This window comes from Manis pentadactyla, chromosome X, assembly GCF_030020395.1.
Source record: "Manis pentadactyla isolate mManPen7 chromosome X, mManPen7.hap1, whole genome shotgun sequence".
In the NCBI taxonomy this organism is placed as follows: domain Eukaryota; kingdom Metazoa; phylum Chordata; class Mammalia; order Pholidota; family Manidae; genus Manis; species Manis pentadactyla.
In genome coordinates this window covers 56,337,117-56,625,474 of record NC_080038.1, presented here as the reverse complement: position 1 = coordinate 56,625,474, position 288,358 = coordinate 56,337,117, and the positions used below count along the sequence as shown (strand labels likewise).

At 39.4% G+C, this 288,358-nt stretch overlaps 1 protein-coding gene and 1 non-coding gene across 9 annotated transcripts; one reads left to right on the top strand and one right to left on the bottom strand.

The window, feature by feature from the left end:
* Positions 1-104,803: 104,803 nt before the first annotated feature.
* On the top strand, positions 104,804-279,776 carry ASB12 (ankyrin repeat and SOCS box containing 12). Of its 8 annotated transcripts, XM_057495620.1 has the most exons (8): positions 104,818-104,953; positions 123,026-123,154; positions 190,974-191,130; positions 229,732-229,857; positions 244,992-245,062; positions 276,784-276,826; positions 278,238-279,084; positions 279,493-279,776. In XM_057495620.1, the coding sequence occupies exons 7-8, from the start codon at positions 278,259-278,261 to the stop codon at positions 279,624-279,626; spliced, it is 960 nt and encodes a 319-aa protein (XP_057351603.1). In that variant the 5' UTR covers positions 104,818-104,953; positions 123,026-123,154; positions 190,974-191,130; positions 229,732-229,857; positions 244,992-245,062; positions 276,784-276,826; positions 278,238-278,258; the 3' UTR covers positions 279,627-279,776. The 8 variants fall into 8 exon arrangements, with proteins under 8 accessions (XP_057351600.1, XP_057351601.1, XP_057351605.1 ...); XM_057495619.1 differs by lacking the exon at positions 123,026-123,154; XM_057495617.1 differs by lacking the exons at positions 123,026-123,154; positions 190,974-191,130 and having other exon boundaries at positions 104,804-104,953.
* On the bottom strand, positions 124,904-125,010 carry LOC118916150 (U6 spliceosomal RNA). Its single transcript, XR_005026303.2, has one exon. It is a non-coding gene; the product is annotated as a U6 spliceosomal RNA (small nuclear RNA).
* Positions 279,777-288,358: the final 8,582 nt, after the last annotated feature.

Below are 288,358 nucleotides of genomic sequence, written 5' to 3'. Positions count from 1 at the left end.
TATGTGGCCTTGGTGCTTTGTGCTCTAGTTATGACCTCTCTGAATAAAACTTTGGCCTCAATCACAAAACTTTCTAAAATAGCTGGGCCATTCCTGGACCCGTCTTATGAAGGGAATGGTAGACACTTGTTCTTTTCCCCTTCCCTTTCCCTGCCTCCCATCATTGGAAGTCAAGCGTTGCCCCAGCTCAACAGTGTGTAGCTCTGTCTGGAAATGCCTAGTATCTCTCAACCCTTCCCCTCTTTGACTCTCTGTTTGGAAATTAGTGGTAGAAGAATAGAAGCTGGTAGACATCCAGGTTGATTCCAGGTCTTGCCTTGGAGGTATTTTTCCCTTGGACCTAAGCAGGCAACTCTAGAAACTCTCTAAACTCCCTTTTGAATTTCCAACAAGCATTCTGCAGAATAAGTTTTGGTCAACCACAAGCATGGGAGAGGTGATGAGTGGGGTGGAAGGGCTTAAGGTTATGCTGGAATGCTAGCTGAAGGGTGATTACTGAAAGATTAATGAGGTTTCCTGATACATGTATTTAGTCAATCTTCCAAGTGTCATTTTTTCCCTTGAAGTTTAGCTGTTTTTAAAATTGAAGTGTAGTTAATATACAATAATATATTAGTTTCAAGTATATGACATAGTGATTTGACAGTAATTAAATGTCAATTTAGATGCACACATACTTCTCTTGTTGAAGTTCAGGATTGGAGGAGGGAGAGGAAGAGAAAACCCTGTTTTGGTTTTGCCTCAGAGTCATAGAATGTGATAGAATCTTAGGGCTTTTAGCAGCCTCTATTCTGTTATCCAACCAGCACACTCAACTTCGGTATGAATAAACTCAGCAGCTGTTCCCAGCCAACAAGGTAAGCAAACCTCAGAACACCATAAGCTTCAAGAATAAGTTCAATAATTATTATAGCTGAGTAATATTTCATTACATATGTATATACCACAACTTCTTTATCCATTCATCTATTAATAGACACTTCAGTTACTTCCACATCTTGGCTATTGTAAATAATGTTGCAACAAACATAGAGGTGCATATAACTTTTTGAATTAATAATTTCATTTTCTTCAGGTAGATTGCCAGGAGCAGAAATGCTGGGTCTTATGGTATTTCTATTTTTAATTGTTTGAGAAACTTCCATACTGCTTTCCACAGTGGCTGCACCAGTTTACATTCCCACCAGCAGCCCATAAGTGTTCCTTTTTCTCCACATCCTAACCAACACTTGTTATTTCTTGTTGATATTAGCCATTCAGATTAGTATGAGGTGGTATTTCATTGTACTTTTGATATTCATTTCCCTGATGATTAGTGATGTTAAGCATCTTTTCATGTGTTAGTTGGCCATGTGTACGCCTTGTTTGGAAAAAGAAAGAAATCTTGCCATTTGTGACAACATGGATAGACCTAGAGGGTATTATGCTAAGTGAAATAAGTCATTCAGAGAAAGATGAATACCATATGGATTCACTTTCATATGGAATCTGAAAAACAAATGAACAAATTAAACAGAAATAGACTCATAAACACAGAAAATTGTTGATTACCATGGAAAAGGGGACAGGTGGAATAGGTGGCAGAGATAAAGAGGTAAAAACTTCAAATTATAAAATAATATAGTCATGGGGATGGAAGTATAGTGCAAGGCATATAGCTCATAATATTGTAGTATCTTTGGTGACAGATGGTAACTACACTTAACCATGGTGAGCATTTAATGATGTATGCAATTGATGAATTACTAAGTTGTTCATCAGAAATCAATAATAATTTTGTATATAAACTATATTTCAATAAAAATGACAAGAAAAATAAATTCAATAATTCTTGTGTGATCCCATTCAAACTCCTCTAATAACTTGCCGAATATTAGATCCCATTCTTTATATAGCTGATCTCTTGTTAGATTTGAGTCTAGGAATTTAGAGCTAGAAAGGTACTTAGAGTCGTTTATTAGTCCAACTGATCCTCATATTAATTGGATCATGAAACCCAGAGAAGGGAAGGAATTGATACAAGGTCACAAATCAATCCACTACAGAAGCAGAACTAGAACCAAGGATCCTGAGTTCCAGCCTATTCCAGGTTCCTAATGCCACCTTTGTCCTGACTCATCTAAATAGCCAGATATCTTTCTACTGGATCCCTTCTTTTCTGGGGCTTTCCCTAAATGGTCCTGTCTCCAAAGTGACCAAAAGAAGCCTATGGTCATTGTTGCTTCATGCCAGTGAGCTGTGATGAGTGATTTGGCATAAGGGATCTCAGCCCTATGAGACTAGCCAACCATGTTTTGGGGAAAATTTAGCCCTACATATCATCTAGAAAGATTGAGTTTGAACTTCTTCCAGAGACCGGATGGTCTTTACTCCCTGAGGCTCATCTTAGGAGAGACAGCATTAGTTTACTCCAGTTATAGATAAAAGCCTGTTGGATTGTTATATCTACTCCATCTCAACTTCCAATTACCAGGTCTGTCCACATCCAAAAGGACTCCTCTGAAACCTTATGACTCTATGTCCCCTATCTGCCCCTTACATTCCTACCATGTTTCCCAGTCTCCCTCCTATTTTCCTCAGTTTCTCCTGTTCACCTACTCCTGGACCTCAGAGAGGCCTCAGGCCCAGGACACTCTCCTGGCCCATCCACCCCAAAATGCCTTTCTACTCTAGCCTGGACCTTTATCCTACTCCAGCCATTGCTTCAGCACTTCACTTGCCAATGCCTTCAGGTATTGTTGTCCCTATCCTTTCTATCCTGTCTGGAGAACATCAAATCAAGGATCATTTCTGCTGTTGTCCTGGGCAGCCAAGTGCTCCTGGGAATACCTTCCAGCCCTGTGTAGCCATATCCTGCTTAGAATTCATAGTCTCTAACCTCAACTGGACATTTATCACTGTTCAGTTAGCGACTGGTCACCTTTCCTTGTTCCCTCAGTGGGAAGGAGTGAAGGCTGTCATATGGAGGCCACATGGCTGCTCATGCGTGTTTTAAAGCAGCATAGGCAAGGGAGAAGGGCAGTTTATGGTTAGGCTGATCTGCGTTTATATTGCATCTTCCTCCTTATTGATTGTGCAACCTTGGGTAAGTCAATAATCTCCCTTAAACCTAATTTTCCTCTTCTGTAAAGTGTAGAAAATGGTGTTGTGAGGAATCCATCTAAGGATTGTGAAGAATGTTTAGCAGATAGTATGTGATCAATAAATCATGGCAGTTATTCCCTAATGTCTGGGCAGCACTCTGATTGATAATAAATATTAATTCAAAGTCTGATTACATAAACTGCTGACTGAGTTGTTACCCTGATGGAGAATGGCTCAAGATCTGTGAAGGGCTTGAAACTGCAGGTGAATGTATGAGAGGCTTAGGGAAGACATGGAAGGGTAACCCAAGAATGTAAAAAGTCAAGAGTCAGATCTGAAAATTTTCTGATCTGGAGTAAGCCACTTTACTTTTCTGAGCCTGTTGTCTAATGTGTAAAATGTGGATAATAGTTACTGCCCAGCATGTTTTCTAGGTCTTTGGAAAGGATCAAATGGCACAATGGATGATGGAGTGCTGCCCTTTTAAATTGTAATAAAATATTTCAGGATAGTTGTGTGTGTGTGTCTGCATGTGTGTGTGTATCTTCTCAAAAGAATTATCTATGTTCTTAAATCCTTACTCATAAGAAGGCAAGAGGCAGCATTGGGATAACCATCCTAGCATGTCATTCCAACTAGAGCTTCCCCAGGAGAGCAAACCATAAGAATAGACAGAGTCCAGTCAACTGGACTTCTTTTATCTACTCTGGAAGCAGTTTAGAGTGAAAGACTTGAAGCCTTTTTCCAAGATTGAAGCTAACATATAAGCTAATGTTGAATCAGCACAAATGCTGATTATGTGAGCTCCTCCCCAAGGGCTAGGTCACATTAACTTTTGAGAATCTATCTAGTCCCATGATCTGGTGGTATAATGAACTTCAAATCAGGATTAGTCTGATTTCTTCCACTAAATTCCTGTGAGATCTTGTGCGGGCTCCATCTTCTCTCCAGGCTTCAGTATTCCTACCTTTACAATGATAGTAGTCAGGAGCTAAAAAATAACCAGGAAACAATTAATCAAATGGCAATAAGTATCAATAAGTAACTTAAATGTAAATGGACTAAATACACCAATCAAAAGACATGGAGTGGGAGGGGTGGAGCGATGGTGGTGGCGTGAGTAGGACAGTGGGACTCTCCTCGCAAAAACAGATATATTTTTGAAAATACAACAAATACAACTATCCCTAAAAGAGAGACCAGAAGACACAGGACAACAACCAGACTACATCCACACCTACGAGAACCCAGTGTCTTGTGAAAAGGATAAGATACAAGCTGCAGGCCGGCGGGACCAGAGGCCCCTCACCCCAGCACCTGCTGGGAGGAGAGGAGTCAGAACGGGGAGGGAGAGGGAGCCCAGGACTGCTAAACACCCAGCCCTAGCCATCCACACCAGAGAGCAGACACACAGTGCATGCATGGGGTGCTGGAAACTAGGGAAGCAGGACAATAAGAACTGTGAGTGGGTCCCTCAGACGGTGCCACTGAGACAAAGAAAAGCGAGTGCTTTTTGAAAGTCTTAAAGGAACAGGGACCCAACAGCTGGACGGCAGCATCCCAGGTCACAGGCCAGCAGCTGGAAATTCCAGGGAACTCCAGGCACAATAACACCCTGGGCAACAGCTAACGGAGGTAAACAGCCAAACAGTCCCCCGTCCATTGCCCCTCCAGAGCCCTGCCATAGCAGAGCAGCAGCCTGAGGCTAGCCACACCCACAGCAAGGGAACTTCCTCCATAAAGGCCGGGCAAGATACAGACACAATCTACATGCAATTGCCCAACACAAGCCACTAGGGATCGCAGTTGTCACAGTAAAGAAAGGCCAGGAGCATGTGGAAAGAGGCGTGGCTCTCCCAGCTGACAGACAAGTCAATAGCATACCACTGCACCTATCAACATGAAAAAGCAAAAAAAAATAGATCCAGACAAGACTAACCCAGACAGCTTCTATATCTTCTACATTTTCCCCTAGGAAGGAACCTGGGGAGAGAGATTTAACCAATCTTCCTGAAAAAGAATTCAAAACAAAATCCATAACCATGCTGATGGACTTGCAGAGAAATATGCAAGAACTAAGGAGGGAGAATACAGAAATAAAACAATCTCTGGAAGGACTTCAAAGTAGAATGGACAAGATGCAAGAGACCATTAATGGACTAGAAAACAGAGAAGAGGAACGCAGAGAAGCTGATGCAGAGAGAGATAAAAGGATATCCAGGAATGAAAGAATATTAAGAGGACTGTGTGACCAATCGAAACGGAACAATATCTGCATTATAGGGGTACCAGAAGAAGAAGAGAGAGGAAAAGGGATAGAAAGGGTCTTTGAAGAAATAATTGCTGAAAACTTCCCCAGACTAGGGGAGGAAATGGCCTCTCAGACCACAGAGGTACAAAGAACTCCCATGACAAGGGATCCAAGGAGGGCAACACCAAGACACATAATAATTAAAACGGCAAAGATCAAAGACAAGGACAAAGTATTAAAGGCAGAAAGAGAGAGAAAAAAGGTCACCTACAAAGGAAAATCCATTAGGCTATCATCAGACTTCTCAACAGAAACCTTACAGGCCAGAAGAGAATGGCATGATATACTTAATGCAATGAAACAGAGGGGACTTGAACCAAAAATACTATATCAAGCACGACTATCATTTAAATATGAAGAAGGGATTAAACAATTCCCAGACAAGTGAAAGTTGAGGGAATTTGCCTCCCACAAACCACCTCTACAGGGCAACTTATAGGAACTGCTCTAGATGGGAGCACTCCTTAAAAGAGCACAGAACAAAACACCCAACATATGAAGAAGGGAGGAGGAGGAATAAGAAGGGAGGGAAATAAAGAATTGTCAGACCGTGTTTCTAATAGCTAAATAAGCGAGATATGTTAGACAGTAAGATAGTAAAGAAGCTAACGCTGAACCTTTGGTAACCACAAACGTAAAGTCTGCAATGGCAATAAGTACATACCTTCCAATAATCACCCTAAATGTAAATGGACTGAATGCACCAATTAAAAGACACAGAGTAATAGAATGGATAAAAAAGCAAGACCCATCCATATGATGCTTACAAGAGACTCACCTCAAACCCAGAGATATGAACAGACTTAAAGACAAGGGATGGAAAAAGATACTTCATGCAAACAACAGAGAGAAAAAAGCAGGTGTTGCAATACTAGTATCAGACAAAAGAGACTTCAAAATAAAGTAACAAAAGATAAAGGAGGATATTACATAATGATAAAAGGTTCAGTCCAACAAGAGGATATAACCATTATAAATATATATGCACCCAATACAGGAGCACCAGCATATGTGAAACAAATACTGACAGAATTAAAGGAGGAAATAGAATGCAATGCATTCCTTTTGGGAGACTTCAACACACCACTCACTCCAAAGGACAGATCCACCAGACAGAAAATAAGTGAGGACACAGAAGCACTGAACAACACACTAGAACAGATGGACCTAATAGACATCTATAGAACTCTACATCCAAAAGCAACAGGATACACATTCTTCTCAAGTGCACATGGAACATTCTCCAGAATAGACCATATACTAGGCCACAAAGAGAGCCTCAGTAAATTTCAAAAGATTGAAATCCTACCAACCAACTTTTCAGACCACAAAGGCATAAAACTAGAAATAAATTGTACAAAGAAAGCAAAAAGGCTCACAAACACATGGAGGCTTAACAACAAGCTCCTAAATAATCAATGGATGAATGACCAAAATAAATGGAGATCCAGCAACATATGTAAACAAATGACAACAACAACACAAAGCCCCAACTTCTGGGGTCCGCAGCGAAAGCAGTCTTAAGAGGAAAATATATAGCAATCCAGGCATATTTAAAGAAGGAAGAACAATCCCAAATGAATAGTCTAATGTCACAATTAACAAAATTGGAAAAAGAAGAACAAATGAGGCCTAAGGTCAGCAGACGCAGGGACATAATAAATATCAGAGAAGAAATAAATAAAATTGAGAAGAATAAAACAATAGAAAAAAATCAATGAAACCAAGAGCTGGTTCTTTGAGAAAATAAACAAAATACATAATCCTCTAGCCAGACTTATTAAGAGAAAAAAAGAGTCAACACACATCAACAGAATCAGAAAGGAGAAAGGAAAAATCACAACAGACCCCACAGAAAGACAAAGAATTATTAGAGAATACTATGAAAACCTATATGCTAACAAGCTGGGAAACCTAGCAGAAATGTACATCTTCCTAGAAAAATACAACCTTACAAGACTGACCCAGAAAGAAACAGAAAATCTAAACAGACCAATTACCAGAAACGAAATTGAAGTGGTAATCAAAAAACTACCCAAGAAAAAAACACCCGGGCCAGATTGATTTACCTCGGAATTTTATCAGACATACAGAAAAGACATAATATCCATTTTCCTTAAATTTTTCCAAAAAATAGAAGAGGAGGGAATAGTCCCAAACTCATTCTATGAAGCCAACATCACCCTAATACCAAAACCAGGCAAAGGCCCCACCAAAAAGAAAACTACAGACCAATATCCCTGATGAACGTAGATGCAAAAATACTCAACAAAATATTAGCAAACCAAATTCAAAAATACATGAAGAGGATCATACACCATGACCAAGTGGGATTCATCCCAGGGATGCGAGGATGGTACAACATTAGAAAATCCATCAACATCATCCAACACATCAACAAAAAGAAGGACGAAAACCACATGATCATCTCCATAGATGCTGAAAAAGCATTCGACAAAATTCAACATCCATTCATGATAAAAAACTCTCAATAAAATGGGCATAGAGGGCAAGTACCTAAACATAATAAAGGCCATACATGATAAACCCACAGATAATATCATACTGAACAGCGAGAGGCTGAAAGCTTTTCCTCTGAGATCGGGAACAAGACAGGGATGCACACTCTCCCCACTGTTATTCAACGTGGTACTGGAGGTCCAAGTCACGGCAATCAGACAAAACAAAGAAATACAAGGAATCCAGATTGGTAAAGAAGAAGTCAAACTGTCACTATTTGCAGATGACATGATATTGTACATAAAATACCCTAAAGACTCCACTCCAAAACTTCTAGAACTGATATCGGAATTCAGCAAAGTTGAAGGATACAAAATTAACACACCAAAATCTGTAGCTTTCCTATACACTAACAATGAACCAATAGAAAGAGAAATCAGGAAAACAATTCCACTCACAGTTGCATCAAAAAGAATAAAATACCTAGGAATAAACCTAACCAAGGAAGTGAAAGACCTATACCCTGAAAACTATAAGACACTCTTAAGAGAAATTAAAGAGGTCACTAACAAATAGAAACTCATCCCATGTTCCTGGCTACGAAGAATTAACATTGTCAAAATGGCCATCCTGCCCAAAGCAATATACAAATTCGATGCAATCCCTATCAAATTACCAACAGCATTCTTCAATGAACTGGAAAAAATAGTTCAAAAATTCATATGGAACCGTTGAAGACCCCGAATAGCCAAAGCAATCCTGAGAAGGAAGAATAAAGTGGGGGGGATCTCGCTCCCCAACTTTAAGCTCTACTACAAAGCCACAGTAATCAAGACAATTTGTTTGGTACTGATACAAGAACAGAGCCACAGACCAGTGGAACAGAATAGAGACTCCAGACATTAACCCAAACATATATGGCCTATTAATATACGAAAAAGGAGCCATGGACATACAATGGGGAAATGACAGTCTGTTCAACAGATGGTGCTGGGAAAACTGGACAGCTACATGTAAGAGAATGAAACTGGATCACTGTCTAATCCCATAAACAAAAGTAAATTTGAAATAGATCAAAGTCCTGAATGTAAGTCATGAAACCATAAAACTCTTAGAAAAAAACATAGGCAATAATCTCAAGGACATAAACATGAGTGACTTCTTCATGAACATATCTCCCCGGGAAAGGGAAACAAAGGCAAAAATGAACAAGTGGGACTATATCAAGCTAAAAATCTTCTGTACAGGAAAGGACACCATCAATAGAACAAAAAGGTAACCTACAGTTTGGGAGAACATATTCATAAATGGCAGATCCGATAAAGGATTGATATCCAAAATATATAAAGAGCTCACATGCCTCAACAAACAAAAAGCAAATAATCCAATTAAAAAATAGGCAGAGGGGCTGAATAGACAGTTCTCTAAAGAAGAAATTCAGATGGTCAACAGACACATGAAAAGATGCTCCATATCACTTGTCATCAGAGAAATGCAAATAAAAACCACAATGAGATATCATCTCACACAAGTAAGGATGGCTACCATCCAAAAGACAAACAACAACAAATGTTGGTGAGCTTGTGGAGAAAGGGGTACCCTCCTACACTGCTGGTGGGAATGTAAATTAGTTCAACCATTGTGGAAAGCAGTATGGAGGTTCCTCAAAATGCTCAAAATAGAAATACCATTTGACCCAGGAATTCCACTTCTAGGAATTTACCCTAAGAATGCAGCACTCCAGTTTGAAAAAGACAGATGCACCCCTATGTTTATCGCTGTCCTATTTCCAATAGCCAAGATATGGAAGCAACCTAAATGTCCATCAGTAGATGAATGGATAAAAAAGATGTGGTACATATACACAATGGAATATTACTCAGCCATAAGAAAAAAACAGATCCTACCATTCGCAACAACATGGATGGAGCTAGAGGGTATTATCCTCAGTGAAATTAGCCAGGTGGAGAAGGACGAGTACCAAATCACTTCACTCATATGTGGAGTATAAGAACAAAGGAAACTGAAGGATCAAAACAGCAGCAGAAGCACAGAACCCAAGAATGGACTGACAGTTACCAAAGGGAAAGGGATTGGGGAGGACAGGTGGGAAGGGAGGGAAAAGGGCAGGAATAAAGAAAAGGGCATTACGATTAGCATGTATAGTGCATGGGGGGCACGGTGAGGGCTGTGCAACACAGAGAAGTAGTGATTTTATAGCATCTTACTATGTTGATGGACAGTGACTGTGAAGGAGTATGTGGGGGGGGACTTGTTGAAGGGGGGTGCCTAGTAAACATAATGTCCTTCATGTAATTGTAGATTAAGGATACCAAAATAAAAAATAAAAATAAAAATAAAAAAAAGAACTCACATGCGTCAACACCCAAAAAGCAAATAACCTGATTAAAAAATGGACAGGAGATCCGAACACTTTTCCGAAGAAGAAATTCAGATGGCCAACAGGCACATGAAAAGATGCTCCACTTCGCTAATTATCAGGGAAATGCAGGTTAAAACCACAATGAGATATCACCTCACACCAGTTAGGATAACTAACATCCAAAAGATAAGAAACAACCATTGCTAGTGAGGATGTGGAGAAAGCGGTACCTCTTACACTGCTGGCGGGAATGTAAATTAGTCCAACCATTATGGAAAGCAATATGGAGGTTCTTCAAAAAACTAAAAATAGACATACCATTTGACCCAGTATTTCCACTCCTGGGAATTTACCTGACGGGAAACAAGTAATTCCACTCCTAGAAATTTACGTGATGAAAACAAGATCACAGATACAAAAAGACGTATGCACTCCTGTTTATCACAGCACTATTTACAATATCCAAGATATTGTAGCAACTTAAGTGCCCATCAATAGATGAATGAATAAAGAAGATGTGGTTCGTATACACAATGGAATATTATTCAGCCATAAGAAGAAAACAAATCCTACCATTTGCAAGAACATGGATGGAGCTGGAGGGTATTATGCTCAGTGAAATAAGCCAGGCAAAGAAAGACAAGTACCAAATGATTTCACTTATTTGTGGAGTATAACAACAAAGCAAAACTGAAGGAACAAAACAGCAGCAGACTCACCGACTCCATGAAGGGGCTAGCGGTTACCAAAGGGAAGGGGGTGGGAATGATCGGTGGGGAGGAAGGGAGAATGGAATTAAAGGGCTTTATGATTAACACACATAATGTAGGGGGATCACAGGGAAGACAGTATAGCATTGAAAAGACAAGTAGTGACTCTACAGCATCTTACTATGCTGATAGACAGTGACTGCAATGGGGTGTGAGAAGGACTTGATAATATGAGTGAATGTAGCAACCACAATATTCCTCTTGTGAAACCTTCATATGATTGTATATCAATGACACCTTAATAAAAATAATTAATTAATTAATTTTAGAAAGATTGTACAGGAGGCCAGCAAAACCCAAAGGATGAGACATGTTATGTGGGAATAAGAGACTGGAAGTAAGAGGGTGAACCAGACTCATTGGGTCACTAAATCCTGTGTTTCCAGTATAGCCCTGGGCCCACAGCTGGAGTGTGTGTACCTACTCCAAATACTCAGGTCCCACCACCTGACACCTCCATGTCCTCATATGAGCCCCATTGCCCCGGGGTGCCCCCACGTGGGCTGGGATTCCCATCTTTCAGGATGTTCATCAAGCCCCTCCCAATCCACAGTCTAAACTGCATTTCCTGATACAAGCTGCAAGTGATTTTTGACAGCTTAAAATGTGCCTAGTCAGAATTGAGATGTGCTGCAAGTGTAAACTACATACGGATTTTGAATACTTAGCATGATTTATTACATGCTAAATGTTAATAGTACCTTCTTTATATTGGGTTAAAATAAAAAAATTAAAATTCAGAAAAAAAAGAAAAAAAAAGAAATGAGATAATGGTTGACATTTGCTGTAAAATAATCCAGTGAGGAGATGATAGCATGCAGTGTCATATAGTGTCCAGATTTAGACAAATGATAAAACTGGGAGATGGGTACATCAGGATCTCAAAGAGAAATCTTCCATCCACATCTTTGTCTTATTCCTGATATTAAGAGGAAATGATTCAGCTTTTTAGCATTAATGATGATGTGAGATGTGGGTTTATCCTAGATGTCCATTATTGGATTGAGAAAGTCTTCTCTTCCTGCTTTGTTGAGTATTTTTACCATGAAAGAGTATTTGGTTTTGTCACATGTTTTTCTGTGTCTAGTCAATGATCTGTGTGTGTTTCTTGTACTTTATTCTGTTAATACCATGTATTATCTGACTGATTACCATATGTTGAACTGAACTTGTGTTACTGAAACAAATCCCACTTGGTCATAGCGTATGGTCTTTCTTTTCTTAATTAAGGTATCATTGATATACAGTCTTATGAAGGTTTTACATGAACAACACTTTGGTTTCAAAATTCACCCATATTATCAAGTCCCCCAACCCCACCCCATTGCAGTCCCTGTCTATCAGTGTAGTAAGATGTTATAGAGTCACTACTTGTCTTCTCCATGCTGTACTGCTTTCCCCGTGACCTACCTATAATGTGATTTCTAATTATAGTGCCCCTTCCCCCTCTCTCCCTACTCACCCTTCCTAACCCCTACCCTTTGGTAACTGCTAGTCCCTTCATGGAGTCTGTGAGTTTGCTGCTGTTTTCTTCCTGCAGTTTTGCTCTGCTATTTTACTCCACAAATAAGTGAAATCATTTGTTACCTGTCTTTGTATGCCTGGCATATTTCACTAATCAGAATACCCTCTACCTCCAAAAATATTGTTGAAAATGGTAGCATTTGTTTTCTTCTTATGGCAAATAATATTCCATTGGGTATATGTACCACATCTTCTTTATGCATTCATATACTGATGGGCACTTATGTTGTTTCTATATCTTGGTTTTTAAAAAGAGTGCTGCAATAAACAAAGGGGTGCACATGTCTTCTTGAATCAGGGATGTTGTTTTCTGTGGGTAAATTCCTAGGAGTGGAAGTCCTGGGTCAAATAGTATTTATATTTTTATTTTTTTGAGGAACCTCCATATGGCTTTCCACAATGGGTGAACTAATTTACATTCCCACCAACAGTGTAGGAGGGTTCCCCTTAATCTACATCATTCCATTATAATTAGCTATGTGGAGTATCTTTTCATGTACCGGTTGGCCATATGAATTTCTTCTTTGGAGAAGTGTCTGTTCAGAACCTCTGCCCATATTTTAATTGGGTTATTTGTTTTTTGGGTTTTGAGGTGTGTGAGTTCTTTATCTATTTTGGATGCTAACCCCTTATCAGATAAGTCACTATGAATATATTCTGCCATATTGTAGGATGCCCTTTTTATTCCGCTGCTGGTATTCTTTGCTGTACAGAAGCTTTTTAGTTTGATGTAGTCCCATTTGTTCATTTTTGCTTTTGTTTCCCTTCCCTATGGAGATGTGTTCAGGAAAAAGTTTCTCATATTTATATTCAAGAGATTTTTGCCTATGTGAGTTTTATGGTTTCATGACTTACATTCAGGTCTTTGATCCATTTTGAATTTATTTTTCTGTATGGAGTTAGAAAATAATCTAAGTTCATTCCCATACATGTAATTGTCCAGTTTTGCCAACACCATTTGTTGAAGAGGCTGTCATTTTCCCATTGTATATCCATGGAACCTTTATCTTATATTAACTGGCCATATATGTGTGGGTTTATATCTGGGCTCTCTATTCTGTTCGATTGATCTATGGGTATGTTCTTGTGCAAGTACCAAATTGTTTTTGCTACTGTTGCTTTGTAGTAGAGCTTTAAGTTAGGGAGCTTAATCCCACCAGCATTGTTCTTTCTCAGAATTGCTTTGGCTATTCAGGGTCTTTTGTTGTTCCATATGAATTTTAGAACTATTTGTTCTAATTCATTTAAGAATGCTGTTGGTATTTTGCTAGGGATTGTATTGAATCTGTAGATTGCTTTAGACAGGATGGGCATTTTGACAATATTAATTATTCCTACCCAAGATCATGGGATAGATTTCCATTTGTTGGTGTCTTCTTTAATTTCTCTCATGAGTGTCATATAGTTTTCAGTGTACAGGTCTTTAACCTCCTTGGTTAGGTTTATTACTAAGTATTTTATACACTTTGATGCAATTATAAAGAATTGTTTACCTGATTTCTCTTTCTGCTGGTTCGTCATTAGTATATAGGAATGCAACATATTTCTGTGTATTGATTTTGTATCCTGAAACTTTGTTGAATTCTGGTATTAGTTCTAGTAGTTTTGGGGTGGGTTTTTTAGGGGTTTTTTTATGTACAATATCATGTCATCTGCAAACAATGATAGTTACACTTCTTCCTTACCTATGTGGATGCGTTTTATTTCTTTGTGTTGTCTGATTGCCATGGCTAGGACCTCCAGTACTATTTTGAATGAAAGTGGGGAAACTGGGCATCTTTGTCTTGTTCCCGATCTTAGAGGAAATGCTTTCAGCTTTTCACTGTTAAGTATGATGTTGGCTGTGGTTTTGTCATATATGGCCTTTATTATGTTGAGGTACTTGCCCTCTATACTCATTTTGTTGAGAGTTTTTATGATGAATGGATGTTGAATTTTTTCAAATGCCTTTTCAACATCTCTGGAGGTGATCGTGTGATTTTTGTCCTTTTTGTTGATGTGATGTATGACGTTGATGGATTTTCAAGTGTTGTTCCATCCTTGCATCCCTGGAAAAGATCCCACTTGATCATGGTTGATGAACTTTTTGGTGTATTTTTTAATTTGCTTTGATAATATTTTGTTGAGTATTTTTGCATTTATGTTCATCAGGGATGTAGGTCATTAATTTTCTTTTTTTGTGCTGTCTTTGCCTGCTTTAGGTATTAGAGTGATGCTGGCTTCAAAGAATGAGTTTGGAATCCCTCCTCTTCTACTTTTTGGAAATCTTTAAATAGGATGGGAGTTAGGTCTTCTCTAAATGTTTGATAAAATTCAACAGTGAAGCCATCTGGTCCAGGAGTTTTGTTCTTAGGTAGGTTTTTGATTACCAATTTGATTTCATTGCTGGTATTTGGTCTGTTCAGATTTTCTGTACCTTCCTGGGTCAGCCTTGGAAGGTTGTGTTTTTCTAGTAACTTGTCTATTTCTTCTAGATTATCCAATTTTTTAGTATATAACTTTTCATAGTATTCTCTAATAATTCTTTGTATTTCTGTGGCATCTGTAGTGATTATTCCTTTCTCATTTCTGATTCTGTTTATGTGTGTACACTATTTTTTTCTTGATAAGTCTGGCTAGGGGTCTATCTATTTTGTTTATTTTCTCAAAGAACCAGCTCCTGGTTTCAATGATTCTTTCTATTGTTTCATTCTTCTCAATTTTATTTATTTCTGCTCTGATCTTTATTATGTCCCTCTTTGTACTGACTTTGTGCTTCATTTGTTCTTTCTAGTTTCTTTGATTCTGATTTTAGACTGTTTATTTGGGATTTTTCTTCTTTTTTAAGGTAAACCATTATGTATGTACTTTCTTTTTAGTCCTGCCTTCACTGCATGCCACAGGTTTTGGGCTGTTGCATTGTTGTTTTCATTTGTCTCCATTATTGCTTGATATTTGTTTTAATTTGGTCATTGATCCATTGATTATTTAGAAGCATGTTGTTTAGCCTCTCTGCATTTGTAGTCTTTTTTGTTTTCTTTGTGTTATTTCTAGTTTCATACTGCTGTGGTATGAGAAGCTGCTTGATACAATTTCAATCTTTTTAAATTTATTGTCATGCTTTTTGTGGCCTAGTATGTGATCTATTCTGGAAAACATTCCATGTACACTTGAGAAGAAAATATATCCTGCTGCTTTTGGGTGGAATATTCTGTAGATATCTGTTAGGTCCATCTGTTCTAGTGTATTGTTCAGTGCTTGTGTTACCTTACTTATTGTATTCTGTCTGCTTTGTCTGTCTATTGGTGTGAGTAATGTGTTAAATTCTCCTGAAATTTATGTGTTGCCATGTATATGCACCTTTAATTCTCATAGTATTTGTTTTACATATTTAGGTGCTACTATATATTAGGTGAATAGATATTTTAAATAGTTATATCCTTTTGTTGGACTGACCCCTTTTTCATTACGTAATATCCTTCTTTGTCTTTTTTACTTTCTTTGTTTTGAAATCTATTTTGTTGATATAAGTACTGCTAGTCCTGCTTTTCTCTCCCCATTATTTGTGTGAACTTTTTCCATTCCTTCACTTTTAGTCTGTGTATTTTCTTGGGCCTGAAATTAATATCTTATAGGCAGAATATAGATTGGTCTTGCTTTTTTATCCATTCTGCCACTCTATATCTTTTGTTTGGTGCATTCAGTCCATGTACATTTATGGTGATTATTGATAGATATGTGCTTATTGCCATTGTAGACTTTAGATTTGTGGTTACCAAAGGTTTAATGATAGCTTCCTTACTATCTGACAGTCTATCTTGAATCATTGATTACTCTTTTTCAAACACAATCTAAAGGTCCTTTTTTCCCATCCTCCTCCAAACTTGATATATTAGGTGTCATATACTGTACTTTTTGTGTAACCCTTGATTTATTTTGTGAGTAATGGATTTAATTTCATACTTTCTTGGTAATTAATTGGTCTACTACCTTTACTGAGGGTTTCTTTTCTCTTGTGATAACTATTTTACCTTAGGAACATTTCCATCTAGAGCAGTCCCTTTAACAGATCCTGTGGGGCTGTATTAGTGGTGCTGCATTCCTTCAACTTTTGTTTATCTGAAAATTGTTTAATCTCTGCTACAAATTAAAATGATAATCTTACTGGTTAGAGTATTCTTGATTGGAAGCCTTTCTGTTTCATTACATTAAATATATTGTGCCACTTCCTGTGGCCTGTAAAGCTTCTGCTGAGAAATCTGCTGATAGCCTGATGGAGTTTCCTTTGTTTTCTCTCTCTCTGGCTGATTTCAATACTCTCTCCTTGTCCTTGACCTTTTCCATTTAAAATATTACATGTCTTGGTGTTGTCTTCTTAGGGTTCATTTTCTTAGGGGCTCTGCACTTTCATGACCTGAGTGTCTATTTCCTTCCCCAGTTTGGGGTAGTTTTCAACAATTATTCCCTCAAAGAGACTTTCTATCCCTTTGTCTCTCTCTTCTGCTGCTGCTACCCCTATTTTGCAAATATTGTTCTGTTTGGATTGTTCACATAGCACTCTTGTTATTCTTTCATTCCTAGAGATCTTTTGTCTCTCTTTTTTCTTGGTTTCATTGATTTCTTGCCCCTAATTTCCAGATCACATACATCTACAGCTGTATAAGCCTGCTATTAATTTCCTCCATTGTATTTTTCGTTTCAGATACTGTATTCTTCAGCTCTGAGTCACTATTTTGAAGGTTGTCCTTGTTTTAGTTGAGATCCTCCTTGAGATATTGAATATTTTTCTGTAAATCTGTGAGCATGTTTATGACTTTTACTTTGATGTCTTTATCATGAAGATTGGTGATTTCAGTTTCACTCATCCCTCTTTCCAGTGTTTTGTGTTGTAGTTTTGTTTGGACCAATTTCCTCTATGTCTTCATTTATTTCAGTGTTTTCTATGGAATAATAGTTTTATGTAGGAGGTGCCCACTAATGCCCAGTTCAATTTTCTGTGCACGAGCCCCACCTGTTGGTATGCAGTGTGGGGGGCATCTTTATGTCTGGCTTGTAGTGATCTGATTTTAGATGGGCTGTGAGGGCCTTCAGCTGGTCATGCACACATGGAGAATTCTAAGGGCTGTGCCACTGTAGTTGCTGTGGGCTGAGCTGCCCTCCACCAGGCCTGCAGCAATGGCATGGTCTACAGGTGAATGGAACCATTTCTTGTCAGGAGAAAGGAGCTCTCAGGGCTGGCTTCTGCAATACTTCCCCAGTTGTGCCAAAACACGGCCAAGAAAGCTGGGAGGGTCTTCGTCTGCCTACCTGGGAGCAAAGTTTGACTGCACTGTCAGCCAGCAGGCCACATGCTACAGGGAGGAGACTTGAGACAGTGTTACCAGTGAGGGGGATGGAGTTTCTGGGGCTCCTGAGAGTTCCTAACCTGTTGGAATGAGAGTGAGCTGGGAGGTATGGTCCACAGGACTTTCCCCATGAGCAAAGTGCACTGTGTAACCCCTGCCCCTCTGGTGCCCCTCTCACTGATGGGAAGTCTTTCAAACTACCAACTTTGCTTTTGTCTCACGGATGCCTATAGAGCATACCTGTTCTCCACAAGTGGCTGGAATCTCAGCCTCACCAAGTGTTCCACCTGTCTTTGTTGTCCAGCCCCACTAATCACCAGAGCACCAGAAAATGAGAGTTCATGTTCCAGGAACAGATCACAAGGACCACATGTTCAATGGCCCTGGGCTTCTATTCCCTCCCCCAATCCACTTATTTTCTTCCCACTGATGGGCTGGGGTGGGGGAAGGGTTTGGGTTGCACTAGATCCTGGCATTGCCACTTTACCCTTTTCTGTGAGGTCTTCTCTTCTTCCCCAGTTGTAGGTGGTCAGTTCTGCAGTCTTCAGGTCATTTTCAGGTTTAGTTGTATTTGCTGTAATTTTGTGTTCAATGTGACTTTGAGAAGAGGTTTCTGCCTAGCTTTCATACACTACCATTTTTTTCCCAGAATCCATCCCCTGTATTCTTATAAATGGAAGTCAGGTCTAGAGGTTTAGATTAGATTCAGCTAAACATTTTTTTGCAAGAATACTCCATACGTGGTAATATATACTTATATACTATCAGAATGCACAAGGATTAGTGAAGTGAGGCGTGGCCATTTGGTTTGGTAGTGATATCAATATTGTTCCTTTGTCAAGGTACATTCTTTACATTTGCATTTATAAAGTAGTATATGAGTTAAAAATTTAACAATAGGTAAATATCCTAATACTCATCATTTCATTTAGTGATATTTGAATCCTTGCCAAGTCTTGCATGAATCAATTACTTCCTTAAGGCTTACAAAATGGTGAGTTTTGTAATTCTGTCACTGATTTTACATTTATTGGCTGACATATTTTGGTAATAAATAACGTTTCCTTTTAAATTAGAGATGAACCATGGTCCCTTCTAGAAAGGCAAGATAATGCTTTAAATTTTTTTAGAAAACTGATTTTCAGGGTAAGAAGTTGGGGAAATAAGCACCTATAATGAACAAATCTTTTTCTTTAATTTGGTACCATTAATGTACAATTACTTGGACAACATTATGGTTACTCGACTCCCCGTATTATCAAGTCTCCACCACATACCCCATTACAGTCACTGTCCATCAGCGCAGTAAGATGCTATAGAACCATTACTTATCTTCTCTGTATATACTGCCCTTCCTGTGTACCCTTCCTGCTACATTATGTGTGCTAATTAAAATACCCCTTTTCCCCCCTTATCCCTCCCATCCTCCCCAGTCCCTTTCCCTTTGGTAACTGTTAGTCCATTCTTGAGTTCTGTGAGTCTGCTGCTGTTTTGTTCCTTCAGTTTTTTCTTTGTTCTTATACTCCACAGATGAGTGAAATCATTTGACACTTGTCTTCCTTCACTTGGCTTATTTCAATGAGCATAATACCCTCTAGCTCCATCCATGTTGTTGCAAATGGTAGGATTTGTTTTCTTCTTATGGCTGAATAATATTCCTTGTGTATATGTACCACATCTTCTTTACTTATTCATCTACTAATGGACACTTAGGTTGCTTCCCTATCTTGGCTACTGTAAACAGTGCTGAGATAAACATAGGGGTGCATCTGTCTTTTTCAAACTGGGCTCCTGCATTCTTAGGGTAAATTCCCAGGAGTGGAATTCCCGGGACAAATGGTATTTCTATTTTTAGTTTTTTGAGGAACCTCCATACTGCTTTCCACAATGGTTGAACTAGTTTACATTCTCACAAGCAGTGTAGGAGGGTTCCCCTTTCCCTACATCCTCACCAACATTTATTGTTGTTTGTCTTTTGTATGTTGGCCATCATAACTGGTGTGAGGTGATATCTCATTGTGGTTTTAATTTGCATTTCTCTGATGATTAACGATGTGGAGCATCTTTTCATGTGCCTGTTAGCCATCTGAACTTCTTCTTTGGAGAAGTGTCTGTTCAAATCCTCTGCCCATTGATAATTGGCTTATTTGCTTTTTCTTTGTCAATGTGCATGAGCTCTTTATATAATTTGGATGTCAACTCCTTATACGATATGTCATTTATGAATATATTCTCCCATACTGTAGGATGTTTTTTGTTTTATTGATGGTGTCCTTTGCTGTACAGAAGCTTTTTAGATTGATATAGTCCCACTTGTTCATTTTTACTTTTGTTTCCCATGCCTGGGAGATATTTTCATGTAGAAGTTGCTCATGTTTCTGTCCAAGAGATTTTTGCCTATATTTTTTTCTAAGAGTTTTATGGTTTCATGACTTACATTCAGGTCTTTGATCCATTTTGACTTTACTTTTGTGTATGGGATTAAACAATAATCCAGTTTCATTCTCTTACATGTAGCTGTCCAGTTTTGCCAACAACAGTTGTAGAAGAGGCTGTCATTTCCCCATTGTATATCCATGGCACCTTTATCATATATTAATTGACCAAATATGCTTAGATTTATATCTGGGCTCTCTATTCTGTTCCACTGGCCTATGGGTCTGTTCTTGTGCCAGTACCAAATTGTCTGGATTACTGTGGCTTTGTAGTAGAGCTTGAAGTCAAGGAGCATAATTCCTCCTGCTTTATTCTTCCTTCTAAGGATTGCTTTGGCTATTCAGGGTCCTTTGTCATTCCATATGAATTTTATAACTATATTCTCTAGTTCATTGAAGAATGCTGTTGGTATTTTGATAGGGATTGCATTGAATCTGTAGATTGCTTTAGGCAGGATGGCCATTTTGACAATATTAATTCTTCTTGGCCAAGAGAATGGGATGAGTTTCCATTTGTTAGTGTCCTCTTTAATTTCTCCTCAGAGTGTCTTGTAGTTTTCAGGGTATATGTCTTTCACTTTCTTGGTTAGGTTTATTCCTAGGTATTTTATTCCTTTTGATGCAATTGTGAATGGAATTATTTTCCTGATTTCTCTTTCTGCTAGTTCATTGTTAGAGTATAGGAATGCAACATATTTCTGTGTATTAATTTTGTATCCCACAACTTTGCTGAATTTCAATATTAGATCTAGTAGTTTTGGAGTAGATTCTTTAGGGTTTTTATGTACAATATCATGTCATCTGCAAACAGGAACAGCTTGACTTCTTCCTTGCCAATCTAAATGCCTTTTATTTCTTTGTGTTGTCTGAATGCCGTGGCTAGGACCTCCAGAACTATGCTGAATACAAGTGGGGAGAGTGGGTATCATTGTCCTGTTCCTGATCTTAAAGGAAAAGCTTTCACCTTCTCACTCTTAAGTATAATGTTAGCTGTGGGTTTGTCATATATGGCCTTTATAATGTTGAGTTATTTGCCCTCTATACAAATTTTGTTGAGAGTTTTTATCATGAATGGGTGTTGAATTTTGTCAAATGCTTTTTCAGCATCTATGGAGATGATCATGTGGTTTTTGTCCTTTTTGTTGATGTAGTGGATGATGATGGATTTTTGAATGTTGTTCCATCCTTGCATTCCTGGGGTGAATCCCACTTGATTATGATGGATGATCTTTTTGATGTATTTTTGAATTCGGTTTGCTAATATTGTGTTGAGTATTTTTGCATCTATGTTCATCAGGCATACTGCTCTGTAATTTTCTCTTTTTTTGGTGTCTTTGCCTGGTTTTGTTATGAGACTGATGTTGGCCTCATAGAATGAGTTTGGAAGTATTCCCTCCTCTTCTACTTTTTGGAAACTTCAAGGAGAATGGGTACTAGGTCTTCACTAAGGTTTGATAAAATTCAGCAGTGAAACCATCTGGTCCAGGCGTTTTGTTCTTAGGTAATTTTTTGATTACCAATTCAATTTCTTTGCTGGTAATTGGTCTATTCAGATTTTCTGTTTCTTCCTGGGTCAGCCTTGGAACGCTGTATTTTTCTATAAATTTGTTCATTTCTCCTAGGTTATCCAGTTTGTTACCATACAATTTTTCATAGTATTCTCGCATAATTCTTTGTATTTCTGTGGTGTCCCTCGTGATTTTTCCTTTCTCATTTTGGATTCTGTTTATGTGAATAGATAGACTGTCTTTTTTTCTAGATAAGTCTGGCTAGGGTTTAACTATTTTGTTTATTTTCTCAAAGAACCATCTCCTGCTTTCATTGATTCTTTCTATTGTTTTATTCTCCTCAATTTCATTTATTTTTGCTTTAATCTTTATCATGTCCCTCCTTCTACTGACCTTGGGACTCATTTGTTCTTCCTTTTCTAGTTTCATTAATAGTTAATTTAGACTGTTCATTTGGGATTGTTCTTCTTTCCTGAGTTAGGCCTGTATTGCAATATATTTCCTTCCTAGCACGGCCTTTGCTGCATCCCACAGATTTTGTGTTGTTGAATTGTTGTTGGCATTTGGCTCCATATATTCCTTGATCTCTGTTTTTATATGATCTTTGATCCATTGTTTATTTAGGAGCATGTTATTAAGCCTCCATGTGTTTGTGGGCTTTTTCATTTTCTTCATGTATTTTATTTCTAGTTTCATACCTTTGCAGTCTGAGACACTGGTTGGTACAATTTCCATCTTTTTGAATTTACTGAGGCTCTTTTTGTAGTCTAGTATATGATCTATTCTTGAAAATGTTCCATGTGCAGTTGAGAAGAATGTGTATCCTGTTGCTTTTGGATGGAGTGTTCTGTAGATGTCCGTTAGGTCCATGTGTTCTAATATATTGTTCAGTGCCTCTGTCTCTTTACTTATTTCTGTCTGGTTGACCTATACTTTGTAGTGAGTGGTGTGTTGAAGTCTCCTAAAATGAATTCATTGCATTCTATTTCCCCCTTTAATTCTGTTAGCATTTGTTTCCCATATGTATGTGTTCCTGTGTTGGGTGCATAGATATTTATAATAGTTATATCCTCTTGTTGGACTGACCCTTTTATAATTATATAATAACCTTCTTTGTCTCTTGTTACTTTGTGTGTTTTGAAGTCTATTTTGTATGATACAAGAACTGAAGCTCCTGCTTTTTTCTCACTATTAGTTGCATGAAATTTCTTTTTCCTTCCCTTTACTTTCAGTCTGTGTATGTCTTTGGGTTTGAAGTGAGTCTCTTGTAGGGAGCATATAGATGGGCCTTGTTTTTTCATCCATTCAGTGACTCTATGTCTTTTGATTGGTGCATTCAGACCATTTACATTTAGGGTGATTATTGATAGGTATATACTCATTGCCTTTGCAAGCTTTAGATTCATGGTTACCAAAGGTTCAAGGGTAATTACCTTACTATCGAACAGTCTAATTTTACTCACTTCATATGTTTTTACAAACACAACCTAAAGTTTCTTTTTTTTCCTCCTTTTTTATCCTCCTCCATAATTTGTATGTTATGAATCATATACTGTACTCTTTGTCTATCCATTGGGTGACATCTATTTAGCCTTAGGAATACTTACATCTACAGGATTACTTCCAAAATGCACTGTAGAGTTGGTTTGTGGGAGGTAAATTCTCTCAGATTTTGCTTATCTGAAAATTGTTTAATCCCTCCTTCAAATTTAAATGATAACCTAGCTGGTAGAGTATTCTTGGTTCAAGACCCTTCTGCTTCATTACATTAACTATATCATACCACTCCCTTCTGGTCTGTAAAGTTTCTTTTGAAAAGTCTGATGATAGCCTGATGGGTTTTCCTTTGAATGTGATCTTTTTTCTCTCTCTGGCTGCTTCTAATATTCTGTCCTTATCGTTGATCTTTGCCATTTTAATTATTATATGTCTTGGTGTTGTCTTCCTTGGGTCCCTTGTGTTGGGAGATCTGTGCACCTCCATGGCTTGAGAGACTATCTCCATCCTCAGACTGGGGAAGTTTTCAGCAATTACCTCCTCAATGACACTTTCTATCCCTTTTTCTCTCTCTTCTTCTTCTGTTACCTTTATAATGCAAATATTGTTCCGTTTGGATTGGTTACACAGTTTATTCTTTCATTCTTAGAGATTCTTTTTTCTCTCTGTGCCTCAGCTTCTTTGTATTCCTCTTCTCTAAATTCTATTCCATTTACTGTCTATTGTACTACATCTAATCTCCTTTTAAATCCCTCCATTGTATGTTTCATTTCAGATGTGTAATTTCCTAATGATTGAATCTCCAACTTAAATTCATTCCTGAGTTCTTGAATATTTCTCTGTACCTCCATAAGCATGTTTATGATTTTTATTTTGAACTCTCTTTTAGGAAGATTGGTGAGCTCAGTTTCATTTGGCCCTTTTCCTGGTGCTCATGAGATTTTGGTCTGAACCATGTTCTTTTGTCATTTCATATTTATGTGTGATGCCCTCTAGTGCCCAGAAGCTCCAGTCTCTGGAGCTGCTCAGCCCCTATAGTAAGGCAGGGGGTCGTAGGGGAGTGGAGCTGGCACCTGGGGGTAGGAAAGATCTGTTTCCTGATTCCCGTCTGCTCTGCCTCTCTCAAGTATTACATCCAGTGGGCCAAGCACACAGGTGTAAGCCTCTGTGCTTGGCATCTCTAGCTGTTGTAGGCAAAGCCTCCCTCTGGCTGGCCTGATGCCAGCAGAGTGACTGCTGTTTGTGAGCCAGTGCTGTCAGGCCAGGAGGAAGTCTCAGCAAGCTGCATGTCACAATGAGGGGCCTCGGAGCAGAGCAGCCAGCCAGGGGGCTGGAGTGCCTGAAGTTCCTCAAAGTTCCCAATCTGCTGGGCAGAGCATGTCCAGATAACCTTGTCCAGCTCTCCCTTCTCCCGTGCAGCAAACTCCATGCAAACCCCACCCCTTCAGCATCCCTCTTGCTGCTAGGAAGCCTCTCATACCACCTGCCTTTCCTGTGATACAGAGTGGCCAGCTGTGGATCCCATCCTCCACAAACGGCTGGAATCTCAATCACTTCGCCTGTCCAAGCTCCCCAATGTCAAGAGCACCACACAGTATTGGTTTCTGCTTCCAAAGCAGACTTCCAGGGCTAGGTGTTCAGCAGTCCCAGGCTTCCACCCACTCCCTGCTCCATTTCTCTTCCTCACGCCGGTGAGCTGGGTGGGGGAAGGGCTTCGGTCATGCTGGATCAAGGCTTTGGTACATTACTCTGTTTCATGAGGTCTGCTCTGTTCTTGATGCCTGTATGCAGTCTGTTGCAGCCTTCTTTCTTGTTGCTGCTTTAGGGTTAGTTGTATTAATTAACTATATTTTCATACTATTTGTGGTTTTGGGTGGAGTTCTCTGTCTCACCTCTCATGCCACCATCTTCAATGAATAAATCTTTTAAAAAATTTTGTGTGTTCTCTTAAGAATAAAAAAAGATTATTTTTCAGTCTCTTAAAATATTTTACAGGTTTCTTTTTAATGATGAAATTATCCTAAATGTATTTAGGAGAAGGCCCTTGCTGCTCTATCTTATTATCACATTACTATTAGTCTGAGCATTTTATTTCTCTCTGGCACATGATGTCCTAGAATACTTATCATGCACACCTCTTAGATCTGAAATCAGCCATTACATGACAATTCAGTTATAGTGAAGAAGAGCACTTGGTATTTTGTATACCATTGTATCAGCAATATGGCATTCACTGCAACTGGGATATCATTCTTTTAGGTCCTTTTTGGTGGACAAATCTAGGAATGAATATACATACATAAACACATTCATCTTTTAGAAATCATGAATTTGTATTGATATTTCACATACAAATTTAGCATAATAGGTTTATCTCTTGTTTTTTGTATTTATCTCTGTGCTTTTACACTGAAAATCTTAGTTTCTTGGAATATCACTATAACTACTTACTTGCTTTATCCTACATTATATATACAATACATTTATGGTTAAATACCAGTGTAGTTTTTGTTAGGCAAACTACTGAGTGGAGTTTGATTTATTTGTATTTTTTAAATCCTTATAATATATTCTACTAAACAGTGGTCAGAGTACTATATTTAAAAGTCACTTGAAATAATTATTTTTCTTCTGTGGTTATGTTCCTTACCAAGTGGATATGCAGTTACGTACATTTTATTTACCCTTTTTCCACTCTTAGAGTTTGCTTTCTTGTTCTTTTTAATTTTTTTTTTCAGAATACATGATACATAAACATTTATGTGCCTTAAAAGCCAAAACTATATGAAAATTTATTTTAGAGAAGTCTTGCTTCCATCCCTTATCTCCTCATCCTGTTTTCCTCTATGTAGTGTAAATAACTATTTTCATTAGTTTATGACTTATTCTCCCAATGTTTCCTTATGCAATATATATATATTATATATATATATATATATATAATATATATATATGCTTATTTTCCATTCTTCCTTGTAAAAAAGTAGCATGCTATGTATAACTACCTTCATTTTTTTTAAAAAAATATGTCTTAGAAATCATTACCAATACACCGAGATCTTCCTCAGGGAAAGCTCTTTCTTGTCTTCTAATAAAATATAACTAAAAAATTAAATTACAAAGGCAAGATCAATAAAAACCCTTATTCCCCTTCCAAATACTCTTAATATAGAATGCTTCTGTAGGAAATGTATAGGCCAGATGCTTTTGTTTTCAACATGTAAAGTTGATAAGTGAATTTTAGAAAATCAACTAGCTAACAAAAGAGTGGAATTTTTAACTTTTAGAGCCACATCTCATTCCTAATACTTAACACCTGAAATAAAATATAAACCCTATAATAGTCTGTCTTCTATCAATTTCAGTTCAAGTATCTCTAAAATTTAGGCTTAAACAAACAAAAAAACAATCCCACTAGGAGAGTGATATGAAAATATTTTCCTTCACTGAAAAGGAATTTTCCTTAAAAATAATATGCATTGTCTTTCAGCTACAACAGTATAGTCCAAAGCAGGCACATGAATAAAATTACTCCTACACAAATTTTTTGTTCTTTTTTAAAAATTAAATACAACAGGAAAATTCACAAAACTTTCCCATTTTTCAAAAGAAAAACCATAAAAACAAATGACTAGAAAAAAACAACTGCTAACAAATATATCTAGTCTTTATTCAGTTTGTTTTGTTAAGTAACAAATCATTTTTTAATCAATCGTGCCACTCATGGAGCCATTCTAGAGTATGTTTTCAAGTACAACAAAAACTTCATGACAAAAGATTTCCGAAATGCTAATGCATATATCATAACAAAGAGCTCACAAGCATTCCTTTCTATTCAATCCTTAATTTAGGACAAATTATTAAAAATTAATCTAACATCTCTAAAGTAAGAAAAAAATTCAGTTTTGAAACTAATTGTTCATGTAAAACATTTCATTTTCCTTACTCCTTACCTGAAGTTTGGGGAAAATAATAAACTGTAAAATGAAAAAAAGTTAAAACAACTTACTAATAAGCTTGATGTTCTTTATTCAAGGGAAAACAATCCATGGATTGAATGAGTTCAGTGCCTCACAAGTAGTGCACCACTCTTACTGAGGGACTGGGGGCAAAAGCAAATTTTATAGAGCAATTCAGAAACAGGGCATAATTGGCTGCATTGCATATATCACCTTATTTAGAAATCTCAAGGAACAAAGAAATAAGTATGGAGGCCAGATAGTGTTTGGGAATTGGCTAAAAGTATATACTACCTTTCTAGTCAAGCAAGGCATTTACAGGAATGTGAAAGCTCTATTTGTTGATGTAGCATCTTGGGCAGGAGCAGCTCCATTTTGAGCCTAGAAATTTATTTCAATAGTTACACCTTTTGATTATCCTCTTGACTATTCAAGAAGTTTGATAAAAAATGTCAGCCTTAATGTTGACGCGCAGTTACGGTTGCCTCTTCTGGTCCCAGTGTAATATTCACAGAAGACTATGTCAAGTTCATGTTCTTGGAGCTGTTTCTGTTTTTCTGCTCTCTTATGTCATTCTGATCAGAAAGAGACCATCTATTGGCTAGTGTAGCTATGGGTGGAAGGGTGTTCCTGGCCCAGGTGAATGCCCTATGAATCAGATAAAGCCAAAATAAGTCAAGGGAAAAGGACAGGCTGGGAAAAAACCTTTTAATTCCTACAGTTTTTCAAGTTTTCTATCCAGGCCCAATTTTTCTATCCAGGCCCAAATCTCTTTCAACTGCTGCTCAAGCTCTCCTTCCCCTCAAGGCCCCTTCCAGCAGGAGCTCCATGGGCAGGCCCTCGGAGACTGAAAAATGCATGATTCTCTGGGTTGCATATATCAACTTATTTAGAAACCTCAAGAAACAAATAAATAAGTATGGAGCCCAGATCACATACCAGGAATGGAGGGGAGGAGAGAATGGCCATTTTCTCTCCACCCCTTGCCCCAGATCAATGGGAGGCCCTGCAGTGGTAAACACTCATTGATATGTACCAGACAGGAGATTCTGGAAATTCTGCCATGTACCCCACAATCCACCCCTCCAAAATTCTTGCCCCACAATCTACATGCTCCCAGTCTTCCTCAATGCCCCCTGTGTGAGAAAGTTAGTGCACTGTAACCAGACTAATACAATAACAACAGAAATACACATAGCAATAAATCATAACCCTCAAGCCTGAGGATCCAGCTGAGTTCAAAATCCTACTCAGATTAAGTCCATAGATCATCCATTTCACAGGAGGCCAGCAGCTGAACTGGTAGGGAGCTCCATGCACACACTCAGCAAGCAGAAGATGTGGCTAGGAGGTGTTGGGCCCAATCCAAAAAGACTATAGAAGAAAATAACCTTAAGGGCAATAAGATACATGTTTTAATGACACCAGCATGTGCAACATCCATCAGATAAGATACACACAAGAGAGTTGTCCTGTGAAAGGACAGTGGCAGAAATGAGGTCTCATCCTGGTCTAGCATAACAGACTTTCACCACTTTCCCCTTGGGTGTTATGGACAGGTCAGTATTTAGGGCTATGGTAGGTGCACGCACTGGTCATCAAGACAAAACAAAACTCCCATAAGATGCTCTTGCCTCCCAGACGTTTTGGGTGTACTACCATGATCTTTTGGGTCCACTCTGCTGTTACTCCAGGGACTCACAAGAGGCCAGCTTCCAGGCCTTGTCCTCAAGGTGCCAGAATGGCCAGCCATTACTGGTCCATGTGTCAAAATGTTCAGTGCCATGTCCACTCAACAGAGTCTTCAGGATTTAGTATGGTTGGTGCTGGCAGCTGGGTGTTGCCCTGCTGGCCATATCCTGGCTTCAATAATTCCTCTTTGGTTTGCACATGCAGTTGTATAGGAGAGGAAGCAATGTGTATTAGCATGTCCACAGGGTTCAATGCCCCCTTCTGAGGCTTCTCATTCAAATGCAATAGCACTGGGCACAGGTGGACTGACCAGGCCTGTAAACTATTGGTGTCTGAATTCAGGCCAGACTTTAACAAACCATTGTTCCTCTCTATCATACCTGTCCATTAGGGCTATATGGTACATGAAACTTCTACCTTATCCCTATTTGTTGCATCCATTCTTGTAATGCAAGTCCAGTAAAGTGAGTGACTTGATCACTCTCAATCACCTGTGGCCAGCGATAGGCTGCAGAGAGATGCTCTAGGCCCCTTTTGGTCATTTGCTGATCTGCACGATGTGTGGGAAAAACAACCAACAGTCCAGTAGCTGTGTCCACACAAGTCATGGTAGCCTTCTGATATGGGCAGAAGCCCAATATAGTCTATCTGCCACTTGGTGAGGGGTATTGGCCCCTTAACTATTGTCCAATGTTGCTGTGGAACTCTATGTAAGTCCCTTCTGGATTGCGCAAAACATTCCTGCCAGTCTCTGCTGGCTTCTTCAAAGGTTAAGGCAACCCCACTGATGGGCTACAGCCCACATTGTTGCCCTGTATGTAACAAACACTGATGTAGCCATTGGGCCATATCGGAGACAGGTTTTCCTTCTAGCCAATGTACCTAGGCCATTTCATCTGTTTCACCAGTCCCTGGGGGCACAAAAGGCAAATGTCCAGTCACGTGATGTATGGTAACTGTTTTAGTCTGACCAGAGGCCCATAGGTCTTGCCACAACTCTTGCTCACAAAGGGGCTGTTGACCAACCATGCAGTTGGCATAGTAGCCTGGCAGTAGTTACAGGATCAAACCCCAATAGACGACCCAATTGTCCATGCAGAAAACTATTGGGGAGGGCTCCTGGGTGATCACAAGCCACATAGCCTGCAACTCTGCCCATTGTCTGATCTTCCCCTCACCACCCTCCATCCAAACTGTCTCAGTCTTAGGATGGAAAGCCACAGTCCTCCACTCTGGGGGCTGCCCATGACTGGAGCCATCTTTATACCAAACATCTTCTAGTATAGGGGCTCTTTCCTCTTGATAAGGGCTCTCTGTTCTTGTGTCTCCAAGTCAAATTCTTCCTGATTTCCACTGGTGTATGTCACTGGCCCCAGTAAGCATTGGAGCTCTTCATGTAAGGGGGTCATGGAGAGGGTGCTATGTTCCTGTAAATATGCACTCCATTTCTACAGTGTAAGCATCTGTGCCATGTCATTCCAAGGCCTTTGGGTACACTCTTGCACATACCCCATTATGGGATAAGTAGTTTTTAACTTGGTTAGGGCTGTTCAGGTGATGAGATCAACAGCCAGCAAGGTGTAGAACACAGCAGCCAGTTCCTTCTTTATTAAGGTGTACTAGACCTCTATTACTTTCCAGAGTTGTGACCAGAATCCAATAGGTTGGTGGGTCCAGTCAAGCCACTGTCAGAGGTCCCACCCATAACTATTTTTGGGATTACATGAACATCTAGCTCACAGAGCCTTGATGGGTCCATTACACTCAAGGCCTACACAGCCTTGACTGCTCACTTAACAGCAGAAAGGCAGATGCACATGCTTCATCCCAGTCCCACCTGATGCCCTTTCATACCAACCAGTATAATAACCTCAGAATTTGTGCCAAGTGTGGGATAAACACTTTCTAGTAGCCCAAAAGACCCAAAAACTCTTGTAATACTGCCACAGTTGTAGGGGTAGGGAAGGCCTGGACCTTGTCTATGACTGCTTCTGGGAAAACTTTAGTCTTACCTGACCAGACAACCCCCAAGAACTTGATTGACAAACCAGGTCCTTGAACCTGGGTGCTGTTCACAGCCCATCCTTTCTCTTATAGATACTGCAGCAGTCTAGATGCTGCACCTTCTATATCTGCAAGAGGATCATATGTGAGCATAATGTCATCAGTATAATGATACAGCTACACTGTTGGTGCTTTCTCCTATGCTGCCAAGTCCTGGATTACAAGTCTGTGACAAATGGTGGGACTGGGGAAATATCCCTGTGGAAGGATAGTGAATGTCCCCTGCCGGCATTCCCACATGAAATCAAACCGTTCCTGACTTTCCTGCTCTATGTCAATAGAGAATAAAGCATTAACAATTTCACAACACTTTGATATGTCTCTAGTTCATTACTGAGGGTGTTAATAAGGGCTGCTATAGAGGGGACAGTAGTATGCAGAGCGGGTGTGAATTTATTCAATTCTCTGTAATCCGTAGTCATACACCAGGAATCATCCAGCTTTCTCACTGGCCACACCAGGGAAAAGGTCTACGAGTGAGCTATATGATGTCCACCTTCTCCAGTTCCTGTACAGTTTATCCAATTTCTTTGTGCCCCCCAGGCAATTTATATTGCTTAGTATTCATCACTTGCTGAGGTATAGGCAGAGCTACAGGTGGGTGCTTAGCATGTCCACTCATAACTGCCTTTAGCACACATATCCTTTGTCTGAATTCACCTGCAGTGGTCTGTAACCACTGGACCTGCAGGATATCCACCCCCAAAATATATTCAGGGATGGGAGAAATATGTACAGTATACTCCTTTGGGGTAAACACCCTATTCCCATTGGGATTTGGGCTTTTTTCACTGTGCCTTACCCCATAGCCATCTGTTACAGCGGGGGTCCCAGAAACTGCTCAGGGCTACCATAAATCAAAGAACATTCATTTCCTGTGTCCACCAGTGCCAGGACATGGGGTACATTCACTGGGGACCAATAAAATTCTAATTCTGCATGTTGACCTCCAGTCCCCACCACATCCTCCAAGGTGGAGGCCTTGCCCACCCAGTCAAAACACAATGCTGAATTGACCTCCTGTGGGGGTTGGGTGCTGAGGTGGGGCCTGGGTATTCTCCCCCAGGAAATCCTACAGGCACATGGGCCATACATGGCTTTGCATCCAGCTTCTGTGTTTTGGACCTCAGTGGCTAGAACCACTGCTCTGGCTTTAATTTATGCCATATCTCCTCCAAGATTCTATTGGACTGTCCATCAATTTTTTCTTTCACTGCCCTCGCCTTTATCAAATCAACCCACATCTGAGTCCTTGGGACCTTCATGGGACCCTTTGAACCTCTTCTTTAGTTGCAGACCATATTTCCTTATGTGATCTTATTATTTCAATTTCCCCTAGATCTGCTATAGTACAAGCAACCTCACTTATGGGTTTCCCTACATGGGGGACAAAAATAGTAAGTAGGGAACCAAAGACACATGGAGGAGCTGCATGGAGCACCAGATTTCTCATCCCCATGGTGAACAATTCCTCACTGGAGCCATGAGGGTCCATATTTTAGATGATATTTTTCATGCCCAACTCCTGTGAAACCTGCTGGAGCTCTAAATATGTTTGTCAGCTAGTGGGGCAGTACAGTAAATCACCGATTAGGCCAAATTGCCCTGAGGGTACTGTCAGCCAATCCAAAAGCGTATGATTCCCTTGGGTCTGATGGGCATTTTGCAACCTCTGCCGGAGAGAGGGGTGCATCATCAGGGAAGCCAGTTTACCCATTTCTGACCCAGACAGAACAATGCCTTCTACTCCTAAATCCCAAAGACACAAAAACCATTTGGGCAGAGACTCCAAGGGATTTTTCTGAACCTGGGTGCTCAAATACACCAGCTCAGCCTGAGTATAGGGATGGAACATGGAGTGCTCAACAATGTGGGGAGAAGGCTTCTCTTTTCCTAGAGGAAACTGTGGTTTCTCTTTCTTATTTTCTTAACTACTACCAGATGGTTTTTCAATACCACAGGGTCTGATACCTCAAGTGGTGCCCTTGGCAACAGTTCTGCCCTCAGACTCACCGCCTCATGCTTTCCTGGTTCATCTACCATTTCTGGAGCTGAAGGCACCACCCCTTCCTTCATCTCCCACTTGGCCTCTTGCAGCTCGCGTTTTCCTACTTCCCCCTCCTGTGCCACCAGCATGTTTCTCAGCAGCACAACCTTGGTTTTCAACAGCTTTTGTTCCCTTTTCAGAGCACCCCACAACTCGTCTTCCTTTTCTGACACTTGTCACCAAAGTGCTTCACTCTCATTACTAACACTTTTTAATACAAGAAACAATGACCCAAATTTTCCTGCTGCCTTGTGGCCACTCAGTTCCCTTAAGGAGTCCCCAGTTTTGTGAAGGGCCACCTTCACTGCCTCTGGTGTCCCCATGCTTCCCCAATTATGGGGAGGGGCCCACTTTTCTAGGAAACACTTTACCCCAGACCAAATCCCCACTGGGGAATCCCCAGGTGAATCCTCACCACACACAGGTGTTCCCTGGTGTCTCCCCATCATCTATAGGGGCAGCCTGCTAAAACATCACACCAATAAGGACAGATTTTTGTTCCACAGGATCCTGCCAACTTCGTCAGTTGTACCTCCCAGGGGAAAAGAGTTCCTGGCATGTGGCAAGTGCCCTGTGAATCCAATAGAACAGAAGTAAGTCAAGGGGAAGGGCAGGTTCAGAGAAAGGCTTTTATTTCTCACAGTCATTCAAGCTCACTAGCCAGGACCATTCTAACCATCTCCTCCTGTTACTGCTCATGCTCTCCTTACCCTGCCCACCCCTTCTGGCAGGAATTCCATGGGTGGGTCCTTGGTGACTGGAAAATGTCAGGCCAATTACATAATAGGAATTGAGGGGATGAGAGAATGGCTGTTTTCTCTCCACCCCTTGCCCCAGATCATTGGAAGGCTCTGCAGTGGTAAACACCTATTGATATGTGAATGAACTAAGGCTAGGCAGAAGATTCTGGAAATTCTGCCATTTATCCCATAGCTAGTCAATGGCTGCTCACATGCATTTAAAACTTTTGAGCTAACACAGCATGGGAGACAGTAATAATTACTATCAGCAAAAAAATTTCCATGGTTAGGAGAGCACTCCTGAGCCAGGGTCCCTGGGTCTCAAGCCAGCTAGAATCAAAGAGTCAAGAAATGATTTTAAAGAGGGGGATACATCCTTAAACCAGTTGGCCTATTTATATATTTCATAAAGCTGTGTATCTACGTCTCCTGAAGTGCTTACCCAGCAAGCTTGTTTCAGAGAAACAGGCATTAGAAATCAGGAAGAAGTTTGTGATGAGCAGAACCACAGGATCACCAGCATCATAGAAAATCTAACAGTCAGTTGGAGGTCAGATTACCATCCTTTGTAAACAATGATGTACTTTTGCCAAGGCAGGGAAAGATAAAAGTTGGTCAAAAGTATAATGAAGACCTTGATGGTGTAAGAATTAGGAAGATGATGGTCAGAGAGTTAAAGAAGAATGGAAAGAAATGTCCGTGATTTAGCATCTTGGTGAGAAGTAGTCTACTTTGGTGTCAGCTACTTCTTGCCCCGGTCAATTTAATTTTGAGGTTTCTGGCATTTAGATATGATAAGATGTCAGGTGGAGACTCCTAAAGTTGTAAAATATACACTGAGGTTTTCACACTTTGTAATTTGGCAGGATTATCAGTGGTTAAAAGTGTAAGATAAATTCTAGCCAAAATAAGCATGTGACGAGAGGCAACAAAGGGCTAGACAGTTGATTTGAATGCAATTCCTGGGTGATGTGTCCCAGTCTACGGAAATGGAGGCTGGGGAAGTCACGAGTAACCAGATAAGTGGGGAGATTTTTATTAAAAAAATTTTTTTTTTAATTTTGGTATCATTAATCTACAATTACAGAAAGAACATTATGTTTACTAGGCTCCCCCCTTCACCAAGTCCCCCCCACATACCCTTTCACAGTCACTGTCCATCTGCGTAGTAAGGTGCTGTAAAATCACTACTTCTATTCTCTGTGTTGCGCAGCCCTCCCCATGTACCCCAAGCACTATACATGCTAATCGTAATGCCCTCTTTCTTTTTCCCTGCCCTTATGCCTCCCTTTCTACCCATCATCCCCAGTCCCTTTCCCTTTGGTAACTATTAGTCCAATCTTGGGTTCTGTGATTCTGCTGCTGTTTTGTTCCTTCAGTTTTCCTTTGTACTTATACTCCACATATGAGTGAAATCATTTGGTACTTGTCCTTCTCTGGTTGGCTTATTTCACTGAGGATAATACCCTCTGGCTTCATCCATGTCGTTGCGAATAGTAGGATCTGTTTTTTGCTTATGGCTGCGTAATATCCCATTGTGTATATGTACCACATCTTCTTTATCCATTCATCTACTGATGGACACTTAGGTTGCTTCCATTTCTTGGCTATTGTAAACAATGCAGCAAAAAACATAGGGGTGCATCTGTCTTTTTCAAACTGGAGTGCTGCATTCTTAGGGGAAATTCCTAGAAGTGGAATTCCTGGGTTAAATGGTATTTCTATTTTGAGCATTTTGAGGAACCTCCATACTGCTTTCCACAATGTTTGAACTAGTTTACATTCCCACCAGCAGTGTAGGAGGGTTCTCCTTTCTCCACAACCTCGCCAACATTTGCTGTTGTTTGTCTTTTTGATGATGGCGATCCTTACTGGTGTGAGGTGATATCTCATTGTGGTTTTAATTTGCATTTCTATGATGATTAGCGATGTGGAGCATCTTTTCATGTGCCTATTGGCCATCTGAATTTCTTCTTTAGAGAACTGTCTATTCAGCTCCCCTGCCCATTTTTTAATTGGATTATTTGCTTTTTGTTTCTTGAGGCATGTGAGCTCCTTATATATTTTGAATGTCAATCCTTAATCGGATCTGTCATTTATGAATATGTTCTCCCATACTGTAGGATAACTTTTTGTTCTATTGATGGTGTCCTTTGCTGTACAGAAGATTTTTAGCTTGATATAGTCCCACTTGTTCATTTTTGCCTTTGTTTCCCTTTCCCAGGGGGATATGTTCATGAAGAAGTCACTCATGTTTATGTCCATGAGATTTTTGCCTAAGTTCTTTTCTAAGAGTTTTATGGTTTCATGACTTACATTCAGGTCTTTGATCCATTTGGAGTTTACTTTTGTGTATGGCGTTAGATAGTTATCCAGTTTCATTCTCTTACATGTAGCTGTCCAGTTTTGCCAGCACCATCTGTTGAAGAGACTGTCATTTCCCCATTGTATGTCCATGGCTCCTTTATCAAATATTAATTGGCCATATATGCTTGGGTTAATGTCTGGAGTCTCCATTCTGTTCTACTGGTCTGTGGCTCTGTTCTTGTGCCAGTACCAACTTGTCCTGATTACTGTGGCTTTGTAGTAGATCTTGAAGTGGGGGAGCGAGATCGCCCCACATTATTCTTCCATCTCAGGATTGCTCCGGCTATTCGGGGTCTTTGACGGTTGCATATCAATTTTTGAACTATTTTTTCCAGTTCATTGAAGAATGCTGTTGGTAATTTGATAAGGATTGCATCGAATCTGTATATTGCTTTGGGCACGATGGCCATATTGATGATATTAATTCTTCCTATCCAGGAGCATGGGATGAGTTTCCATTTGTTAGTGACCTCTTTAATTTCTCTTAAGAGTGTCTAACAGTTTTCAGGGTATAGGTCTTTCACTTCCTTGGTTAGGTTTATTCCTAGGTATTTTATTCTTTTTGATGCAACTGTGAGTGGAATTATTTTCCTGATTTCTCTTTCTATTGGTTCATTGTTAGTGTATAGGAAAGCTACAGATTTCTGTGCATTAATTTTGTATCCTGCAACTTTGCTGAATTCTGATATTAGTCCTAATAGTTTTGCAGTGGAGTCTTTAGGGTTTTTTATGTACAATATCATGTCATCTGCAAATAGTGGCAGTTTGACTTCTTTACCAATCTGGATTCCTTGTATTTCTTTGTTTTGTCTGATTGCCATGGCCAGGACCTCCAGTACCACGTGGAATAACAGTGGGGAGAGTGTGCATCCCTGTCTTGTTCCCAATCTCAGAGGAAAAGCTTTCAGCCTCTCGCTGTTCAGTATGATGTTAGCTGTGGGTTTATCATATATGGCCTTTATTATTTGAGGTGCTTGCCCTCTATGCCCATTTTATAGAGAGCTTTTATCATGAATGGATGTTGAATTTTGTCGAATGTTTTTTCAGTATCTATGGAGATGATCATGTGGTTTTCATCCTTCTTTTTGTTGATGTGGTGGATGATGATGGATTTTTGAATGTTGTACCATTCTTGCATCCCTGGGATGGATCCTACTTGGTCATGGTGTATGATCCTCTTGATGCATTTTTTAATTCGGTTTGCTAATATTTTGTTGAGTATTTTTGCATCTACATTCATCAGGGATATTGGTCTGTAGTTTTCTTTTTTGGTGAGGAGTTTTCCTAGTTTTGATATTAGGGTGATGTTGGCTTCATAGAATGAGTTTGGGAGTAATCCCTCCTCTTCTATTTTTTTGGAAAACTTTAAGGAGAATGGGTGTTATGTCTTCTCTGTATGTCTGATAAAATTCCGAGGTAAATCCATCTGGCCCAGGGGTTTTGTTCTTGGGTAGTTTTTTGATTACCGATTCAAATTCATTGCTGTAATTGGTCTGTTTAGATTTTCTGTTTCTTTCTGGGTCAGTCTTGGAAGGTTGTATTTTTCTAAGAAGTTGTCCATTTCTCCTAGGTTTTCCAGCTTGTTAGCATATAGGTTTTCATAGTATTCTCTAATATTTCTTTGTATTTCTGTGGGGTCTGTCGTGATTTTTCCTTTCTCATTTCTAATTCTGTTGATGTGTGTTGACTCTCTTTTTCTCTTAATAAGTCTGACTAGAGGCTTATCTATTTTGTTTATTTTCTCGAAGAAGCAGCTCTTGGTTTCATTGATTTTTCCTATTGTTTTATTCTTCTCAATTTTGTTTATTTCTTCTCTGATCTTTATTAGGTCCCTCCATCTGCTGACCTTAGGCCACATTTGTTCTTCTTTTTTCCAACTTCGATAATTGTAACATTAGACTATTCATTTGGGATTGTTCTTCCTTCTTTAAATATGCCTGGATTGCTATATACTTTCCTCTTAAGACTGCTTTTGCTGCATCCCACAGAAGTTGGGGCTTTGTGTTTTTGTTGTCATTTGTTTCCATATATTGCTGGATCTCCATTTTAATTTGGTCATTGATCCATTGATTATTTAAGAGCATGTTGTTAAGCCTCCATATGTTTGTGAGCCTTTTTGCTTTACTTGTACGATTTATTTCTAGTTTTATACCTTTGTTGTCTAAAATGTTGGTTAGTAGGATTTCAATCTTTTGGAATTTACTGAGGTTCTTTTTGTGGCCTAGTATTTGTTCTATTCTGGAGAATGTTCCATGTGCACTTGAGAAGAATGTGTATCCTGTTGCTTTTGGATGTGGAGTTCTATAGATGTCTATTAGGTCCATCTGTTCTAGTGTGTTGTTCAGTGCCTCTGTGTCCTTACTGATTTTCTGTCTAGTGGATCTGTCCTTTGGAGTGAGTGGGGTGTTGAAGTCTCACAAAGTGAATGCATTGCATTCCATTTCCTACTTTAATTCTGTTAGTATTTGTTTCACATATATTGGTGCTCCTGTATTGGGTGCATATATGTTTATAATGGTTATATCTTCTTGTTGGACTGAGCCCTTTATCATTATTTAATGTCCTTGTTTATCTGTTGTTACTTTCTTTATTTTGCGGTCTATTTTGTCTCATACTAGTATTGCAACACCTGCTTATTTCCCTCTGTTGTTTGCATGAAATGTCTTTCTCCAACCCTTGACTTTTAATCTGTGCATGTCTTTGGGTTTGAGGTGAGTCTCTTGTGAGCAGCATATGGATGGGTCTTGCTTTTATCCATTCTATTACTCTATGTCTTTTGATTGGTGCACTCAGTCCTTTTACATTTAGGGTGATTATTGAAAGATATGTACTTATTGCCATTGCAGGCTTTATATTTGTAGTTACCAAAGGTTCAAGGTTAGCTTGTTTACTACCTTACTGTCTGAACTCACTCGCTTATTGAGCTGTTATAAACACAGTCTGATGGCTATTTCTTTCCCTTCTTTTTCTTCCTCCTCCATTCTTTGTATGTGGGGTGTTTTGTTCTGTGCTCTTTTTAGGAGTGCTCCCATCTAGAGCAGTCCCTCTAAGATACCCTGTAGAGGTGGTTTTTGGGAGGCAAATTCCCTCAACTTTTGCTTGTCTGGGAATTGTTTAATCCCTCCTTCATATTTAAATGATAATCGTGCTGGATACAGTATCCTTGGTTCAAGGCCCTTCTGTTTCATTGCATTAAATATATCATGCCATTCTCTTCTGGCCTGTAAGGTTTCTGTTGAGAAGTCTGATGATAGCCTGATGGGTTTTCCTTTGTAGGTGACCTTTTTTCTCTCTCTGGCTGCCTTTTGTACTCTGTCCTTTTCCTTGATCTTTGCCATTTTAATTATTATGTGTCTTGGTGTTGACCTCTTTGGATCCCTTCTCTCGGGAGTTCTGTGTGCCTCCATTGTCTGAGGAACTATTTCCTTCCCCAGTTTGGTGAAGTTCTCAGGAATTATTTCTTCAAAGACACTTTTTTTCCCTTTTTCTCTCTCTTCTTCCTCTGGTACCCCTATAATGTGGATATTGTTCCTTTTGGATTGGTCACCCAGTTCTCTTAATATTGTTTCATTCCTGGAGATCCTTTTATCTCTCTCTGCATCAGCTTCTATGTGTTCCTGTTCTCTGGTTTCTGTTCCATCAATGGCCTCTTGTATCTTATCCATTCTGCTTATAAATCTTTCCAGAGTTTGTTTCACTTCTGTAATCTCCTTCCGGACATCTGTAATCCCCCTCTGGACTTCATCCCTTAGGTCTTGCATATTTCTCTGCAGCTCTGTCAGCATGTTTATGATTTTTATTTTGAATTCTTTTTCAGGGAGACTGGTTAGGTCTGCCTCTGCAGATCCTTTTTCAGGTGTAACTATCTTGGTCTGAACCATATTTTTTTGCCTTTTCATGGTGATTGCAGTGGCTGTAGGCAGGTTGTGGGTGTGTCAGCTGGGAGAAGAAAGTCCTTTCCTGCTTGCTGGATGCCTTGCCCTTTTCCGCTGCCTGTGATGGCTACCTGCACTCCTGGAGCAGCCACTGAGGTAATCTCCTAAGGTGCTGTTTGTGGGGTGTCCATCAGAGTAGTGCGGAGCCCTGCGGGGTGTGGCAGGCATGCCAGGTACACTCCTCCATGCTAGCAGCGACCCTGCCGGGCAGCTGTGTGACAACAGCAGCCTTTGGTTCTGGCCCGGGTGGCTGTGCATTGGGCTGGGATTCCATTTGGCTCCTGGGAGCGTGACTGCTCCCTCTGGCTCTGCTGCCACTGCGTGCAGGTCTTTTCCACACAGGCTTCTACCGGGCTCTGGCTTCACTTCCACCGATGCACGTGAGCTGCACCCGGGCTGTTCGGTCACGCCGCTGTGGGCTAGCACAAGCCTCTCCTGCGGCACAAGGATCTGCTCTTGGTTCCTTCCGGCGCTGCTGTCCCCGGCATGCACTGCCACTCTCCTGCTACTGGGCCTGTGTGTCGGGGTCCGTGCCAGTTGGAGGAATGACTGGCAGGCTGCTTAGCGCCGTCAGGCGCTTCAGAGCTGCACTGCCTCCGTTTAGGGCGCCTAAGTTTCCCCAGTATTCCCAGCTGCCGGAACAACTTCGTCCAGCTATGGGGTCCCTGTCTATTTAAGACTTGCAGGAAGCACTTGCTTTTCCTTTGTCTCAGGGGGGCAGGTTGCGGGGACCTGCTGAAAGGTTTTGCTTTTCCATTCCTCTAATATCCAGCACCCCGTTCACCTTGTGTCTGTGTTCCGGGTGTGGATTTCTAGAGCTGGTTGTTTAGCAGTCCTCGGCTTTCACTCCCTCCCCGTTCTGACTCCTTTCTTCCCACTGGGTTTTGGGATGGAGGAGCATTCGGATTCCACCTGGCTGCGGCTTGTATCTTACCCCCTTCGTGTGATGCTGAGTTCTCGTAGATGTAGATGTATCCTGGCTGTTGTACTGCATCCACTGGTGTCTCTTTTAGGAATAGTTGTATTTATTGTATTTTCATAAATATATATGTTTTGGGGAGGAGATTTCCTCTGAACTACTCATGCCACCATCTGCCCGTGATCCCCTTATTTTTTATTTTACAATGCTTGATATGGAATTTAGCATATCAAGTGCACATTATTAGTTTAGCTTTTCTCCTTTTATACAGAAAAGTAATAAATATCTTGAGATGTTCCATGGACCCTCTGGAAAACCATAAAGTTAGTTGAGGTTCAAAGGCTTCATTTACAATTTGAATTTTGGAACGTTTGTAAAAATATTCATTTACTGAAGTGAAATTAAAAATATTGAAGGTAAACACAGAAAGTTACATAGTTGTAAAACTCCTTTGCTCTTTAAATATTGAGAAGACTGGGTTCTCTTAACTAACCAAAAGTCTGGTAAGGCAATGTGAAGCATAGTCAATTATTTTGATAAAACAGAAAATATTTGTTTTCCAGGTAGATTACATAAAAGGTAAAAAAATCTCACAGTAGCAAAGGCAGACTAATAACTCAAGAAAACTTCATCTTTTAACAGAGAGAAAACCAAATTCTAATTTAATGCTAGTGTACTTTTGATATTAAAACTCATTCTTTCAAAGCTTAAATAAATCTTTTCCAATCTTAGTCATCTTGACAACACACTAAATTCCTTTACCAAAATTCCTTTTCCAAAAGCTTTCTTCAACCATGGTATATCCATTCAGGTTCTTTCCCATGTTTTTCTCTTTCTCATTCTGGAACACTGGCCATTCTATTTTCCTTACCTACTTTTCATACAGTTTTTTTCTTTCACCTTTATTATTTCAAAGTAGTAATTACACATATTGGTTAGAATTTTAACCTTTATAATCCTTTATTCCTAGAGAAAACTAAGTAAGCAATTGTTGACTGTCTGTTACACTAGTGATGCTGGGGTTCTTGTTCACGAAGCCGAAGAATGAGCTTCACAAACAGTCAAGGTAGGAGTGCAAGGTACGGGCTTTTATTTAGAGATAAAGTGAAAGGACAGAGCTCCCAGCTCACACAAGGAGGGGACAAGAGAGTCCGTGGTGGTGCATTGTCTAGGGGGTTTTATAGGCAGTTGAGGATATTTGGGAACATGAAAAAACTTAGGGGTGGGGACTTGTTAAGTGGTCTCTGAATATTAAAAATTAACTTAACATAAGAAATTTCATGCATTGATTTCACTCCGGGATACCGGCATCTTGGACTTGGAGCATATTTGAAGGCTGCCTGCCCAGCCCCCAAGGTGGTCTGAGTTGTCTATTTGCTAAAGAATCCTGCCTCTTAAACTTCCTGGGTGTTAAAATGCAATCTTTTAAGATGGAATCCTTCCTGCCTTTTACCATGTAGCCTACATCTGGGTCTGCATGCTAAGTTAGTTGCTCAGTTTGCAGCTCATCAGATCTGAAGGAGGAAAGACAGCACATAGGCCTGGGCCTTTTAGTATGCGAAAGTGAATCTTACACATGGTTACAAATGATTAGCATAATAAAACATGTGCTACTCTTCTTTATCTGGGGAACATTAACTGATCTCACTGAAGAATGATTCCAGAGCTTAATGTTTAAGATAGAGTTTTAGTAGGGGTTTTTCCCTGCATGTAGTTACATTGCTCTGACTGCAAATATCACGCCCTGCCCCCTCTGGAGGCCCTCACCCTACTCTGACTACATCCACTGTCCCTGTCTCATTCCCCCCTCTATAGATAGAGACCTTAGCTGCTGCTAGGGAAAGGGGGTGATGACCGCTCTGGCTGCTTTATGCTGAGAGGGGGCACAGTAAGAGGTGCAGCTAGGTCTCCATCAGTGGTCCTTCGGGAGGGCCTTGGAAGATGGGAGTTTCTATCCTGGGTTCTATTGCAATCACCATCTGTAGTTTTATGGCTTCTAGGAGAGATAGAATAAATTGTGTTATTAGATTAAGTAAATAGGGGCCAAATATTAATATAAGGAGAATGATGAGCTCAATAAGTAGAATAGATTTCTACTGAAGGGATTTAGAAACTCAGTTCTATATTGCAGTAGTCCATGGGACTAGTGGGTCTGACATAACGTGGACATGCTTTCGAAGGTCCTGGAGTGAATCAGAGACATTTTATGAATAATTTAGAATATACACACAACACTCAATTTTGGTTATGGCACAGGTCCCTCCTTGTGCTGCTGTTAAGATGTCTAATGCTATTCTTTATAAGTATCATTTAAGGCTTTTTGTCTTTTAAGATATTATTAATGAGCCAGAATTTTACATTCAAATTAGTTATTTCAACACTTAATACTTTGTGGGCAGTTTATGCATCGTTTTTAAGAATTTGTAACTAATTATGTCTCTGAAGAGGAGACACCCACTAAGGGATTCTTGAGGTACTAGAAACAGGAAGTAATCTGCATATCTAACAGGATGAACTTCTGTTTACTTTAGCTAAATTTTCAGCTTACGTTAAAAAGGAGTTAGATTTATTATGAAAGGAATATTAGAGAGTAGCAAATAGAAGAATAATATAGACTTCATATTGATTTTATAGGAGGAGATTTCTAATAACAAAGAGATGAGCATGCTGTATTTATGAGTACAGAAAAACTATGGGGTACTTACCTTAATCGTCTTTAGTTGGGGTTTTTTTCTTTTTGAATAGTAGTTTTGATGCCGGGGTTCTTGTTTGCGGAGCCGAAAAATGAGCTTCACGAACAGTCAAGGTAGGAGAGCAAGGTACAGGCTTTTATTTAGGAATAAAGTGAAAGGACAGAGCTCCTGGCTCACGCCAGGAGGGGACAAAGAGTCCGTAGTGGTGCGTTGTCTAGGGGGTTTTATAGGCAGTTGAGGATTTTTTGAGAACATGAAAAAACTTAGGGGTGGGGACTTGTTAAGTGGTCTCTGAATATTAAAAATTAACTTAACATAAGGAATTTCCTGCCTTGATTTCTCTCTGGGACACTGGTGCCTGGGTCAGGGAGCATATCAAAAGGCTGCTTGCCCAGCTCCCAAGGGAGGCCGAGGTATTGTCTACTTGCTAAAGAATCTTGCCTATTGAACTTCCTGGGTGTTAAAATGCAATCTTATCTTCAAGATGGAATTCTTCCTGCCTTCTACTATGACGTTTACAGCTGGGTCTGCATGCTAAGTTAGTTGCTCAGTTTGCAGAATCACCTCATCAGATCTGAAGGAGGAAAGACAGCACATATGTCTGGGCCTTTTAGTATGCTAAAATGAATCTTACACATGGTTACAAATGATTAGCATAATAAAACATGTGCTACTCTTCTTTATCTGGGGAACATTAACTGATTTCACTTTAGAAAGATTCAAGAGCTCAATGTTTAACATACTGCTTTAGTAGGGGGATTTCCTTACATTGCTCTGACTGCAAATATCCCGCCCTGTCCCCTTCGGAGGCCCTCACCCTACTCTGACTACATCCAGGGTCCCTGTCTCAGTTTCAAGTCTTTTAAAGGTTCACAGGCATGAGAGTTGGTACTCTGTGCAATGGGTTCTTTATGTTGTCTGGGAGGTCTTGGGAAGTTTTCCAGGCCTTTACTCTGGCGAGGTGAATCTGTGACTTTGACAGCAGTAGTGAGATAGGGACCATGGATGTAGTCAGTGCTATTTTCACACACCTTCCTAGTAATCCCAGTAAGTCCGACGCTGCTTCTAGGCCATGATGTACTTTCTAAAGTACAAGCCTCTGTACATACGAATGTAGGAAAAGATAAGTGAAATCGTCCCCTAGTAGAACTAGACATTAATTCTGAATTCTGGGCAACTAATAGAATCATTGGAAAAGCAAAACCAGCCCAACCAGTGCAAGTCCATCTTAAAGACCCTAATTACTTCCCTCATAAAAGGCAGTATCCCTTAAAACCAGAAGCTTGTGAAGGTTTAAAACCAATTATTAATAACTTAAAAGCTCAAGGCCTCTTAATAGATTGTAACAGCACTTGCAATACCCCCATATAAAGAGTACAAAAGCCAGATGGAAGCTGGTGCCTTGTACAAGATCTGCGAGCCATTAATGAGGCAGTTGTGCCCATACATCCAGTAGTACCTAATCCCTATATCCTCTTATCCAAGATTCCTAAGGGAATAGCATGGTTTACTGTGCTAGACCTAAGAGATGCTTTCTTTTGTATCTCATTTGCAGCTGAGTCCAAATTCTTCTTTGCTTTTGAAGATCCTGTAAATCCCTCAGCTTAATTAACCTGGACAGTCTTGCCCCAAAGATTTACAGATAGCCCACATCTATTTGGGCAAGTCTTAACTAAAGACCTAGCTTCCTTTAATTCAAGGGAAGCATAAATCATCCAATATGTAGATGACATACTGCTCTGTGCCATCACTGAGGCAGAGTGTCAGGAAGTACTCAGAAATTACTAAACTTTCTAGCTGACTGTGGCTATAAAGTCTCCCGACAGAAAGCACAAATCTGTCAGCAACAAGTAAAACATTTAAGCCTTAATCTCTCTCAGGGAACCCGGAGATAAGAGAGAATATGACAAATTCTCTGCCACCCATTACCCTCTACTATCAGGCAACTGAGGGGATTTTGGGGCATCACTGGGTATTGCATAATTTAGGTCCCCAGATATGGAGAGTTAGCAAGACCCCTCTACCAACTCCTTAAAGAAGCCCAAAGGGAAAGTACCATTAAACTCCAGTGGGATCCTGATGCTATTAAAGCTTATGAGGCTTTGAAAAAAACCCTGCTCCAGGCCCCCACCTTAAGCCTGCCAACTGGAAACTGCTTTAACCTATTTCTTACTGAGAGATCAAGAGTGGCACTGGGAGTACTAACTCAACCTCGAGGAAAAATGCAGCAGCCTGTAGCCTATTTAAGCAAAGAGCTAGACCCACTAGCTAAGGGATGGCCACACTGTCTAAAATCTGTGGCAGCTGTAGCTCTGCTAGTACCTGTGAGAAGCACACTCACTGGTCCAAATTCAGTAAGTGGACACGGAGACAAAGAGAACAGTGGAGCGAGGCTTTAATGACGGTCTTGCAAGATCGGTTGTCTGGTGGGCAGCCACACCTGGGAAGTCTGGTGCCAATAATTTATCTCCTAGTACATGAGTCCCTCCCCTGGTTCCTCATTGGCTGAGTACTACAGGGTTCACATTTTTTCCCAGACGTTGCCTAAGCCAGTTATATCTTTCCTTTACATTTGTCTGAGTATTATTGGTAGGTTTAAAAAACTCAAACAGGGGGAGTGGAGCCAAGATGGCGGCGTGAGTAGAGCAGCGGAAATCTCCTCCCAAAACCACATATATCTATGAAAATATAACAAAGACAACTCTTCCTAGAATAAAGACCAGAGGACACAGGACAATATCCAGACCACAATCCACACCTGCGACAACCCAGTGCCTCATAAAGGGGGTAAGATACAAGCCCCGGTGTGGGGGGACCCAAGCACCCCTCCCCTCAGCTTCCAGCAGGAGAGGAGTAGGCAGAGTGGGAGGGAGACGGAGCCCAGGACTGCTGAACACCCAGCCCCAGCCATCCAGGCCAGAGCGCAGACACAGTGCGTGTGTGGGGCCCTGGATACTAGGGAAACAGGGCAGCAGGACCAGTGAGCAAGTACCGGAGGCCTGGTGCCAGAAGACATAAGAAAAGGGACTGGCCATTTTTTTTTTTCTGTTTTGTTTTGGCAAGCACTTTTTGGAAGTCTTAAAGGGACAGGGAACCCAATACTAGGGAAACAGGGCAGCAAGACCAGAGAGTGGGTACCGGAGGCTGGCGCCGGAGAACAAATGAAAAGTGAGCGGCCAATTTTTTTTTTCTTTTTTTTGCTGTTTTGATTTGGCGAGCGCTTTTTGGAAGTCTTAAAGGGATAGGGACCCCAATACTAGGGAAACAGGGCAGCAAGACCGGTGAGCAGATGACTGAGGCTGGCGTTGGACAATAAAGAAAAACGAACAGCCATTATTTATTTTTATTTTTATTTTTTTTAATTTTTAAAACTTTTATTTATTTATTTTTGTGGTTGTTGTTTTGTTTGGGCAGGTGCTTTTTGGAAGTCTTAAAGAGACAGGGTGGGACACTTAATCCAGAGGTAGGGAATACGGGGATCTCTGGGCACCCTAATCCCCTGGGCTGCAGGGAGCAGGGAGGCACCTTATGGAGATAAATAGCCTCCTGGCCACTCCCCCTCCAATGTGACTCCACCACTTTGGAGCAGAAGCCCAAGCCAGGCCACGCCCACAGCAACAGTGGACATAAACTCCATAGCACCCAGGAAGGAAGCAGAAGCCCTGTCTGCGTGCAGCTACCCAGCATAGGCCACTAGATGTTGCTGTTCTCTCAGGAGAGGAGGACCACAAACCAATAAGAAGGGAAGTTCTTCCAGACGTCACTCGTCCCAGCTCTGCAAACTATTCCTATCACCATGAAAAGACAAAATTACAGGCAAACCAAGATCACAGAGACAACAGAGAAGGAGACAGAACTAACCAGACTTCCTGACAAAGAATTTAAAATAAAAATCATAAACATGCTGACAGAGATGCAGAGAAATACGCAAGAGATATGGGATGAAGTCCGGAGAGAGATCACAGATGCCAGAAAGGAGATTACAGAAATGAAACAAACTCAGGAAGGGGTTATAAGCAGAATGCATAGGATGCAAGAGGCCATTGATGGAATTGAAACCAGTGAAAAGGAACACATAGAAGCTGACATAGAGAGAGACAAAAAGATCTAAAGGAATGAAACAATATTAAGAGAACTGTGTGACCAATTCAAAAGGAACAATATCCGTATTATAGGGGTACCAGAAGAAGAAGAGAGAGGAAAAGGGATGGAAAGTATCTTGGAAGAAATAATTGCTGAAAACTTCCTGAAACTAGGGGAGGAAATAATCGAACAGATGACGGAAATGCACAGAACCCCCAACAGAAAGGATCCAAAGAAGACAACACCAAGGCACATAATAATTAAAATGGCAAAGATCAAGGACAAGGAAATAGTTTTAAAGGCAGCTAGAGAGAAAAAGGTCACCTATAAAGGAAAACCCATCAGGCTAACGTCAGACGTCTCGACAGAAATCCTACAGGCCAGAAGAGAATGGCATGATATATTTAATGCAATGAAACAGAAGGACCTTGAACCAAGGATACTATATCCAGCACGACTATCATTTAAATATGATGGTGGGATTAAACAATTCCCAGTAAACAAAAGCTGAGGGAATTTGCTTCCCACAAACCACCTCTAGAGGGCATCTTACAGGGACTGCCCTAGATGGGAGCACTCCTAGAAAGAGCACAGAACAAAACACCCAACATAGGAAGAATGCAGGAGGAGGAGTAAGAAGGGAGAGAAGAAAAGAATCTCCAGACAGTATATATAACAGCTCAATAAGCGAGCTAAGTTAGGCAGTAAGATACTAAAGAGGCTAATCTTGAACCTTTGGTAACCACGAATTTAAAGCCTGCAATGGCAATAATACATATCTTTCAATAGTCACCCTAAATGTTAATGGACTGAATGCACCAATCAAAAGACACAGAGTAACAGAATGGATAAAAAAGCAAGACCCATCTATATGCTGCTTACAAGAAACTCACCTCAAACCCAAAGACATGTACAGACTAAAAGTCAAGGGATAGAAAAACATATTTCAGGCAAACAACAGCGAGAAGAAAGCAGGGGTTGCAGTACTAATATCAGACAAAATAGACTTCAAAACAAAGAAAGGAACAAGAGATAAGGAAGGACACTACATAATAATAAAGGACTCAGTCCAACAAGATGATATAACCATTCTAAATATATATGCATCCAACACAGGAGCATCAACATATGTGAAACAAATACTAACAGAACTAAAGGGGGAAAAAGACTGCAATGCATTCATTCAAGGAGACTGCAACACATCACTCACCCCAAAGGATAGATCCACCATGCAGAAAATAAGTAAGGACACGGAAGCACTGAAAAACACAGTAGAGCAGATGGACCTAATAGACACCTATAGAACTCCACAACCAAAAGCAATAGGATACACATTCTTCTCAAGTGCACATGGAACATTCTCCAGAATAGACCACATAATAGGCCACAAAAAGAAACTCAGTAAAGTCCTAAAGTTTGAAATCCTACCAACCAACTTTTCAGAACACAAAGGCATAAAACTAGAAATAAACTGTACAAAGAAAGCAAAGAGGCTCACAAACACATGGAGGTTTAACAACACGCTCCTAAATAATCAATGGATCAATGACCAAATCAAAATGAAGATCCACCAATATATGGAAACAAATGACAACAACAAAACTAAGCCCCAACTACTGTGGGACAAAGCAAAAACAGTTATAAGAGGAAAGTATATAGCAACCCAAGCATATTTAAAAAAGGAAGAAGAAGCCCAAATGAATGGTCTAAAGTTACAATTATTGAAATTGGAAAAAGAAGAACAAATGAGGCCTAAGGTCAGCAGAAGGAGGGACATAATAAAGATCAGAGAAGAAATAAACAAAATTGAGAAGAATAAAACAATAGGAAAAATCAATGAAACCAAGAGCTGCTTCATCGAGAAAATAAACAAAATAGATAAGCCTCTAGCCAGACTTATTAAGAGGAAAAGAGAGTCAACACAAATCAACAGTATCAGAAATGAGAAAGGAAAAATCACGACGGACCCCGCAGAAATACAAAGAATTATTAGAGAATACTATGAAAACCTATATGCTAACAAGCTGGGAAACCTGGAGAAATGGACAACTTCCTAGAAAAATACAACCTTCCACGATTGACAGAGAAAGAAACAGAAAATCTAAACAGACCAATTACCAGCAACTAAATTGAAGGGGTAATCAAAAAACTACCCAAGAACAAAACCCCCGGGCCAGATGGATTTACCTCGGAATTTTATCAGACATACAGGGAAGAAATAATACCCATTCTCCTTAAAGTTTTCCAAAAAATAGAAGAGGAGGGAATACTCCCAAACTCATTCTATGAAGATAACATCATCCTAATACCAAAACAAGGCAAAGACCCCACCAAAAAAGAAAACTACAGACCAATATCCCTGATGAACGTAGATACAAAAATACTCAACAAAATTTTAGCAAACTGAATTCAAAAATACATCAAAAGGATCATACACCATGACCAAGTAGGATTCATTCCAGGGATGCAAGGACGATACAACATTCGAAAGTCCATCAACATCATCCACCACATCAACAAAAAGAAAGACAAAAACCACATGATCATCTCCATAGATGCTGAAAAAGCATTTGACAAAGTTAAACATCCATTCATGATAAAAACTCTCAGCAAAATGGGAATAGAGGGCAAGTACCTCAACATAATAAAGGCCAGCTATGATAAACCCACAGCCAACATTATATTGAACAGCGAGAAGCTGAAAGCATTTCCTCTGATATCGGGAACTAGACAGGGATGCCCTCTCTCCCCACTGTTATTTAACATAGTACTGGAGGTCCTAGCCACGGCAATCAGACAAAACAAAAAAATACAAGGAATCCAGATTGGTAAATAAGTTAAACTGTCACTATTTGCAGATGACATGATACTGTACATAAAAAACCCTAAAGACTAAACCCCAAAACTACTATAACTGATATCGGAATACAACAAAGTTGCAGGATAGAAAATCAACAAACAGATATCTGCAGCTTTCCTATACACTAACAATGAACCAACAGAAAGAGAAATCACGAAAACAACTCCACTCACAATTGTATCAAAAAAAATAAAATACCTAGGAATAAACCTAACCAAAGAAGTGAAAGACTTATGCTCTGAAAACTACAAGTCACTCTTAAGAGAAATTAAAGGGGACACTAACAGATGGAAACTCATCCCATGCTCCTGGCTAGGAAGAATTAATATTGGCAAAATGGCCATCCTGCCCAAAGCAATATACAGATTTGATGCAATCCCTATGAAACTACCAGCAACATTCTTCAATGAACTGGAACAAATAATTCAAAAATTCATATGGAAAGTGCAAAGACCCCGAATAGCCAAAGTAATCCTGAGAAAGAAGAATAAAGTAGGGGGGATCTCACTCCCCAACTTCAAGCTCTACTATAAAGCCATAGTAATCAAGACAATTTAGTACTGGCACAAGAACACAGCCACAGACCAATGGAACAGAATAGAGAATCCAGACATTAACCCAGACATATATGGTCAATTAATATTTGAAAAAGGAGCCATGGACATACAATGGCGAAATGACAGTCTCTTCAACAGATGGTGCTGGCAAAACTGGACAGCTACATGTAGGAGAATGAAACTGGACCATTGTCAAACCCCATATACAAAAGTAAACTCAAAATGGATCAAAGACCTGAATGTAAGTCATGAAACCATTAAACTCTTGGAAGAAGACATAGGCAAAAACCTCTTAGACGTAAACATGAGTGACCTCTTCTTGAACATATCTCCCCGGGCAAGGAAAACAACAGCAAAAATGAGTAAGTGGGACTATATTAAGTTGAAAAGCTTCTGTACAGCAAAAGACACCATCAATAGAACAAAAAGGAACCCTACAGTATGGGAGAATATATATTTGAAAATGACACATCCGATAAAGGCTTGACGTCCAGAATATATAAAGAGCTCACACGCCTCAACAAACAAAAAACAAATAACCCAGTTAAAAAATGGGCAGAGGAACTGAACAGACAGTTCTCCAAAAAAGAAATACAGATGGCCAACAGACACATGGAAAGATGCTCCACATCGCTAATTATCAGAGAAATGCAAATTAAAACTACAATGAGGTATCACCTCACACCAGTAAGGATGGCTGCCATCCAAAAGACAAACAACAACAAATGTTGGCGAGGCTGTAGAGAAAGGGGAAACCTCCTACACTGCTGGTAGGAATGGAAATTAGTTCAACCATTGTGGAAAGCAGTATGGAGGTACATCAAAATGCTCAACACAGACTTACCATTTAACCCAGGAATTGCACTCCTACTAATTTACCCTAAGAATGCAGCAATCAAGTATGAGAAACACCAATGCACACCTATGTTTATCGCAGCACTATTTACAATAGCCAAGAATTGGAAGCAACCTAAATGTCCATCGATAGATGAATGGATAAAGAAGATGTGGTATATATACACAATGGAATACTAGTCAGCCATAAGAAAAGGGCAAATCCTACCATTTGCAGCAACATGGATGGAGCTGGAGAGTATTATGCTCAGTGAAACAAGCCAAGGGAAGAAAGAGAAATACCAAATGATTTCACTCATCTGTGGAGTATAAGAACAAAGGAAAAACTAAAGGAACAAAACAGCACCAGAATCACAGAACTCAAGAATGGACTGACAGGTACCAAAGGGAAAGGGACTGGGGAGGATGGGTGGGTAGGGAGGGATAAGGGGTGTTCAAGAAGAAGGGGGGTATTAAGATTAGCATGCATGGGGGGTGGGAGAAAGGGGAGGACTGTACAAAAGAGAAGGCAAGTAGTGATTCTACAACATTTTGCTATGCTGACGGACAGTGACCGTAAAGGGGTTTATAGGGGGAATCTGGTCTAGGGGAGAGCCTAGTAAACATAATATTCGTCATGTAAGTATAGATTAATGATACCAAAAAAAAAAAGGCAGTTCTTCTGTGGTGACCTCCAATGAGTTCTACAAAAGGGTATAAAGGGCATATAAAAGTATAGGCAAAGGGTCTGTTTGTGTTTATACAGAGGATCAAAGCCTAATTTGGCTACCCAGAAAATGATCGAAGATATGATATGAAAAAGAACTTCCAACATCAACACTCTCTGGAAGACTCATGCCAGAAGATGATCATCGAAAATCCCCAACAAAGATCCACACACTGCTACAGCTGTAGATGCACTCATCCCACCAGTTCCTGGACTTGCCATGGGAATGAAGAAGGAGATATCTAAGCTGGCCTGTGCATACAGTAAAACAACAAATTTGACTGGATCTATTCTTTTGGAACTCAACCAAGAATTAGGAGAAGTGCAAATTGTAGCGCTCTAAAATCTTACAACCACAGACTATTTACTGTTAAAAGAACATATGGGATGTGAACAGTCCCCAGGAATGGGTTGTTTTAATTTGTCTGATTTCTCTCAGACTGTTCAAGTTCAGTTGGACAATATCCACTATATCATAGATAAGTTTTCACAAATGCCTAAGGTGCCTAACTGGTTTTCTTGGTTTCACTGGAGATGGCTGGTAATTACAGGTATGCTTTGGTTATGTAACTATACTCCTATTATGTTAATGTGTGTGCGCAATTTAATTAGTAGTTTAAAACCTATCCATGCTGAAGTTACTCTACAAGAAGATATGTCAAAGAAATAATCAATCTTCCCAGGTGTTCTTCCGCCTGCTACTTCTATAGCTTTTCTTCTTCCTTCCTAATTACAACCCTTAAATAGAATTCGTGCCTCATATCAAACTTACCGAGTATCATAATTCTTCCAAGTGGTAAAGATACCTCAAGACAAATGCTGGGCATAGAAGAAACAGGGCATAAATATGCAAAGAAGTAAAAAGCTAACCTTTTCAAACAATAAGGCTTCTCTCTCACTTACCAACTTTACATTTCCCTGTATGGCCCCGGAAGATGACTGGTTAGCCAGAGACGGGTAAGATTCCTCAAGGGAGGAACAACCTAAGACAGGCACAGTCACAGGGGGGCCATCAGGTGAGAAATTGGGGATCAACAGAGGTGAGGCTTAGAACATCACCCCCCCTGTTCTGAGAGAAATCTTCTGCATACGTGGATGTTTTATTGCCCTTGTCTAGCTCGGATTAACACATAGTCTACAGGCACACACCTGATCATCTACATTTGCTCTCTTACAACACTAAACTATGTTTTCTACCTTTATCTCGTATCTACCTACCACTTCAGCATTTTATTAAAAATAATAATAATATAGAGATAAATGTGGTATCCACGTATAAATCAAGTATAAAAATCAAATGAGTATTCATATTTGAACTGACTGTTTATAGTTCATAACGCATGAGCAAAACCGATAGTTTCTGTGATGACTGCCCTTGTACTGTTCACCATGTAACTTATTCACTGTGTAAGCATTTGTTCTCCATGTAAGAACTTGTTCGTTATGCTTCAGAAGATTGGAGACTGATGAAAATTAGGCTTGGGGTGGATTAATGATTGTGAATTGAGCATTGACTCCCCTATACAGAATTTTATTGTTGTTAACAACCATTTGATCAATAAATATGAGAGATGCCCTCACACACACAAAAAAAAGTGCACGCTTCCAATTGTGAAATAAATAAGTAACCGGGTTGTAATGTATAGCATAAGGAATATAGTCAAAATATTGTAACAGCTTGGTATGGTGATAGCTGTTACCTAGAATTATCATGTATATAAATGTTGAATCACTGTGTTGTACACCTGAAACTAATGTAATATTGTGTGTCAACTACCCTTCAATAAAAAATAATTATCTACAAAAAAAAAAGCATTGCATTTTTGTAATAGCTCTAGCTCTACACAGAATTTCTGTTTCTTCCTGTGTCATTTTTACTAAGTTATATTTTTGCAAGGATGTGTTTGCTTTGTGGATGTTTTCAAAATCATTGGCATAAACTTATTCATGGAATTAAAAAAAAAAAACTCAAACAGGTATAGCCAGGCCCTTATCAATTCCCCCACCCCCACTTTCAGCCTGAGCAGCTTTCACCACGTGGCCCTTTGTTAATACCTTACTGTCAAAATGTTTAAACATCCTAGTGGGAATAAATCACATTTAGGTTTTATACTCTTTCCTAACAGTTTCCCCCTCTTTTTATTTAAGAATTTCTGATTTTATTCCCAGTAATGTATTTTAATTTATGCTTGGTACTTTCTCAAATTTCTCTAATCTTGTTTATGGCTGCCTCTATAAGCTTTTGAGTCAAGCCTCTCACACAAGAGATGATACATAATCTACAGTAGTTAAAACTCTCACAACTATAACAAGGGATGTTAAAACAGAGGCAACCATACCTTTCTATTTTTTTTAAACTATCTTTCCAACCAGTCTGTAAAAGGGTCACTGATGTCAGAGTTTTCAGCTAATTCGTTAGCTAAAGTGGTGAGTCCCTGTAGGGCTTTAGTAATACTACCATCAGGGGCAGTATTATTTGGTATAAAAGTACAATATTTTCCTCCTAACACAACACAGACTCCTTTTTCTGCTAACATGCTATTCTGTTTTCTCAGGCCATCCTGCTGGTAGCAACTAGTTGACTAGCTACTCCTTGAAGAGCATCCCTGGTATAGTTAATGATCTAATCTACGTTTTTGTTGATGGTGGACCACCAAAATAGTGCTGACTCAAATCTTGCAGCTGTTTGATTTATAGCTTTAAATCATTAGGGACTCCTATTGAGTCAATGTATACATTTGACTTCTATGAATATTTTTTCATTGGGTGTGGAGAGAAATGCCAGGGTAAATGGAATGGCCAATTGGACTAAAGCACAAGTCCCAATCCAGGTGGGTAGCAACGAGTCACGCAGGTTCCCCTTTCTACAGTACCACCAAACATCCACTCGGGGGATGTGTAATTTCGAGAAGTTGCCCTCTTTAGAGACGTTTTGGACATGGGTACAAGTCATTATGTTCCCCACAGGAGTTGTAAAACCTTCCCCTTGCCTAGAGAGGCATGAGGAGTGATTCATCTTCCCTATAGAAAAAGAGGGGATTCCCCTTGGATCTGACTTCTTTAGTGCATGAAAGAGTAAAGACAAGCCCTTGCAAGTCTCATTTCCTCAAGCGTCCTTGTCCTGGTACAGGGCTAACACGCAGTTCATCTCAGTGGGGTCTGTGTCCCAGCTGAGAGGGAACGGGACCACCTGCTCCTGTGGCCATCCAGCAGCACATGTGTAACAATCGCTTTTATTCAAAGTGAGTACTGAAAACTTAACTCACTCTACCCAGGCATTGGTGTCTCTATAACCTATCTCCATTTCAAGAGTCTATTTTAGATATTTTATCTCTGTTACAGTAACTAGTCTAGGGTCATTTTGGGGAAGCTCTAGCTCAATATTTCCCTCAGGATTGGGGGTGGCCACTATGGGTGAAGTCTTCCCTTTGATAAAATTAAGACTAAACTTTCCCACAGGATCTACTCCAATAACGTCTGCACCGAGTCCGTCTTGAGGTTTATTTATAGTTAATAAAAGGGGTTTACACTGTCTATCCTGGCAATTGTCTGGAGGAATTCCTTTACCTAAGTGGGGCTTTCTTTTTAAAGATTTTTCTGTTGCATGAGGGGCCGTCCACCCTTGAAACTGGGTAGTCCACCAAACACTGCTCCACCTCGGACATGGGGCCTACTTACCTTTTTTTATTCTATTAAGATTTGTCCATTCAGGACAGAGATACTTATTATCTCCAGAAAGCTGTCTTTGGTCATTTAGGTCACCACAAGAGAGAACCTGACAAGCATCAAACCTAATGGTTTGGGGCTTGATGGTTTAGTAATATTGATTACCAGTTTGACAGGATAACCAGAAGTTCCTTCCCATTCTAGGGCTTCCTGTGACTTGCCTGTGAAATACAGAGTTAGAAGGATAAAAGTTAACATTTTTAGGTTCTTTTTAGTTTCAGCCTTAAGGGTTGGTTAGCCACCTGGGACACCTGCCAATTGTTTTGTCCCCAGATCCCCCATTCAGTTTCTTTACTCTGGTGTAATGAGTCTAACTCTTTTCAGCCGTCCTCACTGCAATCTCTGTGATCAGGAGCACTTGCTAGGGGCCTTCCCAGCTGGGCTGCAGTCGATCTTCTTTCCAGGATTTTACTAACACCAGGTCTCTAGGCTGGAAGCAGTGAGCGAAGAACTCAAGCAAAGGAGTCTGGGTGAGAAGTCCTTTCAGCGTGAGGGCTCCTCTGAATTAATTTTCTGCTCTCTTCCACCAGTAAGGCCATGGCTGTGATGGCCTGAACGCATTCAGTCCATCCTCAAGAGACAGGGTCCAATAGTTTAGACATAAAGGCCACTGGTTGTTTCTTTCCTCCCCAGGCTTGGGTCAAAACCGTACAGAGAACCTTGTTCAACAGTAAGAAACTAGTGAAATGGCTACTCTAATGATAGGAGTGCCAGGACTGGGGTGGTAACCAAGGATTGTTTTCAATTCCCCTAGAATTTGCAGCTCCCCTGGGGTCCATTGGAGAGGGTCTGGCTCTTCCTCTAACAATTTGAAATACAAGCTTCCAGCGTCTCTTCTAACAAACACTTTTGAGCTTCTCTTCGTAATTCTTCCATAGGTTTCTCATTCCAGCCATCTAAATTCTGTAATTTCTTAGCAATATCTGGCCAACTTTTGGTTACAAAATTGACTTTTAAAAGACCTTGTCCTACCTGAGCTTCTGGGTCAAGTACTGAATACTTTTTCATCTGGTCCCTGAGTCTCTATGAAAATGCAGTTGGGGTTTCTTCCTTTTCCCACTGAACTTCAAATACCTTAGAAACATTTTGAGATCTTGGGGCCAATTCCCTAATTCCCTTTATAATTAGCCCTCAAAGATCTCACATTTTAATTCTACCCCTTACATTATTATTATCCCATCTAGGATCTACATTTGGGAACTTTTGTTCCACTGACTGGACACCCTGGCCCGGTGGGTGTTTTTGTTCCCAAACAGACACAGAAGCTCTCCTGATCACCCCCTTCTCACCACCAGGGAATGGTATATTCATGATGGACATCAGTTCAACCTAAGTATATATATTAGGTCCTAGGAATTGATCTAGTGGGTCCACTAGGCCAAGGGGATCTTCTAGCAATGCTTAAAATTTCTCACCTCAGTACCCATGAGGGGAGCATTAACAAATTTCCCCTTGTCCTAGTGGGACCTCTCTCAATAGAAACATCTTGGGATTCCTGGTGGACTCCCCAGAAGGCAAGGGGAAACTCTAACTCCTTCTTACATTGTAAAGTCCAGGGAGAGGAAATCTTGGGGCAAAATACCTCTAAAAACTGAAGTCAATCAAAGGGAGAAATAAAGTTTAAAATCTATTTATTGCTCACAAGCTGCAGTCTGGGGCCATTTATCTCAGGCTCTAGCATCTTTAAAAAACCGGCCCTCCCTTCCCCTCTCAGGTACAGATAAGCCCTCTGTTGCCCAGGTAATTACCCACTGATATGGAGATGACTTCTCTCCACCCAAGGAAAGCTGCAAATGCACTAAAGCCATACTTCTTTCCACCTCTGAATGCCTGTTGATATGAGATATGAGTGGGGTGGAAAGAGAAAAAGGCCAGGAAAGTCCACTAAAAAGACCCAGAGTTAATTCATTAAAGCTAAAAAAGACAGGAGCAAGTTGGCCTAGAATGTTTGAATATTCCTCAGATAAAGGAGAGGGTACCTCAGCATAGCCTGTCTTTATTATGTTAATCATACAGGCCCAGCCTCTTTTCTTTTTTTTTTAACTTTAACAATATGCTATTTGTTTTCTTTCTGACCCCAAATAGTCTGCAACCCAGGCAATCAATTCAGCATGCAGGCGCAGCCATAAACAACATAGAAAAGGCAGGAAGGATTTCATCCCAAAGATTGCATTTTAATACCCAGGAGGGCAAGAAGCAAGATTCTCAACTTACTCATTAGCAAACAGACAATAACTCTGCCCTGCTTGGAAGAAGGGAAGCCATTCTTTATGTGCTCCCAAACAAGGAAACTGCTATTATGGGAGGGGACTAAAAGCAGTAAATTGTGTTAAGCTAATTTTGCAGAACTACCCAGAGGACTGATACGAAATATAATGTCTCATCAAAGACACTTGAGACCACCTAACAAGTCTACACCTTCAGGTGCTGGCCACACTCCTAAAGAATCCTTAAAAGGGGGACCCCCAAAGATGGCGGCATGAATAGAGCAGTGGAAATCTCCCAAAACCACATATATTTAGGAAAATATAACAAAGACAACACTTCCTAGAAGAGAGACCAGAAGACATATAGGACAACATCTAGACCACATCCACACCTGCAAGAACCCAGCGCCTCGCAAAGGGGGTAAGATACAAGCCCCAGCCTGGCAGGACCTGAGCCACCCACACCCCAGCTCCGGGCAGGAGGAGAGGAGGTGGAGTGGGGAGGGAGAGGGAGCCCAGGACTGCTAAACACCCAGCCCTAGCCATCCGGACCAGAGCGCAGATACAGTGCATGCGGGGGGTCCTGGATACTAGGGAAACAGGAGAGCAAGAACTGTGAGCAGGTCCCTGAGGCCGGCGCCCTGGGGACAAAGAAAAGCAAGTCCTTTTTGGAAGTCTTAAAGGGACAAGGACCCCACCACTGGACGGAAAGGTCCTGGGACACTTAGTCCAGCAGCAGGGAATCTGGGGAACTCTGGGAACTCTAACCCCCTGGGCATCAGGGAGTACGGAGGCCCCTCACAGAGATAAATAACCTCCTGGCCGCTCCCCCTCCAACATGGCTCCACCATATCAGAGCAGCAGCCCAAAGGAGACCACGCCCACAGCAACAGCAGAGATAAACTCCATAGCAGCCGTACAGGAAACAGAAGCTCTGTCTGCGTGCATTGGCCCAACAAAAGCCACTAGAGGTCGCTGTTCTCCCAGGAGAGGAAGGCCACAAACCAACAAGAAGGAAGGTTCTTCCAGCCGTCACTCGTGCCAGCTTTGCAAACTATCTCTATCGCCATGAAAAGGCGAAATTTCAGGCAGACCAAGATAACAGAGCCAACACCTAAGAAGGAGACAGACCTAACCAGTCTTCCTGAAAAAGAATTCAAAATAAAAATCATAAACATGCTGATGGAAATGTAAAGAAATATACAAGAGCTAAGGGATGAAGTCCGGAGGGAGATTACAGATGCTCAGAGGGAGATTACAGACATCCAGAAGGGAATTACAGAACTGAAACAAACTCTGGAAGGATTTATATGCAGAATGGATGAGATGCAAGAGGTCATTGATGGAATAGAAACCAGAGAAAAGGAATGCATAGAAGCTGACACAGAGAGAGATAAAAGGATCTCCAGGAATGAAACAATTTTAAGAGAACTGTGTGACCAATCCAAAAGGAACAATATCCGTATTATAGGGGTACCAGAAGAAGAAGAGAGAGAAAAAGGGATAGAAAGTGTCTTTGAAGAAATAATTGCTGAAAACTTGGCCAATCTGGAGGAGAAAATAATAGAACAGACCACGGAAATACACAGAACTCCCAACAGAAAGGAGACAAGGAGGAAAACACCAAGACACATAATAATTAAAATTTCAAAGATCAAGGACAAGGAAAGAGTTTTAAAGGCAGCTAGACAGAAAAAGGTCACCTATAAAGGAAAACCCATCAGGCTAACGTCAGACTTCTCAACAGAAACCTTACAGGCCAGAAGAGAATGCCATGATATATTTAATGCAATGAAACAGAAGGGCCTTGAACCAAGGATACTGTATCCAGCACGATTATCTTTTAAATATGAAGGAGGGATTAAACAATTCCCAGATAAGCAAAGGTTGAGGGAATTTGCCTCCCACAAAACACCTCTACAGGGTATTTTAGAGGGACTGTTATAGATGGGAGCACACCTAAGACTAAACAGATGTCACTAGAGAAAATAAAATCACAGCAAAGAAAGCAGAGCAACCAAATACTAACTAAAGGCAAAATATAAAATCAACTACCCAGTAAAAGCAGTTAAAGGAAACACGAAAAAGCACAGAATAAAACAACCAACATATAAGGAATGGAGGAGGAGGAATAAGAAGGGAAAGAAGAAAAGAAACTCCAAACAGTGTATATAACAGCTCAATAAGTGAGCTAAGTTAGGCAGTAAGATATTAAAGAAGCTAACCTTGAACATTTGGTAACCCGAATCTAAACCCAGCAATGGCAATAAGTAAATATCTTTCAATAGTCACCCTAAATGTAAATGGACTGAATGCATGAATCAAAAGACACAGAGAAACAGAATAGATGAAAAAGCAAAAACCATCTATATGCTGCTTACAAGAAACTCACCTCAAACCCAAAGACATGCAAAGAATAAAGGTCAAGGGATGGAAAAACATATTTCAGGCAAACAACAGAGAAGAAAGCAGGGGTTGCAGTACTAATATTAGATAAAATAGACTTCAAAACAAAGAAAGTAACAAGAGATAAAGAAGGACATTACATAATGATAAAGGGCTCAGTCCAACAAGAGGATATAACCATTTTAAATATATATGCACCCAACACAGGAGCACCAGCATATGTGAAACAAATACTAACAGAACTAAAGGGGGAAATGGACTGCAATGCATTCATTATCGGGGACTTCAACACACCACTCACCCCAAAGGATAGATCCACCGGGCAGAAAATAAGTAAGGACACAGAGGCAAAAAACAACATGCTAGAACAGATGGACCTAATAGACATCTATAGAACTCTACATCCAAAAGCAACAGGATACTCATTCTTCTCAAGTGCACATGGAACATTCTCCAGAATACACCACATAATAGGCCACAAAAAGAGACTCAGTAAATTCCAAAAGTTTGAAATCCTACCAACCAACTTTTCAGACCACAAAGGCATAAAACTAGAAATAAACTGTACAAAGAAAGCAAAAAGGCTCACAAACACATGGAGGCTTAACAACACGCTCCTAAATAATCAATGGATCAATGACCAAATCAAAATGGAGATCCACCAATATATGGAAACAAATGACAACAACAAAACTAAGCCCCAACTACTGTGGGACACAGCAAAAACAGTTATAAGAGGAAAGTATATAGCAATCCGAGCATATTTAAAAAAGGAAGAACAAGCCCAAATGAATGGTCTAATGTCAAAATTATCCAAATCAGAAAAAGAAGAACAAATGAGGCTTAAGGTCAGCAGAAGGAGGGACATAATAAAGATCAGAGAAGAAATAAACAAAATTGAGAAGAATAAAACAATAGAAAAATCAATGAACCAAGAGCTGGTTCTTTGAGAAAATAAACAAAATAGATAAACCTCTAGCCACACTTATTAAGAGGAAAAGAGAGTCAACACAAATGAACAGAATCAGAAAAGAGAAAGGAAAAATCACGATGGACCCCACAGAAATACAAAGAATTATTAGAGAATACTATGAAAACCTATATTCTAACAAGCTGGGAAACCTAGGAGAAATGGACAACTTCCTAGAAAAATACAACCTTACAAGACTGAACTAGAAAGAAAGAGAAAATCTAAACAGACCAATTACCAGCAATGAAATTGAAGCAGTAATCAAAAATTACCAAAGAACAGAACCCCCGGGGCCAGATGGATTTACCTCGGAATTTTATCAGACTTACAGAGAAGACATAATACCGCTTCTCATTAAAGTTTTCAAAAATATAGAAGAGGATTGAATACTCCCAAACTCATTCTATGAAGTCAACATCACACTAATACCAAAACCAGACAAAGACTCCACCAAAAACAAAAATTACAGACCAATATCCCTGATGAATGTAGATGCAAAAATACTCAACAAAATATTAGCAAACTGAATTCAAAAATACATCAAAAGGATCATACACCATGACCAAGTGGAATTCATCCCAGGGATGCAAGGATGGTACAACATTCGAAAGTCCATCAACATCATCCACCACATCAACAAAAAGAAAGACAAAAACCACATGATCATCTCCATAGATGCTGAAAAAGCATTTGACAAAGTTCAACATCCATTCATGATAAAAACTCTCAACAAAATGGGTATAGAGGGCAAGTACTTCAACATAATAAAGGCCATATATGATAAACCCACAGCCAAAATCATACTAAAGAGCGAGAAGCTGAAAGCTTTTCCTGTGATATCAGGAACTAGACAGGGATGCTCTCTCTCCCCACTATTATTCAACATAGTACTGGAGGTCCTAGCCATGGCAAATAGACAAAACAAAGAAATACAAGTAATCCAGATTGGTAAAGAAGTTAAACTGCAACTATTTGCAGATGACATGATATTGTACATAAAAAACCCTAAAGACTCCACTTCAAAACTACTAGAAGTGATATCGGAATACAGCAAAGTTGCAGGATTCAAAATTAACACCCAGAAATCGGTGGCCTTCCTATAAACTAACAATGAACCAAAAAAAGAGAAATCAGGAAAAAAACTCCATTCACAATAGCATCAAAAAGAATAAAATACCTAGGAATAAACCTAACCAAGGAAGTGAAACACGTATACCATGAAAACTACAAGTCACTCTTAAGAGAAATTAAAGGGGACACTAACAGATGGAACCTCATCCCATGCTCTTGGCTAGAAAGAATTAATATTGTCAAAATGGTCATCCTGCCCAAAGCAATATACAGATTTGATGCAATCCCTATCAAATTACCAGCAACATTCTTCAACGAACTGGAACAAATAGTTCAAAAATTCATATAGAAACACCAAAGACCCCAAATAGCCAAAGCAATCCTGAGAATGAAGAATAAAGTGGGGGACATCTCACTCCCCAAGTTCAAGATCTACTACAAAGCCATAGTAATCAAGACAATTTGGTACTGTCACAAGAACAGAGCCACAGACCAGTGGAACAGATGAGAGACTCCAGATATTAACCCAAACATATATCGTCAATTAATATTTGATAAAGGAGCCATGGACATACAATGGAGAAATGACAGTCTCTTCAACAGATGGTGCTGTCAAAACTGGACAGCTACATGTAAGAGAATGAAACTGGACCATTGTCTAACCCCATACACACAAGTAAATTCGAAATGGATCAAAGACTTGAATGTAAGTCATGAAACCATAAAACTCTTAGAAAAAAACATAGGAAAAATCTCTTAGACATAAATGTGACTGACCTTTTCTTGAATATATCTCCCCTGGCAAGGAAAACAAAAGCAAAAATGAACGAGTGGGACTATATTAAGCTGAAAAGCTTCTGTACAGCAAAAGACACCAGTAGAACAAAAAGGGGTGCCCTATGGTATGTGAGAATATATTTGTAAATGACAGATCCGATAAAGGCTTGACATCCAAAATATATAAAGAGCTCACCTACCTCAACAAACAAAAAACAAATAATCCAATTAAAAAAATGGGCAGAGGAACTGAACAGACAGTTCTCCAAAAAAGAAATTCAGATGGCTAACAGACACATGAAAAGATGCTCCACATCACTAGTCATCAGAGAAATGCAAATTAAAACCACAATGAGGTATCACCTTACACCAGTAAGGATGGCTACCATCCAAAAGACAAACAACAACAAATGTTGACGAGCTTGTGGAGAAAGGGGAACCCTCCTACAGTGCTGGTGGGAATGTAAACTAGTTCAACCATTGTGGAAAGCAGTATGGAGGTTCCTCAGAAAGCTCAAAATAGGAATACCATTTGACCCAGGAATTCCACTTCTAGGAATTTACCCTAAGAAAGCAGCACTTAAGTTTGAAAAATACAGATGCACCCTATGTTTTTCGCAGCAATATTTACAATAGCCAAGAATTGTAAGCAACCTAAGTGTCCATCACTAGATGAATGGATAAAGAAGATGTGGTACATATACACAATGGAATATTATTCAGCCATAAGAAGAAAACAAATCCTATCATTTGCAACAACATGGATGGAGCTAGAGGCTATTATGCTCAGTGAAATAAGCCAAGCGGAGAAAGAGAAATATCAAATGATTTCACTCATATGTGGAGTATAAGAACAAAGGAAAAACTGAAGGAACAAAACAGCAGCAGAATCACAGAACCCAAGAATGGACTAACAGGTACCAAAGGTAAAGGTACTGAGGAGGATTGGTGGGTAGGGAGGGATAAAAGGGGGGAAGAAGAACGGGATATTATGATTAGCATGCATAATGGGGGGGAAAGCGGTGGGCTGTACAACACAAAGAAAACAAGTAGTGATTCTACAACATTTTGCTATGCTGATGGACAGTGACTGTAATGGGGTTCGTGTGGGAGATCTCGTATAGGGGCAATCCTAGTAAACATAATATTCTTCATGTAATTGTAGATTAATGATAACAAAAAAAAAGAGAAAGAAAAGGGGGATTACTCCCTGATAGAATAAAACTAACTGCACATCAACGATTAATGCATGCTTTACATATCCTTAATTTATATCATTTAAAGGGTGTCACATGATCAGCCATGGAAGTACATTTTTCTGATAATATTCCTTTCTCTTAAAAAAAAAAAGCAGACCCTGTGTGGTGATCTCCAATAAGTTCTTCACAATGTTATAAAGGTCATATCAAAGTGTAGACAAAGGGTTTGTTTGTGTTTCTACAGAAGATCAAAGCCTAATTTGGTTACCCAGAAAATGAATTTAGATACGATATGAAGAAGAACTTCCAATGTCAACATCCTCTGGAAGAGTCATTCCAGAAGATGATCATCAAAAAGTTCAACAAAGATCCTGGCGCTGTTGCAGTTGTAGCTTCATTCATCCCAATGGACTTGCCATTGGAATGAAGAAGGAGATATGTAAGCTGGCCTGTGCATACAGTAAAACAAGAAATTTGACTGGATCTATACTGTTGGAACTCAACCAAGAATTAGGAGAAGTGCAAGTTGCAGCGCTCCAAAATCATGCGACTATAGACTATCTACCATTAAAAGAACATATGGGATGTGAACAGTTCCCAGGAATGTGTTGTTTTAATTTGTCTGATTTTTCTCAAACTATTCAAATTCAGTTAGACAGTATCCATCATATCATTGCTAAGTTTTCACAAATGCCTAGGGTGCCTAACTGGTTTTCTTGGTTTCACTGGAGATGGCTGGTAATTGAAGGTGTGCTTTTGTTATGTAGCTGTATTCCTATTATATTAACGTGTATACACAATTTAATTAGTAGTTTAAAACCTATACATGCTTATGTTACTCTACAAGAAGATATATCAAAGAAATAATCAATTTTCCCATGTTTTCATCCGTCTGCTACTTCTATAGCTCTTCTTCTTCCTTCCTAATTACAACCCTTTAGTAGAATTCATGCCTCATATCGAAATTACCGAGTATCATAATTTTTCCAAGTGGTAAAGATACCTCAAGACAAATGATGGGCATAGAAGCCACAGGGCATAAATTTGCAAAGGAGCAGAAAACTAACCTTTTTAAAGAATTTATCTTCTCTCTCACTTACCAAATTTACATTTCCCTGTATGGCCCCGGAACATGACTGGTTAGCCAGAGACGGGTAAGATTCCTCAAGGGAGGAACAACCTAAGACAGGCACAGTCGCAGGGGTCCATCAGGTGAGAAATTGGGGATCAACAGAGGTGAGGCTTAGAACCTCACCCCCCCCCCTGTTTTGAGAGAAATCTTCTGCATCTGTGGATGTTTTGTTGCCCTTTTCTAGCTTGGATTAATACTTAGTCTATAGGCACACACCTGATAATCTACATTTGCCCTCTTACAGCACTAAATTATGTTTTCTACCTTCATCTTGCATCTACCTACAACTTCAGCATTTTATTTAAAAATAATAATAATAATAATAAGGGAGAAATGTGGGATTCACATATAAATCAAGTATAAAAATCAAACGAATAATCATATTTGACCTGATTTTTTATAGTTCATGATGCGTGATCAAAACCAAAAGTTTCTGTTATATGACTGCCCTTGCACTGTTCACCATGTAAGAACTTATTCACTATGTAAGAACTTGTTCACCATCTAAGAACCTGTTCTTTATGCTTCAGAAGATTGGAGGCTGTTGAGAATTAGGCTTGGGGTTGATGAATGATTGTGCATTGAGTCCCCTATACAGAATTTTATTGTTGTTAACAACCATTTGATCAATAAATATGAGAGATGCCCTCTCAAAAAAATATCTGTGTAAAAACTATGTTAGAGTACAGCTATGTTGTGTATATTACATTATATTATATTGCTTATTGTTATGTGAGAACGACTGTATTGTTCTGCATCCTTACAGAACATTGACTTCTATATCGCTCAGTTTCTAAAACAAGTGTTAAAATCTTTACACAGGGACTTTGTATTTCTATATTTGTTTTTGTAATTCTGTCAGTATGTATGTTATAAATTTATAAATCAATGCATATAAAAATTCAAAAAATAGGGGGAACCCCCAATCCCTTGGGCGCTCATCTCTCTGAGGCCATCAGCACCCTCAAAGTGCATAACCTTTTAACTTAAAACTTTCTCTCTCCTAACCTCCCAGGGTGCCCCTTCCTCCTGAGGCAGCCTCCCTTTCTCTCTCCAGGAGTAACTCCAAAGAAAACTTTCACTCCTCCTCACCGCCATGCCCCCGCCTCTCAACTCTCCACTGGGGCAGGGAAAGGGACCGAGGAAAACAAACAACTTCTCCCAACACCAGGGCTTGTCCTGGGAGGTCTCTTGTATTTCCTCCTCCCTAGCTTTCCGTTCTCTGGTTTTAGGGGAAATAGGGGAAGCGCCCTTGGTAATCAACAGATTACTCAGGTGAACTGGAGGCTTTATTGCCATCAAAAAAATAACTCAAACTGGCAAAGCCAGTTTTCATCTGATCTAACTTTAATCCAGACAAAACAGCAAAATTTGATCATCTTCTGTTTGTCCTTAACCTGGTACAGCAGGCGTTCCCCCAGTACCATAACCTTCACCCCAGCAGGCTATCTGAGGGGAATTCCAAGGGAGCTCATCTGGTTCCCTTTCTCTGCATCCCTAGGCCTAGAATTTGTATCTCCCATCCTTCAAGAGGTCCCTGTGTCTGAGATCCCTGTGTACTCAAACCCCATAATGGAAGTTTCTTGCACACACCCCGAGATTACACGTCTTAGCCACACACACTCGACCTCTGAAAAATGCCCAACCACCAAGGCAGTACTTATAGCCCAATTTTCCCACCTTGGCTCGTGCACGAGTTTGCCTGGTTGCCGCGGTGTCTGCGTTTTCTCCCCTGCGTCGGTCACGCTGTCTCCGCACAACAGTCTCGGGTCTCCCCTCAGCTTCCGAGCGAAGGTGAGATGCCCAGACACAGCGGGCCACCCAACGCCAGGTGGGATGCATCTTCCCACTCCCCTTGGGCCCACACCTTGCACAGGCAAGAGGATCCCGGATGAGCCCCCAAATTGTGAGAAGCACACTCACTGGTCCAAAGTCAATAGAGTGGACACAGAGACAAAGAGAACAGATGAGTGAGGCTTTAATGACGGTCTTGCAAGATCGGTTGTCTGGTGAGCAGGCACACCTGGGGAGTTTGGCGCCAATAATTTATCTCCTAGTACGTGAGTCCCTCCCCTGGTTCCTCATTGGCTGAGTACTATAGGGTTCACATTCTTTCCCGGATGTCGCCTAAGCCAGTTATATCTTTCCTTTACATTTGTCTGAATATTATTGGTAGGTTTAAAAAACTCAAACAGGTATTGCCAGGCCCTTATCAATTCCCCCACCCCTACTTTCAGCCTGAGCAGTTTTCACCACGTGGCCCTTTGTTAATACCTTACTGTTAAAATGTTTAAACATCCTAGTGGGAATAAATCACATTTAGGTTTTATACTCTTTCCTAACATACCAGAAGCCACAAAGCTGACCCTGGGAAGATTTAATAGTGCAGGCACTCCGTAACATCACCAGCTTATTAAACACCCAGGGAGAACTGAGACTGTCAGACAGCAGGCTACTAAAATATAAGTCACTCCTCCTTGAGGGCCCTGTCACCCAGCTGCAGACAAGCTCCACCATAAACCCAGCAAGTTTTCTACCTAAATCCATGAGCAGAGGATCTGAACAGAACTTCCAACAAGTCCTTGCCCTATTCTGCCAGAGAAGACCTAAAAGACACCCCAATAAAGAACCCAGAGCTTGTCCGATTCACAGATGGCAGCTCCTTTATTGAGCAAGGCCAACGGAAAGCTGGCTATGCAGTTGTCACTCTGTGGGATATTATCGAGTGCCAACCACTTCCACTGGGCATGAGTGCCCAGCTGGAAGAATTAATAGCCCTCACTAGGGCCTTTGAAATAGAGAAAAGAAAAAGAGTCAATAAGTATACTGACTCTAAGTATGCCTACCTAATGCTGCATGCCCATGCAGCCATATAGAAAGAAAGAGACTTTTTAAATTCTGAAGGATCTCCTATCAAATACCATAGTGAAATTAACCAGCTAATTCAAGCTGTGCATAAGCCTAAAGAAATAGCAGTTATTCACTGCAGAGGCCACCAGAAAGGAATAGATGAAATAACAGAGGAAACAGGCGAGCTGATACAAAATCCAAAGAGGCAGCCCGAGAAATTTATAAGGCACCTATCCAAGGCCCTCTCTTATGGACAGGTGTGCCGGCTAATATTATCCCCAGCTATAGTAAAAAAGAGCTGCAAGATGGCCTCTCCAAAGGCAGTTCTCTTCTTCCCTCTGGCTGGCTTCAAACAGAAGATGAAAAAATTTATTTACCCCAAAGTATAGAATGAAAAGTTCTTAAAACTTTACACCAGACTTTCCATTTAAGTGTAGAAAATATCTATCAGATGGCCAAAAGTATTTTTGCTGACAGTAGTCTATTAAAGACTATAGAGCAAATCACTAAAGCCTGTGAGATTTGTCAACGAAATAACCCATTAAATAAAAAACCCGCTCTTCCTGGTTTACAGCAAACAGGCAGATACCCAGGAGAAGACTGGCAAGTATATTTCACACATATGCTAAAGGCAAAAAGACTCCAATATCTCCTTGTGTAGATAGATACATTCACAGGATGGGTCGAGGCCTTCCCCTGTAAAACTGAACAATCAAAAGATGTAGTAAAAGTACTCTTACATGAAATTATTCCCCGATTTGGGATTCCCCAAAGATTACAAAGTGACAATGGCCCAGCATTTGAAGCAGCCATCACTCAAGGGGTGTCCCGGGTCCTCGGTATTCAGTATAATTTACACTGTGCCTGGAATCCACAATCCTCAGGCAAAGTAGAAAAGACTAATGACATCATAAAATGACATGTAAGGAAACTGTCCCAAGAAACTCACTTGCCCTGGCCTGACCTACTGCCATTAGCCATAATAAGAATAAGAAACACTCCCAAAATTTCAGGGTTCAGCCCCTTTGAAATCCTCTATAGAACACCTTTCTTAAAAAATAGTTTAATCATGGACAGAGAAGTCACAGAAATAATCCAGTATGTGACACACCTTGCTAAATTCCAGGCACTCCTTCAAAATCTAACTATAGGACAAAACAGAACACCTAGGGTACCCCTTTTTGAACCAGGAGATCAAGTCTTAATTAAGTCAAATCCTTCTAATTCTCCAACTCTTAATCCAGTCTTGGAAGGGACCCACACTGTTATACTCTCTTCTCCTACTACAGTCAAAGTCACAGGTATCGAAGCCTGGATTCACAAGTCCAGGGTAAAAGCCTGGAGAAACTCTTCCCAAGACCTCCCAGACAACACAGATAAAGAAGAACCCATTGCACAGAGCACCAAAGCTCAAAAACCTGAATATGCCTGCGAACTGTTAAAAGACTTGAAACTACTATTCAAAAAGAAAAAAAAACCCAAGTAAAGACATTTAAGATAAGTACCCCATTGAGGGAGGGACCATGGGATTAGGCAGAGTAGGGTGAGGGCCTCCAGAGAAAAAGCAGAACAACATAATTACAGTCAGAACAATGTAACAATATGCAAAGAAGACCCTATCAAAACTTTGTTATGCATTATGCAAAGTCAGAGTCACTCTAATTCTCTAGGGTAAAGATTTGTATACATGACTGACAATATAGACATTCTTCAGTGAAATCGCTTAAAGCTCAAAAGGCCAGGAGCAACTTGGCCTGGAATGTTTGAGTGTTCTGCAGATAAAGAAAAGTATCTCAGCATAAACCATCACTTTACTGTATCAATTACATCATGACAATGTAAAATTTACCTTATCCTGCTAAAAGGTCCAGTTTATTTTAATTGTAACTATGTGCTATTTTCCCTTCTGTAATCATAATCTAGTAATCTGCAACCTAGGCAAAAGACTACTTTGGTAAGCAATCTCAACTATAAACAACCCAAGCAAACAGACAACAACCCAGCCCACCTTGGGGGCAGGGCAGGCAGTCTTACAAGTCTACACCCCTAACCCTTTACCCTCATTCCTGAAAATCCTCAACTACGCATAAAACCCCTAGACAATGAGCCAACAACAAACTCTTATCCCTTCCTGGTGTGAGCTGGGAGCTCTGTCCTCTCACTTTATCCCTAAATAAAAGCCTGTACCTTGCTCTCCTACCTTGAGTGTTTGTGAAGCTCACACACTCGGCTTTGTGAACAAGAACCTGGGCATCAGTAGGAGAAGAGAGTGTAAGAGTGTGGGGCTGTGGGTAAAATTGTAGTATTCTCAGAATATCTCGCCTGGCTTTGGTACATCTGCATATCAACAGGCCCTCAGAGGTGTAAACAAGTAGGCTTTAGTGCATTTGCATCTTTCATCTCCATATCAGTGGATAATTACCTGGGCAACAGAGGGATTATCTGTACCTGAGAGGTGAGGGGGAGGGCCGGTGTGTTCGCTGTGGGAACAGGAGAGAGAGATGGGCTAGAGGGCAGGTTTGTAAGACCTTCTCACCCCAAAGAGCATTTTGCGGTCAATTTCTTTGGTCACACTGAATCCATAGCGAACTTGCCCAGGCTGAAACCCATTAGTAAGACAATTGGCGATGTCGGCAGGGTTCACTGTTGACCAAGGGAAGACCGGCTGCCAAATGGGAGGGGTACTTCAGCGGGCTGCCCCTGTGAATGGGGAAACAGTGAATTGTCCCCCAATGGATATGTGGTCTGAGGTGGCTTGCTTTCTAGAGGATTGGGCCCCACCCCAGGACTGGAGGCAAGTGGAGATGACACCTGAGGCAGTAGGGGTGGCTCTTAATATAGTAAGCAGAGCCTTTGAGAAGCAGAGTGCCCGTGAGGCAGCAGGGATTGTGGGTTGGCTGCTTCTCACAGTCATAAAAAGGTCTACAGAGGAGACCCAAGAGCTGGCGGCACAAGAACACGAGCTGCAAACTTAAGTAGATTCCCTGAGGAGGGAAGTGGCATTGTTTCAAGAGGCGGCACCAGAACGCGAGCTGCACACTTCTGTGTATGCCCTGAGGACGGAGATGATATTGATGCGGGAGGAGGCAGCGCAAGAATGCGAAATGCAAACCTCTAGATTCTCTGAGGAAGGAGATGGCCTGGATGCTGGAGGAGGCAGCACCAGAGCGCCGGCAGCAAGGTGCCATTGGTAGGCAGAATTCTAAAATGGTACCCATGACTTTTGTCCCTGGTGTTACTCCCATGATTATGTTACATTGTATGGCAAAGAGAATTTTGCAGATGTAATGAAGGTTACTAATTAGCTAACTTTAGGAAAGGGAGATTATCTAGGTGGACCTAACTTTATCACATAAACCCTTTGAAAGCAGACTTTTCTCTAACAGGAGGCAAAAGAGGAAGTCATAGAGATTTGAAGTGAATGGAATTTGAAATGAGAGTCTCCATTTCTGAAATGAAGGAGGCAACCTGGAAGTACCTTAAAGTGACTACTAGGAGCTTAGAGTGACTCTAAGCTGGCAGCCAGCAATGAAACAGAGACCTCAGTCCTAAGGAAGAAATTGAATTTTGCCAACAATCTGAATGATCTTGGAAGTACATTTTTCCTCAGAGCCTCCAGATAAAACCTCAGCCTAGCCAGCATGATTTCAGCTTTGTGAGACCCTAAGGTCTCACAAAAATTGTGAAAATTTATTACACAGCCATATAAACTAATATAATAATTAAGCAGAAACCTCGATACTCATATTGCATCTCCTTGGACCACCTCTGATTTTTAGGTAAAGATGTAGTGGGCAGTTCTGACTTACCTTTAGCTGCTAATATCCTACCTCAAGAGCACACTGAACATATTTCTGCACTCTTCCCAGTGCTGTTTCTGATACTGTGGAGCTTTCTCAAAAGTAATGCAGAAGTGCAGAGAAAATTAATGTCCCCATGGGCAACCCTCCATCAATGAAGAAAGGGAAATGGAATTAGATTATATCTTCAAACCTCTAAAAGATGTTCAGGTAGACAATTCTGGGAGAAATTTTGTGTACTCTCACAGATACTGGCAGAATAAAGCATCCATTTTCTAAGGTAGTGACCTCAGTAATGTATCTTTACCTTAGATTTTCCCTAATGTTTCTCTGATCCCTCACTCATGCTTCCTGGGATCATCTCCTAAATAAATTACTGTTCCTAAATACTTGTTTCTGACTCTGTTTTTGAAAAAACCTAAGTCAATGATGCTGTAAATTAATATATGGAATACCAGAAGAGAGAGCAGGTATGGTGGTAGAAGTAAGATAATAAGTTCAGTTTTGGATATAATTAATTTAAGGGCCCCATAGGATATTAATTCATTGATTCATTCAACAAATACTTATTAAATCATCTATGTGATATAGGAATAGTGAAGCAATGAACAAGACAAACTAATTCCAATTATTCTGACTCTAACAGCGTGATAGGGAAGGAAGACAATGAAAAAGTTCTCTGAATGTCTGAAGGACAAGGTCAAGGTGCTTAGGAACATATACTGTGTAGTTGCAACCTAATATGCATATTCTTGGAGGGCTTCGTAAAGAAAACAACTTTTCAGATGAGGTCTGAAGGATGAGAAGGCATCATCCAGAGACACTAGGGGACAGAAGGGAACTAGGGAGGGTAAGAAAGAGCTTGATGCACTTGGTTATGGCTGTAGTATGGAGGGAAAGGAGTAGTACAACTGCAAGTGAAGTTAAAGAGTTTCGTATGACTTGACTGTGCAAGGTTTTTTAGGTTATGGTGGGGTTTTCTGTTATTATCCTAAGGGCAACTGGAAGCCACAGAGGTGTTTCAAGCAGTGTCATTGGATTAGCATATAAAAACTATTATTCTAGCTGCTTTGTAGAGATGAACTGGGGAGGTGGGTAGCCTATAGGAAGGAAAACTAGCCAGGGAGCTAAATCACAACTAAGAGATGAAAGTGGCTTGGATAAGTGTGGTATCACTGACAATGAAAAGGCTGTGGACAGAGTTGAGAGGCACTAAGGAAGTATAATTAATAGAACTTGGTTACTGACTACATGTGAGGGTGGGTATTCAGGAGAAAGAGGCATTAAAGAAGATTTAATCATCTGGGGAAATGGTGGTTCCATTTTTGCAGAGAAGGAATAATGAAATACAGATGTGGATGCACTTCTGTCTCACTCCCTTTCGATTGTCCCCACACCCAATCGAAATTTGCTGTTCCTGGATCTCATTAGCCTAGAAACCTTTATTCAGCAATGTAATAATACTAGAGCTAATGTGATAACCTAAGCCATATTAATTAAGGCTAGTGGGTTAATATGCCATCCCTTCTAGACTGAGCTTGGCAATTTACCAGAGGTCTCTGGAAAGGATGTCTTTATTAAAATAAGTGCTGTGGAAAATCAAAGACAGTGGAGATATTTGTAGACAGGAAGGATTTCCTGTGACAGAGGAACTCCACATCCCTCTGGCATGAAGCAAAGGGCCACCCGTAAAAGGACTCAAGTTTCAGGCACTGTCTGTAACTTCCTTTTCAGCATGTCTCTAATTTTGCTCAAGTGTCAAGAAGATTGGAGCTTAGTGGAAGGGTCCCATGTCTGGAGTCCAGATTCTACCCCAGCTAAGCTGACCTGTATCACCCAATGAGAACTAATTGTTATTTTTTCAGGAATTTTGTGACTAGTTGACATCACCATGGTAGGTTGAAGTTGGCTATGATTGGAGAATTTATATCATGGCAATTGACAATTGCTATCAATTAGTGAATTTTTTCCTTCAGAGAACCAGTTGCTAAACATTTACCAACACACCACTGATCCCAATCCTGTCACAGACTAACCCTGTGGCTTCCTAGCTACACTCACACCTATAGTGATCTCATCCATTCTGTGGCTTTAAAAACCAGGTATACTCTGAAAATTCCCAGATTGGTATCTCCAACCCAGACCCTTCTTTTTTTGTTGATTTTTTAATTGTAGTTTATATATAATACTATCTTCAGTTCAAGTATACAACATAATGATTCAGGAGTAATATACATTATTAAATTCTGACTCCAACTAGTGTACTTACTGTCAACATAGAAAGATGTACAGAAATACTGACTATATTCTCTATGCTGTACTTTCATCCCCATGACTAATTTACATTATGATTGAGATTTTGGACCTTTTTAACCGCTTCACCTATTTCACCCACCCACCCCAACCGCTCCCCAATGGTAACCACCAGTTATTTCCCAGTGTCTATAAGTCCACTGCTGTTTTGTTCATTTTGTTTGTTTAGTTTTTAGATTACACATGAGTGGAATCATATGCTACTTTTCTTTCTCTGCCTGCCTTATTTGTCTTAGCATAATACCCTCTAAGTTCATCCATGTTGTCACAAATGGCAGGATTTCTTTCTTTTTTATGGCTTAAAAATATTCCATTATGTATATGTACCACTTCTTCTTTCCCCATTCATGTACTGATGGACACTTTGGTTGCTCCCATATCTTAGCTATTATAAATAATGCAGCAATAAACATAGGGGTGCATATACCTTTTTGAATCAGAGATTTTATTTTCTTTGGGTAAATTCCTAGGAGTGGAATTACCAGGTCATATGGTATTTCATTTTTAGTTTTTTTGTGGACCCTCTATACTGCTTTCTACTGTGGCTGCACCAATTTACATTCGCACCAACAGTCTAGCAGGGTTCTCTTTTCTCCACACCTTGCCAAGATTCATTTCTTGTCTTTTGGATAGGGGCCATTCTGACTGGTGTCAGGTGTATCTCACTATGGTTTTGATTTGCATTTCCCCAACAATTAGTGGTGTGGAGCATTTTGTCATAGGCCTGTTGGCAATCTGTATGTTTTCTTTGGAAAACTGTCTGTTCAGGTCCTCATACCATTTTTTAATAGGTTTATTTGTTCTAGTGCTTTGTTTTGTTTTGTTTGGATTGGTTTTCTGGTGTTGAGGTATGTGAGTTCTTTATGTACTCTGGGTGTTAACCCCTTTTTGGATATATATTATTTATACATGTATCCCATACTGTAGGTTGCCTTATTGTTTTGTTGATGGTACACTTTGCTGTACAGAGGCTTTTTAGTTTGATGTAGTTCCATTTGTTTATTTATCTTTTAAGTTCCCTTGCCCAGGGAGTCATGTCCAGAAAAAAATTACTCTTGCTTATGTTCAAGAGACTTTTGCCTATATTTTCTTCTAAGAGTTTTATGGTTTGGGTCTTATATTTAGGTACTTAATACATTTTGAGTTTACTTTTATGTATGGAGTTAGACAGTAATCCAGTTTCATTCTCTTGCATGTAGCTATCCTGTTTTCCCAACACTATTTATTGAAGAGACTGTCTTTTCTCCAGTGTGTACCACAGATCCTGTGTTATATATTAATTGGCCATATATGTGTGGCTTTACATCTGGGCTCTCTATTCTTTTCAGTTGATCTATGGCTCTGTTCTTGTGCCACTATTTTTCTTTGTGCTACTATTTTGATTATTGTAGCTTTGTGGTATAGCTTGAAATCAGGGAGTGTGATATCCCCAGCTTTGTCCTTCTTTCCCAAGATTGCTTTGGCTATTCAGGATCTTTTATGGTTCCACATAAATTTTAGGATTATTGGCACTAGTTCATTGAAAAATTATGTTGGTATTTTGATAAGGATTGCATTGAATCTGTAAATTGCTTTGGACATCATGGCCATTTTGACAATATTAATTGTTATTATTCATGAGTATGGGATAGATTTCCATTGATTTCTATCTTTTTCAGTTTCCTTCATCAGTGTCTTACAGTTTTGAGAATGCAGGTCTTTCACTTCCTTGGTTAGGTTTATTCCTAGGTATTTTATTCTTTTTGATGCAATTGTAAATGGAATTGTTTTCTTGATTTCTCTTTTGGATAAGTCACTGCTAGTGAATAAGAATGCAACAGATTTGTTTTTTAATATATATTGACTTTTTTTATTTTGGTATCATTAATGTGCAATTACATGAGCAACATTATAGTTACTAGACTTCCCCCCATTATCAAGTCCCCACCACATACTCCATTACAGTCACTGTCCATCAGCATAGTAAGATGCTATAGAAACACTACTTGCTTCCCTGTGTTATACAGCATTCCCCGGGCCCCCCCTACATTATGTCTGCTAATAGTAATGTGCCTTTTTTTCCCCGTATCCCTCCCTTACAACCCATCCTCCACAGTCCCATTCCCTTTGGTAACTGTTAGTCCATTCTTGGGTTCTGTGAGTCTGCAGCTGTTTTCTTCCTTCAGTTTTTTTATTTGTTCTTATACTTCACAGATGAGTGAAATCATTTGATACTTGTCTTTCTCTTCCTGGCTTATTTCACTGAGCATAATACCCTCTAGCTCCATCCATTTTGTTGTGAATGGTAGGATTTGTTTTCTTCTTATGGCGGAATAATATCCCACTGTGTATATGTACCACATCTTCTTTATCCATTCATCTACTGATGGACACTTAGGTTGCTTCCATTTCTTGGCTATTGTAAATAGTGCTGCAATAAACATAGGAGTGCATCTGTCTTTTTCAAACTGGGCTGCTGCATTCTTAGGGTAAATTCTTAGGAGTAGAATTCCTGGGTCAAATGGTATTTCTATTTTTAGTTTTTTGAGGAATCTCCATATTGCTTTCCACAATGGTTGAACTACTTTACATTCCCACCAGCAGTGTAGGATTGTTCCCCTTTCTCCACAACCTCGCCAACATTTGTTGTTGTTTGTCTTTTGGATGGTGGCCATCCTTACTGGTGTGAGGTGATATCTCATTGTGGTTTTAATTTGCATTTTTCTGATGATTAGCGATGTGGAGCATCTTTTCATGTGTCTGTTGGCCATGTGAATTTCTTCTTCGCAGAAGTGTCTGTTCAGCTCCTCTGCCCATTTTTTAATTGACTTATTTGCTTTTTGTTTGTTGAGGTGCATGAGCTCTTTATATAATTTGGATGTCAACCCTGTATTGAATATGTCATTTATGAATATATTCTCCTATACTGTAGGATGTCTTTTTGTTCTACTGATGTTATCCTTTGCTGTACAGAAACTTTTTAGTTTGATATAGTCCCACTTGTTCATTTTTGCTTTTGTTTCCCTTGCCCAGGGAGATATGTTCATGAAGAAGTGGCTCATGTTTATATCCATGAGATTTTTGCCTATATATTTTTCGAAGAGTTTTATGGTTTCATGACATACATTCAGGTCTTAGATCCATTTTCAGTTTACTTTTGTGTATGGGATTAGACAGTAATCTAATTTCATTCTCTTACATGTAGCTCTCCAGTTTTGCCAACACCAGCTGTTGAAGAGGCTGTCATTTCCCCATTGTGTGTCCATGGCTCCATTATTGTATATTAATTGACCATATATGCTTGAGTTTATATCTGGACTCTCTATTTTGTTCCACTGGTCTATGGGTCTGTTCTTGTGCCAGTACCAAATTGTCTTGATTACTGTGGCTTTGTAGTAGAGTTTGAAGTCAGGGAGCGTAATTCCGCCTGCTCTATTCTTCCTTCTCAGGATTGCTTTGGCTATTCGGGGTCTTTTGTAATTCAATATGAATTTTAGAACTATTTGCTCTAGTTCATTGAAGAATGCTGTAGGTATTTTGATATGGATTGCATTGAATCTGTAGATTACTTTAGGCAGGATGGCCATTTTAACAATATTAATTCTTCCTAGCCACGAGCATGGGATGAATTTCCATTTATTAGTGTCCTCTTTAATTTCTCTTAAGAGTGTCCCATAGTTTTCAGGGTATAGGTCTTTCACTTCTTGGTTCCGTTTATTCCGAGGTATTTTATTCTTTTTGATGCAATTGTGAATGGCATTGTTTTCCTAATTTCTCTTTCTGCTAGTTCATCATTAGTGTATAGGAATGCAACAGATTTCTGTGTATTATTTTTGTATCCCGCAACTTTGCTGAATTTAGATATTAGATCTAATAATTTTGGAGTGGATTCTTTAAGGTTTTTTATGTACAATATCATGTCTTCTGCAGACAGGGACAGTTTGACTTCTTCCTTGCCTATCTGGATTGCTTTTATTTCTTTTTGTTGCCTGATTGCCATGGCTAGACCCTCCAGAACTATGTTGAATAAAAGTGGGGAGAGTGGGGATCCTTGTCTTGTTCCCAATCTTAAAGGAATATCTTTTAGCTTCTCACTTTTAAGTAAAATGTTGACTGTTGGTTTGTTGTATATGGACTTTATTATGTTGAGATACTTGCCTTCTGTACCCATTTTGTTGGGAGTTTTTATCATGAATGGATGTTGAATTTTGTCAAATGCTTTTTGAGCATCTGTGGAGATGATCATGTGGTTTTTGTCCTTCTTTTTGTTGATGTAGTGGATGATGTTGATGGATTTTCAAATGTTGTACCATCCTAGCATCCCTGGGATGAATCCCACTTGATCATGATGGATGATCTTTTTGACGTATTTTTTAATTTGGTTTGCTAATATTTTGCTGTGTATTTTTACATCTATGTTCATCAGGGATATTGGTCTGCAATTTTTTTTGTGGTGTTTTGGCCTGTTTTTGGTATAAGAGTGATGTTGGCCTTGTAGAATGAGTTTGGGAGTGTTCCCTCCTCTTCTACTTTTTGGAAAACTTTAAGGAGGATGGGTATTTGTTCTTCACTAAATGTTTGATAAAATTCAGCAGTGAAACCATCTGGTTCAGGCATTTTGTTCTTACATAGTTTTCTGATTACCAGTTCAATTTCTTTGCTGTTAATTGGTCTATTCAGATTTTCTGTTTCTTTCTGTGTTAGCCTTGAAAGGTTGTATTTTTCTATAAAGTTTTCCATTTCTTCTAGGTTATCCAGTTTGTTACCATATAATTTTTCATAGTATTCTCTCATAATTCTTTGTATTTCTGTGGTGTCTGTAGTGATTTTTCATTTCTCATTTCTGATTCTTTTTATGTGTGTAGACTCTTTTTTTCTTGATAAGTCTGTCTTGGGGTTAATCTATTTTGTTTATTTTCTCAAAGAACCAGCTTCTGCTTTCATTAATTCTTTCTCTTGTTTTATTCTTCTCAATTTTATTTATTTCTTCTTTAATCTTTATTATGTCCCTCCTTCTACTGACTTTGGGCCTCATTTGTTCTTCCTTTTCTAGTTTCATTAATTGTGAGTTTACACTGTTCATTTGGGATTGTTCTTCTTTCCTGAGGTAGGCCAGTGTTGCAATATACTTCCCTCATAGCAAGGCCTTCACTGCATACCATAGATTTTTTGTGTTGTTGAATCATTGTTGTCATTTGTCTCCATATATTGCTTGATCTCTTTTTATTTGGTCATTGATCCATTGATTATTTAGGAGCATGTAGTTAAGCCTCCATGTGTTTGTGGGCTTTTTCATATTGTGTAATTTATTTCTAGTTTCATACCTTTGTGATCTGAGAAGCTGGTTGGTACACTTTCCATCTTTTTTAGTTTACTGAGGTTCTTTTTGTGGCCTAGTATATGATCTATTCTTGGAAATGTTCCATGTGCACTTGAGAAGAATGTGTACCCTGTTGCTTTTGGATGGAGTGTACTGTAGATGTCCGTTAGGTCCATCTGTTCTAATAGGTTGTTCAGTGCCTCTGTCTCTTTACTTATTTTCTGTCTGGTAGATCTGTCCTTTGGAGTGAGTGGTGTGTTGAAGTCTCCTAAAATGAATGCATTGCATTCCATTTCCCCCTTTAATTTTGTTAGTATTTGTTTCACATATGTAGGGGATCCTGTGTTGGGTGCATAGATATTCATAGCAGTTATATCCTCTTGTTGGACAGACCCCTTTATCATTATGTAATGTCCTTCTTTATCTCTTGTTACTTTCTTTGTTTTGAAGTCTATTTTGTTTGAGGTTGGTGGTCGTAGGGGAGCAGAGCTGGTGCCTGGGGTGAGGAAAGATCTGTTTCCTGCTTCCTGTCTTTGGTGCCTGTCTCTAGTGTCAGAGCCAATGGGCCAAGCACACAGGTGTAAGCCTCCTTGCTTTGCATCTGTAGCTGTTGTAGGTGGGGCCTCCCTCTGGCTGGCCTGATGCCAGCACAGTGACTGCAGGTTTGTGAACCAGTGCCGGCAGACTAGGAGGAAGGCCCCTCGGAACTGAATAGGCAGCCAGAGGGATGGGGCACCTGAAGCTCCTCAAAGTTCCCAACTAGTTGAGCAGAGCATGCCCAGACAACCTTGTCCAGCTCTCCCCTCCCCTGTGCAGCAAGCTCCGTGCAAACCCTGCTCTTTCAGCAGCCCTCTTCCTGCTAGGAAGCCTCTCAGACTGCATGCCTTTCCCTTCCTCCAGAGTGGCTGGATGTGTATCCCCTCCTCCACAAATGGCCAGAACTGTCTCTCAAGGGCTCCACTTGTCTGAGCTCCCCAAAGTCCAGAGCACCACACAGTGTAGGTGTCAGCTCCCAAAGCAGACCTCCAGAGCTGGGTGTTCAGCGGTCCCAGGCTACCACCCCCTCCAGAACTCCATTTCTCTTCCTTATGCCAGTGAGCTGGGGTTGGGGAAGGACTTGGGTCCTGCCTGATTAAGGCTTCTGTATGTTACCGTGTTTCATGAGGTCTCTGTGCAGTCCGGTTCAGACTTCTTTCTTGTTGTTTTAGGGTTAGTTGTATCAATTAACTACATTTTCATACTATCTGTGGTTTTGGGAGGAATTCTCTGTCTCACTTCTCATGCCACTATCTTTAATGTCCTCTAGTGGAGTATTTTTGCATGTATGTTCATCAGGGATATTGGTCTGTAATTTTGTTTTCTTGTGGGGTCTTTGCCTGGTTTGGGTATTAGAGTGATACTGGCTTCATAGAATGAATTTGGAAGTATTCCCTCCTCTTCTATTTTTTGTAAAACTTTAAGGAGAATGGGTATTAAATCGTCTCTAAATGTCTGATAAAATTCAGCGGTGAATCCATTTGGACCAGGTATTTTGTTCTTGGATGGTTTTTTGATTACCAATTCGATTTCATTGCTGTAATTGGTCTGTTTAGATTTTCTGTTTCTTTCTTGGTTAGTATTGGAAGGTTGTATTTTTCTGGAAAGTTGTCCATTTCTTCTAGATTACTCAGCTTGTTAGCATATAGATTTTCATAGTATTCTCTAATAATTCTTTGTATTTCTGTGGTATCGCTCATGATTTTTCCTTTCTCATTCTGATTCAGTTGATGTGTGTAGATTCTCTTTTTCTCTCAGTAAGTCTGCCTAGGGGTTTACCTATTTTGTTTATTTTCTCAAAGAACCAGCTCTTGGTTTCATTGATTTTTTTCTATTGTTTTATTCTCAATTTTATTTCTTTATTCTCTGATCTTTATTAAGTCCCTCCTTCTGCTGACTTTGGGCCTCATCTGTTCTTCTTTTTCCAGTTTCAATAGTTGTGACTTTAGACTATTCATTTGAGTTTGTTCTTCCTTCTTTAAATAGGCCTGGATTGCCATATACTTTTAGAAATGCCTTTGCTGCATCCCACCGAAGTTGGGGCATTGTGCCTTTGTTGTCATTTGTCTCCATATACTGCTTGATCTTTGTTTTTATTTGGTCACTGATACATTGATTATTTAGGAGCCTGATGTTAAGCCTCCATGTGTTTGTGAGCCTTTTTGTTTTCTTTGTACAACTCATTTCTAGTTTTATACCTTTGTGATCTGAGAAGTTGGTTGGTAGAATTTCAATCTTTTTAAATTTACTGAGGCTCTTTTTGTGGCTCAGTATGTGGTCTATTCTGGAAAATGTTCCATGTGCACTTGAGAAGAATGTGTATCCTGCTGCTGTTGGGTGTAGAGTTCTGTAGATGTCTGTTAGGTCCATATGTTCTAGTGTGTTGTTCAGTGCCTCTATGTCCTTTCTTATTTTCTGTCTGCTTGATCTGTCCTTTGGAGTGAGTGGTGTGTTGAAGTCTCCTAAAATGAATGCACTGCATTCTATTTCCTCCTTTATTTCTGTTAGTATTTGTTTCATATATATCGGTGCTCCTGTGTTGTGTGTGTGGATATTTATAATGGTTATATTCTCTTGCTGGACTAACCCCTTTACCATTATGTAATGTCCTTCTTTACCTCTTGTTACTTTCTTTGTTTTGAAGTCTATTTGGTCTGATCCAAGCAGTGCAACACCTGTTTTTTCTCTGTATTCTTTACATGAAATGTCTTTTTCCATCCCTTCATTTTTAGTGTGTTTATGTCTTTTGGTTTGAGGTGAGTCTCTTTTAAGCAGCATATTCAGGGGTCTTGCTTTTTTATCCATTCTATTACTCTGTGTCTTTTGATTGGTGCATTCAGTCCATTTACATTTAGGCTGATTATTGATAGATATGTACTTATTGCCATTGCAGGCTTTGGATTCATGGTTACCAAAGGTTTAAGGCTAGCTTCTTTACTATCTAAACGTCTAACTTTGAGTCACTTATTATGCTATTATAAACACAGTCTGTTGGCTCTTTATTTCTCTTCCTTCTTATTCTTCCTCCTCCACTCTTTATATGTTAGATGTTTTATTCTGTACTCTTTTGTGTTTCACTTGACTGCTTTTGTGGATAGCTGAATTTATTTTTTGCCTTTAGTTAGTATTTAGTTGGTTTGCTTTCTTTGCTGTGATTTTTTATTTCCTCTTGTCTGATTTCTTTACTGTGATTTTATTTCCTCTGGTGACATCTATTTAGCCTTAGGAGTACTTCCCTTTAGAGAAGTCCCTGTAAAATACCCTGTAGAGGTGGTTTGTGAGATGTAATTCCCTCAACTTTTGCTTATCTGGAAACTGTTTAATCCCTCCTTCAAATTTGAATGATCATCTTGCTGGATACAGAATTCTTGGTTCAAGCCCCTTCTGTTTCATAAGGTATTGGGAGATCTATGGGCTCCCATGGTCTCAGAGACTATTTCCTTCCCCAGCTTGGGGAAGTTTTCAGCAATTATTTCTTCATAGGCACTTTCCAGCCCTTTCACTCTCTTCTTCTTATTCTGGTAACCCTATTATGTGAATATTGTTCTGTTTGGATTTCTCACACAGTTCTCTTAATATTCTTTCATTCCTAGAGATCCTTTTATCTCTCTCTGCCTCAGCTTCTCTGTATTCTTGTTATCTGATTTCTCTTCCATTAAGTGTCTCTTGCTCCTCATCCAGGCTGCTGTTATGTCCTTCCATTGACTGTTTCATTTCTGTTATCACCCTCCAGACTTTATCCCTTAGCCTTTGCCTATTTCTCTGCAGGTCCATCAGCATGGTTATGACTTTTATTTTGCATTCTTTTTCAGGAAGATTGGTTATATCTATCTTGCCAGGCCCTCTCTCTGGCATTTGAATGATTTTGGACTGGACCAGGTTCTTCTGCCTTTTCATGGTGATAGAAATGATTGCTGACAAGTGGCGCATGTGTCAGCTGGGAGAACAAAATTCCTTCTTGCTTGCTGTTCACCTTGCCATTCTCTGCTGCCTGTGCCAGTTACCTGCACACAGGAAGCTGTCTCTGGGTTAATCCCTTGAGCTTCCATGGGCAGTGTGGCCCTCGGGATGGCCTAGGGCACTGCTAGGGGTTGCAGGTGTGTGGCATGTGTTATCCTGTGAGAATGGCGCCCCTTCATGCCTTTTGGACTTTGCACTGGCTTCCTCTGTCCATGCCAGGCAGCTGCATGCAGGGGGCAGCCTCTGGGTCTGGCCCAGTCAGCTGCATGTTCAGAGAAGTCTCTGTTTGCTGTGGGTGGGGCTGCTTCCTGGCTGGTCCACAGCAATGGTGGGTCATCTGGTTTGCTTGCAGTGCTGGTGGGGGGAAATGAATGGCAGGCTCCTTATTGTTGTTAGGGACCTCGGTGCTGCGTTGCCACCCAGGAGTTTTGGGCCCCTGAAGTTCCTTAAGATTCCCAGCCTGCTGGGCTGAGTGTGCTGGGACGATTTTGTCCACCCTTGTCCCTTTAAGAGTTTTAAAACACCTGCTTTTCTTTTGTCCGAGGGGTGTCGGCTGTGGAGACCTGCTCACAGTCTCCATCTCAGATTTTACTTTTCCATTTCTCCAATATCCAGTACACCATGTGATCTATGCCTGTGCTTCCAGTGAAGATTACTAGGGCTCATTATTTAGCAGTCTAGTGCTTCCACTTCCTCCTCACTCTGATTCTTTTCCTCCCGCCAGTGAGCTGGGGATGGGGGAGTGCTTGGGTCCCACTGGGTCATGGCTTTGTATCTTAGCCTTTTTGTGAGATGCTCAGTTTTCCTAGATATACATGTAGCCTGGTTGTTGTAGTGCATCTTCTCGTCTCTCTTTCAGGAATAGTTGTATTTACTGTATTATCAAAATATATATGGTTTGGGAGGATATTTCTGCTGCCCTACTCATGCTGCCCTCTTGAGCCTGTGTATTGATTTTTTATCCTGCAACTTTGCTGAATCCAGTTATTGTTTTTAATAGTTTTTTGTTGGACTCATTAGGGTTTCCTATATATAGTATCATGTCACCTACAAATGGTACCAGTTTTAGTTCTTCCTTACCTATTTGGATGCCTTTTATCTCTTCTTATTGTCTGACTTCTGTGGCTAGGACTTCCAGTACTATGCTGAATAACAGTGGTGAGAGTGGGTATCCCTTGTCTTGTTCCTGAGCTGAAAGGAAATAGTTTCAGTATTTCACCTTTGAGTACGATGTTTGCTGTGGGATTGTCATATATGGCCTTTATTATGTTGAGTTATCTTCCCTCTATACCCACTTTGTTTAGAGTTTTTATCATGAATAGATGTGGAATTTTGTGAAATGCTTTTACAGCATATGATCATATGGTTTTTATCCTTTTTGTTAATGTGGTATTTCACAGTGATTGATTTGCAGGTATTGTGCTATCATTAGACTGCAGGAGGAGGAAGGTGAATGCAGGGAGAACAGTCAGGTGGGCTACTAAAATGATCTGAGTAAGAGATGGTGGTGGCACAGAGTAGGGTGGTAGCAGGGGACATGGGAACAAGCAGTCAGAGTCTGGTTTTGTTTTGAAAGTAATGCAAGCAGAATTTGATGATGGATTTGAGATGGGATATAAGAGAACAAGAATATTCAATGATAACATCAGTGTTTGGAGCCTGAGCACAAGGAAGGAGCTGCTATTTGATGAAACAGACAAGACAGCAGGAGAAAGTTTGTGCTTAGGATGGTGCAGGAGTTGTAGATGAAAAACTCAACTTTGGTCATGGTAAAGTTGAGATCCTTATTAGATATCCAAGTAGAATGGTTAAATATTAAATAGGACATTGGAATAAATCCCACTTGGTTGTGATAGATCATCCTTTTGATGTATTTTGAAATTTGTTTTGCTAATACTTTGTTGAGGTTTTTTGCATCTATATTCACCTAGGATGTTGATCTGTAGATTTTTTTTTATCACCTACTTGACTGGTGTTGGGCTTAGAGTAATGCTGGCCTCATAGAATGAATTTGATATCATTCCCCTGTCTTAGAGGTTTGGAGTACTTTAAGAAGGATGAGTATTAGCTCTTCATTAAATGTTTGGTAGAATTTACCTGTGAAGTCATCTGTACCTGGACTTTTGTTTGTTGGGATTTTCTTTATCACCAAGCGAAATTCATTACTGGCAATCGATCTGTTCAGATTTTGGTTTCTTCCTGAGTCAGTCTTGGAAAAGTGTATATTTTCAGGAATTTGTTTATTTCTCTTTGTTCAATTTATTGGCACATAATTTTTCATAGAATTCTCTTATAATTCTTTGTATTTCTGTGGTCAGAACTTTCTCCTTGATGCCAGACTCATATATCAGATGCATTTATCCAATGTCCTATTTAATATTTAATCATTCCACTTGTATATCTGATAAGAATCTCAAATTTAACATAACCAATGCTGTTTCTCATCTACAACCCCTTCACCCTCCTTACCACATACTTTTTCCTGCTGTCTTGTCCATTTCATCAAATAGCAACTCCTTCCTTGTGCTCAGGCTCCAAACACTGATGTTATCATTGAATATTCTTGTTCTCTCATATCCCATCTCTAATCTGTCATCAAATTCTGCTTGCTTTACTTTCAAGACATAACCAGAATCTGACTGTTTGTTCCATGTCCCCTGCTACCACCCTACTCTGTACCACCACCATCTCTTACTCAGATCATTGCAGTAGCCCCCTGGCTGTTCTCCCTGCTTTCTCCTTTGTCCTCCTGCTGTCTATGGCAACATAGCAGCCAGAGTGAGCTCATTACAACACAAGTCTGATCATATCACCTGCCTGCTGATGACTCTCCAGAAGCTCCAGAAATAATTTAACATGAAAGCTAAATTCCTATAAGATCTTATAATATCTAGCCCATGTAACTTTTCTGATTTCACATCCTACCACTCCCCTCCCCTCCTTGCTTACACCACTCCAGCTTCTAACATACCAATTCTGTTTTCACTTAATAGCCTTTGTCTTTTCCTGGAATACTGTTCCCCCAGATATTCACATGACTAGCTTCCTTACCTCTTTCAGGTCTTCTCTTTAATGTTACCTATGGTAAGGTATTTGTGATCTGAATGTTTGTGTCCCCCACAAACTCATTTGTTGAAATCCTAATCTTCAAAGGTGACAGTATTAGTAAGTGGGGCCTTTGGGGGATGACTAGGTCATAAGGGTAGAGCACTCATGAATGGGATTAATACTCTCATAAAAGATATTCCACAGAGCTGCCTAGGTCCTTCCACCATGTGAGAACACAGCAAGAAGGTGCTGGCTTTGAACCAGGAAAATAGTCTTCACCAAAATGCAATCATGCTGGCACCTTGATCTTGGACTTACCACACTCCAGAAGTGTGAGAAATAAATTTCTCTTGTTGACAAGCTACCCAGTATGTGGTATTTTGTTATAGCAGCCCAAAGAGGACTAAGAGCTCTCCTTAGCTATTTATTTAAAATTGTAAATCTCCCACACTGTTGTTCAGCATTTCCTGTCTCCCTTCTTTTTTTTTTTGTTGGCATTGATCACCATCTGATAAACTATGTATTTTACTTAATTTTGTGTATTATTTGCCACCCAGGTTAGAATGTAAACTCAGTGAGAGCAGGGGGTTTTCTCTATTTTGTTCATGCTGTGTTGTCAGTGCCTAAAACAATGCTTGAAACATAGTGGGCACTTAATAAATATTTGAATGAATGAATGAAAACACTCTCTAATGCCACTTACTATATTGTATTATCATTTATCACAGTAAAAACATAAAGTAGGCACTCAATAAATATTTGTTGAATGAATGAATGACAAAAGCTTTTTATAATAAACTCTAAAGCACTCAGTGCTTTATCATTAGGAAATGGCCACCCTGTTAATTCCCTTCTAGGCTACAAGGATGAGGTTGTTTGCTGTTGTTCCTAAGAACTGCATCTACCCTTTCCATAAAAGGCAGCACTTTATTCTCATCCCGTCACCCCCCACCCTTGGCCAACTCAAAATCAGTTAAAGCTTCTGCTATAACTGGCATTTTAAACCTAAAGTTTTCAGACTCTATTGTTAACCACATGGGAGCCTGTGTCCCTCAACTTCCCAAGATCAGGTTTTTCCCACTGCCTGAACACACAGCATTCCTGTGAAACCTTTAGTAAGCCAAAATGGTGTAAAGCAAAGAAACAATAATCAATAATTTAATATGGAAAATTTTTAGCATTCTCAGATCCAAAAAGTAACCTTTCTTAGTCTTTTCTGATATTTTAGGATACATCTTGATCATGGATGCACAAATAAATCAAGATAAAGCACAGGTGCTTACCGACACAGTTCAAAGCTACTGTGGCTTGATAGTGAGATGTAAAGTATGGTTCCAGGGAAGGAGCTTGGTGGTGCCTTTCTCATTGCTTGGTTAGCATGCTGCCTGTATATCAGGTCTCTGCAAAACAAATGCCAAACACTAATTTTGCTTTTCGTCATTATCATAAAAATGAAAATCCTCTTTGGATTCCTTTCAGTTATCAAAAACAGGTACTAAAGTAGGTCTTTCTTAGAAATGAGTGGTGTAACATGAACTTTTGAAAAGCAGATGCTACCTGTACGTGCCTGAAGACAGATGGCTCTAACTTAACTCCCACACCCATCCCCATCCCCATGGCTGACCTGGTATCTAAAGCATTTTACACTTTCCAAAGCACTTTGTGCCCATTGTTTGTTTGTTTTTTTCATTTGATCTGCACACCATCTCTGCAGGTATTAACATCAACATTTTCTAGGTGAAGAACCAGAGGCCCATAAAACTTATTTTAAAATAACCCTAGTTATTAGCCTAGGGTTACATAGCTAATAAATGATAATTTAGGTTGGGATTGAGATCCTCATAATTCAAACCTTTTGACCTATAGTAAATGCCTTTATAAATAATCCAACAAGAATATAAATAAATGAATATACCACATGTGCAAGTCTTAATAGAAAAGATATCCACATTCCATGCACTAATAAGCTAGGAAAGCATCCAAAGGAGTTTTTCCACTCAACTCCTATACCATTAATTGTGTCTACCATTCATTTGCCACAGAGCCTATCCTATGCAAGAAACATAATAAACACATAAAGCCTTCAAGTCAGAGCTAAAGATTTCCCATAGTGAGACACCCTACTGCATGTAGGCAAGAGAATTAGTGACTGGAGCTGGGGAGTGAAGGAGAAGAGGAATGAAGAAGAATCATCAACAACCTCCCTTCTTTCTCCAATCATTTAAACTATGGGAAACTAAGGAAGGGGCTTGGCTGGAAAATCATTCCTTTATCAGTTCATTTGTTATGACTGTCATTCATTTAATCCAGCAAGTTGTATGTTCATTGAGAACTTCTTAGTGCAAAAGCCTGCTAATGAGGATTACAACTAGAGAGTCTTCTCTAGGGGAACTTGCAGGCTAATAAGGGAGAGAAGATATGTACATACATAGGAAGGAATGAAATCTGAAAGAGTTAAGTGTCATAGGAGAGGTACAAAGAATGAGGTGGGGGATGCCAAGGGATGAGGGAACACCTCCAAACTTGGGAAATAAGTCATATCCTTAGAGGAATGTACCTGGAGGATGGGCTTAGAAAAATGAGTACGATATACATTTTGGATTGTCAGGGAATATGAGGGGGAAGGAAGGTAGTGGTGAATTCTGAGAACACCATGGGGGAGATTATGAATCATGTCCTGAAAAAAATGAGTTGTTCAGTGTGGCTGGAATACAAGAGCAGAAAATTGGCCACCTAGGCAGCAGAGTAAGGTTAAGGTTGGCTTGTGATTCCCACTGTGAGCACCCAAAACACCAGGGAGGGGCACAAAGGGTGGATGGAGAGAGCAGATGAGTCCTCTCAGCAAGGCTCAAGCTTCCTTGTTCTGATTCTGAACCTTCCCATAATGGCCTTCCATGATGCCTTCTGGGACAGCCAGAATGAATTTTTCTCCACATACAGTTTCAGCTTATTTATACAAAACACTTTTAGTTTCCAGGTAAATTCTTCACCAACAACAGGCTAGGTCCATGGTCTGGTCCAGCAGAGAAGTTCTTCTTTCTGAATAGAAAGGGCAGGATCTCTGCTAGGTAGCTACCACCTGAGCTCCCTTCCCCTTCCCAGCTTACCACCTTGGGCCTCAGTCAGCCATAGCTCAAATTTAGTTTCTTATTCACTGGGGCATCTGAGTAATTTAACTTTTCCTCTAATGAAGGATTTTCATGAATCCTTTTAAGTGGGAAGGCCATTTCTCCTCAGTGGCTTTATTTCCTGAACACATTTCTTTGCTTGGGAGATCCAGGCTGCAAGAATAATGTAGAAGGCTCAATTAAATTAAGGATTCACATTCTTCACCCTCCATCTTACCTCATTCTCTTTCCCTTCAGGGATATGTATCATGACACTTTGGGGTTTTGTCCAAGATGAAAGATCTAGTGAAGCCATTTCCACGTTTAATGTCTTCCTGGCTTATTGCTCCACTGCTATTTCAAGATATTAACAGCAGTCGGTGAGAAAAAGTCCTAGGGGGTTTGGCTAACAAGGAGCTCAATGTGAGTCAGCAGTATGATGTGGCTGCCAAAGTTAAGGAAATTTCATTAGAAAGAGAGGGCCCAGAAAGAGGATTAGGGTTATGGTTAGGATTAGCTCCTCTTTGCTGCTCTACTCTGGGAGGTAGCAAAGACATCTGCTACCTCACCACATGCCTGAGGATGTTGCAGGTGGGGAGGGAAAGAGGAATTGTCAACAGAGGCTGCAACCACATTAGTTTCCTGATAGTTTCTCAAAATACCAGGCACACTCCTGTCTCAGTGTCTTTGAATGGCTCTTCTCTATGCCTGAAGAACTTCCTCCAGTTCTTGACATAACTCACTTTACCTCACTCCATTAGGCCTCTGCACAATTATCCTTTCTCCAGAGAGGCTGCCACTGATCTCACTATATAAAATAGTCCCTCTTAACATTCTCTATTTCCCTTTAAACTACTTTGTTAGTGTTCATGACATCTGACATTTCCTGACACATATTATGTGTTTCTCCCATTAGAATGTGAGCTTCACAAATATAGGAACTTTAAATATTTTGCTCACTGCTTTGTCTAGAATAGTGCCTTATACATAGTGGGAGCTCAATACATGTTTGAATAAACGTTTTCATAGCATTTAGCACATTGTACTGTTATTTATCTTTTCACTTGTATTGTCTCTACTAGAATTTTATCCAAGAAGACTCATTTTCACTTTTTTTTACATTTTCCTTAATTACCTAGCCAGTGCCTAGCATGGAGTGTGGTGAATGGATGGATTGGCAGGGATGTTATAGAGGAATTTCAAATGATTGGATGGAGTTGGCCTAGACCCACAGTGCCCAGTATGGTAACCACTAAATACATGTGACTATTGAGCACTTGAAATTAAGCTTGTCTGAATTGAGATTTGTTGCAAATGTAAAGTACACACCAAATTTTGAAGCCTTGGCATAAAAATATGTAAACTTTCTCATCAATACTATGTTTATTGATTACATGTTCAAATAACATTTTGGATCTACTGGGTTAAATAAAAAATGTTCCTAAAATTGCTTATGTTTCATTTTTATAATTTGGCTATTAGAAAAGTTTTAATTACATATGTGACTAGAATTATATTTGTATTGAATAGCAATGCTCTTGGGATTTTGACAACCTCATACTTAAACCCTGACCTTTACAAGTCCATGAGGGAGTGTGTGTGTTTACTGTGGGAGGTGGGTAGAGGTTATTCCTTGTAGTTAACACAGAAGAGGGTTATCCATAATCACTGCTCCTGGGGATTGGTGACACCAGGGTCAAATAGGCACTATGGTATTTTACTCAACCTCTTCTTTCTCATTCCTGCCTTTTCTTACCCCAGTATGCCCAGAGCACTAGCAACAAGCTAAACTGAGTGGTTAAAATTTTCCAGCTCTTTCTTAGCCCCTGCCCACCCATACTTCCCATGAAAGTGACAACAGTGGACAGATAAATGGTGCAAATGCAAGCTACAAATCAGAAGAGGAAAACCTAGCTACAAGCACCCTGGATCACCTACACCCAGCAGAATCCCCACTTTGGAAAATCTCTTCCTGATAAGTGATTTGATGCATGTAACCAACTCCCCTGGCAGAGCTCCATGCTGGGTTATCCCAGGAGAGAGAAGTAGAAGACACACCATCTTCCTTTTAGGAGATTATAATCAAGTTTTGAAACAAAGCTAATGTGTGTGTGAAAAGTTAAATAGGAACATAGAACAGTCATCCAAGAAATGTTGGACCGAGTGTGATTCAAGGGCCAAACTAATGACCCAGAGAGTTACTGCTCCAGGAGTTCAAATTAGGTGATCCCCAAAAATTGTGGCAGGCAGAGAAAGCTTCTTCAAGGAGGTAGTACTTGAGCTGGACCTTGAAAGATGTGATGTTACAAAATCCTAGATTTCCAGGGCATGAAAGACCCTTAGAGACAATGCACTTCTCGCTGTAAGTCTAGAGAAACTAGCCCAGAGAGAGAGATCTCAGAGTAAGTCCAAAAAAAGTTGAGATTTATAGCAAAATTTTCCTAGTTCCCAGTTCATTACCCTCTCTACCAGGTGCTGAGAGGGGAGAGATAATATTCTAGGTGTAAAAAAGGCCCAGAAGTGCAAATAACTGAACACTCACTCCTGTGTCCCACATCCAACATACACACACACATACACAAACACACACATCTCCAAACCTGATCTGGGATCTCCATTTTCTCCCCAAGGCCATGCTAATCTAGCAGGTGAAACAGATAACACTGAATTCAGATTCCAGGTCAAACATTACCTCCTTTTTGTTTAGTTAGAAATGGGCCATGTGTTGGTGAATGGCTTGTCTGATGTAACCTGCCATCTCAAAAGCCTTGAGGTTAAGAGGGCCTCCTTCTATTCCTTTTTGTCCTATCACCATAAGGTATACAGACACGATCTGAACTACCATCACTGCCTGACTGCCCTGACTCTGGCCTTTGGTGCGGAGGTCCATGGTGTAGTTGCTCTCAGTGTACAGGTTGTCCCAGATCAATAAGCATTTGGTTTCCGCAAGGCTGATTCCCTGAAGAAACAACTTCTCTCCCCTCTCTTGCCAGCAAGATCTGAATTTCTTCCTCGGTCAACTGGAACAAGTTGCCTTCATGATAAGAAGCTAAGAACCTGGGTGAAGAGTTGGTGATAATTGCTGCATCACAGCATATCTCAGTCTGTAGGAAGAGGGTGATGCAGTCTTTCCAGAACTCTTCACTGATATCACCTATGCACTGTATGATTCAAGTAAGCTGTCTCTAAAATATAAAGTTCTTTCCAGCAAGTTCTGCCTCAAAAGAAATTTGTTGGTAGTTGGCTCAGGATGACTGATAAGCTGACACTGAAATAAGCTAAAAATGCAGTCTCTTTTTGATGCCATCTTTCCATCAGTAAGGTGGAGGATGTTTTGGTAACTTGTATGAAGTTATGCCCCACCTGCCCTCTGCTCTGATTTATCAAGCTGGCTCTAGAGCAGGAGTGAGGTCACACAGGCTTTGTGACTCTTTAAATAGTCATCATCTACTACATCATGGGTGACCTTTGGCAGCAGCTTTCTGAGTGCACCTATTTACTTCCTTAGGATACTGTAAGAAACCACTGACCCCCAATAATGGAAAAATCCTTGAAGCAGAACATAAGTGGGCAATAATTGAATTGGAGTTTTGGATATCAAGCAGGATAGGTGAGATTTACTGCAGCAACAAGTATCTCAGTTATTGGGTAATCTTGCTCAGACCTGAGCTCTAGGTACAGTCAAAAAGCCCACAGGCTCACCAGTTCACAATTCCTTAGGATAACTATAATAGCTTCCTAATAGTTTCCCTGCCTCCAGCCTCTTTCCTTCTAACATCTTCTAGCCCAAACCAGCTGTGAGTCCAGAGTCATTCGGTCTTATCTAGTAATTCAGCAAGTATTTATCAAGCATTTGCTATATGCCAAGTACTTTTCTAGGCACTGGGGTATAGTAATAAACAGTGAAAAACCTCATGGAGATGACATCATAATGGGGGGGAACAAATAATAAATAAATGATAATAGTATCTCTTTCACTGAAAATATTTTGAGTAATATGTTCTTCCATATTTCTCCTCTTATTCCCAGGCTTTTTCTACTGCTGTGGGGATCCACTCTGACTTTGATTCTTCTGTAACCTTTGGCCTTAATGTCCTCTAAAATGACACCAACTTGCCTTAAAGAGGGAATATTAGGAGGAATGGCTAAAGTTAATGGTGAAGAAAATATGGGATAACTTTGAAAATTCATTTACTAAACAAATATTTATTGAGTACCTACTGTGTGCCAGGTTTGTTTACAGACTTAGGATATCTAGCAGTGAACAAAAAGCCTCTGCCTTTATGAAGCTGATATCCTAGAGGGGGAGAAAAAAATATTTATATCACGTGGTGTTAAAAGCTATGAAGAAAAAGGGTTAGGAGAGTAGAGGGTGCTTGGGAAGAAGTGTTAATTGTTTTATTTTATATAAGGTGCTCAAGTAAGGATCCTTTCAGATGGTGACATTTGATCAGAAACCTGACAGAGATGAGGGAGTGAACATGTGGATATCTGGGGGAAAACATACTAGGCAGAGGAAACAGTAAGTGTAAAGGCCCTGAGGCAGCAGCATGGCTGGCATATTTGAGAGACAGCAAGAACATCAATATGATTTGAGCAGAGATAAAAGGGTGATAAAAGTTGCAATCAGAGAGATACTGGGCTTAGATCTTATGTAGGGCTTCATAAGCCATGATTAAGGGTTTAGCTTTTACTCTGAGATGGAAAGCCACTGGAAAGTTTTAAGCAAGTAGTGACATCACTATAGATTCTAAAATCTAGAATCTGCTATGTAAACAATAGACTGTAGGAGGACCAGTGTCAAAATGTGGAGAACAGACGATGATGGTAGTCCAGGCTAGATAAATAGAGATTTGGACTAGGTTACAGGAGTGAGAAGAGGTTGGATTTGGAGAATGTTTTGAAAGAAGAGCTGATAGGATTTCACGAGTCAGGTGTGGCGAAAGAGTAAGGATGCCTCAAAGGCTTTTGGCCTGAATAATTGGAAGGATGGAGTTGCCCTTTCCTTAAATGAGAGACACTATGGGAAGAGAAGATTTGAGGATGCAGGTATAAATCAAAAGTTCTGTTTTGGATATGGCAAGTTTGAGATTCCTCTATGACATTCAAGAAGACATGTCCAGAGGCTGCTGGATATTATGTAAGTTCAAGAGTTCAGAGAACAGATCAAGACTAGAGATAAAATTTTGGAAGTTGTCCAGAAATAGATGGTATTTAAAAGCATGGGACTGGGGGACAGCACCTGGGGAATAAGTGTAAATAGAGAAGATGAAGGTCTGAGCTTTGGCAGCATTCCAATATACAGAGATACATAATATGAGAGAGAAACAGCAAAGGAGATTGGGAAAGAGAAGTCAAAGAACTAGGAAAGAGTAGTGTCCTTGGAGCCAAGTGAAAAGAAATGTGTTAAGGGGAAGGGAGTGATCAAATATAGGTGAGAATATGAGAAGAGGATTGACCAATTGATTTTACAAAATTGAGACTACTGTTAAATGACAAGAAAGGTTTGCTGGAGTAGTGGGAGCAAAACCTGATTAGAGTAGTTTCAAGAGAGAATTGGAGGAGAGCAAAAGAAGTGGGGGCAGAGAATAAATTTATACAAATCTTTGGAGGAGTTTTGCTAAATAGAGAAATGGGATGGAAGGTGGGGGAGAGGAATGTGGGTCAACAAGGGTTTTTCTTTAAGATCGGAACTATTATAGCATGTTTTTGTGCGGATGGAAATGATCTGGTAAAGTGGGAATGTTTTCACAATAAAGAAGAGAAGGGATAACTGAATAGGGGAGAGAAAGTGAAATTGAGTAGACATGTGGAGGGGTGGCCTTAGGAAGGCTCAGGAACAGTTGATTAATTGAAGGCAGATTATATGAGTTCACAAGCAGATTTGGTTGTGGAAAGATGTGGAAGTTCCTTTCCAATGGCTTCTATTTTATCAGTGAACTAGGAAGCAAGGTAGTCATCGGAGAGAGAGGAGAAGAACAGTTTGGATAACATGAGAGTTCCTGTGTCCAGGATTCTCACCTGGCCGTGGTTGACTAGCTCACTGCACACCTGTGGGCAATACATGGCTGTTGACTATATAAAAATAGCTCCATCCAGTGCTCTGGGCATGATACCATGGCAGGGCTGCAAGGCTGCAGGAGAGCAGAGCAGAGGTTGGAGTGGTGGCAGCACCGAGGACAGAGGCCCAGAGGATGGCTGTGCGGGACGACTGTGCAGACAGAGGGGCCCAGAGACAGAGACCGGCTTGCTGCATGCAGACTCGCTCTGAGTGAATGGGATTTTAGTGACTGACCTACCACCTGGAAATAAAGTTGGGTATAACCCTTTCACTCCAAGAATGTTTTGCTATCGATTCCTTTGGTCACACTGAATCCATACTGAACTTGCCCAGGGCTGAAACCCATTGGAAAGACAAACAGACATGTTGAAAAAATGAGTTGAGAAAGGCAAGGTAAACACCAATATTCACTTTGCCCTTATGATGTTCCTGGCACCTGATATACATTACATCTTTGAATCCTCACAAGAGGAGGGTGTAAAAGATGAGAAGTTTGTTTTTGGGCATGATGCCTTTAATGGGCTAGCATCAACACCCACATGGAACTCCTAGGGAACAGTTGGAAGTTCCAAATTTGAGCTCAGGAGAAAGATCACAGGACTTGAGATATAAATTTGGGAGTCCCTTACTAGGGGTTAAGAATTGAACTTAAGAGATCAAGATTTCCAATCTTGACCAGAGGCGGAGCCAAGATGGTGGCATGAGTAGGACAGTGGGAATCTCCTCCCAAAAACATATATATTTTTGAAAATACAACAAATACAACTAATCCTAAAAGAGAGACCAGAAGACACAGGACAACAGCCAGACTACATCCACAACTGCGAGAGCCCAGCACCTGGTGAAAGGGGTAAGATACAAGCCGCAGCCTGGCGGGACCCTAGCGCTTCTCACCCCAGCTCCCGGCGGGAGGAGAGGAGTCGGAGCAGGGAGGGAGAGGGAGCCCAGGACTGCTGAACACCCAGCCCCAGCCATATGCACAACAGCACAGACACAGTGCATGCGTGGAGGGCTGGAAACAAGGGAAACAGGACAGCAAGAGGTCTGAGCGGGTCCCGAAGCCGATGCCCCTGTGACAAAGAAAAGCGAGTGCTTTTTGAAAGTCTTAAAGGGACAGGGACGCCACAGCTGGACGGAAACACCACAGGTCACAGTCAAGCAACTGGAAATTCCAGGGCACTCTGGGTGCACTAACCCCCTGGGCAACAGCTCTGAGACCCCTCACAGAGGTAAAAAGCCAAACAGCCCTCGGCCATTACCCCTCCTGGGCAACATAGTAGCAGATTAGCACAGCAAGGGAGCTTCCTCCATACCAGCCGGACAAGATACAAAGACCCAGTCTATACGCAATTGCCCAACACAAGATACTAGGGGTCGCAGTTGTCCCAGTAAAGAAAGGCCAGGAGCCAAGTGGAAAGCTGATAGACGCGTCAATAGCATTCCACTGCACCAATCAACATGAAAAGGCAAAAAAATGTGATCCAGATAAGACTAACCCAGACAGCTTCGGCATCTGCTATATCTTCCCCTGAGAAGGAACCTGGGGAGATAGATTTAACCAGTCTTCCTGAAAAATAATTCAAGACAAAAGTCATAACCACGCTGATGGACTTGCAGAGAAATATGCAAGAACTAAGGAAGGAGAATACAGAAATAAAACAAGATCTGGAAGAACTTCAAAACAGAATGCACGAGATGCAAGAGACCATTAATGGACAAGAAAACAGAGAACAGGAATGCAGAGAAGCTGATGCAGAGAGAGATAAAAGGATCTCCAGGAATGAAAGAATTCTAAGAGAGCTGAGTGACCAATCGAATTGGAACAATATCTGCATTATAGGGGTACCAGAAGAAGAAGAGAGAGAAAAAGGGATAGAAAGTGTCTTTGAAGAAATAATTGCTGAAAACTTCACCAAACTAGGGGAGGAAATGGCCTCTCAGACCACAGAGGTACACAGAACTCCCATGACAAGGGATCCAAGGAGGGCAACACCAAGGCACATAATAATTAAAATGGCAAAGATCAAAAACAAGGACAAAGTATTAAAGACAGCCAGAGAGAAAAAAAAGGTCACCTACAAAGGAAAACCCATCAGGCTATCATCAGAGTTCTCAACAGAAACCCTACAGGCCAGAAGAGAATGGCATGATATACTTAATGCAATGAAACAGAAGGGCCTCGAACCAAGACTACTGTATCCAGCACGATTATCATTTAAATATGAAGGAGGGATTAAACAATTCCCAGACAAGCAAAAGTTGAGGGAATTTGCCTCCCACAAATGACCTCTACAGGGCATTATACAGGGACTGCTCTAGATGGGAGTACTCCTAAAAAGAGCACAGAACAAAACACCCAACATGTGAAGAAGGGAGGAGGAGGAATAAGAAGGGAGAGAAATAAAGAATCATCAGACTGTGTTTATAATAGCTCAATAAGCCAGTTACGTTAGACAGTAAGATAATAGAGAAGCTAACCCTGAATCTTTGGTAACCACAAACTTAAAGCCTACAATGGCAATAAGTACATACCTTTCAATAATCACCCTAAATGTAAATGGACTGAATGCACCAATCAAAAGACTCAGAGTAATAGAACGGATAAAAAAGCAAGACCCATCCATATGCTGCTTACAGGAGAATCACCTCAAACCCAAAGACATGCACAGACTTAAAGTCAAGGGATGGAAAAAGATATTTCATGCAAACAACAGAGAGAAAAAAGCAGGTGTTGCAATACTAGTATCAGACAAAACAGACTTCAAAATAAAGAAAGTAGAAAAGATAAAGAAGGACATTACATAATGATAAAGGGCTCAGTCCAACAAGAGGATATAACCATTATAAATATATATGCACCCAATACAGGAGCACCAACATATGTGAAACAAATACTAACAGAACTAAAGGAGGAAATAGAATGCAATGCATTCATTCTGGGAGACTACAACACACCACTCACTACAAAGGACAGATCCACCAGACAGAAAATAAGTAAGGACACAGAGGCCTTGAACAACACACTAGAACAGATGGACCTAATAGACATCTACAGAACTCTACATCCAAAAGCAATAGGATACACATTCTTCTCATGTGCACATGGAACATTCTCCAGAATAGATCACATACTAGGCCACAAAAAGAGCCTCAGTAAATTCCAAAAGATTGAAATCCTACCAACCAACTTTTCAGACCACAAAGGCATAAAACTAGAAATAAACTGTTCAAAGAAAGCAAAAAGGGTCACAAACACATGGAGGCTAACAACATGCTCCTAAATAATCAATGGATGAATAACCAAATCAAAATGGAGATCCAGCAATATATGGAAACAAGTGACAATAGCAACACAAAGCCCCAACTACTGTGGGATGCAGGAAAAGCAGTCTGAAGAGGAAAGTATATAGCAATCCAGGCATATTTAAAGAAAGAAGAACAATCCCAAATGAATGGTCTAATGTCACAATTATCGAAATTGGAAAAAGAAGAACAAATGAGGCCTAAGGTCAGCAGAAGGAGGGACATAATAAAGATCAGAGAAGAAATAAATAAAATTGAGAAGAATAAAGCAATAGCAAAAATCAATGAAACCAAGAGCTGGTTCTTTGAGAAAATAAACAAAACAGATAAATCTCTGGCCAGACTTATTAAGAGGAAAAGAGAGTCAACACACATCAACAGAATCAGAAACAAGAAAGGAAAAATCACGACGGACCCCACAGAAATACAAAGAATTATTAGAGAGTACTATGAAAACCTATATGCTAACAAGGTGGGAAACCTAGGAGAAATGCACAACTTCCTAGAAAAATACAACCTTCCAAGACTGACCCAGAAAGAATCAGAAAATCTAAACAGACCAATTACCAGCAACGAAATTGAAGAGGTAATCAAAAAAACTACCAAAGAATAAAACCCCTGAGCCAGATGGACTTACCTCGGAATTTTATCAGACATACAGAGAAGACATAATACCCATTCTCCTTAAAGTTTTCCAAAAAATAGAAGAGGAGGGAATACTCCCAAACTCATTCTATGAAGCCAACATCACCCTAATACCAAAACCAGGCAAAGATGCCACCAAAAAAGAAAACTACAGACCAATATCCCTGATGAACGTAGATGCAAAAATACTCAACAAAATATTAGCAAACCGAATTGAAAAATACATCAAAAGGATTGTATACCATGACCAAGAGGGATTCATCCCAGGGATGCTAGGATGGTACAACTTTTGAAAATCCATCAACATCATCCACCACATCAACAAAAAGAAGGACAAAAACCACATGATCATCCCCATAGGTGCTGAAAAAGCATTTGATAAAATACAACATCCATTCATGATAAAAACTGTCAACGAAATGGGCATAGAGGGCAAGTACCTCAACATAATAAAGGCCATATATGATAAACCCACTGCCAAAATCATACTGAACAGTGAAATGCTGAAAGCTTTTCCTCTGCGATCGGGAACAAGACAGGGATGCCCACTATCCCCACTGTTATTCAACACAGTACTGGATGTCCTAGCCACGGCAATTAGACAAAACAAAAAAATACAGGGAATCCAGATTGGTAAAGAAGAAGTTAAACTGTCACTATTTGCAGATGACATGATATTGTACATAAAAACCCTAAAGACTCCACTCCGAAACTACTAGAGCTAATATCGGAATTCAGCAAAGTTGCAGGATACAATATTAACACACAGAAATATGTGGCTTCCCTGTACACTAACAATAAACTAATAGAAAGAGAAGTCAGGAAGACTATTCCATTCACAATAGCATCAAAAAGAATAAAATACCTAGGAATAACCTAACCAAGGAAGTGAAAGACCTATACCCTGAAAACTATAAGACACTCTTAAGAGAAATTAAATAAGTCACTAACAAATGGAAACTCATCCCATGCTCGTGGCTACGAAGAATTAATATCGTCAAAATGGCCATCCTGCCCAAAGCAATATACAGATTCGATGCAATCCCTATCAAACTATCAACAGCTTTCTTCAATGAACTGGAACAAATAGTTCAAAAATTCATACGGAAACACCAAAGACCCTGAATAGCTAAAGCAATCCTGAGACGGAAGGATAAAGTGGGGGGGGGGATCTCACTCCCCAACTTCAAGCTCTACTACAAAGCCACAGTAATCAAGACAATTTGGTACTGGCACAAGAACAGAGCCACAGACCAATGGAACAGAATAGAGACTCCAAGCGTTAACCCAAACATATATGGTCAACTAATATTCGATAAAGGGGCCATGGACATACAATGGGGAAATGACAGTCTCTTCAACAGATGGTGCTGGCAAAACTGGACAGCTACATGTAAGAGAATGAAACTGGATCACTTTCTAACCCCATACATAAAAGTAAATTCGAAATGGATCAAGGACTTGAATGTAAATCATGAAACCATAAAACTCTTAGAAAAAAACATAGGCAAAAATCTCTTAGACATAAACATGAGTGACCTCTTCTTGAACATATCTCCCCGGGCAAGGGAAACAAATGCAAAAATGAACAAATGGGACTATATAAAGCTGAAAAGCTTCTGTACAGCAAAGGACACCATCAATAGAACAAAAAGGTATCCTACCGTATGGGAGAATATATTCGAAAATGACATATCCGATAAAGGGTTGACATCCAAAATATATAAAGAGCTCACACACTTCAACAAACAAAAAGCAAATAATCCAATTAAAAGTGGGCAGAGGAGCTGAATAGACAGTTCTCTAAAGAAGAAATTCAGATGGACAATAGACCCATGAAACGATGCTCCACATCGCTTGTCATCAGAGAAATGCAAATTAAAACCACAATGAGATATCATCTCACACCTGTAAGGATGGCTAACGTCCGAAAGACAAACAACAACAAATGTTGGCAAGGTTGTGGAGAAAGGGGAACCCTTCTACACTGCTGGTGGGAATGTAAATTAGTTCAACCATTGTGGAAAGCAGTATGGAGGTTCCTCAAAATGCTCAAAATAGAAATACCATTTGTCCCAGGAATTCCACTTCTAGGAATTTACCCTAAGAATGCAGCACTCCAGTTTGAGAAAGACAGATGCACCCCTATTTTTAATCGCTGCACTATTTACAATAGCCAAGATATGGAAGCAACCTAAATGTCCATCAGTAGAAGATTGGATAAAGAAGAGGTGGTACATATACACAATGGAATATTATGCAGCCCTAAGAAAAAAACAAATCCTTCCATTCGCAACAACATGCATGGAGGTAGAGGGTATTATGCTCAGTGAAATAAGCCAGGCAGAGAAAGACAAGTACCAAATGATCTCACTCTTATGCGGAGTATAAGAACAAAAGAAAACTGAAGGAACAAAACAGCAGCAGAAGCACAGAACCCAAGAATGGACTAATAGTTACCAAAGGGAAAGAGACTGGGGAGGACCAGTGGGAAGGGAGGGATAAGGGTGGGAAGAAAAGAAAGGGGGCATTACGATTAGCATGTATAGTGTTGGGGGGGCAGGGGGAGGGCTGTGCAACACAGAGAAGACACGTAGTGATTCTACAGCATCTTACTATGTTGAAGGACAGTGACTGTGAACTTGGTGACAAGTAGTGATTTTACAGCATCTTGGTATGTTGATGGACAGTGACTGTGAACAGGGATGTGGGGGGGTACTTGGTGAAGGGGGGAGCCTAGTAAACATGTCCTTCATATGACTGTAGATCAATGATACCAAAAAAAAATTATTATCAGCAAATAAAAAGATCAAGATTTCCAAGAAAAGAAAATAGAAGAAGAATGAGGACAGAAGCAAGGTAAAATGGCTATAGAAGGGCAAAGAGACGTTGGGAGAGGGGCAGAAAAGGAAGAGTAGAGATGCAGGCAGTGAGTCTCTTTTTTGACAAAGGCCAATGTAAGAAAGAGTGTCAAAAAGGAATATGAATCAACAGTGTTAAATGGTGCAAAATGGAGATTGAGCACTGGGCAAAGCTATTGGATGCAGCAATTGGAGTTCAGGGTGATGTAAAAGTGCCAATTGAGGGGAGTGGTTAAGGATGGAGAGTGCGTTATGAAGTCCACATAAAAGCCCAGTATGTGGCAACTGAATGAGCATGGATTTTGAAGCCAGATGACTTATGAAAAAATGGAGGTAATGATAAGTGCAGACTTTTTTTTTTGAGATGTTTGGAAGTAAAAGGACTGAAAATCATGGCATGATATCTCAAGGGATAATTGGGCCATGGATTGAGAGAAGGACTTTTAGGCTAGAGAAGAAGGCAGAATACGATGAATGAGTAGTTTAACTAGAGAGTGTTATGGACACTCAAAGAAGAAAGAAATCACTTTGTGAGGGAGATTGCAAACCGTAACATCACAATAGTAGAACTAGAAATGACCCTAGAGATAGTGGCCAATAACTTCATTGTAACCTTGGTCAACTTAAGGCCAGAAAGTTGACATGATTTGCCCAAAGTCACACAGCAAATTAGCGGCAGAACTGAGAATAAAGCCCAGGTTTTCCAGCTCCTGGACTGTTTTTTTTTGTCTATCACAAGTCTGATTCAGAGAACACCAGTGAGTGACTGTACCTATCTGTACCTCATCTGAGAGGTGGCACAGTGGGCCTTTGGTCCTTTTTCCTACATCTGTGATGACAAAAGTTATAAGGCTACTGCAATCATCCAGACATTCACTACATTGGTGGCGGCCGACTTGTAAAGAGGGACTTGAGAGGAGGATGTGCTTATATACCATTTCAAACCTTGCATAAGGTCTCACAGTTAGGAAACTTCAGAAACCCAGTGGCCAGCATGAGATAATCAGTATTGTCTTTGCAGGGGACATCGTTGCTATCATTAGACAGTAGTGGAACGACAGCGGTGCTCAGAATACTTGCAGCATCAGGGAGTGTGATAAGAAAGGCAGTACTTAAGTCTGGGACCCAAGAACTGGGCTAAACCTGAAACCTGAATCACAGCAGTTAGCGCGCACAAAGGGCATTTGCCAGGAAGCAACATGGCGGAAGCGGCAACTGACAAAGTGTCGCGATAGGAACTTCCAAGAGGATCAGGTGACGAGATCTTGAGCCAGGACCCGGAGGGCTGGGGCAGGAGCCCACGTAGGGCAGGGAGGCGGTGAAATCGGTATCAGCTACGGCAGCCGGAGTAGCACTGGGGGCTTCAGGTGGTGGGAACCCCGGCCATGGAACATATTACAGTGCCCAAGGTAAGGAGAAGGGTTGAGTGAGTGAGTGAGGAACCACGAGCTCAGTCTCGGTGCTCAGCCGGGAGCCTAGGCACACCCCTTTAAGCCTTCTCACTGTGCTCTTTGAGGCCCCCTTCCCGCTCTGCAACTCAGCCGTAACCTCACACGCACCCTCATTACAGCTTCTTAAACACACTCGCTGCCATTGTTACCGCCTGCCTTTCTCAAATACCCCATGTGGCATCATCTCCCAGAGAGTTACTTCCTTCATCCAGTGTTTCCCTACCTTGCTCTTGGTTCTTTCTGACCCAACGGCTACCCAGACCACCACCACTGCTCTCGCCCGGGCTCCCTGGCGTTAGTGAGTGGGTTTTAGGGCCGACAGCACCTCTCCAGCCCAAGCTGGGCTGTGGGAAAGGAATGAGGTGTAGCAGAGTGAACCTGGACCTGCTCAGCCAGGAGGTAAAACCCAAGAGTTGGTATTTCCAGGCTAGTAAGCGCATGTTTATAGCCTATCCCTGGTTAGAACCACATCTACTTCTTTTCCCTACTCCTTCCCTCCCTAATACCAGTCTCTTTTCTAATCCACCTCCCTCCTATCAGTTTTCTTTCTACCATCTAAGGCTCAGGGAAGAGTTCACAACTAGTCACTGCTTAATTTTTTTCTATCAATCATAACAGACGTCGCTCAGGCTAACTTAAGTCCACATAAAAGCCCAGTTTGTTGGAATCGAAAGAGCATGGATTTTGAAGCCAGAAGATTTGAATTAGAATGTTGGTCCCTTTCATTACTGTCTGATGACTTTGGACAAATTATTTAATCTTTCTGAGCCTTTCTTTCCTCTACCACAAGGGATAATGCAATTTGCTCTCCGCTCACTTCACAGGGTGGTTGTGAGGACTAAATAAAAGGACTGTGTGAAAACTTTTCTATAACTACAAGAGTGTATTCCCCACTTCTTAATTTGAAATGATGATGCTGCCTGATGGGCAAAGCAGGAACTCCAACCTTCAAACCTCTCCTTTCCTGACTCCTTCTTTAGGTCCCTTCTCTGCTGAAGAAAACGACATCCCTTGTAGCAACCAGCTTTACCTTTTTCTGGGTCCCTTCCTTTCTAGGTTCTGTTATTTGTCCCAGGTTCCCTGACATGTATAAGAAGGTGGCACCATCCAAGTAAAGTGGCTTCTGCTATCCAGACTCCCTCTTCTCCCAACCTACCTAGTCCTGGGCTGTCCTACTTGCCCAGTTCAAAATTAGCTCATCTAAATACTCCCCTTTTGCTTTTTCAACCTGGGAGAGAGATGGAGGTTGAATTGCCCTTGTGCTTGAGTATTAAAATAATCAAATATTGAAATTATTGAAATCCCCCTATTGGGGGATTAAAGCTATAAACTGGGCCATCTGCATGGTAAGGAAGAAGATACCATTGTCCCACACATCAGAATAATAATAGTAGCTAACTCTTTGAGTAACTACGTGGCAGGCACTGTACTAGATGCTTTGCATGAAATAGGTCTTCAATCCTTATGACAACCTATAAGGGAGGTACTGTTTTTATTCCCATGTTGCACATGAGGAAACTGACACCCATAGAGATGAAGTGATTTGTCTAATAGGTACAAGTGCTGTTTCAGACTGGTGTGGAGATGGGGTTAGTGCTCAAGAAAACTTGGATGGTATTTTGAGTCTTGGAATACAAATAAAAACTCCAAGTGAAGATTTACTTCCTTAAATAAAATTGGCATTTCTTTTGGTGCCTGGTAGGACTGTCAGTGTGAGTATACTGCCATGAATATAATTTTTTCTTTTATTATTATAAGTGTCTGGGAAGGATTGGGGTTGCACTAATGTCTACAGGTTAAAATGGCCCCTCTTTTGTTAATTCACTGTTTCCCCAAAAGGGAAAGACATCTGTCTTATCAGTGTGAGGACAGAGAGAACCATGAGCTTGTCAGTCATAAGTTCTGTGTGTCAAGTGCAAAAGTGACTTCTATTTTTGGCTGTCTCTTGAGTCTTTTTTTCTTCTTGGAAAGACTTCTTTAAAAACTCTTAATTACATATAGAAAAGTTAATAGATTATAAGTTTATACCCCATGAATGTTCACAAACTGTACACACCCAGATCAAGAAACATTACCAGGAGTTCCCTTGCTTTTCTAGTGAATAACCTTCCCAAGGGTAACTTACATTGACTTCTAACAGAATAGACTAATTTTGCCCTTTTTTTGTACTTAATGTGAATGGATTTATACAGTATATGCTCTTGTGGTCTGGCTTCTTTTGCTTGACATTATGTTTGAAAGATTCATCCATATTATTCTTAGTAGTTACAGATCATTTTCATTGCTGTATAGTATTCCATTTTGTTAACATATCACATGTGATTTATCCATTCTTCTGTTAATGGGGAACTTCCAGTTCTGACTATTACAAATAGAACAGTGTTTCGATGGATATACATATGCATTTTTGTTGGGATATACATAGCAGTAGAATTTCTGAATTGTTGGATATGCATACGTTCAGCTAGAGTAGATACTACCAATTTTGCACTCCCACCACCTATTTATGAGAGAGGAACTGTCCTTTTAAGTTACAACCTTAGGGTTTAACAATGATTTTTGTAGCACCTCAAGCCTACCCAAAAGTTCAGTGACTGTCTTGTCTAAATCAGAATTTGTTTTTTGTTTTTAATTTTTTCCTACCCCCATCACTTTTTTGTCAGTGCCTAGAATTTTAATTACCTTTCTTTCCTGGAAAGTAATCTTATCAATTAGGATTTTTTCAGCTAACATTTATTGAGTTTCAGCTGGCTTGGAATTTTACTGTAGTGGGTAAGAGTGCATGCTTTGGAGTCAGACTCTCTGAATTCAAATCTCAGCTCTGCTGCTTAACTAACTTTGTATGTCACTTCTCTGTGCCTCTGTTTTTTCATCTGTAAAATTGTGCTGGTAATAATAATACCTATCTCAGAGAGTTGTTATAGGGATTAAATGAGTTAATATTTGTTGAAGTGCTTATAATAGTACCTGGTGCATCGTAGATGCTTAAATTAGGTACCAATTATTATCATCATCATTATTTTTATTTTTATTTTTCTTAAGGTATCATTGACATACACTCTTATGAAGGTTTCACATGAAAAACAATGTGGTTACTACATTTACCCATATTATCAAGTCCTGCCCCATACCCCATTGCAGTCACTGTATATCAGTGTAGTAAAATGCCACAAAGTCACCACTTGTCTTTTCTATGCTACAACTGTCTTCCCCATGACCCCTCCCACACCATGTGTACTAATCATAATACCCCTCAATCCCCTTCTCCCTCCCTCCCCACCCAACCTCCCCTACCTCTCCCCTTTGGTAACTGCTAGTCCCTTCTTGGAGTCTATCAGTCTGCTGCTGTTTTGTTCCTTCAGTTTTGCTTTGTCGTTATACTCCACAGATGAGGGAAATCATTTGGTACTTGTCTTTCTCTGCCTGGCTTATTTCACTGAGCATAATTCCCTCTAGCTCCATCCATGTTGTTGCAAATTTAGCATCATCATTATTATTAAAGTTATTATTTACAAAACCCCACATTGGGAGTTGTTGTGGATACATAGCTGTCTTAGATATAGCAACTGCCCTCTGGGATCTCTTAAACAGGTAAGGTGATGATATACCGAGCACAAGATCCATGAATGAAAGTGAGCACTTTCATGAGAGCGACAAATAAAATACTGTTACAGTTTAAAGGCAAATAAAGTCCAGGTCTAGATGAGTATGAGGAATATGAAATGAAGAAAGCTTTATGGAATGAGTGGCATTTAAGCTGACTCTGAGTAATAGGTAGGATTTTACTCTTCAGAGATTGGAGATGTGAGAGAGTTTCCAACTACAAGAGCATAAACTCAGAGGCAGGTAACTTATTAGGGCAAAACAGTGAAAGGACCGTAGCAAGGAATTGGGTTGGAGATAGAGATTTTGTAGATTACAGAGGACCTTGAATGTTAAACACTGCGTAATTTGAACTTGGTTCTATAGGTAGCAAAGAGCTGCTAAAGCTTTGTAAGTCTAGAAATGTACAATATAAAAATTAGAAAGGACCTTTTAAAAGATTATCTAAATGAGAGATGGGAATGCAGTTTCTTTTTGGTGTGATGGAAGTGTTCTAAAATTGTGATGGTTGTACAAATGTAAATTTACTCAAAAGTAGTGAATTACACACTTAAAACAAGTGAATTTTTTGGTATGTAAGTTCAATAAAGCTGTGGTGAATGGATGAATGAATAAATATATAGGATCATCTAGTGATAGTGAATCCTCTCATTTCACAAATGTGAATGCTGAGGCCCAGATAGCTGAAGTTTCTTGTCTGAGTTCAAGCATGTAACAAGTGGCAGAACCAGCATTGTCTTTTTGTTTTTCAGTATGCATGGTAGCTTCAGACTATAATAAACTGTGTAGAATTATCATAGCAACAACAGACAAACTAATTCTAAGTGCTGGATGGGTATAGCATACTATTCTGGATAGTAATAAGTAATAACATTTTATTGTACTTTAGTGTTTACATAGTGCTTTTCAAGCCACCCTACCTGATCTCAAGATTACAATTTATAGGAAACTTTCCTAAAAGCAAGCAGTTTTTGGCTTGACTTCCAGGAAACTAAGAACCAATTTTAATGTTCAGTCATATTAACTACATTAACCCTTGTACTTAGCACAATTGCTTCTTTCTTCTCTTTATGGCTTTGTTTTTCTGTTCTAATCTAATTGTAGATCTAAAACTAATTGTAGATCTTTTATTATGAATCACCTCAACTTCATTTAGGAAAGAGTCAGGGTCAAAATAAATCAAGATAAAACTGGGTAATGTGTTTTTCATGATCAAAGAAACATGATTTCTAGAGGTGAGGATTGTGCTCCACTTCCAGTTCTCTAAATCCAATCCAGGTGGCTTTATTTTGATCCTTTCAGTCTAGGAAGTAGCATAATGTAGTGGAAAAAAACCATGAATAGACTAGAGCTGGGTTTGATTTACAGATGATTATTTCTTGGCTCTGAGTTCTTGGACAAATTACTCAAATTCTCTGAGTTTCAATTTCCTCGTCTGTAAGTGGGGATATCTACCTCTTGGGACTATGATGAAGGTTAAGATAAGGTATAAGAAGAGCCTGGGACATATTAAATGCTCTATAACTGTGTATCCCCTTCTCTTTACATTAGAGCCAAACAATGGTATTGGCTTTAGTATACATTAGTCCTGGGAGGTTGTAAAGATCAGCCTGCCTCAAAGAGGGAGATTTTCCTTAGCATCCAGAAAGGCTCTTGGTACTATAGCACAAAGGGAGAAGCTGCCCAGGCTACCTCATTGACAGCAGTCTGAATTTTGGCCACTATTATTTTATGGGCATTGGAATCATTTTCATCACTACCAAAACCTCCTCCTTTGACCTCACTTTTGTACTTGGGAAACCCTAACTAAGCTGTTACTCCTAGAAACCATTGGGATTTGTTTTAGGGTTGTGTCTTTTTAGTTATCATTTTGTGGTTTTGTGGTTTTGTGGTATAATACTTAAATGCTTTAGAAAGATTTTTTGATAAGCTCCAAAGACATTTTCTTTATTTGAGAAACCCATCCTGGACAAGAATCAGGAGACTTGAGTTCTGGTCCCAGCTCTGATACTGACATGCTGTGTGCCCTTAGGTTTCATTATCATCATGGGTAAGACAATAATGCCTAACCTTTACTGAACAATTACTATGTGGCAGGCACTATTCTAAGTGATTTATATAAATATTACATATGTATATACTCATTTAACACTTATAACAATACTGTTGTTCTCATTTTAAACATAAAGAAATCAAGACCTAGAAAGCTTCAGCTACTCACTGAGAGCCAGTGTATGAAGTCGTCTGTGACTCAAAAGCCTATGCTTTTAACCCCTGCACTGTACTGCTTCAATAAAGTGAGCAGATTGGATTATACCAGCATCTCCTAAACCTTGTTCATGATGACCACTAGTCTGGCAAGATAAATAACTTTAAAGATAAAAAGGATTCTAAGGTAAACTATGTTGACACCACAAACACTGTGGACATTCATAGTGAACTGTCACCTATTAAAGTCTCTGAGAAACCTTGCAATAAAGAAACTGTTTACATTTGTTTAACACAGTTTCCTTAATTTGACTGCAGAACTCTGTGTGTGTGCATCTATTAATATCCTGTAGACTAGGGTTCATAGAACATGCTTTGAGAAATTCTGGTGTCAGTTGGGAAGGTTCACTGGAAGTACTCTCCAGTACTTTCAGCACTTAATGATGGATGTGTGGACTGAAATTCAGCATTCCTTTCTGAGTCTCAAATTTGCTTTAATTGTAGGGGTGCTGAAAAATAAGGTGTGAGGAGGCGTACATTCAAAACTAGTTTGGGTTGCATTTTTAACACTTGCTTCAAATGGCTTTGTACATCATGGCACAAAAGACATCATTTGCCTGCCACCTTTTCCTTTCCTCCCTCCTGTCCTGTTAACATATTTTCTCACTTATTACTTTAAAGAAGATACCTAAATCAGAGATTCTTGTTGTGAAAGTAAGAGCAAGACTTTTTAATATGTGCAGGATGCAGCAGTTGTTTTCATGATGAATACTTTCTGCTGTCAGAGGTGATGCCACATGGGGCAGGGTTTATGTGGAACGTGTACAGCTGATGGATATCATCACACTGTTGGTCCTCCTGGAACTAGATGTTGTGTCTTTTATTTATTTAATTTTCCCAAGTTATTACCAATAGTTGTGGCAAATCAGGACAGTAATTGGACCTCTGAAATGCACCTGATTTCTTCCTGTCCTCTTTTCCTGAGAGAGAAGTGAAAAATATAGCATGGTTTATGGTCCATAGCTTCTCCAAGATGATATATCATTAATGTCAGAGTGCCCTGTCTGCAGCCCTGGAGTGCAAAACTAACAAAGCTATTGGGTAGCCTGTCTGGGAATTAGTTTGTGTAGGACCTAGTGGTGGTCAGCCACTCTTCAACCTCTTTCTCTCCCTGCATTACTCTCCTTCTCTCTACTTCACTCTTTACTCTTCTTTCTCTTTCCCTCTTCTTCCCTTTTCACCTGCTCTCTCCTTCCCTCTCTTTCTCCTCTCCTTTTCCCTCATCCCCTCTCCCCTAATGTCTTTTGCATTTCTCCCTCTCCATTTCTCTCTCTTTTTCTTTCTCTTCACCCACCACTGCCCTACACACACATACATACATACACACACCTACTATGGGACCCAGGTTTCTGTGGGATAAAAACATGCCAGGCAGAGGAACCCTCTTATAACCTGTCTCAGAACCAGAGGGTATTCTGGTGCCATGAATAGAGAAAGGGGAAGGTCTGAGTAATTACAGATCCCTTAGAAGGTACTACACGCTAACAGCACAGGTTCCCTGTGGTGTGGAGCCCTATGAGAAGTCCATATCAACAGTTTTGATATCAACAGTATTGTATCCCTCTCCTTCAAGGCTTTGTCAGGGACTACCCTCCAATAGGCACATATCACCCTCCATACATGGACATTGCAGCCTTTTGGTAGGTTGTGCCTTGGACCTTGGAACTCCTTCTGAGTAGCCAACTTTTCCCCTTGTTGAGCAACTCCTGCCATGCAAGGCTGCCTGGCAGAAGAAAACTAAAGGTGCTTTATAGTTTTGAGTTTCTACTCCTTACCATTTGTCCAATCTTTTCCTGAGTGTGAGTGAGCAGGCCCCTATTCTTAACTGGCACTGATTTTTTCTGTTAACCTTAGCACACTACAGTTCTTCTAGCAATAGGAAGCCTGTTTTATTTGAACTTTCAATTGGCTGTATTGATTACATGCTTCTGCCAAACAATTCTTGTCAGATTTACATAGCTTCCTGCATTCAGATTTGCAGATGTCTACATGCAGCTTTCCTATCAGGAAAGAAAATGTTAATGTACTCAAGCTTCTCCCATACGCATTTTCTACCCTTGCAGCCCCCCCATTTCTACTCCAATTGTTCTGTGCCTGAAGAGGCCTGTGCATTTTCTTTTTTCCTCTTTTGTCTTAGTCCATTTGTGCTGCTATAACAAAAGACCACAGACTGGGTGGGTGGCCTATAAATAACAGAAATTTTTTTCACATAGTTTTAGAGGTTGGAAGCCCAAGGTAGGGTGCTAGCATGGTTGGACTCTGGTAAAAATTTCTCTTCTGGGTTGCAAACTGCCAACTTTTCACTGTATTCTCACATAACAGAAGGGGAAAAGAAATCTATATCTTCTTTTGTGAGATTCAGATCTTTGCCCACCTGTTTATTGGGTTGTTGTCTTATGGTTGAGTTTTAACACTTCTTTGTATCAATACAAGTCCTTTTTCAGATATGTGTTTTGAAAATATTTTCTCCCTGTCTGTGGCTTGGCTTTATATTCTCTTGATAGTGTCTTCTGCAGAGTGAAAGTTTTGAAATTTAATGAAGTCCAACTCATCAGTTATTTCTTTCATGAATCCTGCTTTTGATTGTATATCTAAAAAAGTTACCACAAAGCCCAAGGATATCTAGCTTATCTCCTATGTTATCTTCTAGGAGTTTCATGGTTTTGTGGTTTGCACTTAAGTCTATGATCCATTTTGAGTTAATTTTTGTGAAAGGTTTAAAGTCTGTGTCTTGCTTTATATATATATATAATTATTTTTTGTTGGAATATAGTTGGTACACAATATTGTATTGGTTTCAGGTGTACGACATGGTGATTCAACAATTATATATACATTACTAAGTGCTCACCACAGTAAATGTAGTTGCATCCAGTTACTATAACAAGATATTACCTTGGCTATATTCTCTTTGCTGTACTTCCATTCCTGTAACTAATTAATTTAAAGTTTGTACCACTTTATCCCCTTCACCTATTTCATCCATCTCTCCACCCACCTCCCCTATGGTAACCAACAGTTTGTTGTCAGTATTTATGAGTCTGTTTTTTGTTCATTTGTTTGTTTATTTATATTTTTGAATGTGTATGTCCAGTGTTTCCAGCACCATTTGTCGAAAAGACTATCCTTCCTCCACTGAATTGTCTTTGCTCCTTTCTCAAAGATCACTTAACTCTGTTTGCATGAGTCTATTTCAGGGCTGTCTGTTCTCTTCTCTCTATTTTTTTTTAAATTATATTTTGGTGTCATTACAGTTACATGAAGGACATTATGTTTACTAGGCTCCCCATTAACCAAGTCCCCCCCACATCCCCGTTCACAGTCACTGTCCATCAACATAGTAAGATGCTGTAAAATCACTAGTTGTCTTCTCTGTGTTGCACAGCCCTCCCCATGCCCCCCCCAACTATACATGCTAATAGTAATGCCCCCTTTCTTTTTTTCCCACCCTTATCCCTCCCTTCCCACCCATCCTCCCCAGTCCCTTTCCCTTTGGTAACTATTAGTCCATTCTTGGGTTCTGTGCTTCTGCTGCTGTTTTGTGCCTTCAGTTTTCTTTTGTTCTTATACTCCACATATGAGTGAAATCATTTGGTACTTGTCTTTCTCCGCCTGGCTTATTTCACTGAGCATAATACCCTCTAGCTCCATCCATGTTGTTGTGAATGGTAGGATTTGTTTTTTTCTTATGGCTGAGTAATATTCCATTGTTTATATGTACCACATCTTCTTTATCCATTCATCTACTGATGGACATTTAGGTTGCTTCCATTTCTTGGCTCTTAAAAATAGTGCTGCGATAAACATAGGGGTGCACCTCTCTTTTTCAAACTGGAGTGCTGCATTCTTAGCGTAAATTCCTAGAAGTGGAATTCCTGGGTCAAATGGTATTTCTATTTTGAGCTTTTTGAGGAACCTCCATACTGCTTTCAACAATGGTTGAACTAATTTACATTCCCACCAGCAGTGTAGAAGGGTTCCCCTTTCTCCACAACCTTGCCAACATTTGTTGTTGTTTGTCTTTTGGATGGTAGCCATCCTTACTGGTGTGAGATGATATCTCATTGTGGTTTTAATTTGCATTTCTCTGATGACAAGCGATGTGGAGCATCTTTTCATGTGTCTGTTGGCCATCTGAATTTCCTCTTTAGAGAACTGTCTATTCAGCTCCTCTGCCCATTTTTTAATTGGGTTATTTGCTTTTTGTTTGCTGAGGTGTGTGAGCTCTTCATATATTTTGGACGTCAACCCTTTATCGGATCTGTCATTTACGGATTTTTTTTTTTTACTTTATATTTTTTTAAATTTTTTAATTTAAATTTTTTTTTATTTGTTATCATTAATCTACAATTACATGAAGAACATTATGTTTACTATGCTCTCCCCTACCCCAAGTCCCCCCCACAAACCCCATTACAGTCACTATCCATCAGCATAGTAAGATGTTGTAGAATCACTACTTGTCTTCTCTGTGTTGCAAAGCCCTCCCCTTTCCCCCACCCCCCACATTATACATGCTAATCATAATACCCCCTTTCTTCTCCCCCCCTTATCCCTCCCTACCCACCCATTCTCCCCAGTCTCTTTCCCTTTGGTAACTGTTAGTCCATTCTTGGGTTCTGTGATTCTGCTGCTGTTTTGTTCCTTCAGTTTTTCTCTTGTTCTTATACTCCACAGATGAGTGAAATCATTTGGTATTTGTCTTTCTCCGCTTGGCTTATTTCACTGAGCATAATACCCTCTAGCTCCATCCATGTTGTTGCAAATGGTAGGATTTGTTTTCTTCTTATGGCTGAATAATATTCTATTGTGTATATGTACCACATCTTCTTTATCCATTCATCTACTGATGGACACTTAGGTTGCTTCCATTTCTTGGCTTTTGTAAACAGTGCTGCGATAAACATAGGGGTGTATCTGTCTTTTTCAAACTGGAGTGCTGCATCCTTAGGGTAAATTCCTAGAAGTGGAATTCCTGGGTCAAATGGTAAGTCTATTTTGAGCATTTTGAGGAACCTCCATATTGCTTTCGACAATGGTTGAACTAATTTACATTGCCACCAGCAGTGTAGGAGGGTTCCCCTTTCTCCACAACCTCGCCAACATTTGTTGTTGTTTGTCTTTTGGATGGTAGCCATCCTTACTGGTGTGAGGTGATATCTCATTGTGGTTTTAATTTGCATTTCTCTGATAATTAGCGATGTGGAGCATCTTTTCATGTGTCTGTTGGCCATCTGAATTTCTTCTTTGAAGAACTGTCTGTTCAGCATCTCTGCCCACTTTTTAATTGGATTATTTGCTGAAGTGTGTGATCTCTTCATATATTTTGGATGTCAAGCCTTTATCGGATCTGTCATTTACGAATATATTCTCCCATACTGTAGGGTACCCTTTTGTTCTTTTGATGGTGCCCTTTGCTGTACAGAAGCTTTTCAGCTTGATATAGTCCCACTTGTTCATTTTTGCTTTTGTTTTCCTTGTGCGGGGAGATATATTCATGAAGAAGTCGCTCATGTTTATGTCCTAGAGATTTTTGCCTGTGTTTTTTTCTAAGAGTTTTATGGTTTCATGACTTACATGCAGGTCTTTGATCCATTTCGTACTTACTTTTTTGTATGGGGTTAGACAATGATCCAATTTCATTCTCTTAACATGTAGCTGTCCAGTTTTGCCAACACCAGCTGTTGAAGAGGCTGTCATGTCCCCATTGTATGTCCATGGCTCCTTTGTTGTATACTAATTGACCATACATGTTTGGGTTAATGTCTGGAGTCTCTATTCTTTTCCACTGGTCTGTGGCTCTATTCTTGTGCGAGTACCAAATTGTCTTGATTACTGTGGCTTTGTAGTAGAGCTTGAAGTTGGGAAGCGAGATCCTCCCCACTTTATTCTTCCTTCTCAGGATTGCTTTAGCTATTCGGGGTCATTGGTGGTTCCGTATGAATTTTATAACTATTTGTTCCAGTTCATTGAAGAATGCTGTTGGTATTTTGATAGGGATTGCATTGAGTCTGTAGATTGCGTTAGGCAGGATGGCCATTTTGACAATATTAATTCTTCCTAGCCAAGAGCATGGGATGAGTTTCCATTTGTTAGTGTCCTCTTTAATTTCTCTTAAGAGTGTCTGGTAGTTTTCAGGGTATAGGTCTTTCACTTCTTTGGTTAGGTTTATTCCTAGGTATTTTATTCTTTTTGATGCTATTGTGAATGGAATTGTTTTCCTGATTCCTCTTTCCGCTAGTTCATTGTTAGTGTATAGGAAAGCCACAGATTTCTCTATGTTAATTTTGTATCCTGCAACTTTGCTGTATTCCGATATCAGTTCTAGTAGTTTTGGAATAGAGTCTTTAGGGTTTTTAATGCACAATATTATGTCATCTGCAAATAGTGACAGTTTAACTTCTTCTTTACAAATTTGGATTCCTTGCATTTCTTTGTTTTGTCTGATTGCCATGGCTAGGAACTCCAGTACTATGTTGAATAACAGTGGGGATAGTGGGCATCCCTGTCTTGTTCCCGATCTCAGAGGAAAAGCTTTCAGTTTGTCTCTGTTAAGTATGATGTTAGCTGTGGGTTTATCTTATATGGCCTTTGTTTTGTTGAGGTACTTGCCCTCTATACCAATTTTGTTGAGAGTTTTTATCATGAATGTATGTTTAATTTTGTCAAATGCTTTTTCAGCATCTATGGGGATGATCATGTGGTTTCTTTCCTTTTTGTTTATGTGGTGGATGATGTTAATGGATTTTTGAATGTTGTACCATCCTTGCATCCGTGAGATGAATTCCACTTGGTCATGGTGTATGATCCTTTTGATGTATTTTTGAATTCGGTTTGTTAGTATTTTGTTGAGTATTTTTGCATCTATGTTCATCAGGGATAGTGGTCTGTAATTTTCTTTTTTGGTGGGGTCTTTGCCTTGTTTTGGTATTAGGGTGATGTTGGCTTCATAGAATGAGTTTGGGAGTATTCCCTCCTCTTCTGTTTTTTGGAAAACTTTAAGGGAATAGGTATTATGTCTTCTTTATATGTCTGATAAAATTCACTGGTGAATCCATCTGGATGAGGGGTTTTGTTCTTGGGTAGTTTTTTGATTACCGCTTCAATGTCGTTGCTGGTAATTGGTCTGTTTAGATTTTCTGATTTTTCCTTGGTCAGTCTTGTAAGGTTGTATTTTTCTAGGAAGTTGTCCATTTCTTCTAGGTTTTCCAGCTTGTTAGCATATGGATTCTCATAGTATTCCTTAATAATTCTTTGTATATCTGTGGGGTCCATCGTGATTTTTCCTTTCTTGTTTCTGATTCTGGTGATGTGTGTAGATTCTCTTTTTCTCTTAATATGTCTGGCTGAGGGTTTTCTTTTCTTTATTTTCTCAAAGAACCCGTTCTTTGTTTCATTGATTTTTCTCTATTGTTTTATTCTTCTCAATGTTATTCATTCTCTGATCTTTATTATTTCCCTCCTTCTGCTGATTTTGGGCCTCATTTGTTCTTCTCTTTCCAGTTTCAATAATTGTGACTTTAGGCTATTCATTTGGGATTATTCTTCCTTCATTAAATAGGCCTGCGTTGCTATATACTTTCCTCTTAAATCTGCCTTCGCTGTGTCCCACAGAAGTTGGGACTTTGGCTGTTGTTGTCATTTGTCTCCATATACTGCTTGATCTCTATTTTAATTTGGTCATTGATCCATTGATTATTTAGGTGCATGTTGTTAATCCTCCACATGTTTGTGAGCATTTTTGTTTTCTTTGTATAATTTATTTCTAGTTTTATACCTTTTGTCTCAGAAGTTAGTTGGTAGAATTTCAATCTTTTTGAATTTACTGAAGCTCTTTTTGTGGCCTAGTATGTGGTTTATTCTGGAAAATGTTCCATGTACACTTGAGTAGAATGTGTATCCTGCTGCCTTTGGGTGTAGAGTTCTGTAGATGTCTATTAGGTCCATCTCTTCTTATATGTTGTTAGTGCCTCTGTGTCCTTGCTTATTTTCGGTCTGGTGGATCTGTCCTTTAGAGTGCGTGGTGTGTTGAAGTCTCCTGAAATGAATTCATTGCATTCTGTTTTCTCCTTTAATTCTGTTAGTATTTATTTCACATATGCTGGTGCTCCTGTGTTGGGTGCATATATATTTATAATGGTTATATCGTCTTGTTGGACTGAGCCCTTTATCATTATGTAATGTCCTTCTTTATCTCTTGTTAGTTTCTTTGTTTTGAAGTCTATTTTGTCTGATACTAATACTGCAACACCTGCTTTTTTCTCCCTATTGTTTGCATGAAATATGTTTTTCCATCCCTTGACTTTTAGTCTGTGTATGTCTTTGGGTTTGAGGTGAGTCTATTGTAAGCAGCATATAGATAGGTCTGGCTTTTTTATCTATTCTGTTTCTCTGTGTCTTTTGATTGGTGCATTCATTCCATTTACATTTAGGGTGATTATTGAAAGTTATGTACTTATTGCCATTGCAGGCTTCAGATTCATGGTTACCAAAGGTTCAAGGGTAGGTTCTTTACTATCTAACTGTCTAACTTAACTCACTTATTAAGCTTTTATAAGCACAGTCTGGTGATTCTTTATTACTATCCCTTCTTATTCCTCCTCCTCCATTCTTTATATGTTAGGTGTTTTATTCTGTACTCTTTTGTGTTTCTTTTGACTGCTTTTGTGAGTAGTTGATTTTATGTTTTGCCTTTAGTTAGTATTTGGTTGGTCTGCTTTCTTTCGTGTGATTTTATTTTCTTTGGTGACATCTATTTAGCCTTAGGAGTGCTTCCATCTAGAGCAGTCCGTTTAAAATATCCTGTAGAGGTGGTCTGTGGGAGGCAAATTCCCTCAACTTTTGTTTGTCTGGTAATTGTTTAATCCCTCGTTCATATTTAAATTATAATCATGCTGGATACACACAGTATTCCTGGTTCAAGGCCCTTCTGTTTCATTGCATTAAATATATCATGCCATTCTCTTCTGGCCTGTAAGGTTTCTGTTGAGAATTCTGATGATAGGCTGATGGGCCTTCCTTTGTAGACCTTTTTTCTCTCTCTGGCTGCCTTTAATCCTCTGTTCTTGTCCTTGATCTTTGCCATTTTAATTATTACATGTCTTGGTGTTGTCTTCCTTGGGTCCCTTGTGTAGGGAGTTCTGTGGGCCTCCATGGTCTGAGAGGCTATTTCCTCCCCCAGTTTTGGGAAGTTTTCAGCAATTATTTCTTCAAAGACACTTTCTATCCCTTTTTCTCTCTTTCTTCTGGTACCCCTATAATTCAAATATTGCTCCATTTGGATTGGTCATACAGTTCTTGTAATTTTCTTTCATTCCTGGACATCCTTGTATATCTCTCTGCCTCAGCTTCTCTGTGTTCCTGTTCTCTGATTTATATTCCATTAATGGCCTCCTGCACCTCATCCAATCTACTCTTAAGTCCTTCCAGAGATTGTTTCATTTCTTTATGCTCTCTCCTAACTTGATCCTTTAGCTCTTGCATATTTCTCTGCAGGTCCATCAGCATGGTTATGGCCTTTATTTTGAATTCTTTTTCAGGAAGATTGGTTAAATCTTTCTCCCCTGCCTCCCTCTCAGGGGTTGTCTGGGTAATTCTGGACTGGATCAAATTCTTCTACCTTTTCCTGGTGATAGAGGTAGTCGAAGGCAGTTGGCGCATTTTTCTTCTGGGAGAACAATGTCCCACACACGGGGTGCAGCTTCTGGTTTTATTTCCTCAGCCCCCATGGGCAGCCATCAGGGCAGCCCAGAGCCCCATGGGGAGATGCAGGCACACCATGTATGCTCTCCTGCCAGAACGGCTACCTCTCGCTCCCTGTTCCAGCTTCCCCTATCTGTGCTGGGCTGCCGTGCGCCGGCAGGGCCTCTGAGTCTGGCCTGGGCAGCTCCAGAGGAGTCTCTGGGCAGTTGCTGTGTTTGCGGCTGCTCCCGTGTCTGCTCCCCTGCACTATCAGGGCCACGTCGGAGGGGGAATGGGTAAGAGGCTGTTTTATCACCGTGAGGGGCTTCAGAGCTGCGCTGTCGACCGGGGGTTAGGGTGCCTGGCATTCCCCGGGATTCCCAGCTGCTAGGCTGAGTGTGCCAGGACGCTGCTGCCTAGTTGTGAGGCCCCTGTCCCTTTAAGACTTTCAGTAAGTACTTGCTTTTCTTTTTTCCCAGGTGCACTGGCTGCGGGAACCCACTCGCAGATTTTACTGTTCCATTTCCCTAATATCCAGCATACCATGCAATGTGTGTCTGCGCTCCCAGTGCGGGTGACTAGGGCTGAGTATTTAGCAGTTCTGGGATCCCACTCCTTCCCTGCTCCAACTCCTCTCCTCCTGCCGCTGGGCTGGGGTGGAGGGCGCACTCAGGTTCCGCTGGGCTGCGGCTTGTATCTTACCCCCTTTGTGAGGTGCTGAGTTCTCGCAGGTGTATATGTAGCCTGGCTGTTGTACTGTATCTTCTGGTCTTTCTTTTAGGCTTAGTTGTATTTGTTGTATTTTCAAAAATATATATGGTTTTGGGAGGAAATTTCCGCTGCCCTACTCACTCTGCCGTCTTGGCTCTTCCTCTGGAGTACACTTTTTAACTATGAATTAGTTGTTAACACTTAAATATCAGGATATTTCACATAAAAATCCAGTGAGTTTGAAATTTTTTTCCTAAATACAAAAGCCATTGTGCCATGATATTCTGCTGAAAAATTAGGAGCTGTTGCAACATTACCTGCATTTTCTCATGGCAATAATTAGCAAGAGCTTGAATAGCAGATGCTCCATTTGAATGAGGCAAACTCTTGTTTGCCACAGTGCCACCACTCCCTATAGTTTATTTTTATTCTACTTCTAATGTTATCTTCCCAGCTCTTGTAGGTGGTTGAAATTGTACTTGACTTAAACTCTAATATCACACAATATATAAAATAAATACTTTTTGAGTTTGACAAGATAGAGTTACTATGGGAAGTATTCTTGTTTAGAGACAGGAAAAAAAACAAATAGGGAAGTAGCTGTCTTACAACCTACTCTTGTTTCACAGCTGTTGGTTGAGTAGCAGTTAGCTTAAGTTCTCAGACCCCTCCAAGACATATCCCAGATGACATCACCTATCTGTGATTCTGTTTTCTTGTCAACACAGAATAGTGATGAATCTTGCTGCTTTAAATTTATACTTAGCAAATTAAATTTTTGTCTCCTTTTCTCATTAGTAATTTGTGATAAAGTATCTCACAGGATTTTATTATGAAATTTTAGTGAGATATTTTAGGTATTGTCTGGAATTTAGGTATTACACATGGTAAATAATAAATATTAGTTACCTTAACTCTACAAGATTTTTTTTTTCTGTTTTAACCAACAACAAATGAGAAAGATGGATATACAGAGCCTTTGGCCTCATTGAAATGGTCTGAGGATTTTAAGTTCAAGACTACAATTTTAGGTCCTACCACCCATACTACTCCTCTTTGTTTTCCTTCTTGAGCTTCTTTTATGTAGTGTGTGTAAATGACTTTCTATGCATGTTTGTACAGCAGCTGTCACTGGGGACCATTGGATCCTATGCTTTTTGAGGTGTTTAACTAAGGCACTTCTTTGCTGGGTAAGCAGTTCCCCATGGTCTCAACTAAGGTGTAAAAATTAGTTTTGCAATATAAATATCACAGTCTTTAACTGCTCAAGAATCTGGCTTGAAACAAAATTAAATTCAGAGCAAGAAATTGACCCTTTTGGCTATCTGTTAACTTACTAGGTTTTTAAAAACAATTCCAGATTTTTTTAAAACTGGAAAGGACATCAGTTCATAGAATCGTAGATTTGGAAGAGACCTTCGAGACAATATGCAGATAAGGAGAAAGGTCCAGAAAGAGCTAGGGTCATTGCTAAGATCACATAGCTATTCTACAGCACAGACTAGATTCAGTATTCCCTGCTCTCCAATGTGAAACTTATTCTAACCTCTTATTCATTAAAAAAAGGATAAATTTAAGTCCAGATAATTCATTCCTCTATCAGTGCTCATTAGGCACTTACTTCCATTTTCCTTCTGTCATCTTATTCCTCTCTCTTGAGTTGGGTTATTTAACTAATAAAATTTGGCTACTTGTCAAGTTCAGTAGGACTGTTGAGATTACTTGCTTGCCACTTTTAATTTTTGGCTTATTTTTCTTTTCTGTCAGAGTCTATGAGAAAACGCATTCTGTGTGGTCTTTCTTGGTTCAGAGGAAACCAGACTTCAGTAACCCTCTGTATAAAGGCATCACTATGTATGGGGTGCTCAGTCCCAGTACTGTGCCGTACAACATTCAGTAAGTTCCTAAACTCTCCCCTCCTTTCTTACAACAGGCCCCAGGGCCTCAGCTGCTTTGCCTCTCTTTGTATAGCTGCCATCATCTGCACAAGCTATGAAATAAGATACTCTCTTCCCAGATGACCCATTCCTTGCTGCCTCTGAAAATAATACCACACTCCTTTTGGTTTTCAGGGCTTTGTTGTTACTTGCTTACGGAAATAAACAAGAGATAATAATTGATTTGTACTGATACCACCAGTCAGAATGTAGGTTATTTCATTGCTTTTAGTCTTCCCCCGTATCTTCCTCTTCTTCCCCATCCTTTTCCCCAAAAAGGAAAAGAAAAAAACAGAGAAATAGAAAGTGCTGGTATTGTTTGCTCAACTTTTCCAAAAATATATAAAGTACAGGCCACTGTGCTTACTGATCACAACTGAATTAGTGCAAGACAGAGATGAATATATTTGTTAGCTCTAATAGTTCATTTTATGTATTCCCTAGGATTTGGTATATGTAAAATCACATAATTTCTGAATAGAAATTTAGCAAATAATGTTTTCTGAATAGAGTTTTACTACTTCTTTCCAATTTGGATGCCTTTTCTTGCATAATTACCCTGTCTAGAATAGACATAGTGAAAGCGGGCATCCTTGTCCTGTTCCTGATCTTAGGGGGAAAGTTTTCAGTCTTTTTACACTGAGTATGATGTTGCAGTTTTTCTTTTTACAAATGACCTTTATCATGTTTAGGATATTCCCTTCTGTCCCTAGTTTGTTGAGTGTTTTTGTGACGAAAGACCATTAGATTATGTCAAATGTTTTTTCTGCATCCTGTCAGGATGCAGATAATTATGTTATTTTTTCCTTAATTCTATTAATATGGTGTATTACACTGATTTATTTTCATATGTTGAGCCACTCATGCTTTCCCAGGATGAATCTCATTTGGTCATGGTGTATAATCCTCTTATATGCCACTGCATTCAGTTGGCTAGTATACTGCTGAGGATTTTTGCATGTGTATTCACGAAGAAGATTGATCTGTAGTTTGGTTTTCTTGTAATGTCCTTGTCTGGCTTTGGTATAGGGTAATAGTGACCATATAGAATGAGTTGGGAAGTATTTCCTCTTTTATTTTTTGGAAGACCTTGAAAAAAATTATTAATTTTTATTGAAATGTTTAGTAGAATTCACCAATGAAGCCATCTGGTACTGGACTTTTCTTTCTTGGAAGTTTTTGATTACTGAATCAATGTCCTTACTTGTAATAGTTCTGTTTAAATTATTAAATTTCTTTTGATTCAGTTTTGGTACATTTTGTATTTCTAGAAATTTCCTTTCATCTGTAATTTGTTGTCATGCAGTTGTGTTTGGTATTCTTTCATAATCTCCCCTATTTCTGTAAGGTCAGAGGTAATGTCCTCACTTTCATTTGATTTTAGTAATTATCTTATTTCTTTTTCTTTTTTTTAGGCCAAAATATCTTCCTTTAATATCAAAAGCATACTGTACATGAGGTGGTAATACACATTAAATGATACTTTTTGATGGTTTTTAGGGATTCTTGGCACTTTTTTCCAGCTTTATTGCAATATAATTAACATGAAATTATGTAAGTTCAAGGTAAACATATTAAACATATGATGATTTTATACATGTATATATGGTGAAATGTTTACCAGAAAAGAGTAGTTAACAAATCCTTTACCTCACATAATTACCATTTTGTTGTTGTTATGGTGAAAATATTAAAGCTTTACTCTCAGTAAAATATGGAGTGATTCACAAATTTGTATGGTATCCTCTCAGAGAGGCCATGCTAATCTTCCTTGTATCATTACAGTTTTATTATGTATGCTATCAATGTGAGCACTCTTTTTCTTAATCAGTGTAGCTTAAAGGTTTGTTGGATGTGTTAATCTCTACAAAGAACCAACTTTAGTTTTTTGTTGATTTCTCTATTTTTTCTAGTTTTTATTTCATATAACTCTGTTCTAATCTTTATTATTTCCTCCCTCTGCTACCTTTGAGTTTAATTGCTCTTCTTGTTTAATTCCATTTGATTTGAAGTTAGATTATTTATTTGAAATCTTTCTTCCTTTTTAACATATGCATTTACAGCACAGCACTGCTTTCTCTATATACCATAAGTTTTAGTTTGTTGCATTTTTGTTTTTATTCATCCTGAAGTATTTTTTAAATTCCTTTATGACTTTTTCTTTGACTCATTGTTGTTTAAGAGCATGTTGTTTAATTTCCACATTTTTGTGAATTCTGTAGTTTTCCTTCTATTATTGAAAGTGATTTCAAATTTCATTCCATTGTCAGAGAATATACTAAGTATGATTTCAGTGTTTTTAAATTTATTAAGACTTGTTTTATGGCTTAACATGTTTGTCCTGTAGAATGATATCTATTTTGAGAATGATGTTTATCATTTGAGAAAAAGATGTATTCTGTTATCGTTATGTAGAGTGTTCTATATGTATTTTATGTTCTACTTGGTATGAAATGTTCAAGTCCCATCTTTTCTTACTGATCTGTTGTCTCACTGTTTTATCATTATAGCAAATGGGATATTGAAGTCTCCAGCTATTACTATAAAACTTTCTTTAATTCCATAACTGTTTGCTCCATATGTTTTGGGCTTTATTGTTAGGTACATATTTGTTTATAATTAATTACATATTCTTGATGGATTGACCCTTTTACAAATGCATGATGTCCTTCTTTGTCTCTTGTAACAATTTTTGGATTAAAGATTATTTTGTCTTTATTAGCATAGCCATACCAGCTCTCTTTTGGTTACTATGTGCATGGAATATCTTTCTGTACCTATTCAGTTTTTTTTACTTTGATTATAAAGTGAATTCAGCATATAGTTAAACCACATTTTTTATCCATTTTGCCAACTTTTGCCTTTTAATTAGATAATTTAGTCCATTTATATTAAAAATAATTATAAGGAAGGACTTCTGTCACTTTGCTATTTATTTTCTATATATACATATATATCTTTTATTCTCTAATTTCTCTATTACAGCTTTCTTTTGTGTTAAATTGAGTTTTTAAATGTATCATTTTGATTCCTTTCTCCTTTCCTTTTTGTATATTTTTTAGTTATTTTCTTAGTGGTTATCCTGAGAATTACAATTAACATCTTAAATCCATATCACTCTTGTTTCAATTAATACCAATTTTGCTTTAATCTCTGCTCCTATATAGCTCCATTTCTCTATGTTATTGTTGTCAAAAATTACATCTCATGCATCATATGCCCATCAATATAGACATATAATTACTATTTAAAAAAAAAATTTATGCAGGAAAAGGAACTACAAACCAAAAATGCAATAATGTTGACTTTTATATTTACCTAATTAGCTACCTTTACTGGTATTCTTTATTTCTTTGTATGACTTAGAATTAATATAAAGTGTCTTTTCATTTCATACCTTTTAGTTTTTCTTGTAGGGCAAGTCTACTAATGATTAACCCCTTCAGTTCATATATATGTATATTACATATATATATATATATATATATATATATGTACATATGTATCTAAGCGTAGATTTCTTTGAATTCATCCTACTTGGAGTTTATTGAGCTTTTTAGGTGTGTAGATTCATATCATTCATCAAATTTAGGATATTTTTAGCCACTGTGTCTTCAGATACTCTTTCTGCCCCTTTCTATCTCTTCTATCCTTCTGGGACTACCATAATGTATATGTTGGTATGCTTGATGATGGTCTTCCACAGATCCCTTAGACTTCACTTTTCATTGTTGTTATTTATTTCTGCTCCTTAGAATGGGTAATCTTAATGGGCCTGTCTTCAAGTTAATTAATTCATTCTTCTGCCTGCTCAAATATGTTATGGAATCTGTCTAATGAATTTTTCATTTCATTTATTATACTTTTCATTTCCAATATTTCTGTTCGGTTCCTTTTTATAATGTCTTTATTGATGCTTTTTCTTTGGTGAGATTTCTTTCTTTGGGATTCCTTTAGTTCTTTGAGCATATTTAAAATGACTGAAGAACAATGCCTGGGCTTAACAGTTTCTTAAACTATTTCTGTTAGTTTCTTTCTTTCCTGTGAGTGGGCCATACTTTCTTGTTTCTTTTCATCCCTCATAATTTTTTGTAGAAAACTGGAAAATTTGAATATTATAATTCTGGAAATAAGATTCTACCCCCCCTTTAGGACTTTTTGTTCTTGCTGCTTGTGTTTGATTTAATGACTTTTCTAAACCATTTTTGTCAAGACTATATTCTTTGTCATGTGTGGTGACTGAATTGTCTTTCTATTATTAGCTTAGTAGTCAGCTAGTGATTTGATAGATTAGCTTAAATGTCAAAAAAATAAAAATAAAGTTTCATGTCTTTGCAGATTCACTTTATGTTGATGTATATTTTCAGTGTTTAGCCAGGCCATTTAAAATTCTCTTACCTTCACTTCCCACTTGTACAGAGCTTAAAAGTCAGTCACAAGTGAAAGCTTAGAGCCTTATCAGGTCTTTTCTGAGGATGTGTCCAGCTCTGGATATGTACTTGAACTCTTATATTCCCTGGTATATACAAGAGCTTTTCAGTGCCCTTATTTTCCTATGTATCTCCTTGCCAAGCTTTTTCTTTTCCAGACTTTTCATTCTGTTTGCTACTTGCCCTAGAAGGCTATGCTAGTACATTTGCCTTTAAATTATTTCAACATTGTCCAGAGGACACTCTAGCTCAGAGAAAGTTCCAAGACGGGAAAACAAGCCCCTGACTCCAACCATTGGTACACTATCAGGGAGGTCTAAATATACAACCACTATATTTTTTGAACAATGTCTGTACTGCCCCTTCTGGCAATTTTTTTCTTACCACCTTTTGCAGCTTAAACTGAAGTCCTAGCCAGAGCCTTAAGGTAGGAAAAATAAATTAAACAATCATAGAAATTGGAAAGAAAGATATAAAAATCTTTTATTTATAGATGACATGACAGTTTATATAGATAATCCCAAATAATCTAATAAAAATTTTTAAAAGCTCTTAAAACTAATAGATGAGTTCAGCACAGTCACAGGATAGAAAATGAACATACAAAAATAAATTGTGTTTGCATCTATCTGTGAAATAAAACAATTTATAATTGCCCCCAAAATGAAATACATAAGATCCTGAATAGCCATAACAATCTTAAAATATAAGAACAAATATGGAGGGTTCACCCTTTCAGATTTTAAAAGTTACCACAAATCTACTGTAATTAAAATAGTGTACTGGCATAAGGCCAAACAGACCAACACAACAGAATAGAGAGTGTAGAAATAAACCCTTGCATATATTGTCATCAGATTTTCAACAAGGGTACCAAGACCATTCAATATGGAAAGAACATTCTTCAACAAAGGGTGCTGGGAAGAATGGATATCCTCAGGCAAAAGAATGCAGTTGGTTCCTTACCTTACACCATATACAAAAATCAACTCAGAATGGATTAAAGATTGACATGTTAAAGCTAAACTATAAAATTCTTAGAACATAGGGAAACTCTTTATGACATTGGATTTGGCAATTATTTTTTGGATATGACACTAAAACCACAGGCAGCAAAAGACAAATATCTGTAAAATTGGCTTGATTATTATTAAAAGTATATCTTTTGTGTATTAGAGGGCTTTCTGAAGTGACTGAAAAGGCAAACTAGAGAGTGGGAGATGACATTTGCAAATTATGCTAAATGAAAGAAGCCAGTTGCAGAAGGATAAATACTGTATTATTCCACTTATATGAAGTACCTAAAGTAGTCAAAATTATATAAACAAAGTAGAAAGGTAGTTGGGAAGTCTACTGACAGGTGAGGAGGAAATGAGTGTTTAGTAAGTGAAAGTTTCAGTGTTACAAAATTTATAAGTTCTAGAGATATGTTGTACAAGTTCCCCCCACTATCCAAAAGTACACAGTTTCTATAAAGCATTCTTATAAGCCAAATTGGTATAAAATGAAGAAGCAATTATTTCATAAAAGTGAAAATTCTGCTCTGATTTCTTTCAGTTAGTGAAAAATGGTAGGTGTTTTGTAAAAGCAAAGAGGCATAATGTGAACTTTTGTAAGCAGGGGGAGCCTGTGATGTGAAGATGCTTAACACTACTGAACTGTATGCTCCAAAATGGTTGAGGTGGCAATTTTAATATTATGTGTTTTTTGCCATACACAGAAGAATTTGTAACCTGGAAACATTCCATCCAGTCTATCTAAAAAGTGAGAAATACCTAAGTGGAAATCTAACACAACATATATAGATTTTGTATGCTGAAAACTACAAAATACTGATGAGAAATCAACAAACATATAAATGGGAAAGAACAGGATATTCAGAGATTGGAAAACTTAAAATAGTAAAGATGTCCATTTTCAAATTGATATACAAGCATAATATATCTCTTATCAAAATTCAGCAAGATTTTTTGGAGGTACAGTTAATATTCTAATACTCATATGGAAAAAGCAATGGAATTAGAGTAGTTAAAACACTTAAAAAAATAAGTATAAACTGAGGAGCAAGAAAAGATGGTGGTGTGAGAAGTGTGGTATAAATCTCCCAAAACCACATATATTTTGAAAATACAGCAAATACAACTACCCCTAAAAAAGTGACCAGAAGTAAGAGTACAACAATCAGTCTACATCTGGGAGAAGTAAACCTCTCATGGAAAAGGGTAAAGTAAAAAGCTGCTACCCAGTGAGACCCAAGCACTCCCCCAACCCCAGATCACCAGCAGGAGGAAGAGAATCAGAGCAGGGAGGGAGTGGAAGCACAGGACTGCTAAATACTCAGTCCTAAAATTCTACCCCGGGAGCACAGACCCACATTGCATGGTGCTCTGGAGATTAGAGGGGCTGAAAACAAAAGTCAGAAACTAAGTCTGTGAACAGGTTTCCACAATGGCTGCCCTGGAACAAAAGAAAAGGAGGCATTTTAAAAGACTTCTCAACAGTCAGAAGGCTGCTAAAGGGGCAAGTGTTTAGGATAAGGAACAGGTGGACAAAATCATCCCAGCACACTCAGCCCATCAGTTTGGGAACTTTCAGGAGCTTCAGGTGCACTATTCCCCTGGTTGGCAACACAGTCCTGAGGTCCCTCACCATGATAAGCAGCCTGCTGCTCCTTCCTCCCCACAGAACCTGAATGCAAACCCACTGTCCTTGCCATTGCTGAAGACCAGCCAGAAGGTAGCCCTGCCTACAGCAACTACACAGCTTAACACAGAGGCTTCTCCCTGTGTGTGGCTAACTGGCTCAGATAGTGGTGACAGGCACTGCAACCAGGAACCCTCCCTGCAGACAGTGACACCTGCCATTGCCCTAGGCCATCCTGCCCATGGCAGTTTAAGAGATGAACCAGAGGCTGCTCCCTGCACATGGTTAACTGGCAAAGACAGAAGAGACAGGCACAGTGACAGGGAAGCATGAACAGGCTTTGCCCACAATGCAAATACCTGCACTGCTCTCCTGTGAACCTCGCCATCACCTAGGCCAGCAGGAGGGCAGCCCTGCCTATGGTAGTTCAGTGGATTAACCCAGAAGCCGCTTCCTGCGTGTGGCTACCTACACAGACAGTGGAGACAGGCACTGCAACTGGAAGCACGAAAGGGCTTTGTCCTTGTGGAAGAACTCACACCACTCACCTGCGAACCCCACCATTACCCTAGGCCATCCTGAGGGCTACTCTGCCAGGTTAGGGGATTAACCCAGAGGCCACTCCCTGCACACAGAAACTGGCACAGACAGTGAGACAGACACTGCAAGTGCGAAGTAGGAAGGGACTTTGTCCTCTGAGCTGACACACCACTCGTGTGTGTCCACTCCCATTGCTCCAGTACTATGAAAAGGCAGAAGAAAATTGTTCAGTACAAAATCCATCAAACACCAGAAAGAGGGCTAGGTGAGACTGAAATCACCAATCTTGCTGAAAAAGAATTCAAAATAAAAGTCATAAGCATGCTGATGGAGCTACAGAAAAATATTCAAGACCTAAGGGCCGAATTCCTGAGGGAGATAACTGAAATGAAATAAACAATGGAGGGCTTTAAAAGCAGATTAGATGAGGTAGAGCAGAAAGTAAATGGAATAGAAATTAGAGAACAGGAATACAAAGAAGCTGAGGCACAGAGAGAAAAAAGTATCTCTAGGAATGAAAGAATATTGAGAACTGTGTTACCAATGCAAACGGAACAATATTTGCATTTTAGGGAAACAAGATGAGAGACAAAAAGTGATACAAAGTGCTTTTGAAGAAATAATTGCTGAAAACTTCCCCAGTCAGGGGAAGGAAATAGTCTCTCAGGCCATGGAAGCACACAGATATCCCAACAAAAGGGACCCAAGTAGGACAACACCAAGACATATAATAATTAAAATGGGAAAGATAAAAAATAAGGACAGAGTATTAAAAGCAGCTAGAGAGAGGAAAAAGATCACCTACAAAGGAAAATCCATCAGGCTGACTGTCAGACTTATCAGCAGAAACCTTACAGGTCAGAAGGGAATGGCAAGATATATTTGATGAAGTGAAGCAGAAGGGTCTTGAACCAAGAATACCCAGCAAGATTATCATTTAAATTTGAAGGAGGGTTTAAATGATTCCCAGATAAGCAAAAGTTGAGGGAATTTACCTCCCACAAACCACCTCTACAGTGTATTTTAAAGGGACTGCTCTAAGCGGAAGTGTGTGTAAGGCTAAATAGCTGTCACCAGAGGAAATAAAACCACACTACAGGAAGTAGACCAATTAAATACTAACCAAATGCAAAAGCAATCAGCTACCCACAAAGTCAGTCAAGGGATACACAAAGAGTACAGAATATGACCCCAGACATATAAAGAGTGGAGGAGGAAGAAGAAGGGAGAAAAAAATTTCAGATTGTGTTTGTAAAAGCGTAATAAGCGAGTTAAGTTAGACTGTTCGATAGTAAAGAAGCTGCCCTTGAACCTTTGGTTAACATGAATCCAAAGCCTGAAATGGCAATAAGTACATATCTATCGATAATCACCCTAAATCTAAATGGACTGAATGCAGCAATCAAAAGACATAGAGATACAGAATGGTTAAAAAAGCAAGACCCATCTATATGCTGCATTCAAGGACTCACTTCAAACCAAAAGACCTACACGGACTAAAAGTGAAGGGATGGAAAAAGATGTTTCATGCAAACAATAGGGATAAAAAACAGATGTTCCAATACTTTATCAGATAAAATAGACTTCAATTCAAAGTAACAAGAGACAAATAAGGGCATTACATAATAATAAAGGGGTCAGTCCAACAAGAGGATATAACCATTATGAATATCTATGCACCCAACATAGGAGCACCCAAATATGTGCCATAAATGCTACCAGAATTAAAGTGGGAAATAGAATGCGATACATTTATTTCAGAAGAATTCACACCACTCACTCCAAAGCACAGATCACCAGACAGAAAGTAAGGAGAAAGAGGCACTGAACAACACATTAGAACAGATGGACCTAACTGACATCTACAGAATACTCCACCAAAGGCAACAGGATACACATTCTTCTCAAGTGCACATGGAACATTTTCCAGAATAGATCACACACTAGCCCACAGAAAGAGCCTAACTAAATTTAGAAACATTGAAATTGTGGCAACCAGCTTCTCAGACGACTGAGGTATGAAACTAGAAATACATTGTGCAAATATAACAAAAAAGCCCAGAAACACACTGAGGCTAAACCACATGCTCCTAAATAATCAATTAAAACAGAGATCAAGCACTATATGGAGACAAATGAAAACACAACTGAACACCCCAACTTCTGTGGGACACAGCAAAGGCAGTTATAAAAGAAAAGTATATATCAATACAGGCTCATCTCAAGGAAGAACAACCCCAAATGAAAAATCTAAACTCACAATAAACAAGAAAAAGAAGAACAAATGTGATGCAAAGCCAGTAGAAGGAGGGACATAATAAAGGTCAGGGCAGACATAAATAAAATTAACAAGACAAAAACAATAGAACAAATTAATGAAACCAAGAGCTGGTTCTTTGAGAAAATAAACAAAATAGAAAAACCCCTAGCCAAACTTACCAAGAAAAAAAGGAGAATCTACACCCAAAAACATATTCAGAAATGAAAAAGGAAAAATCACTATGTACACCACCGAAATACAAAGAATTATTAGAGAATACTATTAAAAATTATATGCTAACAAACTGGATAAACTAGAAGAAATGGACAACTTTCTAGAAAAGTACAACCTTCCAAGGCTGACCAAGGAAGAATCAGAAAATCTGAACAGACCAATTACCAGCAACGAAATTGAACTGGTAATCAAAAACCTACCTAAGAGGGGGCTGCCTTAAGATGGCGGCATGAGTAGGGCAGCACAAATTTCCTCTGAAAATCATATATATTTTTTGAAAATACAACAAATACAACTATTCCTAAAAGAGAGACCAGAAGATACAGTACAACAGCCAGGCTACATCTACATCTCTGAGAACTCAGCATCCCATGAAAAGGGTAAGATACAAAGCCATGACCTGGCAGACCTGAGCACTCCCTCAACCCCAGCTCACTGGTGGGAGGAAAAGAATCAGAGTGAGGAGGGAGTGGAAGCACAGGACTGCTAAATAACTAGCGCCAGTAATCTGCACTGGTAGCACAGATACACATTGCATGGTGTACTGGATATTATACAAACAGAAAAGTAAAATCTGAGATGGAGACTGCAAGTGGGTCCCCACAGCCAGCTACCCTGGGACAAAAGAAAAGTGGGTGGTTTAAAAGTCTTAAAGGGACAAGGATTTAATTGGTGAACAAAATCGTCCCAGCACACTCAGCTCAGCAGGCTGGAATCTTAGGAAACTTCAGGTGCCCTAACCCCCTGGCTGGCAATGCAGCTCCAAAGCCCCTCACGGTGATAAGCAGCCTGCCATTCATTCCCCCCTGCCGGCACTACAAGCAAACCTGCTGACCTGCCACTGCTGAGAACCAGCCAGGGATCAGCCCTGCCCACAGCAACCACACTGAGTCCTCTCCCAGTGTGCAGCTAACCAGGCCAGACTCAGAGGTTGCTGCCAGTATTCAACTGCCTGGCACAGGCAGAGGAAGTGGGTGCAAGATTCAGAGGGCAGGAAGGGGCACCATACTTGCAGGAGAAGACATGCCAAATCTCTGCAAAATCCTAGCACTGTGCTAGGATATCTATAAAGGCAGCATCACTCTAATGCCAAAACCAGGCAAAGACCCCAACAAAAAAGAAAATTACAGACCAATATCCCTGATAAACATAGATACAAAAGTACTCAACAAAGTATTAGCAAACCGAATTCAAAAATACATCAAGAGATTCATATATCCTGATCAAGTGGGATTCATCCCAGGGATGCAAGAATGGTACAGTATTAAAAAATCCATCAACATCATCCACTATTAATAAAAAGGACAGAAATCAAATGATCATCTCCATAGATGCTGAAAAGCATTTAACAAAATTCAACACCCATTCGTGTAAAAACACTCAACAGAATGGGTATACAGGGCAAGTACCTAAACATAATTAAGGGAATATATGACAAACCCACAGCAAACACCATACTTAACAGTGAAAAGATGAAATGTTTCCCTCTAAGATCAGGAATAAGACCAGGATGCCCATTCTCTCCACTCTTATTCAACATAATATTGTAGGTCCTAGTCACCAACAATCAGACAACACAAAGAAATAAAAGGCATCCAGATTGGTAAGGAAGAAGTGAAACTGTCACTGTTTGCAGATGACATGATATTGTACATAAAAAGCCCTAAAAAATCTACTTCAAAACTTCTATAGAAATAATGTCTGAATTCAGCAAAGTTGCAGGATACAAAATTAATACAGAGAAATCTGTTGCATTCATATACACTTAACAGTGAACTAACAGAAAGAGAAATCAGGAAAACATTTCAATTCACAACTGCATAAAAAAGAATAAAATACGTAAGAATTAACCAAGGAAGGGAAAGATCTATACCTTGAAAACTACAGGACACTTTTGAGAGAAATTAAAGAGGACACTAATAAATGGAAATTCATCGCATGTTCTTGCCTAGGAAGAATTAATATTGTCAAAATGGCCATCCTGCCTAAAGCAATCTACAGAGTTAATGCAATCCCTATCAAAATACAAATAGCACTCAGGCAGAGCCAACATGGCGGCGTGAGTAGGACAGTGGGAATCTCCTCCCAAAAACATATATTTTTTAAAATACAACAAATAAAACTAATCCTAAAAGAGAGACCAGAAGACACAGTACAACAGCCAGACTACATCCACACGTGCGAGAGCCCAGCGCCTGGTGAAAGGGGTAAGATACAAACCCCAGCCTGGCGGGACCCGAGAGCCTCTCACCCCAGCTCCCAGTGGGAGGAGAGGAGTCGGAGTGGGGAGGGAGAGGGGGGCCAGGACTGCTAAACACCCAGCCCTAGCCATCCGCACCAGAGCGCAGACACAGTGCATGTGTGGAGGGCTGGAAGCTAGGGAAACAGGTCAGCAAGACCTCTGAGTGGGTTCCGAAGCTGATGCCCCGGTGACAAAGGAAAGCGAGTGGTTTTTGAAAGTCTTAAAGGGACAGGGATGCAACAGCTGGACGGAAACCACACAGGTCACAGTCCAGCAGCTGGAAATTACAGGGAAAACCAGGCAAACTAACCCCCTGGGCAACAGCTCTGAGACCCCTCATGGAGGTAAACAGCCAAACAGCCCCCCATCCATTACCCCTCTGGGGCTCAGCGAAAGCAGAGAAGCAGCCTGGCTGGAAGCTAGGTAAACAGGTCAGCAAGACCTCTGAGCAGGTTCCAAAGCTGATGCCCCTGTGACAAAGGAAAGCGAGTGGTTTTTGAAAGTCTTAAAGGGACAGGGATGCAACAGCTGGACGGAAACAACACAGGTCACAGTCCAGCAGCTGGAAATTACAGGGAAAACCGGGCGAACTAACCCCCTGGGCAACAGCTCTGAGACCCCTCACGGAGGTAAACAGCCAAACAACCCCCATCCATTACCCCTCCGGGGCCCAGTGAAAGCAGAGAAGCAGCCTATGGCTGGCCAAGCCCTCAGCAAGGGAGCTTCCTCCATACTGGCCGGGCAAGACACAAAGACCCAGTCTAAACGCAATTAACCAACACAAGCAACTAGGGGTCGCAGTTGTCCCAGTAAAGAAAGGCCAGTAGCAAGTGGAAAGTTTGGCCTTCCCAGCTGACAGTCAACAGCACCTATCAACATGAAAAGGCAAAAAAATATGATCCAGACAAGAATAACCCAGACAGCTTCGGCATCTGCTACATCTTCCCCTGAGAAGGAACCTGGGGAGATAGATATAACCAGTCTTCCTGAAAAAGAATTCAAAACAAAAGTCATAACCATGCTGATGGACTTGCAGAGAAATATGCAAGAACTAAGGAAGGAGAATTCAGAAATAAAACAAGCTCTGGAAGAACTTCAAAACAGAATGCACGAGATGCAAGAGACCATTAATGGACTAGAAAACAGAGAAGAGGAACGCAGAGAAGCTAATGCAGACAGAGATAAAAGGATCTCCAGGACTGAAAGAATTCTAAGAGAGCTGAGTGACCAATCGAACTGGAACAATATCTGCATTATAGGGGTCCCAGAAGAAGTAGAAGAGAGAAAAAGGGATAGAAAGTGTCTTTGAAGAAATAATTGCTGAAAACTTCCCCAAACTAGGGGAGGAAATGGCCTCTCAGACCACAGAGGAACACAGAACTGCCATGACAAGGGATCCAAGGAGGGCAATACCAAGATACATAATAATAAAAATGTCAAAGATCAAAGACAAGGACAAAGTATTAAAGGCAGCCAGAGAGAAAAAAAGGTTACCTACAAAGGAAAACCCATCAGGCTATCATCAGAGTTCTCAACAGAAACCCTACAGGCCAGAAGAGAATGGCATGATATACTTAATGCAATGAAACAGAAGGGCCTCGAACCAAGACTACTGTATCCAGCACGATTATCATTTAAATATGAAGGAGGGATTAAACAATTCCCAGACAAGCAAAAGTTGAGGGAATTTGCCTCCCACAAACCACCTCTACAGGGCATCTTACAGGGACTGCTCTAGATGGGAGCACTCCTAAAAAGAGCACACAACAAAACACCCAACATATGAAGAAGGGAGGAGGAGGAATAAGAAGGGAGAGAAATAAAGAATCATCAGACCATTTTATAATAGCTCAACAAGCTAGATAACTTAGTAAGATAGTAAAGAAGCTAACACTGAACCTTTGGTAACCACAAACGTAAAGCCTGCAATGGGAATAACTACATACCTTTCAATAATCACCCTAAATGTAAATGGACTGAATGAACCAATCAAAAGACACAGAGTAATAGAACAGATAAAAAAAAGCAAGACCCATCCATATGCTGCTTACAAGAGACTCACCTCAAACCCAAAGAAATGCACAGACTTAAAGTCAAGGGATGGAAAAAGATATTTCATGCAAACAACAGAGAGAAAAAAGCAGGTGTTGCAATACTGGTATCAGACAAAACAGACTTCAAAATAAAGAAAGTAATAAAAGATAAAGAAGGACATTACATAATGATAAAGGGCTCAGTCCAACAAGAGGATATAACCATTATAAATATATATGCACACAATACAGGAGCACCAACATATGTGAAACAAATACTAACAAAACTAAAGGAGGAAATAGAATGCAATGCATTCATTCTGGGAGACTACAACACACCACAAACTCCAAAGGACGGATCCACCAGACAGAAAATAAGTAAGGACACAGAGGCACTGAACAACACACTAGAATAGATGGACCTAATAGACATCTACAGAACTTTACATCCAAAAGCAACAGGATACACATTCTTCTCAAGTGCACATGGAACATTCTCCAGAATAGACCACATACTAGGCCACAAAAAGAGTCTCAGTAAATTCCAAAAGATTGAAATACTACCAACCAACTTTTCAGATCACAAAGGCAAAAAACTAGAAATAAACTGTACAAACAAAGCAAAAAGGCTCACAAACACATGGAGGCTTAACAACATGCTCCTAAATAATCAATGGATCAACGACCAAATTGAAATGGAGATCCAGCAATATATGGAAACAAATGACAACAACAACACAAAGCCCCAACTTCTGTGGGACACAGCAAAAGCAGTCTGAAGAGGAAAGTATATAGCAATCCAGGCATATTTAAAGAAGGAAGAACAATCCCAAATGAATGGTCTAATGTCACAATTATCGAAATTGGAAAAAGAAGAACAAATGAGGCTTAAGGTAAGCAGAAGGACGGACATAATAAAGATCAGTGAAGAAATAAATAAAATTGAGAAGAATAAAATAATAGCAAAAATCAATGAAACCAAGAGCTGCTTCTTCGGGAAAATAAACAAAACAGATACACCTCTAGCCAGACTTATTAAGAGGAAAAGAGAGTCAATACAAATCAACAGAATCAGAAACGAGAAAGGAAAAATCACAACGGACCCCAAAGAAATACAAAGAATTATTATAGAGTACTATGAAAACCTATATGCTAACAAGCTGGGAAACCTAGGAGAAATGGACAACTTCCTAGAAAAATACAACCTTCCAAGACTGACCCAGAAAGAAAAAGAAAATGTAAACAGACCAATTACCAGCAATGAAATTGAAGCGGTAATCAAAAAACTACCAAAGAACAAAACACCCGGGCCAGATGGATTTACCTCGGAATTTTATCAGACATAGAGGGAAGACATAATGCCCATTCTCCTTAAAGTTTTCCAAAAAAATAGAAGAAGAGGGAATACTCCCAAACTCATTCTATGAAGCCAACATCACCCTAATACCAAAACCAGGCAAAGACCCCAGCAAAAAAGAAAGCTACAGACCAATATCCCTGATGAATGTAGATGGAAAAATACTCACCAAATATTAGCAAACCGAATTCAAAAATACATCAAAGGGATCGTACACCATGACCAAGTGGGATTCATCCCAGGGATGCAAGGATGGTACAACATTCAAAAATCCATCAACATCATCCACCACATCAACAAAAAGAAAGACAAAAACCACATGATCATCTCCGTAGATGCTGAAAAAGCATTTGACAAAATTCAACATCCATTCTTGATAAAATCTCTCAACAAAATGGGAATAGAGGACTTGTACCTCAACATAATAAAGGCCATTTATGATAAACCCACAGCCAACATTATAGTTAAAAGCGAGAAGGTGAAAACTTTTCCTCTGAGATCGGGAAGTAGACAGGGATGCCCACTCTCCCCACTGTTATTTAACATAGTACTGGAGGTCCTAGCCACGGCAATCAGACAAAACAAAGAAATTCAAGGAATCCATATTGGTGAAGAAGAAGTTAAACTGTCACTATGTGCAGATGACATGATATTGTACATAAGAAAACCGTAAAGACTCCACCCCAAAACTACTAGGACTGATATCGGAATATAGCAAAGTTGCAGGATACAAAATCAACACACAGAAATCTGTGGCTTTCCTATACACTAACAATGAACCAACAGAAAGGGAAATCAGGAAAACAACTCCATTCACAATTGCATCAAAAAGAATAAAATACCTAGGAATAAACCTAACCAAAGAAGTGAAAGACTTCTACTCTGAAAACAACAACTCACTCTTAAGAGAAATTAAAGGGGACACTACCAAATGGAACTCATCCGATGCTCGTGGCTAGGAAGAATTAATATCGTCAAAATGGCCATCCTGCCCAAAGCAATATACAGATTTGATGCAATCCCTATCAAACTACCAGCAACATTCTTCAATGAACTGGAAGAAATAATTCAAAAATTCATATGGAAACACCAAAGACCCCGAAAAGCAATCCTGAGAAAGAAGAATAAAGTAGGGGAGGATCTCAGTCCCCAACTTCAAGCTCTACTATAAAGCCATAGTAATCAAGACAATTTGGTACTGGCACAAGAAGAGAGCCACAGACCAGTGGAACAGACTATAGACTCCAGCCATTAACCCAAACATATATGGTCAATTAATATTTGATAAAGGAGCCATGGACATACAATGGCGAAATGACAGTCTCTTCAGCAGATGGTGCTGGCAAAACTGGACAGCTACATGGAGGAGAATGAAACTGGACCATTTTCTAACCCCGTATACAAAAGTAAGCTCAAAATGGATCAAAGACCTGAATGTAAGTCATGAAACCATTAAAGTCTTGGAATAAAACATAGGCAAAAACCTCTTAGACATAAACATGAGTGACCTCTTCTTGAACATATCTACCCGGGCAAGGAAAACAACAGCAAAAATGAACAAGTGGGACTATATTAAGCTGAAAAGCTTCTGTACAGCAAAAGACACCATCAATAGAACAAAAAGGAACCCTACAGGATGGGAGAATATATTTGTAAATGACAATTCCGATAAGGGCTTGACGTCCAAAATATATAAAGAGCTCACATGCCTCATCAAACAAAAAACAAATAACCCAATGAAAAAATGGGCAGACGAACTAAACAGACAGTTCTCCAAAAAAGAAATTTAGATGGCCAACAGACACATGAAAAGGTGCTCCACATCGCCAATTATCAGAGAAATGCAAATTAAAGCTACAATGAGGTATCACCTCACACCAGTAAGGATGTCTGCCATCCAGAAGACAAACAACAACAAATGTTGGCAAGGCTGTGGAGAAAGGGGAACCCTCCTACACTGCTGGTGGGAATGGAAATTAGTTCAACCATTGTGGAAAGCAGTATGGATTTTCCTCAAAATGCTCAAAATTCACTTACCATTTGACCCAGGAATTCCACTCCTATGAATTTACCCTAAGAATGCAGCACTCCAGTTTGAAAAAGACAGACGCACCCCCATGTTTGTCTCAGCACTATTTACAGTAGCCAAGAAGTAGAAGCAACCCAAGTGTCCATCAGTAGATGACTGGATAAAGAAGATGTGGTACATATACACAATGGAATATTACTCAGCCATAAGAAGAAAACAAATGCTACCATTTGCAACAACATGGATGGAAATAGAGGGTATTATGCTCAGTGAAGCAAACCAAGCAGAGAAAGAGAAATACCAAATGATGTCACTCATCTGTGGAGTATAAGAACAAAGGAAAAACTGAAGGAACGCAATATCAGCGGAATCACAGAACCCAAGAATTGACTAACAGGTGCCAAAGGGAAAGGGACTGTGTAGGATGGGTGGGTAGGGAGGGATAAGGTGTGGGGAAGAAGAAGGGGGTATTAAGATTAGCATGCATAATGGGCGGGGTGGGAGAAAGGGGAGGGCTGTACAACACAGAGAATACAAGTAGTGATTATACAACATTTTGCTATGCTAATGGACAGTGACTGTAAAGGGGTTTATAAGGGGGACCTGGTATAGGGGAGAGCCTAGTAAACATAATATTCTTCATGTAAGTGTAGAATAATGATTACAAAAAAAATAGAAAGGAAAGGGGATTACTCCCTGATAGGATAAAACTAACTGTAAATCAACAGTTAATGTATGCTTTAAATATCCTTAATTTTGAACACTTAAAGGGTGTCAGATGATCGGCTATGGAGGCATGTTTTTCTTATAATATTCCTTTCCCTTAAAAAAAAAAAAAAAAAGTTCCTGTGTGGTGACCTCCAATGAGTTATACACAATGGTATAAAGAGCATATCAAAGTGTTGGCAAAGGGTCTGTTTGTTTTTATCCAGAGGATCAAAGCCTAATTTGGCTACCCAGGAAATGAACTAAGATACGATATGAAGAAGAACTTCCAACATCAGCACTCTCTGGAAGAGTCCTACCAGAAGATGATCACCAAAAAACCTCAACAAAGATCCAGGCGCTGTGACAGCTGTAGCTGCATTCATCCCACCGGTTCCTGGACTTTCCATGGGAATGAAGAAGGAGATATCTAAGCTGGCCTGTGCGTACAGTAAAAGAACAAATTTGTCTGGGTCTATACTGTTGGAAGAACCAAGAATTAGGAGAAGTGAAGTTGTAGTGCTACAAAATCTTACAACTACAGACTATCTACTGTTAAAAGAACATATGGGATGTTTACAGTTCCCAGGAATGGGTTGTTTTAATTTGTCTGATTTCTCTCAAACTGTTCAAGTACAGTTGAACAATATCTATCATATCATAGATAAATTTTCACAAATGCCTAGGGTGCCTAACTGGTTTTCTTGGGTTCACTGGACCTGGCTGGTAATTATAGATCTGCTTTGGTTATGTAACTGTATTCCTATTATGTTAATGTGTGTGCGCAATTTAATTAGTAGTTTAAAACCTATACATGCTTAAGTTACTCTACAAGAAGATATGTCAAAGAAATAATAAATCTTCCCATGTTTTCTCCTGTCTGCTACCTCTATAGCTTTTCTTCTTCCTTCCTAATTACAACCCTTAAATAGAATTTGTGCCTCATATTGAATTTACCGAGTATCATAATTCTTCCAAGTGGTAAAGATACCTCAAGACAAATGCTGGGCATAGAAGCCACAGGGCATAAATATGCAAAGAAGTAAAAAGCTAACCTTTTCAAACAATAAGGCTTCTCTCTCACTTACCAACTTTACATTTCCCTGTATGGCCCCGGAAGATGACTGGTTAGCCAGAGACGGGTAAGATTCCTCAAGGAGGAACAACCTAAGACAGGCACAGTCGCAGGGGGGCCATCAGGTGAGAAATTTTGGATCAACAGAGGTGAGGCTTAGAACCTCACCCCCCTCTGTTTTGAGAGAAACCTTCTGAATCCATGCATGTTTTATTGCCCTTGTCTAGCTTGGATTAACACATAGTCTACAGGCACACACCTGATCATCTACATTTGCTCTCTTACAACACTAAACTATGTTTTCTACCTTTATCTTGCATCTACCTACCACTTCAGCATTTTATTAAAAAAAATAATAATAGTAATAATAATAATAAAGGGAGAAATGTGGGATCCACATATAAATCAGGTATAGAAATCAAACAAATACTCATATTTGACCTGATTGTTTATAGTTCATAATACGTGATCAAAACTGAAAGTTCCTGTGATGACTGCCCTTCTACTGTTCACCATGTAAGAACTTATTCACTATGTAAGAATTTGTTCACCATGTAATAACTTGTTCATTATGCTTCAGAAGATTGAAGACTGATGAGAATTAGGCTTGGGGTGGATTAATGATTGTTCATTGAGCATTGACTCCCCTATACAGAATTTTATTGTTGTTAACAACCATTTGATCAATAAATATGAGAGATGCCCTCTCAAAAAAAAAAAAAAAGACAAAAGTTTAAAAAAAAAATCCAAATAGCATTCTTCAATGAACTGGATCAAATAGTTCTAAACTTCATATGGATGGACAAAAGATCCTGAGTAGCCAAAGCAATCCTGAGGACGAGTAAAGCAGGAGGAATCTTGCCTGCCAACTTCAAGCTCTACTACAAAGCCACAGTAATCAAGACAATTTGGTAGTGGCCAAGAACAGACCCATAGACCAGTGGAACAGAATAGAGAGTCCAGATATTAACCCAAACATATATGATCAATTAATATACTATAAAGGATCCATGGATATATAATAGGGAATTCATAGCCTCTTCAACAGTTGATGTTGGCTAAACTGGACAAGTACATGTAAGAGAATGAAACTGTATTACTATGTAACTCCATACACAAAGGTAAATTGGAAATGGATCAAAGACCCTAATGTAAGTCATGAAATCATAAATCTCTTAGAAGAAAACAAAGGCAATACTCTCACATATAAGCATGTGCAACTTCTTCATGAAGATATCTCCTGGGGCAAGGGCAACAAAAGCAAAAATGAACAAGTGGGACTATATCAAACTAAAAAGCTTCTGTGTACAGAAAATTCATCAGCAGAACAAAAAGGCTTCCTACATTATGGGAGAATATATTCATAAATGGCATCCAATAAGAGGTTGACATGCAAAATATATGAAGAGTTCACACACCTCAACAATTAAAAAGCAAATAACCCGATTAAAAATTGGGCAGAGGATATGAACACAGACACTTCTCCAAGGAAGAAATTCAGATAGCCAACAGGCACATGAAAAGATGTTCCACATCACTAATCATCAGAGAAATGCCAAGTAAAACCACAGTGAGATATCACCTCACACCAGTTAGGATGGCCAATATCCAAAAGGCAAATAACAACAAATGCTGCAATGATGTGGAGAAACGGGAACCCTCCTACACTGCTGAAAGAGTTTTCAACCATTGTGGAGAGCGGTATGGAGCTTTTCAAAAAACTCAAAATAGAAATACCATTTGACCCAGGAACTCCATTCCTAGGAATTTACCCTAAGAAAACAGGATCACAGATTTAAAAAGACATATGCATCCCTATGTTTATTGCCACACTATTTTCAATAGTGAAGATATGGAAGCAACCTAAGCATCCATCAGTAGACGAATGGATAAAGAAGAGGGCATTCATATACATAGTGGAATATTATTCAACCATAGGAAGAAAAGAAATCCTACCATTTTTTTCTATGGATGGAGCTAGAGAGTATTATGCTTAGTAAAATAAGCCAGGCAATGAAAGACAAGTACCAAATGATTTCACTCATCAGTGGAGTATAGCTGATAAGGAAAATATTCAACATAGCCCGTCAAGGTCACCAAACTGCTTTTTTCCTCCAGTTGGCAAAGAACTCCCAGCTCCCTCCTCCCCTCCTCCAGGCTCCTCTTTTGCCCTGCGCATGCCGGGATGCCACATATCAAAATAATATAAATTGTTCCCCTTGCTTTTGCTAGGGTCTCAGACCTTTGGAGATTATTCCCCTCTGAGCCTGCTGGTGTAAAATAAAACCTCAACACTCCAATACCTCTGGTTGCCACTTGGTTTTTCCATCAGTGATCCAGTTCAGGTTTTCCAGTATTTTCTGTAAAATTTGGATCCCTGACTGGGAAACCCAACCATGCTGACCCATTCTTGCCACTGGTTTGGGGCAACAGCTGGGCAGTGATGGAATAGGAGATCACAATGGAGAAGGCACACCCTGCCTGATCTTTCAGCAGTCTCTCACCCGGTCACCCTGGGCCAGCCCTGCTCCGCTGTTCCCACTGGACTTAAGGAGGCTTGGCAAGTGAGGACCTGGTTCCTACGTCAAATACGGTAAAGTTCCGGGGCCCCTGACCCAGCCATTTCCCATCCATTGGGTTGGAAGACGAGCCTGATCACCCCCCAGAGACTTTTTAGAAGTCTCCCAGGTAGACATTCCTGGGGGGGAGTGTTAAACTTTGGTCTGAGTGTGTGTGTGTGAGTGTGCAGGGTAGCTGCCATTCAGTCTGCACTCAATCTGTGATTCCACGGCCTGTGCTACAGAATCTGTTTGGGCCCTCATAGCCATTCGCTGTTGGCTGCCACAACATAACGGTGACTGAGCTTCGGCTGACCTGGCCTGGGTCTTATACGGATGTACTCTAGTCAAAACTGACTAAATTCTTTGCGAGGAGCACAAACGGATGGGCATCTGACTGGTCTCCTCTCTAAAGGAGGTGCCCCTCCCTTGTCTGTTCTCACAGTACTGTTACATGGACATGTCATGGGGTCAGGGCACAGCAAACCCACAGTTCTCGACACCATGATCAGAAATTTCAGGAATGAATTTTCAGAAAACTACACAGAAAAGTTAACTCCCTGCAGGTTAAAAACCCTGTGTGAATCTGAATAGCCACCTTTAGTATAGGATGGCCTCCTGAAGGGGCCCTAGATATCCCAATAGTCCACCAGGTCTGGCAGGTCATCACTGGAGATCCAGATCATCCTGACCAGTTCTCATATATTAATGGTTAGGAATCGCCCAGACCCTTCCCCCTTGGGTGCAATTTGCTTGCAGTAGGCAGGGACAATGTAGGGTCTTAATTGCTTCAACAAAGAAGCCTACAAAGAATCAACAGAAGCCTGAGCATCTGCAGATTCTTGCTGGTTATCCAGAGGAGGAGCCAATATTATCCTCACCTTATGCGCCCCCAAGACCATCAGCACCCAGCCCCTGGTCCTGGACACCCTGCTGCCATCAGCCTCCCGGCCAACTCCAGAACCAGTGGACCCACTCTTCCCTGGACCAGCAGCCAGACTGTGCCCTCAGCCAGGAGCAGGCACCCTTCAGATGCCAGTACAAGAGACATGGGAGCCTGAAAGGTGTAATAAAGATGGGACCGTCCATCCTGGCTGGTCCATGCTTTATTATCAACCTGTCTCCATGACTAACCTCCTCAATTAAAAATGCGACACCCCGCATTTGAGAGAGGATTAAAGATGGCGGTGTGAGAGGTGAGACAGGTGACCTCCTAAAACCGCATACAATACAAAAATATAATTAATACAACTAATCCTGAAAGAGCAACAGGAAAGAGGACTGCACCAGACTGTATACACCTGGAGAAAAGAACAGACCTCACAGAACAGGGTAACATAGCAAAGCTGTGGCCTGGCAGGACCCAAGCCCTTCCCCAACCCCAGCTCACTGGTGGGAGGAAGAGAAATGGAGTGGGGATGGAGTGGAGGCCTGGGAGTATTGAGTACCTAACTTCAGTGATCTGTTTTCAGAGCACAAACCTACATTTCATGGTGCTTGCATGATACTCTCATGATTACAGGGTTAGAAAGCTAAGACAGGCAGAATTCCTGGAGAGACTGAGATTTCAGCCACTTGTGGAAAGCAGGGATCCATATCTGGCTGCACTGGGAAAAAAGACGGGCAGTCAGAGAAACTTCCTAACAAGGAAGCCCTTAGCAAGAGGGCTGCTAAAGGGGCAAAAATTGCACAGAGCTTACTGCTCAGGAGAAAGGACAGGTAGACAAAATTGTCCAGGTGCACTCTGCCCAGCAGGTTGGGAGCTTTCATGGTCTTCAAGTGCTCCAGCTCCCTGGCTGGCTACACAGCTCCAAGGACCCCCTCCATGATATGCAGCACACTGTGCCTTTCTCCCGGTCAGCCCCACCTGTCTCACAAACTGGCAAACCCTATGCTGGTGTTAGGCCAGCCAGAGGGAAGATCTGTCTACAGCAACTAAAAATGCAAACCATAGAGGCTTATACCTGTGTGCTCGGCCCTCTCGTTCAGACAGTAGAGACAGGCATAGCAGCTGGGAAGCAGGAAACAGCTCTTTCCTCCCCCCAGGCACCAATACCACTTCCCTGCAATGCCTGACATTGCTTCAGGGGCAGAGCAGCTCCAGAAAGTAGAGCTTCTGGGCACTAGAGGGCACCATACACAAATATGAAATGCCAAAAGAACCTGGTTCAGAGTAAAATTATTAATACAACTACTGAGAAAGATTTAAGTGACAGCAACCTCATGAATCTTCCTGAAAGGGAGTTCAAAATAAAAATCATTAACATGCTCATGGAGGTATGGAAAAGTATTCATGAACTCAGAAATGAATTCTGGTCAGAGACCCAATCATTGAATAACACAATGTAGGGTATTAAAAGCAGATTATATATGGTGGAGGAGACGATAAATGAAATAGAAACCAGGGAAGAGGAATACAAAGGAGCTGAGGCACAGAGATGAAAGGATCTCTAAGAATGAAAGAATATTGAGAGAACTGTGTGACCAATCCAAACGGAACAATATTCGCGTTATAGAGTAACACAAGAAGAGAGAGAAAAAGGGATAGAAAGTGTCTTTGAGGAGGTAATTGCTGAAAACTTCTCCAATCTGGGGAAGGAGATAGTCTCTCTGGCCATGGCAGTGCATAGATGTCCCAATACAAGGGACCAAGGAAGATACACCAAGACATACAGTAATTAAAATGGCAGAGATCAGGGATAAGAACAGATGATTAAAAGCAGCCAGAGAGAGAGAAATAGGATCACATACAAAGGAAAGCCCATCAGGCTATAATAAGACTTCTCAGAACAAACCTTACAGGCCAGAAGGGAGTGGCATGATATATTTAATGCAGTGAAGCAGAAGGGCCTTGAACCAAGATTATTTTATCTGGCAAGATTATCATTTAAGTTTGAAGGAGGGATTAAACAATTTCCAGATACGCCAAGGCTGAGAGAATTTACCTCCCACAAACCATCTCTACAGTGTATTTTGGAGGGACTTCTATAGATGGAAGTGTTCCTAAGGTTTAATAGCTTTCAACAGAGGTAATAAAATCACAGTAAAGAAAATAGAGCAGCTATTTACTAAGCAAATGCAAAATTAAATGAACTATCCCCAAAGTCAATCAAGGGATAGACAAAGAGTACAAAATATGACACCTAATATATAAAGAATGAAGGAGAAAGAAAAAGGAGGAGGAAAAAAAGGAACCTTTAGATTGTGTTTGTAATAGTATATTAGCTGAGTTAAGTTACACTCTTTGAAAGTAAGGAAGTTAATCTGGAACCTTTGGTAACCACGAATCTAAAGTCTGCAATGGCAATAAGTACATACCTATCGATAATCACCAATTATCGACTGAATGCACCAATCAAAAGAGATAGAGTCACTGAATGGATAAAAAAACATGACCCATCTATATGCTGCCTACAAGAGACTCACTTTAAACCCAAAGACATATACAGACTAAAAGTGAAAGGATGGAAAAAGATTTTTCATGCAACTCACAGAGAGAAAAAAAGGCATTGCAGTACTTATATCAGACAAAATAGACTTCAAAATAAAGAAAGTCACAAGAGACAAAGAAGGACATTACATAATGATAAAAGGGTCAATCCAACAGAAAGATATAACCATTATAAATATCTATGTGCCCAACACAGGAGCACCTATATATGTGAAACAAATACTAAGAGAAATAAAAGGGCAAATAGAATGCAATGCATTCATTCTAGGAGACTTCAACATTCCACTCACTCTGAAGGACAGATCAACCAGACAAAAAGTAATTAAGGAGACAGAGGCACAGAACGATACAGTAGTACAAATGGACCAAACAGAGATCTACAGAACTCTACACCGAAAAGCAGCAGAATACACATTCTTCTCAAGTGCACATGGAACATTTTCAAGGGTAGATCATATACTAGGGCACAAAAAGAGCCTCAGTAAATTCAAAAAGATTGAAATTGTCCCAACCAGTTTCTCAGACCACAAAGGTATGAAACTAGAAATAAATTATGCGAAGAAAATGAAAAATCGCACAAACACATGGAGGCTTCACTACATGCTCCTAAATAACCAATGGATCAATGACCAAATGAAAACAGATGAAGTAATATATGAAGACAAATGACAACAATAATTCAACACTGCAAAATCTGTGGGATGCAGAGAAGGCCGTGCTAAGAGGAAACTATATTGCAATACAGACCTACCTCAGGAGAGAAGAACAATCCCACATGAACAGTCTAAACTCACAATTAACAAAACTAGGAAAGAACAACAAATGAGGCCCAAAGTCAGTAGATGGAGGGGCATAATAAAGGTTAGACTAGAAATAAATAAAATCAAGAAGAATAAAACAATAGAAAGAATCAATGAAAGCAACAGCTGTTTCTTTGAGAAAATAAACAAAATAGATAATCCCCTAGCCAAACTTATCAAAAAAAAAGAGTCTACTCATATAAACAGAATCAGAAATGAGAAAGGAAAAATCACTATGGACACCACAGAAATACAAATAATTATTAGAGAACCCTATGAAAAATTATATGCTAACAAACTGGATAACCTAGAAGAAATGGACAAATTTCTAGAAAAATACAACCTTCCAAGGCTGACCCAGAAAGAAACAGAAAATCTCAACAGACCAATTACCAGCAACAAAATTGAACTGGTAATCAAAAACCTACCTAAGAACAAAATGCCTGGACCAGATGGCTTACTGCAGAATTTTATGCAAAATTTAGTGAATACCTAATACCTATCCTCCTTAAAGTTTTCCAAAGAGTAGGAGAAGATGGAATACTTCCAAAATCATTCTATGAGGCCAACATCACTCCAATACCAAAACCAGGCAAGACACCACAAAAAAAGAAAATTACAGACCAATATCCCTGATGAACATAGATGGAAAATACTCAACAACATATTAGCAAACTGAATTAAAAAATACATCAAAAAGATCATCCATTATGTTCAAGTAGGATTTATTCCAGGGATGCAAGGATTGTACAACATTCGAAAATCCATCAACATTATCCACCACGTGAACAGAAGGACAAATACCACATGATCATCTCCATACGTGCTGAAAAAGCATTTGACAAAATTCAACATCCATTCATGATAAATCTCAACAAAATGGGTATATAGGGCAAGTACTTCAACATAATGAAGGCTATATATGACAAACCCACAGCCAATACTATACTTAACAGAAGCTGAAAGCTTTTCCTTTAAGATCACGAACAGGACAAGGATGCCCACTCTCCCCACTTCTATTCAACATAGTCATGGAGGTCCTAGCCACAGCAATCAGACAACACAAAGAAATAGAAGGCATCCAGATTGGCAAGGACGAAGTTAAATTGTCTCTGTTTGCAGATAACATGGTATTGTACATAAAAAACCCTAAAGAATCTACTCCCAAACTACTAGAAGTTATATCTGAATTCAGCAAAGTTGCAGGATACAAAATTAATATGCAGAAGTCTGTGGCATTACTATACACTAAGAATGAACTAGCAGAGAGAAATCAGGAAAACAATTCCATTCACAGTTACATCAAAAAGAATAAATTATCTAGGAATAAACCTAACCAGGGAAGTTAAACACCTATATCCTGAAAACTATGACACTCATGAGAGAAATTAAGGAAGATACCAATAAATGGAAACACATCCTGTGCTCATGGATAGGAAGTATTAATATTGTCAAAATGACCATCCTGCTTAAAGAAATCTACAGATTCAATGCAATTCCTATCAAAATACCAACAGCATTCTTCAACGAACTTGAGAAAATCATTCTAAAATTCTTATGGAACCACAAAAGACCCTGAAGAGCCAAAGCAATACTGAGAAGGAAGAATAAAGTGTGGGTGATTATTATCCCCAACTTCAAGCTCTACTACAAAGCCACAGTAATCAAAAAAATTTGGTACTGGCACAAGAATAGACCCATAGACCAGTGGAACAGAATAGAGAGCTGTGATGTAAACCTAAGCATATTTGGTCAATTAATATATGATAAAGGAGCCATGGACATACAGTGGGGAAATGAAAGCCTCTTTAAAAGCTGTTGTTGGCAAAACTGGACAGCTACATGCACGAGAATGAAACTGGATTATTGTTTATCCCCATACACAAAAGTAAACTTGAAATGCATCAAAGACCTGAATGTAAGTCATGAAACCATAAAATTCTTAGAAGACAACATAGGCAAAATTTTCCTGAATGTAAGCATGAGCAACTTCTTCCTGAATGCATCTCCTTGAGCAAGGGAAAGAAAAGCAAAAATGGACTCATGGGACTACATCAAACCAGAATGTTTCTGTATGGCAAAGGACACCATCAACAGAACAAAAAGTCATCCTACAGTATGTGAGAATGTATTTGTGAATTACATATCTGACAAGGGTTAACATCCAAAATATACAAAGACCTTACATACCTCAACACCCAAAAAGCAAATAACCCCATTAAAAAATGGGCAGAGGATATGAGGAGAAAGTTCTCCAAAGAAGAAATTCAGATGGCCAAAAGACACATGAAAAGATGCTCCACAGCGCTAATCATCAGGGAAATGCAAATTAAAACTGCAATGAGATATCACCTCCCACCAGTAAGGATGGCCAGCATTGAAAAGACTAAGAACAACAAATGCTGTTGAGCATGCAGAGAAAGGGGAACCCTCCTACCCTGCTGGTGGGAATGTAAGCTAGTTCAACCATGTGGAAAGCAATATGGAGTTTCCTCAAAAAACTATAAATAGAAATACCATTTCCATTTAACCCAGGAATTCCACTCCTTGGAATTTACCCAGAGTACAACTTCTTAGATTCAAAAAGACATATGTAGCCCTATGTTTATTGCAGCACTTTTTACAATAGCCAAGATATGGAAGCAACTTAACTGTCCATCAGTAGATGAACGGATAAAGAAGAGGTGGTACATATACACAATGGAATACTATTCAGCCATAAGAAAGAAACAAGTCCTACCATTTGCAACAACATGGATGGAGCTGGCAGATATTATGCTCAGTGAAATAAGCCAGGCTGAGAAAGACAAGTGCCACATGATTTCCCTCATTTTTGGAGTAAAGCAATGAAGCAAGACTGAAGAAACAAAATAACAGCAGACTAAGAGACTCCAAAAAGGAACTAGTGGTTACCAAAGGGGAGGGGTGTTTTAGGGCAGTTGGGGAGGGAGGAAGAAGGGGATTGAGGGGTATTATGTTTAGTATACATGGTGTGGGGGATTACGGGGAAAACAGTGTAGCACCAAGAAGCAAATAGTGAATCTGTGGCATCTTACTACACTGATGGACAGTGAATGCATTGGGGGTATGGGTGGGGGCTTGATTATAAGGCTAATTGTAACCACAATGGTTTTTCATGTGAAACCTTCATAAGAGTATATATCAATAATACTTTAATTAAAAAAAAACAAAAACACAACACCCCGTCAGAAATGCTGCAAGCCCTGTTTTATCTCATGAAATCCTTCCAAACCCTTCAGCTGACCTAAAAAGCTGTCAACAGCTTCTCTGCACCCTGTTTACAATGGAAGGGAGGAGGCAGCCAAGGTCTTTGATCAGGGTGCATGGGCTGAAATTGCTGTCCCCAAGGAGCACCCCAAGTGGTACTTCACCACCCCAAGGGATGGCACCAGATCTGCCGATGTCAAGACGCCTTCCTCCAGGCAATCAAAGCCAGGTCCAAAAAGCCTATGAACATGACTAAAGTATCTTCAGTCACTCAACAACCAGGAGAATCTTCTGGGGACTATTATGAAAGACTGTGTGAAGCTTATCGCATCTCCATTCCCTTCAATCCTATGTCACCAGGGAGCCCACAAATGGTCAACACCTCATTCATAGCTCAAGCTGCCCCAGACATCAGAGAAAAGCTCCAAAAACTCGAAGGCTTTGCTGGGATAAATATCACTCAACTTATTAAAATTGCCAATGAAGTATAGCTGAACAGAGAAGTTCAGGCTGACAGAGAGGCTGAAGGAAAAATGAAGAAAAAGGCTAGCTTCCTGGCAGCCACTCTAAAAGAAAAAGAGATGACCAAAAGGTAGAGAAAAGCTGACTGCCAAGAGGGGGCTAGCCTAGTACGCCCCTCGCTAGGGACCAGTGTGCTCCCTGTGAAGAGAAAGGGCATTGGAAGAACAAATGCCCCAACCAAGGCAAAGCCCCAAAGCCCAGTCACTGCCGGGAGGAGCCTCACAGGGAAAGGCTCATTGGCCTGGCAGGAACAGACTCAGATTGACAAGGACTGGGCACTCTCACACTCAGCCCTCATGAGCCCACAGTCAAAATGAAAGTGGGGGGACAGCACACGACTTTTATGGTTGACATGGGCAGAAAACTCTGGTCACCCTCCCTGTAACTCTCTTCAGTAAAAAATGTGCAGCTATTCTTGGAGCCACTGGGACATAAGTAGTCCAGCAACACTTTTGCCAAGCCCGCCAAATATGAACTTGGAAACCACAAGGCCTGACATAAGGTTCTCTACCTCCCCAAGTGCCACATTCCCCTCTTTGGCCAAGATATACTCTCAAAGCTCGGAGCCCAAATAACTTGAACCAACTGGATGCACCAGCCTCAAACTAAACCCAGGCCAAGAAGAGCCATTGTCCCTCATACTGGTAATAACCATACCCAGGGAAGAGGAGTGGAGGCTATTCTGTGCCCAGACCCTCTCAGGTAGCCCACCTGAATTCATAGCTGACTTCCCCTCAGTATGGGCTGAAGACAACCCACCTGGACTTGCTCATAACCAAGCCCCTATCATTGTAGAATTGACTTGCAGGGGCCCAGCCACAAAGACAGCAGCAGTACCCCCTCTCACAAAAGGCGAGAGCAGGCATCCAGGAACCCCTGATCAGACACAAAGAAGCAGGCATTCTAACAAAGTTTCAGTCACCCTGGAAAACCCTGCTTCTTCCAGTCAAAAAGCCAGAAGGAGGGCACTGGCCTATTCAAGATCTGTGAGCCATTAACAGAGTGACTGTTTCTTTACACCCGGTGGTCCCAAATTTGTACACGCTCCTCAGCCAGATCCCAGAGTCTGCCAAATGGTTCACTTGCCTAGACTCAAAAGATTCCTTCTGCCTCTGGCTGGCCCCTAAAGCCAGCTCTTGTTTGCCTTTGAATGGATTGAACCGAATATGGGGTGGCAGATGCAATCAACATGGACGCGGCTTCCACAAGAGTTCAAGAACTCACCCACTCTCTTTGGAGAGGCATTAGCCACAGCCCTTGCCAATTTTCCAAGGATAGCCACGTGCTATGCCCTCCTGCAGTATGTAGATGACCTCTTCCTTGCCAGTGACATCCAGGAAAATTGTGCAAAAGGCACAAAGGCCCTCCTGCAACTCCTGTCAGACTCAGGATACCAAGCCTCATAAGAAAGGGCACAAATCTGCCAGCAGCAAGTCCAGTACTTGGGCTTCCTCCTCACCCAGGGAGAAAGGGCACTAGGGCCAGAGAAGAAAAGGTCATTATCTCCTTACCACAGCCCCAGATGAAGAAAGGCATACAAGAGTTCCTGGGGGCTGCTGGGTTCTGCAGAATCTGGATTCCTGGATTCTTGGCAAGGGCAAAACCCCTCCACAGCCTCCTGGGGAGGCCAAGACCGAGAGCCCCCTGTCTGAACAGAAGAGGCAAGAGCCATCTTCCTGGATATAAAGGCTGCTTCAGAACAGGCACCAGCCCTAGGCCTGCCAGATACAAAAAAGCCCTTCAATCTCTTCATACATGAAAAAAAAAAAAGTAGCCTTCGAAGTTTTCACATAAACTGTTAGGCCCTGGCAGTGGCTGGTTGCATACCTGTCAAGAAAAAAAGCAACTAAACCCGATTGAGGCAGGTTGGCCACCCTGCCTCAGGACAGTGGCAGCCACAGTTTCTATTCATTAAAAAAGCAGATGAACTTACCCTGGGACAAAAAATAAATGTCAAGGTCCCCCATACTGTTGTGTCCCTCTTAAACATACAGGGACACCGATTCCTCTCCAATTCTCAGCTGGCCCAATACTAAAACTCCTCAAGGCTGACTCCCCAAAAAGTAGAAATTCTGCATTGCAAAGAACACCAAAAAGAAAACCCTGTAACACAGGGGAACCAGCTGGCTGATAAGGCAGCCAAAACAGCGGCCAATAAAAAACAGATAAAGCTCCTTCCCTTACCATGGCCCTAATGCCCCCAGTGGAGGCCCCTCCACCCAAATACCCTGAAAAAGAGGACTGGGCCATGGCTGAAGGAGCCCCCCTAACTAAAAAAATAGTAGATGCTGCCTGACATTGCAGCCAGAAGGCATCTAGTCAGCAAATACCATCAGCTCATCCACCTAAGAAAAACTGCACTAAAATCCCTCAAAAAGCAATACTACATCAGCCAGTTGCCAGCATTATTAAGCTGAGCAATAAGTGAGCAGAGCATGACTTGTGCCAGAAATAATGCTCAATCTGCACCGTGACCCCCACCATGTGTCCAAAGAGCAGGAGTTGCCCCCTTTGAAAACCTTGAGATAGACTTCACAGATGTCCAGCCAAGCAGAGGACTCAAATACCTTCTAATGTGTACCTACTCTGGGTGAGTTGAAGCCTTCCCAACCAGGACAAAACAAAGCCAGGAGATAGCCAAAGTCCTCCTGAGAGAAATTGTGCCCCAGATTGGCCTACCTCTACAATTCACAGTGACAATAAACCTGCCTTTGTAGCAGATGTCATACAGATTTTAACTAAATCTCAACATTACCTGGAAACTCCACACTGCATACAGGCCACAAAGTTCAGGGAAAGTGGAGTGAATGAATCTTATCCTTGAAGGAACCCTAGCTAAGTTTTGCCAAGAAACTGGCCTCCTGTGGCCAGACCTACTGCCCCTGGCTCTCCTGCAAGCTTGCTGCACACCTGGGACTCAAGGCCTTTCCCCTTTTGAATTAGTGTATGGACACCCTCCCCCATGTCTAGGAAGCCTCCCAAGGAACCTATACCAGATAGGAAATAAGAGAGTAAGAGTACAGCTCCAAGCCTTAAGAGCCATCCTAAATAAGCTGCAGAAATATATCATACAGAGCCCTGATCTCCTTACAGACCCCAGTACATTCCTTCCAGGCAGGGGACTCAGTCTGGATCAAAAATTGAAAAGGGGACACCCTCAAACCCCAGTGGACTGGCCCCCACATTGTTCTAACCACTCCTTCTGCCCTCAAAGTTACAGGCATCACTCTGTGGGTCCATCATTCCAGAGTGAAAAGGGCCCATAATCCGGACAAAGAAATATATCAGTGGAGGGCCCAGCCAGACCTCCAGAATCCTCTCCACCTCCATATCCTATGATTACCCTCTGACTAATGAACACCTGCAGCCATTGAATCCTGGCCCTCGCTGGAATGGAATCTCTCATCCTGGGCCTTACACTCTGCTGCTGCCCCCTCTGACTAAACTGTTCCTCAAAAAGTTGCCCTTTCTATTGTCTATTGGGTAATCATTAAGTTGTTTTGCTGTGCTTACCTGTCTCCTAGCTGAACTCGTCTCAGCCTGCATTTCCAAAGTACCTCTCCATAATGTTTAACTGTACAAAAGTTACAAAGTGCATGGTCATCACCCAAGGGAGCTGCCCTCAGTGGCCCTACACCTTTAGCACCTGTCCTCTCATACTCAACCCAGCCTGAGTGTAATGCTTAGCTGCATAAAAATAAATTAGGACTGAGAAAAACTGGGTATTTTTTGTTAAGCACAGGCTTATGAAGAGTCTGAAGAACTCATGTCAACTTGTACACACAAGGCCCATACAGACTAATGCATAAAAGCTTAATCATTTGTGTTCTTCACAAAGTACTCAGGACTTTAACGAAAAAGTCACAAGGAAAATAATCCTAGCTCAAAGCAATTAAAAGTATAAATACAAGCCATTATAACCCTATCATAAACCAAAAAGATGATGTCCCCTAAAACAAACTGTTTAAAGGGGCATCAGAGGTGGGAGTGATAAAATATTCAATACTGCCATCAAGGTCAGCAAACCACTTTTTTCCTCCAGTTAGCAAAGCACTCCCAGCTCCCTCCTCCCCTCCTCCAGGCTCCTCTTTTGCCCTGCGCATGCCGAAATGCCACATATCAAAATACTATAAATTGCTCTCCTTGCTTGTGTTCTGGGCTCAGACCTTGGGAGGTTACTCCCCTCTGAGCCCACCGGTGTAAAATGAAACCTCAACACTCCAAGACCTCCCAGTGCAGCTTGGTTCTTCCATCAGTGATCCCGTCCAGGTTTTCCAGTATTTTCTGTAACATAGCAACAAAGCAAAAACTGAAGGAACAAAACAGCAGCAGACGTACAGAACCCAAGACTGAACTAATAGTTACCAAAGGGAAAGGCAATGGGGAGGGTGGGTGTGAAGGGAGGGAGGGATAAGGGGATTAAGGGGTATCGTGATTAGTACACATAATATGGGTGGGGGACGGGGAAGGAAGTATAGCACAGAGAAGACAAGTACTGACTCTGTAGCATCTTATGCTGATGGACAGTGACTGTAATGGGGTATGTGGTGGGGACTTGATAATAGGGGGAATGTAGTAACCACAGTGTTGCTCATGTGAAACCTGAGCATAAGATTGTATATCAATGATACCTTATAGATAAATAAATAAATATGTAAGCAAGCAAGCAAATAAATAAAGTGTGAACCAATATCTCATCAAAGAATATATAAATGGAGAAGAATAGGATGTTCATGGTTGGGAAGACTTAATATAGTAAAGATGTCCATTCTCAAATTGATATACAGGTATAATGTATCTCCTATCAAAAGAAACTATCAGCAAGATTTTGGAGATATAGTCATTCTGAGATTCATATGGAAAAGCAAAGAAATTAAAATAATTAAAACACTTGTAATGAAGAAATATAAACTATTATCTCATGAATATAGATGCAAAAATTCCTCAACAAAATTGTGTCAAATCAAATCCAAAAATGTATGAAAAAAATTATGTACTTCAACCAAGGGGGATTTATTCCAGGCATATGAGACTGGTTCGACATTTGAAAAACCAATTAATCCATCACAGAAACAAGCTAAAAAAGAAAAAAAAATCATATAATCATATCAATAGATCTAGAAAGAGCACTTGACAATATCCAACACTCACTCATGGAAAATCAGCACACTAGAAATAGGGAAGAACTTCCTCATTTTGAGAAATAACATACATAAAAAACCTATATATAACATCATATCTAAGTGCTGAGGACCACAAAGACTAGAATAAGGAGCAAAGCAGGGATGTTTCCTCTCACCAGTCCTTGTTAACATCATAGTGAAAGTCTTAGCTAATAATACAAGAAAAGGAAGTAAAAGCTATACAGATTGGGAAGGAATATATAAAACTGACTTTGCTCAACGTGAGATGATTATACGTAGAAAATCTGAAAGTGTGAACAAAACAACTCCTAGAACTAATAAGCAGTTATAACAGGGTTGCAGAAAACAAGGTTAATATATAAAGCCAGTCATTTTCCTTTATAGCAATAATGAACAGATAGAATTTGAAATTAAAAACAATGTCCATTATATCAGCACTTAGAAAAATGAACTATATAGGTTAAATTTAACAAAATTTATATAAGATCTGCATAAGAAAAACTACAAAGTTCTGATGAATGAAATCAAAGAAGAGCTAAATAAATGAACAGATACTCCTTATTCATGGGTAGGAAGGCTCAATATTGTCAATATGTCAGTTTTTCCCAACTTGAGCTATAGATTCAATGTAATCTCAATCAAAATCCCAGCAAGTCACTTTGTGCATATCAAGAAACTGATTGTAAGTTTTATATAGAGAGTGAAAAGACCCATAATTATTACCAACACAACATTGAAGGAGAGTAGTTGGAAGACTAACACTGTTTGGCTTCAAGACTTACGTTTAGGCTAAAGTAACCAAGACAGTGTGTTTCTGGCTAAAGAATAGACAAATGGATCAATGGAACAGAATAGAAAACCCAAACATAGACCCACATAGATACAGTCAACTGATCTTTTCCAAAGTAGCAAAGGCAATACAATGGAGCAAAGATAGTCTTTTCAACAAATGGTGCTAGAACAACTGGACATCCACATACAAAAGAAGCATCTAGACACAAACCTTATATGCCTCACAAAAATAAACTAAAAATGGATCATAGAACTGCATGTAAAATGGAAAACTATAAACCTAGAAGATAACCTGGGAGAAAACCTAGATGTCCTTGGGTATGACAATGATTTTATAGGTACAACACTAAAGGCCCAATTCATGAAAGAAAGAATTGATAAACTGAAGTTATTTAAAGCTCTGCTCTGCAAAAGGCACTGTTAAGAAAATGAGAAGCCAAAGAGTGTGAGAAAATGGTTGCAAAATACATCTGCTGAAGGAGTATTATCCAAATTATACAATGAACTCTTAAAACTCAGCAATAAAATAACCCAATTACAAATAGCCCAAACTTGTAACAGACCCCTTACCAAAGAAGGTACACAGATGGCAAATAAGCATATAAAAAGATGTTCCAAATCATATGTCATCAGGGAAATGCAAAATCAATGAGATACCACTATATACCTATGAGAAAAGCCAAAATCCTGAACACCAACAACCTCAAACACTGGCAAAGATGTAGAATAATAAGGAACACTCATCGCTAGTGGTAATGCAAAATGGTACAGCCACTTTGGAAGACAGTTTGGTGATTTCTTACAAAACTAAACTTAATCTTATTTGCATTTCAACAATTGCACTCCTTGGTGTTTACCCAAGGAGTTGAAAACTTATGTCCATGGAAAATCCTGCACACAGATGCTTATAGCTGCCTTATTCATAGTTGCCCAAATTGGAGGCAACAAAGATGTCCTTCAATAGGTGAATGGCTAAATAAACTGTGGTACATCCAGACAATGGATTATTCAGTGCTAAAATGAAATGATCTATCAAGCCCTGAAAAGACATGGAGTATTCTTAAATGCATGTTAGTAGGTGAAAGAATCCAATCTGAAATGGCTGTATACTGTATGATTTCAACTATATGACATTTCAGAAGAGGTAAAACTATGGAGACAGTAAATATATCAGTGATTGTCAGGAAGTGGGGGTGGGAAGAGAGATGAATAGGTGAAGCATAGAGGCTTTGGGGGTAATAAAAATACTCTGTATGATACTGTAATGATGGATTCATATCATTATACATTTGTCTGAACCCATAGAATGTAGAACACCAATAGTGAATCCTAAGGTAAGCTGTGGACTTTGGGTGATTATGTGTCAATATAGGTCCATAACTCTGGTTGGGGATGTTAATAATGGGGCAGGCTGACCCATGTGTGGGGACAGTGGATATATGGGAAACCTCTGTTTCTTCCCTTCATTTTGCTGCAAACCTAAAGCTCTCTATAAAATGATAGTTCTTTTAAAAACTAGAAGTATAAAGTGGGAGGAATTACTGTTCCCAATTTGAAGACTTTATTGTATAGCTACATCAGTCAAGTCTCTATGGTATTGTTGGAGGGTTAGACATGTAGAGTGATAGAAATGGATAGAGAACCCAGAAGTAGGCCTACACAAATCTGTAACTGATTGCAAAAGCAGTTCAATGAAGGATAGCCTTTACAACAAATGATGCCAGGGCAGTTGGACATCTATTGGGAAAGAACGAACTTATACCTAAACCTTACACTTTTTATAAAATTTAACACAAAATGATTATAGATTTAAGTGTGAAGGACTAAAACTATAAATCTTTTAGAAGAAAACAAATTTTCCAGAACTTAAAAAGGGAAGGAACTTGATACTGAAAGTAATAAATTGAAAGACTGATAAATTAGAAATTGCCAAAATTAAAAACTTTTGCTTTATGAAAGCCTGTGTGCAGGGAATGAAAGGTCAAGCTTCAGACTGGGAGAAAATTTAGCAAGCCACATATCCAACAAATAACTAATATCTAGAATATATAAAGAACTATTAAAATTCAATAGCATGCACTCCTCTCTCTGAGGTCACCCGCCCTAAGTGTGTGACTTTAACTTTTCCCCAGTCTTTCAGTGTGCTTCTCTCTGAAGTAGCCCACTCTTCCCTTTCTGAGTGTGCACTTTCTCTCCTTAAATAAAACCTAAACTTTTCAAGGTGCCTCTCTTCCCTGAGGTTGCCTGCACATTTTCTCTAAGTAACTTTAAATGAAACTTTTACTTTGCTTCAAATAAAATAAATAAATAAATAAAAATCAATAGTAAAAAAATCTGTAAGATGGACTAAAGACATGACCAAACACTTCACAAAAAAGATGTACAGATAACAAGCACATAAAAAGATTTTCAATGTATTAGTCCATCAGGGAAATACAAACTAAAAGATCAATTAGGTAACACCTATCAGAGTGGCTAAAATAAATTTTTAAAAATACACTCAATACCAAATGCTGGCAAGGATGATAAAAAACAATTTCTCATGCATTGCTGGTGTGAATTGTAGTGACTAAAGAATTTTGTGCCTCATCAGAGATAAAGATAGAATAAAAGGGACATTAGCACACAAGGAGCTTTATTTGGGTGATGCTTTGACAGGTTTGTACCCAGAATACCTCACAGCATGGTACCATGCTGCCATACAGGGTGGGGGTACCATGCAGAAAGGGAGAAGGGCAAGATAACCCCTCAGAGAGAGGGGAATTGGATAGTGAGCTTAAGTGTCTATGTCTAAATGATGTCACTCAGCAGCATGGTGGGGAGTCACTGGGTCAGACAACTGTGAATATTTGTACCAGCATGGGGTTTTTATTGCCCCAGTGTTTAACTTATCTAGGGATAGCAGATGTTGGGTGCATTTTGCAGAGTATATAAGGCAGGCAGATTTTAGTGGTTAAAAAATTTGCTTATAAGGGTTATATTGAAAACAATTCAGTGTGTAAAATTTCAAGTTTGCTTCTGTGAAGCTTTTGAAATAATGGGTCCTAGCCTGCAATGAAGAAGTAAAAAAAGGGGCCAATATGTAGAGTCCATCTTTGGCTCATTTATATAACTATCTCCTGATTCTAGGATTTTTCTTTGTTTTTCTGGTAAAATATACATAACATAAAACTTACCATTTTAACCATTTTAAATGTACAATTCAGTAGCATTCACAATTCAATGCATCCACCAAACTATTTCCAGAACCATTTCATCATCCCAAACAGAAACCTCATATCCATTACACAGTAACTCCCCATTTTGTCCAACTGTAGCCCCAGGCAACCTCCACTCTACTTTCTGTCTATGTGAATTTGCCTAGTCTAGATACCTCATATAGAATTATTCAGTATCCTTTCATGTCTTGCTTATTTCACTTAGCATAATGTTTTCAGGGTCCATATTGTACCATGGATCAGAACTTCATTCCTTTTTAAGGGTGAATAATATTCCATTATGTGTATATACCACATTTTGTTTAAACATTCATGTTGATAAGAATTTGGTTGTTTCCACTTTTTAGCTGTTGTGAACCAGTGAAAACTGGTGAGCATTGGAATCTTTGATTCTGTTTTCAGTTATTTTGGGTATATACCTAGAAGTGGAATTGCTGGATCACATGATACCTTTATGTTTAACTTTTTCAGGGACTGCCAAAACTGTTTCAACATTGGCTACACTTTTATGTTCCCATGGGGGTTCAAATTTCTCCACATCCTTGCTAATTCTTTCTTTCCAATTTTTGGATAGTAGTGATCCTAAATGAATGTGAAGTGATATGTCATTACGGTTTTGACTTGCATTTCTCCAATGATCAGTGAAGCTGAGGGTCTTTTTTTCTCCTTATTGGCCATACGTATATCTTCTTTGGAGAAGTGTCTAAGCCCTTTGCCCATTATTGGAAAGGATTGTTTGTTTTTCTGTTGTTGAGTTTTAGTAGTTCATTATATAGCCTGGATATTAATGCCTTACTGAATATATGATTACAAATGTTTTCCCCCATTCTCTAGTTTGACTTTTCATTCTCTTTTTAAAAAATTTTAAGTGTATTTTTATTTTTTATTTTTATTTTATTTTATTTTATTTTTTTCCTGGATAATTATTTTTTACTGAAGGGTAGTTGACACACAGTATTACATTAGTTTCTGGTGTACAACACAGTGATTTAACATTTATATACATGATAATTCCAGGTACCAGCTATCACCATACCAAGTTGTTATAATATTTTGACTATATTCCTTATGCTATACATTACATCCCGGTTACTTATTTATTTTACAATTGGAAGTGTGTTATATGTGTGTGTGTGTGAGGGCATCTCTCATATTTATTGATCAAATGGTTGTTAACAACAATAAAATTCTGTATTGGGGGTTAATGCTCAATGCACAATCATTAATCCACCCCAAGCCTAATTTTCATCAGTCTCCAATCTTCTGATGCATAACAAACAAGTTCTTACATGGAGTACAAATTCTTACATAGTGAATAAGTTACATGGTGAACATTACAAGGGTAGTCATCACAGAATCTTTTGGTTTTGTTCATGCATTATGAACTATAAACAGTTCAAATATGAATATTCATTTGATTTTTTTTTTTTTTTTTTTTTTTAGTGAAGGGTAATTGACAACAGTATTACATTACATTAGTTTCAGGTGTACAACACAGTGATTCAACATTCATATACATGATAATTCTAGGTACCAGCTATCACCATAACAAGTTGTTACAATATTTTGACTATATTCCTTATGCTATACATTACATCCCGATTACTTATTTATTTTACAAATTGGAAGTGTGTTTATATATATATATATATATATATATATATATTGTGAGGGCATCTCTCATATTTATTGATCAAATAGTTGTTAACCACAATAAATTTCTGTATAGGGGGGTCAATACTCAATGCACAATCATTAAACCACCCCAAGCCTAATTTTCGTCAGTCTCCAATCTTCTGATGCATAATGAACAAATTCTTACATGGAGTACAAATTCTTACATAGTGAATAAGTTACATGGTGAACAGTGCAAGGGCAGTCATCACAGAAGCTTTCGGTTTTGTTCATGCATTATGATCTATACACAGTCAGTTCAAATATGAATATTCATATGATTTTTAAACTTGATTTATATGTGGATACCACATTTCTCTATTATTATTATTTTTAATAAAATGCTGAAGTGGTAGGTAGATACGAGATAAAGGTAGAAAACATAGTTTAGTGTTGTAAGAGAGCAAATGTAGATGATCAGGTGTGTGCCTGTAGACTATGTGTTAATCCGAGCTAGACAAGGGCAATAAAACATCCACGTATGCAGAAGATTTCTCTCAGAACAGGAGGGGGGAGGTTCTAAGCCTCACCTCTGCTGATCCCCATTTTCTCACCTGATGGCCACCCTGAGACTGTGCCTGTCTTAGGTTGTTCCTCCCTTGAGGAATCTTACCCGTCTCTGGCTAACCAGTCATCTTCTGGGGCCATACAGGGAAATGTAAAGTTGGTAAGTGAGAGAGAAGCCTTATTGTTTGAAAAGGTTAGCTTTTTACTTCTTTGCGTATTTATGCCCTGTGGCTTCTATGCCCAGCATTTGTCTTGAGGTGTCTTTACCACTTGGAAGAATTATGATACTCGGTAAATCCGACATGTGGCACGAATTCTATTTAAGGGTTGTAATTAGGTAGGAAGAAGAAAAGCTATAGTAGTAGCAGGCGGAAGAAAACCTGGGAAGATTGATTATTTCTTTGACATATCTTCTTGTAGAGTAACTTCAGCATGGATAGGTTTTAAACTACTAATTAAATTGTGTGCACACATTAACATAATAGGAGTACAATTATGTAACCAAAGCATACTTGTAATTACCAGCCATCTCCAGTGAAACCAAGAAAACCAGTTAGGCACCTTAGGCATTTGTGAAAACTTATCTATGATATGGTGGATATTGTCCAACTGAACTTGAACAGTCTGAGAGAATTCAGATAAATTAAAACAACCCATTCCTGGGGACTGTTCACATCCGATATGTTCTTTTAACAGTAAATAGTCTGTGGTTGTAAGATTTTGGAGTGCTACAATTTGCACTTCTCCTAATTCTTCGTTGAGTTCCAACAGTATAGATCCAGTCAAATTTGTTGTTTTACTGTATGCACAGGCCAGCTTAGATATCTCCTTCCTCATTCCCATGGCAAGTCCAGGAATTGGTGGGATGAGTGCATCTACAGCTGTGGCAGTGCATGGATCTTTGTTGGGTTTTTTTTTTGCTGATCATCTTCTGGCATGAGTATTCCTGAGAGTGCTGATGTTGGAAGTTCTTTTTCATATTGTATCTTAGTTCATTTACGGGGTAGCCAAATTAGGCTTTGATCCTCTGTATAAACACAAACAGACCCTTTGCCTACACTTTTATATGCCCTTTATATAATTGTGTAGAACTCATTGGAGGTCACCACACAGGAACTGTTTTTTTTTTTTATCATTAATCTACACTTACATGACGAATACTTTGTTTACTAGGCTCTCCCCTATACCAGGTCCCCCCTATATACTCCTTTACAGTCACTGTCCATCAGCGTACCAAATGTTGTAGAATCACTACTTGTCTTCTCTGTGTTGTACAGCCCTCCCCTTTCTCCCACCCCCCTATGGATGCTAATCTTAATACCCCCCTTTTTCTCCCCCACCTTATCCCTCCCTACCCACCCATCCTCCCCAGTCCCTTTCCCTTTGGTACCTATTAGTCCATTCTTGAGTTCTGTGATTGTGCTGCTGTTTTGTTCCTTCAGTTTTTCCTTTGTTCTTATACTCCACAGATGAGTGAAATCATTTGGTATTTCTCTTTCTCTGCTTGGCTTGTTTCACTGAGCATAATACCCTCCAGCTCCGTCCATGTTGCTGCAAATGGTAGGATTTGCCCTTTTCTTATGGCTGAGTAGTATTCCATTGTGTATATGTACCACATCTTCTTTATCCATTCATCTATCGATGGACATTTAGGTTGCTTCCAATTCTTGGCTATTGTAAATAGTGCTGCGATAAACATAGGGGTGCATTGGTGTTTCTCATACTTGATTGCTGCATTCTTAGGGTAAATTCCTAGGAGTGCAATTCCTCGGTCAAATGGTATGTCTGTTTTGAAAATTTTGATGTACCTCCATACTGCTTTCCACAATGGTTGAACTAATTTACATTCCCACCAGCAGTGTAGGAGGGTTCCTCTTTCTCCACAGCCTCGCCAACATTTGTTGTTGTTTGTCTTTTGGATGGCAGCCATCCTTACTGGCGTGAGGTGATACCTCATTGTAGTTTTAATTTGCATTTCTCTGATAATTAGCGATGTGGAGCATCTTTTCATGTATCTGTTGGCCATCTGTATTTCTTTTTTGGAGAACCGTCTGTTCAGTTCCTCTGCCCATTTTTTAATTGGGTTATTTTTTGTTTGTTTGTTGATGTGTGTGAGCTCTTTATATATTCTGGATGTTAAGCCTTTATCGGATGTGTCATTTTCAAATATATTCTCCCATACTGTAGGGTTCCTTTTTGTTCTATTGATGGTGTCTTTTGCTGTACAGAAGCTTTTCAGCTTAATATAGTCCCACTTGTTCATTTTTGCTGTTGTTTTCCTTGCCCGGGGAGATATGTTCAAGAAGAGGTCACTCATGTTTATGTCTAAGAGGTTTGTGCCTATGTTTTCTTCCAAGAGTTTAATGGTTTCATGACTTACATTCAGGTCTTTGATCCATTTTGAGTTTACTTTTGTATATGGGGTTAGACAATGGTCCAGTTTCATTCTCCTACATGTAGCTGTCCAGTTTTGCCAGCACCATCTGTTGAAGAGACTGTCATTTCGCCATTGTATGTCCATGTCTCCTTTTTCAAATATTAATTTACCTTATATGTCTGGGTTAATGTCTGGATTGTCTAGTCTGTTCCATTGGTCTGTGGCTCTGTTCTTGTGCCAGTACCAAATTGTCTTGATTACTATGGCTTTATAATAGAGCTTGAAGTTGGGGAGTGAGATCCCCCCTACATTATTCTTCTTTCTCAGGATTGCTTTGGCTATTCGGGGTCTTTGGTGGTTCCATATGAATTTTTGAATTATTTGTTCCAGTTCATTGAAGAATGTTGCTGGTAGTTTCATAGGGATTGCATCAAATCTGTATATTGCTTTGGGCAGGATGGCCATTTTGACGATATTAATTCTTCCTAGCCACGAACATGGGATGAGTTTCCATCTGTTAGTGTCCCCTTTAATTTCTCTTAAGAGTGACTTGTAGTTTTCGGAGTATAAGTCTTTCACTTCTTTGGTTAGGTTTATTCCTAGGTATTTTATTTTTTTTTGATGCAATTGTGAGTGGAGTTGTTTTCCTGATTTCTCTTTCTGTTGGTTCATTGTTAGTGTATAGGAAAGCCACAGATTTCTGTGTGTTGATTTTGTATCCTGCAATTTTGCTGTATTCCAATATCAGTTCTAGTAGTTTTGAGGTGGAGTTTTTAGGGTTTTTTATGTACAGTATCATGTCATCTGCAAATAGTGACAGTTTAACTTCTTCTTTACCAATCTGGATTCCTTGTATTTTTTTTGTATTGTCTGATTGCCGTGGGTAGGACCTCCAGTACTATGTTAAATATCAGTGGGGAGAGTGGGCATCCCTGTCTAGTTCCCGATCTCAGAGGAAATGCTTTCAGCTTCTCGCTGTTCAATATAATGTTGGCTGTGGGTTTTTCATAGCTGGCCTTTATTATGTTGAGGTACTTGCCCTCTATTCCCATTTTGCTGAGAGTTTTTATCATGAATGGATGTTGAACTTTGTCAAATGCTTTTTCAGCATCTATGGAGATGATCATGTGGTTTTTGTCTTTCTTTTTGTTGATGTGGTGGATGATGTTGATGGACTTTCGAATGTTGTGCCATCCTTGCATCCCTGGGATGAATCCCACTTGGTCATGGTATATAATCCTTTTGATGTATTTTTGAATTCGGTTTGCTAACATTTTTTTGAGTATTTTTGCATCTTCGTTCATCAGGGATATTGGTCTGTAGTTTTCTTTTTTGGTGGGGTCTTTGCCTGGTTTTGGTATGAGGGTGATGTTAGCTTCATAGAAGGAGTTTGGGAGTATCCCCTCCTCTTCTATTTCTTGGAAAACTTTAAGGAGAATGGGTATTATGTCTTCCCTGTATGTCTGATAAAATTCCGAGGTAAATCCATCTGGCCCGGGTGTTTTGTTCTTTGGTAGTTTTTTGATTACCGCTTCAATTTCGTTGCTGGTAATTGGTCTGTATAGATTTTCTGTTTCTTTCTGTGTCAATCGTGGAAGGTTGTATTTTTCTAGGAAGTTGTCCATTTCTCCTAGGTTTCCCAGCTTGTTAGCATATAGGTTTTCATAGTATTCTCTAATAATTCTTTGTATTTCTGCGGGGTCCGTCGTGATTTTTCCTTTCTCGTTTCTGATACTGTTGATTTGTGTTGACTCTCTTTTCCTCTTAATAAGTCTGGCTAGAGGCTTATCTATTTTGTTTATTTTCTTGAAGAACCAGCTCTTGGTTTCATTGATTTTTCTATTGTTTTATTCTTCTCAATTTTATTTATTTCTTCTCTGATCTTTATTATGTCCCTCCTTCTGCTGACCTTAGGCCTCATTTGTTCTTCTTTTTCCAATTTCGATAATTGTGACATTAGACCGTTCATTTGGGCTTGTTCTTCCTTTTTTAAATATGCCTGGATTGCTATATACTTTCCTCTTAAGACTGCTTTTGCTGTGTCCCACAGAAGTTGGGGCTTAGTGTTGTTGTTGTCGTTTGTTTCCATATATTGCTGGATCTCCATTTTGATTTGGGTATTGATCCATTGATTATTTAAGAGCGTGTTGTTTAGCCTCCATGTGTTTGTCAGCCTTTTTGCTTTCTTTGAACAGTTTATTTCTAGTTTAATGCCTTTGTGTTCTGTAAAGTTGGTTGGTAGGATTTCAATCTTTTGTAATTTACTGAGGCTGTTTTTGTGTCCTAGTATGTGGTCTATTCTGGAGTATGTTCCATTTGCTCTTGAGAAGAATGTGTATCCTGTTGCTTTTGGATGTAGAGTTCTGTAGATGTCTATTAGGTCCATCTATTCTAGTGTGTTGTTCAGTGCCTCTGTGTCCTTACTTATTTTCTGTCTGGTGTATCTGTCCTTTGGAGTGAGTGGTGTGTTGAAGTCTCCTAGAATGAATTCATTGCATTCTATTTCCTCCTTTAGTTCTGTTAATATTTGTTTCAGGTATGTTGGTGCTCCTGTATTGGGTGCATATATATTTATAATGGTTATATCCTCTTGATGGACTGAGCCCTTTATCATTGTGTAATGTCCTTCTTTGTCTTTTGTTACTTTCTTTATTTTGTAGTCTGTTTTGTCTGATACCAGAATCGCAGCACCTACTTTCTTCTGTCTGTTGTTTGCTTAAAATATCTTTTTCCATCCCTTGACTTTAAGTCTGTGCGTGTTTTTGGGTTTGAGGTGAGTCTCTTGTATGCAGCATATGGATGGATCTTTCTTTTTTATCCATTCTTTTACTCTGTGTCTTTTGATTGGTGCATTCAGTCCATTTACATTTAGGGTGATTATTGAAAGGTATGAATTTATTGCCATTGCAGGCTTTAAGTTTGTGGTTACCAAAGGTTTAGGGTTAGCTTCTTTACTATCTTACTGTCTAACTTAACTCGCTTGTTGAGCTTTTATAAACGCGGTCTGATGATTCTTTATTTCTCTCCCTTCTTATTCCTCCTCCTCCCTTCTTCATAAGTTGGGTGTTTTGTTCTGTGCTCTTTTTAGGAGTGCTCCCATCTAGAGCAGTCCCTGTAGGATGCCCTGTAGAGGTGGTTTGTGGGAGGCAAATTCCCTTAACTTTTGCTTGTCTGGGAATTGTTTAATCCCTCCTTCATATTTAAATGATATTCGTGCTGGATACAGTTGTCTTGGTTCGAGGCCCTTCTGTTTCATTGCATTAAGTATATCATGCCGTTCTCTTTTGGCCTGTAGGGTTTCTGTTGAGAAGTCTGATGATAGCCTGATGTGTTTTCCTTTGTAGTTAACCTTTTTTTTCTCTCTGGCTGCCTTTAATACTTTGTCCTTGTCTTTGATCTTTGCCATTTTAATTATTATGTGTCTTGGTGTCACCCTCCTTGGATCCCTTGTCATGGGAGTTCTGTGTACCTCTGTGGTTTGAGAGGCCATTTCTTCCCCTAGTTTGGGGAAGTTTTCGGCCATTATTTCTTCAAAGACATTTTCTATCCCTTTTTCTCTCTCTACTTCTTCTGGTATACCTATAATTTGTATGTTGTTCCTTTTCGATTGGTCACTCAGCTCTCTTAAAATTCTTTCATTCCTGGAGATCCTTTTATCTCTCTCTGCATCTGCTTCTCTGCGTTCTTGTTCTCTGTTTTCTAGTCCATTAATGGTCTCTTGCATCTCGTCCATTCTGTTTTGAAGTCCTTCCAGAGCTTGTTTTATTTCTGTATTCTCCTTCCTTAGTTCTTGCATATTTCTCTGCAAGTCTATCAGCATGTTTATGACTTTTGTTTTGAATTCTTTTTCAGGAAGACTGGCTAAATCTATCTCCCCAGATTCCTTCTCAGGGGAAGATGTAGCAGATGCAGAAGCTGTCTGGGTTAGTCTTGTCTGGATCATATTTTTTTGCCTTTTCATGTTGACAGGTGCTATTGACTGTCAGCTGGGAGGGCCAAAATTTTCACTTGCTACTGGCCTTTCTTTACTGGGACAACTGCGACCCCTAGTGGCTTGTGTTGGGTAATTGCTTGTAGACTGGGTCTTTGTGTCTTTCCTGGCCGGAAGGGAGGAATTTCTCTTTCTGTTGGCGGAGTTTGTCTGAGGCTGCTTCTCTGCTTTTGCAGCGCCCGGAGGGTTAATGGACGGGTGGGCTGTTTGGCTGTTTACCTCCGTGAGGGGTCTCAGAGCTGTTGCCCAGGGGGTTAGTCCGCCCGGTTTTCCCTGTCATTTCCAGCTGCTGGACTATGTATGACCTGTGTTGTTTCCGTCAAGCTGTTAAGTCCCTGTCCCTTTAAGACTTTCAAAAAACCCCCGATTTTCTTTGTCACAGGGGCATCTGCTTCGGCACCCGCTCAGAGGTCTTGTTGCCCTGTTTCTCCAGTATCCGTGGCCCACCGCCCACGCACTGTGTCTGTGCTCTGGTGGGGGTGGCTGGGGCTGGGTGTTCAGCAGTCCTGGGCTCCGTCTCCCTCCCGCTCTGCCTATTCTTCTCCCACCGGGAGCTGGGGGGAGGGGCGCTCGGGTCACGCCGGGCCGGGGCTTGTATCTTACCCCTTTCACCCGTTGCTGGGTTCTCGCTGGTGTAGCTGCAGTCTGGCCACTGTCCTGCGTCTTCTGGTCTCTCTTTTAGGACTAGTTGTGTTTGTTGCATTTTTCAAAAGTATATATGTTTTTGGGAGGAGATTCCCACTGTCCTACTCACGCCGCCATGTTGTCTCCGCCTCTAGAAGTGTATTTTTATTATAGTTGATGTACAATATTATATTGGTTTCAAGTATACAACACAATGATTCAACAGTTACAGACATTATTAAGTCATCACCCCCTCTAGTGCTGTTACTATCTGTCAACAAAGAAAGATGTCAAAGAACCATTGACTATATTCTCCATGCTGTATGTACTTCCACCCCCATAACCAACTTGACTTAGATTTTTGTGCCTCTATCCCCCTCATCCACACCACCCATGCACCCCAACACTTCTACCATGGTAACTACCAGTCATTTCACAGTGTCTGTGAGTCCACTCCTGTTTTGTTCATTTTGTTTTGTTTGGCTTTTAGATACTACATGTAAGTTAAATCATAGGATATTTGTCTTTCTCTGCTTGGCTTATTTCACTTAGCACAATACCCAGCAAGTCCATAAATATTGTTGCAAATGGCAGGATTTATTTCCTTTTCATGGCCAAATAATATTCCATTGTGTATATGTACATCTCTATCCATTCATGTGTTGATGTACACTTTGGTTGCTTCCATATCCTGGCTATTGTAAATAATATGGCATTAAACACAGGAGTGCATATATCTTTTTAAATTAGAGATTTTGTTTGCCTTGGGCAGATTCATGGAAGTGGAGTTACTGGGTCCTATGATATTTCTATTTTTAGTTTTTGGAGGAACCTCCATACTGCTTTCCACAGTGGCTGTACCAATTTGCATTCCCACCAACAGTGTAAGAGGGTTCCCTTTTCTACACATCTTTGCCAACACTTGTTTCTTGTCTTTTGGATAGCAACCATTCTAAAGTTGTGAGTTGTTATCTTATTGTGGTTTTGATTTGCATTTACCTGATGATACGTGATGTGGACATGTGCCTTTTGGCCATCTTTATTTCTTCTTTGGAAAAACGTTTATTCAAGTCCTCTGCCCATTTTTTAATTGGGTTATTTTTTTATAGTATATGAGTTCTTTATATATTCTGGGTGTTAGCCCCTTATTGGATAAATCATTTATGAATATATTTTCCCACACTGTAGGATGCCTTTTTGTTCAGTTCATGGTGTCCATTGTTGTATGGAAGCTTTTTAGTTTGACATAGTCCCACTTGTTCATTTTTGCTTTTTTTCCCCTTGCCTGGGGAGGTGAGTCAGGAAAAAAATTATTAACACTTATGTGTTGAACAGATTTTTGCCTGTTTTCTCTTCTGAGAGTTTTATGATTTAATGTGTTATGTTTAGGTCTTAAATCTGTTTTGAGTTTACTTTTGTGTATGGAGTTAGACAGTAATCTGCATGTAGCTGTCCAGATTTACTAACACCAGTTATTGAAGAGACTATCTCTTCCCCATTGTATATTCGTGGCTCCTTTGTCATATATTAATATATTAATTAATTTGTATTGTTCTTTTGGTCTCTATTTTTAAATTTATTTCCCGTCTGTTATTTATGATTTCCTTCCTTCTCCTAACTTCAGGCTTTGTTTGTTCTTCTTTTTGTAGTTCCTTTAGTTGTAAGTTTAGATTGTTTATTTGAAATTGTTCTTGTATCTGGAGGTAGGCCTCTATCACTATAAACTTCCCTCTTAGAACTGATTTTGCTGCATCCCAAAGACTGTAACTATTTTTTTTCAATTTTAATTAGTTTTCCAGTATTTTTTTATTTCTTCTGATTTCCTCATTGACTTATTGGTTGTTTAGTAGCATACTGCTTAGCTTCCACATGTTTGTGTTTGTGTTTTTTCCATTTTTTTCTTGTAATTGATTTCCAGTTTCATACCATTGTTGTTGGAAATGATGTTTGATATGATTTTAGTCTTTGTAAATTTATTGAGAATTGTTTTGTGTCCTAACATGATCTATCCTGGAGAACGTGCCATGTGCACTTGAAAAGAATGTGTATTCTGCTGTTTTCGGATGGAATGCTCTATATACTTATCTGTTAAGTACATCTGGTCTCATGTCATTCAAATCCACTGTTTCCTTATTGATATTCTATCTGGATGATCTATGCTTTGATGTAAGTGGAGTGTTAAAATCCCCTACTATTATTGTATTACTGAAAATTTCTCCCTTTTTGTCTGTTAATATTTGCTTTAAATATTTAGGTGCTCTTCTGTTGAGTATGTAGATATTTACAGTTGTTATAACTTGCCTGATTGAGCTGTTTATTATGTAATATTCTTCTTTGTCTCTTGTTATGGTCTGTTTTAAAGTTTATTTTGTCTGGTATAAGTAATGCTACCCCAGCTTTTTGTTCATTTACATTTCTGTTGAATATTTTTTTTCAATCCTTTCGGTTTTGGATTGTGTGTCTTTAGCTCTGAAGTGAGTCTCTTGGAGATAACTTATAGTTGGGTCCTATTTTTTATGGATTCAGTCACCCTGTGCATTTTTATTTTGATTGAAACACTTAGTCCATTTACATTTAGAATAATTACATACAGGTGTGTACTTACTGTCATTTTTGTTAAATGTTTTCTGGTTGTTTTTGTAGTTCTCTGATTCTTCCCTTACTCTTTTCCCTTGTGTATGATGACTTTCTTTAGTGTTATGGTTGGATTCCTTCCTCTTTTTTTCTGTGTATCATATCTTTTTGATTTGTGGTCACCATGAGTTTCATATATGACATGTATATATCAGTCTGTGTGAAGTTGATGGTTGCCTGAGTTCAAATACATTCTAACAGCACTGCATTTTTTACTCCCTCTCCTCCATGTTTTATGGATATGATGTCTTTCATACCTTTTTATTTAAAGATTCCCTTAACTAGTTTTTTACATATAATTGATTTTACTACTTTGAACTTTTAGTCTTTATACTAACTCCTAAGTGATTGGACTACCTTTACTATATGTTTGCTTTTACTTGGGAAATTTTTCCCCTTCATTATTTTCTTGCCTGTAGTTATGGCCTTTATTTTTCCTCTTAAAGAAGTCCCTTTAAGATTTTTTTTTGTGAGGATAGTTCAGTGGTGGTGAACTCCTTAATCTGTGTTTACCTGAGAAGCTCCTTATCCCTTCTCCTATTCTGAATGATAACTGCTGGGTACATCATTCTTGGTTATAGGTCTTTCTTTTTCATCACTTTGAATATATCATGCCACTCCCTTCTGGCCTATAGAGTTTCTGCTGAAAATTCAACGAATAACCTTTTGGGGTTTCCATTGTAGGTAACTCACTGCTTTTAAGATTCTCTCTTTGTCTTTGGTCTTTAACATTTTCATTATGTGCCTTGGTGTGGACCTCCTTGGGTTCATGATGTTTTGGGCTGTCTGTGTTTCTTGGACCTAGATGTCTGTTTCCTTCCCTAGGTTAAGGAAGTTCAGGTATTGTTTCTTCAAATAAGTTTTCTACCCCTTTGTCTCTCTGTTCCCCTTCTGGGACTCCTACAATGTGAATGTTAGGACATTTGATACTGTCCTCAAGGTCCTTTAACCTATCCTAATTATTTTTATTCTATTTTGTTTCTGCTGTTCAGTTTGAGTGCTATTACTCTGCCTTCCAGATTCATCCTCTAATCTGCTATTGATTACCTCTAGTGTATTTTTCATTTCATTTATTGTATTCTTCATCTCTCTGTGGTTGTTTTTTTATATTTTCTATCTCCTTGTTGAAATCCTCTCTGAGTTCATCTCTTGTCTCAAGTCTGGTGAGCATCTTAATAGCCATTAGTTTGAACTCTCTCTCAGGTAGATTTCTTAATTCCATTTCATTTCATTCTTTTCCTGAAGTTTTGCCTATTTTATTTGTTTGGAGCATATTCCTCTGTCCTCATGTTGTTTGACTTTCTGTATTTCTTTCTATGAATTGGGCAAAACAGCTATGTCTCCAGTGTTGAAGAAGCGGCTTTGCGTAGGAATGCCCCCTGGCTAGATTGTGGGTGCTTGGAAGTTTTGGCCAGCTGGCTAGAGGCCAGGCAAGCATGGGCCAGGGGTTTCCAATTGAGTGCTGAGCCAGGGGCACCCCTGCAATGCAGCAGGGGAGCAAGAGGCATGTCTGGGGAAGTCATGGTGAGCACTTGGCTGGGGATCGCACCCACAGAACAGCTGGGGGCTGAAGGGTGTGGACAGAGGGAGTCTGAGTGAGCACCATGGTGTTCCTACTTTGGTAGAACTTCTGGATTCCTGGCAGGCACTTTTGGGTGCAGGCAGGGTCAAGGGGACCCATGTCAAGGTATGTTGGAGCTCGTGTAGGCCTCTGCACCCTTCTTTTTAACATGCTATTCATGTGTGGAGGGAAAATAAACAATGGTGTTACCTAGCACCTCTGATCTAAGAGCAATTTGTAGCAGTAACCCTGTCATTTGGCTGGTGCTGTAATTCCAAAAATCAGCTTCCTTCACTTATGCTGTAGTTGCCCCTTAAACCATGGCGTTTTTTTTTCTGTGCTCCAGGGTAGGCAAATCTGCTTGCAGGTTCTTCACTGATACCCCTCCCTACTTAAGGTCATCTCTGTTACTGTGTCTCCATCTCTCCTGCTGTTTTTTATGTAGTCTCTTTGTCCTTTATTGTGCAGAAGCTGTTCACTCAGCCCTCAGTTCCTCCTCAGGAGGAATTTCTCTGTTTATAGATGTAGATTCACTGTGTACATGGGAGGAATGAGTTCAGTTATGTCTACATTGCCATCTTGAACCAGCTCCCCTTGACCATTAATGTACAGTTCAGATGTATTAAATACATTATCATTTTTGCACAACTATCACCACCACTATCTCCATAACTTTTTCATCTTGTAAAACTGAAGCTTTGTACCTTTTAAACAATAAATTCCCATTTTTCCCTTTCCTCTGTTTCTGGCAACCACCATTCTAATTTGTCACTATGAATTTGACTATTCTAGGTACCTTATATAAATGGAACTATAAAGTACTATAAAGTACAATAAAGTACTATTGTGACAAGCCTGTTTTACTCAGCATAATGTCTTCAAAGTACATCCATGTTGTAGCATGAGTCAGAATTTTCTGCCTTTTTAATCTAGTGTATGTATAAAATAAATGTTTTTTATCAGTTTACCTGTTGATGGACACTTGACCTGCTTCCATTCTGGCTATTGTGAATAATGCTGCTATGGACATGGTTTTACAAATATCAAAGTCCTTGCTTTCAATTCTTTTGGACATATCCAGTAGTGGAATTGCTTGATCATATGGTAATTCCATTATTAAATTTTTGAAGAACTACTATAGTGTTTTCCATAGTTGCTTCAACATTGTAATTCCTACCAGCAGTGCACAAGGGGTACAACTTCCCAACAACTTCATCAACACTTGTTATTTTCTGGTGTTTTTTTTTTTGTTTGTTTATTCATTTTAGAAAGCCATCCAAATGTGTATATAGTGGTATCTCATTGTGTTCAGTTTGCATTTACCTAATGATTAGTGATAATGAGACTATTTCTGTGTAATTATTAGCCATTTGTGATTATTCTTTGGAGACATATCTATTCAAGTCATTGGCCCATTTCTTTTATTTTTTAAGTTGATATGTAATTGACATGTTATTATGCTTTAATGTTAGGTGTAAGTTTGTTTTTTGTTTTTTTGAGAGGGTATCTCTCATATTTATTGATCATATGATTGTTAACAACAATAAAATTCTGTATAGGGGACTCAGTGCACAATCATTAATCAATCCCAAGCCTATTTCTCAACAGTCTCCAATCTTCTGAAGCATAATGAACAAGTTTTTACATGGTGAACAAGTTCTTACATAGTGAATAAGTTCTTACATGGTGAACAGTGCAAGGCAGTCATCACAGAAACTTACAGTTTTGATCACGCATCATGAACTATAAACAATCAGGTCAATTATGATTATTCGTTTGATTTTTTTTTTGACTTCTTCTTTGCCAATCTGGATTCCTTGTATTTTTTTGTTTTGTCTGATTGCCGTGGCTAGGACCTCCAGTACTATGTTAAATAACAGTGGGGAGAGTGGGCATCCCTGTCTAGTTCCCGATCTCAGCGGAAATGCTTTCAGCTTCTCGCTATTCAATATAATGTTGGCTGTGGGTTTTTCATAGATGGCCTTTATTATGTTGAGGTACTTGCCCTCTATTCCCATTTTGCTGAGAGTTTTTATCATGAATGGATGTTGAACTTTGTCAAATGCTTTTTCAGCATCTATGGAGATGATCATGTGGTTTTTGTCTTTCTTTTTGTTGATGTGGTGGATGATATTGATGGACTTTCGAATGTTGTACCATCCTTGCATCCCTGGGATGAATCCCACTTGGTCATGGTATATAATCCTTTTGATGTATTTTTGAATTCGGTTTGCTAACATTTTTTTGAGTATTTTTGCATCTACGTTCATCAGGGATATTGGTCTGTAGTTTTCTTTTTTGGTGGGGTCTTTGCCTGGTTTTGGTATTAGGGTGATGTTAGCTTCATAGAATGAGTTTGGGAGTATCCCCTCCTCTTCTATTTCTTGGAAAACTTTAAGGAGAATGGGTATTATGTCTTCCCTGTATGTCTGATAAAATTCCGAGGTAAATCCATCTGGCCCGGGGGTTTTGTTCTTTGGTAGTTTTTTGATTACCGCTTCAATTTCGTTGCTGGTAATTGGTCTGTATAGATTTTCTGTTTCTTTCTGTGTCAATCGTGGAAGGTTGTATTTTTCTAGGAAGTTGTCCATTTCTCCTAGGCTTCCCAGCTTGTTAGCATATAGGTTTTCATAGTAGTCTCTAATAATTCTTTGTATTTCTGCGGGGTCCGTCATGATTTTTCCTTTCTCATTTCTGATACTGTTGATTTGTGCTGACTCTCTTTTCTTCTTAATAAGTCTGGCTAGAGGCTTATCTATTTTGTTTATTTTCTCGAAGAACCAGCTCTTGGTTTCATTGATTTTTCTATTGTTTTATTCTTCTCAATTTTATTTATTTCTTCTCTGATCTTTATTATGTCCCTCCTTCTGCTGACCTTAGGCCTCATTTGTTCTTCTTTTTCCAATTTCGATAGTTGTGACATTAGACCGTTCATTTGGGATTGCTCTTCCTTTTTTAAATATGCTTGGATTGCTATATACTTTCCTCTTAAGACTGCTTTTGCTGTGTCCCACAGAAGTTGGGGCTTAGTGTTGTTGTTGTCATTTGTTTCCATATATTGCTGGATCTCCATTTTGATTTGGTCATTGATCCATTGATTATTTAGGAGCGTGTTATTTAGCCTCCATGTGTTTGTGAGCCTTTTTGCTTTCTTTGAACAGTTTATTTCTAGTTTAATGCCTTTGTGGTCTGAAAAGTTGGTTGGTAGGGTTTCAATCTTTTGGAATTTACTGAGGCTCTTTTTGTGTCCTAGTATGTGGTCTATTCTGGAGAATGTTCCATGTGCACTTGAGAAGAATGTGTATCCTGTTGCTTTTGGATGTAGAGTTCTGTAGATGTCTATTAGGTCCATCTGTTCTAGTGTGTTGTTCAGTGCCTCTGTGTCCTTACTTATTTTCTGTCTGGTGGATCTGTCCTTTGGAGTGAGTGGTGTGTTGAAGTCTCCTGGAATGAATGCATTGCATTCTATTTCCTCCTTTAGTTCTGTTAATATTTGTTTCAGGTATGTTGGCGCTCCTGTATTGGGTGCATATATATTTATAATGGTTATATCCTCTTGTTGGACTGAGCCCTTTATCATTATGTAATGTCCTTCCTTGTCTTTTGCTACTTTATTTATTTTGAAGTCTGTTTTGTCTGATACCAGAATTGCAACACCTGCTTTCTTCTCTCTGTTGTTTGCTTGAAATATCTTTTTCCATCCCTTGACTTTAAGTCTCTGCGCGTCTTTGGGTTTGAGGTGAGTCTCTTGTAAGCAGCATATGGATGGATCTTGCTTTTTTATCCATTCTATTACACTGTGTCTTTTGATTGGTGCATTCAGTCCATTTACATTTAGGGTGATTATTGAAAGGTATGAATTTATTGCCATTGCAGGCTTTAAGTTTGTGGTTACCAAAGGTTTAGGGTTAGCTTCTTTACTATCTTACTGTCTAACTTAACTCGCTTGTTGAGCTATTATAAACACAGTCTGATGATTCTTTATTTCTCTCCCTTCTTATTCCTCCTCCTCCCTTCTTCATATGTTGGGTGTTTTGTTGTGTGCTCTTTTTAGGAGTGGTCCCATCTAGAGCAGTCCCTGTAGGATGCCCTGTAGAGGTGGTTTTTGGGAGGCAAATTCCCTCAACTTTTGCTTGTCTGGGAATTGTTTAATCCCTCCTTCATATTTAAATGATATTCGTGCTGGATACAGTAGTCTTAGTTCGAGGCCCTTCTGTTTCATTGCATTAAGTATATCATGCCATTCTCTTCTGGCCTGTAGGGTTTCTGTTGAGAAGTCTGATGATAGCCTGATGGGTTTTCCTTTGTACGTAACCTTTTTTTTCTCTCTGGCTGCCTGTAATACTTTGTCCTTGTCTTTGATCTTTGCCATTTTAATTATTATGTGTCTTGGTGTTGCCCTCCTTGGATCCCTTGTCATGGGAGTTCTGTGTTCCTCTGTGGTCTGAGAGGCCATTTCTTCCCCTAGTTTGGGGAAATTTTCAGCAATTATTTCTTCAAAGACATTTTCTATTCCCTTTTCTCTCTCTACTTCTTCTGGAATACCTATGATTCTTATATTGTTCCTTTTCGATTGGTCACTCAGCTCTCTTAAAATTCTTTCATTCCTGGAGATCCTTTTATCTCTCTCTGCATCAGCTTCTCTGCGTTCCTGTTCTCTGTTTTCTAGTCCATTAATGGTCTCTTGCATCTCGTCCATTCTGTTTTGAAGTCCTTCCAGAGCTTGTTTTATTTCTGAATTCTCCTTCCTTAGTTCTTGCATATTTCTCTGCAAGTCCATTAGCATGGTTATGACTTTTGTTTTGAATTCTTTTTCAGGAAGACTGGCTAAATCTATCTCCCCAGATTCCTTCTCAGGGGAAGATGTAGCAGATGCCGAAGCTGTCTGGGTTAGTCTTGTCTGGATCATATTTTTTTGCCTTTTCATGTTGACAGGTGCTATTGACTGTCAGCTGGGAGGGCCAAAATTTTCACTTGCTACTGGCCTTTCTTTACTGGGACAACTGCGACCCCTAGTGGCTTGTGTTGGGTAATTGCGTGTAGAGTGGGTCTTTGTTTCTTGCCTGGCCTTAAGGGAGAAATTTCCCTTTCTGTGGGCGGAATTTGTCTCACGCTGCTTCTCTGCTTTCGCAGCGCCCGGTGGTGTAATGGATGGGGGGGCTGCTTGACTGTTTGCCTCCGTGAGGGGTCTCAGAGCTTTTGCCCAGGGGGTTAGTGCACCCGGTTTTCCCTGTAATTTCCAGCTGCTATACTGTGATCTGGGTTGTTTCCGTCAAGCTGTTAAGTCCCTGTCCCTTTAAGACTTTCAAAAAGCCCCCGCTTTTCTTTGTCACAGGGGCATCAGCTTCGGTACCCGCTCAGAGGTCTTACTCCCTGTTACCCCAGTATCCAGGGCTCCCTGGGCACGTACTGTGTCTGCGCTCTGGCCCAGATGGCTGGGGCTGGGTGTTCGGCAGTCCTGGGCTCCGTCTCCCTCCCGCTCTGCCTATTCTTCTCCCACCGGGAGCTGGGGGGAGGGGCGCTCGGGTCCCGCCGGGCCGGTGCTTGTATCTTACCCCTTTCACCAGGCGCTGGGTTCTCGCTTGTGTAGCTGCAGTCTGGCCACTGTCCTGCGTCTTCTGGTCTCTCTTTTAGGGCTAGTTGTGTTTGTTGTATTTTCAAAAGTATATATGTTTTTGGGAGGAGATTCCCACTGTCCTACTCACGCCGCCATGTTGGCTCCGCCTCTGCCTGATTTTTTTTTTTTAACCCAGTAGTCAAGGCTTTTATTGCATAAAGATTTTGGTTGACAGAGTCTCCTAATTAAGGAACCGATATGAGAACCTGGAGTTAAGCCTCCAGCCTGCAATTTTCTTTTTTGAGAAGGCATATCTCATATTTATTGATCAAATGGTTGTTAACAGTTAACAACAATAAAATTCTGTACAGGGGACTCAATGCACAATCATTAGTCAACCCCAAGTCTAATTCTCAACAGTCTCCAATCTTCTGAAGCATAACGAACAAGTTCTTACATGGTGAACAAATTCTTACATAGTGAATAAGTTCTTACATGGTGAACAGTGCAAGGGCAGTCATCACAGAAACTTTCGGTTTTGATCACGCATTATGAATTATAAACAATCAGGTCAAATATGAATATTCATTGGATTTTTATACTTGATTTATATGTGCATCCGACATTTCTCCATTATTATTATTATTATTATTTTTATTATTATTATTTTTTTAATAAAATGCTGAAGTGGTAGGTAGATGCAAGATAAAGGTAGAAAACATAGTTTAGTGCTGTAAGAGGGCAAATGTAGATGATCAGGTGTGTGCCTATAGACTAAGTATTAATCCAAGCTAGAAAAGGGCAACAAAACTTCCACGGATGCAGAAGATTTCTCGCAAAACAGGGGGTTTGAGGTTCTAAGCCTCACCTCTGTTGATACCCAGTTTCTCACCTGATGGCCCGCCTATGACTGTGCCTGTCTTAGGTTGTTCCTCCCTTGAGGAATCTTACCCATCTCTGGCTAACCAGTCATCTTCCGCGGCCATGCAGGGAAATGTAAAGTTGGTAAGTGAGAGACAAGCAATATTGTTTGAAAAGGTGAGCTTTTTACTTCTTTGCACATTTATGCCCTGTGGCTTCTATGCCCAGCATTTGTCTTGAGGTATCTTTACCACTTGGAAGAATTATGATGCTCGGTAAATTCGATATGAGGCACAAATTCTATTTAAGGGTTGTAATTAGGAAGGAAGAAGAAAAGCTATAGAAGTAGCAGATGGGAAAAAACATGGTAAGATTTATTATTTCTTTGACATATCTTCTTGTAGAGTAACATAAGCACGTATAGGTTTTAAACTACTAATTAAATTGCGCACACACATTAACATAATAGGAATACAACTACATAACCAAAGCAGACCTACAATTACCAGCCATATGCAGTGAACCCAAGAAAACCAGTTAGGCACCCTAGGCATTTGTGAAAACTTATCAATGATATGATGGATATTGTCTAACTGAATTTGAATAGTTTGAGAAAAATCAGACAAATTAAAACAACACATTCCTGGGAACTGTTCACATCCCATATGTTCTTTTAACCGTAGATAGTCTATAGTCGCAAGATTTTGGAGCGCTGCAACTTTCACTTCTCCTAATTCTTCGTTGAGTTCCGACAGTATAGATCCAGTCAAATTTGTTGTTTTACTGTATGCACAGGCCAGCTTAGATATCTCCTTCTTCATTCCAGTGGCAAGTCCAGGAACCGGTGGGATGAATGCAGCTAAAACTGCAACAGCACCAGGATCTTTGTTGAAGTTTTTTGATGATCATCTTCTGGAATGACTCTTCCAGAGAATGGAGATGTTGGAAGTTCTTCTTCATATCATATCTTAATTCGTTTTCTGGGTAGCCAAATTAGGCTTTGATCCTCTGTATAAACACAAACAAACCCTTGGCCCACACTTTGATGTGCCCTTTATACCATTGTGAAGAACTTATTGGAAATCACCACACAGGAACTGCTTTTTTTTTTTTAAGGGAAACGAATATTATCAGAAAAATGTACTTCCATAGCTGATCATCTGACACCATTTAAATGATCAAAATTAAGGATATTTAAAGCATGCATTAATCGGTGATTTGAAGTTAGTTTTATCCTATCAGGGAGTAACCACTTTTCTTTTTTTTTATCATTAATCTACGATTACATGAAGAACATTACGTTTACTAGGCTCTCCCCTATACCAGGTCCCCCCCACAAACCCTCTTACAGTCACTGTCCATCAGCATAGCAAAATGTTGTATAATAACTTCTTGTATTCTCTGTGTTGTACAGCTCTCCCCTTTCTCACATCCCCCCATTATGCATGCTAATCATAATACACCCTTTCTTCTTCCCCCAACTTATCCCTCCCTACCCACCAATCCTCCCCAGTCCCTTTCCCTTTGGTACCTGTCAGTCCATTCTTGAGTTCTGTGATTCTGGTGCTGTTTTGTTCCTTCAGTTTTTCCTTTGTTCTTATGCTCCACAGATGAGTGAAATCATTTGGTATTTCTCTTTCTCCACTTGGCTTATTTCACTGAGCATAATACCCTCTATCTCCATCCAGGTTGTTGCAAATGGTAGGATTTGTTTTCTTCTTATGCCTGAGTAATATTCCATTGTGTATATGTACCACATCTTCTTTATCCATTCATCTACTGATGGACACTTAGGTTGCTTCCAATTCTTGGCTATTGTAAATAGTCCTGCGATAAACATAAGGGTGCATCTGTCTTTTTCAAACTGGAGTGCTGAATTCTTAGGGTAAATTCCTACTAGTGGAATTCCTGGGTCAAATGGTAAGTATTTTGAGCGTTTTGAGGAACCTCCATACTCCTTTCCAGAATGGTTGAGCTAATTTACATTCCCACCAGCAGTGTAGGAGGGTTCCCCATTCTCCACAACCTCGCCAACATTTGTTGTTGTTTGTCTTTTGGATGGTAGCCGTCCTTACTGGTGTGAGGTGGTACCTCATTGTGGTTTTAATTTGCATTTCTCTGATAATTAGCGATGTGGAGCATCTTTTCATGTGTCCGTTGGCCATCTGTATTTCTTTTTTGGAGAACTGTCTGTTCAATTCCTCTGCCCATTTTTTCATTGGATTATTTGTTTTTTGTTTGTTGAGGTGGGTGAGCTCTTTATATATTTTGGACGTCAAGCCTTTATTGGATCTGACATTTAAAACATATTCTCCCACACTGTAGGGTACCTTTTTGTTCTATTGATGGTGTCTTTTGCTGTACAGAAGCTTTTCAGCTTAATATAGTCACACTTGTTCATATTTGCTCTTGTTTTCCTTGCCTGGGGAGATATGTTCAAGAAGAGGTCACTCATGTTTATGTCCAAGAGGTTTTTGCCTATGTTCTTTTCTAAGAGTTTTATGGTTTCATGACTTATAGTCAGGTCTTTGATCCATTTTGAATTTACTTTTGTGTATGGGGTTAGACAATGGTCCAGTTTCATTCTCCTACATGTAGCTGTCCAGTTTTGCCAGCACCATCTGTTGAAGAGACTGTCGTTTCACCATTGTATGTCCATGGCTCCTTTATAAATTTTAATTGACCATATATGTTTGGGTTAATGTCTGGAGTCTCTAATCTGTTCCACCTGTCTGTGGCTCTGTTCTTGTGCCAGTACCAAATTGTCTTAATTACTGTGGCTTTGTAGTAGAGCTTGAAGTTGGGCAGTGAGATCCCCCCTACTTTATTCTTCTTTCTCAGGATTGCTTTGGATTTCGGGTCTTTGGTGATTCCATGTGAATTTTTGAACTGTTTGTTCCAGTTCATTGAAGAATGTTGCTGCTAGTTTGATAGGGATTGCATCAAATCTGTATATTGCTTTGGGCAGGATGGCCATTTTGACGATATTAATTCTTCCGAGCCATGAGCATGGGATGAGTTTCCATTTGTTAGTGTCCCCTTTAATTTCTCTTAAGAGTGACTTTTAGTTTTCAGGGTATAGATCTTTCACTTCTTTGGTAAGGTTTATTCCTAGGTATTTTATTCTTTTTAATGCAATTGTGAATGGAGTTGTTTTCCTGATTTCTCTTTCTGTTAGTTCATTGTTAGTGTGTAGGAAAGCCACAGATTTCTGTGTGTTAGTTTTGTATCCTGCAACTTTGCTCTATTCCGATATCATTTCTAGTAATTTTGGAGTGGAGTCTTTAGGGTTTTTTATGTACAATATCATGTCATCTGCAAATATTGCCAGTTTAACTTCTTCTTTACCAGTCTGGAGTCCTTGTATTTCTTTGTTTTGTCTGATTGCCATGGTGAGGACCTCCAGTACTATGTTAAATAACAGTGGGGAGAGTGGGCATCCCTGTCTTCTTCCCGATCTCAGAGGAAAAGCTTTCAGCTTCTCGCTGTTCAGTATAATGTTGGCTGTGGATTTATTATATATGGCCTTTATTATGTTGAGGTACTTGCCCTCTACACCCATTTTGCTGAGAGTTTTTATCATGAGTGGATGTTGAATTTTGTCAAATGCTTTTTCAGCATCTATGGCGATGACCATGTGGTTTTTGTCTTTCTTTTTTTTGATGTAGTGGATGATGTTGATGGATTTTCGAATGTTGTACCATCCTTGCATCCCTGGGATGAATCCCACTTGGTCATGGTGTATGATCGTCTTGATATATTGTTGAATTCAGTTTGCTAATATTTATTGAGTATTTGCATGTACATTCATCAGGGATATTGGTCTGTAATTTTCTTTTTTGGTGGGGTATTAGCCTGGTTTTGGTATTACGGTGATGTTGGCTTCATAGAATGAGTTTGGGAGTATTCCCTCCTCTTCTATTTTTGGAAAACTTTAAGGAGAATGGGTATTATGTCTTCTCTGTGTGTGTGATAACATTCAGAGGTAAATCTGTCAAGCATGGGGGTTTTGTTCTTGGGTAGTTTTTTGATTACTGTTTCAATTTCTTTGCTCATAATTGTTTTGTTTAACTTTTGTGTTTCTTCCTTGGTCAGTCTTCGAAGGTTGTATTTTTCTAGGAAGTTGTCCATTTCTTCTAGGTTTTCCAGCTTATTGGCATAGAGGTTTTCATAGTAGTCTTTAATAATTCTTTGTATTTCTGTGGAGTCTGTCATGATTTTTCCGTTCTCATTTTTGATTCTGTTGATTTGTGTTGATTCTCTATTTCTCTTAATAAGTTTGGCTAGAGGCTTATCTATTTTGTTTATTTTCTCAATGAACCAGCTCTTGGTTTCATTGATTTTTGCTGTTGTTTTATTCTTCTCAATTTTCTTTATTTCTTCTCTGATCTTTTTTATGTCCCTCCTTTTGCTGATGTTAGGCCTCATTTGTTCTTCTTTTTCCAGTTTCGATAATTGTGATGTTAGACTATTCATTTGGAATTGTTCTTCCTTCTTCAAGTTTGCCTGGATCGCTATATACTTTCCTCTTAACACTGCTTTCACTGCGTCCCACAGAATTTGGGGCTTTGTGTTGTTGTCATTTGTTTCCATATATTCCTTGATCTCTATTTTAATTTGTTCATTGATCCATTGATTATTTTGGAGCATGTTGTTAAGCCTCCATGTGTTTGTGAGCCTTTTTGTTTTCTTTGTACAATTTATTTCTAGTTTTATACCTTTGTGGTCTGAAAAGTTGGTTGGTAGAATTTCAATATTTTGCAATTTACTGAGGCTCTTTTTGTGGCCTAGTATGTGGTCTATTCTGGAGTATGTTCCATGTGCACTTGAGAAGAATGTATATCCTGTTGCTTTTGGATGTAGAGTTCTATAGATGGCTATTAGGTCCATCTGTTCCACTGTGTTGTTCAATGCCTCCATGTCCTTACGTATTTTCTACCTGGTGGATCTGTCCTTTGGGTTGAGTGGCGTGTTGAAGTCTCCTAAAATGAAAGCATTGCAGTCTATTTCCCCCTTTAGTTCTGTTAGTATTTGTTTCACATATGCTCCTGTGTTGGGTGCATATATATTTAGAATGGTTATATCCTCTTGTTGGACTGAGCCCATTATCATTATGTAATGTCCTTCTTTATCTCTTGTTACTTTCTTTGTTTTGAAGTCTATTTTGTCTGATACTAGTACTGCAACCCCTGCTTTGTTCTCTCTGTTGTTTGCCTGAAATATGTTTTTCCATCCCTTGACTTTTAGTCTGTGCATGTCTTTGTGTTTGAGGTGAGTTTCTTGTAAGCAGCATATAGATGATTCTTGCTTTTTTATCCATTCTGTTACTCTGTGTCTTTTGATTGGTGCATTCAGTCCATTTACATTTAGGGTGACTGTTGAAAGATATGTAGTTATTGTCATTGCAGGCTTTAGATTCGTGGTTACTGAAGGTTCAAGCTTAGCCTCTTTAGTATCTTACTGCCTACCTTAGCTCGCTTATTGAGCTTTTATATATACTGTCTGGAGATTCTTTTCTTCTCTCCCTTCTTATTCCTCCTCCTCCATTCTTCATATGTTGGGTGTTTTGTTCTGTGCTCTTTTTAGGAGTGTTCCCGTCTAGAGCAGTCCCTGTAAGATGCCCTGTAGAGGTGGTTTGTGGCAGGCAAATTCCCTCAACTTTTGCTTGTCTGTGAATTGTTTAATCCCTCCTTCATATTTAAGTGATAATCGTGCTGGATACAGTATCCTTGGTTCAAGGCCCTTCTGTTTCATTGCATTGAATATATCATGCCATTCTCTTCTTGCCTGTAGGGTTTCCGTTGAGAAGTCTGATGATAGCCTGATGGATTTTCCTTTATAGGTGACCTTTTTCTCTCTAGCTGCCTTTAAAACTCTTTCCTTGTCCTTGATCTTTGCCATTTTAATTATTATGTGTCTTGGTGTTGTCCTCCTTGGGTCTTTTCTGTTGGGAGTTCTGTGTATTTCCGTGGTCTGTTAGATTATTTCGTCCCCCAGTTTGGGGAATTTTTCAGCAGTTATTTCTTCAAAGACATTTTCTATCCCTTTTTCTCTCTCTTCTTTTTCTGGTATCCCTATGATATGGATATTGTTACTTTTGGATTGGTCACATAGGTCTCTTAATATTGTTTCATTCCTGGAGATCCTTTCATCTCTCTCTATGTCTCTTTCTTTGCATTCCTGTTCTCTGGTTTCTATTCCATTAATGGCCTCTTGCATCTTATCCATTCTGCTCATAAATCCTTCCAGAGTTTGTTTCACTTCTGTAATCTCTTTCCGGGCGTCTGTAATCTCCCTCCGAACTTTATCCCTTAGCTCTTTTATATTTCTCTGTATCTCCATCAGCATGTTTATGATTTTTATTTTGAATTCTTTTTCAGGAAGACTGGTTAGGTCTGTCTCCTTCTCACGTGTTGACTCTGTGTTCTTTGTCTTCCTGTAATTTTGCCTTTTCATGGTGGTAGAGATAGTTTGCAGAGCTAGCATGAGTGACGGCTGGAAGAACTTTCCTTCTTGTTTTTGGAAGAAGGTTTTTGGAAGGTTTGTGGCCTTCCTCTCCTTGGAGAACAGTGACCTCTAGTGGCTTGCTCTGGGCAGCTGCATGCCAACAGGGCTTCTGATTCCTGCCGGGCTGCTATGGCGTTTACATCTGCTGTTGCTTTGGGCGTGGCTTGCCTCGTGCCACTGCTCCTGTATGTTGGAACTTCATTGGAGGGGGAGTAGACAGGAGGCTATTTATCTCCGTGAGGGGCCTCCGTGCTCCTTGCTTCCCTGGGGGTTAGAGTGCCCAGAGATCCCCAGATTCCCTGCTGCCAGACTAAGTGTCCCAGGACACTTCCTTCTGGTTTTGGTGTCCCTGTCCCTTTAAGACTTCCAGAAAGCACTCGCCAAAAAAAGAAAAAAAAAAAAGCCTCTCGCTTTTCTTTGTCCCCGGGCACCAGCCTCATGGACCTTCTCACAGGTCTTGCTGTCCTGTTTCCCTAGTATCCAGGACCACACGCATGCACTGTGTCTGTGCTCTGGTCCGGATGGCTGGGGCTGGGTGTTTAGCAGTCCTGGGCTTCCTCCCTCCCAGCTCCGACTCCTCTTCTCCCACCGGGAGCTGGGGGGAGGGGCACTCAGGTCCCGCCAGGCTGGGGCTTGTATCTTACCCCCTTCATGAGGTGCTGGGTTCTTGCAGGTGTGGATGTAGTCTGGGTGTTGTCCTGTGTCCTCTGGTCTCTATTCTAAGAAGAGTTGTCTTTGTTATATTTTCATAAACATATGTGGTTTTGGGAGATTTCCGCTGCTCTACTCTCGCCGCCATCTTGGCTCCTGTAAGTTTATTTTTTATTAACATTCCACATGTAAGTGAGATTATACAGTATCTGTCTTTCACTGTCTAATTTCACTTGTATAATGCCCTCATACTTCATCCACATTGTTACAAATGGCAGGATTTCCTTCTTCATGACTGAATAACAATTATATATATATATAAAACAATTCCTTTATTCATCCATTGATGAACACTTAGGTTGTTTCTACATCTTGCCTATTATAAATAATGTTGCAGTGAACATAGTGTTGCAGCTATCTCTTCAAGATAGTGATTTTATTTCTTTCAAATATACACCCAGAAGTGGAATTGCTAGATCATATGGTAGTTCCATTTTTAATTTTTAGTAGTCACCATACTGTTTTCTGTAGTGGGTATACTAATTCACATTTCCACCAACAGTGCACATGGATTTTCTTTTCTCCACATCCTTGCCAAAGTGTTGTCTCTTGTCTTTTTAATGATAGCCTTTCTAACATGTATGAGGTGATGTCTCATTGGGTTTTGATTTTTATTTTACTGATGATTAGTGATGTATAACACCTTTTCATGTACCTGTTGGCCATCTCTCATTCTATAGGTTGCCTTGTAATTCCCTTGGTCATTTATTTTGCTGTGTAGAAGCTTTTTAGTTTAATGTAGTCTTGTTTACTTTCATTTTTGTTGCTTATGTTTTGGGTGTGAAACTGAAAATAATTCATTGCCAAGACCAATATCAAGGAGTTGTTTCTCTGTTACTTCTAGGAGTACTATGGATTTAGGTCTTAAATATAAGTCTTTAATCCATTTTGACTTAATTTTTGTGAGTTGTGTAAAATAAGAGTCCAGTTTCATTCTTTTGTATGCCCCAGAGTTTGGCAGGCTATAGGCTGGAGTTAGTGATTAGGTATGCTGCTTGCTGCCTGTTCTTCCCTGTTTAGCAGGTTTGCTGACTGGTCCTTTTGGTCAAGAAGGGCCTCCAACTGTATCCCACAGATGAGAGAAGCTAGAGACTGTGTTCTACAGTTAGGGTCACTGTCCCTACTCCCTTCTCAGGTGGGGCTATTGGCTATGCTCTGTGACTAGGTGACATCACTGGCTGGGCTCCCTGCCTGAGTAAGGCTGTGGGCTGTGTTAGCAATCATGTAAGGCTGTAGGTTATGCTTTGCTTCTGGGTAGGGGATTGGCTGGGATCCATGGCCTGTCAGAACCATGTGCTGGATTCTGATGCTCTCCATGGTTTCTGTTAAGGCTTCCTGGTTATGCAGGGCCAGAATCTATACTTCATAATTTGATTGGCTTTGTTCCCTGCCAAATCATGCCTTTAGGATGGGCTCTGCCACTGCCTGAGTTCTCTGGTTAGGCTTCCTGGTCGGGGGTGCTGAGAACTATATTCAGCAGCAAATAGGACTTTGAATTTGTTTTCCTACCCAGGTGATGCTGCAGAATGATCTTCATAGCCAGCTCAGCTCACTGGCTAGTGACCCAAGCCAGGCAGATCTACCCTCTGAGCTCCCAAACCAGATAGCACCACTGGCTCAGCTCTGCAGTAGGCCGAGATACTGGCTGAGGTCTCTTCTTGAGCACTGCTGTAAGTATGGCTGTAGGATGGGCTACACAGCTGCCTTTGGTTCTCTTGTTAGTCTTAGGTACATATAATGTTATAGTCAAACAAGTGTACATGTGTTATCCATCTTGCACTCAGCATCTAGGTCAACTAAATTGGTTATGTTCTAAGCCCACTATTACCATCTACTTATATGAGATAGGCCTCTGTATTTTGTTGTTGGCCATTGGCAGGCTCATCTTGATAAGTGAGGTTTATGGGGTAGCCAGGCTAAGAGAGTTATTATGTTATGAGTACTAAAATCAGATTGGTGGAAGCAAGCCCAGCATATGGTTAAATTTGCCATCATATGTGTTCCTGTGGAAAAGGCTATATGCAGGTTTGATTTGGTGGACAATTGTATGTTCCCCCTTTTTCAGATTGGTATACATTGGTGTTTTGGTTTCTTACGCAATTCCAGTTGTAAATGACATCAGTGTGTTTCCATGATTATGGCATAAGCCTTGCAGGTACTCTCAGAGCTTTTTTTTAAAGTTGTTAATTTAACCACACACCAAATTAGATCCTAAAATATGGGGCATTCACATATGAAATCCTCATAGATGGGCCACATTATTGCAAAAATAGACCCCAATTATATTGTACATTTAGCCGATTTCTGTTCCTGTTTATCACAACATTGCTGTGTTTTAGTGGGGGACCACCTACTCCATTTTTTCTGTTCTAGCAGGAACTTTTCTAGAACAGCTGTCTGTATAGCTTGAATAGCCTCATGGTGGTCTCATAGGACATAGTAGTGTGACAAAACCAATACATTTCCTAGGTTAGCCTTACTACTAGGCTTCTCATTATCATTTCTATATCCCATAAGGTAGGGTATGTTTTAGGACCTCCCAGAAGAATAACTTTGGGTATCAGTTTCCTTCAAATATTTCTCAAGTCCTTATTAACAGTGATGTTTGTAGGCCTAGCAGATTTTACAATAGCTATAAGCAAGCAGTTGTCAATTTGGGTAAAGACTCCCATGTATAAAGTGGTTAGTTTCATGGGAGTATGTTTTTCATGAATATTGTCCTTTCAGTAATATCCGGGAGCTATGATTATTTACGATGGGCAAACAACATTGCTTTTGTGTTATGTAAAATTTGCACTTAATATTGTGAGAAGCTTATGTTAGGGAATAATTTCCAAGCTGTTGTACTCCCTGATATTTCAGATACACCTTGGCCTAAGCATGATTATGTAGAATACACAGCCTTCCTTATAACATATTAATTATTGGTCAGGAAAGAAGTCCATGGTGAGGTGGTCTTGGCCACGTGGTTAGTGCAGTTTCTCTCAGCTTCAATAAATGGGACTTAACGCTGGAGGGGGAGGCAGATCATTATAATCTATAGGAAAACGTCATTCCCTATAGGAACAGAGGCCAATAGGTGTAAGAGTGTACAGTATTGGCAGGATTTTACATTCATCTTCATGCCAGGCATTGGTAAAAACTATAATTTTATCTCTGTAATCCAGTAAGGTTTGTTGGTATTGGCTCTGGATTACAGCATTTTTTTTATTTGCTTGCACCAATCACGAGCATCTTGATTGTAATATTGGGTACATACTATTTCTAGGCATTCCTTAAATGAGACCAATAGGTAGTGACCAATTGCTCTATTTGTTTGATGGTCTTAATAATAGTAGATTGCATCTGATTTGAAATAAAAGTTGGCACATGGGGCTTAGAAAGCATTTACAACTCACAAATTGTAACTTAAAGTCTGGTTTAGCCAGAAAGAGTGATGTTAGTAGTAGTACAGATCGGTGGAGGAGTGCTAAAGTGTTGATGTCTGTGGTTTGTTAGTAGAATTGACCAGCCCAAATAGCCAACAACGTGGTATACATTTTCTCCAATCTGACCCATGTTGTGTGCTTCTCTGTGGCATTCATGTGGCATACTGTTTCCAGACATACCTTATCAACTGTAGAAAGTATAGTTCAGGCCTAGGGTGATCCACCAATGAATGTATAGTTGACACTGGAAAAAGTCGGAAGGGGCACAGCAACAGAGTAGGGATTAAAGTCAGAGGTCATTTGTAACCAGCACTAGGAAATCTGGTTGTCCAGACTGTGCCTATTTGTGTTACTCAGCCAAATGGTGATTAGTTCCACCTCTTGAATTTTTAAGTCCAGGTTTGCTCAACATTGCCTTTAGTAGAGCAAATGCACGGGCAGCATGTGAAGACACCTCTTCAGATAGTGGTGGGTGGTTTACTCAGCTGAGATTGGATCATATGTGGACACAGGCTGAGGATGGTCCCAGAGTCAGTAGTCCACATCAGGTCCTTGTAAAGGACTGATGGGGAAATAACTCGGCTCTGTATTTTTCTGTAAGGAAGAAGGGAAATATGAAAATACCAGGTGGATATTACTTTGCTGTGGATGGCAATGTCAGGTCTCCCGTGTCTGACAAAGTTGGTAACTGGGTTGTGTCTGTTATGAGTGTATATACCAGCAAGGCTGATATCTCTGTTATTGGTCTCGTTATTTGTTGTGGATTTCAATATGGTGTAGTTATGTCATAGGGAGGCATATGGATTAAATGTAATCAGGACTATGAGCAGTATTTTTGGCCACTTGAAGAACCTTTGTTCTCTAAGATCTCTCAATAGTCCTTGTTTTAGAAGCTCATTACATCTTTCTATGATATATGCTGTCATAGGACAGGAGGGTAGGTGAAAAGCCCAATTAATATCATTTTGTGATTCCCATTGTTGCATTTGCTTTGCAGTGAAGTGGAAACTTTGATCTGACTGTGCAACTATGGCACTCCCAAAGGCTGTAAAAGCTGACCCTCAATATCATCAACATGTTATCCTTGCATAGGTAAGCCAGTCGAAGGCCTCTGTAGGTAGCCATCATTGCTAAGGGATATTTAATGGCTCTATTTGCTTTAGGGAGAAGCCCAATGAAATTGATTTGCCAGTTCTGATGTGGTCCTTCTCTTCCCATGCAGTAGGTCCAGTGTCTAGATTTATGACATGTGTTATTGTCCTTAATAGCTTTGTGTAAATGTCTCTTTCCTAGTTTGACTCCTCTAGTAACAATCTATTTTTGCAACCCCTTGATGCCCAAATGCCTTGACCTCTGGTGTGCTTACTGACAGAAGAATTAGAGTGGCTCATCCCAAAATTCTGGGGACTCTCCCTCCATTAAGAGGCTTACCCAGTTTGGTGGTTTGGTTAATCAGCTTTAGTATTATATTGTGCCTTCTCTGTATTGCTACGTGTGAGCTAAGATATAGTACACCAAGATGCACAGACTAGGACCAAGTGTGGTGATTTTTTTCCACATCTTTTTATTGCAAATGTCTCAGCCTTGTATTTTCTGTCCTTGATATTGCAGAAGTCCTGACCAAGTGGTAACCAACTAGCGACCAACCAGGGATCAGTGAAAATATGAAGCTTAGGAAAAAGTTTGTCAAGGGAATTCTTTATTGCTAGGAATATTACATGCAGCTCAGCCCATTGGGAAAGTGTACTGTTTGAATAAGGGTGAATTTTCTGAATTGAATTGTCTGTCACCCCTTCACTCAGTGCTTACTGCATCAGTAAAGAAATGCAGTTACAGGGTGGAGCCAAGATGGCGGCATGAGTAGGACAGTGGAAATCTCCTCCCAAAAACATATATTTTTGAAAATACAACAAATACTACAAGCCGCAGCTCGGCGGGACCCGAAGCCCCTCACCCCAGCTCCCGGCGGGAGGAGAGGACTCGGAGCTCGGAGGGAGAGGGAGCCCAGGACTGCTAAACACCCAGCCCTAGCCATCTGCACCAGAGCGCAGACACAGTGCATGCATGGGATCCTGGATACTAGGGAAACAGTACAGTAAGACCTTTGAGCAGATCCTGTAGCCAGCACCCCTGTGACAAAGAAAAGCGAGTGCTTTTTGAAAGTCTTAAAGGAACAGGGACCCCACAGCTGGACGGAAGCATCCCGGGTCACAGTCCAGCAGCTGGAAATTCCAGGGAACTCTGTGCACACTAACCCCCTGGGCAACAGCTCTGAGACCCCTCATGGAGGTGAACAGCCAAACAGTCCCCCGCCCATTACCCCTCCGGGGCCCTGCCATAGCAGAGTAGCAGCCTGAGGGTGGCAACACCCACAGCAAGGGAGCTTCCTCTGTACCGGCTGGGCAAGATACAGAGACCCAGACTACATGCAATTGCCCAACAAAGCCTCTAGGGGACGCAGTTGTCCCAGTAAAGAAAAGCCAGGAGCAAGTGGAAAGTCGTGGTTCTGCCAGCTGACAGACGAGTCAATAGCTCATCATTGCACCTACCAACATGAAAAGGCAAAATAATTTGATCCAGACAAGACTAACCCAGACAGCTTTGACATCTTCTACATCTTCCCCTGAGAAGGAACCTGGGGAGATAGATTTAACCAGTCTTCCTGAAAAAGAATTCAAAACAAAAGTCATAACCATGCTGATGGACTTGCAGAGAAATATGCAAGAACTAAGGAAGGAGAATGCAGAAATAAAACAAGCTCTGGAAGAACTTCAAAACAGAATGGACGAGATGCAGGAGACCACTAATGGACTAGAAAACAGAGAACAGGAACACAGAGAAGCTGATGCAGAGAGAGATAAAAGGATCTCCAGGAATGAAAGAATTCTAAGAGAGCTGAGTGACCAATCGAAACGGAACAATATCTGCATTATAGGGGTACCAGAAGAAGAAGAAGAGAGAAAAGGGGATAGAAAGTGTCTTTGAAGAAATAATTGCTGAAAACTTCCCCAAACTAGGGGAGGAAATGGCCTCTCAGACCACAGAGGTACACAGAACTCCCATGACAAGGGATCCAAGGAGGGCAACACCAAGGCACATAATAATTAAAATGGCAAAGATCAAAAACAAGGACAAAGTATTAAAGGAAGCCAGAGAGAAAAAAAAGTTACCTACAAAGGAAACCCCATCAGGCGATCATCAGACTTCTCAACAGAAACCCTACAGGCCAGAAGAGAATGGCATGATATACTTAATGCAATGAAACAGAAGGGCCTCAAACCAAGAATACTGTACCCTGCACAATTATCATTTAAATATGAAGGAGGGATTGAACAATTCCCAGACAAGCAAAAGTTGAGGGAATTTGCCTCCCACAAACCAACTCTACAGGGCATCTTACAGGGACTGTTCTAGATGGGAACACTCCTAAAAAGAGCACAGAACAAAACACCCAACTTATGAAGAAGGGAGGAGGAGGAATAAGAAGAGAGAGAAAGAATCATCAGACCGTGTTTATAATAGCTCAATAAGTGAGTTAAGTTAGACGGTAAGATACTAAAGAAGGTAACCTTGAACCTTTGGTAACCACAAACTTAAAGCCTGCAATGGCAATAAGTACATACATTTCAATAATCACCCTAAATGTAAATGGACTGAATGCACCAATCAAAAGACACAGAGTAATAGAATGGATAAAAAAGCAAGATCCATCCATATGCTGCTTACAAGAGACTCACCTCAAATCCAAAGACATGCACAGATTTAAAGTCAAGGGATGGAAAAAGATATTTCATGCAAACAACAGAGAGAAAAAAGCAGGTGTTGCAATACTAGTAACAGACAAAATAGACTTCAAAATAAAGAAAGTAACAAAAGATAAAGAAGGACAGTACATAATGATAAAGGGCTCAGTCCAACAAGAGGATATAACCATTCTAAATATATATGCACCCAAAACAGGAGCACCAAGATATGTGAAACAAATACTAACGGAATTAAAGGAGGAAATAGAATGCAATGCATTCATTCTGGGAGACTCCAAAACACCACTCACCCCAAAGGACAGATGCACCAGGCAGAAAATACGTAAGGACACAGAGGCACTGAACAACACACTAGAACAGATGGACCTAATAGACATCTACAGAACTCTACATCCAAAAGCAACAGAATACACATTCTTCTCAAGAGCACATGGAACATTCTCCAGAATAGACCACATACTAGGCCACAAAAAGAGCCTCAGTAAATTCCAAAAGATTGAAATCCTACCAACCAACTTTTCAGACCACAAAGGCATAAAACTAGAAATAAATTGTACAAAGAAAGCAAAAAGGCTCACAAACACATGGAGGCTTAACAACACGCTCCTAAATAATGGATCAATGACCAAATCGAAATGGAGATCCAGCAATATATGGAAACAAATGACGACAACAACGCAAAGCCCCAACTACTGTGGGACACAGCAAAAGCAGTCTTAAGAGGAAAGTATATAGCAATCCAGGCATATTTAAAGAAAAAAGAACAATCCCGAATGAATGGTCTAATGTCTCTATTATCGAAATTGGAAAAAGAAGAACAAATGAGGCCTAAGGTCAGCAGAAGGAGGGACATAATAAAGATCAGAGAAGAAATAAATAAAATTTAGAAAAATAAAATAATAGCAAAAATCAGTGAAACCAAGAGCTGCTTCTTCGGGAAAATAAACAAAATAGATAAGCCTCTAGCCAGACTTATTAAGAGGAAAAGAGAGTCAACACAAATCAACAGAATCAGAAACAAGTAAGGAAAAATCACAATGGACCCCACAGTAATACAAAGAATTATTAGAGAGTACTATGAAAACCTATATGTTAACAAGCTGGGAAACCTAGGAGAAATGGACAACTTCCTAGAAAAATACAACCTTCCAAGACTGACCCAGACCAAATACCAGGAACAAAATTGAAGCTGTAATCAAAAAACTACCAAAGAACAAAACCCCCGGACCATATGGATTTACCTCGGAATTTATCAGACATAGAGAGAAGACATAATACACATTCCCCTACAGTTTTTCAAAAAATAGAAGCAGAGGGAATACTCCCAAACTCATTCTATGAAGCCAACATCACCCTAATACCAAAACCAGGCAAAGACACCACCAAAAAAGAAAACTACAGACCAATATCCCTGATGAATGTAGATGCAAAAATACTCAACAAAATATTAGCAAATCAAATTAAAAAATACATCAAGATGATCATACACCATGACCAAGTGGGATTCATCCCAGGTATGCAAGGATGGTACAAAATTCGAAAATCCATCAACATCATCCACCACATCAACAAAAAGAAAGACAAAAACCACATGATCATCTCCATAGATGCTGAAAAAGCATTCGATAAAATTCAACATTCATTCGTGATAAAAACTCTCAACGAAATGGTTATAGAGGACAAGTACCTCAACATAATAAAGGCCATATATGATAAACCCACAGCCAACATCATACTGAACAGCGAGAAGCTGAAAGCTTTTCCTCTGTTATCGGGAACAAGACAGGGATGCCCACTTTCCCCACTGTTATTCAACATAGTACTGGAGATCCTAGCCACAGCAATTAGACAAAACAAAGAAATACAAGGAATCCAGGTTGGTAAAAAAGAAGTTATACTGTCACTATTTGCAGATGACATGATGTTGTACATAAAAAACCCTAAAGACTCCACTCCGAAACTACTAGAGCTAATATCGGAATTCAGCAAAGTTGCAGGATACAAAATTAACACACAGAAATCTGTGGCTTTCCTATACACTAACAATAAACTAATAGAAAGAGAAATCAGGAAGGCAATTCCATTCACAATAGCATCAGAAAGAATAAAATACCTAGGAATAAACCTCACCAAGGAAGTGAAAGACCTATACCCTGAAAATTATAAGACACTCTTAAGAGAAATTAAAGAGGTCACTAACTAATGGAAACTCATCCCGTGATCATGGGTAGGAAGAATTAATATCATCAAAATGGCCATCCTGCCCAAAGCAATATACAGATTCGATGCAATCCCTATCAAACTACCAACAGCATTCTTCAATGAACTGGAACAAATACTTCAAAAATTCATATGGAACCACCAAAGACCCCGAATAGCTAACGCAATCCTGAGAAGGAAGAATAAAGTGTGGGGGATCTCACTCCCCACCTTCAAGCTCTACTACAAAGCCACAGTAGTCAAGACAATTTGTTACTGGCACAAGAACAGAGCCACAGAACAATGGAACAGAATAGAGACTCCAAACATTAACCCAAACATATATGGTCAACTAATATTCGATACAGGGGTCATAGACATACAATGGGGAAATGACAGTCTCTTCAACAGATGGTGCTGGCAAAACTGGACAGCTACATGTAAGAGAATGAAACTGGATCACTGTCTAACCCCATACACAAAAGTAAATTCAAAGTGGATCAAAGACTTGCATAGAAGTCATGAAACCATAAAACTCTTGGAAAAGAACATAGGCAAAAGTCTCTTAGACATAAACATGAGTGACTTCTTCTTGAACATATTTCCCCGGGCAAGGGAAGCAAATGCAAAAATGAACAAATGGGACTATATGAAGCTGAAAAGCTTCTGTACAGCAAAGGACACCATCAATAGAACAAAAAGGTATCCTATAGTATGTGAGAATATGTTCATAAATGACATATCCGATAAAGGGTTGACATCCAAAATATATAAAGAGCTCGCACACCTCAATAAACTAAAAGCAAAAAATTCAATTAAAAAATGGGCAGAGGAGCTGAATAGACAGTTCTCTAAGGAAGAAATAAAGATGGCCAACAGACACATGAAAAGATGCTCCACATCGCTTGTCATCAGAGAAATGCAAATTAAAACCACAATGAGATATCATCTCACACCAGTAAGGATGGCTACCATCCAAAAGACAAACAACAACAAATGTTGGCAAGGTTGTGGAGAAAGGGGAACCCTCCTATACTGCTGGTGGGAATGTATATTAGTCAACCATTGTGGAAAGCAGTATGGAGGTTCCTCAAAAAGCTCAAAATAGAAATACCATTTGACCCAGGAATTCCACTTCTTGGAATTTACCCTAAGGATGCAGTACTCCAGTTTGAAAAAGACAGATGCACCCCTATGTTTCTCGCAGCACTATTTACAATAGCCAAGAAATGGAAGCAACCTAAATGTCCATCAGTAGATGAATGGATAAAGAAGAGGTGGTACATATACACAATGTAATATTACTCAGCCATAAGAAAAAAACAGATCCTACCATTCGCAACAACATGGATGGAGCTAGAGGGTACTATGCTCAGTTAAATAAGCCAGGCAGAGAGATACAAGAACAAAATGATTTCACTCATATGTGGAGTATAAGAACAAAAGAAAACTGAAGGAACAATACAGCAGCAGAAGCACAGAACCCAAGAATGGACTAATAGTTACCAAAAGGAAAGGGACTGGGGAGGACGGGTGGGAAGGGAGGGATAAGGGCGGGAAAAAAAGAAAGGGGGCATTATGATTAGCATGTGTAGTGTGGGGGGGGCACGGGGAGGGCTGTGCAACACTGAGAAGACAAGTAGTGATTTTACAGCATCTTACTATGTTGATGGACAGTGACTGTGAATGGGGATGTGTGGGGGACTTGTTGAAGGGGAGTCTAGTAGACATAATGTCCTTCATGTAATTGTAGATTAATGATATCAAAGTATAATTTAAGAAAAAAAGAAATGCTGTTACCTTTCTTGTTCTATGACTGGTGAACCATCACCACTTCAGTCTCTACTGATAAAGAGAAATAGGCATGTCTCAGGTTTTTGAGGAGTTAACTTCAATAGCAAGGCATGTGGCTATTTCTTCGTGGAGTTGTGACACTCCATTAGAGCCTGGTTTAGCTTTCTATTGTGGATAGCACTTCTGTTTTAATTAGGAGTCCTCTGTTGCTGATCCATTTTAACAGAGACCTTTCTCTACTACCTAGGGTATAATAGGAATCTTGGTCTATAGGGTAATTGGCTCTGTCCTAATAAGGGCTTCACTCTTGACAAGTGCCCAGTGTACCACCAGGAGTTGCCTCTCTTGTGGTGACTACCTTTGAGCTGAATCTGGGATTTGCTTGCACTAAAAACCCATGGAAGGCATTTATCTATCCATTTAGTCAAGAGGCTCCAGGAGGCAAATTTTGGGGTATCAGAGATTTCAAATTTAAGGCCTACCCTTGGAGCACTAGTGGGATAGACAAAGTAATAACCTCCTTTAGTTTATCTAATACCTGTTATTGTTCAGATCCTCACTAAAAGTAGAAGACTGAAAAGTAAGTGACTTGATAGATGGAGGACTGTAAATACTGGAGATAAGAAACATGCTGGAGCCAGAATCCAAGCATTCCTGGCAAATGTTGGACCTTCTTTACTATTGTGGAGGTTAAATCACTAGGAGCTTGTCTTTAACCAGATTGGAATTACTTCATCCTTCTGTGTTCCAAATGTAACCCCCAAATTTTAACAGATTGGAAGAGGTCTTGTACCTCATGCAAGGCATTTGCCCATTCCCTCTCAGTAAGGTGTATGCACACAGTTGCCATGGCCTGAGACAGTCTCCTTGGTCAGGTCCAGTAAGGAGAATGTCATCAATATAATGGCAAAGCCGAGTTTCTAGTGGAATGTGGAGCAGGAAGCTATATCCTGTCTGCAAAACATGTATGGTCACAGAGTTATTTACAAATTCTATAGGCAACCAAGAAAAGATATACTTTAACCTTCAAAGGTGAAGGTGAATTGTGACTGGCCCTCAGGCAAAATTTTTACTGAATAGAATATGCTAGTCAAGTCTACAGCTCCAAACCATTTACCTATGTTGCTTCAAATGTTAAGGTGAAGATATCTAGTATAGGTGTCCTAATAAAGAGAACAGCCTTGTTCAGCTCTCTATAATCTATAGTGAGCCTCCACTTAGTAGTGATTTTATAGCACAGAGCATAGCAGGCAATAGAAAGGTCATATTTATAGGTGATTCATTTGGCCTAGAGGAGAGAGACATCACTGTTGCCAGCAATTTTATTTTAGGCCAGGTAAGGATATTGTTTGTAGAAAAGCAAGCAAACTTGACTCTTAGTTTGTCTTTATAAATTTCTATTAAATACAGGGCAGTTATCTATGACTTCTAGAATTGTCTTAGAACATTATGGCTGTTCTGGCCATAAAGGGGACTTATATCAGCAGCCCTCCTAAGGAACAACTGGGTAGTCTCAGGACTTAATTAAGTCTCCTCTAGATTGCCAAGTCATCTTACTGCATGACATGCTGCATACATCTGTTACCTGATAAGCTACTCCAACCTCCCCTACTAATGACGGAGATCTTTGGCCTCAGCTAACATTTTCTATTTACAATCTGCCCAGGCCTTTATGAGGACTATCATAGGATGGAAAAACCCTCCATGCCATAAAAATCCACATCAACAAGGTACATGTGGACGGGTGTCCAAAACTTCCTCTGAGGATTATTCTCACCTTTCACATTGTGTGGGATCCTTTGGTAGAGTCACCATTTTTCCATTCAGAATTATGGCAACTAGTTATTTAATTTCAGCCTCTTAGGTGAAGCTTGTTCCTCACCAAATCCATTCTTTATGACCAAGCAGACCCTTTTTCACTTTGTTTCAGGGTTAGGTCTTTAAGGAGAGACTAGACCTCAGGACAAAAGAAAGGACATGTCTCTTTCTCCAACTGAGAAATAGCCCCTCCTTCTTGGCCCTCCCCTTTTGCCATTTCTATATTTTTTACTTTGCAAGTGGTTACCAGGGAAATAAAGGACAAATTTTCCTCATTACTGTCAACATGGTATTGTGCTGCCTTTCTCTCTAGTGAGCACCAGTCCTCTTCTGCAGATTCTTCCCTTCCATCTCAGCTGCCCCAGAAGTTTAAGCCTGTACCTCATCTTTAGGCAGTATCCTGGTGAGAACCCTACACTCTAATAGAACCCAGCACATGTCTGGTCACTTGGAGCACCTGTTCCTACCGCCCTGAGATTTATCTTACTATGGTTAGCAGATACTAGGTACAGTTTCTCAGGGTATGAAAAACAAGTAGGCCTTAAATGGCTAAAAACTGCTTATTTGGACTATCTTTAAAACAATTGTATGGGTAAAAAACTGAGTTTGGCAGTGGTAGGTATTTTAGTCTAATGGATCCCAGCCTATTATAAAGAAATAAACAATACAGGGCCAATATGCAGGGGCCATCTTTGGCTCATTTCTGTAATACTAATGGAAAATAATAACAGTCACTCTGGAAAAGTTTTTCAGCTTCCTAAACAACTAAATGTGCAACTACTATATGATCCACTAATTGTACTCCTAAGCATGTATGCCAGAAAAATGAAAACTTTTGTTTACATAACCTGCATACTAATGTTCATGGCAATTTTATTCATAATAACTAAAAACTGAAACAATCTAAATGTCCTTCAGCAGATAAAATATTCAGGTAAATAAACTGTAGTACAGCTATACCATCAAATATTACTCCGCAATAAAGAATAATGATACATGCAACACACCTTGCAGAGAATTGTGCTGAAGTTTGAGAGCTAATCTCAAAATGTTATATACTGTATGCTTCCACTTACATAAATTTCTTGAAAAGACAAAATTAGAGGTTAATGGTTAAAATTAATGGTTACCAGGGGTTAAGGACAGGATGGAGGATAAAGGGAAGGGAGGTAAGTGTTGTTATAGAAAGACAACAGGAATACTCCTTAGGGTGTGGGAATTCTATCTTGACTGTATCAATATCATAATTCTGATTGTGATCTTGCACTATAGTTACCCATTGGGGAAGCTGGATAAAGGGTTAATGGGATTGCTCTCTTTTCTTTCTTTTTATTTGTAATTGTGGTAAAATACACATAACAAAATTTACCATCCTAACCATTTTTAAGTATAGTTCAGTAGTATTAAGTATATTTACATTGTACAATCAATCGCCAGAAATTTTTCATCTTACAAAACTGAAAATTATACCCATTAAACAGCTATTTTCCCCTCACCTCATCCCCTGACAACCACCATTCTATTTTTTGTCTCTATGAATTTGACTACCTAGATATATCATATAACTGGAACCATACATTATCTGTCCTTCTATGTCTGGTTTATTTCACTTAGTACAGTGTCCTCAAGGTTCATCCATATGGTAGAATATGTCAGAATTTCTTCCCCTTTTAAGGCTGATTGTATATACCACATTTTTTTTTATCTATTCATCTGTCCATGGACACTTGGATAACTTCCACCTTTTGGCTTTTGTAAATAATGCTGCTGTGAACATTGGTGTAAAAGTATTTTTGAGGTCCTGCTTTTGAATTCTTTTAAATATATACTGAGAAGTGGAACTGACAGATCATATGGTAAATATATTTTTAAATTTTTGAGGAACCACCACAGTATTTTAAAATAGCAGCTATACCATTTTATTTTCGCACTAACAGTACACAAGAGTTCCAGTTTCTCCACATTTTCACCAACACTTGTTTTTGTTTTTTCAAATAGTATCCATCCTAATGGATGTGAGGTGATACCTCATTGTGATTCTGATTTGAATTTTTCTAATGATTCGTGATATTGACTGTCTATTCATATGCTTATTCCCATTTGCATCTCTTGGAGAAGTATCTATTCAAATACTTTGCTGACTTTTTAATCAGGTTGTTTGTTTTGTTGTTTTTGAGTTGTAGGTGTTATTTATATGTATTCTAGATATTAGCTCCTTACATGACAAATTATTTGCAAATATTTTCTCCTATTCTCTGCTGCCTTTTCAGTTTGTTGATTATGACCTTTGATATACAAAAGTTTTTAATTTTTATATAGATCAATATACCTATTTTCACTTTTGTTGTCTGTGTTTTTGGTGTCATATCCATGAAATGCTTGCCAAGTCCACTGTCATGAAGCTTAAAGCCTTTGTTTCCTTCTAAGATTTTATAATTCTAGCTCTTACATTTAGTTATGTTATCCATTCTGAGTTAATTTTTGTATATGGTGTAAGGTAGGGGGCCCAGCTTGATTATTTTGCATGTGGATAGCCCATTTTCCCAGCAATGTTTGTTAAAAAGACTGCCCATTCCCATTCCCCACTGAATGATGTTAGCACTTTCATTATTTGACCATATATGTGAGGGTTTACTTCTAAGTTCTCTATCCTATTTTATTGGTCAGTATGTCTGTCTTTTTCTGGTAATAACCACAGTATTTTTATTAATGTGAAGTTGTAATGTTTTGAAGTCAGAAAGTCTGAGGCCTCCAACTTTGTTCATCATTTTAAAGATTGTTTTGGCTATTTGGGGTCCCTTGAGATTCCATATAAATTTTAGGATGGGATTTTTTCTTAATTTCTATATAAACCACCATTAGGATATTAAAGAGATTGCATTATATCTGTAGATCACTTGGGTAGTATTGCCCTCTTAACAATATTGTGTCTTGCAATCTGTGAACAGGAAATGTCTTTCCATGAAGAAAAGATATATGTATCTTCTTTAATTTCTTTCAACAACACTTTTTACTTTCCTGTATACAACTCTTTTGTCTCCTTGGTTAAGTTTATTCCTAATTATTTTATTCTTTTTGTTAGTATTGTAAATAGAATGTTTTTCTTAATTTCATTTTCGGATGGTTCATTGTTAGTGTATAGAAATGGAGCTGATTCTTTGTGTTTGGAATGCTGAAACTTTGCTGAATTTATTAGTTTTAACATTTTTTTGTAGATTCTAGGTTTTTCTACATTGTATGAAACAAAGATGACTCCTCCTTTGCAATTTGGAAGCTTTTTATATATTGTTCCTGCCTAACTGCTCTGACTGGACTTCCAGTACTAGTTTAAACAAAAATGGCAAGAGTCGGCATCCTTGTCTTATTCCCAACCTTAGAAGAAATGCTTTCAGTCTTTTACCATTCATGTATGACTTTTATTATGTTGAGGTATTGTTCTTCTATTCCCTGTATGTTTAGTGTTTTTTATCATGAAAGGATGTTGAATTTTATCAAATACATTTTCTGATGATGTGCTCTTTTCCCCCATAATTCTGTTAATGTAGTGTATCATATTGATTAATTTTTGCATGTGTTGAAACATTCTTGCATTCTAGGAGTATTTCCCACTTGGTCATGGTGTACAATACTTTTATTATGCTTTTGAATGCTGTTTGCTAGTACTTTGATGAGGAATTTTACTTTAGTATGCATAGAGGTATCAGTCTGTGGTTTACTTTACTGTCTTTGGCTTTGATATTTGTATAATGCTGGCCTCTTGGAATGAGATAGGAAATGTTCCTTCCTCTTCAGTATCTTGGAAGAGTTTGAAAAAGATTGGTATTCATCTTTAAATGTGTGTTAGAATTCACCAGTGTGCCTACTGTTATTTTCTCTGTTAGGAAGTTTTTGATTACTGATTAAATATTCTTATTAGGTATAGGTTTGTACAGATTTTGTCTTTGTTCATGATTCAGTCTTGGTAGCTTATATATTTCTCAAAATTTACCCATTTCATCTAAGGTACGCATGCTGTTGGCATACAATTGTTCATAGTATCCTTTTTCTCCAAAAATCTATCCCTTTCTTTTTCTAAAGCAAATTGGTTGTAATATCCTATCTTTCATTTCTGATTATACTTACTTGAATCTTCTCTTTTTTTCTAAGTTTATCTAGCTGGTACTTGTTCATTTTTGTTGATCTTTTCAAAGAACCTTCTTGATTAAGGTATAAGGTTCAGTTGATGATATGAGATCTTTCTTTATTAATATAAACACTTACAGCTAAAAATATCCATCTAAGCACTGCTTTTGCTGTGTTTTATAAGTTTAGATATGTTGTGTTTCTCATTTATGCCAGATATTTCCTAATTTCCCTTGTGTTTTCTTATTTGACCCATTGATTGGTTAAAATTTTGTTGTTTACTTTCAACATATTTGTGGATTTTCCAGTTTTCCTTCTGCTATTGATTTGTAATTCCATTATATTGTTATTGTAAAACATGCTTTGAATAACTTAATTCTTTTCACTTTTACTAACATTTGTTTTGTGACCTAACACATGGTATATCCTGGAAAATGTTCTACGTGAACTTAGGAAAAATGTTTATTCTGCTGTTCTTTTATTTATATATATATTTGTTTATTTATTATTAAGGTATCATTGATATACACTCTTATGGAGGTTTCACATGAGAAACATTGTGGTTACTACATTCACACATATTATCAAGGCCCCCCCATACCCCATTGAAGTCACTTTCCATCAGTATAGGAAGATGCCACAGAGTCACTACTTGTCTTCTCTGTGCTACACTGTATTCCCTATGATCCCCCCACACCATGTGTACAAATCATAATACCTCTCAATCACCTTCTCCTTCCCTCCCCACACACCCTCACCCACCCCTCCCCTTTAGTAACCGCCAGTCCCTTCTTGGAGTTTGTGAGACTCCTCGTATTTTGTTCCTTCAGTTTTTCTTCGTTGTTATACTCCACAAATGAGGGCAGTCATTTAGTACTTGTCTTTCTCCACCTGGTTTATTTCACTGAGCTTAATACCCTCTAGCTCCATCTATGTTGTTGTAAATGGTAGGATTTGTTTTCTTCTCATGGCTGAATAATAATCTCTTTCTGGTAGTTAATCATTAGTATATACAAATGCAACAGATTTCTGTGTATTGATTTTTATTCTGCAACTTTGCTGAATGCAGTTATTAGTTCTAGCAGTTTTGGGGTGGATTCTTTAGGGTTTTTTATGTACAATATCATGTCATCTGCAAACAGTGACAGTTTAACTTCTTCTTTACCCATCTGGATGCCTTTTATTTCTTTATGTTGTCTGATTTCTGTGGCTAGAACCTCCAGAACTATGTTGAATAAAAGGGGGGGAGAGTGGGCATCCTTGTCTTGCTCCCGATCTTAGGTGAAAAGCTTTCAGCTTCTCGCTGTTTAGTATAACATTGACTGTGGGTTTGTCATATATGGCCTTTATTCTGTTGATGTACTTGACCTCTATACCCATTTTGTTGAGAGTTTTTATCATGAGTGGATGTTGAATTTTCTCATACACTTTTTCAGCACCTATGGAGATGATCATGTGGTTTTTGTCCTTCTTTTTTATTGATATGGTGTATGATGATGGATTTTCGAATAATGTATAATCCTTGCTTCCCTGGAATAAATCCTACTTGATCATGATCAATGATCATTTTGATGTATTTTTTAATTCAATTTGCTAATATTTTGTTGAGTATTTTTTCATCCATGTTCATCAGGGATATTGGTCTGTAATTTTCTTTTTTTGTGGTGTCTTTGGTTTGGTATTAAGAGTGATGTTGGCCTCATAGAATGAGTTTGGAAGTATTCCTTCCCTCCTCTTCTTCTTTTTGGAAAACATTAAGGAGGATGGGTATTAGGTCTTCACTAAATATTTGATAAATTCAGCAGTAAAGCCATCTGGTTCAGGGCTTTTGTTCTTACATAGTTTTTTGATTACCAATTCAATTTCATTGCTAGTAATTGGTCTGTTCAGATTTTCTTTTTCTTCCTGGGTCAGCCTTGGAAAGTTGTATTTTTCTAGAAAGTTGTCCATCTCTTCTAGGTTATCCAGTTCATTAGCATATAATTTTTCATAGTATTCTCTAATAATTCTTTGTTTTTCTGTGGTGTCCATAGTGATTTTTCCGTTCTCATTTCTGATTCTGTTTATGTGTGTAGACTCTCTTTTTCTTGATAAGCCTAGCTAGGGGTTTATCTATGTTGCTTATTTTCTTTAAGAACCAGCTCTTGCTTTCATTAATTCTTTCTATTGTTTTATTATTCTTGATTTTATTTATTTCTTCTCTAATCTTTAATGTCCCTCCTTCTACTGACTTTGGGTCTCATTTGTTCTTTCTCTAGTTTCATTAATTGTGAGTTTAGGCTGTTCACATGGGATTGTTCTTTCCTGAGGTAAGCCTGTATTGCAATATACTTCCCTCCTAGCACTGCCTTCACTGCACCCGCAGATTTTGTGGTGTCGATTTATTATTGGCATTTGTCTCCATATATTGTTTGATCTCTGTTTTTATTTAGTCATTGATCCATTGATTATTTGGGAGCATGTTGTAAAACCTCCATGTGTTTGTGAGCCTTTTCATTTTCTTTGCGTAATTTGTTTCTAGTGTTATACCTTTGTGGTCTCAGAAACTGGCTGGTAGAATTTCAATCTCTTGAATTTACTGAGACTGTTTTTTTTGGTTAGTGTATGATCTATTCTTGAAAATATTCCACGTGCACTTGAGACAAATGTGTATCCTGCTGCTTTTGGGTGGAGTATTCTGTAGATGTCTGTTAGGTCCATCTGTTCTAATGTGTTGTTCAGTGCCTCTGTATCCTTACTTATTTTCTGTCTGGTTGATCTGTCCTTCAGAGTGAGTGGTGTGGTGAAATCTCCTAAAATGAATGTATTGCATTCTATTTCCCCATTTAATTCTGTTAGTATTTGTTGCCCATATTTTGGTGCTCTTATGTTGGGTGCATAGATATTTATACTGGTTATATCCTCTTGTTGGACTGACCCCTTTCTCATTATGTAATGCCCTTCTTTGTCTCTTGTTACTTTCTTTGTTTTAAAGTCTATTTTGTGTGATACAAGTACTGCAACACCTGCTTTTTTCTCCCTATTAGTTGCATGAAATATCTTTTTCCATCCCTTCACTTTTATTCTGTGTATGTCTTTGGGTTTGAAGTGAGTCTCTTGTAGGCAGCAAGCATATAGATGGGTCTTGTTTTTTTATCCACTCTGTAACTTTATGTCTTTTGATTGGTGCATTCAGAACTTTTTCATTTAGAGTGATTATTGAAAGGTATATACTTATTGCCATTTCAGGCTTTAGATTCATGGTTACCAAAGGTTCAAGGGTAACTTCCTTATTATCTAACAGTCTAACCTAACTCACTCAGTATGCTATTACAAGCACAATCTAAAGGTTCTTTTGCTTTTCCTCCTTTTTTTCCTCCACCATTCTTTGTATATTAGGTATCATATTCTTTACTCTTTGTCCCTTGACTAACTTTGGTGGTACTGGGTTTGGCTTTGCATCTGCTTAGTATTTAATTGTTCTACTTTCTTTACCATGGTTTTATTTCCTCTGGTGACAGCTATTTAACCTTAGGAGTACTTCCATCTACAGGAGTCCCTTTAGAATGCACCATTAAGATAGTTTGTGGGAGGTAAATTCTCTCAGCTTTTGCTTATCTGGAAATTGTTTAATCCCTCCTTCAAATTTAAATGATAAACTTGCCAGGTTGAGTATTCTTGGTTCGAGGCCCTTCTGTTTCATTGCTTTAAATATATCATGCCTCTCCCTTCTGGTCTGTAAGGTTTCTGTTGAGAAGTCTGATGATAACCTGATGGGTTTTCCTTTGTATGTGATCTTTTTTCTCTCTCTGGCTGCTTTTAATATTCTGTCCTTATCCTTGATCTTTGCCACTTTAATTATTATATGTCTTGGTGTTGTCTTCCTTGGGTCCCTTGTGGTGGGAGATCTGTGTACTTCCATGGACTGATAAACTATTTCTTTCCACAGATTGGGGAAGTTCTCAGCAATTACCTTCTCAAAGACACTTTCTATCCCTTTTTCTCATTTCTTCTTCTTCTTCTGGTTTCCCTACAATGAGAATATTGTTTGGTTTGGATTGGTCACACAATTTTCTCAATATTATTTCATTCCTAGAGACCCTTTTTTCTCTCTATGCCTCAGTTTCTTTGTATTCCTGTTCTCTAATTTCTATTTCATATACTATCTCCTCTACTTCATCTAATCTGCTTTTAAATCCCTCCATTCTATGTTTCATTTCTGATACTGAACTCCTCACCATTTGTATCTCATTCCTGAATTCTTCCCTGAGTTCTTGAACATTTTTCTGTAGCTCTGTGAGCAATTTTATGATTTTTATTTTGAAATCTTCAGGAAGATTGATGAGTTCAGTTTCATTTGGCCCTCTTTCTGGTGTTTGTGGGATTTTGGGTTGAACCAGGTTCCTTTGACATTTCATATTTGTAGGTGGCACCCTCTAGTGCCCAGAAGCTCTACTCTCTGGAACTACTTAGCCCCTGGAGCGATTGTGCTGGTTGCAGGTGAGTGGCGCTTGTGCCTGTCAGGAGGAAAAAGCTCTTTTCGGCTTCTGGTTGCAGTGCCTGCCTCTGCTGCCAGGGCCAGTTGGCCTAGCACGCAGGGAGATGCTTCTGTGCTTTCCACTTGTAGCTGCCATAGGCGGGGCTTCCCTCTGGCTGGCCTGGCACAATGGTGGGAGCAGCTGGTTTGCAAGGTGGTGCCGGGCAGAAGGAAGGTGCAGCAGGCTGTGTGTTGCAGTGGGAGGCCTCATCACTGCGCAGCCAGCCAGGGGGATGGAACACCTGAAGCTCCTGAAAGTTCCCACTGTGCTGGGAAGACTGTGCCTGGACAGTTTTGTCCACCTATCCTTTCTCCTGAGCAGCAAACTCTGTGCAATCCTTGCCCTTTTATCCACCCTCTCACTGTTAGAACTTTCTCATACTGCCCACCTTTCTTTTGTCCCAGAGAGGCTGGTTCTGGATACGTATTTTCCAGAAGCAGCTGGAATCTCAGTGTCTCCAAGTGTTCCACTTATCTTAGCTTTCCAACCTCACTTATCTCCAGAGCACCATGTAATGGAGGTTCTTGTTCCTAGAGCAGATCTCTAGGGCTGGGTGTTCAGCAGTGCTAGGCCTCCACGCCATCCCCACTCCATTTCTCTTCCTCCCTCCAGTGAGCTGGGGTGGGAGAAGTACTTGGGTCCCTTTAGATCATGGGTTTGGTACTTTACCCTTTTCCTTGAGGTCTGCTGTTTTTCCCAGGTGTAGGCAGTCTGCTGCAGCCTTCTTTCCTGTTGCTCTTTCAGAATTAGATGTGTTTGCTATATTTTCATATTATATGTGGTTTTGGGAGGAGGTTTCTGTCTCACCTCTCTCACCATCTTTAATCCCTCTATTCTGCTGTTGTTTAGTGCAGTGTTTTATATATCTCTGCTAGGTCTATTATATCTGTAGTGTTGTTCAAGTCCTCTATTTAATTTTTCTTCTGTCTGTTCTATCCATTATTTAAAGTAGGGTATTGAAGTCTACTAGTATTATTGTAGAATTATTTTTCCCTTCAATTTTGTCAGTGTTTGTTTTATATATTTTGAAGCTGTGATGCTTGGTGCATATATATTTATAATTGTTATATCTTCCTAGTGAATTGACTGTTTCATCACTATATAATTTTTTTCTCTTGTAACAGGTTTTGGCCTAAAGTCTATTTTTTCTGATATTAACATAACCACCTCTGTTCTTTTCTGGTTACTTCTTGCATGAACATCTTTAAGTCCTTTTACTTCCAACCTATGCATGCCCATCAATCTAAAATGTGTCTCTTATAGACAGCATATAATTGGATCCTGTGTCTTTTATTCATTGTACCAATCTGTGCCCTTTGATAATGGAGTCTAATTAAACATTTAAAGTAATTAATGACAGGAAAGGACTTATAATTTGTTTTCTGTTTGTCTTAGATTTTTGGCCTTCATTTCTTCCATTTTTCCCTTCTTTTGTTTTTAGTTTATTCTTTTAGTGATGTACTTTGGTTCTCTTCTCATTTCCTTTTGTGTATATTCTGTAGACTTTCCTTTTGTGATTACCATGTGGATTGCATGATATATCATAAAGAAATAATAATGTATTTGACACTAATAATGTGTTTTGGCTATACTGTGCTCTCCTGCAAAAAATCATATGCTGATGTCTAAACCTCCTGTACCTCAAATGTGATTGCATTTGGATATAGAGCCTTTAAAGAAGTAATTATGATAAAGTGAGGTCATATAGATGGTTCTTAATCCATTATGATTGCTATCATTATAAGAAGAGCAGATTAGGATGCAGGCAGCCACAGATGAAAGACTATGTGAAGAAATAGGGAGAAGATGGCCATCTACAAGCCAAGGAGAGGGGTCTCTGAAGAAATAAACCCTGCCAATACCTTGATCTTGGACAATGAGAAAATAAATTTTTGATATTTAAGACATCCAGTGTGTTGTACTTGGTATTGGCAGCCCTCACAAACTGCCACATCTTAACCACAATCAGATAACAAAAACTCTACTCTTTAAAGATTTGCCTCCTCAGTGCTTTATATTATTGATTTAGTAAATTTATCTTTATGTATTGTGTACCCATTAACAAAGATTTATAGTTATGTTTATACTTTTGTCTTTTAAATCCAATAAAAACATTGAAAGTGGAGTTACAAACAAAAATTACAATAATAATATGTTTTGTCTGTGTTTACCTTTACCAGACATCTTTATATTTTTGTATATCTTCAGGACACTATCTAATGTCCTTTCATTTCTTTCTTGTATTGAACTCTACTTGAATACAATATTATATTAGTTTCAAATATACAACATAGTGATTTTACAGTATCTACATTATTAAATACACAAATAAGTGTAGTTACTGTCAACATAGAAAGATATGACACTATTATTGACTATATTCTCTATGCAATGCCTTGATTTCCATGACTAATTTATAATTGATACTTTTTGCATCATTATCCCCTTCAACTCTTTCCTTTCCCCCACCCAACTCAACCCATCCTCCATGATAACCACCAGAGTCCTGTGTCTAGTTCATTTGTGTTGTTCATTTTTTTTCATATTCTACATATAAGTGAAATATGGTATTTGTCTTTCTCTGTCTGACTTATTTCTGAAAGCATACTACCCTCTCACCACTTAGATCCATCCATGTTGCAAATGGCAGGATTTCATTACTTTTTATGGCTGAATAATATTCCTATATATAGTTGTACCAATATACATTCCCACCAACAATGTAAGAGGGTTTCCTTTTCTCTACAGTCCTCACTAACACTAACTTCTTGTCTTTCAGATAGTAGCCATTCTGACTTGGATGAGGTAATACCTCATTGTAGTTTTGATTTGCATTTCTCTGATGACCAGTGATGTGGAGCATCTTTTCGTGTGCCTGTTGGCCATCTGTATGTCTTCTCTGAACAATGTCTGTTCAGGTCCTCTGCCCATTTATTTTAGTTGGGTTATTCATTTGTTTTTGGTTTTGAGTTATATGAGTTCTTTATATATTTGGATATTAGCTCTTTATCTGATATATCATTTGCAAATGTATTCTTTTATACAGTAGGTTACACTTTTGTTGATGGTTTCCTTTACTGTGCAGAAGCATTTTAGTTTGTAGTCTCACTTGTTTGATTTTGCTTTTGTTTCCCTTGCCCAGGACATGTATCCAGAAAAAAATTATTCATGCTGATATTGAAGAGATTCTTGCCTATGTCCTTTTCTGATAGTTTTATGGTTTCATGTCTTACATTTAGATATTTAATACATTTTGAGTCTATTTTTGTGTATGGTGTTAGACAGTGATTCAGTTTCATTCTCTTGCATGGAGCTGTCCAGTTTTCACAACACAATTTATTGAAGAGACTGTTTTCACACTACTCTATATTCTTGCCTCCTCTGTCACCTATTAATTGACCATATATGCATGGGTTTATTTCTGGGCTCTCTATTCTGCTCCATTGATCCATGTATCTATTCTTGTGCCAGTAGCATACTGTTTTAATCACTGTAGCTTTGTAGTATAGATTTAAATGAGGGAGAATCCTACCCCCAGCTTTATTCTTTCTTAAGATTTCTTTGGCTATTCAGGGTATTTTGTGATTCTGTATAAATTTTAGGATTATTTACTCAGTTCAGTGAAAAATGCCATGCCATTTTGATAGAGATTACATTGAATCTGTAAATTGCTTTGGGCAGCTTGGCCATTTTGACAGTATTAATTTGGGTAGATTTCCATTGATTTGTGTCTTCTTCAGTTTCTTTTTATCAAGCCTTATAGCTTTAATGGTATAGGTCTTTCTTCTCAGGCTTATTCCTAGGAATTTCATTCTTCTTGATGCAAATTGTAAATGGAACTTTTTTCTTGATTTCTCTTTCTGCTAGTTATTAGCATATAGGAATGCAATAGATTTCTGTATATTGGTTTTGTATCCTGCAACTTTACTAAATACATTTATTAGTCCTAATAGTTTTTTGTCAGACTCTTTAGGGCTTTTATATATAGTATCATGTCATCTGCAAATAGTGAGTTTTGCTTCTTCCCTACAAATTTGGATGCCTTTTTTTTTTTTTTTTTTTTTAGATAATTATTTTTTATTGAAGGGTAGTTGACACACAGTATTACATTACATTAGTTTCAGGTGTACAACACAGTGATTCAACATTTATATACATGATAATTCTAAGTACCAGCTATCACCATACCAAGTTGTTACAATATTTTGACTATATTCCTTATGCTATACATTACATCCCGGTTGCTTATTTATTTTACAATTGGAAGTGTGTACTTTTTCTTGGTTGTTGTTGTTAGGGCATCTCTCATATTTATTGATCAAATGGTTGTTAACAACAATAAAATTCTGTATAGGGGAGTCAATGCTCAATGCACAATCATTAATCCACCCCAAGCCTAATTTTCGTCAGTCTCCAATCTTCTGAAGCATAACGAACAAGTTCTTACATGGAGAACAAATTCTTACATAGTGAATAAGTTACATGGTGAACAGTACAAGGGCAGTCATCACAGAAACTTTTGGTTTTGCTCATGCATTATGAACTATAAACAGTCAGTTCAAATATGAATACACATTTGATTTTTATACTTGATTTATATGTGGATACCACATTTCTCTCTTTATTATTTTTAATAAGATGCTGAAGTGGTAGGTAGATACAACATAAAGGTAGAAAACATAGTTTAGTGTTGTAAGAGAGCAAATGTAGATGATCAGGTGTGTGCCTGTAGACTATGTGTTAATCCAAGCTAGACAAGGGCAATAAAACATCCACATATGCAGAAGATTTCTCTCAGAACAGGGGGGGTGAGGTTCTAAGCCTCACCTCTGTTGATCCCCAATTTCTCACCTGATGACCCCCCTGCGACTGTGCCTGTCTTAGGTTGTTCCTCCCTTGAGGAATCTTACCCGTCTCTGGCTAACCAGTCATCTTCCGGGGCCATACAGGGAAATGTTAAGTTGGTAAGTGAGAGAGAAGCCTTATTGTTTGAAATGGTTAGCTTTTTATTTCTTTGCATATTTATGCCCTGTGGCTTCTATGCCCAGCATTTGTCTTGATGTATCTTTACCACTTGGAGGAGTTATGATACTCGGTAAATTTGATATGAGGCACGAATTCTATTTAAGAATTCGTTGTAATTAGGAAGAAAGAAGAAAAGCTATAGAAGTAGCAGGCAGGAGAAAACATGGGAAGATTGATTATTTCTTTGACATATCTTCTTGTAGAGTAACTTCAGCATGTATAGATTTTAAGCTACTACTTAAATTGCGCACACACATTAACATAATAGGAGTATAGTTACATAACCAAAGCATACCTGTAATTACCAGCCATCTCCAGTGAAACCAAGAAAACCAGTTAGGCACCCTAGGCATTTGTGAAAACTTATCAATGATATGATGGTTATTATCTAACTGAATTTGAGTAGTTTGAGAAAAATCAGACAAATTAAAACAACCCATTCCTGGGCACTGTTCACATCCCATATGTTCTTTTAACAGTAAATAGTCTGTAGTTGTAAGATTTTGGAGCGCTACAATTTGCACTTCTCCTAATTCTTGGTTGAGTTCCAACAGTATAGATCCAGTCAAATTTGTTGTTTTACTGTATGCACAGGCCAGCTTAGATATCTCCTTCATTCCCATGGCGAGTCCAGGAGCTGGTGGGATGAGTGCATCTACAGCTGTAGCAGTGCGTGGATCTTTGTTGGGGTTTTTTGATGATCATCTTCTGGCATGAGTCTTCCCGAGAGTGCTGATGTTGGAAGTTCTCTTTCATATCGTTTCTTAGTTCATTTTCGGGGTAGCCAAATTAGGCTTTGATCCTCTGTATAAACACAAACAGACCCTTTGCCTACACTTTTATATGTCCTTTATATCATTGTGTAGAACTCATTACAGGTCACCACATAGGAACTGCATTTTTTTTTTTTAATCATTAATCTACACTTTCATGACGAATACTTTGTTTACTAGGCTCTCCCCTATACCAGGTCCCCCCTATATACTCCTTTACAGTCACTGTCCATCAGCGTAGCAACCTGTTGTAGAATCACTACTTGTCTTCTCTGTGTTGTACAGCCCTCCCCTTTCTCCCACCCCGCTATGGATGCTAATCTTAATACCCCCCTACTTCTCCCCCCCTTATCCCTCCCTACCCACCCATCCTCCCCAGTCCCTTTCCCTTTGGTACCTGTTAGTCCATTCTTGAGTTCTGTGATTCTGCTGCTGTTTTGTTCCTTCAGTTTTTCCTTTGTTCTTATATTCCACAGATGAGTGAAATCATTTGGTATTTCTCTTTCTCTGCTTGGCTTGTTTCACTGAGCAAAATACCCTCCAGCTCCATCCATGTTGCTGCAAATGGTAGGATTTGCCCTTTTCTTATGGCTGAGTAGTATTCCATTGTGTATATGTACCACATCTTCTTTATCCATTCATCTATTGATGGACATTTAGGTTGCTTCCAATTCTTGGCTATTGTAAATAGTGCTGCGATAAACATAGGGGTGCACTGATCTTTCTCATACTTGATTGCTGCATTCTTAGGGTAAATTCCTAGGAGTGCAATTCCTGGGTCAAATGGTAAGTCTGTTTTGAGCATTTTGATGTACCTCCATACTGCTTTCCACAATGGTTGAACAAGTTTACATTCCCACCAGCAGTGTAGGAGGGTTCCCCTTTCTCCACAGCCTCGCCAACATTTGTTGTTGTTTGTCTTTTGGATGGCAGCCATCCTTACTGGTGTGAGGTGATACCTCATTGTCGTTTTAATTTGCATTTCTCTGATAATTAGCGATGTGGAGCATCTTTTCATGTGTCTGTTGGCCATCTGTATTTCTTTTTTGGAGAACCGTCTGTTCAGTTCCTTTGCCCATTTTTTAATTGGGTTATTTGTTTTTTGTTTGTTGAGGCGTGTGAGCTCTTTATATATTCTGGACGTCAAGCCTTTATCGGATGTGTCATTTTCAAAGATATTCTCCCATACTGTAGGGTTTCTTTTTGTTCTATTGATGGTGTCTTTTGCTGTACAGAAGCTTTTCAGCTTAATATAGTCCCACTTGTTCATTTTTGCTGTTGTTTTCCTTGCCCGGGGAGATATGTTCAAGAAGAGGTCACTCATGTTTATGTCTAAGAGGTTTGTGCCTATGTTTTCTTCCAAGAGTTTAATGGTTTCATGACTTACATTCAGGTCTTTGATCCATTTTGAGTTTACTTTTGTATATGGGGTTAGACGATGGTCCAGTTTCATTCTCCTACATGTAGCTGTCCAGTTTTGCCAGCACCATCTGTTGAAGAGACTGTCATTTCGCCATTGTATGTCCATGGCTCCTTTATCAAATATTAATTGACCATATATGTCTGAGTTAATGTCTGGATTGTCTAGTCTGTTCCATTGGTCTGTGGCTCTGTTCTTGTGCCAGTACCAAATTGTCTTGATTACTATGGCTTTATAATAGAGCTTGAAGTTGGGGAGTGAGATCCCCCCTACTTTATTCTTCTTTCTCAGGATTGCTTTGGCTATTCGGGGTCTTTGGTGGTTCCATATGAATTTTTGAATTATTTGATCCAGTTCATTGAAGAATGTTGCTGGTAGTTTCATAGGGATTGCATCAAATCTGTATATTGCTTTGGGCAGGATGGCCATTTTGACGATATTAATTCTTCCTAGCCATGAGCATGGGATGCGTTTCCATCTGTTAGTGTCCCATTTAATTTCTTTTAAGAGTGACTTGTAGTTTTCAGAATATAAGTCTTTCACTTCTTTGGTTAGGTTTATTCCTAGGTATTTTATTTTTTTTGATGCAATTGTGAATGGAGTTGTTTTCCTGATTTCTCTTTCTGTTGGTTCATTGTTGGTATATAGGAAAGCCACAGATTTCTGTGTGTTGATTTTGTATCCTGCAACTTTGCTGTATTCCGATATCAGTTCTAGTAGTTCTGGGGTGGAGTCTTTAGGGTTTTTTATGTACAGTATCATGTCATCTGCAAATAGTGACAGTTTGACTTCTTCTTTGCCAATCTGGATTCCTTGTATTTTTTTGTTTTGTCTGATTGCCGTGGCTAGGACCTCTAGTACAATGTTAAATAACAGTGGGGAGAGTGGGCATCCCTGTCTAGTTCCCGATCTCAGCGGAAATGCTTCCAGCTTCTCGCTATTCAATATAATGTTGGCTGTGGGTTTTTCATAGATGGCCTTTATTATGTTGAGGTACTTGCCCTCTATTCCCATTTTGCTGAGAGTTTTTATCATGAATGGATGTTGAACTTTGTCAAATGCTTTTTCAGCATCTATGGAGATGATCATGTGGTTTTTGTCTTTCTTTTTGTTGATGTGGTGGATGATATTGATGGACTTTCGAATGTTGTGCCATCCTTGCATCCCTGGGATGAATCCCACTTGGTCATGGTGTACGATGGTTTTGATGTATTTTTGAATTCGGTTTGCTAAAATTTTGTTGAGTATTTTTGCGTCTACGTTCATCAGGGATATTGGTCTATAGTTTTCTTTTTTGGTGGGGTCTTTGCCTGGTTTTGGTATTAGGGTGATGTTAGCTTCATAGAATGAGTTTGGGAGTATCCCCTCCTCTTCTATTTCTTGGAAAACTTTAAGGAGAATGGGTATTATGTCTTCCCTGTATGTCTGATAAAATTCCGAGGTAAATCCATCTGGCCCGGGGGTTTTGTTCTTTGGTAGTTTTTTGATTACCGCTTCAATTTCGTTGCTGGTAATTGGTCTGTTTAGATTTTCTGTTTCTCTTTGGGTCAGTCTTGGAAGGTTGTATTTTTCTAGGAAGTTGTCCATTTCTCCTAGGTTTCCCAGCTTGTTAGCATATAGGTTTTCATAGTAGTCTCTAATAATTCTTTGTATTTCTGCGGGATCTGTTGTGATTTTTCCTTTCTCATTTCTGATACTATTGATTTGTGTTGACTCTCTTTTCCTCTTAATAAGTCTGGCTAGAGGCTTATCTATTTTGTTTATTTTCTCGAAGAACCAGCTCTTGGTTTCATTGATTTTTGCTATTGTTTTATTCTTCTCAATTTTATTTATTTCTTCTCTGATCTTTATTATGTCCCTCCTTCTGCTGACCTTAGGCCTCATTTGTTCTTCTTTTTCCAATTTTGATAGTTGTGACATTAGACCGTTCATTTGGGATTGCTCTTCCTTTTTTAAATATGCTTGGAGTGCTATATACTTTCCTCTTAAGACTGCTTTTGCTGCGTCCCACAGAAGTTGGGGCTTAGTGTTGTTGTTGTCATTTGTTTCCATATATTGCTGGATCTCCATTTTGATTTGGTCATTGATCCATTGATTATTTAGGAGCGTGTTGTTTAGCCTCCATGTGTTTGTGAGCCTTTTTGCTTTCTTTGAACAGTTTATTTCTAGTTTAATGCCTTTGTGGTCTGAAAAGTTGGTTGGTAGGATTTCAATCTTTTGGAATTTACTGAGGCTCTTTTTGTGTCCTAGTATGTGGTCTATTCTGGAGAATGTTCCATGTGCACTTGAGAAGAACGTGTATCCTGTTGCTTTTGGATGTAGAGTTCTGTAGATGTCTATTAGGTCCATCTGTTCTAGTGTGTTGTTCAGTGCCTCTGTGTCCTTACTTATTTTCTGTCTGGTGGATCTGTCCTTTGGAGTGAGTGGTGTGTTGAAGTCTCCTAGAATGAATGCATTGCATTCTATTTCCTCCTTTAGTTCTGTTAATATTTGTTTCAGGTATGTTGGTGCTCCTGTATTGGGTGCATATATATTTATAATGGTTATATCCTCTTGATGGACTGAGCCCTTTATCATTATGTAATGTCCTTCTTTGTCTTTTGTTACTTTCTTTATTTTGAAGTCTGTTTTGTCTGATACCAGAATTGCAACACCTGCTTTCTTCTCTCTGTTGTTTGCTTGAAATATCTTTTTCCATCCCTTGACTTTAAGTCTGTGCGCGTCTTTGGGTTTGAGGTGAGTCTCTTGTAAGCAGCATATGGATGGATCTTGCTTTTTTATCCATTCTATTACTCTGTGTCTTTTGATTGGTGCATTCAGTCCATTTACATTTAGGGTGATTATTGAAAGGTATGAATTTATTGACATTGCAGGCTTTAAGTTTGTGGTTACCAAAGGTTTAGGGTTAGCTTCTTTACTGTCTTACTGTCTAACTTAACTCGCTTGTTGAGCTATTATAAACACAATCTGATGATTCTTTATTTCTCTCCCTTCTTATTCCTCCTCCTCCCTTCTTCATATGTTGGGTGTTTTGTTGTGTGCTCTTTTTAGGAGTGGTCCCATCTAGAGCAGTCCCTGTAGGATGCCCTGTAGAGGTGGTTTTTGGGAGGCAAATTCCCTCAACTTTTGCTTGTCTGGGAATTGTTTAATCCCTCCTTCATATTTAAATGATATTCGTGCTGGATACAGTAGTCTTGGTTCGAGGCCCTTCTGTTTCATTGCATTAAGTATATCATGCCATTCTCTTCTGGCCTGTAGGGTTTCTGTTGAGAAGTCTGATGATAGCCTGATGGGTTTTCCTTTGTAGGTAACCTTTTTTTTCTCTCTGGCTGCTTGTAATACTTTGTCCTTGTCTTTGATCTTTGCCATTTTAATTATTATGTGTCTTGGTGTTGCCCTCCTTGGATCCCTTGTCATGGGAGTTCTGTGTACCTCTGTGGTCTGAGAGGCCATTTCTTCCCCTAGTTTGGGGAAATTTTCAGCAATTATTTCTTCAAAGACATTTTCTATCCCCTTTTCTCTCTCTACTTCTTCTGGAATGCCTATGATTCTTATATTATTTCTTTTATATTGATCACTCAGCTCTCTTAAAATTCTTTCATTCCTGGAGATCCTTTTATCTCTCTCTGCATCAGCTTCTCTGCGTTCCTGTTCTCTGTTTTCTAGTCCATTAATGGTCTCTTGCATCTCGTCCATTCTGTTTTGAAGTCCTTCCAGAGCTTGTTTTATTTCTGAATTCTCCTTCCTTAGTTCTTGCATATTTCTCTGCAAGTCCATCAGCATGGTTATGACTTTTATTTTGAATTCTTTTTCAGGTAAACTGGCTAAATCTATCTCCCCAGATTCCTTCTCAGGGGAAGATGTAACTGATGCTGAAGCTGTCTGGGTTAGTGTTGTCTGGATCATATTTTTTTGCCTTTTCATGTTGACAGGTGCTATTGACTGTCAGCTGGGAGGGCCAAAATTTTCACTTACTACTGGCCTTTCTTTACTGGGCAACTGCGACCCCTAGTGGCTTGTGTTGGGTAATTGCGTGTAGAGTGGGTCTTTGTGTCTTGCCTGGCCGGGAGGTAGAAATTTCCCTTTCTGTGGGCGGAATTTGTCTCAGGCTGCTTCTCTGCTTTCGCAGCGCCCGGTGGGGTGATGGATGGGGGGGCTGCTTGACTGTTTGCCTCCGTGAGGGGTCTCAGAGCTGTTGCCCAGGGGGTTAGTGCACCCGGTTTTCCCTGTAATTTCCAGCTGCTGTACTGTGACCTGGGTTTTTTCCGTCAAGCTGTTAAGTCCCTGTCCCTTTAAGACTTTCAAAAAGCCCCCGCTTTTCTTTGTCACAGGGGCATCAGCTTCAGCACCCGCTCAGAGGTCTTACTCCCTGTTCTCCCAGTATCCAGGGCCCCCTGGGCATATACTGTGTCTGCGCTCTGGCCCGGATGGCTGGGGCTGGGTGTTCGGCAGTCCTGGGCTCCGTCTCCCTCCCGCTCTGCCTATTGTTCTCCCGCCGGGAGCTGGGGGGAGGGGGCGCTCGGGTCCCGCAGGGCCGGGGCTTGTATCTTACCCCTTTCACCAGTCGCTGGGTTCTCGCTGGTGTAGCTGCAGTCTGGCCACTGTCCTGCGTCTTCTGGTCTCTCTTTTAGGGCTAGTTGTGTTTGTTGTATTTTCAAAAGTATATATGTTTTTGGGAGGAGATTCCCACTGTCCTACTCACGCCGCCATGTTGGCTCCGCCTCTTGGATGCCTTTTATTTCTTTTTTTTGTCTGATTGTTATGGCTAGGACTTCTAGTATTATGTTGAATAAAAGTGGTGAGAGGGCATCCTTGTTTCTGATCTGAGAGGAAAAGCTTTCAGCTTGTCACCATTGAATATGGTGTTGTCTGTGTATTTGTCATATATGTTCCTTATGTTTCTTATATTCCCTCTCTACTCATTTTACTGAGTTTTATTATAAATGGATGTTGAATTTTGTCAAATGCTTTTTTTCAACATCTGTTGAGGTGATCATATAGTTTTTAGCATTCCCTTTGTTAACATATTGTATTACATGGATTGATTTACACATACCATCCTTGATCACTGGAATAAATCCAACTTGGTCATGATGATCATTTTGATTAATTTTTAAATTTGTCTCACTACTGTTTTGTTCTCAATCTTTGCATATATGTTCATCAGGCATATCAGTCTGTAATTTTTTTATAGTGTCTTTGTCTGGTTTTGGTATTAGAATAATGCTGGCCTCATAGAATGAGTTGGAATGTATTCCATCCTCTTCTATTTATTATAATGTTTTAAGAAGGGTAGATATTGGCTCTTTGTTGTTTTGTAGAATTCACCCATGAAGCCATCTGTTTTTGGACTTTTGTTTATTGGGAGTTTCTTGATTACTGATTCAATTTCATTACTCTTAATCTGTTCAGATTTTTCACTTCTTCTTTGGTTACTCTTGGAAGATTGTATGTTTCTAGGAATTTATCCATTTTTATAGGTTGACTAACTTATTTAAGGCATAATTTTTCATATAATTCTCTTTTAATCTCTGTTTTAACTTCTCATTTTCATTTCTGATTTTGTTTAGTTGTGTCCTCATTTTTCTTGATAAGTCTTGCTAAGAGTTTTTCTATTTTGTTTATCTTCTTGAGAAACCATCTCTTGGTCTCATTAATTTTTTTCCTATTCTTTTTTTAGTCTCTATTTTATTTATTTCTGTTCTGATCTTTATTATGGCCCTCCTTCTACTAAGTTGGGCTTTGTTCTTTTAGTTGTTAGATTGTTTATTTAAGTTTGTTCCTGTTTCTTGAGGTAGTCCTGTATTGCTATGAACTTTCCCTTATAACCACTTCTGCTGCATCCCAAATATTCTGAGCCATTGTGTTTCTGTTTTCATTTGTTTCCATATGTTTTATTTCCTCCTTTACCTGGTCATTGATCCACTGATTATTTAGTAGCATTTTGTTTAGCCTCCACACATTTGTGATTTTTTTAGTTTTTTCTTATAATTATTTCTGTTTTGATCCATTGTGGTTTGAAAGGATGCTTGAAACAATTTCAGTCTTCTTAAATTTATTGAGAGACTTCTTTTATGTCCTAAAATGTGATCTGTTCTGGAGAACATTCTGTGTTCACTTGAGAGTAATGTGTATCCTGTTGCTTTTGGATGGAATGTTCTGTATGTATCTGTTAAGTCCAGTTGGTCTGATGTGTCATTCAATGCCTCTGTTTCCTTATTTATTTTCTGTCTGGATGATCTATCTATTGATATATAGGGGTGTTGTTAAAGTTCCTTACTATTATTGTATTATTGTCAACTTCTCCCTTTAGGTCTGTTAATATTTGCTTTACATATTTGGGTGCTCCTATGTTATGTGCATAAATATGTATAATTTTTGCATCCTCTTGTTGGACTGATCCCTTTTTCATTTTGTAATGCCCTTTTTGTCTCTTCTTACTTTCTTTGTTTTGAACTCTATTCTGTATGGTAAGTATTGCTACTGCTGCTTTTTTCTCTCTTCTATTTGCATGGAAAATCTTTTATGATCCCTTCAGTTTCAGCCTATATGTGTCTTTAGGTCTGAAGTAAGTCTTGTAAGCAGCATATAGATGGGTCTTGTTTCTTTATTCATTCTGCCACACTTTGTCTTTTGTTTTGTGCATTTACTCCATTTCCAGGTAAGGCAAATATTGATACATATGTGCTACTGCCATTTTGTTCATTGTTTTCTGGTTGTGTTTGTAGTTCCTTTCTGTTCTTTCTTCCTCTTTTGCTCTCTTTCCTTGTGATTTGACTGTTTTCTTTAGTTTTTTGGTTGGTTTCCTTTTATATTTTGTATGTCTGTTATGGGCTTAGGTTTGTGGTTACCATAAAGTTAATGTATAGCTTCCTATATATATAAAAAACAGTCTATATTAGGTGTATGGTTGCTTAATTTTTAACACATTCTGAAGGTACTACTTTTTTATTCTTCCCCCCTCCACATTTTATATATATGATGTCATAATCTACATCTTATTTTGTGTATCCCTTCACTAATATTGTGTATAATTAATTTTGCTGCTTTTGTCTTTTGATCTTCATACTGTCTTTGTGATTGGTCTGCTGCCTTTACTCTAGGTTGGTTTTCACTGATGAAAACATTTCTACTTAAGAGCATTTGCACCTAAAGAAGTCCCTTTAATGTATCCTGCAAGGCTGATTTAGTGGTGACGAATTTTTTTAACCTTCATTTATCTGAAAATCTTTTAATCTCTTCTTCAATTCTGAATGATAACCTTCCTGGGTACCAGAGTAATCTTGGTTATAGATTTTTCCTTTTCAGTATTTTGAATATTTCATGCCAATACCTTTTGGCCTGCAATGTTTCTGCTGAGAAATCTGCTGATAGCCTTATGAGGTTTCTCTTGTAGGTAATTGTCTGCATTTCTCCTCTTGCTATTAAGATTCTGTCTTTATTTTTAATCTTTGCTATTTTAAATCCTACGTGTCTTGGTGTGGACCTCCTTGGCTTCATTTTGTTAGGGGCTCTCTGTACTTCCAGGACCTGGATATCTGTTTCCTTCCCCAGATTTGGCCATTTTTTAGCTATTAATTCTTCATATTGAATTTTTCTCTCTTTTCTCATTCTGGGACCCATATTATGTGAATATTGTTTCATTTGGAGTTGTCTCACAGCTGTCTTAGCATCTTCTCACATTTAGAAATTATTTTTTCTCTCTGTTCTTCAGCTTCATTACTTTCCACTACTCTGACTTCCAGCTTGCTGATCCATTGCTTTGCCTCCTGCAGCCTACTATTCATTCCTCTATTGTATTTTTTCCTTTTTGTTATTTTATTCTTTAGCTCTGGCTGGCTTTTCTGTATTTTTTTCTTTCTTTTTGTTGAAGTTCTCACTGGGCTTTTCAATTCCTTTCCCCAGTTCAGGGAATATCTTTATAATCATTACTTTGAATTCTTTATCAGAAAGATTGCTTCGCTCCATTTCATTTTGCACTTTTGTTGGAGTTTTGTCTGTTTCTTTTGTTTGGAACATACTCCTCTGCCTCCTTATTTTTTCTGGGTCTCTGTATTTCCTATTTTGTATTTGATAGATTAGCTATGCCTCCTGGTCTTGAAAATAGTCACTTTATGCAGTACATGTCCTACAGTGCCTAGAAATGCAAAACCTCCTACTCACCAGAGCCCAGCTCTGTGTTGTGGATGTGCCCTGATTGCTGTTGGTGGACTGTGAGTGGGGCCCACCTTCTTCTGGCCTGCCATCAATGGTGGGTCCCCACCTTTGTATGCCTGTCTGCCAGCAATGGTCAATTCCCACTTCTGCACCTTTGTGTGATCTCTGGCATTTGTTCTGGGATGTGTTGTGCTCAGGGCCATCCTCTGCCTGTCTGCCAGCAATGGCTAAATACCAGGCTAAATATGTTGGGTGGGGCAGGTCTGCAGGGGCATACCAGGGCCGAGCCATTGGGGTAGGTGGAAAGTTTCACAGATGACTTCAACAAGTGGCCCACTATTTAGGCTGAGGGAAGACTGGAAAAATGTTGTCTTACTGCCTTTTCTTATCTGGAGGGTGCTTCTTCAGACCACTGTCCCTCCAGCACACTTCCCAAAGCTAGCAAATCTTTCTAACTTCTGCCTTCTGCCTCTGTGTTGGCTCTCAAGGGATAGGCAGAACACACCAATCCTCCACAAGTGAGCAGAGACTTGGACCCCCCACAGCACTCCAACTCTCCCTGTGTCCAGCCCCATTAATCTTCAAAACACAATGCGAAGTTGACTCATCTTCCTGGATCAGATCCTCAGGAACAGGTGTGCCAGGTTCCTGGGACTTTATCCCCTTCCCATTCTGTTCCTCTCCTTCCCACTTGTGTGCTTTGATAGGAGAAGGGCTTGGATCCCAACTGGTCATGTCTCTGCCCCTTTACTCTTCTCAGTGTCGTCTTTTCTTCTTTATAAAGTATGGATGGTCTGTTCTATGGTCTTCAGGTAATTTTCAGAGTAAGTTCTATTCAATGTAGTTGCCTCCTCAGAGTGTACATTGGAGGAGGTTATCATAGTGACCTCCTATTCCGCCATCTTGCTCCAACTGCTCATTAAGCTTCTTGTATGTTCATTTCTGTCCTCAAATTTGGGTAGTTTTCAGCCATTATTTCTTTAAATAACCTCTCCATGCCTTTCTCTCTCACTTCTTCTGGAACTCCCATAATGCCTGTATTAGTGCACTTAATGGTATCACATAAATTCCTTAGACTTTATTCACTTTTCTTCATTCTCTTTCCTTCTTGTTCCTTTGACTCAATAATTTCAAGACCTGTGTTCAGGTTTGCTAATTCTTCTGTCAGATTAAATTTTTGTTGAACTCTAGTGAACTTTTCAATTCAGTTTTTGTGATTTTTTTTTAAACTCCAGAATTCCTGTTTGGTTCTTTTTATAATTTCTATCTCTTTCATGACATTCTCATTTTGGTCCTAAATCAATTTCCTCATTTTACTTGTGCACTGTTTTTTTCTTAGTTCACTGGGCTTATTTAAAGCAGTTGTTTTATTTTTTATCAAGTAAGCTATAGGCCTGTGCTTCTTTAGGGTCAGTTTCTGGATATTTATTTTGTTCCTTTGATTGAACTGTTTCCCCATTCCATTTTATGACTCATCCTCTTTTGCTGAAATTCAGGCATTTAAAAAGCAGCTACTTCTCCCAGTTTTTGTGGACTAACTCTATACCAGGGAATGCCTACACTGATCAGCCCAGTGTAAAGGCTCAGGATCCACTTAAACCTTTTCTGGAAAGGCATCTTCCCTGTGCCTGTGCATGTGCTTTTATTCCCATTCCCCATATACTTGGCTGCTTTTAAATAGACTAATTTCCCTCAGAGTTTCACCCATCTCTTGAAGTTCTCTTGTCTTCATTTGCCCATAATCTCTGGCCGCTAGGCACTCATGGATATGCAGAACACCTGCAGCTCTCACCTACCACTGCTTTGTGTAGCCTCCAGCCTGATAAGCAAACTGTGCCACCATTCCTGTCAGTGTTCCAAGTCAGGAGAAACAGAAACCAATCCCTTGGGCTGCCTATACACAAGCCAGAGTGTTACAAGCAACTTCCACTTTTTTCCTTCTATCCTGAAGGAGAAACTGGGAATTGGGCACAATCCTCTCAATTGCTCTGTGCTGCACTGGGAAGGGGTGGGTCAAGGATGAGCAAAAGCACTATGATTTTTTCTGTTTTGGATACAGCTTTTTTTTAGTTAGGCATTCATTTGGCTACTGTAGCTTCATAACTGGTTTCTAGAGTTCTCACAAATCTACTTTGATCCATCCATTATTGTTTATTTAGCATTTCCATGGGGGAACAAGGGCCTGGAGCATCCTAGTTTTCCATCTTGCTAATATCACTGATATTTGTTAAATCTTCATATGAATCTATAATTATCTCAAAATAAAAAGGTTAATTTTTAAGAAGAAGCTCAAATTTGCTCAAGTCCAGAGTGTCTCTTTCAGCACAGATCTTTCTGCTAGAAACTTTACTCTTTTTTTTAAATTGAAGTATAGTTGATATACGATCATATTAGTTTCAAGTGTGCAACACATTGGTTCAACAGTTATCCATATTATTAAATTCTCCCCCCCAACTAGTTCAGCTACTATCTGTCAACACAGGAAGGTATTACAGAATCATTAACTATATTCTCCATGCTTTACTATTGTCCCCATGACCAACCTACATTATGATTGAGAATTTTTGTGCCACTTATCCCCCTTGCCCTCCCCACCCGTTCACTCCATCCCCTTCCTCATGGTAACCACCAGTCACTTCTCAGTGTCTATGAGTCTACTGCTTTTTTGTTCATTCTGTTTTGTTATGTACTTTATTCCACAAATAAGTGAAATCATATGGTATTTGTCTTTCTCTGCCTGGTTTATTTCACTGAGCATAATACCTTCTAGATCCAACCATTTTGTTGCAAATGGCAGGATTTCTTTTCTTTTTATGGCTGAATAATATTCCATTGTGTATATGTACTAGCAATACCATTTCTAGAAGTTTACCCAAAGAAAATAAAATCCCTGATTCAAAAAGATATATGCACCCCTATGTTTATTGCTGCATCATTTACAATAGCCAAGGTATGGAAGCAATCTAAGTGTCCATCAATAGATGAATGAATAAAGAAGATGATGAACTTGGCATCATTTACAATAGCCAAGGTATGGAAGCAATCTAAGTGTCCATCAATAGATGAATGAATAAAGAAGATGATGAACTTTACTCGAATTATAAGCATGCCCAATTTTTTTAATAACATCAGAACTCCCTTACTTTTGAGATCTTCCCACCTAGCAATCTAACATTTCCCTGACACAAGGAAAACATAGTAATCTATTCCCCCAGCTAAATTAACCCACTTATTTTTATTTTTCTTTATTCAAGGTTCTGGTGTGGAATGTATAACCGCTTTGACAAGGGCTCCAGCCCAAGCAAAATATGCTAGAAAGCCTCCTGAAAATTAAGAAGCAGAGTGCAAGTCTGGACATAGATGTGCACAAATTAGAAAAGGTGAGGAGACTCTCATCCCTTCTGGGTAGGTCCAGCCCACTTGGAGTTGAATTGTTACTCTGAGAAGCTTCCTGGCTGGCTTGTTATACTTTCTGGCTTCCAGGTGTCCTGTGTCTACAAAGCTCTGGGGCACAACTCTTTCTTACCTCCAATGGAAAGTGGTAAATATACTCAACTAGTTAATTAAACAAGTGGGTTTGTTCCTTTTAGGATTTGGATGGATTTATTAGGAGAAACAAGAGGGAATGGCAGGGAAATTATACTGGCATTTGTTAGCCATCAAAAGAATAACATCTTTGGTGTACTGATAAGAACAATGAAATTGTTATGTTTCCAATTAGGAAAACCTTACAAAAATTTTGACTTCCTTCCCATTTTAGATTGCAAACTCTGTTCATTGAGTGGTCATGCTATGTGTATGATTTTGCTTTACAATACCAGCAAAACCAAAGTCAGACACTTGTTTTTAATTATAGGTTAAACAAGGTCCTTTCAAAATATGGAAAATGCTGAGCTGCTTCTGGAATCTAAGGGTCCCCATGTGTGTGTTTGAATGAAAGGGAAAAGATATCTCGTAGAAAAAAATTCTTGGAAAGGGTTTGCTCTTTAAGAACTAGGCATGAACCTACTTTAGGTCAGATACAGCATAGCTTTTCTGCTCCCTATAAGTAAACAAATATCCTTTTTTTGTGGAAAAAAATGTATTGTGATTATATCAATTCCCAAACTTTTGAATGTTGTGTTATCTTGGGAGGCAACAGTCAGTTACATGGTTCCATGTTTTAAAAAGAAGAAAAAGAAAAGATAAAACTGAAGTGTAACTTAAAATCATAGGAAACAAAGGAAAGCAGTAGCCCCAAGAAGGCCTAGCCCTAAACAAACTGAGAAGTAGGGAAAATTTTTCCTACAGTCTGTGCCTCCTCTTTTAACTATTAATAGCCTTTTCCACAAGGCCCCCAGAGTAAGTCCCCTACTCTATACCCAGCCCTCTTACTCACCTAGCTCCTGAGAGAGAATGAGATTCATTCTAGATAGAATCAGATCACTCTTTGAGTTTAAAGTAAGTCTTCCTTTTAAAATGTATATATAACTATTACTAACATTCTTGTATTAACACAGAGAAGAAAAACAAAACTGACCCATAATATTATCACTCAGATAATCCTGTTAATGTTTTTAAAAAGGTAGTAAATGTTTTTAAAAAGGTAGTAAAAGTGTAAAGTTAGAATATACAAAATACAAAAATGTACAAAATGAAAAGTTTGAGAGTCCCCCAGCCACTACCCATTCAGTTCTACCCTCCAAAGGTTATCACATTTGTTTTTGTGTGTATGTGATTGTGTGATTTTCAGGAAAATAAAAATTCTATGCCTGTACCCTGAGGCAGGAGCTCTTAACTAGTCCATGAACCCATAGCTGTCCACAGATGCCCTTCAGGGGTAAATTATACCAAAAATCTGTGTGTGTGCTGTCTCATGTACACACACGTGCATGCATGCAGTTTTCTGAAAAGAAGGTCCATCTTTTTCCTCAGATTAAAAAAAATCTATTAAAAAGTTAAGAATCACTGTTGTATCAGTTAATCATTGCATTATCCCTGAAAGTGAAAATATCCATTGTAGGTAACATGGGGTAAGTCAGACTTTAGCATCAAGAATAGGAAGGGTCAGATCCCAGCTGTACCACTTCCTAAATGTGTGAACTGGGGTTACTTACTTAAATTCTCTAAACCTCAGTTTTCTCATCTGTAAAATATAGCTAATACCTAACTAGTAGGATTTTATAACTATAAAAGGAAGTACTGTATGTAAAGTGCCCAGCACATAGAGGTATTCAATAAATGTTAGTTATTTTCTCCTTTACCTTTCCTACTCTCAGTAATGTAAGTACATTTATCAGAATAAAGAACATTTATAGATACAAGATGCTTGCAGATCCTTTATGATAGGGCTTTTAAAGTACTATGTCAAGTGATGAAGAAAAGATGATAAGATGGTAAGGAGGAGGCAAAAGGTCACTTGCTACCATATAAGTGACAGCAGTCAGGATCTCTGCAGGTCAACATGATATTTGCCTAATTTTTCTCCTGTTTCTAATTTGTTTCAACCATTCCTTGTTCCTGTGACAGAAACTGAAAGCCCATAATGAAGTACCAGAAGAAATCTGTACCTGTTCTCAATTAGGGAATTTATTATCTCACTATCTGGGAAGTCCTTTGGCCAATCCTCTTGGCTTTATGGGTATCGATGGAGACCTGAATACCTTGGTGGAAAATGGCACCCTGTCTAGAGAAGGAGTCCTTCACGTTCAGATGGATCAAGTGAAAAGCCAGTGTACAGACCTCCACCATAACTGTTGTGGAATCTTGGGCAGCCTTAGGGCCACAAACATTTCTGGGGATGTGTACTTCTCTAGTGACACAGGCATCTCTGAGGCCAGGGAGTTCTCTGGGGCAGTGGGCTTCCCTGGAGACATTAGCATCTCTGGGTCCATGTGCTCCTCTGGGAGCATGGGTGTCTCTGAAGACATAGAAATCACCAAATGCAGTACCAAGGAGGCAGGCTGCACCAAGCAACAGTTAGCTACCATCTGCCTCCATGCTAGGTACACCTGCAGTACCCATATCCAAAAGACAGATATGCTGCTTTTCCAATTGTTTTAAATGAGGGGAGCCAGGGCACCCCTTTTCCCACTTAAGAATCTGGTAGGGGAGTTAGGGACTTTACTGATTAATCAAATAGTATATACATGTCAAGCAGCCCAGAATGTAGGCAAGAAAGAGAGTATGTTACTGTTTTAGAATGGGATTTAACATCAGAAATGTTGCTGAGATACTAGACAGGGTTCATGATTTCATTTTCCTTAACGATCAACTTCCTCTACTTTTCTACCCTTACTGCTGTAACATGAGAACAAAGTGAAAAGATTGTAACAGTGGAGAATTAAGACCCTGTTGAAGTTGGTTGATTGTTAAGGAAAATGAAATCATGGAACCAGTCTAGTATCTCAGACTTCTAGTGCCTACAGAAGCAAAACCACTGGTCTTCATAAAAAGACCTAAAGAGAGGCCTGTTTTAGACACTGTAGGCGTCACATCAAGTTTGTGGATTTTTAGATATAATTAGCACATTTAAAAAAATCTATTCTTATAGCAGGCCCAAATACTCTTGGAGGAAGGAATGTGTTTCTTATTTTTAAACACCAGATTTTTCCTTTGGGGTTTATACATTTGCTGTACACTTTCCTATAGGGACGTGTGAGTCATGCACTATATATTGTCAGCATTTTCAGAACTCCTACTGCCAACAGAATTCAGGTCCTCACACAAGATGTCTATTCCAAATACTCTGTATGGTTTAAGCTAAAAAATGAGATGTCTTAGTGAAAGAGCCATCCCTGCTACTACCTCAGTCAGTTGTAAACATAGACTTCTCTAAAGGATTACCTTATTAATTACTTTTAGAAATGAGGGGCCTTTTAAGTGTTAGAAGTAGGAGGGAAGATCTAGGATAGTTCCTTGATTTCTTACCCTTAGCTAAAATATGGACCCAAAACAACCTTCCTCTTTAGAGGAAGAACACTAAATCATTTTTGGTTGTCTTTTTCCATATGTCTATGGCTATTTTTCTGGTAGCTGTTTTAATTGTGTTTTTAAAGAACTAATCCATTTGAGTCTTTTCTATTTATACATAGGGGCCATTTTTCTACTTATCTCTTCTTGATAACTGCCTTGCTTCTATAATTTTAAAGTATCAAGGTAATTTCCTAATGTATCTCCTCTGATCCTCTTTCCACAATTTGGTCCTTGTCTATATAAAACTTAAATCATCAGATGTTGCCTGTTGCCATTTGACTTCTTACTTCTGCGGGAAAAACTGGGATTTTTGCAAATCATTTTAACTTGTGGCTCCACCTAACCCTGACTTTATGGGGAAGTTGTCAAAGAGGATGACATATCAATCATATGCTACAAGCGAGTCTATTCCCGATCTTGCTCTATATCCAGAGCTTTTTCCCATATCTCAGTCTAAGTTTTACAGTCCATTAACTAGCATGATAGTCCAGATAAAGTGTTAAGGTTTTTTCAGGTAAAGGAAAAAGGCAAATGGCAAAATGCAGCTTTTGCAAATCTTATAAAAATTAGTTTTAAAGTCTCAGACTTATTTCTACAGACCTGAAAAAAGGCAGTACATAGTACCAAACCTTATTTTTTAGATCCAAAACAAAATTAATAATGAAAAGGTCTTTTCAATACAATTCTAAACTGAGAAGTGGTAAAGAGCAACACTGGTATTTCCAAAATCAAAATAAAAATGTTTAAGACTATCTTATTTTGTTGAGGATCTAATGCCATGGAATCCATTTCAGCCTAAACATCTGTGAGGTTAATTTGTTTGGACTTTATTATTTTTATTCCCCAACGTGTCCCATTTTTGCTTGTGTATAACATACACCCAATGAAGGAAAACCTTGTACAAATCCCCTGTTTATTCCCAAAACCAAATACCCCCCTGTTTTATATTTAGATTTGAAAATCTGAGAGAAGCAAAATGTTCAGTGGAATCGAAATATTCATACACTGATAAAAACCCAGTAGCTATCTGTAGTCAGGAGCTTAGCAACAGAGAGAAGATCCTGAAGGAAAGTTGGTGGGTTTGCTAGAAAAAATGATCTATTAGTGGCTTTCATTTCATACTCTTATATAGCATCTGTGCTGTGAAAGAATGTGATTCCCTCCCACACTGCCCTACCCTTCCAGTTCCCTGAGAAGAAATTCCATTCTCATGTGACTATTCCACTTAAATAAGGAGGAGGCATTTATACATTTGCCACTGTCTCATCCATTAACCTGACCTCTGCCTATTTCCTAAACAAGTTTCACAGGCCTGGAGTTACTGCTTATCTTTTCTAAGCATGAGACAAGCTCTGTGCCTATGCTTATGGTCATGCTCAGATTCTGCATGAACACCATTTTTTTAAATTCACTAATTAGTTACTCAGTTTATAGAATGCCAGATTTCTCATAATAATATATAAAACAACCCTAAATAATAAACCTAAGGAATAACTATAGTCTACTTTTTAAAGAAGAAATTCAGGATTAGGGTTTGGTATATGAATGAAAACCTGAAACTGTTTGTAACTAACAGTGGAGGAATAGAAAGCTTGTAGTGCATGTATATTGGACACAGGTATCTTTGAAAAGTCACCCTAGAAACTGTGTTCAGTTACTGCCAAGTCAGTTGTTATTCCCTGTCAACATACATAGATACCTTTTGTCTAAGACACACCACACACTTCAATGAAAGTAAAATCTTTCCCTGATCACTTCCAACCAGAAGGAATTCAAGTCTTTTTAAGATGTGCTTTTCAGACCAAACTGGCAAATACTTAAGCTTGACCTGAATTTGCCAGAAAGAGAACTTTAATAACTGTCTCAGATCTTTGTTATATTACTAGCTTTTATTAAACATTTAGTACCTGTACTTGATATTATTAAGCTTTGATATACCACTTTAAAATCTATGAAAACACTATAAAGTGGCCCTTTTTCAAACAGTTGTATAGGGAAATATAAATTACCTTAAAGAAAAATACTTCTTTCAAAAGGGGTATACTATACTTTAGATTGGTTTATACCTGGGAAGATTGTTCTCACATTCTCTCTTAATTCCCAGTGTATATGATTTAGTTATATCTGTTGTACCAATCTGTCCCCTACCCTCAGGCCTCTCCCTCCCAGAATCCTATGTATGATACAGACAGATATGATTCCAACCAAATCTGATGGCTTTCTTCTAACTGCCAAATCCTTACTTTTGATATGGACATTTAAAAACAGACAAAAAGTAGACATGCATTTAGCCTTAAGTTTTTTCCTACAAGAATTTTAAAAATATATATATAATATAATGTGAAGAAGTGGCTTGGCTGTTAGATGACACCTAACAGACAAAGGACAAGGGAAAAGATTTAGGGTTGTAAAAGACTCTCAGTTTGTTGTCTTTTTAAAGGCAATTTTGTTTTCAAAGCATTTGATGGCAGCATAGAAACTTTTCCAAGACAAAAATAATGATTTTTGAGTTGTACAGAACATGTCTTCTCTGATTCTGACTATGAGACTGATGGTCTGTACCTTCCCCTTAAACAGGAAATATTGGTTTCATCACCAATCACACAACCCATGTCTCCTTTAGGTGTCAGTGCAAGTAAAAGTGTGTTACATGCTCTGTGACTTGTTACTTGTCTTCACATAAAAAAGCAAGTTCACCTTAAAAGCAGCTGTCTAATTTAGGCCTGTGTGTCTTGCTTAAGTTAAACAAAAACATGTTCAGAAGTTGGCCTGTGTAAGACCAATAACTTCCATGTTAAGTCCAATGCCCTGTCCCTTGGTGTTTTTAAAGCTTTGGGGGTGACCTAAAAACCACTTTCCCTCCCAAAGCTTTGTTGCCTTTCAACCATTTTCATGGAGTTGACTCTTTACAGAGCCCTGTAACAGCCCTCAGAAAATCCCAATTGTGGAGAAAGTCAGGGCAGGGCAGGAGGGAAGATAGGGTAATACAGAAATACACCTGGCCGGTTAAGCAAAATGAGTTATATACAAATCCAGGATTACCAGCATTCGTGCTACTTAACATTTCATGTGCTCCAGTAAGGTCCAGGAAAGATCGTCTTTTCCAGACAGTACTGTAGCTGACATATTTTATTTTAAGGCTGTCTTTTACACTGGTAGAAACTTTCTTTAAGAATGCTCTGAGTTGTGTATTTTCTTTGTCAATATTTTTCTCGTTGTCAGTGTGACACTGAGTTTTCTTTTCTTTTAAAGGTTTAAGGATGGTGAGTGGTATTCTCTCCCTTAATATGTCCCTAAGGCACATGAGTCCTAAACCCTTTGTTTGCCTCATTGCAGCTGAAACATCATTGGTCCCCTGCCAGGCAGGAGAGAATATGTACACCAAAATCACTAGGTGATCACTGTTCAAAGACTCATGTCTGATCACACCTCACATGCAGTTGGCCATACCAGGTCACATAAAGTATTTCTATGTCCCTACCTCACTCACATTTGCAGACAAGGTTGTTTCTGTATTTTGTGAATGCCAATAGGAATGCAGAATGTGTATCCTAGTTCTGAAACAGAGCTCATTCTGTATTCTAGTTAACAGTGTCTCAGGCATTAGGAACAGCTAACAAGTTCAATCCTTTTGGAATATAACTCATAGTAAGAGTATTTGTATATGTATATGTGTTTACTATAACTTTAGTAGCATTTGGTCTCTCAGGTCATTTGGGCATTCAAATGAAAAGAATTTATCCAAGAATAAAAACTTTTAATTCTAGACTTCTGACTTTAATATTGTCCATCTAAGTGCCATGAGGATTTTAGGACATGTTAAGCCAGAGATACAAACCAAATTGATGATGGAACAATTGACCTTTGCCTTGGGATATATTAATCAGGCAGCTTTAGAAGAAGGATTCAAATATATGACCATTGTTAATCTGGTGTGTTAACGTTAGCCACATGCCTGCATGGACATCATGCAACTGATATATAAATCAGAATCTAAGCTGCATAGATTCTTTGAGAACCTGAATCTTTATTAGCCCCAGGTTTACAGAATGATACTGTCACAACAGCTGAAGTCTAAACTTGCCAAGATACAATAATATGTATGGTTGACCCTTTGTGCGTTATCTTGAACCTGTCATACTGTTGGGGTAGGGGTGGGTGACCCCATCAGAATGTTAACTGCCATTTATTTAGGCCAGGGCCAAATTGCTCACTGAACCTCTTCTGCAGTTGTGTTCCAGTTTGAAGATGTTGGGTTGAAGGTGATACAGTTCTTGGTCTAAAATTAAAAGCCTTCAATCTTCTGTGTATGTGAGGTTGCTGTGTAATAGCTACTAATAAAAGGAAAGGTGGCATGCCTTCAGCAAAAGGTACCCTGACCTAGTTTTAACAGTTGAACCACCTTATAAAGGCAGAAAATCTGCATGTAGGTTAAGGTATGCCCTGCTGATGTTAAAATAAGACAAGACAGGTCTCAGAGAGGATGCCTGATTTTAGACAAAACTATAGAGTACAGGGTCTAGCTGTCACTGATCAACTGTGAGTACAAGACCAACATGAAGTTAACTCACAAAAGCATACTATCTGAATGAATGCCATTTGGTTCATTCACATCAGAGTAGACCTGTCCAGGGATCAGGCTCTTCATTCCCATCCAGGGCCCTTGCCCCATGCCCAGTATACATGGAGCCTCATGAAAACAGGAATTGTTTCTTCCAGACCAAAAAAGAGGCCAGTGATCTCTCCTTGCCCCATAGCATAGCCTACCTCTCTAGGAAACACATGTCCCAGGCCTCCAGCAGGTAGAACACATAGAGACCTGGATTCTAGTCCTGGCTTTGCCATTTACTAGCTGTATGTCCTTGAGTAAGTTATTTCTCTGTGAACCTCAAAGGCCTCATCTGAAAAATGAGGATAATAATTATACCTTCCATACAGGGTGGTTGTGCAGTTTAACTGAGCTAACATATAAAGTACTACCTGGTAAACTGCCTGGTACTTGAAAAAAAAAGCAGCCAAAATATATTAGCCTCCTCCTACTTTCAGTCCTGTTGCTGTTGACCAAACTGACCAATTCTTATTTTTAGGCTTCCTTTTTTTCTAGGTTCTTTCCTACTCTTGACACGATGTCTTTATAAAATAAGGTTAAAATACAGTAAGGTTACAATACAATGTCTGTCTTAGTCTATTCAGGCTACTATAATAATATGCCAGAGACTGGGTGGTTTAACAAATATTTATTTTTCAGTCTGGATGCTGGGAAGTCCATGATCATACTGCCAGTGGATTTGGTGTCTGGTGAGAGCTCACTTTCTAGACAACTGTCTTTTTGCTATAACCTCATGGTGGAGAGCAGAGAAAGAAGCATGTGAGGTTCTGTGTATGTAAGGTTGCTGTGTAATAGCTACTAATAAAAGGAAAGGTGGCATGCCTTCAGCAAAAGGTACCCTGACCTAGTTTTAACAGATGAACCACCTTATAAAGGCAGAAAATCTGCATGTAGGTTAAGGTATGCCCTGCTGATGTTAAAATAAGACAAGACAGGTCTCAGAGAGGATGCCTGATTTTAGACAAAACTATAAGAATCTCATGATTCTTAAAATGGCACTAATCCCATTCATGAGGGTTCCATATTTATAATCTCATCTAATCCTAATCATCTCCCAAAGCCCCATCTACTATTACCATTTTATTGGAAAGTAGAATTTCAACGTATAAATTTTGGGAGGCACAGACATTTATTTCACAATAAGTGGATTAGACGATGGCTCTCTTTTACAATTAAGAAATCTTTTTTTCATTATATAGAGTGTTTCTAAAATATAGAGAACCAAACAAAGGCATCATAATTCCTCTATGCAGAGATAAATCTACATACATGCATAGACAACAAAAATATGATCATACTATACACTCCTAGGTAAGTTTCTTAATTTTGAACATCTTTCCATTTCAGTAAATGTAAATCAATCTTGTCATTTTTAATGGCCACATAGTATCTCACCATATGAGTTACAGTTTATTCAACAAACTCCCTGTTGTTTGGCCAGGCTACAGCTTTCTTTTACACCAAATTTCAATCTTGCCTTCCTGGGCTATACTTTCCCTTTATTGGAAATGAGCAATCTCCTTTCTGATTTAACATATCTCCTTCCCTGAGGTGACCTATTTAGATGGATAATGTCATCTACCTGGGAGGGTTTTTGTTACCATCAAACTCTCTAAGGTTAATTTGACCTCCCAAGTTCTCAGGGTACTACAATGTAAGCCTGGAATGGAATGGAATGGAATGGAAGGAATAGAATGGAAGCCTGAATTTGGATTCCATTATATAGTCCCAAGGTAACCCACTGCATTAGCTATACTATAGCCAAGGACATGGCAAGCTGGGTTCCCTGAAATCAATTATTCCCACAGCCTCCTGTCACCCAGTAAAAGTCTGGTTTCACAGGGGAAAAGGTGTCAAGGATAGGCCCTGAATGAGAAATCTCTTTAGGATGAGTCACTCCCTGACTACTGTGTTTCCTTATTTGCAAAGTAGGAACAATCTCTACCCTGCTAGTCTCACACTGTGATTATGGCAACCAAGAGAAGTTATAAATGCAAAAGCATTTTGTAAATTTGGAGGTGTTCTTCAGATATAAATTGGTATTATTTCAATCTGAAAATCCTGTCCAACTGAACCAGAACTACAATATAGAAGTAAGGATCCAAATAATGAAGAACTGACACAGTATACTTTTGGGCTTTGGGGAAAAAAGTCACTTGGGTATATGTGAGAGCACATTTGAAAGGCTCTCTCATTTCTCTGGGCTTCTGTTGCATTATGTTTAAAACGGTGGTTTGAACTAGATTACTAGGGAAAGATATTAAATAACCTACCTATTGAGTGGCTCATCTGTGCCAGGCCTTAAGCTTTAAATATATTTCATGTGTTTTAAGTAGCTGAAATTGTGTCTATGTCACAAAGCTAGTACATAGGCTATGGGAACACAAAACTAACTCCTTAAAATACTGCCTCTCTTCAGAATATTGTGCTATAAAATACTATTGATTGGACTTCTGGCCCAGACAAGATTTTGTAGACTCACTGTTCACCGCTCCCTCTGACTGCTATAAACCCTGGAAATAATACAAGAAGCAACCAAAGGAGATACCTGAAAAGTGGTAAGAAAAACAGTTTGGCACCCCAGGACTGGAGTAACAACCCAAAAGAAGAAAGCAGTCCAGCTGGGGTATTTCTTGACCCCTAATGTAACAACAGAGGGATGCCCAGGTAGGCTCATTTCTCCCCTTGATCAAAAAGAAGTCCCTTTGACAAGAGGTGAACCTGGCAGTTTCAGCACTGGGGATTGATCAAGATCCTACGTGCCACTAATAAACAACTAAGTGAAGGGCTCCCATCCCTACCCTTTCCCACCCAGAGATATTGGTGTAGCCAGGAGACATCAACAAGAGAGGTCCTGCTCATCCCTTCTCTATAGGCAGGGGGACCCTGTAAAAATAAGAGATGAGCCAGGGAAGCCTTTTGGTTCTTGCAGGCCTGACTCCCATCCTCCACTGAGAGACACTGGGCAAACAGGCCTTTCTACCTTAAGAGTCAGGACAAGTAAAAACCAGTAGGATCCTGCCTAAAGCAATCTACAGATTCAACGCAATCCCTATCAAAATACCGACAGCATTCTTCAATGAACTGGAACAAATAGTTCTAAAATTCATATGGTACCATGAAAGACCCTGAATAGCCAAAGCAATCCTGAAAAGGGAGAATAAAACAGGGGGGATCTTGCTTCCCAACTTCAAGCTCTACTACAAAGCCACAGCAATCAAGACAATTTGGTACTGGCACAATAACAGAGCCATAGACCAGTTGAACAGAATAGGTAATTCAGATATTAACACAAGGATATATGCTAAATTTATATACAATAAAGGAGCCATGGATATACAATGGGAAAATGACAGCCTCTTCAACAGCTGGTGTTGGCAAAACTGGACAGTTACAGATAAGAGAATAAAACTGCATGATTGTCTAACACCATACACAAAAGTAAACTTGAAATGGATCAAAGACCTGAATGTAAGTCATGAAACCATAAAACTCTTAGAAGAAAATGTAGGCAAAAATCTAATGAGCAACTTCTTCATGAACATATCTCCCTGGGCAAGGGAAACAAAAGCAAAAATGGACAAGTGGGACTAAATCAAACTAAAAAGCTTCTGTACAGCAAAGGACAACATCAGTAGGACAAAAAGGCATCCTATAGTTTGGGACAATATATTCATAAATGACATATAAGGGGTTGACATCCAAAACATACAAAGAGCTCATGCACCTCAACAAACAAGAAGCAAATAACCCAATTAAAAGGTGGGCAGAGGATCTGAACAGACATTTCTCCAAAGAATAAATTCAGATGGCTAACAGACACATGAAAAGATGCTCCACATCACTAATCATCAGAGAAATACAAATTAAAACCACAATGAGATATCACCTCACACCAGTTAGGATGGTCAACATCCAAAAGATAAACAACAAATGCTGGTGAGGATGCGGAGAAAGGGGAACCCTACTACACTGCTGGTGGGAATGTAAATTAGCTCAACCATTGTGGAAAGCAGTATGGAGGTTCCTCAAAAAACTTAAAATTGAAACACCGTTTGACCCAGGAATTCTACTCCTAGGAATTTACCCTAAGAATGCAGGAGCCCAGTTTGAAAAAGACATATGCACCCCCATGTTTATAGCAGCACTAATGACAATAGTTAAGACACGGAAGCAACCTAAGTGTCCATCAGTAGATGAATGGATAAAGAAGAGGTGGTACATATATACAATGGAATATTGTTCAGCCATGAGAAGAAAACAAATCCTACCATTTGCAACAACATGTGTGGAGCTAGAGGGTATTATGCTCAGTGAAATAAGCCAGGCGGATAAGGGCACGTATCAAGTGATTTCACTCATCTGTGGAGTATAAAAACAAAGCAAAACTGAAGGAACAAAACAGAGCAGACTCACAGAACCTAAGAATGGACTAACAGTTACCAAAGGGAAAGGGACTGGGAAGGATGGGTGGGAAGGGAGGTATAAAGGGAAAAAGGGGCATTATGATTAGCACACATAATGTAGTGTGGCAGGCCACGGGGAAGGCAGTATAGCAAACACAATGTTGTTCATGTAAGTGTATATTAGTGATACCAAAAATTAATTAATTAAAAATTTAAAAATAAATAAATAAATAAACAAATTAGGGACTTCTTAAAAAAAAAGCCAGTAGGAGCTCCAGTGGCAACAGATAAACCAGGAAGACCAAAATGGCACCACAAAGACTCTAAAACCTAAACTCCCATTTGAACTACAGCTGAGAAAATTAGGCTAGGATCTGCTAAAATAGAAAATGTAAATAGGAACCAGAGTCTCCTAACATATTAAATAAAATTATCCAGGATAAAATAGAAAGTCACCCATAATACCAAGAGCCAGGAAAATCACAATTTAAATAATAAAAGACAACTGACATCAGCACTGAGATGAATCAGATATTGGAATTATGTGACCAGGATTTGAAACTGCCCTCATAAAAGCTATTGAAACTATTTGAAAAATTCTGATTTTAAAACAAACAAGAAAGAAAATCTTAGCAAAGAAATTGAAGTTATTTTTTAAAAAGGATCAAATGGAGATTACACAACTGAAAAATGCAGTAATAGAAACTAAAAAAAATAACATCACTAGATGGAATCCTAGTAGAATGGAGGAAAAACAGAGGATAAAATCTGTGAACTTAAGGACAGATCAATAGGATTTACTAAATCTGAAAAACAGAAAATTGACTAAAAAATAAAAATGAACAGAGCCTTAGGGAACTTTGTAGCAATTTTAAAAAGCCACAACATTAATATCTTGGTAATCAAAGATGAAAAGGAGAAAGAGAATGGGGCTTAAATAGTATTTGGAAAAATAGTGGCTGAAAATTTCCCAAATTTGATGGAAGATTCAAACCTAAAGATTTAAGAATCTGAGTGATCCCCAAACAGAAAAAACTCAAAGAAATCCATACCAGGACACATTATAATTAAACTTCTGAAAATTAAATCAAAAGTAAAAACATTGAAAAGAGCTAGAGAGATATGGCACCTTATCTATAGGATTTTATAAGAGTGAATTCTTCATACAGAACTGTGGAAGCCAGAAAAAACTAGGACTTTTTCAACTTCTTAAGGCAAATGAACTATCAGCTGCACATCAGGATTGCAGAGGAAAAAGGCATCCTCACAAAAAGGAAAAATAGAAGAATTTCTTGCTTGCAGACCTAATGTTAAAGATTGGCTAAACGAAGTTCTTCAACAGAAATGAAATAATAAAAACAAATATTGTAATGTCAAGAGGAAGAATGAACAATAGAAAGCAGAATTATGGGTATATACAGTAAACTACTCCTCATGGGTCTTATAAATTATATTTGGCAATTGAAAGAAAAATTATAGCACAATCTGATACCATGACAGTGCAGTTTTAAAAAGTGGAAGGGTAAAGGAACCTAAGTGGAAGTAACGTTTATACACTTCACAGAAATGGCAAAATGTTAATATTGATAGGCTGTGTTAAGTCACATAGATATATTTTAATACCCAGATCCACCACTACTAAGCTATACAAAGCGATACACTCATAAATATTATAAATAAAGATGGAATCCTGAAAATGTTCAAGTAATCCACAGGAAGGCAAGAACAAGAACCAAAGGGAACAAACAAAATATTTTTAAATGGCCAACTTTAGCCCTAATATATCAACAATTACCTTAAATGTAAGTAGTCTAATTACACCAATCAAAAGACAGATATTGTCAAAGTGGTTTAAAAAACACAACAATACTATAGCATATAAGGAACTCCCTTCAAATTCAACAACATAGGTAGATCAAAGTAAAAGGATGGAAAAACATTTTTATAAATAAAAATACTATACTGACATCTAGTGTAGTACAATTTATAACAAAATTATAAATAGAGATATAATAATGATTATAGGATCAATCCATAAGAAAGACATAATGGTCCTAATTATGTACAAAGGAAACAATAGAACCTGAAAATACATAAAAACTGAATAGATGTGAAAAAAGAGAGAAACCCGAACTTATAGCTGGGGACTCCAACTCCACCTCTCAGCAATTGATAGAACACTAGACAGAAAATTATCAAGGATATAGAACTGAAAAATACAATCAACCAACAGGAACTAGCTGACATATTGAGCACTCCACCCAGCAACAGCAAAATATTCTTTCCAAGTTCTGACAACATGTAAAGAGACCATATACTGGGCCATAAAACAAACCTTAACAAATTTAAATGAATTGTAACCATACAAAGTGTGTGTTCTGACCACAGTATAATCAAACTAGAAATCAGTAGTATAAAGACAATAATAAAAAAAATCTCTAAACATTTTGATGCTAAACAGCACACTTACAAATAATAGGACAAAGAGGAAATTTCAAAGGAAATTTTGAAACATTGAAAGTTTTTATCCTTTTTGTTAATGCAGTGTATCACATTGATTGATTTATGGATATTGAACCATCCTTGTATCCCTGGGAGAAATCCTACTTGATTGTGGTGAGTGATCTTTTTTATGTATTTTTTTGAATTTTTGCTAATATTTTGTTGAGGATTTTTGCATCAAAGTTCATAACAGATATTGGTCTGTAATTTTTGTAGTGTGTCTTGTTTTGGTAACAGGGTGATGCTGGCCTCATAGAATGAATTTGGAAGCTTTCCTTCCTCATCAGTTTTTTTGGGATAGTTTGAGTAGGATAGGTATCCACTCTTCTTTAAATATTTGGTAGAATTCACTTATGAAGCCATGTAGTAATGGAATTTTGTTTGTTGGGAGTGTTTTGATTACTGATTCAATTTTATTACTAGTAATCAGTCTGTTCAGATTTTCTATTCCTGGTTCAGTCTTGGAAGATTGTATGTTTCTAGTAATTTATCACTTTTTCTAAGTTGTCCAATTTATTGTCCAATTTATATAATTTGTCATAATCTCATAATTGTGTTTCTGTGCTGCTGGTTGTAATTTCTCTTTCATTTCTGATTTTGAGTCCTCTGTTTTTCTTAATGACTCTAGCTAAATGCTTATCAATTTTGTTTATATTTTCAAAGAACCAGCTCTTAGTTTCATTGATGTTTTGTATTATTTGTTAGTCTCTATTTCATTTATTTCTAGTCTGATCTTTAGTATTTCCTTCTACTAACTTTGACTTTGCTTAAACTTCAAATTATAAAAGAAATTAGTAACAGGAGTGGAAGTACAGCATAGAGAATATAAATAATATTGCAATATCTTGGTATGATAATATAGTAGCTGCACTTACGATGGTGAGTATTTAGTAATGTGTATAATTAACAAATCACTATGTCATGCATCTGAAACCAATGTAATATTGTATGTCAACTATATTTCCATTAAAAAATGGTTCAGCAGAGACCAACAACAAATATAAACATTGAAGGACTTTCTGTTTCTAGTCTAGCATGTAAGGAGCTTGGAACTCAACATTTCCATCCATAAAGCAATAAAAGAGCTAAACAAACTGAAAATGAACTTTTCTTAGATACATCAGAGAACTGAGTTCATAGGGCAAACTACTCCCTGCAAAATTGGAAAGACAGGCAAATACAGAAGAATCTCAATTTACCAGAGCAGAAAGCAACAGGCAAAAACCTCCATGGAAACCAATATTAGGTAGGAAAAAAAATTTAATTGAAGAATTATTGGAGACTCAGTGTGGACAAGTTTAAGAGTTAAGAAAAACTTGCTATCAGGATTGCAAATTGGTGTAGCTACTATGGAAAGCAGTATGGAGGTTTCTCACAAAACAAACAAACAAAAAATACCATATGACCCAGCAATTTCACTTCTGGGAATTTACCCCAAAAAATCAAAATTACTCATTTCAAAAGATATATTCACTTCCTGTGTTTATTGTGGCATTATTTACAATATCCAAAATATGGAAGCAACCCAAATGTCCCTTGATAGATGAATGCATGCAATGAAATATTACTCAGCCATAAAAAAGAGTGAAATCTTGCCATTTGTGACAACATGGATAGATGTAGAGTGTATTATGCTGACTGAAAAAAGCCAAATAGGGATAGGCAAATTCCATATGATTTCAGTTATATGTGGAATCTAAAAATCAAAGCAGAACAGAAATAAACTCATAGTCACAGAAAGCAGACTGGTGGTAGTCATAGGGGATGGCTAATGGGTGAAGTAGGTGAAGGGGAAATATTTTAGTGAGAATATTTGATATCTTGATCTGGACAATAATAACATGAGTGTATATGCATGTCAAAATCATTAAGCTATACACTAAGGTTTGTGCATTTTATTCTATGTACCTCAATATTTTTAAAATAGGAAACTATCCTAACACAGAGACCGTATATGAAAAATCCATAGCAAACATACCCAATGTGAAAACTTTTCCTCTGAAGTCAGAAATGAGACAATGATGCCTGCTTATGTCATTTCTACTGAACATAGTACTGGAAGTCATACCCAGAGCAATTAGTCAAGAAAAGGAAATAAAAGGGACCCAAATTGGAAAGGAAGAGGTAAAAACATCTCTGCTATCTATGTTTGAAGACATAACGATATAAAATAGATAAAGTATAAAATATAGTGTTAAAAATAATAAGTGAACTCAGCAAGGTTGCAGGATACAAAATCAATGAGTAAAAATGCATTTCTATATGAACAATGTACATTTTGAAAAGGAAATTAAGAAATAAATTCCAGTTATAAGAGCACGTACAATAAAAAAATACCTAGGAGTACATTTAACCAAGAAAGTCAAGGAAACACTGAAAACTGAAAAAATTGAAAGAAATTAAATAAGACACTAGTGGAAAAGACATTCATATTCACGAATTGGAAGAACTGATTTTGTGAAATGTCAATCCTACTGAAAGTAACCTATGAGATTCATTGCAATCCCTATCAAAATGCCAGAGGCAATTTTTTTCAAAAAGGGAAAAATCCATCCAAAAATTCATATGGAATTTTGAGGAACCTGAATAGATGAAACCATCTTGAGAAAGAAGAACAAAGCTGGAGATCTCATACTTCCTGATTTCATAGCTTCTAGAAATCTACAGTAATAAAAACAATGTGGTACTTTCATAAAGATAGACATATATACCAATGGAATAGAATAGAGTATCCAAAAATAAACTCTCATATATACAGTCAAATAATTCTCAACAATAGTGCAAAGACAATTCAGTAGAGAAAGGACAGTCTTTTCAGCAGGTGGTACTGGGAAAACTGCATATCCTTGTGCAAAATAATCATATTGGAAAATATAGGGGGAAAGTTCCATGATATTGGATTTGACAATTTCTTGTATATGACACCAAAAGAATAAACAAATTGGACTTCACCAAAATTAAAAATGTTTGTTTATCAAAAACCTATCAACAGAATGAAAAGTCAAAACATGGAATGGGAGAAAATATTTGCAGATCATATATCTAATAAGGGATTAATACTTTAAATGTTAAGGAAATCCTACAACCCAAGAACAACAAAAGCAACCTGATTAAAAATGTGCCAAGGACTTGAATAGACATTTCTCTAAAGAAGATATGTAAATGACAATAAGTATATGAAAAGATGCTTAAATCACTAATCATTAGGGAAATGCAAATCAAAATCACAATGAATGTCACCTTATGCTAACTAATAAAAAAACTGAAGAAGCTATATTAATAAAAAGCATTCTTCACAGCAGAGAAATTTATCAAGGATAAGGAGGGAAGGACATAATGATGAAAAGGTCAATTCTCAAATAATACATAAGAGTTCCTAATGTGTATATGTGCCTAACAATATAGTGATAAATACATGACACAAAGACTAAGAGAACTGAAAATATAAATAGATAAATCCACTATTACAGTTGGAGACTTCAACTCTCCTCTATCAGTACTTGACAGATCCAGGAGACAGTAAATTAGTAAGGACATGCTTGAACTGAACAAAACCATCAGTCAACTAGATCTAATTGATATCCATTGAAAACTTCATCTAACAACAGAAAAAAAATATTCTCAAGCTCACATGGAGCATTCACTAAGACCATTCAGAGCCATAAGATACAACAATTTCAAAATAATACAAATCATCTTTCTATTGAATGGAGAGTGACATCACCAAGATGGCAAAGTAGAAGACCCCAGGCCCATCTCCCAACAAAGATCAACAATTAAATAGTTATCCATGAACAAAAAGAGCTCTGTGAGAGCACAGGAGTCCACTTAAGAAACTTCAGAAGCACAGTGGAACACAAAACCTGAGAATAAACACACAAAAAAGGAAGAACAGCTTCACTTTGCCTGCAAAATTTCATTCCCCAGGCTGGCACCGCTCAGTACCAAGAGGGAACTTCCCAGCTAGAAAGAGATCCTTTCACCTGGAAAGGGAGAGGGGAGTAAGTGACCAGTGTCAGCCATTTGGGGCTATACACAAAGGACTCACTTCAGCTTCATCCCACCAAGAGACCAGCAAAGCTGAGACATAGAAGCAGCAAGAAACTAGAAGAGCAGGGTATACTGGTATCAGCTGTGCAGTTGGAATGACCACAATTCCCGGAACTGTTCTGCAGAGGACCCAAACAGCTTTTGCCACTGAAGAAATCATCAGCCAACACAGTCACTGTGGACTCCCTTCAGATTTCACCAGTTTTCACCCCACACATAATTGCATTCACAGATGCCAACCTCCTGAGTCCCTCCTGGTTCCATGCCCCCAAACCCAATAGAAACAACCAGGGTGTACTCTGACACCCAGTCCAGTCCTCTGTAACTGCACAAGTGCAAGGAACCAACCTATAGTGCAAGGTTCAGCCACATGGTGAGTGGGGCTAGTTCCTCCCTTCCGTGAATCCCATGGTCATGGACTAGAAGAGATAATACTATTTAAAATGTTCATTATGTAAAGCCACATACAGATTCAATGCACTCCCTATCAAAATTCCAATGGCATCTTTCATGTGAATAGAAAAAAACGTTCTAAATGGAATGGAACCACAAAATGTCCCAAACAGACAAAGTAATCTTGAAAATGAACAAAGCTAGAAGCATCACACTTCCTGACTTCAAACTATATTACAAAGCTATACTAATCTAAACAGTATGGCACTGACATAAAAACAGACACAGAGACCAATGGTACAGAATAGAAGTCCAGAAATAAAAACGTACATATATATTCAGTTTTTGACAAAGGCACCAAGAAGTTCTAATGTGGAAAGGTTTGTCTCTTCAATAAACAGCACTGGGAAAATTAAATATTCACACACAAAGAATGAAATTGGATTCCTATCTTATGCCACTCAAAACTTAATTTGAAATGGATTAAGTACTTAAAAGTAAGAGCTGAAACTGCAAAACTCCTAGAAGAAAACATGGAAAATATCCATGACACTGGTCTTGGCAATTTTTTTTAATGTGACACCTTTAAAGCACAAGCAACACAAGCAAAAATCAGCAAGTGAGATCACATCAAACTCAAAAGCTTCCACTCAGCAAAAGAAACAATCAACAAACCTATGGAATGGGAGAAAATATACACAAACCTTATATCTGATAAGGGATAATAACCAAATTACATAAGTAACTCATACAACTCAATACAACCCAATAGTAAAAAACAATCCCACTGAAAAATGGACAGGATTCCCGGAATATGGTGGGAGAGGAGGTCACTGTGATAACCTATTCCCATGTACACATTGAGGCAGCAACTACATGTAACACAACTTTGAAAATAACCTGAAGACAAGGCAGAACAGACCTCCCACAGCTAATGAAAAAGAGTAGGCCACATTGAGAAGAGTAAAGGGCAAAGCCATTACAGATCATATTCCAAACCCCCCTATCCCAACCCATAAAGGTGAAGAAGTGGGGAGCAGCTGGGGGAGGGGATAAGCTCCCCAAAACCCAGCATACTTTTCCCTGTGGCTGTGCACTGGTAAGACAAGCCCCATAACATCTGGCTTTGCAAACCAGAAGGACTTAATGCCATGAAGAGCTGGAGGACTTTGGGAGGCAAAATGACTACTCTTGGAGGACCAGTGTGCCATGTCAATCAGTCTGAGACCTAACACAAAGGCAGCAGTTTGAAAGAAGACTTATCGAATAACTCTGGGATTTTTGCTACAGTGGCAGGGACCTGCTGGGGCTCTCTCCATGGGAGGAGAGGCTGTGGATGCCATTTTTCAAATTCTTCTTTAGCCTATCTTGCCAGATGCTTGGAGCCAGTTCTGACACTCTCCACTTACTGTGCCAGCACACCTAGCCCCATAATTCCCCTGCAGACATACCCCACCCAATATGACCAGTCCAGGAAGCACCCCAAGAAAGCAACTAACACCCTAAGAAAGAGAGGAATTCAAGTACTGTATCAATGGCCACATATGCCATTAGCCAGGCTGAGGGCTGACCCCACCAGCAAGCATACTGGCAGTAGCTGTGCCAAGTCTTTCAACCAGGTGCACCTGGAATGAGCCTTGCAAACTAGTGCAATCACAGTTGTTCCTTTGGACATTGCTGACAGCCTGGCAGAAGGATGGCCTTGCCCACCATCTCACTGGCAGCTGTTCTGGTTCAGCCACAACAGAAGTGTATACATGACCCACACAGCAAATATCTTGGTTCTGGTGAGAACAGAGTATTGTGCTTCTGGGCACCAAAGAACTCCTACTATATACGGCCACTGCTTTCAAAACCTGGAGACATAGCTGACCTATCTAATACGTAGAAACAAACACAGAGAAAATGAGGGGACAGAGGAATATGTTCCAAAAGAAAGAACAAGATAAAACACCAGAAAATTACTAAATGAAATATCAATAAGCAATCTGATAAAGAGTTCAAAGTAATGGTCATAAAGATGCTCAGCAGACTGAAGAGAAGAATGGATGAACTCAGGAAGGACTCAACAAAGACATAGAAAATATATATTTTTAAGTACCAATCAAAGTTGAAGAACACTAACTCAAATGAAGAATGCACTAGAGGGAATCAACAGCAGATTAGAGGATACAGAAGAATGGATCAGTGATCTGGAAGATTGGGAGGTAGAATACAATCAAGCTGTGCAACAAAAAGAAAAAATAATTTTTAAAATGAGAAGATGGTAAGAGATCTCTGTGACAACTTCAAATGAAACAATATTCACATAACAGGAGTCCCAGAAGAAGAAGAGACTGACAAAGAGACAGAAAACCCATTTGAAGATATAATAGCTGAAAACTTCCTGAATGTGGGGAGGGAAACAAACATCCAGATCCAGGAGTCACAGAAAGTCCCAAGCAAAATAAATCCAAGGAAGTCCACACCAAGAAACACAGTAGTTAAAATGTCAAAGGTTAAAAATAATCTTAAAAGCAGCATGAGAAAAGCAGATAGTTACATACAAGGGAAATCCCAGAGAGCTATCTGCTGATTTTTCCATAGAAACCTTACAGGCCAGAAAGGAGTGGCATGATATATATAAAGTGCTCAAAGGAAAAACTCTACAAGAAGAATCCTCTACCTTGCAATGTTATCATTCAAAATTGAAGGAAAGATAAAGATTTTCTATGATAAACAAATATTAAAAGAATTCATCAACACTAAACTGACCTTACAAGAAATGTTCAAGCAACCTTTTAAGTAGAAAATACCATAAGTAAGAGTAAGAAAAATAGGAAAGGAAAAAAAATTCATTGGCAAAAACAAACATACAGTAAAGGTAACAAACTAATATTTGCAAAGCTGATATAAAGTTCAAAAGGAAAAAGTAAAATCAATTATATACATGAAATTAGTCAAGGGATACACAGAAAGATGTAAATTATGACACTGTATACATAAAATGTGGAGGGGTGAATAATAAAAAAGCAGTATTTTAGAATGTTTGAATAGAGTAGCAATACTTATATCAGACAAAATAGACTTCCAAAAAAAGGTAACAAGAGACAAAGAAGGATATTACATAATGATAAAGGGATCCATCCAACAGGAAGATATAACAACTGTAAAATACCTATGCACCTAATATAGGAGAAGCTATATATATGTAAGGCAAATACTAATAGACATAAGGGGAGGAATTAACAATAATATGATAATAGTAGGGATGTTAACACCCCACCGACAGCAAGAGATCATCCAGACAGAAAATCACAAGGAAACAGTGGCATTGAATAACACATTAGGCCAGATGGACTTAACAGATATACACAGAATATTTCATCCAAAATCAGCAGAGTACATATTCTTCTCAAGTGCAAATGTAACGGCCTCTAGGGTAAACACGTTAGATCATGAAACAAGTCTCAATATATTTAAGAAGACTGAAATCATATCAAGCATCTTCTCTGACCACAACAGTATGAAACTAGAAATCAAGCACAAAAGAAAATCTGGGGAAAACACAAACACATGAAGGCTTAACAATGTGCTAATAAACAACCAATTCATTAATGAACAAATTGAAAAGGAAATAAGGAAATACATGGACACAAACATAAACAGAAAAGCAGTGGTTCAAAATCTGTGAGATGCAGCAACAGCACTTCTGAGAATTTATAGTGATACAGGCTTACCTCAAGAAACAAGAACAATCTCAAATGAACAATCTTTCCTAACAACTAAAGGAACTAGAAAAAGAAGAACAAAGCAAAAAGTTTATAGAAGGAAAGACATAATAAAGACCAGAGCAGAAATAAATGAAATTAAGACAGGAAAAAAATATGGAAAAATAATGAAAGTAAGAGCAGGTTCTTTGAAAAGATAAATGACTGATAAACCTTTAGCCAGACTCACCAAGAAAAATGAGAGAGGACTCAAACAAAATCAGAAATAAAAGAGAAGTTGCAGCTGGCACTACAGAAATTTGTAGAATTGTAAGAGAATTCTCTGAAAATTACATGCCAACAAATCAGGCAATCTTAAAGAAATGGATAAATTTTTCTAAGACTGAATCAGGAAGAAATAGAAAATGTGTCTATGAGTCTACTGCTGTTTTGTTCATTTTAATTTGTTTTGTTTTTAGATTCCACATATAAGTACAATCATATGATATGTGTCTTTCTCTGACTAGCTTATTTCACTTAACATAATGCCCTCTATGTTCATCCATAGTGTCCAAATGGCAGGATTTCCTTTTTATGGCTGAATAATATTCCATTCCATATGTGTACCACAAATTATTTGTCCATTCATCTATTGATGGATACTTTTTTTGCTTCCATATCTTGGCTATTGTAAATAATGCAGCAATAAACATAGGCACACATATATCTAATTGAATTAGAGATTTTGTTTTCTTTGGATAAATTTCTAGAAGTGGAGCTACTGGGTCACATGGTATTTCTATTTTTAGTTTGTGGAGGAATCACCATACTGCTTTCCATATTAGCTGCAACAATTTACATTACAAATAACAGTGTAGGAGGGTTCCCTTTTCTCCATATCCTCTCCAACACTTGTTATTTCTTGTCTTTTGGATAGTGGCCATTCTGAATGTTGTGAGGTGATATGTCATTGTGGTTTTGATTTGCATTTCCCTGATGATTAATGATGTGCAGCATTTTTTTCATGTGCCTGTAGGACATCTTCATGTTTTCCTTCAGGAAATGCCTATTTAGGTCCTCTGTCCATTTATTAATCAGGTTATTTGGGGTTTATTTTTAGTGTCGAGTCATATGAGTTCTTTATATATTTTGGATGTAATTTGGTTCCTGCTTAAGCTTAATCTATAGTCGAACTAATCTAAGAGAAAGAACAGTATGATTTGTAGCCGAAACTAATCTTAGAGAATAGAACGATGTGTTTCATCTTTGGAATCTGGTGCAAGTCATGAGCAGTTCTAGTGATTCTTTCCAAGGAAAACCCAGATAAGGAACACACCGTGGGACTCACATGGCAGGATGACTTGACAAAACATAAAAGAAACTTTAAGAAATAATTAGCCTGCAATTGTTTAGCTTGATGAAGAAACTCATCCTATAATCATTGATTGATACCTGTCTTTTTGCTTGCTGTAACCTAATAAAAGCACAGGGGAGCACTGACTCAGTGCTTAGCCTCCAAGGAAGTCTAAGCCCTCTGCATAAAATGTCATTCTGACTCGGTTTCTCATTTTCACAGTCCCCGACTGCAGCACCTAATCAGATAAGTCATTTATGAATATATTCTCCCATACTGTAGGTTGCCTTTTTGTTTTGTTGGTGGTGTACTTTATAGGTGTCCTTTGTAGAAGCTTTTTAGTTTAATGTAGTTCAACTTGTTCATTTTGCTTTTCATCCCCTTGCCTGGGGAAACGTGTAGAAAATAATTGCTCATGTTTATGTTCAAGAGATATTTGCCTATGTTTTCTTCTAAGAGTATTAAGGTTTCATGTCTTATATTTAAGTCTTTAGTGCATTTCAAGTTTACTTTTGTGTATGGAGTTAGGCAGTAATATAGTTTCATTTTCTTGCATGTACTTGTCCAGTTTTCCCAACACATTTATTGAAGAGACTGTCTTTTATCCATTGTGTATTCATGGCTCTTTTGTCGTATATTAATTTGCCCTATATACATGGATTTACTTCATGGCTTTCTATTCTATTCCATTGATCTATGGGTCTGTTCTTGTGTCAGTACCATATTGTTTTGATTACTGTAGCTTGGTAATACAGTTTGAAGTCAGGGAGAGTGATTCCCTGAGCTTTGTTCTTCTTTCTCAAGATTCTTTGGCTATTTGGGATCTTTTGTGATTCTATATAAATTTTAGGATTATTTTCTCTAGTTCATTGAAAAATGCCATTGGTAGTATGATAGGGATTGCACTGAACCTGTAAATGATGTTAAGCAGCATGGCAATTTTGACAATGTTAATTATTCCTATCTATCAGCATGCAACAGATTTCCATTGATTTGTGTCTTCTTCAGTTTCTTTCATCAGTATCTTACAGTTTTCAATTGGTCTTTCACCTCCTTGGTTAGTTTTGTTCAGACATATTTTATTATTTTTGATGCAATTGTAAATAGAGTTGTTTTCCTGAATTCTCTTTCTGTTAGGTCATTGTTAGTATATAGGAATGCAACTGATTTCTGTATTCTGATTTTGTATCCTGCAGCATTGCTGAATCCAGTTATTAGATGGAGTCTTTAGAGTTTTCTACATATAGTATCAGGTCATCTGCAAATAGTGAAAGTTTTACTTCTTTCTTACCAATTTGGTTGCCCTGTATCTCTTTTTTGTTGTCTTATTGCCATGGCTAGGACTTCTAGAACTATGTTGAATAATACTGGTAAAGTGGGCATCCTTATCTTGTTCTTGATTTACCATGGTGGGGTTGTTGGGGTGGCTGGGAAAAGTAGGTGAAGGGGATAAAGAGGCACAAAATCTCAATCATAATATAAATTAGTCATGGGGATTTAAGTGCAGCATAAAGAATGTAGTTAATAGTTCTGTAACATCCTTCTGTGTTGACAGACAGTAACTACTGTAGTTGAAGTGAAGATTTAAAAATGTATATAACTATTGAATGACTGTTGTATACTTGAAACCAATATAATGTTGCATATCAACTATATTTCAATTTAAAAAATCAACAAAAAATAAAACCTGAACTGACCAGTTACTAGTAATGAAACTGAATCAGTAATCAAAATCTTTGAATAAATAAAATTCCAGGACCATATGACTTCATAGGTGAATGCTATAAATATGGAAGGAAAAGCTAATACCAATCCTTCTCAACTTTTTTTAAAAATAGAAGTAAAAGGGATACTTGTGGGACCAGTATTATCCTGATACCAAAACAAATACACTAAAAAATTATAGACCAATATCCCTGTTGAACATATATGTGAAAATCCTCAACAAAATATAGGCAAACTAAATTCAAAAATACATTAAAATGATCTCTCATCATGACTGACTGGGATTTATTCCAGGGATGTGAGTGTGGTTCAATTTCCACAAATTAATCAATGTGATATACCACATTAACAAAAGAAAGGATAATGGTCATGCTACTCCCTTCTGGCCTGTAGAGTTTCTGCTGAAAGATCAGCTGATAGCCTTATGGGATTTCCCTTGTAGATAACTTGTTGCTTTTCTGTTCCTGCTTTTATGATTGTATGTTTGTCTTTGATCTTTGACATTTTAATTATTATGTGTCTTGGTGTGAACCTCCTTGGATTCCTTTGTGGGAGATTGGGGGGGACGTCTCTGTGTTCTCAATCCTGAATGTGTTTCTTTCACCAGGTTAAGGAATTTTTCAACTATTATTTCTTCAAAAGTTTTCCACACATTTCTCTCTTATTCTGGGTCTCCTGTAATGCAAATGTTAGGACATTCGGTATTGTCCCAGTAGCCCCATTCACCTATCCATTTCTTTTTATTCTTTTTTCTTTCTACTATTCAGTTTGAAAGCTTTCTATTATGCTGTCTTATAAATTGCTGATCAATTCTTCTGAATCCTCTAATCTGCTTTTGATTCTCTAGTTTATTGTTCAAAAATAAACAAATGAACAAGCAAAGAAACAAAAAGAAATAGGGGTTGACATGAAGAATAGACTGGTGGTTGCCATATGAGTTGGGACTGAGGGATGGGTGAAATAGCTGAAGGGGAGAAAATCAGTGAGAATGTATCTTGATCTCGATGATGTTACATGAGTATATAACACATCAGAACTCATTGAGCTGTATGCTAATTATGCATTTTATTGTAAGTACCCTAATGTAAAAAATCACTCAAAAACTGTATGACTATCTCAATAGATGCTGTAAAGGAACTTGAAAAAATCAACATCGATTCACAATACAAACTGTCAACAAAGTGGTTATAGAGGGAAAATACCCCAACATAATAAAGGCCATATAGTACAAACCCACAGCTAACAACATGGAACAAGACAAGGATGCCCACTCTCACCACTTTTATTCAACATCTTACTGGAAGTCCAAGCCTCTGTAATCAGACAAGAAAAAGAAATAAAAGGCATCCAAATTTGTAAGGAAGAAGTAAAATTGTCACTGTCTGAATAGGCAGGTGTTTGTTAATGAAATTGAATCAAGAATTAATACCCTTCTAAAACAGAAATCACCAGGGCTGGATAGGTTCACTGGTGGGTTCTACCAAACACTTAAAGAAAAAATTATACCAATTATCTACAACTTCTTCCAGAAAATGAAGCAGAGGGAATACTTCCTACCTCTTTCTATGAGGCCAGCTACCCTAATACCAAAACTAGGCAAATACATTGCAAGAAAACTATAGACCAATATCTATCATGAACATACAAAACATCCACAAGAAAGTATGAGCAAATCAAATGAACTGTTATAAAATGAATTAATACCATGACCAAGTGGGATGTTTTTCTAGGCATTTAATGCTCATTCTCTAATTAAAATCAATTAATATAATCCATCACAGTGGCATTAAAAAAGAAAATTCACATCATCATATCAGTAGATGCAGAAAAAGCATTTGACAATATCCAACAGTCATTCATGGTAAAAACTCAGTAAAGATAAAAGTTATTTTTTTTTTATTTATTCACTCATTCATTTAATAAATAATCATGGAGGCAGTATTATATTTTATTCTAGGCCATAGGTACTCTCAGTACTTCAGGAAATAGAAAATTCAGATGTTTGATATAAATGACTTTGTAATTGTATTTATCTTTAAGCCATGAACTAATATATAGTACAACACTACTTTCTTTCTAACCTGTCTTCTACATGTGCCCGGAGACTTATTAGTCAACAAGTAAATTCAACTAAACCTTTTTAAATTTAGTGAGCCTTGGAGGGCTCTGTTGCAGGTAGGAAGTAATTTAGCAAACTGCTTCATCATCTCCAAAGTGGTTATATGAATTTCCATTTCCCTTCAGACAAATATGACTTCCTACTGCCCATATTCTAATTCTTAGTGTTACAAGATGTATTAATTCTTAGTACTCCACTGGGGTTTAATTTGCATTTCTCTAATGGGCAGTGAGCATTAGCATCTCCTCATATGCATATTGGCTTACATTGAGTTTTCCAACCCTGTGTTTGCCCAGATGTGTTCTCCTATGTTTCTTTCTTGGTATCATTAATCTACAATTACATGAAGAACATTATGTTTACTAGGCTCCCCCCTTCACCAAGTCCCCCCCACATACCACTTCTCAGTCACTGTTCATCAGTGTAGTAAGATGCTGTAAAATCACTACTTGCCTTCTCTGTGTTTGTACAGCCCTCCCCGTAACCCACACACACTATACATGATAATCATAATGCCTCCTTTCCTTTTCCCCACCCGTGTCCCTCCCTTCCCACAAATCGTCCCCAGTCCCTTTCCCTTTGGTAACTATTAGTCCATTCTTGAGTTCTGTGATTCTGCTGCTGTTTTGTTCCTTCAGTTTTCCTTTGTTCTTATACTCCACATATGAGTGAAATCATTTGGTACTTGTCTTTCTCTGCCTGGCTTATTTCACTGAGCATAATACCCCCTAGCTCCATCCATGTTGCGAATGGTAGGATCTGTTTTTTTCATATGACTGAGTAATATTCCATTGTGTATATGTACCACATCTTCTTTATCCATTCATCTACTGATGGACATTTAGGTTTTTCCATATCTTGGCTATTGTAAATAGTGCAGTGATAAACATAGGGGTGCATCTGTCTTTTTCAAACTGGAGTGCTGCATTCTTAGGGTAAATTCCTAGAAGAGGAATTCCTGGGTCAAATGGTATTTCTATTTTGAGCATTCTGAGAACCTCCATACTGCTTTCCACAATGGTTGAACTAATTTACATTCCCACGAGCAGTGTAGGAGGGTTCCCCTTTCTCCAAAACCTCACCAACATTTGTTGTTGATTCACTTTCCGATGACGGCGATCCTTACAGATATCTCATTGTGGTTTTAATTTGCATTTCTATGATGATTAGCGATGTGGAGCATCTTTTCATGTGCCTGTTGGTCATCTGGATTTCTTCTTTAGCGAACTGTCTATTCAGCTCCTCTCCCCATTTTTTAATTGGATTATTTTCTTTTTGGTTTTTGAGGTGTGTGAGCTCTTTATATATTTTGGATGTCAATCCTTTATCGGATCTGTCATTTATGAATATATTCTCCCATACTGTAGGATACCTTTTTGTTCTATTGATGGTGTCCTTTGCTGTACAGAAGCTTTTTAGCTTCACATAGCCCCAATTGTTCATTTTTGCCTTTGATTCCCTTGCCCGGGCAGATATGTTCATGAAGAAGTCACTCATGTTTATGTCCATGAGATTTTTGCCTATGTTTTTTTCTAAGAGTTTTATGGTTTCATGACTTACATTCAGGTCTTTGATCCATTTCAAATTTACTTTTGTGTATGGGGTTAGACAGTGATCCAGTTTCATTCTCTTACATGTAGCTGTCCAGTTTTTCCAGCACCATCTGTTGAAGAGACTGTCATTTCCCCATGTATGTCCATGGCCCCTTTATCGTATATTAATTGGCCATATATCTTTGGGTTAATGTCTGGAGTCTCCATTCTGTTCCACTGGTCTGTGGGTCTGTTCTTGTGCCAGTACCAAATTGTCTTGATTACTGTGGCTTTGTAGTAGAGCTTGAAGTTGGGGAGCGAGATTCCCCCCACTTTATTCTTCCTTCTCAGGATTGCTGTGGCTATTCGGGGTCCTTGGCAGTTCCATATGAATTTTTGAACTATTTGTTCCAGTTCATTGAAGAATGCTGCTGGTAATTTGATAGGGATTGCATCAAATCTGTATATTGCTTTGGGCAGGATGGCCATTTTGATGATATTAATTCTTCCTAGCCAGGAGCATGGGATGAGTTTCCATTTGTTACTTACCTCTTTAATTTCTCTTAAGAGTGTGTTGTAGTTTTCAGGGTATAGGTCTTTCACTTCCTTGGTTAGGTTTATTCCTAGGTATTTGATTCTTTTTGATGCTATTGTGAATGGAATTGTTTTCCTGATTTCTCTTTCTATTAGTTCATTGTTAGTGTATAGGAAAGCTACAGATTTCTGTGTGTTGATTTTGTATCCTGCAACTTTGCTGAATTTCCGATATTAGTTCTAGTAGTTTTTCAGTGGAGTCTTTAGGGTTTTTTATGTACAATATCATGTCATCTTCAAATAGTGACAGTTTGACTTCTTCTTTATCAATCTGCATTCCTTGTATTTCTTTGTTTTGTCTGATTGCCGTGGCTAGGACCTCCAGTACTATGTTGAATGATAGTGGGGAGAGTGGGCATACCTGTCTTGTTCCCGATCTCAGAGGAAAAGCTTTCAGCTTCTCACTGTTCAGTATGATGTTAGCTGTTGGTTTATCATATATGGCCTTTATTATGGTGAGGTACTTGCCCTCTATGCCCATTTTGTTGAGAGTTTTTAGCATGAATGGATGTTGAATTTTGTCGAATGCTTTTCAGCATCTATGGAGATGATCATGTGGTTTTTGTCTTTCTTTTTCTTGATTTGGTGTATGATGTTGATGAATTTTCGAATGTTGTCCCATCCTTGCGTACCTGGGATGAATCCCACTTTGTCATGGTGTATGATCCTCTTGATGTATTTTTGAACTGGGTTTCCTTATATTTTGTTGAGTATTTTTGCATCTACATTCATCAGGGATATTGGTCTGTAGTTTTCTTTTTTGGTGGCATCTTTGCCTGGTTTTGGTATTAGGGTGATGTTGGCTTCAAAGAATGAGTTTGGGAGTATTCCCTCCTCTTCTATTTTTTGGAAAACTGTAAGGAGAATGGGTATTATGTCTTCTCTGTATGTCTGATAAAATTCCAAGGTAAATCCATTTGGCCCGGGGGGTTTTTTTCTTGGGTAGTTTTTTTATTAGTGATTCAATTTCATTGCTGGTAATTGGTTGCTTAGACTTTCTGTTTCTTTCTGGGTCAGTCTTGGAAGGTTATATTTTTCTAGGAAGTTGTCCATTTCTCCTAGGTTTTCTAGCTTGTTAGCATATAGGTTTTCATAGTATTCTCTAATAATTCTTTGTATTTCTGTGGGGTCCGTCGTGATTTTTCCTTTCTCGTTTCTGATTCTGTTGATGTGTGTTGACTCTTTTTTTCTCTTAATAAGTCTGGCTAGAGGCTTATCTATTTTGTTTATTTTCCCAAAGAAGCAGCTCTTGGTTTCATTGATTTTTGCTATTGTTTTATTCTTCTCAATTTTATTTATTTCTTCTCTGATCTTTATTATGTCCCTCCTTCTGCTGACCTTAGCCCTCATTTGTTCTTCTTTTTCCAGTTTCGATAATTGTGACTTTAGACTATTCATTTGGGATTGTTCTTCCTTCTTTAAATATGCCTGGATTGCTATATACTTTCCTCTTCAGACTGCTTTTGCTGTGTCCCACAGAAGTTGGGGCTTTGTGTTGTTGTTGTCATTTGTTTCCATATATTGCTGGATCTCCATTTCAATTTGGTCATTGATCCATTGATTATTTAGGAGCATGTTGTTAAGCCTCCATGTGTTTGTGAGCCTTTTTGCTTTCTTTGTACAATTTATTTCTTGTTTTATACCTTTGTGGTTTGAAAAGTTGGTTGGTAGAATTTCAATCTTTTGGAATTTATTGAGGCTCTTTTTGTGGCCTAGTATGTGGTCTATTCTGGAGAATGTTCCATGTGCACTTGAGAAGAATGTGTATCCTGTTGCTTTTGTATGTAGATTTCTATAGTCGTCTACTAGGTCCATCTGTTCTAGTGTATTGTTCAGTTCCTCTGTGTCCTTACTTATTTTCTGTCTGGTGGATCTGCCCTTTGTAGTGAGTGGTGTGTTAAAGTCTCCCAAAATGAATGCATTGCATTCTATTTCCTCTTTTAATTCTGTTAGTATTTGTTTCTCATATATTGGTGCTCCTGTATTGGGTGCATATATGTTTATAATGGTTGTATCCTTTTGTTGGACTGAGCCCTTTATCATTATGTAGTGTCCTTCTTTATCTCTTGTTACTTTCTTTGTTTTGAAGTCTGTTTTGTCTGATACTAGTATTGCAATGCCTGCTTTCTTCTCTTTGTTGTTTGCATGAAATATCTTTTTCCATCCCTTGACTTTAATTCTGTGCATGTCTTAGGGTTTGTGGTGAGTCTCTTGTAAGCTGCATATAGATGGGTCTTGCTTTTTTATCCATTCTATTACTGTGTGTCTTTTGATTGGTGAATTCAGTCCATTTACATCTAGGGTGATTATTGAAAGATATGTACTTATTGCCATTGCAGGCTTTAGATTCGTGGTTACCAAAGGTTCAAGGTTACCTTCTTTACTACCTTACTGTCTAACTTAACTCACTTATTGAGCTGTTATAAACGCAGTGTGGTGATTATTTCTCTCCCTTTTTATTCCTCCTCCTCCATTCTTCATATGTTGGGTGTTTTGTTCTGTGCTCTTTTTAGGAGTGCTCCCATCTAGAGCAGTCCCTCTAAAATGCCCTGTAGAGGTGGTTTGCAGGAGGCAAATTCCCTCAACTTTTGCTTGTCTGGGAATTGTTTAATCCCTCCTTCATATTTAAATTATAATCGTGCTGGATACAGTATCCTTGGTTCAAGGCCCTTCTGTTTCATTGCATTAAATATATCATGCCGTTCTCTTCTGGCCTGTAGGCTTTCTGTTGAGTAGTCTGATGATAGCCTGATGGGTTTTCCTTTGTAGATGACTTTTTTTCTCTCTCTGGCTGCCTTTAATACTCTGTCCTTGTCCTTGATCTTTGCCATTTTAATTATTATGTGTCTTGGTGTTGTCCTCTTTGGTCCTTTCTGTTGGGAATTCTGTGTACTTCCGTAGTCTGAGCAACCATTTCCTCGTCCAGTTTGGGGAAGTTCTCAGCAATTATTTCTTGAAAGAGACTTTCTATCCCTTTTTCTCTCTCTTCTTCTTCTGGTACCCCTGTAATGTGGATATTGTTCCTTTTGGATCAGTCACACAGTTCTCTTAATAATGTTTCGTTCCTGGAGGTCCTTTTATCTCTCTCTGAGTCAGCTTCTATGCGTTCCTGTTCTCTGGTTTCTTTTCCATCAATGGCCTCTTGCATCTTATCTATTCTGCTTATAAATGCTTCCAGAGATTGTTTCACTTCTGTAATCTCCCTCCAGATGTCATCCCTTAGCTCTTGTATATTTCTCTGCATCTCAGTCAGCATGTTTATGATTTTTATTTTGAATTCTTTGTCAGGAAGACTGGTTAGGTCTATCTCCTTCTCAGTGTTGTCTCTGTTTTTTTGTCTGTCTCAGATTCTGCCTTTTCATGGCTATAGAGATAGATTGCAGAGCCGGGGCGAGTGACAGCTGTGAGAACGTCCCTTCTTGTTGGTTTGTGGCCTTTCTCTCCTTGGAGAAGAGCAACCTCTAGCTGCTTGTGCTGTTCAGCTGTGCAGAGGCAGGGCCTCTGATACTTGCCTGGGTGCTATGGAGTTTAGCTCCGCAGTTGCTGTGGGTGTGGCCTGCCTTGTGCCGCTGCTCCGATTTGGCGGAGCTGCGTCAGAGGGGAAACGGCTGGGAGGTTGTTTACATCCGTGAGAGTCCTCCTAGCCGCCCTGCTGCACAGGGCGTTAGGGTGCCCAGAGTTCCCTGGGGTTCCCAGCTGCTGGGCTAATTGACCTGGGACGCTTCCGTCCAGCTGTGGGTTCCCTGTCCCTTTTAGACTTTCATAAAGCACTCGCTTTTCTTTGTCCCCAGGGCACTGGCTGCAGGGACCCACTCACAGTTCTTACTGTCCTGTTTCCCTAATTTCCAGCACCCCACGCAAGCACTATCTGCACTACGGTACAGATTGCTAGGCCTGGGTGTTTAGCAATCCTGGGCTCCCTCTCCCTCCCCGCTCCGACTCCTCTCTTCCCGCTGGGAGCTGGCGTGAAGGGCGCTCTGGTCCCGCCGGGCCACGTCTTGTATCTTACCCCCTTCTCAAGGTGCTGGGTTCTCGCAGGTGTGTATGTAGTCTGTCTGTTGTCTTATGTCTTCTGATCTCTCTTTTAGGAAGAGTTGAAGAGTGTATATGTTGTATTTTCAAAAATATATGTGGTTTTTGGAGTAGATTTCTGCTGCTCTACTCACGCCGCCATCTTGGCTTGATCAAGATAAAGTTATTTTATCTCTTCAAATTGATAAATAATATTTACAAATAACCTGTATTTAACTTCATATCTAATGTTAAGTAACTCAAAGATTTTCCACTAGGATCAGAAACATGACAAGGATATTCCCCTTACCACTCCTTTTCATCATCATACTGGAAGTCCTAGCCAATATAATAAGACAGGAAAAGGAAATAAAAAGGCATACAGATCAGGGAGGAAGATGTAAAACTATTTGTTCAGAGATGACATGATTACATGTAGAAAATCCAAAAGAATGGACAGAACACTGCTGGAACTAACAAGGAATTACAGCAAGGCTGCAGGATACCAAATTAATATAAAAAGTCAATCACTTTCATATACGCCAGCAAAAATGTGTAGAATTTGAAATTATAAAAAGAATACCATTTACATTAGCATAAGAAAATGAAATATGTAGAGATAGATTTAAAAAAATAAATATAAGATCTACATGAGGAGAACTATAAAACTCTGAGGAATTAAATCAAGGAACTTAATAAGTTGAGAGATAGTCCTTGCTCATGGATAAAAGATACAATATTGTCAAGATGTAAGTTCCTCCCAACTTGATCTGTAGATTCAGTGTAATCCAAATCAGTGTGATAGTTGGTTGTCTTTTGTATAATAAACTGATTCTGAAATCTATATGTAGAGGCAAAAGACCCATAATAACACAAAATTGAAGAAGAACATGTTGGCGGACTGACACTGCTTGACTCCAAGACCTACTATAAAGCTGTAGTAAACAAGATGGTTTGTTTTGGCAAAAGAATAGAGAAATAGATCAGTGGGGTAGAAAAGTGAGGTCAGAAATAGACCCACATAAATATGGTTAACTGATCTTTGACTAACTGGCAAAAGTCATACAATGAAGCACAAATAGTCTTTTCAACAAACGGTGCTCGGACAACTGGAAATCCACATGCAAAAAAAAATGAATCTAGACACAGACCTTACACCTTTCAAAAAAGAAAGAAAGAAAACTAAAAGTGGATCACAAATGTACAGGTAAAACACAAAACTATAAATCTCCTAGAAGATAACCTAGTAGAAAACATAGATGACCTTGGGTATGGTAATGTCATTTTAGATATAACACAAAAGGCATAATCCATGAAAGAAATCATCGATAAGCTGTAACTCATTAAGAGAATGAAAAGCCAAAGACTGGGAAAAATTTTTAAAAAGCACATCTGATGGGCTGTTACCCAAATTACACAAAGAACTCTTAAACCCCAACAATAAGAAAAGAGCCCAATTAAAAAGTGGGCCAAAGTCTGTAAGAGATACCACACTAAAGAAGGTATACATATAGCAAATAAGTATATTAAAGGAAGTTTCACATCATATGTCATCAGGAAAAATAAAAATAAAACAATGAGATACCACTACACACCAATGAATGGATGTTGAATTTTGTCAAATACTTTTTCAGCATCTATGGAGATGATCATGTGGTTTTTGTCCTTCTTTTTGTTTATGTGGTGGATGATGTTAATGGATTTTTGAATGTTGTTCGATCCTTGCATCCCTGAGATGAATCCCACTTGGTCATGGTGTATGATCCTCTTGATGTATTTTTAATTCGGTTTGTTAATATTTTGTTGGGTATTTTTGCATCTATGTTCATCAGGTATATTGGTCTGTAATTTTCTTTTTTTGGTGGGGTCTTTGCCTGGTTTTGATATTAGGGTGATGCTGGCTTCATAGAATGAGTTTGGGAGTATTCCCTCCTCTTCTATTTTTTGGAAAACGTTAAGGAGAATGGATATTATGTCTTCTCTGTATGTCTGATAAAATTCTACAGTAAATCCATCCGGCCTGGGGGTTTTGCTCTTGGGTAGTTTTTTTATTAGTGATTCAATTTCCTTGCTGGTAATTGGTCTGTTTAGATTTTCTGTTTCTTCCTTGGTCAGTCTTGGAACATTGTATTTTTCTAGGAAGTTGTCCATTTCTTCTAGGTTTTCCAGCTTGTTACCATATAGGTTTTCATAGTCTCTAGTAATTCTTTGTATTTCTGTGGGTTCTGTCATATTTTTTCTTTTCTCGTTTCTGATTCTGTTGATGTGTGTTGATTCTCTTTTTCTCTTAATATGTCTGTCTATGGGCTTATCTATTTTTTTTATTTTCTCTAAGAAACGGCTCTTGGTTTCATTGATTTTTTTCTATCATTTTATTCTTCCCAATTTTATTTCTTCTCTGATCTTTATTATGTCTCTCCTTCTGCTGACTTTGGGCCTCATTTGTTCTTCTTACTCCAATTTCAATAATTGTGACTTTAGACTATTCATTTGGGATTGTTTTTCCTTCTTTAAATATACCTGGACTGATATATACTTTCCTCTTAGAACTGCTTTTGCTGCGTCCCACAGAAGTTGGGGCTTTGTGTTGTTGTTGTCATTTGTCTCCATATATTGCTTGATCTCTATTTTAATTTGGTCATTGATCCATTGGTTATTTAGGAGCATTTTGTTAAGCCTCCTTGTGTTTGTGAGCCTTTTTGCTTTCTTTGTACAATTTATTTCTAGTTTTATTCCTTTGTGGTCTGAGAAGTTGGTTGGTAGAATTTCAATCTTTTGGAATTTACTGAGGCTCTTTTTTGTGGCCTAGTATGTGGTCTATTCTGGAGAATGTTCCATGTGCACTTGAGAATAATGTGTATCCTGTTGCTTTTGGGTGTAGTGTTCTCTAGTGGTCTATTAGGTCCACCTGTTCTAGTGTGTTGTTCAGTGCCTCTGTGTCCTTACTTATTTTCTGTCTGGTGGATCTGTCCTTTGGAGTGAGTGGTGTTTTGGAGTCTCCTAAAATGAATCCGTTGCATTCTATTTCCTCCTTTAATTCTGTTATTATTTGTTTTATATATGTTGGTGCTCCTGTATTGGGTGCATATATATTTATAATGGTTGTATCCTCTTGTTGGACTGACCTCTTTATAATTATGTAATGTCCTTCTTTATCTCTTCTTACTTTCTTTGTTTTGACATCTATTTTGTCTGATACTAGTACTGCAACACCTGCTTTTTTCTCTCTATTGTTTACATGAAACATCTTTTTCCATCCCTTGACTTTTAGTCTGTGTATGTGTTTGGGTTTGAGGTGCATCTCTTTTAAGCAGCATATAGATGAGTCTTGCTTTTTTATCCATTTTATTACTCTGTGTCTTTTGATTGTTGCATTCAGTCCATTTACATTTAAGATGGTTATTGAAAGAGAAGTACTTATTCCCATTGCAGGCTTTAGATTCGTGGTTACCAAAGGTTCAAGGTTAGCTTCTTTACTGTCTTACTGTCTAACTTAACTCACTTATTGAGTTATTGTGAACACAGTCTGCTGATTCTTTATTTCTCTCCCTTCTTATTCCTCCTCCTCCATTCTTTATATGTTACGTGTTTTATTGTGTGCTCTTTTGTGTTTCCTTTGACTGCTTTTGTGGGTAGTTGATTTTATTTTTTGCCTTTAGTTAGTATTTTGTTGGTCTGCTTTCTTTGTTGTGATTTTATTTTCTCTGGTGACGTCTATTTAGCCTTAGGAATGCTTCCATCTAGAGCAGTCCCTCTAAAATACCCTTTGAGGTGGTTTGTGGGAGCAAATTCCCTCAGGTTTTGCTTGTTTGGGAATTGTTTAATCCCTCCTTCATATTTAAATGATAATCGTGCTGGATACAGTATTCTTGGTTCAAGGCCTCTCTGTTTCATTGCATTAAATATATCATACCATTCTCTTCTGGCCTGTAAGGTTTCTGTTGAGAAGTCTGATGGTAGCCTGATGGGTTTTCCTTTGTAGGTGACCTTTTTTCTCTCTCTTGCTGCCTTTAATACTCTGTCCTTGTCCTTGATCTTTGTCATTTTAATTGTTATGTGTCTTGGTATTGTCCTCCTTGGGTTCCTTCTGTTGTGATTTCTGTGGTTTTCCGTGGTTTGAGCAACTATTTCCTCCCCCTTTTTGAGGAAGTTTTCAGCAATTATTTCTTCAAATACACTTTCTATCCCTTTTTCTCTCTCTTCTTCTTCTGGTACCTCTATAATGCGGGTATTGTTCCGTTTTGTTTGGTCAAACAGTTCTCTTACTATTCTTTCATTGTTGGAGATCCTTTTATCTCTCTCTTCCTAAGCTTCTCTGTGTTCCTGTTCTCTGATTTCTATTCCAGTAACGGACTCTTGCACCTCATCCCGTTTGCTCTTAAGTCCTTCCAGAGATTGTTTTATTTCTGTGTTCTTTCTCCCAACTTTATCCATTAGCTCTTGCATATTTCTGTGCAGCTCCAGCAGCATGGTTATGACCTTTATTTTGAATTATTTTTCAGGAAAATTGGTTTAATCTATCTCCCAAGGCTCCCTCTCAGGGGTTGTCTTGGATATTCTTGTCTGGATCAAATTCTTCTGCCTTTCATGGTGATAGAGGTAGTTGTGGACAGTTGGTGTGTGTGTCAGCTGGGAGAAGAAAGTCCCTTCCCGCTTGCTGGTCGCCTTCCTCTCCTGTGAGAATCGTGACCCCTAGTGGCTTGTGCTGGGAAGTTGCACACCAACAGGGACTCTGAGTCTGACTCGGGTGGCTGCGGAGGAGGCTCTGGGTGGTTGGTGTGGGTGTGGCCACTCTCAGGCTGCTCCCCTGCTATGGCAGGGCCACACCAGCAGGGGAATGGATGGGAGGCTGTTTATCACCCTGAGGGGCCTCAGAGCTGTGCTGCCTCCCAGAGGGTTATGATGCCTGGAGTTCCCTGGGATTCCTAACTGCTGGTCTGAGTGTGCCGGGATGCTTCCATTCAGCGGTGAGGCCCCTGACCCTTTAAGACTTTCGAAAAGCACTCGCTTTTCTTTTGTCACAGGGGCGCCAGCTGCGGGGACCCATTTGCAGATTTTGCTGTTGCATTTCCCTAATATCCAGCACACCACACACTGTGTGTCTACACTCCTGGTGCAGATGACTAGGGCTGGGTGTTTTACAGTCCTGGGCTCCCACTCCCTCCCCACTCCAACTCCTTTCCTCCTGCCAGGGAGCTGCGGTGGGAGGGGCACTTGGGTCCCACCAGGCCGCGGCTTGTATCTTACCCCCTTCATGAGGTGCTGAATTCTTGCAGATGTAGTGTACCGTGGCTGTTGTGCTGTATCTTCTGGTCTCTCTTTTAGGAACAGTTGTATTTGTTGTATTTTCAAAAATATGTATGGTTTTGGGAGGAGATTTCCACTGCCCTATTCACACCACCATCTTGGCTCCTCCCTCCCACCTCATTTTTTGAGGCTAATATTATTCAGATACCAAATCAAAGATAGACGAAAAAAAATCTACAAACTGTTATTTCTCATCAACTTAAATACAAAATTTGTCACCAAAGTATTAGCAAATCTAATCCCACAATGAAAAGAATTATACACTGTTTCCAAGTGAAGTTTATTCCAAGGATGAAAGGCTGGCTCCACATTTGAAAATCAATGAACATAATCCACTTTATGAACAAGTTAAAGAAGAAAATTCATACAATTGCCTCAATTAATGAAGGAAGGCATTTAACAAAATCCAGCATCCATTCCTGATATAAACTCTCAGCAAACTATAAATGGAAGGGGACTTCATGAATCTGGACAAAGAGAATGTATGAAAAACTACAGTAAACATCATACCTAATGGTGAAAAACTAAATTCTTTCTCCTAAGAGTGGGAAAAGGCAAGGATGTCCACCCTCACCACTCTTACTCAACATAGTTTTGGAAGTTTTAGCCACTGCAATAAGGCAAGGAAAGGAAATAAGACATACAGACTGGAAAGGAAGAAGTAAAGCTGAACCTGTTTGCAGATGACATAATTAACTGACTGTGTAGAAAATGCCAAGGAATTTGCAAAATCAAAGCCAAAAACACTCTTGGAACTAGTGACAGGATATAAAATCAACACACAAAACAACCATATCTCTACATACTAATAATGAACACATGGAAACTGAAATCATAACCATATACCATTTACAATTGCTCTAAAGAAATTGAAATACTTAGGTATACACTTAAAATATTGTACATAATCCATGTGCTGAAAACTACAAATGCTGATGAAAGAAATTAAGGACTTAGATCAGTGTTAAAACATACTATGTGTATGGGTTAAAAGACTCAACACAGTTAAGAAGTCAATTCTTGCCAAGTTGATATATAGATTTAATGCAGTTCCCACCAAAGTCTCAGACTTTTTGTAGATGTAGACAAGATTATCCTAAAATGTATATAAAATGCATAGGCTGTAGTATAACTAAAACAATCTTGACATGAAAGAATAAAGTGGGAGTAATTGCTCTACCCAATAATAAGGTCTAACTATAGTGCAAAAGACCTGTACACAGATGTTCATAGAAGCTTAATTCCTAATAGCTAAATATTACATACAATACCAATGTCCTTCACTGGGTCAATGGTTAAAAAAATTATGGTACACATATATCACAAAATCCCATTCAGTAACAAAAACAAACTTGACACATGCAACAATTTGTATGAATCTCAAGGGCATGCTGGATGAAAACTAATTCCAAAAGGTATGGTTTATTTATATAATTTTGAAATGACAAAATTATAGAAATAGAACAGATTAGAGGTTGCCAGGTGTTTGGGACCAAGGTGGGAGAAATGGGAAGGAAGTTGATATGATTATAAAAGGGCAACATGAAGTAATGAGTTGTGATAGAACTATTTTGTATATTGTCTATAGTGGTATACACAAGAACCTCCATATGTGATAAAATTGTACAGAATACACAGATACATACATATACACAAATGACTACAAGTAAACTTTGGGAAATCTGAATAAGGTAGATGGATTATGTCAATGTTAATATCCTACTTACAATATTGTACTACGGTTTTGTAAAATGTTTCCATTGGGGGAAACAGTAAAGTGTACAGGGGATCTCTGTATTATTTTTATATGTGAATATACAATTATCTCAATAAAAATTATATTAAAAATCCTACTAATCTTTTTTTCAAGAATAATACACTACTGTCATCTTTAGCATCATAACAGCTTATTTATTGGCTGCTAATCAGGTTTGCATGAGGCCTCAGATAAAGAGCAGCTACAGGCTACTGGCTCAAACTAAGCTGAAGCACATAGGTTTTTTGATGTTTCTGATCTTCAGAGTCGTTGATCACACTGGTACACTCTGACACTTTTGTAAGGAATCATCTGACCTCCTAGGAAATCCCTGGCACTATCAGTGTGTAAGCAGACTGTATAGCCACTTCATGATATGGTAGACAAGACTGGGAAAGGGACTGAACAGATACCAGCTTGAAAGAAATAGTTGAAGAAACTGGGCTATTTTCCCTGAGATAAAATAGCATGAACAATGGCACACTGGTTTCAAACTGTTTTAGGGCAAAGAAAGTGACCATTTTCTTTCAGGTCCCAAGGGTGAGTGAAGATAAGATCATCAATTAACCTCAGGGGTACTTTATAGAAGCAGGCAGAGGCTTAGCAGAAACAAGGACTAATTGGGCTTCCCAATAATGAGATGTGCTGTTTCTGGAAGTAAAGAGTGCCCTATTATGGGAAGCATTTAAGTGGAAGTCATTGACCATCTCTAGTGTGGAGATTCTCTTTTAATGTGCAGATTCTAACACCAAAGTAATCACATGAAACCAGTCTGCTAGTGCATTATCCCAACACATACCTGGTCTCCTCAATGGCTTTTTGTTTTTCCTGATTGGAACCTTCTCTTCTTTGGTGATTAGAAGGGAAAGAGAAGGACTGTGAGGTATTGGGATCAGTGTTCTGTATAGACTGGAATCTTTTTGCAGAAAAATTCAAATTATCGTTGTCTTTGGTGGCATGTAAGGACACTGAACCCTGCAGTAATCCCCTGGACTAATTTGGGAGATTGACATGGACACAGGATAACTATGGGCAGCTTTTAGTTCTGGCATTTTACTATGTGAAATACAATTGTTGCAATGTTTGTTTTTCCTAATAAACTATGAGCTCTCCCAGGAATGCCATGTCTTATTTCTCTTTGTGTTATTCCTTCATCTAGAGCCTTGCACATAGTGGCTGCTTGATAATTTCTCCATAAAGAGGTTCTCAGACATGATCATACTGTTTGTGGTGTAGTTCGTATACCAAACACTGGCAAGCATTTCCTCACAGAAAGAAGGGGGAGCAAGCTTCCAGTTTGTTTTCAGGTGACATCTAAAATAGACCATGTGACTGTTTCTAAAGTTATCTTCCTACCACTGCCTTCATATAAAGTCAAACAGGGAGATAAAATGATACTCTTAAGAGTTTAGCTTTTGACAAAGTTCCTGTGCTGGACACTTCAATCTTGTTTGGTGTCTTAGGTGTAAGAAGAATGGGGAGGCTGTGGGCATTTTCTTGAGGCTGAGCCTGGTGGGTTAGTGGACTGGGGAGCCTTTATTAATGAGCAGGGCCTTCTTAAACTTTAGAAAACCTTACTGATACACATAGAAGTGTGGAGATCTCCTCTTCCCACCATTTCCTTACTCTTGGGGGGCAAGGAAGGAAGAGTAGGGTGATGTGTTGCTGGACCTTCAAGAAAGGAAAAAGGAAATACAGAGAGGCTAAGATGAGGAGAGAAAAAAATCAGGCCCAAGCTCAGAGGAAGGTATGCTAGGAACAACTAGGCCTTCTTGGGCCCTTTGGTGGGAAAGTGGGAACACTCACAGTGCAGGGGCCTGGTCATGTAGTTCATTTGAATGGTGGGGAGAGGTACTTAGAAACACACCAAGAGAATGAACCCTGGCCTTGCCAGGCAGCTGTTTGTCAGTCAGTCCTTCCAGGACTTTCCCATGCACAGCCCTCCTCCTCTTGCTGGGATCGCTCCCAGAATGTCACTAGTAAGATAACACGGACCTGGGAGGGGGGTGGAGGGGGGCCTAAAATTAAACCCCTGAATCTACTCAGCCCAGGGACCAATGCCTAGTCTTTAGGAGGTGTTGACTCAGTTAGGGAACTGAGAGCTTTGCCCGCTCCGGCCCAGGGGCTGTTGGGTTTCCGTGCTGGGCCATCAGGACACAGTACTTCACAGAGGAGTGAGGCAGTGACCTTGGGCAGCTTGGCCTCAAGCAGAAGCCTGGTGAGTACCTGGAATCTAGGTCCCCACAACACTGCCAGAGAGGAGTGAATCATTAGGGCTGCGGGCCAATGGACCTGTGACCACCACCTTCCTAGGTTTTTCTCACTAGGTCTGGTATCTGGGGGCACTTAGAAGGTCAGCAGGGAAACCTGCACTCAGAGGGAAGGAGGGACACAATGATAGCTTCCTGCTGTGCCTGTCCCAGAAGGAAGTGTTTGCATAAGCTTGTAGGGGTACAAATAGACCTACTTTTTGAGGAAAGTTGCTGTTAAAACAATACATGGATGGGGGGGCGGTGAAGGTTTTCTTTCTGTCCCTCTGTGGTATTTGTGAGTCTGTTTTTGGTTGAGGGGAGGGGGATGCAGTGGGGTGGGCTCAAGGGCAGAAGGGCAGAGCTTCTGAGGGTTAGGAAGGGTAGGTGAAGCTTAAAAATAGTCTACTAATGCCTGGAGAACTGTTCTAGGGCACACAGAAACCAGCCACTGTCCTGTAGGGGTATATAAACTGCATTTACAGACTCCCCAAGAGGATCTTAGAATTCAAAGGGTCCAAAAACAGATGGGACAAACAATTACCCTTTCCCCCCTAATCACTAACTGAAATTTACCATTTTCTTCAAGAATGAATGCAGGCAGCAAATGGCAGTCCTATTACCAGTTTTATAACTTGGTCACCAGAAGAAATCACAGACATGTCATATCATATTACAGTTATGACATTTGGAAATGACATTTATGCTTAAATGACAGCAAGGTGAGGTTAAACAACAGATTAGTTAGATTTTCTTATCCTATCTAATAAGGCACAATTTACTCAAGTGCCAAAGTCAGCTGGGGGCCATGGCTGGATCTCCCTCTGGAAGCTTATTAGATGGACCCTGTTTTGGGTTCATGGTATGACCTTGGTGAGAACTTTAGCATTTCCCTCCACACTCCCTGCCCTCTTCATCTCCCTGGGCACCACTCCCACAGAAAAAAATAGTAAGAAGGGAATCCCTACTGGCTGTCAGAAGAAATGGTTTGTAAAGAAACCTCCCATGACCAAAGTCCTTGAATTCAGCATGACCCTCAAAGCTGAGGATTTGGGGAGCGATATGAGTCTGTTTGAGGCAAGGGGCAGGGGCATATGTTTGTTTTTTCAGGTTGCAATATAAACAACAGGATGGGCAGTAGGGAAACCTGGATTCTATTTCTGACTCCGCATTTGCGTTGATGTAAGGTACCTGGAAAATCTCTTACACTTTCAGACCTCAGTTTCCTCCATCAACAAATTGGGGATAATATTACCTATTCCACTATATGAGATAGCTTTGTAAAGCACAGATTAAAAGTGTGTTTTGGGTTCTTGCTAATGAGACAACTGACAATAACAGTAATGTGATCTTAGGAAAAATCTCTGCTCTCCTCTGAGCCTTGGTTTTCCCTTCTCTAAATTGAGGAAATTCAATGAATTGCTCAGTACATTCCAGCTCTGAGGTAATAGGATTTTAAGTAGGGAGCAGTTGTCATAGAAATTGGAGAACTAAGTAATAATAATCATCATAGTAAAAGCAGTTACTGAGTGCTACATTCAGGTGCTCTTCTAAATATTTAATATGTATTAACTCATTTAATCCTAACTCATTTAACCTTCTGAGGCAGGTACTACTATCATCCTCTCTTTACAGATGAAAAAATGGGCACAGAGGGTTTTAAGTAATTTGCTCTAGGTCACACAGCTACTAAGTAGTGGAGCTGCAATAGAAACAGAATTCCAGATCATGTTTAGCCATTACCCTATATGGCCTTTCAATCTGCAGTAGAAGCTAAAGACTCCATATAGAATGAGTTACAATACAGTGTGATGACTGCTATGTTGCTATAAGAGCACAGCCTCTGGAGGAACTAACCGATCAGAAGGAACTGCATGTGACAGAAAGAAGCATGATATATATGGAGAGTCATCATTCTCTTCCCTTATTGCTGGATCATGGGGTATACGAAGAGGAATAGTAAGAAGTTAGGCTGGAAATGTTGGCCAAGATTTGCTCATGATTGACCTGCGAGCCAGCCTAAGGCATCTGGGCTGTATTCTGAAAGAAAGAGGGCCCATTAAGGGTTTTAAAACAGGGGATTGGCACAGGCCAGATTTGTATTTTTAAATGATCATTTTGGCCACAATGTGGAGAAAATATTGAAAAGAGAAACTAGGACGTTACTACAATAGTTGAGGCAAAGATGATGGAGGCCTAGATAAAACTCTGATAATGGGGATGGTCTTGAGGGGAGGGGCCTATAAAGGTCTCTAGGAAGCAAAATTCACAGGATTTGATGACTACTTAGACAGGAATGGGACAAAGAGATAAGAGGCCTAAGATGAGTCTTGGGTTTTTGGTTTGGTTGACCAGGTGGATGCTGAGATATTGAGATATAGATCAAGTTTGGTGATGATGGTAGTGGTAGTGTGATACTGTTAACTTTGAAGTACCTAAAGAAACTCAGTGAATACATACCTTTTGCTGAGGAGAGAACTGGAGGACTTGGAGTGATAGGCTTGAAATCATCAGAATAATGAGAGCTAAAGCTCTGGGACTAGAGAGAAGAGAATCAAGGAAAGAACAAGGGGACCATAACTATTTCAGGGGAAAACAAAGGAGAGAAAAAGCAGAAGAGTCTGCTGGTTAGAAAGCCAGGAAAAGTATGTAGGAGGAAGTGGACAGTGGGGACAGATACCCCAGAAATCTCAAAGAAGGAAAGATCTGAGAAGCAGCCAGTAGATTTAACTGCAAGGAATCATTTTTCAGATAACTATTTCAGTGTGTGATTGAGAGTAGGTGAAGCCAGAATGCAGTGGGTATAGAAGTGAATGGGAAGTGGTAAAGTAGATGGAAGACAACTCTTTGTATATGTTTGGTGAAAAAGAGAGATATGAAGAGAAAGGTAGCTAGAGTGGGACAAAGGACCATAAAGTGTTTGTTTTGTTGCCTCAGATGGTTAAGGGGCAGAAGCCAGTGAGGAGGCTGAAGACTCAGAGAGAGGAGGAAGCTCATTTTTGAATATCTAATATATGGTAGCTCTCTCCCTTTTAACTATCATTTCTCTCTTATAGATGAGGAACCTGAATCCCAAAGAGGGGAAGAGACTTGCCCAAGGTTAGTCAGCTGGGAACTGGGGATGCTGAGTTGCAAACTCAGGTCTGCCTAATTTCTAAAATCCTCTTCTTATAATTGTACCTCTAAAATAAATAAATAATAAAACCATACATGGAGTTAATGATGGCAGGTAGGGAGGGGCCTAAAATTGAGAAAAACCCACCCTCCCACCTCACAATTTTTTCTATGAGGTGTATACCTGAGGTCTCAGGCTAACAAAGAGATGTGGACATGGACAGTGAATATAAGGAGGTATATGGCCCTGAGACCATGGCTGCAGAGTATGGGAGAGTAGGGAGACTTGAGCTCTGATTAACCTACCAACTTATCCTGATGATATTACAAACTGAGGTGGGTGACTTTGACTTTAAAGCACTAGAAACAGGACAGGTAAGGGTTAGATTGAGTCAGTCATTGGGCCATGGGTGATATATAGGACTTAGGGATAATGGAGAGGGAAGAGTTGAGAGTTGAGGCTAGGCTCCAAGCTGGGTGAGGCAGAGATAACGGGAAAAGGTTTGACCCAGAAATATGGGTGAGTCATGGGTTCCAAGAAGGTTCTGGGAATCAAAGGGACTCTTGGATTGAAATAGTCCTGGGGGAGAAACTAGTTTTCCATCAGAGAGAAGGACTTTCCCTGGAAACCTCAACTATATCCTTCCATCTTTGTCTTCGTTTTACTTAAAGCATGTTCTTTGTAATGCTACTTTATTTAATCAGTAAATATCATTCAACATCCTTTTCCTGTGCAACTCTGTTGCCTGAAGCACGGGGCCTGAGTCTGAGTGGGGGTCATATATGAGGGGCTGTGAAGAGGTTTAACTTCATGGAAAAGGCTGAGAGGTGTAATTGAAGGCCTGCCCTGTGAGACTGATGTCAGAATGCTCAGGAATTGCAGCTTAATACCACAAAGCCCTATTCTGTTGGCCTAGCAACTGTCAGACCAGAACCACTTCATTACTCCACACATTCTAAACTAAGAAAGATGCATCTACTAAATTCCCAGCCATGAAATAGGCCCTACTGGTAGTAGAGGAATACAAGCTAGATGTAAACTCACCCTGCAGTTTACACACTAATGAAGCACAGAGAAGTGGAAATGTGTGAAAGTTCATAGCTAAAATCTAGCTGTGATCCTTTGGAATCTCAGAGTGGGGGACAAAATTAAGGAATGATTCTCAGAAGTAGGAGTTTGAAGGACAGGCAGAACAGCATATGCAACAGCACTAAACTGCAAAATGGCCTGATCTGTTTTGGCAGCCATCTCGGGGGCCTGAAATAAGATGAAGAAGGAGTTAGAAGCAGGAAACCCATGAGTGAGGAGCCTAATGTTGAAGGATTGGAGGCAAGGGTTGGCATCCAGCCTTTTGAGGGGGGCCCTCAGTTTTGCTCCCATTTTTGTCATCCACAGATCTGACATGTCCTGCTCATAATGAGAATATTTCTGCTCCAATCAGCCAAGATGAACCTCATGGACATCACCAAGATATTTTCCCTCCTGCAGCCTGACAAGGAGGAGGAGGACACCGACATGGGGGAGAAGCAGGCTCTCAATCAAGCAGTATACAATAACGACTCCTATACTTTGGATCAGCTTTTGCACCAGGAGCGTTACAAATGTTTCATCAACAGTAGGAGTGGCTGGGGCATTCCTGGGACACCATTGCGCTTGGCTGCTTCTTGTGGCCACCTTAGCTGTTTGCAGGTCCTCCTGGCACATGGTGCTGATGTTGACAGCTTGGATGTCAAAGCACAGACACCACTTTTTACCGCTGTCAGTCACGGCCATCTGGACTGCGTGCGTGTGCTTTTGGAAGCTGGAGCCAGTCCTGGGGGTAGTATCTACAACAACTGCTCTCCTGTGCTTACAGCTGCCCGTGATGGTGCTGTTCCCATTCTGCAGGAGCTCCTGGGCCATGGTGCAGAGGTCAATGTCAAAGCTAAACTACCAGTCTGGGCATCAAACATAGCTTCATGTTCTGGCCCCCTCTATTTGGCTGCAGTCTATGGACACCTTGACTGTTTCCGCCTGCTTTTGCTCCATGGGGCAGACCCTGACTACAACTGCACTGACCAGTGCCTACTGGCTCGAGTCCCACAGCCCCGCACCCTCCTTGAAATATGCCTTCACCATAATTGTGAGCCAGAGTATATCCAGCTGTTAATTGATTTTGGTGCTGACATCTACCTTCCATCTCTCTGCCTGAACCTGAACTCAAAAGATGACAGAGGCACTGAATTGCTGCTACAAGCCCGAGGTGAGTGTCAAGCAGGCCAACCCTACAGAACTCCTGGCTTGGAAATCTCAGGGCCCCAAATCAACCCCCTGCCCCAAACCATTCCTTCTGGGATGTACTGGAGAAAACACCATCTTCCTGCATCTCCTGAGACCCCAGTGAAAAAGAGGTTGCAAATTCCTTATTAGGGAAGGGATCACTAAGATAAGGTGGGGGATAGCACTGTCCCAATTTCTGGTTCTGGCTCTGCCAATGACTATTTTGTGGCCTTGAGCCTGCCCTATCTAGGCCTCAGTTTGTCACTATTGAGGTTAGGGTGGAGGATATATCTTAGAAGGGAGAGAACAAGAGCCATGGCAGGGTGGATGTAAGCCTGGGTGGGAGGATTACACTGAGAAGCCTCTCATGACTGATTTTTCCTTGCTGTAGCCACTCCACGTTCACTACTATCACAGGCCCGTTTAGTTATACGCAGAGCCCTGCATCAGGCCAGTCAACCACAAGCCATTGACCAGCTGGATATTCCTCCTGTGTTGATTAGCTACCTAAAACACCAACTGTAATCTCGCAGCCTCCCCAGAAAACCCATGATGCCTCCAAACACCACCTGGGGACCCAGGTAGGTGGAGGGCACTAGCTCCACTCAGTCACCTGGAGCTGTATTATCCTCCATAATAAAATATTGAACAAAATAAATCCTGGTGGCCACTGTGTCTAGTGTGTGTGTGGCAGTGGGGGCAGTATTCAGTGAATGAGAGCCTGGTTGACCATGAGGAAAGATGGTAATGGTCTGGCATTTGACGTGCATATGAGTCCTGACAATGGAAAGAAAAAAAGAAAACCAACCTACTGGCCTACACCTCCTCACCAAGATCCTTGAGAAAATTTGGAGCTGTGTTGTCCTGGAAGCAAAGTCCTGAAGAATTCAAGTGGGTGGAAGGGTAGCATCAGCTCTGCACCTCCCTTCACTTCTCTGGCTGCTACCTTTTCAGGGGCTGTCACCCAACCCCTTATTACTTTGAGTCAAGTGACCAAGGAACCTACCATTCACTCACCTTGAATCATTGGCTGCATTCCCACTAGCCTAGTTTATAGTCAAGATCTAACTAGGAAAACAACAACCAAATATTTATGACAGAGAATTTAATGCAGGAAAATAAAAGGTTACATAGGTGATAGGCTGAGAATCCAAGCAGGACAGAAAGACAACCCAGAGATTAGTGACAGCAGAAGGCTAACACCACCCCTATGCTGGAGGGGTGAGGGAAGAGTATGTCCAGAGTCCAGGGACATGGGGTCACCTGATGGAAAGTGGAATCACAGGCCTGTCCATTAGGCACTAGAATCATAGAAGAGAGACTCTGCCCAAACCAAATGAAATGAAGAAATACCCTCTCCTTTTCCTCATTATTGCCCTCCAATCTGCCTCCAATATCTCACTGGGGGAAATGAAGTCAACTAATAGTCAGCCTGGGAAACACAGCCTACAGAGGTCAGCCCCCTTGAAGTATAAGACAGAGCAGGGGAAGATGAAAAATGGAGGCACAGTGGGAGGAGGTGACATGACCTGGGCCAGGAGCTGGGATACCACAGAAGAGTTGGGAGTATACTGACTGACAGTGGAAGCCATAGAAGAGACACCACCAGAAGCACAAAAGGCAGAAGCTTCTCCATTTTTCCTACCCTCCCACCAGTGGCTCTCACTGGTTGAACACACCAGAAGATGATTGATGAGGGAGGCTGGGAAACATCCTGCAGTTGTCAGTCCTATGATGTGGAGAAGAGCAGGGGAAAGAGTCAAACAGGCCCTGGACCAGCACAGGTAACAACCCAAATCCAGATCCAGACACCTTCATTTTGCCAAATCTTTATCCTTCCACAATACCTTCTTGTATTTCTTCTGTACAACTGTAGGTGGGAATGTGGATGAACAGTGAAAGGAACATAAGATAAAGGGGGGGAGGAGTAGAACCCAGATAATCTGTATCAAGGAGCACTTTAGATGTTTAGAACTCTTCTTGGGAGCTGCTTTGACAGCTCCCCCTACATCATGATCGCTTATCATGGAGAAAAAGAGGACGAAAATGGGGTCTTGAACTGACTTGTCTCTCCTCACTCTTACCTCCCCCACTATCCCTAGCTTCCAGTGCCGGAGAGATTTTAGGAAGGAAGGCAAGAGATCTGGACATCTGTCTCCATAGTCTTGTCCCACTTAGTTTCCAGACTTTCATTCTTATGCATTTTGGAGAGCAGTTCAACTGTTTATATCCAAGGAGCAGGAAAACTGAAGAATTGAACTGTGAATACAGACAGAGGGCTCCAGGGCAGTCAGCTTCAGCTCTCTTCTACCTTTCTTTCAATCTAGATTCCTGAGGGATGAGTTGCCCAGGACCCCATTCATGACTCTGCCTCCCATCCCCTTAGTCAGGGGCCTTGTCGATTAGGAATTGACCTCAGCTCTCCCATCTGCTAATTCATTTTGAGTAAATTTTTGTATTTGGTGTAAAATAGTGGTTCATTCTTTTGCATGTATGTGTCTGTCCAGTATTCCCACCACCATTTATTGAAGAGACTTTCCTTTCCCCATTGTGTATCTTGACTCTACTGTCATAAAGCAATTGACTGTATATGTTTGGGTTTTTCCAGCAGCATTAATAACTACCCTCTTGGAGGCACAGAACATTTAACTGCTTACAAATTATTTCTGCACCATGATTTCATTTACTTCTAGAACAACTTAGTGCGGTAGGCAGAATAGTTTTTGTACAGATGTGAAAACTAAGACCTAGAGAAGGGAAGGAGTGGGCCCAAGATCACACAGTGAGGCACTGGTAGTGTTAGGACTAGAATCCACAGGGCTCATTATTGTCCAGGCCGAGGCTCTTCCCAGGATGCCATGTTCTGCCTCATGTGTGAGTGGGAGCACTGGAGAAGAGGGGAGGGGGTCACAGGCCTTGGATGTGCGTGAGTGAGGCATCCTCTCACCCAGAGGTGTGGCAGCCCATTAGCTGTCAGGCCCCAGCCCTGACTCCATGATAGAGCTGGCATTAAGGAGTGATGTGGAAAGGCAGGGAAAGGTGGCAGCCCCAGGTACTGGGGATACGCTAAAGGGGCTGGGATAAGTCTAGAATGAAGGGCTTGGCATATGGGAGGAGCAGAGCTCTCCCTCTCCCTGCTGTACTTTTGCTGGTTATTTCTGAACTTTAAAGGAGCCACAGGGGAACCCTGCTCTTCCACAGTCAAGTGATCTGCTTGACCAACATGAAAGATGAATGACCACCTACTTCCTCCTGTTACCTTCTAAGCTCTGTTCACCTATAGTCACAGAAGACATTAGCTTTCAGACACCAGTTTCCTTGCTAGCTCCCTACTATACCAGTGTCCTCCCCCAACAGGCTACCACCTCTCAGTAGAAAAGCAGAAACTGGGCTGATGGAAGGGTCCAGTCCAGTGACCCCTTCAGTGCCCTCACTTGTAGTTCTTTCACCTCCTTGACTCTCACAACACCATCTACCCTCCATTTTACCATCTATTCATTTGGCCTCTCCTGGAAATGCAGATCCCCCTTTCACCAGAATTGCCTGCTTTACCGGAAGTGCCATTCCTGGAACCCAAAGGTTTGACATCTCAGAATCTCCCATTCTGTCACTCAATAAATATTTACTGAGACCTACTCTGTGCCAGGCTCTGCATTTTAGGTACCATGTGATCCCCTACTTTCTCTCCATTTGCCCCCCTGCCCTGTCTTTACTTCCTTTTCTGTCCATCTTTGACCCTGAGTTCATTCAACCACTTCAGTCTCTCACCTGGTAACATGCTAACTTTGGATCAAGCCATCATCCTCTCCTAAGCCTGGGCTGATAAACACCATAGTATAAATCAAAGTAACGAATCATCATAAGAATCTGAAGAGTTACTATGTATTGAACACTTAGTATGTGCCATGCAATGTGTTCAGTAATTGCTGAGCATGGATTAACTCATTTAATTCAATGGCCTTGTTTTACTCATGTCCACTTTATAGATGAGGAAACTGAGGTACAGAAGTTAACTGAGTTGTTCAAGGTCAGATAGAAAGGCAGAATATCATGAAATTTAATAAGACAGCTGAACATTCGTGGGTGACAGCCCAGCTAAGCCTTTAACAACTTGCCCATTATTTGCAATAACTATTTCAAACCTTGTCCAATATTAGCAAGCTTCTTTGAACCTCCTGTACTATTGCTTCTCCTCTCACTTTGGGGACTTTGTCTCCCACTTCCCAGAGTAGGTTGAAGTCATTAGGCTTAACATGTTCAATGTTCCATAACAACAAACTCTACTGCATTCACATACCTTTCCCTCTTGTTTAGGTTCCTCCTCCCAGCCAAGGCCAACTCATCTTTAGGGGCTCTGGGTCCCATCCCCCAGCCCCATCCAGGACCTCCCACCCATCAATTATCCTGTCTGTTATAACTTTGACTTGACTGATTTTTCCCCTCAGCATACAAGCAAACTCACATCCTTCATTATAGTAAAAACAAACTCAAGCCCCAGGGCTCCCTTAGCCACTCTCTTTGCAATCAAACTTCTGGGACAAGTAGGATGCATACATTTCCCTTTCCTCACTGACCATTGTCTCAACACCCCACTGCAGTCTGATATACACCTTCACTCTTGCTCTAAACTGGCCTTGCTCACATCACCAGTGACTTTCCATATCCATATCAAATGGCATCTTTTTCTACCTTTATCTTGGTGGACCTCTGGGCAGCATCTGACACGTAAATTCTTGGTAATACTGTCTTTCATGAAGTCCCATGTCTTCCTTGACTTCTGGGAGAGCCAGCTCCCCTTGCTCTAGTCTGTCTCACCTTGCCAATCTCTCCCTCTCAGGGATTTGTGGGCTCCTTTTCCTTATTCCTCCCTTTCTCTCACACCCAAGTGCCATCACCAAGTCTGCCCAGTTCTATCTTTCAAATGCATCCAAAATTCAAACACATCTTACCTCCACTACCTCCACTCTGGAGCCTCCTTTCTGGTCTCACTGCTTCCTCCCTTGCTTCTAGAGCTCCCTAAACATTTCACTAAGACCATGCCACTCCTCAGCTCAACATCCTGCAAAGTCTAAAATCTTTAAACTGACTCACAAAGCCATACACCATCTGCCTCACATGTCCTGATGCCCTCTCCTACCACTTTCCCCACTCACTCTGTTCCAGCTGGACTGGCTGCCTTGTTGCTCTGCTAACATTCCAGCACGTTTCCACCTCAGGGTCTTTGTACTTGCTGTTCCTTCTGCCTGGGATGCTCTTCCTCTAGATATTCTCATAGCTTGCTCTTTCAGAGCTTTGCTTGAATGTTACCTTTTTGGTGAGGCCAATACTAACTCCTCTGTTTAAAACAGCACCCTCCCATCAATACTCTCTGTACCCCATTCCTGCTCTTTTTTTCTCCATATTATTATCTTATATACTATACATTTTATTTATGCATTTTGTTCATTGTCTATCAGTCTTCATGGAGCCTTCATTATCATGATTGGAAACAGACAATTAAAAACTGATGCTAAAAATAAATAAATAACAATAAAAATAATATGGCAGGAGGTGGCAAATTACTATGGGTAAGAGAAAAGGCCACTTAGGGTATTGGAGAACAAAGGGGATAATAATGGGGATTGCTATTTTATATTTCAAGTGTCCAGGGAAGATCTCACTAAGAAGTTGACATTTCAGCAGACATCTGAAGAAAATGAGGCACAAACTGTGTCAGTATTCCGAGGACAAACATTGAAGGCAGAGGGAATAGAAAGTATAAAGGCCTGGAGGTAGGATTTCAGACAAGTCAAACTCAGGATGTCCTAAACAAAGTCTTTGTATTTTCCTAATCCTATATTCCTCAGTTCAGTGGATGACAACAACCACCCAGTGCTCTACCCAAGTCAGAAACTGTAAGGTATTGGTCTGATGGGTTGTGTGCTTCCTCCACTATACTGGCTGCCCTGAGGTTAGAAGCTCAACCTAGTTCACCATTATGGGTGTAGCACCAAACACAGTGTGTAGCACAGAGGAGGTGCTAAGAGTGTGCAACATCACACTTCACTGGTGGGTGCTGGCAACTAAGTTTGATATTAGACCTGAAGATGACTCAGTTCAACAAACATATGCACAGCAATAAATTTGTGCTGAACTCTCTGCTGGGTGCTGAGGACACAAAGATGAATGAGAGGCTCTGCCTTGGAAAACTCTGTCTGGCTCTGTGTAATCAGAAGGAATCTGTGTATAAGAAATCACAGGCTCATGTATGTTTATATCAAAAAGTGGTTTCAAAGTCATATTATGGGTTCTATAACTTTGAAGATCTGTACATCGATCAGAAGGAGACTAACAATAAGAACAGCAGCAGCAGCTAACATTTATTGAGAACTTTGAATGTATCTGGCTCTGTGCTAAGCACTTACAATGAATATTCGTTTAATTCTTGCCACAACTCTGTGACATGGGTAATTCATTATTCCCATTTTGCAAAAGAGAACTGAAACTCAGAGAGGTAAAATAACCTGCTCAGATTACACTGCTCCTAAGTGGTAGGGCCAGCATCCCAGCCCAGGCAGTCTGGTAGAAGAGCCACTACACTATACTACTTGCTTCCCTGGGAAGGACAAACTTAGCTAGCTGAGCCTCAATTTAGTCAGACAGTCATGGCCTTTTACACTTTGGCCCCAGACCCATCATTCTAGTCTAATCTCCAGCTTTTCCTTTCTTCCTATGCAAATATTCAGCCCCAGGTGTCCAAAATCCTAGCTCTTGCCCAACTCACCATACTCTCTCATGCTGAATGGTTTTAACACTGAGCAGGAACCCTTCTCCTACTTTTCTGACTTGACATAATCATCAAGGCCATCCCTCATGGAACTTCTCTGCGATGCCCCTCCCCACCTTGGGGAGAAGGAGTCTCTTCATCCACAATGCTCCAAATCACTTTTGCCAGACCCCTAGTCTAGCTTTAGGCTCTCTCATTAACTCCCTCTCCAGACACCCCTTCTCTGTACCCCCTCCCCCTAATGCCTATCAAAAGGCCTGGTATAGGGGAGGTGCCCATACAATATTTGGTGAAGAAAGAAGTGAGAATTATAGTCAGGTGGACCAGTCAAGTTACCTGAGTTTACAGCATTGCCTCCACACAGCCTTCACATCTGTTCTCATGGGCTTTTCATTGCAGCCACGTGATGCAGGGCAGCAGAGGGACTATCTACATTTTGTAAGTAAAAAACCTAAGAAAGTATTCTTGCTCACCAGCAGTCCCTATATTGACCAAACAAGTTGATCATATGTCAGTCAGCACATGGAATGGGAGTCTGGGGAAGTCTCCCTCTTCTTAAGAAGACATTTTGAAGTATAAGTTTATGCCCAAACTTGGTCTTTCCTATACATTGTCCCTGTGGAGGAATAGGCCATACAAAAAAGGAGCTGTGCACTTCCCCCATTCTTTCCCCCTTAATGTGCACATACACATCTCCTACTCAGACTCAGAAATAACAGGACAAAGAAGAAGGGCTCCCAGTTGGGAGACCTCTTTAGCATGTCAGACTACTGTCATTTTTTGAAGCCCTATTTCTTTGGGGCCTGATGTCCAATAACTGTCAGTCCCAAAACTGACTGGTGTGGCTGGATTTTTGACAGTTAGAGGACATGGAGGACTGACTCCTGCAACAGGAGTGCCTTCTTGCTTCAGGGTAATTTCAAGCCCACTACTTGATTACTTTGCACACCTCTTCTCTCCCTATTCACACAGCTGAGACTGCCCTGACCCTGTGTTTCCCTGGGCTCCAGATTTGGAAACTGTCTTCTCAAATTGTAATCTTTGTCCTACTTCAGAGAATCAAGATTATGGGTGAAATATGCATAGGCAGCAGGTAACCAGAGACACAAGGCAGTTGGGGAAGCCTGTGAAGGAGGCACTGGAAAAAAGACACCTCTAAATATGGCCAAACAAATGAGAATCAGAACTTTGCAAAGCAGAAAAGCACAGCTCCAAGGAAAATTATAGTTCAGCCATCCAGACGGGGAAACTGAGGCTAGGGAGCAGAAGGTACTTGCCCAGCAGTCACACAGTGAGGCAGCAGTGGTTCCCTCCTCACCACCATTTATTTAGAACCAGGACTAGAATAGGAGGTCTGATACTCAAATTGCTGATTTTTGTTGGAGATGTATGGACGATCACGAAACATCATGGAATATTATAGGAAGAACTGAGTTGAATTGTCAGAACTGGAAGAGATCAAGGAGCCTTGACCAGTATTATACCCTCCTATGCAAATGGAGTGACAGACTGGCCCAGAGAAGAAAACAGACTGGCCAAGGTCATATATCAAGTCCAAGGCAGAGGTGGAGCCAGAAACCAGCCCCAGCAACCCTGTCAGTTTCTGCACTGGACACACAGCAGAGACCCTGGTCCTCCCCTTACCAGCTGAGCAGCTGGATATTTTCAAGGCAGACAGGACACAGTGGAGTGGCAGAAAACACTACTCCTGTAATGTGAAAATGGCAGACATTGTTCTCTCATCCCTCCCCTCTCCTCAACTTTAATCGTCTGCCCCTCACACCCCTTTTTTTTAGGGCTGGGCCTTTTGGACATTCTTAAACTAGTGGTAGAACCGGATTCTTTATCGCCTCAGCTCACCTCCTCCTGGCAGCTAACGCCCTCAGGCTTGAGACCCAAGCTCAGCCTGGCCCCCACCACATCCCAGACACAGCAGCCAGCAAGGCTGGTACAGGCCTCCTCAACTCCACTCTCAGCCTTGACCTCCAGGCTGGGTCCAAACAAGATATTTCTCTCAATATCTAGACTTTTCAGGGACAGGGAACTGCACAAAGCCTGGCTCACCATTAAAAGGTTGAGGGGGCCTCTGGAGGCCTCAGGAATCCCCTCAAGTTCCATGAAAGGTGGGAAATTTAGGTGAGGGTCGAATTATGTTAGGTCTTTCCAGAGAAGAAAAGTGAAGGCAATCTGGATGGGGGAGCCCGGCGTTGAATTCCAAATCTGTCTCTATTGTTGGCGGATTGGGTGACAAGGGGAAGCGCCGTGCCTCCTCTGGTCAGCAACAGGCCCTTCGGTAATGGGTGAAGTTGGCTTCGATGGTCCCTCAGGGCCCTGGTGTGCCAGAGAGGGAAATGAAGCCGGGTCGCGGGCGCTGCAACTGTATTTTCCGGCAGGTGAGAACCTCCTCTGTGCGGCCTGTGGGAGCACGCCGCGCGGCCCCGTCTCTATGCCTTAGGTTGGGCCCGGCGAGGTACCAAAGGTCTCTGCATTC

Bases quoted from the DNA above. Each gene is read 5' to 3' on its own strand.
- ASB12 (XM_057495621.1), top strand. From the start codon at position 278,259: ATGAGAATATTTCTGCTCCAATCAGCCAAGATGAACCTCATGGACATC. The intron at 279,085-279,492 runs GTGAGTGTCAAG...TCCTTGCTGTAG, and splicing joins ATTGCTGCTACAAGCCCGAG to CCACTCCACGTTCACTACTA.